Source organism: Coregonus lavaretus (genome assembly GCF_964263955.1).
Source record: "Coregonus lavaretus genome assembly, chromosome: 12".
Taxonomy (NCBI): Eukaryota; Metazoa; Chordata; class Actinopteri; order Salmoniformes; family Salmonidae; genus Coregonus; species Coregonus lavaretus.
In genome coordinates this window covers 50927713-51211904 of record NC_139999.1, presented here as the reverse complement: position 1 = coordinate 51211904, position 284192 = coordinate 50927713, and the positions used below count along the sequence as shown (strand labels likewise).

Sequence of the window (284192 nt, the reverse complement as noted above, 5' to 3'; positions counted from 1 at the left end):
TTGAGTCGGGTCTCTCTCTCTCTCCCTTTCTTTCCATCTCCCCTTCCTCTCTCCCACTTCTCTTCTCTCCCCCTTGTACTGGATATCAAGTGATCTGGAGCGATGCTCGCAATAGTCTTCCACTTATATTTTCTATTAGTTTACTAATCTAAATGTGGCCAAAAAGGAATGGGAACCATATCAAATAAGGAACAAGGCATTCTCTCGCCCTCGGCTCGCAGGCCTGCTCCTGCCCATGTCAAACATGTAGGCGTACAAGCCCACCAGTCTAGCAAGCAACACAGTGTTGGGTGCGGCCCAGCGAGTGGCGCTTTCCACCTGCCGGTGCTGGATTGGGGTGAGCCCTTTTCTCCACGATGGATCGCATAGCTGCCATTTGTGCTCTGTTTTAATAGGCACCCCTCTCGTTCTCTTTTTCACACACACACACACACATTGTACTTATGCAGTACAAAGCAATGTGCACTTTGTTCACATCAGTCTATTCTGTTTTGCAAACAGTCATGAGTTAAATTAACTTTGGCTGCAGTGACTACTGTTGCCCAATCTTGTCCTATGCTTAGGCTACTCATCACATTAGGAAATGTATTTTATTGTTAGCCTGAAAATGCCTGTCAGCACCCCTTACTCAAAACATCTTCCCGTAGCTATGCATACAAGACACCGTCACTGGCCATCAGGGGCACAACTTTCACTGGGGACGGGGGGACATGACCCCCCCACATTCTCAAATTGCATTTTTGTCACCCCCAGTTTTATCATTGCACTTTGATACAAAAAGGGGCGAGGTATGCTTTAGGACCATGCGGACGCCTCATAGCGGTCGGGTAGGCTATTAGGTGGTTTTCAGCGGGCTGGATTTTGGACCCCCGCGGACATCACAGAGCGTGTGCTTTTTCTCAGAGTTGTAAAAGCAAGCAGAGCAGAAACTGGCTACTATTTATTTGACTGATGTAGCTGGCAAGGTAACTACTGTTTGACTTAACAGAAAAAATAGTATTTATTCCCAAGAGCTGAGTTAGTAGTGTAGCTGACATGTAATGTTAGCTAATGCATTACATGTTTCATCCCCTCTCGACTGAAGTTCTGTCTGAAGTGAATGAACTAGCTAGCTAGCTAGTTCGTAGCTACCACAGCCAGTTCAGCTCTAGCCTCTAGCTATCTGTCAGGTAGCAGTATCTAACAGCTGTTGTGTGTATGGAAATGTTTTGTAGCCTTTGTTTTGTCCCATTTCAACAGAAGTAAATGAACTTGGCTAGTGTGGTATCTAAATAATGTGATGCTAATTATGCTGTGAGACCAAGGAGTCCGCTTACACTGTACTTTGATTATAAAGGTTTATTTATATCACAAGATTTCAGCGTAAATTGACAGACATCTGCAGGCATCTGGAGAACAACGGACTCAAAATAATATGTTGTTCTGTCCTCCTTTGTTTTAACCGTGGTATTTATATCTTATGCCCTATGTAACATAATATGGGTGTTTTCCCATAAATCAATCCCAGGAGGCCACCTAACAGACTTCTTCTAACACACCATTTGCAAACATCAACAAAGTCATAAACTGTTTAAACACTACATATTTCCCCCCTTCGAGACTAATTAAGTCTCGAAAACAAAAAGAATAGGATTATGACAAATAACAATTTCTCTTATTGAGTATCTTTAACAATAAACCAAAAACACATTTTTCTATGGAGTGTAAATACATTTCTATGAAATATGAACAAATCTTTATGGAGTGTGAGAGCGAAAAACCTGTCTGGCAGCTTTCTTTCCAAATATCCATCAATCAATCAAGACAGTAAAATTCTCTCACGGCCCCTCTGCCCCAGGCAACCACCTAAGTACTTTATGCATCCACCTAAGTATCAATGCATTTTAAACTATGATGCAATTTGAATACACATGAAAGCCCCAGCAAACAAAATACAATCAAAAATGTCCACATTCAGGCTGGTCGACCCATCGGACCCTCCTGTGGATTCTCTCTATCCCTGCCTAGACCCAATATCCCTAAGCATCCACGAAATAAACAAAAATATCTGAGATCCCCACATGTACCCAATAACAGCAAATATCATTCTTCAAAAATTTATACAGAAAGAATATGACACAAATTATGTATTACACATGCAAATATGTCTATATATCATTGCAGACACTGGAATGTAGTCCATTACACTTCATCTCCTCAGCAGTGTCGACTTCCAATTCAACGTCGATGATGGAATCTGAACATTTCCACACCTTCCTTGTTCGACTTCCTCCAGTCCATTCATATTGTCCCTTCATATTGTCCATGTTTGAGTATTTGAATCCCCTCTACACATTCCCCCATATGCTTCTGGAAGAAAAGAAAATACCAAAGAGTATATTTTGCAAAACAACACATTCAAATTAAAACATCAATATCAACTAAAAATGATATATAAAATGATATATAAAATGAATCACATTCCATTTCCCCCCTTTGATTCATCACAAAATACTAAAATCACACTAATATTTAAAACCATGTGAAAAAATGATCGGATATTCAAAATGGATATCTATCCATCAATACTCCATCCAGTCCCACTTGTTCATCTTCATCTAGATCAGTAACAGTTAACAACGGCATCTGAGTGTTTTCCCCCGGCATCACAACTCCAACCCATCTCAATATCATAGCCTTCGCAAAAGTCAATAACAAAGTACAAAAGCAAAACATCACACACAGCGCTGTCAGAGCTGCTACTAAAATCTGAACTATCACTGCTCCCACTGGGCCTAACTGATCTTGCAACCAAGCCTTCGCAGACCATCCAGCTCCTTCAGATCTACCAAACGCATCCCTTATATTCTTCAATGCATCTATAACACTAGTGATATTATCGGAACTATCTGGGATCAAAGTATAACAATCATCCCCCGTCAAGTTCATAGCCAAGCATAAGCCACCTTGTTTTGCTAAAATATAGTCAAGAGCCATGTCATGTTTCAACAGCGTCAGTCTGTGACTTCTTTGAGTATTCGACAGAAGGTTAAACCCTCTTATCGTTTCATTTGCAAAACCCTGCAAAGTATAGGTAATATTATCAATGTGATCTGCCAAAAATGTTACACCATACCATGGAAAAAGTCCCAGTCCCCACTTCTCTCCTAGACTTATCCTCCAATGGTAGGCTTCCAGACTATGAAATTTCGCCATGTCCCTTTTCACCCTATTTCCAAACCTAGACTCCGATTTATCTGTGTCCGGTGCTTCCCCTCTTTTAATGGTAAAAACCTCATATGGAAGCTTCAACATGTAACAACATCCTTTCCATCCATAGGGTAAGAATATATTCTTTCTCACCACAAACCCCAGATGTTTCTAAAATTCCCAATAGTCACATTACCATGCAAAAACGTCTCTCTCCATCAAAGTCATTCTCTTCTTACTAAATGAAACATCAAAAGTTACATTATATTTCTCATTACTAACCTTATGTTCCTGCTTACCCCAAAGTAATCATATAATCATCACTATCTGATATTCCCCTAAACATCCTCTTTCCATCATATGTTTTATTTCCCACAAAAACAGCTTTTAGCCCTCACTGGTTTCACCTCCAATGCTTCATGAAGCGCTGTTAACTGATTTTCCTTCCCATCTAACAAATTCACATAGGTTAATTCATTTAACCAATAACACTTAAACCTAGGCCTAAACAAATGCTTCCACAACGACATTATTTTATCTCTGTTAATGATTGTTGCTGATACAACAGCCATGATAAAGCATAAAATTGACACGTACTTGATAGAGGTTTAGCCACCATCTCTAAGATTGAACCCCATGTGCCTGGTGCTGGAATTCTCAACAGACATGGACCCTCAAGATTCCTCACTGATCTTACAGAATGAGTTAACTGCTGGAACCAAAGATTCCTACCTGCCCATCCATCTTTAATTTGCAAAACAGAAGAATCAAATCCATATGCCTTCCATTTAGTTTCTCTCTTCCCTAACGAGCGGTATTGATCAGATATATCTTCTTGTCTTCCATTAAAATCAAAGAACTCATCCTGTACCTCCATGATAGTATTCTGCACTATTTCAGATGAATCTACATCATTCTCTACTACCATCTGCTCTCCTATTTCAACACTATCCTTACTACCATTGACAGCACTCTCCATCCGTATCATAAACTCCCGAGTCACTCTTGCTACATCCTTTAGTTTCAGAAAAGTTGTTGTTGGTGTCTGTGTCATATTTCCTAAATTTGTTATTGCCGTCGTACCATTAATCTCTTTCAAAGTTGCTATTAAAATAGTTGCTTTAGTTGATGTATTAACACTCTTAACTATTTCCAGTGGGAAAGTTACAGATATCCTCTGTATTATTTACTGTTGGAGTGGCTACTGTAATATACTTCTCCTGAACTCCTTTGGTGACTGTGGAAGCTTCAACAGACTTCAAATCTTCCATCATAAGCGTCACCTTACGAGTTACATAGCCTTTTAACCAATAATTCTTAACCGGAACAAATTTTAATGCTTGCACTAAATAAGTACACATATATTCTCCCTGATCTTTCCATGTAACATTACGCAAAATAAGTGAGCAATCACTCATAACCCTCTTCCACTTCATATCGTTGTACAAAATATACTTCCTTTGACTAGGGGGCACAGCTTCTACTTCTGGTCCTGATAACAACACTTCTTCTCCATAATTATCTCTCCATGTGGGAGGAACGTCACCACCCCCACTCCATCTCTCACATCTACAAGGAAGATGAGCTGTACCACCCATCCTAACCCTAATGACAGTCTTTTCCTCTAAAATTGGTGCTGGAGCGATTGGCTCCCTTGTAATCAAATGTGATATATTTATAGCTTTAATAACTGTCAATGTTGAAAGAGTTGAATTGCTTCTCACTGTTGTTATAATAGGCTGAAGTGTTGATGTCATTGTTGTTGATTCATCCATTCTCCCTAAAGCTTTGAACTCTTTACTTGTATTTCCATCTATCACCACTAGTGTCACTACATTAACTCTCAGTCCCAACTCTAATCCCTCACTTTCAAACTGTTTATTATAAAAAATACATTTATAATCACCTTGATCTTCCTGCTGGAAATTGTAAATATAGATACTGCAATCACCCTCAATCTTCACTCTTCTCTTATCATTCAACAACGCATACTTTCTCAATGCAACTGCTCCTAACAGATCTAAACTCCTGCCATATCTATCTTCCCACTGAACTCTAAATTTCCCTTCACCACTGTTCTCTCTCTCTTACTAACATTGAAGCTGAGCTAACTGTCCTAGAGTTCCTTCAATTCTAGTTTTCATAACTTTTTTGTGTGACTTTTCTCCTAACTTTTCAAAAACCATTTCACTGATTTATCCACAAATTCCTTTCCCACTAATTTTAGGATATGTGATCGGGAAGTCCCCACCTGCTTATGACTTCTTTACACAAAAACTTGGCAAACGATTGAGCATCTTTTAGCTTAGTTTCACATCTTATTCCCCTCTTGGTGTAGGAATGTAACCAAGAATAACAGTCACCCCTGTAAACATTATTTTTCAGACAGATTGTGCACCTTCCTATGACATAGTCAATCTGTTCAAGCAAATATGGTTCCCAAAAACCCTACTCCTTTGTGATCTTTCTCCTAATCTCCCCCCTTGCAACATTAGCTAACCCCTAGCTTCCTAAATCATCAGACCTAATAGGTCCAGAGGCGCTACTACCAACCCCTCATGGTTTCTCCCAAGACAACAATTGATTCCTACTCTAAGGATTTTTTCTCTTGTCTTCAAAACACCTGCTTTTGAAAGTCCTTCAATTTCTGGTTCAATCCCTTGGATTGCTTCATCTTTCAATGGATACTGATTCTTCCAAGGAGGTCTGCCTCCTCGTCGAAGTTCAACTTTCACCTCAATTGGGCTGATTTCACAAATCCAATATCAGTACTACTTTGATATCACAAACATTCTTGAACTTTTTGCAACATCTCCTCTTTAATAGATTCTCAATCCATCTTCACACTGCAAATAGATTAATGTGTCATCCGTACAACTTATGACTCTCCTTGTCCTTGCCAAATCATCATTTTCAGAAATCACTGATATTCACTCCTCCAAATCCCCCAATTATCTTCCATCATTAACAATTGGTAAACCTTTTCCTTTGGCACTTCTACCAGACAGCCGTCTGGTGTACATCTTATTGTACAATTCAATTTCCACAATGCATCTCTTCCCAACAATGCAATAGGTATATGTTCTGATACCAGCATGGGTATTGTAATTTTCTCATTTTCATAGCAGAGCTCAATTGGTTCCTTAAGAGTAATCAACTGTTTTACTCCCTCAAATCCCTGTCCTAATTAGTTGATTTGACATGGTGAGATGTGTAACCTCTTCAGGCTGAACACAGATAAAAGCCTTTCCGCTATCCACCATCACTTCCAATGGTCCGTTGTTTATTTTCACCTCAATTGTTGGATCTTTTTCCCCTAACTGGTGCTACCAGCTGACACCCCCCTTTCTGATCTTCTAGGCACCCCTAGAATCCTTGCTCCTTGCCCCTATAAGGGTTCACCTGTCCTCCAGATGATCTTCACTTGCTCCTGTATCTTCCTCTGAAATTCCCTCTTGTGTTTCCTTCTGATCACAGAGTCATATCCACCCATGATCTCTTCTCAATCACTCTGATCATCATCATCATCTTCATCTTCTTCAAGTTCCATCTTCCTGAACCTCACTCCACCCTTAGTTACCAGACATCTCGTTTTCTTCCTACTTTTGGAGTTTTGGATTCATCTTTATGGTCGTTTCTGCTTTTCCTCTTTCTATTATTCAATTACTTTCATAATGTTGATGACGTCAGGGTTAAGAGTCCCTTCCACTAGCCATGGTTGTTCAATGTCAGGCCAACGTTTATTCCCTTTTCCAGATAACCTTGCAATACCATTAACTAAAGGATTACTATTTTCTACTACATCAACAGGAGTAATTACTTTCATAGTTGTTATGTCCTTTTTCCCCCTTGTAAAAACTCTTTTATATTCCTTTATTGTGAATTATTTCATTATTTTAGACTATGTAGCCTATTGTTCCCTCTTTTTTTTTTCTTCCCCAAATTAATTAATTAATCAATTAATTTATTCATCCATTTATTTTATTTGTACCAATTTATTTTATTTTATTTTATTTTACCAAATTATTGATTAGTGGCAATCTTACAACATCCGATCAGGAAAAGTAAATGAAAGTAGTCACCTTAGAGCAATCCAAAAAATAAAGACCTATAATCCAGCAACACTACAGCACTCACAAACCCATTGCCTAATAAGCACCCAATAACCTTCATTTTACAGAATAATGTCAATGCTCGATTTCCCCCTCAACTCTAATCAAACCCACTCATGCACAAAAATTCCAAAATGCAATTCTTAATTACATCAATTGATCAGTCTGTTGCCAAGTCCTTGTCAAATTGTCATAACATCAAATATGCTAGGCACCCAAAATATCCTCTATGAGAAGGTAAGTTTTGTGAATAGAACAGTACTAGCCTTGATTTGACTTGATCCGTTGCAGCACACTCTGTCGCATGATGCACTCGTCAGCACTTCCTCTCTCTCTCTGTCTCCTCCTTCTTATCGTCTCTCATATCACAGAAGAACAAAGAACAGACAATAATTTAGTAGTTTATGCACTCACTGAGTTATTTCAACCATTCAATACCCCTCCGTTCACATTCGCTCTAAGAAATAAGGAATACACCTCTGCTGGAGGTGTAAAACACAAAAAGGGACATATTTGCATATGTTATGCTCTTGTGAAGGCTGGCTGAATTCTGGCAAAGAGTATGTTATTTTATCTCAGCATGTCTACAGATTCACCCTTCTCCCTGTTTTTGTTTGCTTGGAAATGTTGATACTGAAGACTCTTATCATAAGAAACTGTGTAACCTAGCATTTACAACGGCTAAGAAATGCATTGCCGTTAATTGGAAGGTTGGTTATCCTCCCACAATGTCACAATGGATGGCAGAAATGTCTAGTTATGTATCACTAGATTTGATTTATTACAAGATTAACGGTATACTGTGCAACTTTCATAAGGTCTGGATGCCTTATATGGAATACTGTACGACAAAAGGAGTCTGTATTGAAAACATGTCCACGTCATTGGATGCGTCTCAATCCACCCCATCCTCCTAAGTAACACTTCCGCATCTGCGGTAAAAGGTGACAGAGCTAGAGCCCGAAAATCGGTCTTCTCACGAAAAAACAACTGGAGTATAGTTAAGTGATAATGCCTGAGAAGCCGGTGTTTGGAGGATATTGGCACAGGTGTTGTTATGCCTGAGACAAAGTCGAGGGCCTGCAAACCGTGCCAATATATCCTCCAAACATCGGCTTAGAGGGCATTATCACTTTACCAACATATTCAAATAAGGATTTACATATTTTCATTAAAAACGTTATTTTAATGAAGTTATTCATACTTCTTCATCCTTCCACAAGATATAGTCCCGACACAAATCTAGGGTTGCTACCCAAGCCGGCTGGTCGTTCGTTCCATCGGTTCGGTTGCCAGAGACGCGACCCAGTCGTTAAGTATTTTTGTTCTGTATCTATGGACGCGACCCAGTTGTTCGTTCTAAATGTTCTATTGCCATACTGGCTGGCAACTTTCTTATCCCTTGCTTGCTAGCTAGCCAACTACAGCTAATTTACCGTCACGTCAAACAGTGCAGCCAGAATAACGACAAAGTAGCTGCATTTGCATTTGTTTAAGCTGTTTTCTAGTGACATTTATTTGGATACATCCATAACAATGAGCTAATGATGCGCGATTTCAGCTGGCATAGAAAATGTGCTCTCTCGTCAGGACACTGTTGTTCTAAGGAGCTAATCAACAACACAGCTAACACAACCACTTCAAACTGAAGCTGGAAAGACTGCAAACTAGCAGCACTTCGTTTCATTTGACCTGTTTTCTATTGATATTTCTTTGTACAGTGCATTCGGAAAGTACTCAGACCCCTTGACCTTTTCCACATTTTGTTACGTTACAGCCTTATTCTAAAATTGATTAAATTATTTTTTTCCCTCATCAATCTACACACAATACCCCAAAATGACAAAGCAAAAACTGGTTTTTATTAAAAATAAAAAACAGAAGTATCACATTTACATAAGTATTCAGACCCTTTACTCAGTACTTTGTTGAAGGACCTTTGGCAGCGATTACAGCCTCGAGTCTTCTTGGGTATGACGCAACAAGCTTGGCACACCTGTATTTGGGGAGTTTATCCCATTATTTTCTGCAGATCCTCTCAAGCGCTGTCAGGTTGGATGGGGAGCGTCGCTGCACAGCTATATTCAGTTCTCTCCAGAGATGCTCGATCGGGTTCAAGTCCGGGCTCTAGCATGGCCACTCAAGGATATTCTTGTCCCAAAGCCACTCCTGCGTTGTTTTGTGTGCTTAGGGTCGTTGTCCTGTTGGAAGGTGAACCTTCACCCCAGTCGGAGTTCCTGAGCGCTCTGGAGCAGGTTTTCATCAAGGATCTCTCTGTACTTTGCTCCGTTCATCTTTCCCTCGATCCTGACTAGTCTCCCAGTCCCTGCCGCTGAAAAACATCCCCACAGCATGATGCTGCCACCACAATGCTTCACCGTAGGGAACAAGTTTTATGTTCTAACAGATTGAATTGAGGTGTGTTCCGCCTCCTCATTAGTTCACATAGAAGTAGCCCATTTCACCGTTGCGGACTATTTACATTTGATAGGAATGCACACATGTCCAAAGTTATTATTAGTAGTGAAGGCAATGTGGGCACCAGCCAGAAAATGTGCCAGGGAGGGAAAAGTTATTGCTTGGGCTCTCATCGAAGAGAGAAGTTTGTCCAGCTCAGTAATGCCTCAAAGTAAATGCCTTATTACGTTATCATTATAGTTTCTGTGTATCGTTTTGTCATTTCTACTGTAGCACGCCGTATGTATGTATGGAGCATATTGTATTTTCTGTTTTATTCATGTTTTCAAGTACTGGTGTCAAATCTTGCATTCCGATTTTTGCATAGATTGTAATATGATGTGTGTAAAATACTTTTTTGAAGTTTGTACTGATTATGATGAGCTAATGCTAAGCTAATTGCCAGCTATGTGTGGCGCCATGTTTGTTGACACCATGCAATGCATTCTGGTTGTCACGTAAGCATCTGTCAGACGTCTTGAATGATGGAAGTGAATGATGGTAGACGTCACACCCCGTTCAACATGCATACTGCAAACAGACCCAACTCATCTTGTCACCTCTTGTCTTTGGTTGACGTGAAAAAAAAAAACAGCCCGTCGTCGGATTACTTTAGATTTTTTTGAAAGTGTTTTACTCAATTATTATAGAGTTAGCTAAATATGACTGCTTGTGTTAGGACACTCTTTCGTCAGTTAGCCTACATTTTCCGGTTTGGATGAGAATTGTGTTATGCTGGCCCTACTTCTGTGAACATCTGATAATTGCATCCGAAAATAAACTGCTCACATTGAGGACATAACGTTGTAAAGACTTTGTTAGTGCAAAATGTTTCTGTGAAAAAACTGTGTGGCCAGCTCAAACGTTGACTGTTGCGTCAATCGTAACTGGACGTTCTAAATAAGTATTCTAATCACACCGGTTTGAGTGTACGCTGCAGGGACCACTATAGAATGATCACACCTGTTCATACATGTCAAAGGGTTAACAAATACTAACATGTTGCCAAAGTTCAGGAGCATGTCTTTAAAGCTTTTGAAAAAGCTCGCATAAGTGCATGTGACAGATGGGAGGAATAATATTTTCCATACTGCATTCTTCAGATTGCTCAATTTTTATATTTTAATTAGAATAAAAAATGTTGAATGTGATATAATACCTTCCCGTCATTGACATGTAGATATAAGTGAATGTACAGTATGTATGGTTGAAATTTGACCATAGACACAATAAGCAAAAAAATACTTATTTTTAACATCCATAAAATACATATTTTCAAGGCCTATAAATTATTTATATTCAACATCTGTAAATTACATCTTTTCAATGTCCAGAAAATACATATTTTCAACTTTAATTCAGAACCAAAAATGAACCTAATTTCGACATCTGGAAAATACGTATTTTTTTAATGTAATTTTGCTCACTGGGACCCCACTGGTGGTGAAAACATAAGAACACCATTTGAATGACAAGAGCAAGCGATATCAATCTAATCGAAACAACAATTAGAATCACCTTTATTCGCCAAGTACATTTACATGTACCAGGAATTTGACCTGGTGGAATGCCACTGACAACAATAAACAGAATATACAGACAGAATATTGACAAAGGAATTTACACATAATGTACATTCAGCATATACAATGACTTTTTGTGTAGGCTCAATAAGCAATGAGAGTAGCTCCACCATACACCACCAGTTCAGCTGCATGGCTTAGCCTACACTCTTAGAAAAAAAGGTTCCAAAAGGGTTCTTCGGCTGTCCCCATAGGAGAACCCTTTTTGGTTCCAGGTAGAACCCTTTTTGGTTCCATGGTAGAACCCTCTGTGGAAAGGGTTCTACATCGAACCCCAAAGGGTTCTACCTGGAACCAAAAGGGGATCTTCAAAGGGTTCTCCTATAGGGACAGGTGAAGAACCCATTTAGGTTCTAGATAGCACCTTTTTTAATGCCTTACACTCATTAAAATGTCCATTTGGCTTTAATTGCATAAACTGCCTAAAACATGATAATTACATTTATTAGTAATGACACAGGTTGTTAACCATTAAATGAAGTAAATATATGGATATAGGCTGTTGTTCATGAGTTATTACAGGTCCTGAAGTAAATGGTTCATACATGCCTACTTGTGTTTTCTAATGTTGATAAACATAAAAAATATATGATATTCTTTACAAACAGTCTACTAATGGTTAACAAACCATAGGCTTAATGGGAACATTACAAATAGCCTAATACCATTTTCCATTAAAGCCTATGTATAATACGGCTATAAGGGAAACTATAGGAGAGAGGCACATCAACTTAAAATATCAAACTTTATTGGAAATCTGTGGTTTATGTAAGAAAGTCCCACTTTAATTGACAATTGGCTGTTAATGAATGAGCATTTACTAATTGCCTGCATTACGTAGGAAAGGGACGAAGAAGGTTAGAGGAGTAGATGGGATAAATCGTTGAAAAACAAACACGTTTTACTCGGTGTGGCGGCGGTTTGGCACGGCTGTGCTGTGAATGGGTCAGAGATGGTAGTAGATAGTTATGGAAAAGAAAGTGAAGCAAGTATGGAGCATAGTGGTACAAATAAAGGAGGGAGTAAGAAAGAGAAAAAGAAAGCGGGAGAGAAAGGGAGTAGGGGTATGAAGGGGAGCGAGGAGAGCAACCTAGCTTCCAACGCTAGCGGATGTTTGGAGGTAGAAAGAGCAGAGGAAGGGCAAGATAAGACACGAGAGGAACATGGAGGTGAGGAGGAGTATAAAGTGATTCTGAAGTTGAGTGAGGAAGGGGGAGTTGGGGCGATGAGTCCGATAAGGTTCACGGCTGTGATAAAAGAGTTGATTGGGGGAAGTTGTTAATGCTAAAGTGTTAAGAGATGGGAGCTTGTTGGTTTTCTGTAAGGACATGGCGCAGGGGGAAAAAGCTCTCAGAGTGAAGCAAATAGGGAAGTGTAAGGTGGAGTCGAGCAGCTGGACTGATCTAGCAGGGAAGCAGTGGATTAAAGGGGTGATAACAGGAGTGCCTGTGAGCGTTAGCACTAAAGAGATAAGGGACAATTTGAGAGGAGGCGTGAATGTTCAAAGATTGCAAGCAACAAGGGGTGGAGTTAGGGTAGATAGCACGTCTATTCTGTTACATTTTAAGGACCGGGTATTACCAAATAAAGTAACCATAGGATATATGAGTTATTATATGAGGGCTTATGTACCGAAGCCTTTAAGATGATATAAATGTCAGAGGTTTGGGCATGTGGCAACAGTCTGTAAAGAGACAATGAGGTGTGCCAGGTGTGGAGGGGAGCATGAGTATGGGAAGTGTGGAGATGGTGTACAACCAAAGTGCTGCAACTGTGGGGGTGCTCATAGTGTGGCATATAGTGGGTGTGAGGCTATGAAGCAGGCAGTGGAGGTGCAACAAGTGAGAATGGAGAGAAGGGTGTTATATGCTGAGGCAGTGAGGGTGGTCCAGGTCCAGGGAGATACAGGTTCAAGGGAGAGCTGGGTAGGAGCATCTAGACCGGGGATTACGGGGCAGGTGGGCGGCGATATGGTATACATAGAAAAGAGAAAGCTGGTGACGTTCATAGCAGGAGCTATCAATAGCACTGATAAAGTAGAGTCTAAAACAGAGAGGATTAAGCTAATAGTGAAAGCTGCTGGGAGACATTTGAGTATGACAGGGTTGACATGGGAAGAGGTTTGAGATGACCTCAATCAGCCGAGGGTGGAGTCATGTATTACTGGATCTTAGTTATGGTGATAGTACTACAGTGGAATGCTCAAAGCCTGTTAGCTAATGGGCAGCTGTTCAAGCAGTTCTTTGTAGATATGCTAGCCAAGCCTGATGTGATTTGTGTGCAGGAAACATGGCTCAAACCGACTGTGGAGTTTATCATACAGGGATATGTAGTGGTTCGTAGGGACAGAGATGTAGGGGGAGGAGGGGGATGTGCCACCTTCATAAAGCAAGGAATTCCCTACAAGATGATAGGCAAAGGTATTGAACAGGAATATGTGGTGGTGGAGGTGTGGCTGAGAGGAGGGGTGCTAGTGGTAGTGAACTACTATAATCAGTGTCAGATATTGGACCTGGAAGTGCTGGAGAGGGTGTAGGGCCAGGATAGAAGTAAGGTAATGTGGTGTGGGGATTTTAATGCCCACAACGCACTTTGGGTGGGGGGGAACGGATGGATGGAAATGGCCAAGTGATGGAACATTTGATAGAAAATAAAGATCTGGTGTGCCTGAATGATGGCCGAGGGACCAGGATTGATGTAGCCACAGGGAAAGAGTCTGCCTTGGACCTCACTCTTGTATCTAGTGCGATGGCAGGAATCTGTGAGTGGGAGGTATGGGAGGAGTCGATAGTAGGGAGTGATCATTACCCCATAGTATGCACAGTAGGCCGGAGGGAGGAGGAGGTGTCAATTGATGGAGTAGGCAGGTGGGTGTTTGGAAGGGCAAAGTGGGATCAGTTTCAGGAGCTGAGTGAGCAGGTGATGGCTCGGGTGGATATGAGAGGGGATGTGGATAGTATGAATGACTGGGTGAGAACAGCGTTAGTGGGGGCAGCTACTGAGGCTATACCTAAGAGTTCAGGGAGGAGGAGGAGGAAAGCAGTCCCATGGTGGACGGAGGAATGTGGGGCAATGGTGAGGAGTAGGAACAGGGCATTTAGAGTACTGAAAAGGACGCATAACTTCCAACATCTGATTCAGTATAAGCAGGCCCAGGCCCTGGTGAGGAAAACTATCCGTCAGGCAAAGAGGTAATGTTGGCATCTGTTCTGTGACACCATTGGAAGGGCGACACCTGTGGGAGAAGTGTGGGGGGTGAGTGGGGTCAGAAGGGAGTGGGATTATCCAGTGTTGACGAGTGGGGAGGATGTGGCAGTAACAGATGAGGAGAAGGCAGAGATGCTGGCCAAAGCATTTATCCAAATGCATAGCTCCGCAAATTTGTCAGAGGAGGGGCAGAGGGGGAGAGAGAGCACGAGAGAGGAGCATCCTGGAATGCTGGATAGGAGGGAGGATGTAAATGATGCATTGAATGCACAATTTACCATGGCAGAGGTGAAAAGAGCAATAGGTAAGGCTGGGTTAACTTCACCTGGGAAAGATGAGGTGTGCTATGTTATGTTGGCCCATCTTAGTGATGAGGCACTGGATAAGGTATTGGTGTCGTACAACAGAGTGTGGGAGGAGGGGAAACTACCAGACGGTTGGAAGGAGGCAGTAGTGGTACCAATCCGGAAGCCCGGGAAGGATCCAACGAGGCCAACAAGCTATCGGCCAATAGCTTTAACATCACATATATGTACGATTATGGAACGTATGATAACTTACTTCCTGGAGAGCAGAGGGCTAGTATCGCCACATCAGAGTGGGTTCAGGAAGGGTAGGGGAACTATGGATCCAGTGCTCTGCTTAGAAGCAGAGGTCAGGAAGGCTCAGGTGAACAAGGAGACTGTTGTAGCTGTCTTTTTTGATGTGGAGAAGGCGTATGATATGATGTGGAAGGAGGGGTTGTTAATCAAGCTTGATATTATGGGGGTAGGAGGAAGAACGTACAACTAGATAAAGGATTTCCTGTTTGGAAGGTCTATCCAGGTGAGAGTGGGGAAGTCTTTATCAGGCAGCTACCTGGTGGATAACGGTTCACCACAGGGGAGCGTGATTAGTCCTCTGTTGTTCTCAATCATGATCAATTATGTTTACTCTCGGGTACAGCCGGATATTGGGAGGTCGTTATTTGCAGATGATGGGGCCTTATGGAAGAAGGGAAGAAATGTGCCATACATAGTCAGGAAGGTACATGAAGCAATTGAGGAGGTAGAGCGGTGGGCATTAATGTGGGGATTCAGGTTCTCTGTAGAGAAAACTCAAACAGTGTTCTTTACCAGGAGGAAGGTGGGAGATGAGGTATGCTTGAGGTTATATGGGCAAAAGTTGGAGAGGGTGAGGGCCTTCAGGTTCCTTGGGGTATACTTTGACACTAGACTGACCTGGGCAGAACTCATTGAGAGAGTGGTGGGAAAGTGTAAGAAGGTGCTAAATGTGATGCGCTGTCTGACGGAGAAGGAGTGGGGGGCTGGGCGTTCCTCATTGAAGACCATGTATGTTGCATTGATCCGATCTGTAATAGACTATGGCAGTATAGCGTATGGTTCGGCAGCCCGGACCTCACTGGAAAGGCTAGATGTCATACAGGGGCAAGGACTCAGAATATGTAGTGGGGCGTTTCGGACGTCCCCAGTGGCTGCGTTACAGGTGGAGATGGGGGATATGCCATTGCAGATTAGGAGACAGCAGCTGGCAATGAATTATTGGGTCAACCTACAAGGACATGGGGTGTCTCATCCTGCGAAAGGGATTTTAAAGGCATTCTGGGAACATGAGCGAAGACAGAACACGAGCTTTGGGTGTGTGGGTAATACCCAGGCAAAGGAGATGGGACTGTATGGAAGGGAGTTCAGTCCAACGGATTCCTGTAAATCCACCATGGCTACTCCCACCTCCAGTAGTTGATCTAGAAGTGTTGGAGAGACTACAGAAAGATAGGGAGGGTGTTGATCCATCTGATTTGTTTAAGAGACGTCTGGATACTGTGTATCAGGATTTTGTGGCCATTTACACAGATGGTTCAAAAGATCCAAGGACAGGACATACTGGGTCAGCATTTGTAGTGCAGGAATGTGGGGTGGAAGTCACAAAACGTATTACAGATCATCTGGCTGTATATACGACGGAGCTGATGGCCATACTGTTGGCCTTGCAGTGGGTGGAGGAAGTAAAAAAAGACAGAGAAGTTATTTGCTCTGATTCATGTGCAGTGTTAATGAGTCTCCAGTCCTTTAGCTCACGTAGCAGACAAGACCTGCTTTATGAGGTGCTACAAAAACATGGCAGGATTAAACAGATGGGTATACAGATAAGATTTACTTGGGTCCCAGCCCATGTGGGGGTGGAGGGGAACAAGGCAGTAAACAAGCACTTACAGTGAGGGAAAAAAGTATTTGACCCCCTGCTGATTTTGTACGTTTGCCCACTGACAAAGACATGATCAGTCTATTTTAATGGTAGGTTTATTTGAACAGTGAGAGACAGAATAACAACAACAAAAACCAGAAAAACGTATTGGTAAGAAGGTGTCAACAGTTGGTGCGATTATTCGCAAATGGAAGAAACACAAAATAACTCTCAATCTCCCTCGGCCTGGGGCTCCATGCAAGATCTCACCTCGTGGAGTTGCAATGATCATGAGAACGGTGAGGAATCAGCCCAGAACTACACGGGAGGATCTTGTCAATGATCTCAAGGCAGCTGGGACCATAGTCACCAAGAAAACAATTGGTAACACACTACGCCGTGAAGGACTGAAATCCTGCAGCGCCCGCAAGGTCCCCCTGCTCAAGAAAGCACATATACATGCCCGTCTGAAGTTTGCCAATGAACATCTGAATGATTCAGAGGAGAACTGGGTGAAAGTGTTGTGGTCAGATGAGACCAAAATGGAGCTCTTTGGCATCAACTCAACTCGCCGTGTTTGGAGGAGGAGGAATGCTGCCTATGACCCCAAGAACACCATCCCCACCATCAAACATGGAGGTGGAAACATTATGCTTTGGGGGTGTTTTTCTGCTAAGGGGAGAGGACAACTTCACCGCATCAAAGGGATGATGGACAGGGCCATGTACCGTTAAATCTTGGGTGAGAACCTCCTTCCCTCAGCCAGGGCATTGAAAATGGGTCGTGGATGGGTATTCCAGCATGACAATGACCCAAAACACACGGCCAAAGCAACAAAGGAGTCGCTCAAGAAGAAGCATATTAAGGTCCTGGAGTGGCCTAGCCAGTCTCCAGACCTTAATCCCATAGAAAATCTGTGGAGGGAGCTGAAGGTTCGAGTTGCCAAAAGTCAGGCTCGAATCCTTAATGACTTGGAGAAGATCTGCAAAGAGGAGTGTGACAAAATCCCTCCTGAGATGTGTGCAAACCTGGTGGCCAACTACAAGAAACGTCTGACCTCTGTGATTGCCAACAAGGGTTTTGCCACCAAGTACTAAGTCATGTTTTGCAGAGGGGTCAAATACTTATTCCCATTAAAATGCAAATCAATTTATAACATTTTTGACATGCGTTTTTCTGTATTTCTTTGTTGTTATTCTGTCTCTCACTGTTCAAATAAACCTACCATTAAAATTATAGACTGATCATTTCTTTGTCAGTGGGCAAACGTACAAAATCAGCAGGGGATCAAATACTTTTTTCCCTCACTCTAGTAGTGGGAATGTTGATGTTGAAGTTTCAATGAGCAAGGCAGAGGCAAAAAGACTGATATATATATACAGTGATGGTGCAGAGATGGCAGGAGCAGTGGAATAGAGATAATAAGGGAAGTCATTTATTTCAAGTACAGAGGAAAGTCGGGGAGGGGAGGACGGCAGGAAGGGACAGAAGAGAGGAGGCTATTTTTACAAGATTATGGGTGGGACACAGCCAGTTGAATAAGACATTAAATGTGATAGGAAAGCATCCAACAGGAAAGTGTGATTATTGTCAGGAAACAGAGACCGTGGGCATGTATTGCTACAGTGTGGGCAGTATCAAATGGAAAGAGAGAGGATGAGATATAGTAAGAGGGAGAAGGGGATGCAGGAAATTAGTTTAAAGAGTATATTGAGTAGAACGTCATTAGATATAGTCTCAAATATTTTGTTATCTTTTTTGATACCGGAAATTTGTTTAAAGAGAATATGGAGTAGAACGTCATTATATATAGGATTTAGTTTCTCCCCGTCTCTGGTCCACACTCCAGTAAAGTAGGTGGCTGTAATGCACCATAACGTTGGATGCCAACCACCGATAAACCCCACTGAAGTAGAAGACTGCATTAGGTGATTTTCAGGGGGCGATGGTGGTCACGTGCTGGTTTCAACTTCCTGTTTACCACTTGTTCCTTGAGACAGTTCACGGATTTCAACACTTGCAGTCGTGTGATTTTGATCAAGAACAACAAATACGCATTTGAATCCCTGCAGCTACGGAATTCATCGTTTTGGAAACGTTCATATTTTTTGTCATCTTTGCGGAGAGGAAATGAAGATGTGACATTGAGGAAACGTGACTAGGCCGGGAGTCCTTGAGATTTCCTGAGTCAGGCGCCCGGACTAAATGTTTGGAGCTCGGAGTATTCCTCTGTCAACAAACGGCTCAACACTAAACATACGCGTGATGAGGGCAAGGACTACAAACCAGTCAGCTGGATGATTGTCTGCATTACATTTTAAAAGCTAACTTTTGGTAATGTGGTGGATTAAAGTTTGAACGTGGATACTTTCTAAAATTACCTAACTAGATAGCTAACGTTAGTCAACAAATCCACCACAGGCTTAGTCAGCCACGTTAGATACAGCCAGCTTGCCTGGCCAGTTTTGCCTGGAAGGCTTAACTAGTCTGCTGGCTGGTTAACACGTCCTTGTTTATAGAGGGTACCAACCCGGCGCTGCCCTGCATTCGGGGAGAATACCCGGCTCCGGCCCCTTCAAGCGGGCAGTCAGAAAGAAACTGGCTGGGAAGGGATGGCCTGGTGGATCTTCCCGTTCCCAATGTGCTGCGGTGTTTGAGGGCGGACGAGTTCGGATAGAACCCACGGTGGGTCGCGGCACGATGACGGCTGCATCCCCGTCCGTGTCTGGGAGCCTAACGGCCTCCGGACTAACGTTATCAGGCAGAAAGAGCGAGGAAATAGCGGATTTGATAGATTTGTTTTCGAAGACACAGTACAGAGCGAAAGAAGTCTCCGGACGGGTAAGTTAGAGGTCCTCAACATACATATTTTTGTATTACCATGATTTCTGCATGTCATATAATAGCCAGAGATGGTGTACCATTAGCTCTCGATTATGACTCTCCGTTCCATTGCATTACACATAAGTCATTTGACGAAGGCGTCTTCTGTAGGAGGGAGTTTTGTTAAGATCCCTGACGCTCGGTCTGAACATTAACATGTATCGCTTGCTGTAACGATTTTGGAAGCATACGGACCTTATGTTTCATATCAGCAAGAAATACTTTTAAAATAACCAAATTTAAATTGATACACACCTTGATAGGGTTAGGGTCAGTGTTCCCACACAGGCATACAGTGCCTTAAGAAAGTATTCATACCCCTTGACTTATTCCACATTTTGTTGTGTTACAGCCTTAATTCAAAATGGATTACATATTTTAAAAAATGTCTCACCCATCTACACTCAATACCCCAAAAGGACAAAGTGAAAACATGTTTTTAGAAATCTTTACATATGTATTCCCATCTCTGAGTCAATACATGTTAGAATCAGCTTTGGTAGCGATTACAGCTGTCAGTCTTTCTGGGTAAATCTCTAAGAGCTTTGCACACCTGGATTGTACAACATTTGCCCATTATTCAAGCTCTGTCATTGGTTGTTGACCATTGCTAGACAACCATTTTCAAGTCTTGCCATAGGTTTTCAAGCAGATTTAAGTCTAAACTGTAACTTGGCCACTCAGGAATATTCAGGAATATTCCCTGTCTTCTTGGTAAGCAAGTGTATGTTTGGCCTTGTATTTTAGGATATTGTCCTGCTGAAAGATGAATTCATCTCCCAGTGTCTGGTGGAAAGCAGACAGAACCAGGTTTTCCTATAGGATTTTGCCTGTGCTTAGCTCCATTCTGTTTATTTTCCCCAGTCCTTACTGTGCTTAGCTCCATTCCGTTTCTTTTCCCCAGTCCTTAATGATTTCAAGCATACCCATAACATGATGCAGCCACCACTATGCTTGAAAATATGGAGAGTGGTAATCAGTAATGTGTTGAATTGGATTTGCTCCAAACATAACACTTTGTATTCAGGACAAAAAGTTAATTGCATTGCCACATTTTTTGCAGTATTACTTTAGTGCCTTGTTGCAAACAGGATCCATGTTTTGCAATATTTTTTAAAATTCTGTACAGGCTTCCTTCTTTTCACTCTGTCAATTAGGTTATTATTGTGGAGTAACTACAATGTTGTTGATCCATCTTCAGTTTTCTCCTATCACAGCCATTAAACTATGTAACTGTTTTATAGTCACCATTGGCCTCATGGTGAAATCCCTGAGCGGTTTCCTTCCTCTCCAGCAACTGAGTTAGGAAAGACGTCTGTATCTTTGTAGTGACTGGGTGTATTGATACACCATCCAAAGTGGAATTAATAATAACTTCACCATGCTCAAAGGGATATTCACTGTCTGCTTTTTAAAAATGTTTACCCATCTATTAATAGGTGCCCTTCTTTGCGATGCATTGGAAAACCGCCCTGGTCTTTGTGGTTGAATCTGTGTTTGAAATTCACTGCTCGACTGAGGGATCTTACAGATAATTGTATGTGTGGGGTACAGAGATGAGGTAGTCCATCAAACAACCTGTTAAACACTATTATTGCACACAGAGTGAGTCCATTAGGGCTGTCCCCGACCCCAAAAAATATTGATAGACCGAAAGTTGTCTGTTCTTTCGACCAGTCGATTGGTCTAAATTTTAAGTGTATTTTTCCATATATAGACACACCCTATATATGCATTGAGCTTGTCTGATGCGTTAAGTGCACTGTTTGAAGAAATAGGACACAAATGACTCAAGAGGGAGCCAGAGATCAAGATAACCAGAAGAAAAAAGCCTTAACCTGACCTGACCATCCTCCTCCCGCTCCTGCTGGCTTTCACAGATTCTGCCTTTACTCTCCAGAAGTTGCCAGTAATAGGCTACACGAGGAGCCGGCAACCTTTCTCATGTGGAATGCCAATTTACCTTATCATTTCTACCGATATGCGTGCCGGTTATGGTTTTCATATGCACATTTTTGTGGAACAGTTTCATTTCATTTATAATAACGTCTTCGTATCTTTAAATTATTGTCATGTGGTTAATCAAAATTCTATCTAAATGAAAATGATACAAACCTAAAAAGTAACTTGTAAAAATGGCAACTATTTACAAATATCCTATAAAGCCTACAAATAAAAACATTGCAGCCTGCAGGTAGAAAATATCCTGATAAAAATAAATATCCTATAAATCACATTGGCTACACATGGCCTGTTTGCAATGAACTTGAAACATTAGATCAACTATTCACTTTTGTCTGGCCCAAAGCGCGCAATAGGAAACTTGCAACATTGTATAAAATATTCTGGGTCCTCAGTTTCCCATGCCAGTGAGCTCTGGACAGACAAAACTGTAGGCTATTTACGCAAAGGATAAGAAGTAATCAGGTAGGCTTGTTTTATGACGTTTCCACTGGATCATAGCATGACATTTTTCCCTTTCACGCTGAGTGGTTATCGAAAGGGTGAGAGCTGGAAATACTTTTCAAATGCATTGAGGAACTATTGTCATGTAAAAACAGACTTCATTTGCTTGCTGTTTGAGGGGAAGAAAATGTTACTTTGAGAAGCTCCACAGCTCATTAGTGGTGGTGCGTTAAGCCAATCAGAAATACTATCAGATCCCCAAATTTCAAATTTGATTCGGTCTTATGTAGCAAAATTTGAAATTGTGTTTTTTACTTTGGATAAAAGTGCTACAAAATCAGTGCTACAAAATCGTATATCATACACTTCAGTTGAGGAACAATGGGAAAGTAATTCTCCTTTGAAAATTGATGAACTTGTATCCCCACTTTTGAGAAAATGTTCCTTGAATGTTTTGGTACACCTACTGGAGAGCTCGTTCACACCCTCGTAAGTCTTAGCCCCACCCATCTCTTTACAATAAGGAAAAACTCCAGGTAAAAATACACTTTATCTAGTCCTTGGCCTATATCCTAATCTGACTTTGAAAGTGTCCAGATAAAAATATTTTATAATTATTAGATGCTTACACAGACACTTGTCTAAATATATGGGTCATGTGAATGAAATGCTTTATGCTATAACCACCCACCAGCCACATCTAGCTAAGTGGATGGGTCACATGTTCATGAAATACAATAGATGGCCGTAATCACCCCTAGACACACCTGGCTAACTTGATGGGTCATGTAATCATTCTCTTGCGAAGTGAAGTCTTTTGTTTAGACATGTAGCTAGCTAGCTAAACAATGAACCATAATCGCAACCCATAGCTACAGTACAAACGGATTGTCATAGCTAGGCACTATGCATGAAATGCTGGAGTATGAATCTGCAGGTAGCTATAGCTAGCTAGCTAACATTAGGCCATAACTAGCAATGCAAATGGTTTTCTGAGAAACTAATAGTATTACTACACAGATCATACACGGTTATGATATTTTTCGCTAGCTAGCTAACAGTATGCTTTAACTTGCAATGAAAACGACTTTCTGACAAAATTAGAAACGTATAATATCTGAAAATGTAGCTAGACTCTTACCTGTATAAATGGATGAATGCTTCACGGCAGCGTGCCTTTTCAATTTGTTTTGTAGCTAGCTACAGCTTGTTTGGCCCTTTGTTGTGTCAAGTCACTCCAGTTCACACTGACCTTGTGCAGAAAAATAGTCCATCACTTTTTCCCAATGATCTTTGTCGATAATGCCTGCTAAATTCTAGGGCAGCAATGTTGTTGAGAGCAGTAGGAACACTTTTGCAGATCTCTATGGCTAACGTTATACCTTTCAAAAAAGCAGCGGTAGCAAGGATTATCTACACATACTGAGCAGCTCATGTTATAGACAGAAGCGTGCTAAGTGGCAGACAAATCCAAATTCATCTCTCGGCATGTCCAGCCCATCCATTATCTCAGCCAATCATGGCTAGCGGGAAGCATCCTGTCTTTTTCCGTGGCTAAACAAACTAGGCTCATAAATTAACAATTTTATTAATATATACAGATGGAATACAAGTTTAAGGCACATGAAAGTTCACATGTTCCAGAAGGCATTTCTGCCAAAAAACGCATTTGGATAAAAATTAAAATAAAACTTACATATGCCTCTCCTGTGAAGTAGTGACTTGTGACATATGCCTAGAAACGGGTCACATTTATATGCCTACGTTTGCGCGCAGGCCAGGTAGCCTGTAGGCCTACTTCTATGCATAATCAGGTGCGCATCCTTACTCAACATTGACAGGAGCGCTCCAAACAAAAGACAATTACTAAATTGACAAAACTTGTAAATGGAATGAAATACACCAAAACTCGTTTCTCATAGGTTGTGCGCTCAGCAAACAATTTGTCCACTCCGACAATGAGAACAGTAAAAGACTGGAAGAATAATTGAATGCATTAACAGAAATTATCGTAACCAAACAAAGATTGTATATTAGAAATTATAGGAATTAACGGTAAATGTACAACTGGTGATATATGTAATGGGGAATTGATAGACACTAACAATCAAACACAAACAATTCACACAATGAAGTTATGAAACGATGAATGTGCATAAATTGGCGGGAGAGAGCGCATTCTGGAGCGAGACATGCATTGTGCATCTTAGCCACACTCCCCTTCTTCTTGGACTGTGCCATCCCCCGCGGCCTCCGCAATGGATTAGTTTGATGAGATGGCGCGAATAAAACGGGAGTCTCTGCTCAACAACAACAAAAAACTTGGTTGACAAACAGCCTATCGACCAAAGAATCGACCAGTCGACTAATTGGAGTTAGCCCTAGACTCCATACAAGTTATTATGTGACTTGTTAAGTACATTTTTACTCCTGAACTGATTTAGGCTTGACATAACAAAGGGGTTGAATACTTATTGACTCGAGATATTTAAGCTTTTCATTTATAACTAATAAGAAAATTATTGCGGTATTGGGTGTAGGCCAGTAACCAAAAATTTCAATTGAATCCATTTTAAATTCCGTCTGTAACACAACGAAATGTGTGAAAAACCAAGGGGTGTGAATACTTTCTGAAGGCATTGTGTGTCCATGTTACAGCGCTTGTTTACGGAATAGCATTCCATGAGATATATATATTTTTTAAGCTAGACCTATACATTGTTGGTTTACAAAGTCTCCTTTGGCAACATAGACATAGGCTATACAATGAAGTAAAGGTTATGGGGTAATGATAGGACAGTAAGCTTATCGGTTCATATTCTTAAAGAAATGTGGTATATTTCATAAGTCATTAGTTGAAATGACCAAACGAGCAGTGGGAAATCTAAAAAATTGCCCTTTTTTTAATGTATGCAGTTTCTTATTAATGTCACTGCAATCTTGACAGACACCATGGGGGATGGAAATCAAATGTTGGACATGGCACAAAAAACATACATAGACTTTTCCTTGGTTGTGTCCACATGATTTAGATACACGTCCTGTTTTTCTATATTTGCCGGGGGTAAATGTGACTAACAGACTAACAATAACCACTTTGGTATATTTGTGCCTTACAGGTCGAGACGATAGAGAAGCGTTGCTTGGAACTCTTCGGCCGAGACTACAAGTACAGCGTCATCCACAACACCAACGGGGAGGTGTGTGGCCACTACCCACAGCATATAGTCTTCCTGGAATGTGAAAGCACTGAGCTCCGTAAAGACAGGTACCTAGCCTACTACCTACGTTACCTTAACAAGGTCATCACTGAGGCTGTGTCAGAAAATATTAGGCCTGCTAGACGTCCAATCCTTGCTTCTTCCGTACTTGTTTCTTCAACTCCTCTCAAAGCTCATTGGAGGAGGAGGTCGAAGGGAGGGACCATGGATCCTTTTTGAAAACAATGGAGGAAGCAAGCACTTAGTAACTAATTACATTGTTGTTTATTTGTGCCTACTGTAGTCCACGGCACATATTCACAGAGTAAGAGTGCTGATCTAAGCCCCTAGGATCAGGTCCCCCTGTCCATATAGCCCAATCAATTCATGATGATCTAAAAAGCAAAGCTGATCCTAGATCAGTCCTTCTACTCTGAGATGCTTTGTGAATATGGGCCCTGACCTGTTATTGGACAAAAAAAAACAAATGGGGTTAATGTAGTCCAGTCCACATCTTCTTGAGTCATGACACAGAGGGGGTTTAAAGTTATATGCCCATTTTCATGTCTGAGGTCGCATATATTGTGTGAATCAACAGCAAACATTTATGGGGATGTTCTATTTTGGAACGTGTTTGGAAATAGAACATGTACTTTTGACCTATGACCAGAGCAGCGCAACACTAATAAGATCCACACAGTGAAGAAGATGTCTCAACGTTCCAAAATGTGCTCGTCAGGCTAGATAACATGTTTATGGGGAGAATGCCCTCCCTTCAGGCATTATGTTTCCGGATGTGTGTCTGTGCCCTGCTCCGTAGTTGCCCTCTACGCAAATTCACAATTTGGGGAAAACACACTCAATCATTCATAAAAACACCCGTAACGTTTTTGCCCAACCGGGATAGTTGAGTGGCTTCACTGCAAGTGGATTGTGTTTTTAAAATGTAAAGAAATAATAGGAATTCGATGCCATTTAGGAATCTATATCTTGAGTTGTAACATCCTTGTCCTCCATTCACCCACCCCTAAACTGCTCCAGGGGCACTGCCTGCACTGTTTACTGTTCTAATTATGATGATAACAAGTTCATAGTAGCAATAAGGCACCTCTGGGTTTGTGGTATATGGCCAATATACCACAGCTAAGGGCTGTATCCGTTGCTATATTGAGGAGCATGTATTGTTTTGTTATAATAGAGCCATGAAGATAAATTGCTGATCTATATATGATGATCCATATATTGCTGGTGTGTCCCCAGGTTTGAGAGCACAGTCCAGATCACCAAGCTGCAGGACCTGGTGAACCGCAGTAAGATGGCCCGCTGCCGAGGGAGGTTCGTCTGCCCAGTCATCCTCTACAACGGCAAAGTACAATTTTGATATATTTATTTATATGTTTATATATTTTTCTATGTCTCACCTTCATTTCACCAGGAAGTTAGTCCCTTTGAGGTCAAGAAACCTCGGCCCGGTTTGAATACTTTTTCAAATGCACCCCTTTTCCCTCCATTTCTTGATGTAATCACTGATCTGATAAGACAGAATTAGTGAAATCAATGCAGTGGAATGCTTTCCAACACTAGCCTAATCCTGTCATGTCAGATCAGTGATTACTTCGAGGAAGGAAGGATGCATTTTAAGAGTATTTGAAAAGGACCCTCAAGTCAGCTCTAGCCGGCTAGGCACATTCCACATTCCTTTCTGAGATCGCTTCCATTTTTAAAACTGTAATTTGTAGTTAATAGCTTTTTAATGCAATACTTTCAGGCAGTAATTTAGATAGAGTTTAAATACTGTCTTTACTTCACTTATTTTAACAGCTAGGCCTGTTACTGCTTTGTTATTACGACCGAGTTTGTCCTTTGTAATTAAGGAGGGGAAAAAGCTTCTTGAAACTTTGCCTTTCTAGTTTGGAACTGTTTTAGCCTGGGCTGCTGTGTGGTCCCTTTCTGTTTGTCATCTGTTCATAACGTTTAAATATTGCCTCTCTCTTTGAATACCTGTCGGGCATTGCTTTAAATACTTCCTGCCTTTTGAGCAAGGAAGTGAACATGTCAAAAACAATAATAAGAGAGACTTGATTGACTGGTTTGTCGACTTTGAGATGAGGAGTATGTGTGTGTGTCTAATACTTATCCTGTGTTGTCTTCCATTGCAGCATATTTGTCGGTCGTCCACTCTGGCAGGCTGGGGGGAGCTATACGGACGCACCGGCTACAACTACATCTTCTCCGGTGAGACTGACAAAAAAAGTAATTTTTAGCAAGGGAATCTAGTTCAGGGCCATATTCACAAAGCGTCTCAGAGTAGGTCTAGGATCCGTTTTCCCCTTTTGATTATATTTAATAAGATTACATGGACATGGGAACCTGATCCTAGATCAGCACTCTTCGGGGGGATTTGGGGAGGGCGGATGGATGGGGAGGTTTTGGGATGGACTGTGGGGGGTCTTGGATAGTTTAGCGGCTTCACTGCAAGTGGATTGTGTTTTAAAATGCGATTAAAAATAGGGAATAGGGGGCCTCCCGAGTGGCGCAGCGGTCTAAGGCACTGCATCGCAGTGCTATAGGCGTCACTACAGACCCGGGTTCGATCCCAGACCCATGAGGTGGCGCACAATTGGCCCAACGTCGTCCGTGTTAGGGGAGGGTTTGGCCGGCCGGGATGTCCTTGTCCCATCGCGCTCTAGTGACTCCTTGTGGCGGGCCGGGCGCCAGTTGTACGGCGTTTCCTCCGACACATTGGCGCGGCTGGCTTCCGGGTTAAGCGAGCAGTGTGTCAAGAAGCAGTGCGGCTTGGCAGGGTCGTGTTTCGGAGGACGCGTGGCTTTCGACCTTCACCTCTCCCGAGTCTGTACGGGAGTTGCAGCGACGGGACGACTGAAACTACCAATTAGATATCACGAAATTGGGGAGAGAAAGGGGTAAAAGTACAGAAATATATCCATTTTGGGAATAGGATGTCATTTAGGACTCAGTCTATATCCTGAGTTGTAACATCGTCGTCCTCCTCCCCTGCTCCAGGGGGTGCTGCCTGCACTGCGGTTGACCCTGTACTGCTGGCTTCCAGCCTCTCTTATATTGCTTTCACATAGAATTTATGTTATTTTGCCTGTTAAAAAAATTGGGCAATGTTTATATGATCCCCTTACAAACAGGCCCATTTTTACCACATTCTTGCCTGCATATGCCTTTTATACCTCCCGTGCGCATGCCGGCATGCCGGTGACGAGTGGTAGATGTGGATGGGCGTCTATTTGAATAAATCCTTTGAATATACACCAAAATTAAATCCATTATTCATTCGTTCAGGCCGGTCCTAAGAAACATTATGACTAATAAAAGAATAGAATAGCATATTTTAATTACATCCTAATTCATTATTTCATTAAACAGACAAAACATACCTGTCCCAATCACAGTCAACACATATATACAGTATATTATAGTAAGAATATAATGGAATATAACAGAATAAAATACTAATAATATTTTTCCCACACAACTGGTGTCACATGAACGTGTGGAGCCGCTGTCATATAAAAAAAGTGATATTTTTTAAACAGAGCCCAAGCCCGTGTTTAAAAAAAATCCAAGTTTCATCTCTTTCCTACCTTCACTCCACTTTGTTAGGGAGCAGGCGTAGGGTGTTAAATTGGGAGTCTCGTGTTCAGATTTCACAACCTCCGCAGGCTTTTGGAGTTGCCTATACCCAATCGAGCAAAACAACAGGCCTACACTTGATTTAGGCTACATTATTGCATGCTAAATGTTTCTGATCTGTGATAGATGAGCCATACCACCTCCACTTATTTGCCCAGCCAGAAACCAATTAACCAAATAGCCTATACAGATGGAGAGTCAGTGAAACAAAATCACATTGATTGAGACAAATCAGGGAAGCCACAGGCTTTTGGTCGGGGGTAGGCCTAGGCTAGGCTACTAAGCGACTGCAAGTGAAGAGCAAAATAATCCACTCGTTAAACTACATATAACATGCTGGCAAAAGGTTGTAATAAATGAGTCAGCTAGACAAAATGATCATTAGCAGCACTCACCTCATCTTAGCTAACATTTCCCCAGCGTAATTGTAGCCTAACCAATATCCGAACGGAGATTCAGTGAAAACAAATTGATCAAGATGAGTCCCCACGTGTGTCTCAAAGCAACACGATGGCTCTGTCCCAATCAAAGTGGTACTCACATTATCGTCTAGTTGACCACATTCGCCATCAGTGCATGCTTAGTGGTGGGCTATCCGAAGAGATGGGCGAAGTGATATGCCTCGCAAAGTTTAGCCAGGAGGACGGTTAACGGGCAGGCGCTGCCTAGCAACCATCAAGAGTTTAAGAGCGTAATGCCTGCGAATTGATCTGCCACACCTCTGGAATGATGAACTCTATTCCACGATCAAACATCGCTGCTATATTTCCACTTGCAATGGCTGTCGTCGATTCCCTAAGACAGTTTTTATGCATTTGGCTTAGTTTGGTATTTGATATTCATATTGTGTTTTGTCAGTAGTGCAGTAGGGCCCCGTTTCATTCTGAAATAGGTCTAAAACACCTTACAAACACTCCAATTCAACTCATATAAGAAAAGGATCACTTTCTGAAGTGTGTCCTCATTGATGCATCTCTCGTTCTCTCATTCCCTCTCCCTCCCTTTCTTTCTCTCATTCGCTTTCTCTCTCTCCCTCTAGGGGGTACTGATGACACGTGGGGGGCAGAGTCCGAGCCAGAGGTTCCAGAGGACGACAGTGCGAGGTTGGTGTCTTTTCACATGAGATGAAATGATCCCATGACGTGTGTGTGTGTGTGCGCGTTTGTTTTCCTTGCCTGATCGAATGCTCAAAATGCCCCATACATCTTTGTGGTTATTTGATGACGTCTTAAACCTTCTTTGCACTCTTTCTCTTTCTCTCCATCCCATCTGTCTCTCGTCTCTACAGGAACGGGGACTCTCAGCTCTTTGACAAAGTGCGGGGTCTGGACATCAAGCTGCTGCGCTACCTCTCTGTACGCTACATCTGTGACCTCATGGTGGAGAACAAGAAGGTCAAGTTTGGCCTTAAGTAAGTCTCAGCTCACAGCCAGGACTCTTCATTTATTCACCTCCCATACACACACACACACAGAGGGGTCTGTTCTGGGTCATTGGCTCCTGTTCATGTTGGCCTTTTGGTAACTTTATGTTATGTAATAGAAAGTGTACACTTGTTTGGACGTTGACCTTTGCATGTGTGGAGGTGTCTTTATTTATGTAATGTTAATGTGTGTGAGTGCATGGCATGTGTGTCTGTGTGTTCACATACTTGCTATGGTTCGCCGGGTGTGCAGCTGTGTGTACATGCGTCACTGACCGTTAAGTCAGGAATCATGTCACGTGTACACACCGGGGGGAAAGAATGTACAGTACGGGTTTCATCACTCACTGAATATTTCTCTTTCTCTTCTCCCCTCTTCTGTTCTATTTCGTCTTCCCCTCTCTTCTCGTCTGTCCAGTGTCACCTCGTCTGAGAAGGTGGATAAGGCCCAACGCTATGCAGACTTCACCCTGCTCTCTGTGCCTTACCCAGGTAAAGACAACTCTTTCAACCCCAACCTACGTTTATATTCCAGTTCTTTGTTAAAATATTCTCTTTTTTATTAGGAAAACAGGTTTCAACAGTCTTGATAAATACATCTAGTGTTACATAGATGACAGTAACTATGCCTTACAATGCATTTCTTCATCTTATTAATATACATTCTTCCCCAGAGAGATGGCTACAGACCTGGGATCAAATACTATTTGCAATAATTTGAAATACCTATGCTGGGGTTGATTGAGTTTGACTGCTGCTATGGGTGATTCAAACCCCCAGATGGGTGATGCAAACCCCCAGATGGGTGATGCAAACCCCCAGATGGGTGATGCAAACCCCCAGATGGGTGATGCAAACCCCCAGATGGGTGGTGCAAACTCCACCGATCTGGCACACCAGGCAGGCTAAAATACTACAAGTATTTGAAAGATTTCAAACAGTATTTGAACCCAGGACTGGATAGCTAGAGGACCTGTACTTTTCTCAATGCATACAGTTATATCGTGACACATGACCCCTCTCTCTGTGCTTCTAGGGTGTGAGTTCTTTAAGGACTACAAAGACAGAGACTACACCGCTGAGGGACTAGTATTCAACTGGAATCAGGTATGCCAATTCATGTCTCCTACATAGAAATATAATTAATAGAAGGCATAAAAGCCACTAAAAAATGAGGCAATTTAACTGCACCCTCACACCCATTCTAGTCATTCTATTCCTATGGTCTTCTGATCTCAGGTTGAGATGTATCATCTGCTCATCAGGGTTCAATTCTTGGGCCGACTCTTTTCTCCGTGTATATCAATGATGTCGCTCTTGCTGCTGGTGACTCTCAGATCCACCTCTACGCAGACGACACCATTTTGTATACATCTGGCCCTTCATTGGACACTGTGTTAACAAACCTCCAAACGAGCTTCAATGCCATACAACACTCCTTCAGTAGCCTCCAACTGCTCTTAAACACTAGTAAAACTAAATGCATGCTCTTCAATCGAACGCTGCTGGCACCCGCCCACCCGACTAGAATCACTACTCTCGACGGGTTTGACCTAGAGTATGTGGACAACTACAAATACCTAGGTGTCTGGTTAGACTGTAAACTCTCCTTCCAGACTCACATTAAGAATCTCCAATCCAAAGTTAAATCTAGAATCGGCTTCCTATTTCGCAACAAAGCCTCCTTCACTCATGCTGCCAAACATGCCCTCGTAAAACTGACTATCCTACCGATCCTTGACTTCGGCGATGTCATTTACAAAATAGCCTCCAACACTCTACTCAGCAAATTGGATGTAGTCTATCACAGTGCCGTCCGTTTTGTCTCCAAAGCCCCATATACTACCCACCACTGTGACCTGTACGCTCTTGTTGGCTGGTCCTCACTACATATTCGTCGCCAATCCCACTGGCTCCAGGCCATCTATAAATCACTGCTAGGCAAATCCCTGCCTTATCTTAGTTCATTGGTCACCATAGCAACACCCACCCATAGTATGCGCTCCAGCAGGTATATCTCACTGGTCATCCCCAAAGCCAACACCTCCTTTGGCCGTCATTCCTTCCAGTTCTCTGTTGCCAATGACTGGAACGAATTGCAAAAATCTCTGAAGCTGGAGACTCTTATCTCCCTCACTAACTTTAAGCATCAGTTGTCAGAGCACCTTACCGATCACTGCACCTGTACACAGCCCATCTGTAATTAGCCCACCCAACTACCTCATCCCCATATTGTTATTTATTTTGCTCATTTGCACCCCAGTATCTCTATTTGCACATCATCTCTTGCACATCTATCACTCCAGTGTTAATACTAATTGTAATTATTTTGCACTATAGCCTATTTATTGCCTTACCTCCATAACTTGCTACATTTGCACACACTGTATATATATTTTTTGTTGTATTTTTGACTTTATGTTTTGTTTTACCCCATATGTAACTCGGTGTTGTTGTTTTTATCGCACTGCTTTGCTTTATCTTGGCCAGGTCGCAGTTGTAAATGAGAACTTGTTCTCAACTGGCTTACCTGGTTAAATAAAGTTGAAAAAAAAAAAAAAAATAGTCCAGGTGAATGATTCTCAGATTTCTAAACATACCATTTTTATTGTTGACAGGATTTTGTGGATGCGCCTTTGACAATCCCTGCGTGCTTTACCAAGAACTTGAATATAGACTGGAGTGAATATCAGGTTTGTCTTTTTTCTTCTTCTGAGTATTTCCTCAGTTTTGTTGAACAGATAGGGAGAAAAGGACAGATAGGAGAATGTATCACAGGGCACTAGGCTGGATTCGAACCTATGCCAACACGTGTTAATGTGTGTCGGAGGCAGTGGCCCTAACCGCTAGACCACCCAGGCCACTATATCAGGTATGTCTTACTTTCCAATTTAGACATCTACTGTATACAATATGGGCGGCAGGTAGCTTAGTGGTTAAGAGCGTTGTGCCAGTAACCGAAAGGTCGCTGGTTCTAATCCCCGAGCCGACTAGGTGAAAAATCTGTCGATGTGCCCTTGAGCAAGGCACTTAACCCTAATTGCTCCTGTAAGTCGCTCTGGATAAGAGCGTCTGCTAAATGATTAAAATGTAAAATTTACTACTTCAGTGAAATGTGATTCAGATAATTCCACGGTATTACTGGTGTCACAGTGACCTCTGTAGGTTCGACGTGGAACTGCATGGTTGCCGACCATTCATTTCTCATGTAGTCTCGACGTTCTCTAAGACAGGTGTTGTCAAACCTCTCCTCAGGGACCCCCAGCCATTTCATGTATTTGAACTATTCCAGAGCTAGCACGCCTGATTCAGCTTGTCAACTAATTATCACGCCCTTGATTAGGTAACTCATGTGAGTTAGTTCAGGGCTACAATAAAATTGTGACTAGTTTGGGGGTCCCCGAGGAGAGGTTAGAAAACCACTGCTGTAAGACATAGTTTGTGTTTTCATGCATATTTTAGGTTATAAGAGATGTAGTCACCACACCAGGGCCACGTTCACTAGGCAAACGTTGCAGATAGAAATGTCACGAATAGAGCTTACGTGATTCATTATTCCATATGACAGAGAGGCATGTTTGTTCTATATAATACATATTTCTCTCTGAACGTTAGTGCACTGCTGAATGCGCCCCCCGGTGAAAACGTGTTGAAAGTCCTCGTGTTCTTCTCTGTCCTTTTGTTTCAGTCTTGGGACCTGGTCCATCAGACCCAGAACTACCTGAAGCTACTGCTTCACATCATCAACAACGACGGTCAGTATGTGTGTTGGTTAAAGCTCCTTGGGGGCTGTAACCAATTTCTCCTTTCTGTCAGGGAGGAAAATGAACATAGAAAAAGAGTGGTTAAGTCATATCTCATATGGTCGTCTAGTGAGGGTCCCTGAGATGCTTATGTTGCCATTGTGTTGTTTAAATCCTCATCACTAACTAGTCTCTATAAAAACCTGGTTCAATCCTTTGTTTCTCAAGTGTTGGTGATTTGGTTGTCTGATTTAATCAGGCTGTAATACACAATGAATTGCTATATACAGCCTTTGAAATTACTCTACTGGTTGTCTGTGCGGTTTGTCTTTCAGCCGCTCGAAATTTGAGACAAAATATCCACAGGAAGGTATTGTTTACCTGACTTTTAAGAGAGACAGTAGGTATATGGTTCTGTCGGCTTGTATTTCCGGCGTGTATTTTCAATCTACTGAAGCACAATATGTAAACCATAGCCGAGCCGCCCAAGCGTAACCGAACCACAGAACCAACGTTGCCTCGCAATCAGCTTGCTGTGGCAAGCCTAATGTCTCAGTAAAAAGTCAGGTAAACAATCATTTCCTGTGGATATTTTGTCTCAAATTTCAAGCGGCTGAAAGACAAACCGCACAGACAACCAGTAGAGTAATTTCAAATGTCATTTTATTCAACATTCTAGCTTGTAAAGAACATTTACCTGATTTTGCACTCCCAATGTTTCAGGCTGTATATACCAATTAATTATGTATGACAGCCTGATTAATCAGTGATTTGGTTGTAATTCGATTTGCCCCTGTAGATGAGAGCGGTCTCCTGGTGCACTGCATATCCGGTTGGGACCGGACGCCTCTTTTCGTGTCCCTCCTGCGGCTCTCGCTGTGGGCAGTAAGTGTTCTCTCTCTCTCTCATCTCTCACTTTCATTCCTATCCCCCTGTTTTATCTCTCTCGGTCTCTCTCTCTCTCTTTACACACACTCCTCCGCCACCCATGTATCAGTGTAGTAAATACATTCCAAAGGCACATCTTCTAAATTAATTTTTCAGTAATCGCACAATGAATTAATCTGCTTTCCCCCCCGATGCCCCTCCCATTTATCTCTTAACACGCAAATCGAATTAAGATTAAAGACACACCACCTAACACTAGAAAAGCCAGTTGAAATGGAGCTCATCACTTCAATTTTAAGTTATTTGGCAATGGTAAGGGTTTTAGAAACCTCAGAATCTGCTCTTTCTGATGTAGGAGGATTTGAAAAAGTCCCTCTACCGATTGTCTGTGTGGTTTGTCCTTCAGCCGCTTGACATTTTTGACAAAATATCCACAGGAAAGTATTGTTTGCCTGACTTTTTAGAGAGCTGGTAGGTATATGGTTCTGTGGGCTTGTATTTCCTGTGTGTATTTTCAATCTACTGACGCACACGACGTAAACTTTTGCTTAATATGTAAACAATAGCTGCCCGAGCGTAACTGAACCACAAAACGAATGTTCCCTCACAATCAGCAGGCAGTGGCAAATTGACAGAAATCAAAACGTCTTACCTGCATGTGACTGTAGGAGGATTTGAAAAGTCCCTTGTTGGCACTCCGGGATAAAAATGACATGTCCTCTTAAAATGACATGCCCTCTTAAAAATGACATGTCCTCTTAAAATGACATGCCCTCTTAAAAATGACATGTCCTCTTAAAATGACATGCCCTCTTAAAAATGACATGTCCTCTTAAAATTAGGGTTACGTGCTTTGCTCAAGGGCACATAGACAGATTTTTCACCTTGTTGGCTTGGGTATTCGAACCAGCGACCCTTCGGTTACTGGCCCAGCTCTCTAACCGCTAGGCTACCTGCTGCCCTCAAATACTTTGAGCGTTTGCTTTTGCTTGCCCAATGTGTCAGGTGGGCGGGTTTTGCAGTTATGGGACTGTTCCATTGTTTCCCTTAAAAGGCAAGCTCAATTGAGCCCAGCTTAAGTATTTGAAATCATTTCAAATAGTATTTCAACGCAGTATTTTTTTGCCTGTACTCACAGCTTGACAAATTTCACTGCACATATATCAAGCATGGGATACGTTTCAAACAGAATAACAAATGTAACATTGGCAGAGGATAGAGGCTAGCTCGTATGTGAGTTCTCGGAATCCAGTGCCAATACCAGTGCCTATGCTGCCATGTGTCGCCTTTCGGGGCTAATTTGCGTGGAGTTTTTTAATGACATGTTGAAATTCTTTCATGTATTTTTTAATAGGATGGTGCCGTCCATGCCAGCCTGGAGCCGGCTGAAATCCTCTATCTGACAATCGCCTACGACTGGTTCCTATTTGGGTAAGGATTCACACTCCACTCACATCACCCCCATTACTCCCCAGTAATACTGAGGGGTGCGTTCACAACAGCAATCGAGGACTGTCTGGGAGTGGTCTGAGTGGGGAGGGGAAAACTGAAACGTGTCCAGACCCAGATGTGTTTGAGATGCATAATTGAGGAAAGAGCCTTGTAGGAAGGAAGACTGAGGAGAGGGGAGAGCGGGCCAAGTGAAGTACCCTGGCTCTTTCTCAATTCATCTTTCCTCGATTGCTCGCCTTCTCTCGCCTTCTCTCTCCTCGCACCTTCTCAAAACACAATATACAGTAGTTGAGAAGGAGGTGAGGAAATGTGATACAAGGAATTGACGAATTGAGATGGAGCCCTCGAGTCTCTCTCTCTCTCTCTCTCTCTCTCTCTCTCTCTCTCTCTCTCTCTCTCTCTCTCTCTCTCTCTCTCTCTCTCTCTCTCTCTCTCTCTCTCTCTCTCTCTCTCTCTCTCTCTCTCTCTCTCTCTCTCTCTCTCTCTCTCTCTCTCTCTCTCTCTCTCTCTCTCTCTCGAGGCTTTCCTTCATAATTACCACTGTGCATCGCTCCAAGGTTTAACTCATCAAACAGAGTAAAAAATAAAGAACCCACCCCCACCCTGCAGATAGCCCAATAGAGTAATTATTCCCGGCCAAACTTCTGTGGCTACGGCCAGGGAAGAGGGATGAACTGGGAGTCACACACACACCGAACCTCTGCCTTTTAATAATATCCGTAATAATTGGGCATTTTTACCAGCTATCAGTATTATGATGCGGCGGTATGCATTGATTTGTGTAATCTTTCAGTATGGCTTAAACTCCCATTGAGAGTTTGTTCATTTGTTGTTTCACCTTTAAATGTAAAAGCAAACCTAATGGTCCATTCAGGTTCTAAGCTGGAGGTAAGAGATAAAATGAGTGACGATGGGTCAGTTGGTTATTGGTATATTTTTATTTTGTAAACTACAAGGTCTAAAATTTCCCCTATTTGTGCTTTGCGGTCTTCTTGACTTTTGATCTTGAGTCGTGAGATTTATACTGTTTGATTGAACAAGTATATAAATTGGAAAGTAAGACTTGCACACCTACATTGTAACCATTGTACCAGGTAACACCAGGTGCATGGAGAGAACTGTATGCTGAATAGAAAGGAACAAACATTGAGAAAGTATTAAAGGCCCAGTGCAGTCAAAGATGTGATTGTCCTGTGTTTGATATATATTTCCACACTATGAGGTTGGAAGACTGTACAATTGTGAAAATTATGATAATGCCCTTTTTAGTTTAAGAGCTGTGTGAAAAGACCGCCTGAAATTTCAGCCTGTTTTGGTGGGGTGGAGTTTTGGCCTGCATGATGACATCACCAGGCGGTAAATTAGTTAATAGACCAAGAAGAAAGAGTTCCAAACCTCTCTGCCAATAACAGCTAGTTTTCAGTTTGCCCCTCCCTACTCAGACCACTCCCAGACAGTCCTAGCTAAATTCTTACTTGAGAAATTGCTATTAGCTAAGAAGCTATTTTATTTTCTTATATATATATTTTTTTTAATTGAAAACCGTCAAAGTAAGGTACTTAATTGATACCCAGAAATGTTTTGTTATTGAGATAAAAACGGCTGCGTTGGACATTTAAATAGGTTGGTTGGTGTTGGAGGCTAATAATCATATGTAATAAAGTGTTCTTTGATTTGTTTAATGGATTCGGTGATCATACTCGTTGATCTGGTTTGTGTGTCTCTTCTACAGTCATATGCTGCCTGATCGCCTCACCAAAGGAGAGGAGGTCAGTGGTACTCTAACACAATACCAACGCCATGACTTCTGTGTGTGTGTGGAATATTCAAACATTGATTATTACTTTTCATTTTAGTTAATATGGTTATTGCCCTCAAGAAAGTTCTAGCACTGTTGCCATCTTGAATTCGTTTTAGGAATTTACTACACCTATGTAGATATAATGGCTCTTAAAGATAAGAGAAACATGTTGTCTGATTTATTTCTGAAACTGATATCCAATTCTCAACTAAAGTGAGTTGTTTGGGGGTATTTTTGAAAACTAGGGGCCAGCATTTTGTCATGTATTTAATTTCCATATATTTTTTTTTACACCTCTAAGACTAAACTTCATCTTTTATTCCTCCCGGCAGATTTTCTTTTTTTGCTTCAATTTTTTGAAGCACATTGTCTCAGAGAAGTTCTCTGCCATGAAGAAACAGAGGTGAGTGAAATGTCATGAAACAACGGAGATGATTTGAAATGTAAAAGCACTTTTATAAAACATTGTGCGCCCCCAAAATGGCACCCTATTCCCAATATAGTGCACTACTTTTGACCAGAGCCCTATAGGACGTGGTCAAAAGCAGTGGACTATATAGGAAATAGGGTGCCATTTGGGCCTTACACTCACCGTGCTATGCCCTTAAGCCACTCTTTTTTAAAAAATGTTTCAACTGTAGAGTTATAAGCGTACAGCCGCTCAGGGCAATAACACTGTTCTTTCATGGTCGAAAACCGACTGTGACCAAACAGTGTTTTTTTTCCCCATTTCTGTATTATTTGATCTCTCTTTCTTTTTGAGCAGTGTGTCGGTCTCTCTCTTCTTCCTGTCTTTCTGTGTATTATTACATCATCCCTTTCGCTTCCACAGGAGGAAAAACTCTCATTTCAAAGACACTGATTTCACAGTGGATGACCTCTGCCAGTTGAGTAAGTTGCTCCCTGGAGACATTCGCTACACTTAACCTTATAATATTTGATATGACATCACAGTACCTACATGTACATGAAAGCCTATGGGAAGTATATTTTGCTCATTAAACAAACCTACACGTGATCGACTAATTAGTATAGCTACTAATGAGGACGGATGGCACAGTAAGGATAGCTTTACATAGTTCATTATTAAGTATACAGTGGGGAAAAAAAGTATTTAGTCAGCCACCAATTGTGCAAGTTCTCCCACTTAAAAAGATGAGAGAGGCCTGTAATTTTCATCATAGGTACACGTCAACTATGACAGACAAAATGAGGAAAAAAAATCCAGAAAATCACATTGTAGGATTTTTTATGAAATTATGGTGGAAAATAAGTATTTGGTCAATAACAAAAGTTTCTCAATACTTTGTTATATACCCTTTGTTGGCAATGACACAGGTCAAACGTTTTCTGTAAGTCTTCACAAGGTTTTCACACACTGTTGCTGGTATTTTGGCCCATTCCTCCATGCAGATCTCCTCTAGAGCAGTGATGTTTTGGGGCTGTCGCTGGGCAACACGGACTTTCAACTCTCTCCAAAGATTTTCTATGGGGTTGAGATCTGGAGACTGGCTAGGCCACTCCAGGACCTTGAAATGCTTCTTACGAAGCCACTCCTTCGTTGCCCGGGCGGTGTGTTTGGGATCATTGTCATGCTGAAAGACCCAGCCACGTTTCATCTTCAATGCCCTTGCTGATGGAAGGAGGTTTTCACTCAAAATCACATGATACATGGCCCCATTCATTCTTTCCTTTACACGGATCAGTCGTCCTGGTCCCTTTGCAGAAAAACAGCCCCAAAGCTTGATGTTTCCACCCCCATGCTTCACAGTAGGTATGGTGTTCTTTGGATGCAACTCATCATTCTTTGTCCTCCAAACACGACAAGTTCTATTTTGGTTTCATCTGACCATATGACATATGACATTCTCCCAATCCTCTTCTGGATCATCCAAATGCACTCTAGCAAACTTCAGACGGGCCTGGACATGTACTGGCTTAAGCAGGGGGACACGTCTGCACTGCAGGATTTGAGTCCCTGGAGGCGTAGTGTGTTACTGATGGTAGGCTTTGTTACTTTGGTCCCAGCTCTCTGCAGGTCATTCACTAGGTCCCCCCGTGTGGTTCTGGGATTTTTGCTCACCGTTCTTGTGATCATTTTGACCCCACGGGGTGAGATCTTGCGTGGAGCCCCAGATCGAGGGAGATTATCAGTGGTCTTGTATGTCTTCCATTTCCTAATAATTGCTCCCACAGTTGATTTCTTCAAACCAAGCTGCTTACCTATTGCAGATTCAGTCTTCCCAGCCTGGTGCAGGTCTACAATTTTGTTTCTGGTGTCCTTTGACAGCTCTTTGGTCTTGGCCATAGTGGAGTTTGGAGTGTGACTGTTTGAGGTTGTGGACAGGTGTCTTTTATACTGATAACAAGTTCAAACAGGTGCCATTAATACAGGTAACGAGTGGAGGACAGAGGAGCCTCTTAAAGAAGAAGTTACAGGTCTGTGAGAGCCAGAAATCTTGCTTGTTTGTAGGTGACCAAATACTTATTTTCCACCATAATTTGCAAATAAATTCATTAAAAATCCTACAATGTGATTTTCTGGATTTTTATTTCTCAATTTGTCTGTCATAGTTGACGTGTACCTATGATGAAAATTACAGGCCTCTCTCATCTTTTTAAGTGGGAGAACTTGCACAATTGGTGGCTGACTAAATACTTTTTTTTCCCCACTGTATGTTACATGAGGATAGAGTTGTATTTCATACATTGTGAGTGCAGTGGTGGTATGTTAAGACATAAAAAACACACCCTGTAAGAGTTCCTGTTGTTCGCTACAGTTCTGATGTAGGCGTTTCATGTAAGTGTATGTGATACATTGCACTCATGATAAGTTGTGAAGAAACTTTTGAAAAGCTGCAAATAGCGGCATATGCCCTTTTTATGAATTCCCTCTGTGCGCTACACTTCTGATGTAACGTGATGCGCTGTTATGTCTTGTCCCCTCAACATGATGCACAACGCTTTGAACGCAGAAGGCTAAACGGACATGGATATTGTCTATGTACTGTATCTGGCAAAAGGCTTATTATAGGCTATTGTTTGCCTAAAGCTAAGAATTTGTGTGGTTTCATGAAATACGAAATTGATTATGACCTGCTCATCTCCTCCCGTTGACCACATCCTCCCTCTGCAAAAGCAATGATGTTCCCTCTTGACTATCGCTCCATCTGTTGGAGGGTTAAAACACTCAACTTTCAACTTTGGCTGAAAATTGTAATCCAGACCTACTCTATCATACAGCTGTTGTATTTGATTCTTGTTTGTTTTGCTTTTTCAAGCGGTTTGAGATTATTTTTGTAATAGAAGGGCTATAGAAGTTTAATAAATAATAATAAGTAATATCATACATGCATATAAACCAACAATAGCCAACATTCCAGGCAAAATTGAACAACAAGGCAACCGAACTTCCATCATGTTTTTAATGAATCTGTGGCCTATAATTGTCCTCAAATCTCTCCTCTGTGATTGGTCGAAGGGCCTGTCCGCTAACCAATGTCTCCCGTGTGATTGGTGCAGAGTCCAGGGAGTCCAGGGGCAGCGTGACCAGTTTGAGCAGTGACTTCTCTCTGATCACGGAGGACGCGGGCGGAGCCTCCAGCCTCACCAATGAGGCCGTGGACCTGTTCTCCGGCCAGTATCTGGGAGCCTCCAGCTGGTGAGTCCTCGCCTTTTCTCTGGAAATCAGTGTGACCCGGCCAAAGCATTTCCTAAAATTTTTGTATACATCCCTTCTGTATCAGGGATGTCACATGGACGTGTATTCCTTTAAAGGGCGACTGCAGTTCCTGATTTGGCCTCATTTTAGATTGGTTCGTTAAGAAATGCTAGCGGCCATGACTGAATTCAAACTTGAGTTGGTTTCAAGGTGTGGTTTGATGTGAGGGTCTCGTGTGTGTTCGCAGGTGGGAAGAGTTAGCCAAATTATTTAGCCAATTAGCTTCAGCCAGCTGGTGTGCGACCGGGGCAAAGTTGGTTTGACTTTGGATAGCCTATTTCCGGGGCTAGTTAGGGACCGTCAATAAATTAGACAATGTAAATTAGACACTATTTTCATGTTGCACACCTTTTTAGTTTTCTCATTAAATGCTTTCAATATGACATTTCTACAATTTATAGTTGGTTTGAGGTTTGTAGCCATTTACACTCATACGCATATACGGGTTGAAAATGGCAGATAACATACTATACATGACGTCAGAGCTCAGGGTGTAGTTACAATATGACATATTGTCCTGAACAGAATGAGCCTATGTTTGTTGTATTGTGATTTTTCTTTTGCTGCATACCACGCATCTGAATGCACTCATGACTCCATTCTTTGCACACCAAAATTACTATCTGCTTCTCTGAAATGCATTGTTAAAGCCTAACACTGTACGATCGTATTTTATAATTTAGCTAGTCATGTTGGCAATAGAACAAGCTTTCAAATCATGCCCACCTGACCCAGATTGCGATATATAATGAAATTTTTTTGGATTGCGTAAACAACAACAGTAGTTGTGTAAAGGCGGGGATGCAGGGCTATATTCCAAGCAAAACAACTACAAGTGTGCTTGCTCTAGTTCCTTAACGGCACAGCTAGGAGAGCTCAAAAAAGCACCTTCTAGTTGAAGACTATAAAAGTGCATTAAAATTGCTTAGGAACTGTGCACACTTTGGAGAGGTGTGTGGCCACTTGGAGACACCAGTGTGTCCTCTCACTCAAACCCTTGTCATTTCTTTGTCTTATGCACCTACCCCACATTTCCCAAGAATATTCTTATGTTACTGAATGTATCCAGAGTATTTTCAGATTTCTTTACCAACAAATGTGGCAAAAAGTACAGTAAATGTAAAATGCACATAAAATAAACAGTGATGTTTGGATTCAGTCTTGTGTCAGATGAACTGTTGTGTCCTCACCTTTGGTCTAATCATTTTCCCATAATCTCCAAACTGTTCCCTTTCAATTGATACCATGGTTATGCTTTTCATATTTCTTCTGGAAGAAACATTTCAATTTAGCCCTATCCATATAGGCCAGTTCCCACAAGTGTAAGGGGTTAAGTTATTGACATTTGGAGCTATTGGAAATGTAATATATTTTCCCATGTACATTGTATAGTTTACCAATGGTCTCTAACTAGCCCCATAGGGATATTGAAAGTAAACCCAAATTCACTACGGCAGCTGCACTCCGAATTGATGATTACTTTTGTGCTGCCAGCTGTGGGCATGTGGACAGGATTGAAACAAACCCAACCTTAATTAACGTTTCGGACGAGACTGACTTTATGACCAAAATTATCCTATTTACACTTTCTAGTCAATTCTGACAGTAGAATATGTGTTTCTGACTCCTATTGATGCCACAGGCTGTTTTCTAAATGAGAAGTTGGTTTTTAGGGGCAGTTGCTCTTTAACCTAATAAAGTCCAGTATGGTTCTATGGAGAGTGCCTTGTCTTAGAATGGAATCAAACCCATTGCCCTGGCATTGCTAGCTCTATGCTCTTACCAACTGAGCCACAGAGGACCAACCTGCCTTAAAATAAGGTTTCGCTAAAGCCAAATTGAACTCTCCTTTTTTGTGGCCCCCCAGGAGGAAGGGACACACCTCGTCCCCCCAGACGGTGCTGTGGAACCGTCCCGACCCCCTGCCCGAGCGGCTGGCCCACCCCCTCAGCCAAGAGGCCAAGTCTTCCAGCTCATCCTCCTCCAACCAATCGGAGCAGGGCTTCACACGAGCCGGCAGCAGTCCTATGTCTGTGCCCGGGAGAAGGTAAACGTCCACTTAAAAGATGTATATTCTGTATTTTCTGTTTATTCAGATGGGGATAGTATGAAAGTAATGAGTGAACAGAGGAAGGGAGAGACAGAACAGCGGTGGGGTCGGGATTCTGTGTATGTGTGCAGCAGGTGGCGTTAATTGCTAGAACAACCTCAAGCACAGTCGGTCGCAGTTGATGGGCTCCGACCACGATGATGAGAGGGACGCCACGTTTCTATCTGTCCGTCTGCCCCCTCTTTCTGTCTTTGTAAATGGATTGACTGCATACTGCATCTGTCTGTTACATGTTTGCCATTCTGCAATGAAAGGTGAATAACTGCATGTTAAATTAGAACATCTAACCAAGTGTATGACTGTCTGCAGTGACACACATACCCTTTACAGACATACTTTATGGTAATTTATTTTCAAAAGAATAGAATAGTATATTTTGAGTTTAATTATGTTACTGGTCCGTGCAGCTTATAGGCTACATGGCAGCACCATGCAAATTAAATCACTAGTTCTTAGTTCAAGACTTATACTGAACAAAAATATAAACGCAACAATTTCAACGATTTTACTGATTTACAGTTCATATAAGGAAATCAGTCAATTTAAATAAATAAATTAGGCCCAAATCTATGGATTTCACATGACTGGGCAGGGGCGCAGCCATGGGTGGGCCTGGGAGGGCATAGGCCCATCCACTTGGGAGCCAGGCCCACCCACTGGGGAGCCAGGCCCAGCCAATCAGAATGAGTTTTTCCCCACAAAACATGGGACACTTTTTAAATGTTGCATTTATATTTTTGTTCAGTATACTTTCCCCTGCCTTGATCACAGTCAACCCAGTTATATTTTATAGTAAGAATTAATATAATGGAATATATTTTTTCTTTTTCTTTTTTTTTTACTTTTTTTTTGTCATTTAGCAGACGCTCTTATCCAGAGCGACTTACAGGAGCAATTAGGGTTAAGTGCCTTGCTTAAGGGCACATCGACAGATTTTTCACCTAGTCAGCTTGGGGATTAGAACCAGCGACCTTTCGGTTACTGGCACAACGCTCTTACCCACTAAGCTACCTGCCGCCCATATAATAGTGATGGGGGAAAAAAATCGATACAGTATCATTTTGACAATATCTCAATATTATTTTAACGCTAGTTGGCTGTACCTGCACCAAAACTCCTGGAGACAATTTGTTTTCAGCACTTTTATTTCCATGACTGATCAAAACTCATGGCTCTCTCGTCCCTCTTCAGCAGACATATGGTGAGCAATATGTTTGGAACATCGAATTGCAATAAAATCACAGTATCGAATCGCAATACATAAAGAATCGTGAGAAATGCAATACATATTGTGTCGGCACCATAGTATCGTGATAATATCGTGAGGTCCCTGGCAATGTCACGGAACCGCTGTCATATAACAGTTGTATTTAGAATATGTTTGTTGTTGTTGCAGATTTCCTCATTTGTTTTTTATGTAGCTAGAAAACACTAGATTCTGCTCTTTCTGATCATGTAAAGAAATAAAAACTCTGACCTGGATGAACCTCAGCAGAATTATTTGAGAAAATTGCCTTTATTTGATCCACGTTGGATGTGATCACACCATCACGCGCGTGCTTTCTCTCCGTTCGAACTCCTCACCAGTTATTTTGGCTAAAGACAGATAAACTACAAATTGCTAGTAGGCTAAGTTAGAAACCAATAATTTATTAGCTAAATATAAGGGAATATAAATATTAACCCTTTCAACGTCAAGAAAAAAATATACAAGAGTGTGCAATGCTGTCATCAAGGCAAAGGGTGGCTATTTGAAGAATCTCAAATAGAAAATATATTTTGATTTGTTTAACACTTCTTTGGTTACTACATGATTCCATACGTGTTATTTCATAGTTTTGATGTCTTCACTATTATTCTACAATGTAAAAAATAAAAAAGAAAGAAAGAAAAACCCTTGAATGAGTAGGTGTGTCCAAACTATTGACTGGTAGTGTAAATGCCAAAGCATTTCTGTGACAATAGACAATAACTGCTCAAGGACAGATCTACACACATTTAAATGGAGATAATAAATCCATTAAAAGCATTTCTGTGAAGCTTTGTGATTGACAAGGACAAGATTGATGTCGGACAACAGTAGAATGTTAATGATTTAATGCGTGCCAATGCCACCTCAGTTTTACGGCTACAAGCCCTAGGCAGAACTTTCCAGCATGAACATGACTAGGTCAGTTGAAGGAAATAAATGTTTAGTCTTTGATACTGGCAACACCTTAAAAAAATTTTTTTTGCAGAAGTTGACGGGTTTTCGTCTTGTTTTGTAAGGGATAACACACTCGAGCACAAACACGCATCCCCTGCTGAGACATTGTGCTGAGGCTGTGTTTTCTAATGGTGTGACAGAGCAGACCTGCATTCTAGCTCTTCAGTAGTGTGTGTGTGTGTGTGACGGTTGGTCTCACAGAACTGCTTGATAACGCCCTTCTCTGTAAAGAGGAGTTCTGGATACTTACGGTTGTGTGTCTCTGTGTGTGTGTGTGTGTGTGACTAGGGCTGTGGCGGTCATGATATTTTGTCAGCCGTTGATTGTCAAGCAAATAACTGCCGGTCTCGCTGTAATTGACCGTTAATTTGCATTAACACGTTTAGCATCTCCTGGCTTCCACGCATAGCCTACAAGCCACTGATGCTGACCTTTGGAACATCTACATTTTAAAAAGTCTAGTAAATCCATTTAATATAGCCTACACTGTCACAATAAATCCATTATTTATTTTAGACTGTTCTAAACAAACATGATATGAAGAAAATGTAGTCTTTCAGAAGAACAGAATAGCATAATGCGTTGTCCGTATGTTAGGTCCTGATCTGGCTATGCCAAATGGCTGTGGGCTACGCTAGTTAATTTAGCAGACAAGATTTACTTAGAATTCCGTGGCATAATTTTTTATAATTTTATAGTATGAAGAATACAATTAAACATAGCTTAATAAAATAGAAAGTATATTTTCTCAATACGATTTCAATTGAAGTGCGCACATGCGGCTATTCTGTGTTGAGCGGTTAAGAAAGAAACCGGTCCTCCTATATGCTTAATTTAGTTATTTATGCAACTTTAGTTGTGATACAAATGTTGGGCCATGTGTTTTGATGTTTAATACATTCTAAGGCTGCATGATGGGACTCTAATGAGGATTTGAAAAAAGTCGCAAGCTGCACACACTTCATCAGTCTCTCATTCACAATTTGACAAGCACTTGATAATATTCTCACCAGGTCTCGAATTTCCCGGCGGCATCCCCCTTGTGTGGCCGTAATGCCCCCTATTATAAAGGTGCATTTTTATGGTGAAAATTATCTTCCCCAAACTTGAAACTCACACGCTGCCTATGTATGCCAATAAGCGGATTGTAAAGCGGATTAATGTGCTTAATTTTAAGACATTATTTGGCCACTTTAGTTGTGATACAAACCTTATCAAAACCTATAAGCCTATGGGCTAGGATACATGAGGGTGTGCGACTATGATTTGAAAAGTCGCAAAAAAAAGGTATGCGCTGTTTCTTGCCTTCATGCACAAGCTGGGCATCATTTACAAGTGATAATACATCATTCACAAGTGATAGGCTAATATTGTCACCCATCAGACTATTCTTAATTTAATGTTGTCTTTACATATACTAAATAATATATGTGTGATATTAGTTTTGATTTAGAATGGACCATTATCATGCACCTGTCTCAGAACAGGGGCATGGGAAAAAAACAACTAAATGTATGTAATCTATGCACTTAAATAGCGAATGGAGGACTATGCACTTAAATAGCGAATGGAGGACGCTTTTCCCATGGTTCATTTTCAATGCAGCCAGGTAGGCTATACTCCTGTTGTAAAGCGTAGAAATGTGCTTAATATTAGGAAAGTTGATGAATACATATAGTAAGCCTAGATAAAGCTGATGGGATCCTCCTCTTTTTAATAGCGGCCATCACTCTGTTTTGTCACCTAATTGCATAGCCTATAAGAAATGTTGCGCAACATGAGCTCATGGGCACTCATGAAGGGTTTGATTAGATTTTCGATTTAATTTGCATTGATGTCAGAGTTATTAGAGTGACAATAGAGTGCTGAGTACCAGGCAGTTAGCAAGTTTGGTAGGCTACTAATGACCATCAGCAACATCAGAGCTTGGAGAAGCCTAATTACCGTGACTAAACGGTTACATGGAATTTGACTGCCGTCATGACGCGTGACTGCCGGTGTGGCGGTAATACGGTCACTGTAACAGCCCTGTGTGTGTGTGTCTCTGTGTGTGTGTGTGTGTCTCACCAGTCTATTACTACAGTTCCTCTTACTCCAGAGCTCCTTGTTCGTTTTCAATTTGCATGAAAATGGAAGGTGCGTGTGTGTGTTTTGGTATTTGGTTCAAACTCCGTTCATTGTCATTCCACTAACATTGGGGTATGCGTTATGTGTAATGTCCATGTGACGTTTTTATGCATGTTGACTTGCCTTGTTAATTCCCCCTGAGGGGATTAATACAGTCGTATTGGATTGACGTGAGTGTTGTCCATTGACCGTTGCAGTTGACCGTTGACTTTTGCCACTGAGGTCCCGACCCCGAGCCGTGAAGCCCCCCCACTGACCTCACAGCTCACTGCTGGACTCTCTCTCACTCTTCTCCTCTCTCCCAATTGAATTTCCTTTTTTTTCCCCTCTCTCTCTTCTCCCCTCTCTCCTTTGGCTCGTTCACTTTCCCCTCTCCTTCTCTCTCTATTCGCTTTATTCCCCGCTCTCTCCATCTTTCCCTCTTTCTCTCTCTGCACATCCCGTCTCCTGTCTCCCACTCTCGCCCCCTATCATTCCACCTCCCCCCTCCACCCCCCCCCACCTTCTCTCTCCACCTCCTCTCTCTACTCTGGCCAGGCTGGCGGCAGAGTACGCCCGCTCCGGCTCCTCCCTCTCCACGGACTACGGCAGCTGGCAGATCGTGTCGGGGTGCGGCTCCATCCACGACCACGGACAGGTCGCCGCCGCCATGGCCGCCGCCGCCAACGACTCGCCCCTCCCCTTTAGCTTCCAGGACGAGGGGCCCAGCGGACGCATGTGAGTCTACAGGCTGTGTCACAAAATGGCACCCGATTCCCCTATGTAGTGCACTACTTTTGACCAGTGTTAGGTGGGCTATATAGGGAATTAGGGTGCCATTTGGGATGCACACACAGATCGCATTCCGATTCTCGACCTTTCCCCGGAAGTGTGCAATCGTTCACCCACCCTCGTGCATTGGATTGGTGCAAGCATGGCTGGAGGGAGTTATCACCATATTCCTCACACCAGTATATTCCTTTTAAATCCACGAGGGGGAATGTACGAGTGTACCCTTCGGCATAGTGGGAGAGAATCGGAACACAGCCACGCACATCTCTAACCCTCCGGAATATCTTTCTCCCTATTCACCTCCTTTCTCTCCCCCATTCCTTTCCTTTGTGAGAGAGGAGGAAGTGGCAGGGCTCAGTGGGCGGGGGCTGGGCCTCCTGTTGGGCGGGTGTCACACACCTACAGGGTTGGATAGAGTTGGTGTGTGTTTGAGTGACAAAGCGGAGAAAGCGTCTGTTGGGGAGGATGTGTGCGTGGGTACCTGGTGTGTCTGTGTGTGTCTACACTTGCACAACAGTGTTCAGCAGACTGTTTAGGAAGACTTCATATACACACTGATGGCCTGAGCTCTCGCTCTCTGTGTGTGCGCGTGCTGTGTCTGCCCTGCAGTACCTAGTGGGTGGGGTTGCGTCAGACTAGGGTATGGAACATTTGCTTCATCATTCTCTGTCCCCTGCGAACCGGAGGTATAAGTAGAACTGAAAGAGTGGAAGGAGTTTCTTTATCATTCATCTCTTTTTGTTCTCCAGACTCCCTCTCTTCGCAGTGGGGGACACATTTCCATTTCGGCTTGATCTTGCTGCCAAATTGAGTGTGTCCCGAGAACAAGGCGGCATGGGCAAATTACATCTATCTTTCTTGATTTGGAGGGAGGGAGAGGGGGAAGAGAGAAGGAGGAATAGAGGAGGAAGCATGCAGTCTGCGATTGTTAAGACTAGAAGTACACTGTGTCCCTCTTTCATAACTAAAAGATGGAGCGCCTCTTCTCTCGCCCGTACCCTGACCTTTTCTTTATTTTCATCTTGTCTTCCCTCTTCCCTGACTTCACTCTCCCCTCCTCTCTAACTTGTTTACTCTCTTTCCCCATCTCTTTCTTTCCTTCCCCCTCCCTCTCTCTCCCAGGTGCCCGTCCCCCTCGGAGCGTCAGGCTCGTCTGGAGGCGGTGAGGGAGGTGTTCCTGGCAGCCTACAGCTCCACCGTGGGCCTGAAGTCCAGCGCGCCCAGCCCCTCCGGCGCCATCACAGGCCTTCTGGAGCAGTTTGCCCGCGGCGTTGGCCTCCGGGGCACCAACAGCATCATCTGATCTAGGATCAGGTCCCCCACCCCAAATGTGAAATCTGGGCTCGTAGTCATCGTATTCATAAAGTGTCTCAGAGTAGGAGTTCTGATCTAGGATACGTTTTTCCTCTTAGATCAAAATGAATAAGATCATATGGATAGGAGGGACCTGATTCTAGATCAGCACTCCAACGGTGAGGCTCTTTGTGAATATGGTCCCTGACCCCCCCCCTTCACCTCCCTCCCACTCAACCCCGTCCTATAAACCCTCGTGGTTAAATTGCGGTCCACGATCAGCGTTCATCTTTGTCGGGGAAAGCCACATCATGTTTCGTATGGACTCTAATAAAAAGTGCCAAACTTCTCTACTCTATCCAGGTGCTGAAGCGTCTTAAAAAAAAAAAAACATTTTTTATATATATATCAAACCCTGAATTTCATTACTTTTTTTCTATTTCCTTTTTTTATTTTATTTGAATCATGTCGTTCCAACTTACTCTCTGGATTTTTTCCTTTTTTGTTGCACATTTTTGTCAATTCAGGGAGTGGTTCAGGGGGGATAACAATGTCAGCCACAGTATCAAAAAGGGACAGCTGGCCATTGTATTTAAAAATGTGCAGCATGGTTTAGAACAAAACTTGTCATTGCTCCTGTAAGTCGCTCTGGATAAGAGCGTCTGCTAAATGACTAAAATGTAAATGTAAAAATGTCATTTATCTTTGGGGTTTGCTAAGAACGTGGTCAGAGTAAAATTGACTTTTTACATGCAGAGCATTCGAAGCATTTTATGTGGATTTCTTCCTTTTCTGTTTTTAAAAGAATTATTTGGGATTCAACGTGCTGATCGTCCTAAATGGAGGAGGCCACACTTCTCTTTTCTTCGGTGACTGAACTCATGAAAGCTGCTATTCAGTGCTGAATCAAGCGGAAGCGTTAACCATATCATTGTAGTGGATACTGTTGTTTACACACAAACAGCACTGGTCAAGTGTGTCAGGGCAACAGAAATATGCTGTTTCTTTTTATAACCTAATTCGGTGTAGACAAGTCTAATATCAAGCTGGATGTAGCTTGATTTTGTAGAATGTAATATGTTGAATCCTAAAACACCATAAAGGTCTATCTGTATTAAACACGAAAGCTCAAACCTTTATCAGCCGATTTTAGAGTTGTTTAATTATTTTTAATAATCGGACTTGTGGTCAGATAAGTCACTTTTATATGCAGACTTAAAGCAAAGATCAATTTTTCATTGTCGCCATACAAAACATTTTCATACAGTCTTCCTATGTTTTAAATTGATTTAAACCGCACATGCACACCATCAATAGACTGGTCCCAGATCTATTTGTGCTCTCTTGCCCACTCCTACGGCTGTGGCGTGAACCGATCTGGGATCATTACTGGGGCTTAAGACCACAAGCCAGGAGAAGCCAGTCCCATTGCTGGGCTGTGTTAAAAGTCTGGGCTGTGTTAAAAGGTGCTTAAATTTGATTTGAGCCCACTTCTGACAGCTATTCATACGGTCAGTCACTTCATCTCTCAACTTTTGTCTCTCAGTTTTGCGACAAGACGGCTCCAAGCCACACCGCTTTCGGTCTTTGTTATCGCTGTACGTAAGTTTATGGCCTTGTTCCAGGCTGACTACATTCCAGTAGCCAGATCTCACAACACCTGGATAGGTGTTAAACATATCGACTTACTGCATGAGATGATCTAGCAATATGAAAGACATGGCATAGAACCATTGGTCGATATGAGCAGCACGACTGCAATATAGGCAGCCTGGAACACGACAAATCTCTTTCTGTGACTTAATGGCCTTGTAAAAGTGCTCTATTGCTGCATGAACAAGTGAACTTGGGGCCTACTTTGGATTAGTTCGCTGCCACTGACCAATGGGCCTTTCAGATCACAAGGACAAGACTTTGGCCGCGTTCCAGACTGACTACATTGCGGTTGCCTGCCAGATCTCATAATGCCTGGATAGGTTTATAACATACAGCTAACTTCATCATATGATGTAGCAATCTTATGGCCAACTGCTAAGTTGGTTGTTGGTTGCTGCGTGCAGCACGACTGCAATGTAGTCGGCCTGGAACGCGACCATTAGGGCGGTAGCAATTATGCGGGCAAATGGCGGTGTTGTGGCATAATTGCGTCGAGAGAGATTCGGTTAAGGCAGCACTTACTGTGATTTGTTTAGCTTGTTTGCAACGCCAAATGGTTTTGATGGCTGCTGTACTGTACCTCAGGACCTTTTGTTGTGCCTTTTCATCGGTAGCATTTGAAGAAATTCACCCTTTTTAAAACATTTTTTCCAAAGTAATTTCTGTTTCTTATACTGTTAAAGAGCTTGTTGTTTTTTAAATGCTTTCTGAGAATCCACAACTATGAAGCAACTAAGAGCTAGCTACTACACTTTAAAACGCATAGCATTGGTCAGTTGAAAGGCAAGCTGCTGGCTTAAACCTTCTATATCAATCACTTGAATGCAAAATGATTTATATTTTTTCATGTTTTGTTCAATCACTTTTGTCTATGGTCAATGGCAATTGATCATAATGTACAATATTATTTCTGCAAAGTCTGTTGGGGCGAGATCTGTCTGTCAATCAGTAGGGCTTAAGGGGAGATGGGGGGAGGGGTAAAGGTTCAGGGATATCGGTGTGAGAAGTTAACTTTTTATAGAGTACTCTCACTTGTCAATCAGTGTGCAGACTGATGCAATATTGGGACATCTTGGTTTAACTCATTTGTCCATTCTCTGTCTCATTGGATCTTCCAACAGTCTACTTTGTTGGAAACCTACCTGGTGACTTTCTTTCACTTGTCCAATCCTTTAAAATCAAAGAAAGGAAACTACTTTGGGCCCTCCTCTCACCTTCCCTGAGCATAACCCATCCGGATGAATTAGAGACAATTTAGCCTTTTTTTTCTTCCTTTTTTTTACTACCATCACATCCTGTTATCAAACTTCGATATGATTTACCACAGCAGAGAAATGATTGAATACCGGCGTGTCCATGGTAGGATACATTGACCTATTCCTAGGTCCCTGTTTGTAGGCTATAGGCAGACTAACAGCCCCAGAGCCCCTAGACAATTTGCAGTTGATCCATACCTCTCAATTCACACGTTTCACTGGTTACAATACTTACCTTTAGGATTACGCAATCACCTCACGTGATTGTTCAACTCATCCATGTTTTTGCATGTAATTTCCCCCAACTAATTAAAACTAGTGGCATACAGTACATGGATAGATTTTTCCTAAATGAACCTTTTTGTATGATTATTTTCTCTTGATTTTACAGAAATGCTGCATTGCCCTCATCTTCCTTATTGTCTGTGTAAAGAGGTTGACATGTCATTTTCGAGTTATCATTTAAGTAATTGTCTTGATTTTTTTGTTTTAACTTGCTCTTAATTGTCGCCAGAGAGAGAATAGGCTACACTGAAAAAGGTGACTTGATCGGCAGGTGGTTATTATGAATAAAGAAGAAAAAAAGTACAACAATGTTGTGTGTTTGAGTGTACAATCATTTCCACCCTGAATCATTGGTCTTATAAGACATGCAGAGAAATAGGCCACTGGCTTTATGCTCTGCTGGCTTTGCTATACTGATTTTCACATTCCCTGCAAAACAGTGTGTTTTACTCTTAGAGATCCTATAATTCATTATATGATTAGGCTTTACAGTACATTCGGAAAGTATTCAGACCCCTTGACTTTTTCCAGATGTTGTTACGTTACAGGCAATCTATTCACAAAACCCCATAATGACAAAGCAAAAACAGGTTTTTATAAATTAAAACACGAGTTGGTTTCGGGGTGTGTGGTTTGATGTGGGTGTTTCGTGTGTGTTCGCAGGTGGGAAGAGTTTCGAAATTCTTTCGCCAATTAGGTTCAGCCAGCTGGTGTGTCAAAGTTGGTTTGACTTTGGATAGCCTATCTCCCGGTCTAGTTGGGGACCGTCAATAAATTACACAATGTAAATGAGACAATATTTTAATGTTACACACCTTTTTAGTTCTCATTAAATGCTTATAGTATTTGTATATGAAATGTTTCAATTTATACAGTGGGGAAAAAAAGTATTTAGTCAGCCACCAATTGTGCAAGTTCTCCCACTTAAAAAGATGAGAGAGGCCTGTAATTTTCATCATAGGTACACGTCAACTATGACAGACAAAATGAGAAAAAGAAATCCAGAAAATCACATTGTAGGATTTTTAATGAATTTATTTGCAAATTATGGTGGAAAATAAGTATTTGGTCAACTACAAACAAGCAAGATTTCTGGCTCTCACAGACCTGTAACTTCTTCTTTAAGAGGCTCCTCTGTCCTCCACTCGTTACCTGTATTAATGGCACCTGTTTGAACTTGTTATCAGTATAAAAGACACCTGTCCACAACCTCAAACAGTCACACTCCAAACTCCACTATGGCCAAGACCAAAGAGCTGTCAAAGGACACCAGAAACACAATTGTAGACCTGCACCAGCCTGGGAAGACTGAATCTGCAATAGGTAAGCAGCTTGGTTTGAAGAAATCAACTGTGGGAGCAATTATTAGGAAATGGAAGACATACAAGACCACTGATAATCTCCCTCGATCTGGGGCTCCACGCAATATCTCACCCCATGGGGTCAAAATGATCACAAGAACGGTGAGCAAAAATCCCAGAACCACACGGGGGGACCTAGTGAATGACCTGCAGAGAGCTGGGACCAAAGTAACAAAGCCTACCATCAGTAACACACTACGCCGCCAGGGACTCAAATCCTGCAGTGCCAGACGTGTCCCCCTGCTTAAGCCAGTACATGTCCAGGCCCGTCTGAAGTTTGCTAGAGTGCATTTGGATGATCCAGAAGAGGATTGGGAGAATGTCATATGGTCAGATGAAACCAAAAAAGAACTTTTTGGTAAAAACTCAACTCGTCGTGTTTGGAGGACAAAGAATGCTGAGTTGCATCCAAAGAACACCATACCTACTGTGAAGCATGGGGGTGGAAACATCATGCTTTGGGGCTGTTTTTCTGCAAAGGGACCAGAACGACTGATCCGTGTAAAGGAAAGAATGAATGGGGCCCTGTATCGTGAGATTTTGAGTGAAAACCTCCTTCCATCAGCAAGGGCATTGAAGATGAAACGTGGCTGGGTCTTTCAGCATGACAATGATCCCAAACACACCGCCCGGGGCAACGAAGGAGTGGCTTCGTAAGAAGCATTTCAAGGTCCTGGAGTGGCCTAGCCAGTCTCCAGATCTCAACCCCATAGAAAATCTTTGGAGGGAGTTGAAAGTCCATGTTGCCCAGCGACAGCCCCAAAACATCACTGCTCTAGAGGAGATCTGCATGGAGGAATGGGCCAAAATACCAGCAACAGTGTGTGAAAACCTTGTGAAGACTTACAGAAAACATTTGACCTGTGTCATTGCCAACAAAGGGTATATAACAAAGTATTGAGAAACTTTTGTTATTGACCAAATACTTATTTTCCACCATAATTTGCAAATAAATTCATTAAAAATCCTACAATGTGATTTTCTGGATTTTTTTTCCTCATTTTGTCTGTCATAGTTGACGTGTACCTATGATGAAAATTACAGGCCTCTCTCATCTTTTTAAGTGGGAGAACTTGCACAATTGGTGGCTGACTAAATACTTTTTTCCCCACTGTATGTACCACTCTAAACATCCATATCAATATCACCCAATACTTCAAATGTATATAATTACTAATATGTTAATTTGTCAACCCAATTAATCAACATATTCATGATTTCAGTCACAAACCTCACATTAACTTCCATGTTTCAAACAGTATGATTCAACAATGTCTACTCAAAATAAATCATATAAGTGTATCCTAAGACATTACCATAATGTATCACTGTTTTAACCCATATTATCTATATAAAACAGTTCTAAATTGTACAATCAATATCCTTCATTTTGAAAATAATGATACTAATACATACTAATGATTCACTTAAATCACTCAGTCATCTTATAAATTATAACCCAAATGACTTAACTCAACCAAATGTAAAATGACAATCCTTATTGATTCACTTTATCCATGAAAATTCAAACCCTCAACTTTATCACCCATTACAACTGTCAGAATGTACACTTATATTAACATACAGTATAAACATCCATAATTCTATTATGACTTTCCTCATCCTGATAATAAATACAGATCATTATCTCAATGCATTCTTAATACTATTAATTTAGCAGTGTATATATCTACTACCCAAATTAGCAAATTTATATAAACCCACTTTTATTATCAACTCAGCTAAGCAACCCGGCACTTAAATCTTCTGTCATCTCTTCATTATGTTCTTCATACATCTTCACATTTCAAAATGACTTGCCCATGACAATGTCACAGCTTCAATGTCTCATCCGAGTCACCACCTTTTCTACAACCCATTGTTCTTGTCCATTTGCCAACCATTTGCCCACAACATTAGAAATGTTGTATCTGAACATATATTTCTCCATTCTCACTCAATGGTGGACTCCTTTCCCACTCCTTCGAGATAGAAACATGAGATAATCCTTTGATAGCTTCGATTGGTTGTTGTAGACCAGTTGCATGTAGAAGTGGTGCTTTACAAAATATCTTAAACGCCTCTAATATTCATCTTCAGCGGGTTCATAGGTTGTAACTTTTATTTAGGTTCACACCATTCTAGGCCAAATTATCCCTACTATGTATCAAGACACCATTTGTATTTACCTCACCAGAAGACAAACATAACATTTTAATTGATTTTATTTCTAATCCAATAAATCCATATAAACATTTACCATATGACAAATTATTATGTTTGAACAATTATTCTTAATACCAATTTCTAATATACTTCCCAATTTCTGTTAACATCGCTCTCAGTAGTGTGTCCTTCTTGCATCGCACCCATATGGAATTCAAGATTCACTGCTATAACGACACACAGACATAGACACAAACACAAAAACAATGCTCCCCAGTGGCAGTTCCATCTTCCTCCTCTGATTTGTTTTATTACCTCTTACAGTGGGACAAATAGATGCAGGTATCTCTCTCTGCTACTGTCCCCTCCATTGAGGTAGCCAGCAACAGCTAGTACTAACCACTCCACCTATATTCTGTCCAGCTCTGACTTCTGTAATCCTTTACTGCCACACAGTCTCCCATGCACAGAAAATGCCCAGATTATCCTCTTAGTTCTTGCCAAGAAGCCTTCACCTTTTGAAAGAAAGTCTGCAGAACATTGTTAGTTGAGACACAGTATGCTACTTTACACTGTTCTTATCAGTCAGGAAAAGCCTCGATTAGGAAGTGCCCATCTTGCAGCTTGTTGTAGTCACTCTTTCCATAGACATGCCTCCTCTACATTCTACCTTATACCACAAATACATTTTCACCTAAAACATTTAACCCATAACACATGAATTACTACTGCTCATATTCTTAGTACAATATGCAAATGTTCCAATAAATCCTCATACCATCAGTACTACCCTCTTTTGAACACATGAGTCACAACGTGATTCATGCTTTCAAAAACAAAACACTAACATTGCCTATTAAACCAAAATAATAAATGAAATTAAAATGACAACATTTGATAATACCTTAACTGCCTTCTATCCTGTAAAGTAATTCAAGATTAGTACAATTGACTAGCAACAGGTATCCCTCATTCAGGGAAAGCTCTCTCTCTCATTTGTTATTTTATGGTTAGAATCATATATATTATTACCAAATTCAAAACTTCTTCACAATTTTCAGTATTATAAATTACCCTCAACTCGGTAAAATAAACGATCTTAAAGTCCTAATCTCAGGCCTTTAGGATTTCCAGTGTGGGTGATCAATTCACACTAGAAAGTCAGGACAGAGTGCAGAGGTCATTGAAATCATTCAACGAATTGTTCCATTCTATAGTATACTAATCATTACCAACATTCAAAACATTTCATAAATGTCACTTATCCCAAGTGTACATTAAGTCCTCATGACATTCCTTCTCATAAGAAATGACGTTTGTACCCAAAACTCACTCAAAAAAGAGAAAGAAAAAAAAACTTCATAAAATTCACTGTGTGTTCCTTTAAGACGTATCACCTTTGACCTGTTAAAAAAAACCTAAAATCAAAATAACAACCCTTTATAAACATCATACTAGGTGTGTTGTGTGTTTATTTGAAAAACCCAATTGAAAAACACCAAACAAAAATAGCCAGGCCTTAGTTAATTTGGTAGCTCCCTTTTACGACCTAATACTGCCTATCTTCACTAAACTGCTCCCCCTAGCTCTGGGCAACATTCCAATGAGATAAGGAAATCCCCTTTCTCCTGGAAGAGAAATTATACATTTCATTAACATTCAATTACAATCAATGATCCAAAGATAGTAAGTACACACAAAACATGATACAGATATACACAGTCCTATCTCATCAATAATCGTTTGTATCAATCTAATACCCCATAACTACTCCATAAAAATATTATATAAAATCTCTCAAAATATGAAAACCACTCAAATTTCTTCGAGTTGATCATGAGTATTTTTAATTGATTACCCTTCAGACCATATCCTCTTTAAATCTCACAATGATTATTTAACCCCTAAATCTGCTCCATGTGATCCCATATCAAATGATCCATTCTCGTTTACTTGATCAACAACATAGGAAATATTTGTTTCCCCTTCTATTGTTCCTGTCACCCCTGTAAATGTCATATTTCATTAATTAGCCAATACAATCACGTACTCCGCGTAAGTAAGCCTTGATATTTTATCCCAGGCATCTATTTAAAATAGTTTGATACGTTGTCTCCTACTTTCCCTTAACATATACTGTAGTAGACTTCCATCAATCCTGGAAAAGAAAACTCCCACTCAGAAGACACTAGACAATACCACGTTTCATTAAGTTCACTGCACCTTCCACTATAAACCTATAACCCCTTTCTAGTAATTTAATCATTGCAACCTGTTGCATAGATGTTTTAAAATATAAACCTATTGTTTAATAAATCCAGAAACTGCAACAAAAAAAAATACTTCTTCATCAGCCTAATAGTAAAAACTATCTCCCATTGTTCAACGTACCATAAACAGATAATCGTTTTTAGAAGTAATGAACTGTCTGCATAACTCACTGTTGTTTAAACAAACTATATAATGTAATAATAATAATTACCAATTATCAAAGAACGTTCCATATTCAACTATCTAGACATGTTCGTCATATTATCCCAATGCGTCCTTCATATGTCAATACAGCCCAACTATAAGTACTTCCTTTCACCCTCTTACGAAATCATGTCATTAGTAAATTGTCTCCACAAAGCACTACTACCTAATAACATATTTTCATTCACCTAAATTGAAATATTATTTTAATACCATTCTATTAAACAATCCAAGTCAACCTTTCACATCTCCCACAACACTATCTATTATTCTCTATCGCTTACGTTCCATCTAACAGTACCTCAACAGATGACAAATTATTGTGAAGTTATAGTCAAAACTAACAAAACATCTATTCACAGATATGCAACTTTAATTACTATGTTATCCTATCTGACATGGACTGGTAGGACAATATCTTTCCTATAATGTTATCAATTAAACCAGTAATTCACGTCAACATTATCAATGTAAGAGTTTGCTTCCTTCCCTACATGGGCTTGAACCAGGAACCCTCTACACACATCGACGACATTCACCATCGAAACACCATTACCCATCGCTCCACAAAATCCTCTGTCCTTGCAAAGCACGTTAAACAACTACTTCCACGTCGCATAGCAAGTTACGTCACCACTCTAAACGTATACTAGTTCTCACCACTAACTAGCTAGCCCTTTCACACCAAACATTCAACCCCCTATGGATTCCTTCTCCACAGCAACCATTGATCCTTGTACACCTAACGTAACCCATAATGTCCCTCACAGCTCTCTCACGTTTCAGCAAGCTCCCATTGGTTAACACCCGCAGACAAAAACATGGAAATTCTTCCATTTTTTTACTAGCAGACCAAATAACACATTTTCAAACAGCGTTCTACATATACCTCTATCGTAAGGTTTAAAAATTAACGTAACAACATTAACCATCCTAAATTGCTGTAGTAACGTCATGTTTGGTTCAGTTGATCTATTACGATAGTATGTCCATAATACTTCTGTATTGACCTCAACCAAAAGTTGCCATAGTCCTCAGTCAATGTTATATTTACTTTTATTCTCAGAATTCCCCTGCTTCACTTCCCATGAAGATAAGACATTCACTTCTCTATGCGTCCTAAACTACATTCTATTTCCCCTGTAATCAACTAAGATCATAGCCACAGCTCTTATGAAACCACCAATCCGCCATTATCAGAATACATCAGATCTAGGTAACTGTCCTCTCTAAGTAGGCTACAAGTAAGACCAAACACTTGCTGTATTTTACCATCATATATTGAATTCATATCCATATTATCAATATCCAATTATTTATAGACATTAAGCCACCATTCTCAATTGTTTAATCTAGCAAACCCTTAGTCAACGGCAAAAAAAAAATGACTACCACGCAATCGTCTCTCTATACCTGTTAAATAAGTTAGTCTTTCTATTTGAACCAAAACACGCTACAAGCCTTCCATTCTACATCACCAAACCAAATACTTTTGTCGTCTCTGTCTAAGCAACACATACCAGCAGTTGAATTACACTCATAAATACAGATTTTACTCTATGCCATTGAAATGACAAATAAATCCCTCAAATAGTGCAATTACAATGGTTTGTCATCTTACCCGCTGATACAAAATGAAGTTCCATCACTTTACCACTTTAGCGCTACCCTGATAATTAGTTCAATTGAAACCCTATATTGGCTTTGTACTATATTATACACTACAACCACATTACTTGTGGTCAGTTTATTCCTTAAACCTTATCTCTATCACATGATCCAACAACGGTACAAACCTAGAAAACCCATATGAATTACTCCCCACCCATGACGTACGTCTACGTTTGGGTGAGCAAGTTAATACATATATAACGTTAGAAACTTCTAGGTACTCACATCAAAGAATCCCTTCGTGGTGTTTTTAACCAATTCTCAATAGACACACATCACTTCTTCAAACATTTTCCCAGCGGACCAAAAAAATAGACTGTATTTTCCCGGACACTGCTCTGCCTGTCCAGAAAATACAGACCTTTCTACTACTCTCTAAAATAACTTCACAATATCCATACCACTCCTTGATATTCTATGTATTAATTATGTTATATATCGTAACTTCTTATCCAAACTTATATCAAATTATTATACCCATTTTTAGAACTTATTATGCACCCTTCAGATTAAAATATTCTAAATGCGGATTTGCCTGTAATAATTTAGTCATTTCCTGTCTCTCTCTTCGAGTTAAATGAAACTCCGCTTTACTTTTAATAGTGACTGTTTTTCCAGATATCGGTCTACTAAGCTGGCCATTCATTACTGCTATTAGTTCATGCAATATTAGTAATTAAACACAAATAAAATCCCCATCCTGATCTGTATTAAAATTTAGTTTGCCTATTTGTCGTTTTAGTGCTATGATTCAATATGTTACATTGCATTGGTTCCATCTCCTGGCCGTTTTGAGTGATTAACAAGGGATTCATTCTCCCTTCTGTTTATGATGATTTACCACATCAAAAAGGTCCGTAACCTATTACTTTATAATGTCTTACACACTACGGGACTAAAAACCCACTCTCTTTATAATGCACTTTACATTAAGGGTGCCCTGCGGCCACTTATTTTATGATGTATCTTACATCAAGGGTGCCTTGCCCACTCTCTTTATGATGCATCTTACATCAAGGGTGCCCTGCGCCCACTCGTTTGTCCTTCTGTTACTTTTACTCCTTACTTAGACCATACCCTATTTTTGAATCATAACACCATGTCATAGTCCTATTTGATATTTCTCCTTACATAAATAAATATAGGTGAAATAACTCAATACCACTCATCGTCCCCTTTTAAAAATATTGCTTAAATGTTCGTTACAGCTAAGCCTTACCACAGATATGCAGAATTTGACAAAATCAAAAAAATGAAAGTCTGCTTACCTGTTAGTTCGGCTGTGAACTGCATCCTGTTTGTTTAGATGCCAATCTGTTAGGATGAGTTTCTAAGGTATCAAGTGATTAAGAATGTAATGATATACTTAGACACTTTTGATGGGGAGTTCATATAAGATATTTAATATGGTACCATGGCTAGTTATAACAGAAGAAGGACATAGCCCTGCCTCTGCCATCTTCCAACTCCAGAACAAAGATCCACTCTCTATATATATACACTCTGTTACAAGTCTCTTCACTAACATCTGGTAAACCTCCATGAGCACTCCCTTTCTTTGATGTTATTACCCTTTACCCTTGTCACTATATCCTGTCCATCAATTATTCTAAGATCAACATCAGTCATCTCCTTTGACAACGGAATGTAGACTCTGTGGCACCAAGCCACATATCTACCAACTCTCCCCTGGTCCACAAAACACTATGCAATGACATCATTACAGTTAGTGAGGGAGATAAGTGTCTCCAGCTTCAGAGATTTTTGCAGTTTGTTCCAGTCATTTGCAACAGAGAACTGGAAGGAATGGCAGCCAAAGGAGGTGTTTGCTTTGGGGATGACCAGTGAGATATACCTGCTGGAACACATACTACAGGTGGGTGTTGCTATGGTGACCAATGATCTAAGATAAGGCGGGGATTTGCCTAGAAGTGATTTATTGATGACCTGGAGCCAGTGGGTTTGGCGACGAATATGTAGTGAGGGCCAGCCAACGAGAGCGCACAGGTCATAATGGTGGGTAGTATATGGGGCTTTGGTGACAAAACGGATGGCACTGTGATAGACTACATCCAATTTGCTGAGTAGAGTGTTGGAAGCTATTTTGTAGATGACATCACCAAAGTCAAGGATCGGTAGGATAGTCAGTTTTACGAGGGCATGTTTAGCAGCATGAGTGAAGGAGGCTTTGTTGCAAAATAGGAAGCCGATTCTGGATGTAACTTTGGATTGGAGATGCTTAATGTGAGTCTGGAAGGAGAGTTTACGGTCTAACCAGACACCTAGGTATTTGTAGTTGTCCACATATTCTAAGTCAGACCCGCTGAGAGTAGTGATTCTAGTCGGGCGGGCGGGTGCCAGTAGCGTTCGATTGAAGAGCATGCATTTAGTTTTACTAGCGTTTAAGAGCAGTTGGAGACCACGGAAGAAGTGTTGTATGGCATTGAAGCTCGTTTGGAGGTTTGTTAACACAGTGTCCAATGAAGGGCCAGATGTATTCAAAATGGTGTTGTCTGCGTAGAGGTGGATCTGAGAGTCACCAGCAGCAAGAGCGACATCATTGATATACACAGAGAATAGTCGGCCCGAGAATTGAACCCTGTGGCACCCCCATAGAGACTGCCAGAAGTCCAGACAACAGGCCCTCCGATTTGACACATTGAACTCTATCTGAGAAGTAGTTGGTGAACCAGGCGAGGCAGTCATTTGACAAACCAAGGCTATTTAGTCTGCCAATACGAATGCGGTGATTGACAGAGTCAAAAGCCTTGGCCAGGTCGATGAAGACGGCTGCACAGTACTATCTTTTATCGATCGCGGTTATTATATCGTTTAGGACCTTGAGCGTGGCTGAGGTGCACCCATGACCAGCTCGGAAACCAGATTGCATAGCGGAGAAGGTACGGTGGGATTCAAAATGGTCGGTGATCTGTTTGTTAACTTGGCTTTCAAATACTTTCGAAAGGCAGGGCAGGATGGATATAGGTATGTAACAGTTTGGATCTAGAGTGTCACCCCCTTTGAAGAGGGGGATGACCGCGGCAGATCTCCAATCTCTGGGGATCTCAGATGATACGAAAGAGAGGTTGAACAGGCTAGTAATAGGGGTTGTGACAATTTCGGCAGCTAATTTTAGAAAGAAAGGGTCCAGATTGTCTAGCCCAGCTGATTTGTAGGGGTCCAGATTTAGCAGCTCTTTCAGGACATCAGCTATCTGAATTTGGGTGAAGGAGAAGCGGTGGGGGCATGGGCAAGTTGCAGCGGAAGGTAAAGAGCTGGTGGCCGGGGTAGGGGTAGCCAGGTGGAAAGCATGGCCAGCCGGAGCAAAATGCTTATTGAAATTCTCGATTATCGTAGATTTATCGGTGGTGACAGTGTTTCCTAGCCTCAGTGCAGTGGGTAGCTGGGAGGAGGTGCTCTTATTCTCCATGGACTTTACAGTGTCCCAAAACTTTTTGAAGTTAGTGCTAAAGGATGCACATTTCTGTTTGAAAAAGCTAGCCTTTGCTTTCCTAACTGATTGTGTATATTGGTTCCTGACTTCCCTGAAAAGTTGCATATCGCGGGGGCTGTTCGATGCTAATGCAGTACGCCACAGGATGTTTTTGTTCTGGTCAAGGGCAGTCAAGTCTGGGGTGAACCAGGGGCTATATCTGTTCTTAGTTCTGAATTTTATGAATGGGGCATGCTTATTTAAGATGGAGAGGAAAGCACTTTTGAAGAACATCCAGGCATCCTCTACTGACGGAATGAGGTCAATATCCATCCAGGATACCTGGGCCAGGTCAATTAGAAAGGCCTGCTCGCTGAAGTGTTTTAGGAAGCGTTTGACAGTGATGAGGGGTGGTCGTTTGACCGCGGACCCATTACGGACGCAGGCAATGAGGCAGTGATCGCTGAGATCCTGGTTGAAGACAGCGGAGGTGTATTTAGAGGGTAAATTAGTCAAGATGATATCTATGAGGGTGCCCATGTTTTACGGATTTAGGGTTGTACCTAACCTGGGAGCATGGCTCCCAAAGTTTATATATTTATTTTCGGTAATACCAATTACCCCACCGAAGACATTCTTTAAATAAAGTATACTTGGTCATAACAAACGTTATATGGGCAAATAAAATGTATAGAATTAAAAGGAAAGTTTTACATTTCCCTAAGTCTGAGGGTGGTTTTAACCCTCCAGACCTGGAATTGTATCAGCTCGCCACCCAAGGCTTTTACTTGCAACATATTGTTAAATGCACTAAAGAGGAACAATGGGTTTATATTGAAGATGCGCATGCACATCCCCAGAATCTTTGCACATGTCTATTTTCAATGGATAAAGCTAAGAACATGAACAACTTCTTAGTTAAGAACACTATGGAAGATTCTACAAGAACCAATATCACTCCCTAAAAACACACCCCTATGGAACAATCCTTGGATAGCTTTTCAGAATTCACCGATAAATTGGCCCACATGGAAAACTAAAGGCATAGAAACCATAAAGGACTTGGTAATAGGAAATACAATTGTTTCCATTTGAACTGACCAATGTAAACATTTTCAAAAACATGCAACTTAAAAGTTTTATATCACAAATGTTTTATCTGAAATCTTTAGGACATAGCAATATTGAGGGAATCCTATTTGAGTCAGAAAAGGATGTTCGTATGATAGGTAAGATATACAAAACCTTGCAGAGAGCCTATCCAAATGACAACCAAGACTTAAAAATAACTGATATGGGCCCAAGATGGAGGGAGTGTTGGTACATAACTAACTAAATTACAGTTAACGAAAATGTATGCTTAATCCAGTATAAAATAATGTATAGAATATATTATACAAGTGACAAAATTCACCTTCTACAGCACAAAGTCATGTCTTAAGTGTAAAATGAACAATGACTCAATAATTAATTAAAAGTCCAAAAGTTATGGGCACAGCTAGAAAGTTGGCTGTCAGAAGTTTTACAATGTAAATTTACTTTTAATCCATCAAAAAAATGTCGACATGTATCTGTCTATCTTCATATTTCAAGACATGGCATATGAGGGTGCAGTTAGATACTCATTGGGTTGGACCAGACTTTTCTCATCAATCATTTTGAAAACCCTTTTTCTTAAAAACTGGAAATCAAGTGATCCTCCATCTTTAAGACAGTGGAAGGATCAAATGCATTATTATTTCAATATTGAAAAGGTGTGGGTGACAGAGAAAAACAGAATAGTGCAATTTGAGGCCATATGGCATTGTTTTCTAAGCACTGGAGATGGATGCAGTGGGAACATGTGGGTCTAGGCAGGTGTGATGTCATTGATGTTTGTGTGCGACTGTCTGTTGTATTTTGTCTGCATATGTTTATTGTTTGAAAATACATTGAGGGAAAAAAGTATTTGATCCCCTGCTGATTTTGTACGTTTGCCCACTGACAAAGACATGATCAGTCTATAGTTTTAATAGTAGGTTTATTTGAACAGTGAGAGACAGAATAACAACAAAAAATCCAGAAAAACACATGTCAAAAATGTAATAAATTGATTTGCATTTTAATGAGGGAAATAAGTATTTGACCCCTCTGCAAAACATGACTTAGTACTTGTAGCAAAACCCTTGTTGGCAATCACAGAGGTCAGACGTTTCTTGCAGTTGGCCACCAGGTTTGCACACATCTCAGGAGGGATTTTGTCCCACTCCTCTTTGCAGATCTTCTCCAAGTCATTAAGGTTTCGAGTCTGACGTTTGGCAACTCGAACCTTCAGCTCCCTCCACAGATTTTCTATGGGATTAAGGTCTGGAGACTGGCTAGGCCACTCCAGGACCTTAATGTGCTTCTTCTTGAGCCACTCCTTTGTTGCCTTGGCTGTGTGTTTTGGGTCATTGTCATGCTGGAATACCCATCCACGACCTATTTTCAATGCCCTGGCTGAGGGAAGGAGGTTCTCACCCAAGATTTGACGGTACATGGCGCCGTCCATCGTCCCTTTGATGCGATGAAGTTGTCCTGTCCCCTTAGCAGAAAAACACCCCCAAAGCATAATGTTTCCACCTCCATGTTTGACAGTGGGGATGGTGTTCTTGGGGTCATAGGCAGCATTCCTCCTCCAAACACGGCGAGTTGAGTTGATGCCAAAGAGCTCCATTTTGGTCTCATCTGACCACAACACTTTCACCCAGTTCTCCTCTGAATCATTCAGATGTTCATTGGCAAACTTCAGACGGGCATGTATATGTGCTTTCTTGAGCAGGGGGACCTTGCGGGCGCTGCAGGATTTCAGTCCTTCAGGGCGTAGTGTGTTACCAATTGTTTTCTTGGTGACTATGGTCCCAGCTGCCTTGAGATCATTGACAAGATCCTCCCGTGTAGTTCTGGGCTGATTCCTCACCGTTCTCATGATCATTGCAACTCCACGAGGTGAGATCTTGCATGGAGCCCAGGCCGAGGAATTTGACAGTTCTTTTGTGTTTCTTCCATTTGCGAATAATCGCTCTAACTGTTGTCACCTTCTCACCAAGCTGCTTGGCGATGGTCTTGTAGCCCATTCCAGCCTTGTGTAGGTCTACAATCTTGTCCCTGACATCCTTGGAGAGCTCTTTGGTCTTGGCCATGGTGGAGAGTTTGGAATCTGATTGATTGATTGCTTCTGTGGACAGGTGTCTTTTATACAGGTAACAAACTGAGATTAGGAGCACTCCTTTTAAGAGTGTGCTCTTAATCTCAGCTCGTTACCTGTATAAAAGACACCTGGGAGCCAGAAATCTTTCTGATTGATTTTTTTGTTGTTATTCTGTCTCTCACTGTTCAAATAAACCTACCATTAAAATTATAGACTGATCATTTCTTTGTCAGTGGGCAAACGTACAAAATCAGCAGGGGATCAAATACTTTTTTTTCCCTCACTGTATACACTACCTACCAGTCAAAAGTTTGGACACACCTACTCATTCAAGGTTTTTTTTTTTTTTTTTTTTTACTGTTTTCTACATTGTAGAATAATAGTAAAGACATCAAAACTATGAAATAACACATATGGAATCATGTAGTAACCAAAAAAGTGTTAAACAAATAAAAAAATATTTTATATTTGAGATTCTTCAAATAGCCACCCTTTGCCTTGATGACAGCTTTGCACACTCTTGGCATTCTCTCAACCAGCTTCACCTGGAATGCTTTTCCAACAGTCTTGAAGGAGTTCCCACATGTGGTTAGCACTTATTGGCTGCTTTTCCTATACTCTGCCGTCCGACTCATCCCAAACCATCTCAATTGGGTTGAGGTCGGGGGATTGTGGAGGCCAGGTCATCTGATGCAGCACTCCATCACTCTCCTTCTTGGTAAAATAGCCCTGACACAGCCTGGAGGTGTGTTGGGTCATTGTCCTGTTGAAAAACAAATGATAGTCCCACTAAGCCCAAACAAGATGGGATGGCGTATTGCTGCAGAATGCTGTGGTAGCCATGCTGGTAAAGTGTGCCTTGAATTCTAAATAAATCACAGACAGTGTCACCAGTAAAGCACCCCCACACTATAACACCGCCTCCTCCATGATTTACGGTGGGAACTACACATGCGGACATCATCCGTTTACCCACACCGTGTCTCACAAAGACACGGCGGTTGTAACCAAAAATCTCAAATTTGGACTCCAGACCAAAGGACAGATTTCCACCTGTCTAATGTCCTTTGCTCGTGTTTCTTGGCCCAAGCAGGTGTCTTCTTCTTACTGGTGTCCTTTAGTAGTGGTTTCTTTGCTAGTTCTAGGTCCCAAGAAACAAATACATATTTTGTTGGATCTGACAATTAATCTTGATGGTTGTACAGTCATTAAAAAAACTGTGAAGGACCTCGGCGTTACTCTGGACCCTGATCTGTCTTTTGACGAACATATCAATAATATTTCAAAGACAGCTTTTTTCCATCTTCGTAACTTTGCAAAAATCAGACAAATGTCGTCCAAAAATGATGCAGAAAAGCTAATCCATGCTTTTGTCACTTCTAAATTAGACTACTGCAATGCTCTACTCTCCGGCTACCCGGATAAAGCACTAAATAAACTTCAGTTAGTGCTAAATATGGCTGCTAGAATCTTGACTAGAAGCAAAAAAATTGATCATATTACTCCAGGTGAAGCTGGTTGAGAGAATGGCTTCCTGTTAAGGCTAGGGCTGATTTCAAGGTTTTACTGCTAACCAACAAAGCATTACATGGGCTTGCTCCTACCTATCGCTCCGATTTGGTCCTGCCGTACATACCTACACGTATGCTATGGTCACAAGACGCAGGCCTCCTTATTGTCCCTAGAATTTCTAAGCAAACAGCTGGAGGCAGGGCTTTCTCCTATAGAGCTCAATTTTTATGGAATGGTCTGCCTATCCATGTGAGAGACGCAGACTCTGCCTTGACCATTAAGTCTTTACTGAAGACTCATCTCTTCAGTAGGTCCTATGATTGAGTGTAGTCTGGCCCAGGGGTGCGAAGGTGAGCGTAAAGGCACTGGAGCGACAAACCGCCCTTGCGGTCTCTGCCTGGCCAGTTCCTGTCTCTCCATTGGGATTCTCTGCCTCTGACCCTATTACGGGGGCTGAGGCACTGGCTTACTGGTGCTTTCCATGCCGTCCCTAGGAGGGGTGCATCACTTGAGTGGGTTGTGTCACTGACGTGATCTTCCTGTCCGGTTTGTCGCTCCCTCGGGCTTGTGCAGTGGAGGAGATCTTCGTGGGCTATACTCAGCCTTGTCTCAGGGTAGTAGGTTGGTGGTCTGTTGATATCCCTCTGGTGGTGTGGGGGCTGTGATTTGACAAAGTGGGTGGGGTTATATTCTGCCTGGTTGGCCCTGTACGGGGGTATCGTTGGACGGGGCCACAGTGTCTCCTGAACCCCTGTCTCAGCCTCCAGTATCTATGCTGCAATAGTCTATGTACCGGGGGGCTAGGGTCAGTCTGTTATATCTGGTGTTATTCTCCTGTCTTATCCGGTGTCCTGTGTGAATTTAAGTATACTCCCTCTAATTCTCTCTCTCTCCCTCTCTCCCTCCCATCCCGGAGGACCTAAGCCCTAGGACCATGCCTCAGGACTACCTGGCCTGATGACTCCTTGCTGTCCCCAGTCCACCTGGTCATGCTGCTGCTCCAGTTTCCACTCTTCTGCCTGCGGCTATGGAACCCTGACCTGTTCACTGGACGTGCTACCTTGTCCCAGACCTGCTGTTTTCAACTCTCTCTCTCTGTACCGTACCTGCTATTTCAACCTCTAAATGCCCGGCTATGAAAAGCTAAGTGACATTTACTCCTGATGTACTGACCTATTGCAGCCTCTACAACCACTATAATTATTATTTGACCCTGCTGGTCATCTATGAACGTTTGAATATCTTGGAGAAAAATCTTGCCTTAATGGCCATGTACTGTTATAATCTCCACCCGGCACAGCCAGAAGGGGACTGGCCACCCCTCAGAGCCTGGTTCCTCTCTAGGTTTCTTCCTAGGTTTCTGCCTTTCTAGTGTTGTGGAAAATAATCACTATACTTTATTAGAAATCAAAGTTATTTCAGAGTTTTTGTAGAATCAAGAATGACTTTATTACAATTTCAACAAAACCAGGCTAATCTGCAGATTAGGCCTCCTTTCTCTCTCCCTTCCCTCGTTATATCATCTCCTTCACCCACACCCTAGCTTAAAATCCCTCCCTCTTCAGTTTCCCGCTCTTTATCGCTCCACCCACTTCCTTTGTCTATGATGGCGGCTAAATTCGACTTTCATTCAGTTCAGAATCAATAGTAATACAATCAATCAATCCCTTATCTTGCAAAAACACTCATGTTTAGTTTAAACTCTGTTCAACCACGGCTCTCCCGGGTTTGACCTGAGACTGCTTGTTGAACATGACAGGTCCATACTTAAATCTTATAAACATACACAAACCCCACCCCATCAATCAAGAAGATAGCCAAGGAGAGACAAAGGTTTAGCCTGAACTCTGCTCAACCATGGACACTTATTCCACTTTGTTTGAGGAGAGAAGCAAAAGGCCACAATCTGGTTTCAGTCTCTCATAAAGTAGGACAGCCATGGATTTAAGTAAGAGCGAGCAATTCGACCCTAGGTCAGATACCCCCACACACACACACAGTGAAATGACCCAATTGAGTTCCTGGCCCAGCAACAAAGAATTCTAACTCTATGTTCGTGATTACCCCAGTTTTATCTCATAGTCCACTAAAAAATATCCATCACTAGGGGTTTTTTCCTAGCCACTGTGCTTCTACATCTGCATTGCTTGCTGTTTGGGGTTTTATGCTGGGTTTCTGTATAGCACTTTGTGACATCTGCTGATGTAAAAAGGGCTTTATAAATACAATTTGATTGATTGATTGATGAAGGCCTGATTCACACAGTCCCTTCTGAACAGTTGATGTTGAGATGTGTGTGTGACTTGAACTCTGTGAAGCATTTATTTGGGCTGCAATTTATGAGGCTGGTAACTCTAATGAACTTATCCTCTGCATTAGAGGTAACTCTGGGTCTTCCATTCTTGTGGTGGTCCTCATGAAAGCCAGTTTCATCATAGCGCTTGATGGTTTTTGCGATTGCACTTGAAGAAACTTTCAAAGTTCTTGAAATGTCCGTATTGACTGACCTTCATGTCTTGTAATGATGGACTGTCGTTTCTCTTTGCTTATTTGAGCTGTTCTTGCCATAATATTGACTTTGTCTTTTACCAAATAGGGCTATATTCTGTATACCCCCCCTACCTTGTCACAACACAACTGATTGGCTATTTGGGTGCCTATTTGAATCTCAAATATAAAATATATTTTGATTTGTTTAACACTTTTTTGGTTACTACATGATTCCATATGTGTTATTTCATAGTTTTGATATCTTCACTAATATTCTACAATGTGCCCAAACTTTTGACTGGTAGTGTACGTCTGATCGAATTTACTATGCCTGGTGTCATAATGTCGCTTAACATTGGCAATTTTCGCGAGAACTATGGACTCACTGCATATCAGCCACATTGGTTTTGTGCTAGTTGCAGGGAGAATGAATAAATACTGTTCCGTCCACTCGTCTTTGAATATACGGTTTTCAGAGTCAACTTTTTTTTTTTTTTAACAAGCCATATTAACAAAGATACTGGTAACTCAGCTCCTTCTATCTGTGATATTTACAGTTGAACCGCGGTCAAATCTTTCTGTTCTTTCTGCCTGCTTGTCCCAAGGTTCGCAGAGGATATTTTGATTAATGTGATGGGGTAAGACGCGGCCTCTTGTATTTGCATATAACCACGCGATTGGATTAGACGGGGCACTAGTAGAGGCGGGCGTTGGTTCGAGAGAGGAGTGTGAGAAAGAGAGGTTGCTTAGTTAAAGAGGACGCTGCGCCCGGTTGATTTTTGTAAAGCTGTCAAAAAATAATGTATTGACTTTTACAGTTGAAGTCGGAAGTTTACATACACTTAGGTTGGAGTCATTAAAACTCGTTTTTCAACCACTATAGTTTTGGCAAGTCGGTTAGGACATCTACTTTGTGCATGACACAAGTAATTTTTCCAACAATTGTTTACAGACAGATTATTTCACTTATAATTCACTGTATCACAATTCCAGTGGGTCAGAAGTTTACTTACACTAAGTTGACTGTGCCTTTAAACAGCTTGGAAAATTCCAGAAAATGATGTCATGGCTTTAGAAGCTTCTGATAGGCTAATTGACATAATTTGAGTCAATTGGAGGTGTACCTGTGGATGTATTTCAAGGCCTACCTTCAAACTCAGTGCCTCTTTGCTTGACATCAAGGGAAAATCAAAAGAAATCAGCCAAGTCCTCAGAAAAAAGAATTGTAGATCTACACAAGTCTGGTTCATCCTTGGGAGCAATTTCCAAACGCCTGAAGGTACCACGTTCATCTGTACAAACAATAGTACACAAGTATAAACACCATGGAACCACACAGCCGTCATACCGCTCAGGAAGGAGACGTGTTCTGTCTCCTAGAGATGAACGTACTTTGGTGCGAAAAGTGCAAATCAATCCCAGAACAACAGCAAAGGACCTTGTGAAGATGCTGGAGGAAACAGGTACAAAAGTATCTATATCCACAGTAAAACGAGTTCTATATCGACATAACCTGAATGGCCGCTCAGCAAGGAAGAAGCCACTGCTCCAAAACCGCCATAAAAAAGCCAGACTACGGTTTGCAACTGCACATGGGGACAAAGATCGTACTTTTTGGAGAAATGTCCTCTGGTCTGATGAAACAAAAATAGAACTGTTTGGCCATAATGACCATCGTTATGTTTGGAGGAAAAAGGGGGACGCTTTCAAGCCGAAGAACACCATCCCAACCGTGAAGCACGGGGGTGGCAGTATCATGCTGTGGGGGTGCTTTGCTGCAGGAGGGACTGGTGCACTTCACAAAATAGATGGCATCATGAGGAAGGAAAATTATGTGGATATATTGAAGCAACATCTCAAGACATCAGTCAGGAAGTTAAAGCTTGGTCACAAATGGGGCTTCCAAATGGACAATGACCCCAAGCATACTTCCAAAGTTGTGGCAAATGGCTTAAGGACAACAAAGTCAAGGTATTGGAGTGGCCATCACAAAGCCCTGACCTCAATCCTATAGAAAATGTGTGGGCAGAACTGAAAAAGTGTGTGCGAGCAAGGAGGCCAACAAACCTGACTCAGTTACACCAGCTCTGTCAGGAGGAATGGGCCAAAATTCACCCAACTTATTGTGGAAAGCTTGTGGAAGGCTACCCGAAACGTTTGACCCAAGTTAAACAATTTAAAGGCAATGCTACCAAATACTAATTGAGTGTATGTAAACTTCTGACCCACTGGGAATGTGATAAAAAAATACAAACTTAAATAAATCGTTCTCTCTACTATTATTCTGACATTTCACATTCTTAAAATAAAGTGGTGATCCTAACTGACCTAAAACAGGGAATTTTTACTAGGATTAAATGTCAGGAATTGTGAAAAACTGAGTTTAGATTTATTTGGCTAAGGTGTATGTAATCTTCCGACCTCAACTGTATATAACAAAATGCGATGTTGTCCGGTCCGGATTGACCCTTCTCTGTGTCCGGACCCAGACCGCAGTCCACCAGTTGAGTTTGGCTGCAATACATGGTATGTGGAACCTGCTCGTCGAACATCTCATTCCAAAATCATAGGCATTAATATGGAGTTGGTCCCCTCTTTGCTGCTATAACAGCCTCCACTCTTCTGGGAAGGCTTTCCACTAGATTTTGGAACATTGCTGCAGGGACTTGCTTCCATTCAGCCACAAGAGCATTAGTGAGGTCGGGCACTGATGTTCGGCAATTAGGCCTGGCTCGCAGTCGGCATTCTAATTCATCCCAAAAGTGTTCGATGGGGTTAAGGTCAGGGCTCTGTGCATGCCAGTCAAGTTCTTCCCCACCGATCTTGACAAACCATTTCTGTATGGACCTCACTTTGTGCATGGGGGCATTGTCATGCTGAAACAGGAAAGGGCCTTCCCCAAACTGTTGCCACAAAGTTTGGAAGCACAGAATCGTCTAGAATGCCATTGTATGCTGTTGCGTTAAGATTTCGCTTCACTGGAACTAAGGAGCCTGAAGCATGAAAAACAGCCCCACACCGTTATTCCTCCTCCACCAAACTTTACAATTGTCACTATGCATTGGGGCAGGTAGTGTTCTCCTGGCATCCGCCAAACCCAGATTCGTCCATCGGACTGCCAGATGGTGAAGCGTGATTCATCACTCCAAAAAAAGCTTTTCCACTGCTCCAGAGTCCAATGCCGGCGAGCTTTACACCACTCCAGCCGACGCTTGGCATTGCACATGGTGATCTTAAGCTTGTGTGCGGCTGCTCGGCCATGGAAATCCATTTCATGAACCTCCCGACTAACAGTTATTGTGCTGATGTTGCTTCCAGAGGCAGTTTGAACTCGGTAGTGAGCGTTGCAACCGAGGACAGACGATTTTTACGCGCTACGTATTTCATCACTCTGCGGTCCCGTTCTGTTTGTTTGTGTGGCCTACCAAGTCGTGGCTGAGCCGTTGTTGCTCCTAGACGTTTCCACTTCACAATAATAGCACTTACGGTTGACCGGGGCAGCTCTAGCAGGGCAGACATTTGACTAACTGACTTGTTGAAAAGGTGGCATCCTATAACGGTGCAACGTTGAAAGTCAATTCTAACACTTCTCATGTCACCCCGCTCCTCCGCACACTCCACTGGCTTCCAGTTGAAGCTCGCATCTACTACAAAACCATGGTGCTTGCCTACGGAGCTGTGAGGGGAACGGCACCTTCTTACCTTCAGGCTCTGATCAGACCCTACACCCAAACGAGGGCACTACGTTCATCCACCTCTGGCCTGCTAGCCCCCCTACCTCTACGGAAGCACAGTTCCCGCTCAGCCCAGTCAAAGCTATTCGCTGCTCTGGCACCCCAATGGTGGAACAAGCTCCCCCACGACGCCAGGACAGCGGAGTCACTGACCACCTTCCGGAGACACTTGAAACCCTACCTCTTTAAGGAATACCTGGAATAGTCTAACAGTAATCCTTCTACATCCCCCCTCCCCCAGTGGTGGTTGTCCCACGGGCTATCCTAAGTTGATTGCACCAATTTGTAAGTCGCTCTGGATAAGAGCGTCTGCTAAATGACTTAAATGTTAAATGTAAATGTAAAATGAGCTCTTTAGTACGGGCCATTCTACTGCCAATGTATTTCCAAACATGCATCCTTTTTGCAATAAGGCACTAAAGTAAAACTGCAAAAAATTTGGCAAAGTAATTAACTTCATGTCCTGAATACAAAGCGTTATGTTTGGGGAATATCCAACACAACATATGACCTAGTACAACTCTTCATATTTTCAAGCATGGTGTTGGCTGCATCATGTTATGGGCATGCTATTCATCGGCAAGGACTAGGGAATCTTTCATGACTAAAAGAAATGGAATAGAGCTAAGCACAGGCAAAATCCTAGAGGAAAACCTGGTTCAGTCTGCTTTCAAACAGACACTGGGAGTCAAAATCACCTTTCAACAGGACAATAACCTAAAACACAAGGCCAAATATACACTGGAGTTGCTTACCAAGATGACATTGGATGTTCCAGAGTGGCCGAGTTACAGTTATTACTTAATCCGGCTTGAAAATTATGGCAAGACTTGAAAATTGCTGTCTAGCAATGATCAACAACCAACTTGAAAGAGATTGAAGAATTTTTAAAAGAATAATGTGCAAATATTGTACAATCCAGGTGTGCAAAGCGCTTAGACTTACCCAGAAGGACTCACAGCTGTAATCGCTGCCAAAGGTGATTCTAACATGTATTGACCCAGATTGTGTGAATACTTATGTAAATGAGATATTTCTGTATTTAGGTTTCAATACATTTGCAAAATAATTCTAAAAACATGTTTTCACTTTGTCACTATGGGGTATGTGTGTAGATGGGTGAGAAAAAAAAATATTTAATCAATTTTGAATTTAGGCTTAAACAACAAAATGTGGAATAAGTCAATGGGGTATGAATACTTTCTGAAGGCTCTGTACGTGTGATATGCATGTATGTACAGTATATATAAATGTAGGCTATGTACACTACCAGTAAAAAGTTTGGACACACCTACTCATTCAAGGGTTTTTCTTTATTTTTACTATTTTTACATTGTAGAATAATAGTGAAGACATCAAAACTATGAAATAACACATATGGAATCATGTAGTAAACAAAAAAGTGTTTAAAAAAATCAAAATGTATTTTATATTTGAGATTCTTCAAATAGCCAACTTTTGCCTTAATGACAGCTTTGCACACTCTTGGCATTCTCTCAACCAGCTTCATGAGGTAGTCACCTGGAATGCATTTCAATTAACAGGTGTGCCTTGTTAAAGTTAATTTGTGGAATTTCTTTCCTTCTTAATGGGTTTGAGCCAATCAGTTGTGTTGTGACAAGGTAGGGGGGTATACAGAAGATAGCCCTATTTGGTAAAAGACCAAGTCCATATTATGGCAAGAACAGCTCAAATAAGCAAAGAGAAACGACAGTCCATCATTACTTTAAGACATGAAGGTCAGTCAATCCGGAACATTTCAAGATCTTTGAAAGTTTCTTCAAGTGCAGTCGCAAAAACCATCATATGATGAAACTGGCTCTCATGAGGACCGCCACAGGAATGGAAGACCCAGAGTTACCTCTGCTGCAGAGGATAAGTTCATTAGAGTTACCAGCCTCAGAAATTGCAGCCCAAATAAATGCTTCACAGAGTTCAAGTCACAGACACATCTCAACATCAACTGTTCAGAGGGGACTGTGTGAATCAGGCCTTCATGGTCGAATTGCTGCAAAGAAACCCCTACTAAAGGACACCAATAATAAGAAGAGACTTGCTTGGCCCAAGAAACACGAGCAATTGATATTAGACAGGTGGAAATCTGTCCTTTGGTCTGGAGTCCAAATTGGAGATTTTTGGTTCCAACCGCCGTGTCTTTGTGAGATGCGGTGTGGGTGAACGGATGATCTCCGCATGTGTAGTTCCCACCGTAAAGCATGGAGGAGGAGGTGTTATGGTGTGGGGGTGCTTTGCTGGTGACACTGTCTGTGATTTATTTAGAATGCAAGGCACACTTAACCAGCATGGCTTCCACAGCATTCTGCAGCGATACGCCATCCCATCTGGTTTGGGCTTAGTGGGACTATCATTTGTTTTTCAAAAGAACCATGACCCAACACACCTCAGGCTGTGTAAGGGCTATTTTACCAAGAAGGAAAGTGATGGAGTGCTGCATCAGATGACCTGGCCTCCACATTCCGCCGACCTCAACCCAATTGAGATGGTTTGGGATGAGTCGGACGGCAGAGTATAGGAAAAGCAGCCAACAAGTGCTCAGCATATGTGGAAACTCCTTCAAGACTGTTGGAAAAGCATTCCAGGTGAAGCTGGTTGAGAGAATGCCAAGAGTGTGCAAAGCTGTCATCAAGGCAAAGGGTGGCTATTTGAAGATTCTCAAATATATAATATATTTTAACACTTTTTTTTGGTTACTACATGATTCCATATGTGTTATTTAATAGTTTTGATGTCTTCACTATTATTCTACAATGTAGAAAATAGTAAAAATAAAGAAAAACCCTTGAATGAGTAGGTGTGTCCAAACTTTTGACTGGTACTGTATGTGTATAGGCTATGTGTATGTATTTGTATTTATTTTTTATCTGTGTGTTTTATGTTGTTGCTTTTCTTGCAATTTCACTGGCTATCTAGGGACCAGCACTGTAAATTAGCAACGTGTTATGGTGCAATGCATCTTACTGTTGTAAATGTGTCAATGTTATTGCATCTCTCCCTACCCAAATTATATTATCATAATATAATTAATTATATGTAATTGTACTTCTGATCCTATTTCATATATTTTTTAACTACAGTACACCGTTGAGCTTTTTAGACCACACATTTCAAATGCATATGAACTTGAAATCCAACATTCTGCTGGAAGCAACTTCTGAAAGTCTCTGCCTCCACCTGCCGATGCATAAGCAGAAGTACGGAGCGAAGGACCCCTATGTGCGCGCTCTCTCTCTCTCTCTCCGCAATGAATGAAATCGCATCCACCACCGCCACACCTCCATGCGAGGAATGTCTCGAGCGCTGCCACTTCCCTCACCCACAGGTATGCGCCTCGCGCTCAACTCTGTGAAGACGTTTGTCAACAAATGCCGCTACTTGGTGCTTTTGTCTGTTTTTTCCATATGAATGAATGGAACATAATTTCAAACAAGATATCGCTCAAGATTAGTTGCTGAACATAGCTGAGAAGTTCACATTTGAGAATAACTGATTTACAGCCTGACCATGGCGACAATTGGGGATTTCGACCCGCTCAACTCCACGGTACCTGCGACCAAGATTGAAGTTACCGTCTCGTGCAGGTAAGATAATCATAACGTATCCAATAGTGTCATTATTTAAAGAAAATGTTAGATATAAACTGTTGATAATGTTGTATAATGATAGATTATCAACTGGAATGAGTGCTGTAGCCTACATCTTAATTGGCACGGAGCCATTTGCGTTTCAATATATTTGCGCATAATTTGTGTTGGTTACCTCAACTAGCCTATCTTCAAACATATGTAGGTTAACAGTCGTGATTTCAAACCATGTTAGTTTAATACGAGTATTTACATCTCTGTTCAAAAACTCAGACTTTTGTAAGGAATTTGCATTAACAGTGGGTGAAGAGCTACGTGGGTGTGCAGCAGCATAACCGTATTTATTCTGAGTGACAGAGAGCGCCAACGCGCGCAACTCACACAGATCACATGGATAGGCTATAGATACTATACACAGCGCAAGAGCACGGTTGGACAGGTTCTTCCCACTGGGCACAGACATCATTTCAACGTCTAGTTTTGATTTACATTTGGTTGAGTAGTTTTCAACTAATATGAAGTCAACGTGAAATCAACAAAACATTTCACTATGTCATTGGATTTAGATTAAAAGTTGGGTGAAAAAAATATGAAATTCCCATACCTTGATGACTTTTTGCAAATCCAATCAGTTTTCCACGTTGATTCAACGTCATCACATTTAATTTTTGTTGTTGAAATTACATGGAAACAATGTTGTTTCAACCAGTTTTTGCCAAGTGTGTTATGACATTAAAATGAGCAAGAGAGGGTGTGTGAGAGGAAGGAGTGGGTGCTTACATTTATTCAGGTGTGCCGTGCGCACCTCTCTATCACTTATTTTCACAGGGAGAAGAATTACCTAGGTAGGCTACCACTGGAATCGAGATTCTGTTGACTCGTAGTGTATGACCGGGTAAACACAAGTATAGACCCTACACAGCCTACTTGTCTTATATAGCCTATTGAGCACTTGGTGCGCCTTGGTGCTAATTTAGTGGACTCTTTCACCACTCTTGCCTACTGGTACAAAATAGGCAAAATGGAACCCAGGGCTGGATCACTATAGTACATACCCAGATCTGTTGGGTTACATGAATGACCCAACACATTGGGTTACTTGATTTGCCCCAAAATGTGGTTATTTTTACCCAGCAGTGTGTTCATTTTCACTCTTTTGCTGGGCTATTGTTATTAATGTATTTCTGACTCAGTAGTGGGTTATTTCTTAATTTATTGCTGGGTTATTTTTTTCTACCTTCTCTCTATTACAAAATCCATTCATTTTCTAAAGGTACAAATACTTCTAACAACAATCAATGTTACAATGTTACTACACGGTCTATTAAATTCTTAAAATGACATTGGCCAATCATGACAAATTGCAGATAAAATACAAAATGTTTATTTTCACATATTAATTTCAGCTACAAAATGAAGTCATGCAAAAGATAAACAAATAAGGAACACACAAATAAACAAAAACTTTACAAGCACAATCCATAATTAGAAAATGACAGCAGCCCTACCAATTAATGCTGAGGAAAGGGGCTGAAGAAAAGTTAACTTTACCCTCTACTCCCCCACCAGGTATCAATTTTCAATAGGATTTATGTAAAGCAACAACGAAACATAATATCTTCTGCTCCAGAGCCTGCCCATTCATGATGGTGAATGCCAGGGAGTAGAAGTGATTGTCCCCGAGAGTCAGAACGAAAGGTTCAGGGCTCTTGTTCTTTTGGTCGTCTGGCGGAGATATTCAGCCATATTGGTTCCAGCCTGGGGATTAGAGAATATGATTTAAAATGTTGAACAATAATCAAGACACTCATCACACTCTTGCACAAGCCTGCACTCGCATGCACACACACACAAATGGTGGTCTTTCCTATTGCTCAGAACAAACTATACTCCTATACTGTCTATTGCTGTGTGCAGGACCTTAATCTGCATTGAGGTGAGTCCAGCCAGGGGTGGGAAGAGTACTGAAATAGCCTACTCAAGTAGAAGTACTGTTACTTCAATGACATTTTACTCAAGTAAAAGTAAAATTAATGACTTTGAAAAATAGTACTTGGAAAAGCTACTCAATTACAGTAATGAGAGTATTTGTAGTTATTTATTAGTTACTATCCACCTCTGGTTTACAGTATTCCAAATTAAATAGTATTCAATATTCCACATGTATACTTACACTACATGATGACTTTCCGGCCTCATCAATGCTCGGGCAGGCAGTCTTCTTTCCAACTCGTTACACTGGGGGTGTGAAAAACACTCTCAGGATCATGTCGTCTTTAGTAACTGGGGGACAAAAACATAAGCTTTTAGGGGACAGCCAAACCGGATAAACGTGGATGAACATTTGAGACACTACCTTCATTTCAATATGTAGCTACCTGCACTCCATACACTGGGAGTGAGAGAAGCACTCTCAGGGCCATTCAGCCTCTAGTATCTGGGCAGTGGGGAGACATAACGTTAACATAGTTTAAGTAGAGAATAAACATGGATAGCTTAAATTTGGATGAACAATTGAGACAATCCTTTCATTTCAATATAACGTTAAAGTAACTGTCTGCATCCAGACAGACTAGCTAGCTAGTTAGCTAACTCAGAAACAATTAGGCTATAAAAACAGAGTAACTGAACCATAAAAACATCAGTCATAAGCTTGCCAACTAGCTACAACCATGTTAAATTAACTCAGAGACAGGGAATATGCCTAGTTAGTTTAGTATAATCTATAGCTAGTTAGCTGGTCTAGTTAGCCAAACCGGGTGAGAAACCTAGTTTGAGTAAGTTAGCTAGCTACCTGACCACGTAAACAATACACCACACTCTAATGTTAACGTTAGGCTTTCAGAAGACAAGCTTTCTACAGGCACTGACATAGCTAGCTGGCTAGCTAGCCAAACTTCAACAAAACCCTAAAATGTTTGCTACCACACACAGCACAGGAAAATAGCTCGCTAGCTAGCCAGCTAAGTTAGCAAACGTTAGCTAAGTAGCTAACTAGCTAAGTCTGAAGCTAGCATGCATGCGGTTGTTTGCTAGCTAGCTAGCTTGCTAGATAAGATTATCCAAAATTGTCAATGACTGAGATAATGTATTTATGATAATTAGGTCTATTTAACCTCACCCTTTTGGTCTGCCACAACGCCTTGCCCATTTGTTCATCAAAAAGTAATTCCACTCAGTGCTGGCTGCACTGTCTGGTAGACTTGCTACACAGCTGCAACAATCCTCATTCACGAGCTTGCCAGATCACTTTGATCTTCTGGATTTGGCGGGAGAATTAACCCACTCGATCATATCTCATTATATACTGGGTGGTTCGAGCCCTGAATGCTGATTGGCTGACATCTGTGGTATATTAGACCATATACCATTGTATGACAAAACATGTATTTTTATTGCTCTAATTACGTTGGCCAGTTTATAATAGCAATAAGGCACCTCATGGGTTTGTGGTATATGGCCAATATACCACAGCTAAGGGTTGTGTCCAGGCACTCCATGTTGCTTCGTGAATTAGAACAGCCCTTAGCCGTGGTATATTGGCCATATACCACACCTCCTCTGGCCTTATTTATTAAATAACCCAGCATTAACAACCCAACCTTGCTATTTTAAAATAAAACAACCCAACTAAGTGACCCAATGCCTGCAACCCAGCATTTGTTATTGTATAGGTGAAAATAAAATAATTATGTTGCTTTCATTATTTACATCCATCTTTTTCCCTTTAGATGTTGGTTGAATCACTATTCCCCTGATAAACTAGGCTAAACATACATTTTAATACAATCCCCTTGATAAAAGTAAAATATAACATGCGACTCATGACATCTGTTCAGAGACAGTTGAAAGCATAGATTTAAAAAGTGTAGATTTCAGTACATTTTCAGCTACAGGTATTAGTTGAAAGAAATAGCCTACAAAGGCCATTTCCTTTAAACAAGCATGTTTGGGTGGCAGATGTCAAGAAGTTGGTGACTTTAGTGTTTTCAGCCTACCTTGTACCACTGAACAGGTCTAGAGGGGGGTTGGGGGTGGCAAGGGGGGTTTGTCTTCGTTCCCTGACACTGACAGAATGGGTTTGGGTGAATTCCCCCATGAAACACTCACTCCATGGCAACTGGGCATCAGAGTGTACATGAGCGTGCAAAAACCAACAGGGTTGCTGCTCTGTCTTGACAGCAAAACGCAGCAAAACACATGAATAATCAAAACAAAAAGGGAAGTCCATATAAGGTCATAACAGCACAAAACAGCCCTAGCCTAGCAACAGAGAGTGACAGATAAACAAGGATTGGGTATTATATCAAATGTAAAGTAGACTTATTATAGTTTTATTAGGTAACCCTTAGAAAGCCTTATCTATGCTTATTTATATGTTCTAATTTTGTAATTTTATATTATGTCACACAACAAAAAATCAATAAAAATTATACAATAAGCCTACGTTTCTGAGTTTTGACCACATTGGGCCTACATGAAGAGAAACTCTTTTCTATCTTCAGTTCAGTTACTCTTGTTGTCCTACAGCAGGGACGGCTTGTGTTCTCCCTTCATCAAAAACAGGTGTCTGTCAGCCTAACAGATGTTGACTGATGTCTCTCCACCTCGGAGTCTGAACTCGGTCTGATCTAAGAACTCATTGCAACATCAAATAGGACTGGCTCTTCCACCAATTTCTTTCATCACTTTGTTTGAAAGATAGATGTCAGCTTGATGACCCTCAAAAGCAGCCTAAACTTGTGATTCTTGAAAGATGCATGGCATTTAGATTTTTTTGATTATGACAGGTTCGACATCAAACGTTTAACATTAAAACGACAAAATGTTGCACTGTTTTATGCCTTAAAGGGGCAATCCGGGATTTGAAAAACAAGGTTTTGTAAACAGCCGAGGGATGGGGTAGGAAAAATGTAACCACCAAAATGTATAAACAGAGCTATGGATGCAAGAAAATCTAAATGATAGATTTAGCTATGTTTTGAAGCTATATGGTGTTTGTTTACAATCACACTGTTTACAAACAATGCAGTAAAAGCGTTCTATAGAGTTTCATGCTTATGTTCCCTCCATTTCTCTCTCTCCCTTTCTATCTCCATCCTCGAGGCAATCCCTATTCCCCCAAACTCTCCCTTTCCCTCTTTCTTTACTCCCCCTCTGCATCTTCTCACTCTCTCTCTGTCTACTTCTTTCTATTCCCCTTCTCTCTTTTCTTCAAGGTTTTAACCACTGATGTCTCGCCTTGTTTCCCTCAGTAGTATCGCTTCGAGCCATTGCAGGGAGGGAACCAAATGAATTGAAATGGATTACTGCCCATTCAGACTAAGACGCATGACACTGTGGGGTCGGCTCACATTGTTGGATAGAGTAGGAGAGGGAAAGTTAGCGTGGAAAGAGCAGGGATACAGATACCAGAGAGACCCTGTGTGTGTGTGTGTGTACGAGAGATAAAGTGTGTGTGTGTATGAGCACAAACAAGTGTGTGCTTGAGTGTGTCTGTATGTTTGTGTGTGTGCGCGTGAAAGCTCTCTCTCTCTCTCTCTCTCTCTCTCGCTGGTTTCTTATATAAGAGCCGAGGCGCCTACCACCCAAACGGAGCTCCAGTGAGATCCTATTAGACAAGCAGAGCGTAGCAGCCACCGCAGGAGTTTACTGTAATTACCGCCAGGAGAGGATTGTTTCAATGAGTGGCCCGTGAAATAAGTTGCCTCCCTATCTCGCCAGTAAAGCACCTATTAACCTCAAGTGTCCCACTACTCTAACTGCAACTGTTTGTTTGGTACGATGCCAATTAGGGACTTGATATAATAACAGAAAGAATAGAGTTCCAATCATTTCTCATATATTTCACAAACATTTCCAATTTTATTATTTGCTAGAGCTAGAGTGAAGCCTCAACCAACCAGAAAAGACATCTGTGACATTGTGTTGTGTGACAAAACTGCATATTTTAGAGTGGCCTTTTATTGTCCTCAGCACAAGGTGCACCCGTGTAATGATCATGCTGATATGCCACACCTGTCAAGTGGATGGATTATCTTGGCAAAGGAGAAATGCTCACTTACAGGGATGTAAAAAAACATTTCTGGGATCTTTTATTACAGCTCATGAAACATAGGACCAACACTTTATATGTTGTGTTTATATTTTTGTTCAGTATATATTCCTCAGTGTTGATGGATGAGTCCTGGGGGGAGTAATATTTGAACATACTCCAATCAGTATTCTCAAAACAGTCCTGCAGCATTGAGTCTGCCTCCTCTGTCCAGCGCCTCACTATTTTCTGTGTTGGTGGCTCCCTCTTGAGTTGCTGCTTGTAGGCGGCGAGTAGGAACAGAGAGACATGATCTGATTGGCCGAAGTGGGGGTAGGGATGGCTTTGTACGAGTCACGGATGTTTGTCTATACATGGTCCAGCATGTTCTTTTTTCTTGTGGGGCAGGATACATGTTGCTGATGTTTAGGAACTCCAGATCGGGTGAACTGAAGCTCGAGATGTTTTAAACTTCGGTACACCAGGAAAACAAATCTCTGCCCCATGCAAAATGTGTAGAATTGTGGGAAATTTGCTTTAAAACTGCAAATTGTTCTCTCCGCCTACAAGAAAGCTGTGAACAGTTTGGGGTCACATGGGTTGCGAGGTGGGGGTTTGTTACTACTCTGAAAACTGACAATATCCATCCGGACCTTTGCCACCTACGACATTTGTGTGACCGGACCTTCTCATTGTCGTCGGTGGTAGGCCTGATCACCGATGACAATGAGACAGCCTGTAGCAGGGGTATTCAAGTACTATTTGAGAAGGTAAAATAAAAGTTACAAATAATGAAAGAGCAGCAGTAAAAAACAATAGCAAGGCTATATAAAGGGGGTACTGGTACCGAGTCAATGTGCGTGGGCACCGGTTAGTCGAGGTAATTGAGGTAATATGTACATGTACACTACCGTTCAAAAGTTTGGGGTCACTTAGAAATGTCCTTGTTTCGATAGAAAAGCAATTTTCTTATCTATTAAAATAACATAAAATTGATCAGAAATACAGTGTAGACATTGTTAATGTTGTAAATGGCTATTGGAGCTGGAAACAGCTGATTTTTAATGGAATATCTACATAGGCGTACAGAGGCCCATTATCAGCAACCATCAGTCCTGTGTTCCAATGGCACGTTGTGTTTGCTAATCCAAGTTTATCATTTTGAAAGGCTAATTGATCATTAGAAAACCCTTTTGCAATTATGTTAGCACAGCTGAAACTGTTGTGCTGATTAAAGAAGCAATAAAACTGGCCTTCTTGACACTAGTTGAGTATCTGGAGCATCAGCAATTGTGGGTTCGATTACATGATCAAAATGACCAGAAACAAATAACTTTCTTCTGAAACTCGTCACTCTATTCTTGTTCTGATAAATGAAGGCTATTCCATGTGAGAAATTGCCAAGAAATTGAAGATCCCGTACAACGCTGTGTACTACTCCCTTCACAGAACAGCGCAAACTGTCTCTAACCAGAATAGAAAGAGGAGTGGGAGGCCCCGGTGCACAATTGAGCAAGAGGACAAATACATTACAGTTTCTAGTTTGAGAAACAGACGCCTCACAGGTCCTCAACTGGCAGCTTCATTAAATAGTACCCTCAAAACACCAGTCTCAATGTCAACAGTGAAGAGGCGACTCCGGGATGCTGACCTTCTAGGCAGAGTTGCAAAGAAAAAGCCATATCTCAGACTGGCCAATAAAAATAAAAGATTAAGATGGGCAGACTGAGATATGGCTTTTTCTTTGCAACTCTGGATAGAAGGTCAGCATCCCGGAGTCGCCTCTTCACTGTTGACTTTGAGACTGGTGTTTAATGAAGCTGCCAGTTGAAGCTGCCAGTTATGTACAAAATAAGTTACAAACAATGCGAGAAAACACACAAAATAGCACGGTTGGTTAAGAGTCCATAAAACGGCAGCCATCCCCTCCGGCGCCATTACTAATGATGGTGTTGGAGGGGTGCGGAGCCATGCAGTCGTGGGTGAGCAGGGAGTACATGAGGGGATTAAGCACGCACTCCTGAGGGGCCCCCGTGTTGAGGATCAGCGTGGCAGATGTGTTGTTGCCTACCCTTACCACCTGGGGGGGGCCCATCAGGAAGTCCAGGATCCAGTTGCAGAGGGAGGTGTTCAGTCCCAGGGTCCTTAGCTTAGTAATGAGCTTGGAGGGCACTATGGTGTTGAATGCTGAGCTGTAGTCAATGAACAGCATTCTCACGTAGCTGTTCCTTTTGTCCAAGTGGGAAAGGGCAGAGTGGAGTGCAATAGAGATTGCGTCAACTGTGGATCTGTTGGGGCGGTATGCAAATTGGAGTGGGTCCAGGGCGTCTGGGATGATGGTGTTGATGTGAGCCATGACCAGCCTTTCAAAGTATTTCATGGCTACTTATGTGAGTGCAACAGGGTTATAGTCATTTAGACATTTAGATCTTGGTGTTCTTGGGCACAGGGACTATGGTGGTCTGCTTGAAACATGAAAGTATTACAGACTGGATCAGGGGGAGGTTGAAAATGTCAGTGAAGACACATGCCAGCTGGTCAGCACATGCTTTGAGTACGCGTCCTGGTAATCCGTCAGGCCCTGCGGTCTTGTGAATGTTAACCTGTTTAAAGGTCTTACTCACATCGACTACGGAGTGCATGATTTCACAGTCGTCCAGAACAGCTGGTGCTCTCATGCATGGTTCAGTGTTGCTTGCCTCGACGCAAGCATAGAAGACATTTATTTTGTCTGGTAGGCTCGCGTCACTGGGCAGTTCGCGGCTGGGTTTACCTTTGTAATCTGTGATAGTTTGCAAGCCCTGCCACATCCGACGAGCATCAGAGCCGGTGTAGTAGGATTCGATCTTAGATGCTATCAATCCAGACTTAACTTGTTGGGGGTTACAGCCACAGTAAATTAACTATCCATTTTTCTTTTGCAAACTGTTTTGGAATTCAAAGAGTTTTGATTGATGCCTGCATCATATTCTGGATGTTTACTACACTTACCACTGTTTGGTTGAATAGTCGATTCTGATTGGTTGACAGGTGTGCAGTATTTTTTTATATCAGAAAAATACAGTTGAAGTCGGGAGTTTACATACACCTTAGCCAAATACATTTAAACTCAGTTTTTCACAATTCCTGACATTTAATCCTAGTAAAAATTCGCTGTCTTAGGTCAGTTAGAATCACCACTTTATTTTAAAATGTGAAATGTCAGAATAATAGTAGAGAGAATGATTTATTTCAGCTTTTATTTATTTAATCACATTCCCAGTGGGTCAGAAGTTTACATACACTAGCATTGCCTTTAAACTGTTTAACTTGGGTCAAACATTTCGGGTAGCCTTCCACAAGCTTCCCACAATAAATTGGGTGAATTTTGGCCCATTCCTCCTGACAGAGCTGGTGTAACTGAGTCAGGTTTGCAGGCCTTGCTCGCACATGCTTTTTCAGTTATGCCCACAAATGTTCTATAGGATTGAGGTCAGGGCTTTGTGATGGCCACTCCAATACCTTGACTTTGTTGTCCTTAAGCCATTTTGCCACAACTTTGGAAGTATGCTTGGGGTCATTGTCCATTTGGAAGACCCATTTGCGACCAAGCTTTAACTTCCTGACTGATGTCTTGAGATGTTGCTTCAGTATATCCACATCATTTTCCTTCCTCATGATGCCATCTATTTTGTGAAGTGCACCAGTCCCTCCTGCAGCAACGCACCCCCACAGCATGATGCTGCCACCCCCATGCTTCACGGTTGGGATGGTGTTCTTCGGCTTGCAAGCGCCCCCCCCCTTTTTCCTCCAAACATAACGATGGTCATCATGGCCAAACAGTTCTATGTTTGTTTCATCAAACCAGAGGACATTTCTCCAAAAAGTACGATCTTTGTCCCCATGTGCAGTTGCAAACCGTAGTCTGGCTTTTTTATGGCGGTTTTGGAGCAGTGGCTTCTTCCTTGCTGAGCAGCCTTTCAGGTTATGTCGATATAGGACTTGTTTTACTGTGGATATAGATACTTTTGTACCTGTTTCCTCCAGCATCTTCACAAGGTCCTTTGCTGTTGTTCTGGGATTGATTTGCACTTTTCGCACCAAAGTACGTTCATCTCTAGGAGACAGAACGCGTCTCCTTGCTGAGCGTTATGACGTCTGCGTGGTCCCATGGTGTTTATACTTGCATACTATTGTTTGTACAGATGAACGTGGTACCTTCAGGCATTTTGAAATTGCTCCTAAGGATCAACCAGACTTCTGGAGGTCTACAATTTTTTTTGATTTTCCCTTGATGTCAAGCAAAGAGGCACTGAGTTTGAAGGTAGGCCTTGAAATACATCCACAGGTACACCTACAATTGAATCAAATGATGTCAATTAGCCTATCACAAGCTTCTAAGGCCATGACATCATTTTCTGGAATTTTCCAAGCTGTTTAAAGGCACAGTCAACTTAGTGTATGTAAGCTTCTGACTCACTGGAATTGTGATACATTGAATTATAAGTGAAATAATCTGTCTGTATACAATTGTTGGAAAAATGACTTGTGTCATGCACAAAGTAGATGTCCTAACCGACTTGCCAAAACTATAGTTTGTTAACTAGAAATGTGTGGAGTGGTTGAAAAACAAGTTTTAATGACTCCAACCTAAGTGAATGTAAACGTCCGACTTCAACTGTAAGTTTGTCAAATATGCCGCTTGCAGGAGGTGCGTTGCTCCTTCCATGTTGTGAATTATGTCCAGAGAACTCATAGCTCCTCGTTGTTTATACCTTACATAATAATGTTGAATAAGGTACTGTGAAATAAACAGGTGGTAAATGTATTGCAGTCGTAAAGTTATATTATCCTCTTTGTTTGGGCACTGCAAAAGGCAGTGTTTTAAGTCATATAGTTACAGTACATTATTCACCGATGTTCCTATGATGTGACAAATCATCAACAGTTTTACTTTGTTCAAACAAACAATGCTTGACAGGTTGTAATGAATTGTACTTTTTTATTGGGAATTGTAATGGTTTGTACTCCGTCCTCTACCATCTTGCGTTGCTTCAGCCTGAGCACTACCTTTGATATACATATTAAGGTGTTTACACGTGAGGGACTTGGTATAGAGAAGCGTGGGGACATGCTCTCCTGAAGGAAGGTGGTAGTGTAGCGACCTTAACCCAACACGTAGCGACCTCGTCAAGATGTTCAAGCCTCTTGGCGTAATGGTTAAGGTGTTGGCCTGACAGTCACTGGACCTGGGTTTAAGTCCAGGTCGGGGTTACCCCCTGAATTCGCTAAACTAAATAGGTGGTGAAGCCTTTTCTCAAGAGACAACTATAGCGTGCTCTTGAAGTGACCTCAGTGGTTTAACAGAAGATAGCAAGTAGGTCAACATTGAGCTGGGGATGGGGTGGCGTTGTGAGAGAATGTCAATCACAGCAGGGGAGCGCTCTGATTGGATGTGTTCTCCTCAGGACCCCATTGGGCCAGGAAGGGATGAGACAGGTAGGAGAGGTAGTCATTCTCACAACAACATGGTCGATCCAAACCTGTTGGGCACATCACGGCAAATACTGAAAAAGTGGAGTATTTTACACAAATTAGATGTATTTTATTTTACTTTTATTTTAGAGTCCCATTGAGACCAAGGTCTATTTTGCAAGGGAGTCCTACATCTTACAATTACACAGTCATGTCAGCATAGGAGCATAGAAAATTCACCAAGAGAATACAAAAATACAAAACACAATCATGAAAAACTACCACATTCTATAGTAAAGAGGTCCTCAACCAACATTCTGAAAGGCACCAATACATCCTGTAGGGTAATAACTGTAGGTTATTCTGAAGATTGTTCCATAAGTTAGGTGCGAAGAAACTAAAAGCTGTTTTTCCTACCTCTGTAGTGACAGACGGAATTTCAAGAATCTGTCTGGACCCGTATCCACAAAGAGTCTCAGAGGAGGTGTACTGATCTAGGATAAGTTTTACCATAATGAATAAGATTATATGGACAGATCCTAGATCAGCCCTCCTACTCTGAGATAATTTGTGCAGAGGAATAGGGAGTTTATCATTAGTGCTTATTGCAAACGTGTTATTTATTTGTCATTATGCTGGCTACAAGACGGGCTACACGGCTTCCTCTTCCTAGTATCCTTTGTAGTATCCTTTGTAGTATCCTGATGGTTAATGTCCAGTCGCTGGAAAATAATCTTTGTGAACTCAGAGCAAGGCTTCAATCGCAGAGGGACATCAGTGGATGCTGTGTCCTTGTTTTTACAGAGGGACATCAGTGGATGCTGTGTCCTTGTTTTTACAGAGGGACATCAGGGGATGCTGTGTCCTTGTTTTTACAGAGGGACATCAGGGGATGCTGTGTCCTTGTTTTTACAGAGGGACATCAGTGGATGCTGTGTCCTTGTTTTTACAGAGACATGGCTTAAAGACGATACACTTGACTCTGCTATTCAACCAGACGGCTTTTCCATTTTCCATATAGATTGAACGGCAGGTTCTGGTAAGAGTAGGGGGAGGGGTATGTTTCCTTATTGACAATCCCTGGTGTACCGGAGCTTAAAACATCTTGAGCTCCTGTTCACCCAATCTGGAGTTCCTAAATATCATCAACAAGTATCCTGCCCCACAAGAAAAAATAACATGCTGGACCATGTACAGTGGGGGAAAAAAGTATTTAGTCAGCCACCAATTGTGCAAGTTCTCCCACTTAAAAAGATGAGAGAGGCCTGTAATTTTCATCATAGGTACACGTCAACTATGACAGACAAATTGAGGAAAAAAATCCAGAAAATCACATTGTAGGATTTTTTATGAATTTATTTGCAAATTATGGTGGAAAATAAGTATTTGGTCACCTACAAACAAGCAAGATTTCTGTCTCTCACAGACCTGTAACTTCTTCTTTAAGAGGCTCCTCTGTCCTCCACTCGTTACCTGTATTAATGGCACCTGTTTGAACTTGTTATCAGTATAAAAGACACCTGTCCACAACCTCAAACAGTCACTCCAAACTCCACTATGGCCAAGACCAAAGAGCTGTCAAAGGACACCAGAAACAAAATTGTAGACCTGCACCAGGCTGGGAAGACTGAATCTGCAATAGGTAAGCAGCTTGGTTTGAAGAAATCAACTGTGGGAGCAATTATTAGGAAATGGAAGACATACAAGACCACTGATAATCTCCCTCGATCTGGGGCTCCATGCAAGATCTCACCCCGTGGGGTCAAAATGATCACAAGAACGGTGAGCAAAAATCCCAGAACCACACGGGGGGACCTAGTGAATGACCTGCAGAGAGCTGGGACCAAAGTAACAAAGCCTACCATCAGTAACACACTACGCCGCCAGGGACTCAAATCCTGCAGTGCCAGACGTGTCCCCCTGCTTAAGCCAGTACATGTCCAGGCCCGTCTGAAATTTGCTAGAGTGCATTTGGATGATCCAGAAGAGGATTGGGAGAATGTCATATGGTCAGATGAAACCAAAATATAACTTTTTGGTAAAAACTCAACTCGTCGTGTTTGGAGGACAAAGAATGCTGAGTTGCATCCAAAGAACACCATACCTACTGTGAAGCATGGGGGTGGAAACATCATGCTTTGGGGCTGTTTTTCTGCAAAGGGAAAGGTTTTTTTGAGTGAAAACCTCCTTCCATCAGCAAGGGCATTGAAGATGAAACGTGGCTGGGTCTTTCAGCATGACAATGATCCCAAACACACCGCCCGGGCAACAAAGGAGTGGCTTCATAAGAAGCATTTCAAGGTCCTGGAGTGGCCTAGCCAGTCTCCAGATCTCAACCCCATAGAAAATCTTTGGAGGCAGTTGAAAGTCTGTGTTGCCCATCGACAGCCCCAAAACATCACTGCTCTAGAGGAGATCTGCATGGAGGAATGGGCCAAAATACCAGCAACAGTGTGTGAAAACCTTGTGAAGACTTACAGAAAACGTTTGACCTGTGTCATTGCCAACAAAGGGTATATAACAAACTATTGAGAAACTTTTGTTATTGACCAAATACTTATTTTCCACCATAATTTGCAAATAAATTCATAAAAAATCCTACAATGTGATTTTCTGGATTTATTTTCCTCATTTTGTCTGTCATAGTTGACGTGTACCTATGATGAAAAGTACAGGCCTCTCTCATCTTTTTAAGTGGGAGAACTTGCACAATTGGTGGCTGACTAAATTAAACCAACATTTTAAGTGGGAGAACTTGCACAATTGGTGGCTGACTAAAAAAAATTCCCCACTGTATATACAAACATCCGTGACTCGTACAAATCCATCCCTGCCCCCACTTTGGCCAATCAGATCACGTCTCTCTGTTCCTACTCCCTGCCTACAAGCAGCAACTCAAGAGGGAGCCACCAACACAGAACATATTGAGGAGCTGGACAGAGGAGGCATACTCAATGCTGCAGGACTGTTTTGATAATACTAATTGGAGTATGTTCAAAGATTCATCCACCCAGGACTCATCCATCAACATTAAGGAATATTTACTGAACAAAAATATAAACACAACAAATAAAGTGTTGATCCCATGTTTCATGAGCTGAAATAAAAGATCCCAGAAATGTTCCATACGCACAAAAAGCTTATTGTGCACACATTTGTTTACATCACTGTTAGTGAGCATTTCTCATTTGCCAAGATAATCCATCCATCTGACAGGTGTGGCATATCAAGAAGCTGATTAAACAGCATGATCATTACACAGGTGTACCTTGTGCTGGGGACAATAAAAGGCCACTCTAAAATGTGCGGTTTTGTCACTTAACACAATGCCACAGATGTCTCAAGTTTTGAGGGAGCGTACAATTGGCATGCTGACTGCAGGAATGTCCACCAGAGCAGTTGCCAGATAATTGAATGTTCATTTCTCTACCTTAAGTCGCCTCAAACGTCGTTTTAGAGAATTTGTCAGTAAGTCCAACCGACCTCACAACCGCACACCACGTGTAACCACGCCAGCCCAGGACCTCCACGTCCGTCTTCTTCACCTGCAGGATTGTTTTGTGGGGAGAAACTCATTCTGATTTGCTAAGCCTGGCTTCCCAGTGGGTGTGCCTGGCTCCCAAGTGGGTGGGCCTATGCCCTCCTAGGCCCACCCATGGCTGAACCCCTGCCAAGTCATGTGCAATCCATAGATTAGGGCCTAATGAATTCATTTCAATTGACTGATTTCCTTACATGAACTATAACTCAGTAAAATCGTTGAAATGGTTCCATGCTGCGTTTATATTTTTGTTCAGTATAAGTCGTCAGTCACAGGCTTAAGGTGTTGATGATGTTGTACCTACAATAACAATCCGGACATACACCAACCAAAAACCAAATTGATCAGAAATACAGTGTAGACATTGTTAATGTTGTAAATGGCTATTGTAGCTGGAAACGGCTGATTTTTAATGGAATATCTACATAGGCGTACAGAGGCCCATTATCAGCAACCATCAGTCCTGTGTTCCAATGGCATGTTGTGTTTGCTAATCCAAGTTTATCATTTTAAAAGGCTAATTGATCATTAGAAAACCCTTTTGCAATTATGTTAGCACAGCTGAAACTGTTGTGCTGATTAAAGAAGCAATAAAACTGGCCTTCTTGAGACTAGTTGAGTATCTGGAGCATCAGCAATTGTGGGATCGATTACAGGCTCAAAATGGCCAGAAACAAAGAACTTTCTTCTGAAACTCGTCAGTCTATTCTTGTTCTGAGAAATGAAGGCTATTCCATGTGAGAAATTGCCAAGAAACTGAAGATCTCGTACAACGCTGTGTACTACTCCCTTCACAGAACAGCGCAAACTGTCTCTAACCAGAATAGAAAGAGGAGTGGGAGGCCCCAGTGCACAATTGAGCAAGAGGACAAATACATTACAGTTTCTAGTTTGAGAAACAGACGCCTCACAGGTCCTCAACTGGCAGCTTCATTAAATAGTACCCTTAAAACACCAGTCTCAACGTCAACAATGAAGAGCCGACTCCGGTATGCTGACCTTCTAGGCAGAGTTGCAAAGAAAAAGCCATATCTCAGAATGGCCAATAAAAAGAAAAGATTAAGATGGGCAGACTGAGATATGGCTTTTTCTTTGCAACTCTGCCTAGAAGGTCAGCATCCCGGAGTCGCCTCTTCACTGTTGATGTTGAGACTGGTGTTTAATGAAGCTGCAAGTTATGTACAAAATAAGTTACAAACAATGCGAAAACACACACAAAATAGCACGGTTGGTTAAGAGTCCATAAAATGGCAGCCATCCCCTCCGGCGCCATTACTAATGATGGTGTTGGAGTCATGCGGAGCCATGCAGTCGTGGTTGAGCAGGGAGTACAGGAGGGGATTAAGCACGCACTCCTGAGGGGCCCCCGTGTTGAGGATCAGCGTGGCAGATGTGTTGTTGCCTAGACTTACCACCTGGGGGCGGCCCGTCAGGAAGTCCAGGATCCAGTTGCAGAGGGAAGTGTTCAGTCCCAAGGTCCTTAGCTTAGTAATGAACTTGGAGGGCACTATGGTGTTGAATGCTGAGCTGTAGTCAATGAACAGCATTCTCACGTAGCTGTTCCTTTTGTCCAAGTGGGAAAGGGCAGAGTGGAGTGCAATAGAGATTGCGTCAACTGTGGATCTGTTGGGGCGGTATGCAAATTGGAGTGGGTCCAGGGTGTCTGGGATGATGGTGTTGATGTGAGCCATGACCAGCCTTTCAAAGTATTTCATGGCTACTTATGTGAGTGCAACAGGGTTATAGTCCTTTAGACATTTAGACCTTGGTGTTCTTGGGCACAGGGACTATGGTGGTCTGCTTGAAACATGTAAGTATTACAGACTGGATCAGGGAGAGGTTGAAAATGTCAGTGAAGACACATGCCAGCTGGTCAGCGCATGCTTTGAGTACGCGTCCTGGTAATCCGTCAGGCTCTGCGGCCTTGTGAATGTTAACCTGTTTAAAGGTCTTACTCACATTGACTAGTTTGTAAGCCCTGCCACATCCGACGAGCATCAAAGCCGGTGTAGTAGGATTTGATCTTAGATGCTATCTATCCAGACTTAACTTGTTGGGGGTTACAGCCACAGTAAATTAACTATCCATTTTTCTTTTGCAAACTGTTTTGGAATTCAAAGAGTTTTGATTGATGCCTGCATCATATTCTGGATGTTTACTACACTTGCCACTGTTTGGATGAATAGTCGATTCTGGTTGGCTGACAGGTGTGCAGTATTTTTTTATATCAGAAAAATAAGTTTGTCAAATATGCCGTTGCAGGAGGTGCGTTACTCCTTCCATGTTGTGAATTATGTCTAGAGAACTCATAGCCCCTCGTTTTTTATGCCTTACATAAAAATGTTGAATAAGGTACTGTGAAATAAACAGGTGGTAAATGTATTGCAGTCATAATGTTATATTATCCTCTTTGATTGGGCACTGCAAAAGGCAGTGTTTTAAGTCATATAGTTACAGTACATTATTCACCGATGTTCCTATGATGTGACAAATCATCAACAGTTTTACTTTGTTCAAACAAACAATGCTTGACAGGTTGTAATGAATTGTACTTTTTTATTGGGAATTGTAATGGTTTGTACTCCGTCCTCTACCATCTTGCGTTGCTTCAGCCTGAGCACTACCTTTGATATACATATTAAGGTGTTTACACGTGAGGGACTTGGTATAGAGAAGCGTGGGGACATGCTCTCCTGAAGGAAGGTGGTAGTGTAGCGACCTTAACCCAACACATAGCGACCTCATCAAGAGGTTCGTGCCTCTTGGCGTAATGGTTAAGGTGTTGGCCTGACAGTCACTGTACCTGGGTTCGAGTCCAGGTCGGGGTTACCCCCTGAATTCGCTAAACTAAATAGGTGGTGAAGCTTTTTCTCAAGAGACAACTATAGCGTGCTCTTGAAGTGACCTAAGTGGTTTAACAGAAGATAGCAAGTAGGTCAACATTGAGCTGGTGATGGGGCGGCGGTGTGAGAGAATGTCAATCACAGCAGGGGAGCGCTCTGATTGGATGTGTTCTCCTCAGGACCCCATTGGGCCAGGAAGGGATGAGACAGGTAGGAGAGGTAGTCATTCTCACAACAACATGGTCGATCCAGACCTGTTGGGCACATCACGGCAAATACTGAAAAATATGAGTATTTTACACAAATTAGATGTATTTTATTTTACTTTTATTTTAGAGTCCCATTGAGACCAAGGTCTCTTTTACAAGGGAGTCCTACATCTTACAATTACATAACAATTACACAATCATGTCAGCATAGGAGCATAGAAAATTCATCAAGAGAATACAAAAATACAAAACACAATCATGAAAAACTACCACATTCTATAGTAAAGAGGTCCTCAACCAACATCCTGAAAGGCACCATTACATCCTGTAGGGTAATAACTGTAGGTTATTCTGAAGATTGTTCCATACATTAGGTGCGAAGAAACCTAAAGCTGTTTTTCCTACCTCTGTAGTGACAGACGGAATTTCAAGAATCTGTCTGGACCCGTATCCACAAAGAGTCTCAGAGGAGGTGTACTGATCTAGGATAAGTTTTACCATAATGAATAAGATTATATGGACAGATCCTAGATCAGCCCTCCTACTCTGAGATAATTTGTGCAGAGGAATAGGGAGTTTATCATTAGTGCTTATTGCAAACGTGTTATTTATTTGTCATTATGCTGGCTACAAGACGGGCTACACGGCTTCCTCTTCCTAGTATCCTTTGTAGTATCCTTCGTAGTATCCTGATGGCTAATGTCCAGTCGCTGGAAAATAATCTTTGTGAACTCAGAGCAAGGCTTCAATCGCAGAGGGACATCAGTGGATGCTGTGTCCTTGTTTTTACAGAGGGACATCAGTGGATGCTGTGTCCTTGTTTTTACAGAGACATGGCTTAAAGATGATACACTTGACTCTGCTATTCAACCAGACGGCTTTTCCATTTTCCATATAGATTGAACGGCAGGTTCTGGTAAGAGTAGGGGGAGGGGTATGTTTCCTTATTGACAATCCCTGGCGCACCGGAGCTTAAAACATCTCGAGCTCCTGTTCACCTGATCTGGAGTTCCTAAATATCATCAACAAGTATCCTGCCCCACAAGAAAAAAGAACATGCTGGACCATGTATATACAAACATCCGTGACTCGTACAAATCCATCCCCGCCCCCACTTGATCCCATGTTTCATGAGCTGAAATAAAAGATCCCAGAAATGTTCCATACGCACAAAAAGCTTATTGTGCACACATTTGTTTACATCACTGTTAGTGAGCATTTCTCATTTGCCAAGATAATCCATCCATCTGACAGGTGTGGCATATCAAGAAGCTGATTAAACGGCATGATCATTACACAGGTGTACCTTGTGCTGGGCACAATAAAAGGCTACTCTAAAATGTGCGGTTTTGTCACTCAACACAATGCCACAGATGTCTCAAGTTTTGAGGGAGCGTGCAATTGGCATGCTGACTGCAGGAATGTCCACCAGAGCGGTTGCCAGAGAATTGAATGTTCATTTCTCTACCTTAAGCTGCCTCGAACGTCGTTTTAGAGAATTTGGCAGTAAGTCCAACCGACCTCACAACCGCACACCATGTGTAACCACGCCAGCCCAGGACCTCCACGTCCGTCTTCTTCACCTGCAGGATAGTTTTGTGGGGAAAAACTCATTCTGATTTGCTAAGCCTGGCTCCCCAGTAGGTGGGCCTGGCTCCCAAGTGGGTGGGCCTATGCCCTCCTAGGCACACCCATGGCTGCACCCCTGCCCAGTCATGTGCAATCTATAGATTAGGGCCTAATTAATTTATTTCAATTGACTGATTTCCTTACACAAACTATAACTCAGTAAAATCGTTGAAATAGTTACATGCTGCGTTTATATTTTTGTTCAGTATAAGTCGTCAGTCACAGGCTTCATTAGGAAATGTGTTGATGATGTTGTACCTACAATAACAATCTGGACTCCCGAGTGCCGCAGTGGTCTAAGGCACTGCAACGCAGTGCTAGCTGTGCCACTAGAGATCCTGGTTCGAATCCAGGCTCTGTCGTAGCTGGCCGCGACCGGGAGACCCATGGGGCTGCGCACAATTGGCCCAGCGTCGTCCAGGGTAGGGGAGGGAATGGCCGGCAGGGATGTAGCTCAGTTGGTAGAGCATGGCGTTTGCAACGCCAGGGTTGTGGGTTCGATTCCCACGGGGGGCCAGTATGAAATAATAAAAAATAAAAAGGTACCCGTACTGCAGCATTCAATGTCAGCAGAACAAACCCCGATGACTCGGTGGCGCGAGACACGTACAAGGCAAGTAGGTACGAGCTCCGCAAATCCATTAAGGACACAAAAAGACAATACAGAATCAAACTTGAATTTATGTTCGACAACTCGCGACGCCTGTGGCAAGGACTACAGACTATCACGGACTACAAAGACAAATCCAGCTGTGTGTTGCCCACCAAATCCTCCCTCCCAGACGAGTTTAACACATTCTACGCTCGCTTCGAGGCAGACAATACCGAGCCATCCAGCTCTCTGAGGCTGACGTGAGGAAAACTCTCAAAAGAGTGAATACTCACAAAACCGCTGGCCCAGATGGCATCCCTGGCCACGTGTGTGCTGACTAGCTGGCGGGCGTCTTCTCTGACATCTTCATCCTGTTCCTGTCCCAGGCTGTAATCCCCACGTGCTTCAAGGAGACCACCATCGTCCCAGTGCCCAAGAAAAACCAGGTGACATGACCAAATGACTATCGCCCCGTCGCACTCACCCCCGTCATCATGAAGTGCTTCGAGAGGCTGATCATGGCCCACATCAAGACCAGCACACTGGACCCACTCTAATTTGCCTACCGCTCCAACAGATCCATGGAAGATGCCATTTCCATCGCTATTCACACGGCCTTAACACATCTGGACAAGAGGAACACATACAGTATGTAAGAATACTGTTCATTGACTACAGTTCAGCATTCAACACTATTGTTCTCTCTGAGCTCGACACCAAGCTCAGAGCCCTGGGTCTGGACACCACCCTCTGCAACTGGCGGGCAGACCACAGGACTTCCTGACGGGCAGACCACAGGCAGTGAGGATTGGCAACAACACCTCCTCCACACTGACTCTTAACACAGGGCACCCCAGGGGTGTGTCCTCAGCCCTCTGCTGTACTCCCTGTTCACTCACGACTGCGTGGTTTTGCACGACACCAACTCCATCATCAAATTTGCTGACGACAGCACGGTTCTAGGCCTGATAACCAACAACAACAAGTCAGCCTATAGGGAGGAGGTAAGTGAACTGGTATTGTGGTGCCAGGACAACAACCTCTCCCTCAATGTCAGCAAAACAAAGGAGTTGATTGTTGACTTCAGGAAGCAGAGGAGGGAAAATGCCCCGATCCACATCAACGGGACTGCAGTAGAGAGAGTCAGCAGTTTAAAGTTCCTCGGCCTCCACATCACTGAGGACTTGACATGGATCAACACCACCACTCTTGTCAAGCGGCTGAAGAATTTCGGCATGCTACCCCGGGTCCTCTCCAAATACTACCGCTGCACCATTGAGAGCGTGCTGACCGGTTGCATCGCAGCCTGGTACGGGAATTGCTCCGTCCACAACCACAAGGCCCTCCAGCGGGTGGCCCAGTACATCACTGGGACCGTGCACCCACCCATCCAGGACATCTACAGTGAGGGAAAAAAGTATTTGATCCCCTGCTGATTTTGTACGTTTGCCCACTGACAAATAAATGATCAGTCTATAATTTTAATGGTAGGTTTATTTGAACAGTGAGAGACAGAATAACAAACAAAAAATCCAGAAAAACGCATGTCAAAAATGTTCTAAATTGATTTGCATTTTAATAAGATAAATAAGTATTTGACCCCTCTGTCACGCCCTGGCTATGGGGACTCTTAAATGTTGAGCCAGGTGTGTAGTTTCTATATTGTGTTTTTCTATGTTTAGCTTCTAGATCATTTAGATCTATGTTGGCCAGGGTGGTTCCCAATCAGAGGCAGCTGTAGCTCGTTGTCTCTGATTGGGGACCATACTTAGGCAGCCTGTTGGCACCAGTTAGTTGTGGGATCTTGTTCCGTATAGGTTTGTTTTGTGTAACCTCAAGACTTCACGTATCGTTTGTTTGTTGTTTTGTCGTGTTCAGTACTTCAATAAATATGTACGCTTATCACGCTGCGTCTTGGTTCGACCAATCTTTAAACGATCTTGACAGAAGATCCCACCAAATGAGGACCAAGCAGCGTGTCCAGGAACAGACAGCCTGGACCTGTGAGGAGATCCTGGACGGGATGGGATCCTGGACTTGGGAGGAGATTCAGGCCGGAATGGATCGCCGTCCTTGGGAGGAGACTGTGGAGGCGCGCTATAGAGAGGAGCAGCGGCAACGCAGAAGGTGCCGGCCGAGGAGGAAGCCCGAGAGACAGCCCCAAGAAAAAATTGGCGGAGCCTAGTGTTAGAGCAGAGCCAACTCCCCGTACTCATGCTAGGAAGCGTGTGACTGGGCAGGCTCCGTGTTATGCGGAGCCACGTACTGTGCCGCGAGTGTTCCGGCACAGTTCTGTACGTCCTGTGCTAGCACCACGCACGTGTCGTGCGAAGATGGGCATTCAGCCAGGACGGGGTGTGCCGGCTCAACGCTCGTGGTCTCCAGTACGCCTCCTCGGTCCCGTATATCCTGCGCCGGTGCTACGTGCTGTATCGCCAGTACGAGTGCACAGCCCCGTACGTCCTGTGCTGATGCCTCACACATATTGTGTGGAAGTAGGCATTCAGCCAGGACGTGTTGTGTCAGCTCTCCGCTCCAGACCTCCAGTCCGCCTCCACAGTCCGGCCCGGCCCGTTCCGGCTCCCCGCACCAAGCCAGTGGTGCGTGTTCCCAGTCCGGCCCGGCCCGTTCCTGCTCCCCGCACCAAGCCAGGGGTGCGTGTTCCCAGTCCAGCCCGGCCTGTTCCTGTCCATCGCACCAAGTCAGTGGTGCGCGTCGCCAGTCCGGTACGGCCCGTTCCTGCTCCCCGCACCAAGCCTATGGTGCGCGTCGTCAGCCCGGTCCGGCCCGTTCCTGCTCCCCGCACCAAGCCAGTGGTGCGTGTGTCCAGTCCGGAGCCAGAGCAATCCGCTCCACCGGGGTCCGGTCCAACTCCAGTCAGCGGATCCACTCCGGAGCCAGAGCAATCCGCTCCACCGGGGTCCAGTCCAGCTCCGGTCAGCCGCTCCACTCCGGAGCCAGAGAAGTCCGCTCCACCGGTGCCCAGTCCAGCTCCGGTCAGCGGCTCCAGTCCGGAGTCTGTGCAGTTCGATCCACCGTCGTCGGGTCCAGCTCCAGTCAGCGGTGCCAGTCCAGACCCAGACGTCAGCCCCTCTCCAGGTTCGGGGTCTCCCACACCAGGGTCCAGACAGGACTTGGTACGTCGTGGGAGGAAGGAGAGGGGAAGCAGCGCGCCGAGGTCCAGACCAGACCAGGGGCGCAACAGGGAGGCGGAGGATAGGTGGTGGTCACGCCCGGAGCCGAATCCGCCTCCGAGGCGGAATGCCCACCCGGCCCCTACCCTGTTATGTTTAGGTTGCGCGGTCGGAGTCCGCACCTTTGGGGGGGTACTGTCACGCCCTGGCTCTGGGGACTCTTAAATGTTGAGCCAGGTGTGTAGTTTCTATGTTATGTTTTTCTATGTTTAGCTTCTAGATCGTTTAGATCTATGTTGGCCAGGGTGGTTCCCAATCAGAGGCAGCTGTAGCTCGTTGTCTCTGATTGGGGACCATACTTAGGCAGCCTGTTGGCACAAGTTAGTTGTGGGATCTTGTTCCGTATAGGTTTGTTTTGTGTAACCTCAAGACTTCACGTATCGTTTGTTTGTTGTTTTGTCGTGTTCAGTACTTCAATAAATATGTACGCTTATCACGCTGCGCCTTGGTTCGACCAATCTTTAAACGATCGTGACACCCTCTGCAAAACATGACTTAGTACTTGGTGGCAAAACCCTTGTTGGCAATCACAGAGGTCAGACGTTTCTTGTAGTTGGCCACCAGGTTTGCACACATCTCAGGAGGGATTTTGTCCCACTCCTCTTTGCATATCTTCTCCAAGTCATTAAGGTTTTGAGGCTGACGTTTGGCAACTCGAACCTTCAGCTCCCTCCACAGATTTTCTATGGGATTAAGGTCTGGAGACTGGCTAGACCACTCCAGGACCTTAATGTGCTTCTTCTTGAGCCACTCCTTTGTTGCCTTGGCCGTGTGTTTTGGGTCATTGTCATGCTTAAATACCCATCCACGACCCATTTTCAATGCCCTGGCTGAGGGAAGGAGGTTCTCACCCAAGATTTGACGGTACATGGCCCCCCGTCCATCGTCCCTTTTGATGCGGTGAAGTTGTCCTGACCCCTTAGCAGAAAAACACCCCCAAAGCATAATGTTTCCACCTCCATGTTTGACGGTGGGGATGGTGTTCTTGGGGTCATAGGCAGCATTCCTCCTCCTCCAAACACGGCGAGTTGAGTTGATGCCAAAGAGCTCCATTTTGGTCTCATCTGACCACAACACTTTCACCCAGTTCTCCTCTGAATCATTCAGATGTTCATTGGCAAACTTCAGACGGGCCTGTATATGTGCTTTCTTGAGCAGGGGGACCTTGCGGCCGCTGCAGGATTTCAGTCCTTCACGGCATAGTGTGTTACCAATTGTTTTCTTGGTGACTATGGTCCCAGCTGCCTGGAGATCATTGACAAGATCCTCCCGTGTAGTTCTGGGCTGATTCCTCCACGAGGTGAGATCTTGCATGGAGCCCCAGGCCGAGGGAGATTGACAGTTATTTTGTGTTTCTTCCATTTGCAAATAATCGCACCAACTGTTGTCACCTTCTCACCAAGCTGCTTGGCGATGGTCTTGTAGCCCATTCCAGCCTTGTGTAGGTCTACAATCTTGTCCCTGACATCCTTGGAGAGCTCTTTGGTATTGGCCATGGTGGAGACTTCTGTGGACAGGTGTCTTTTATACACTCCCTTTAAGAGTGTGCTCCTAATCTCAGCTCGTTACCTGTATAAAAGACACCTGGGAGCCAGAAATCTTTCTGATTGAGAGGGGGTCAAATACTTATTTCCCTCAATAAAATGCAAATCAATTTATAACATTTTTGATATGCGTTTTTATTTTATTTTTTGGTTGTTATTCTGTCTCTCACTGTTCAAATAAACCTACCATTAAAATGATAGACTGATCATTTCTTTGTCTGTGGGCAAATGTACAAAATCAGCAGGGGATCAAATACTTTTTTCCCTCACTGTACTTGAAACGATTCCTGAGAAAGGCTCGCAGCATCATCAAGGACACCACACACAACAGCCATGAGCTGTTCACACCCTTACCGTCGGGCCAACGAAATCGGAATATGAGGTCTGATACCAACAGGCTCAGAGACAGTTTCTATCTACAAGCCATCAGACTGCTGAACACTTTAACTGGACAGACCACCTGCTCTGATTCTCCGCACCTTAGCACACATGCACTCACTCATACACACAACCACACACAACCACACACACACACACACACACACACACACACACACACACACACACACACACACACACACACACACACACACACACACACACACACACACACACACATACATACATTCATGCTACACACATCTCAACTGCTGCTTCCAGACTCTTCTTATGTTTACTAAATACTGCACAATTTAAACACTTGCATTCCAATCCACCCTTCCCAAAAACGTGTAAATATTGAACTATAAATTGTGCCTTCCTGTATTATACTTATGCTAAAATGTTTATTATAAACTGGGTGGTTCAAGCCCTGAATGCTGATTGGCAAAACAGTTGTTTCTACTGTTCTAATTATGTTTGTTATGGCTAAGGGCTGTATCCAGGCACTCTGCGTTGCGTCGTGCATAACAACAGTCCTTAGCCGTGGTATATTGGCCATATACCACCATCCCTCGGCCCTTATTGCTTAATTACATTCTATTGAGCCATTTACTTTATGTTCGTATTCTTATCTTTTATTATTTATTTTTGTTGTTGCATTATCGAGAAAGAACCTGCAAGTAAGCATTTCATTCAACGGTGTATACCATGTGTATCCCGTACATACGACTAATAAAACTTTAAACTCATAATTCAATTAGCATTTTAATTTGCCAGCCATATGCTTCCATAAACTGTAACTATACATTTATCAAGTGCTGTGGAAGGTTGAAAAGGAAAATGAGACAAAGCCTTTTGACAAGTTGACACAATGGCCATTGAAACTAAACAAGATGACCAGTAAGGCTATACCGAAGAAAAGCAGAGCAAATCCCCCTTCATTCACCAGCAGCTACCAGCTACACCTCACCAGCCTGAGACACACAGCTCCCTCTGAGTCTAAAGCCACTGGAGGACCCCACCCCTAGAGAGGTGTTATATCCCCCCCTTCCTTCCCTGTCATCCTAGTCTTCAGTTTAAAATGGCAGCACTCTCTATACAGGCAGTTACAGGTCTCACACAGGAGTGGGAGATTCAATTGTGGTTATTTAATTTAACAAATAACTTCATTTAAGTAAGGTCTACATCTGCTATTCACTGTGTTATCCATGTACTGTATGATGAGAGACTGATAGGCAAGACAGCACAAACAGATCTGGCACTCAGGCTAGTATGAAGCTCAGTTTGTTATCTTGTTTTGTGTCATTTCTAACTTCCCACCCTCTCTTTCATTCAAACAGGAACCTGCTGGATATGGACAACTTCTCCAAATCAGACCCTGGTATGTGATGCATATTTTATAATTGTTGCAAAGCCTTTCTTGTAAGCACTTACAAGTTATTATGAAAAGCTTATAACCAGGGTTGGGGTCAATTCCATTTCAATGAAAAATGTAATGTCAGAATGTATATCAAATTCAATTCAAAATTTTCCTAATTGAACAGCATTGAAGAGAATTGGAATTTCAGTGTACTTCCTGAATTGACTGGAATTGAAATGGAATTGTCCCCAACCCTGCTTATAACATATTGCCATTCAATTATCTGCATTGCATGTATAACATATACATTACATTCTATTGTTCCAATTCCAATTCTCAAAGTAGAAAATTGAAGGGATTCCATAGTACTCCAAATACCAACATGCAGGTACGTGCACAAATAGGGCTCTACCTGTGCAGAGCACATGCCCCTTTGCCCTTCCAGTCTCCAAAGTGCCCTTTTCGGTGGTGGTACATATATACATTGTTTTTAGTTGTTGTTCTGAACCCACTGCCCGCAAGTCGTTTTTAAATTCTCATACTACAGTGCCTTGAGAAAGTATTCATACCCCTTGACTTATTCCACATTTTGTTGTGTTACAGACTGAATTCAACATGATAACATTTTGGTTACACAGGCTCTTGGCTTCCCATCCTATTCTAACCACCTCTCGCCGGCTTTGCATTCATGTTACCTGATGAAATTGCTGTACAATATGATCTTGTTGCCATCTGATGCACATTTAAATGTCATAAAAAATCTGCCGCGTCCTGGTTGTATTACTGCTGATGATATCTGGAAATGTGCATGTACAATCTGCTGTTGCTAGCCCCAATTCTGACTTGTGCTCTGATGATTTATGCTTCACTGATTTCTGCTCTCATAAAAGCCTAGGTTTTTTGCACGTTAACACTAGAAGCTTATTACCTAAAATGTATCAATTGAAAGTGTTGGTTCACCGCTCCAATCCAGATGGGTTGGTCATTACTGAGACATGGTTAAGAAACAGTGTTCTGAACACTGATGTTAACCTTTTGGTTATAACCTTTTTCGGCAAGACAGATCTTCCAAAGGTGGTGGACTGGCAGTCTTTAACAAGGAACACCTTCAGTGCTCAGTTGTCCCCACCAAGTCTGTCCCTAAACAATTTGATTTGCTGGTTTTAAGCATTAAGCTTTCAAATAGCTCTTTGTTGACTGTTGCTGGGTGTTATCGTCCACCATCAGCACCGGCCTGTACCCTACCTGCCCTAAGCTCTGTCCTGGCCCCTTACACTAAGTCTGGATTTGTCCTGCTAGGTGACCTAAACTGGGACATGCTTAAAACAACCTGACCAAGTCTTAAAACAATGGGACTCCCTAAATCTCTCTCAGATCATTACCAATCCCAAAAGGTATGACCACAAACACCCAGAAAAGGCTACTCTCCTTGATGTTATCCTCACAAATAATCCTGATAGGTATCTGTCTGGTGTTTTCTGTAATGACCTTAGTGAACACTGTTTTATGGCCTGTGTTCGTAATGGCTGCTCAGTTAAACGACCTGTCCTGATTTGTCATAGACGCTTGCTGAAAAACTCGAATGAGCAAGCCTTCCTTCATGAATGGTATAGAATCAGCTTTATCCCCTCCTTCGAAGAAGCTTGCACCTTATTTTTAGTGGTATTGTTAACAAGCATGCCCCCATAAAGAAAATGACAATTAAAAACAGGTTCAGCCCCTGGTTCAACTGTGATCTGGCAGAGTTACTCCACCTCAAGAACACCATTTGGTGAAAGGCTCGGCACACAAATACTCAGGCTGACGGGCTGTCGTTCAGGCAAAAGAGAAATAAGTGCACTCAGGCTATCCTGAAGGCCAAAGTTAGTTACTTTAAGGAGCAGTTCTCTCTCTGTGGGTCTAACCCCAAGAAGTTCTGGAAAACAGTGAAAGACCTGGAGAATAAACCCTCCTCCTCACAGCTGCCCATGTCCCTTAATGTTGATGATGTGGTTGTTACTGACAAGGAGCATATGGCTGAGCTCTTTAAAAACTACTTCATTAAGTCAGGATTCCTATTTGACTGGCTAGAAACTTCATATGGAGAAAGGGAATGCCTCTTTCACCCCAACTGCCAAACTAACCCTGATTCAGAGGACCATCCTACCCATGCTAGATTACAGAGACGTAATTTATAGATTGGCAGGTAAGGGTGCTCTCGAGCAGCTAGATGTTCTTTACCATTCGGCCATCAGATTTTCCACCAATGCTCCTTATAGGACACATCACTGCACTCTATACTCCTCTGTAAACTGGTCATCTCTGTATACCCGACGCAAGACCCACTGGTTGATGCTTATTTATAAAACCCTCTTAGGCCTCACTCTCCCCTATCTGAGATACCTATTGCTACCCTCATCCACCACATACAACACCCCTTCTGCCAGTCACATTCTGTTAAAAGTCCCCAAAGCACACACATCCCTGGGTCGCTTCTCTTTTCAGTTCGCTGCTGCAAGCGACTGGAATGAGCTGCAAAAAAACATCAAACAAGAAAGTTTTATCTCCATCCCTACATTCAAAGACTCAATCATGGACACTCTTTCTGACACGTATGGCTGCTTCGTGTGACGTATTGTTGTCTCTACCTTTTTGCACTTCGTGCTGTTGTCTGTGCCTAACAATGTTTGTACCATGTTTGTGCTGCTGCCATGTTGTGCTGCTGCCATGTTGTGTTTCTACCATGTTGTGTTATGTTGTGTTGCTGCCATGTTGTATTGTTGTCTTAGGTCCCTTTTTATGTAGTGTTGTGGTGTCGCTCTTGTCGTGATGTGTGTTTTATTTTTTCAGCTGTGCTAACATATTTGCAAAAGGGTTTTCTAATGATCAATTAGCCTTTTAAAAGGATAAACTTGGATTAGCAAACACAACGTGCCATTGGAACACAGGACTGATGGTTGCTGATAATGGGCCTCTGTACGCCTATGTACTGTAGATATTCCATAAAAAATCAGCCGTTTCCAGCTACAATAGCCATTTACAACATTAACAATGTCTACACTGTATTTCTGATCAATTTGATGTTATTTTAAATGGACGAAAAAATTGCTTTTCTTTAGAAAAAAATGAAATTTCTAAGTGACCCCAAACTTTTGAACGGTAGTGTACATGACTGACACATGTAGAGTAGACGTGTCAGGCAATGTCAGGTGCACAGGCTTCAGCGTACAGTATATTCTCCAAGCTATTGAGGTCCCTTATCTACACTGAACAAAAATATAAACGCAACAATCAACAATTTCAAAGATTCTACTGAGTTGCAGTTCATATAAGGAAATCAGTCAATTTAAATAAATAAATTAGACCCTAATCTATGGATTTCACATGACTGGGAATACAGATATGCATCTGTTGGTCACAGATACCTTTAAAAAAAGGTAGGGCTGTGGATCAGAAAACCAGTCCGTATCTGGTGTGACCAACATTTGCCTCATGCAGCGCGACACATCTTCTTCGCATAGAGTTGATCAGGCCGTTGATTGTGGCCTGTGGGGTGTTGTCCCACTCTTAAATGGCAGTGCGAAGTTGCTGGATATTGGCTGGAACTGGAACACGCTGTCGTACACGTCGATCCAAAGCATCCCAAACATGCTCAATGGGTAACATGTCTGGTGAGTATGCAGTCTATGTGTGAGGACAGACGCTGGGAGACAAGAAGCAAGTACAGACATGAAACAAAACACAATGGAAGAACTGGGAGATTTTCAGCTTCCAGGCATTATGCACAGATCCTTGCGACATGGTGTTGTGCATTATCATGCTGAAACATGAGGTGATGGCAGTGGATGTATGGCACGATAATGGACCTCAGGATCTCGTCACGGTATCTCTGTACATTCAATAGGCCATGGATAAAATGCAATTGTATTCATTGTCCGTAGCTTATGCCTGCCCATACCATAACCCCACCACCACCATGGGGCACTCTCTTCACAACTTTGACATCAGCAAACCGCTAGCCAACACGACACCATACACGCTGTCTGCCATCTGCCCGGTACAGTTAAAACCGTGAAGAACACACTGATCTCCCGTGTGCCAGTGGCCATTGAAGGTGAGCATTTACCTACTGAAGTCAGTTACGAAGCCAAACTGCAGTCAGGTCAAGACCAATGTTCCCTCTAAGCTGCGTGCGTGCGCGGGTGCGCAGCTCCCCCGGGACTGCTGCGCAGAAGAAATATCAGCCCGTGCAGAGAAGCACGAGATTGAACTTTACTCCATTTTCTAGAGTTCTCCTCCTTAGTTAACACTGTCAACGTTTCCCTTTACTGTGGGAATTGTGATCGATGACCGGTGCGGCATACCAATCAGAGTTGCAAATAGACCATTGCCATATTTGGATCTGTGCCATTCACTTTGAACTGAACTGTTAACAGCATGAGTGGTCGTGAGTAGATGTGCTTGTTTTGAGATCAAAGCGAGAGCTGCATGTAGCCGCGTGTGCACATTTGTTCATATCCTTTGCTAGTTAGTGAGTTATTAGCCCAGTTATAGATAATTTGTAGTCAGCAATGGGGGAGAGATTGCTTCATGCAAGAGCACAAAACGTGTACATTTCTAGACATCTTTGATAGCGAGTCAGGTAAAGAGCTTTTCTTCGTCTTAAAGGGGCAGTGTTGTATTTGGAGACAGGCTTGAATAAGCTAAGTAGCCAATAGGCAGACGGTTTCTGACAGTTTGTGCAGAAATTCTTCGCTTGTGCAAACACACAGTTTCGTCAGATGTCTGGGTGGCTGGTCTCAGACGATCCCGCAGGTGAAGAAGCCAGATGTGGAGGTCCTGGGCTGGCGTGGCTACATGTGGTCTGCGGGTTGTGAGGCCGTTTGGAGGTACTGCCAAATTCTCTAAAACAACGTTGCAGGTGGCTTATGGTAGAGAAACATTCAATTCTCTGGGAACAGCTCTGGTGGACATTCGTACAGTCAGCATGCCAATTGCACGCTCCCTCAAAACTTGAGACATCTGTGGCAAAACTGCACATTTTAGAGTGGCCTTTTCCTTTTATTGTCCCCAGCACAAGGTGCACCTGTGTAATGATCATGCTGTTTAATCAGCTTCTTGATATGCCACACCTGTCAAGTGGATGGATTATCTTGGTAAAGGAGAAATGCTCACTAACAGGGGTTTAAACAAATTTGTGCCCAAGATTTGAGATTTAAAAAAATCTATAATTTGAGAGAGAACTTTTTGTGCGTATGGAACATTTCTGGGATGTTTTATTTCAGTCATGGGAAATCAGCTCATGAAACATGGGACCAACACTTTACATGTTGCATTTACATTTTTGTTCAGTGTATTTTAAGGGTTGCAGCAGCACAAATGAAATTTGCCCATTTTGAGGAAATAACCTTCAGGAAGAAGAATCGTTGGGCGACAACAGGGTGAATAAGAGAGAAGCGCTTTGGGCCGCTTGTCCTTTAATTTACTATGGCCCAGGAGTGTGTGTGTGTTTATGTGGAGGCTTTTGTCTGATGTTTTGTGTCACTGGGCCTCTGTTTGTTTGATGTGTGAGTGTGTGTGTGTGTGTGTGTGTGTGTGTCTGTGTGTGTGTATCAGTGTCAGTGTGAGTGGATAGGAGTTTGTTTGGTGTTTGATAGTGAGTCGCTCTTTGTGGACAGATGGTATACCCTCAGATCTCTGTGGTCGGACGACATGCAATATCGCTAGAAAGAATTTCCCATTGAACTTTGGTCGGAGCTCTACAATAGATCACTATGGCTGCCTCCCAAATGACAACCTGTTCCAGAGTGCGACATTCAGGGGTCTATATTTTTTTCATGGGAGCTCCTATGGGCCTAATAGTAAAGACATGCCATTTAACGGTAAAATATTTTGTATTACCTTTCATTTGGCATGAACACAACCAGTCGAGATGTTTTCGTCTTATTGTCAAACAAATCACTTCAAAAAGTAGGCTACCTGCGCATGTTCGTCCACTCCAAAATAATTCCAGCGTCCAAACAGTGCACTTTGCTCCATTTGATGAATGGAAAGAGACTGTTACAAAACACCAAAAAGTGTAATGACATTCGACGATTGTCACTAGGTCTACACTCTTGTAGCCTGAATTAATTGATTGTCTGCTGACAAAAGGAACTTTCTTGTAGAAAGAAAAGTTGGGACACCTGAAAAGAGCGTGAGATACAGGGCTGTCCTGGGATGACGAGTGCAGCCATATGAAGGGGAAAAAATGGTTTAAGCCATGACACAGAGGTGGGGGGTGTTCGTTTAATTTGGAATCAACTTTTATTTTAATATGTACCACTGTAGCAGTACAAATTGCATTTTAAACAAATAGGAGTATGGCAAAATTAGCATAATCTAGAGATCCCCACCAAAGTTTGACTTTTTGCATTTAGGGGGGCTCATGTCTCATTCAGGGGGTCTGAGACCCCCCTGGGCCCCCCGTAATTTGCACTCTGCCCTATTCCCTTTATAGTGCACTACTAATGAGCAGGGCCCATAGGGCTCTGGTCAAAAATAGTGCACTATATATGGAATACAGATGTAGGATCTTAATTTGAGCCAGTTGGCTACAACAGGAAAATAATCCTGCAGCAACAGGAAATGTGAATTATTAAGTGGATTCTAATTAACTGACATTTTTTGTAGGGGTTGATACAGTAGGTGCGGTAGAAAGGGAGAGAGTCGAAAACAGCAGGTCCGGGACAAGGTAGCACGTCCGGTGAACAGGTCAGGTTTCCATAGCCGCAGGAAGAACAGTTGAAACTGGAGCAGCAGCACGACCAGGTGGACTGGGGACAGCCAGGAGTCATCAGGCCAGGTAGTCCTGAGGCATGATCCTAGGGCTCAGGTCCTCCAGGAGGGGAGGGAGAGAGAGAGAGAATTAGAGGGAGCATACTTAAATTCACACAGGACACCAGATAAGACAGGAGAATTACACCAGATATAACACAGACTGACCTTAGCCCCCCTATTGCGGGGGGGGTATAACCCCAGCCACTTTGCCAAAGCACAGCCCCCACACTACTAGAGGGATATCAACAGACCACCAACTTACTACCCTGAGCCAAGGCTGAGTATAGCCCACGAAGATCTCCTCCACCGCACGAGCACGAGGGGGTGCAAAACCGGACAGGAAGATCATGTCAGTGACTCAACCCACTCAAGTGACGCACCCCTCCTAGGGACAACATGGAAGAGCACTAGTAAGCCAGTGACTCAGCCCCCGTAATAGGGTCAGAGGCAGAGAATCCCAGTGGAGAGAGGGGAGCCGGCCAGGCAGAGACAGCAAGGGCAGTTCGACGCGCCAGTGCCTTGCCGTTCACCTTCGCACCCCTGGGCCAGACTACACTCAATCATAGTACCTACTGAAGAGATGAGTCTTCAGTAAACTTAAAGGTCGAGACTGAGTCTGCGTCTCTCACATGGATAGGCAGGCCATTCCATAAAAATGGAGATCTATAGGAGAAAGCCCTGCCTCCAGCTGTTTGCTTAGAAATTCTAGGGACAATAAGGAGGCCTGCGTCTTGTGACCGTAGCGTACGTGTAGGTATGTATGGCAGGACCAAATCAGAGAGATAGGTAGGAGCAAGCCCATGTAATGCTTTGTAGGTTAGCAGTAAAACCTTGAAATCAGCCCCAGCCTTAACAGAAATCCAGTGTAGAGAGGCTAGCACTGGAGTAAAATTATATATTTTTTTGGTTCTAGTCAAGATTCTAGTGGCCGTATTTAGCACTAACTGAAGTTTACGCACGTAAAAAATGTTATAAATTGATTTGCATTTTAATGAGGGAAATACGTTTTTGACCCCCTCTCAATCAGAAAGATTTCTGGCTCCCAGGTGTCTTTTATTTAGGTAACGAGCTGAGATTAGGAGCACACTCTTAAAGGGAGTGCTCCTAATCTCAGCTTGTTACCTTTATAAAAGACACCTGTCCACAGAAGCAATCAATCAATCAGATTCCAAACTCTCCACCATGGCCAAGACCAAAGAGCTCTCCAAGGATGTCAGGGACAAGATTGTAGACCTACACAAGGCTGGAATGGGCTACAAGACCATCGCCAAGCAGCTTGGTGAGAAGGTGACAACAGTTGGTGCGATTATTCGCAAATTGAAGAAACACAAAAGACCTGTCAATCTCCTTCGGCCTGGGGCTCCATGCAAGATCTCACCTCGTGGAGTTGCAATGATCATGAGAACGGTGAGGAATCAGCCCAGAACTACACGGGAGGATCTTGTCAATGATCTCAAGGCAGCTGGGACCATAGTCACCAAGAAAACAATTGGTAACACACTACGCCGTGAAGGACTGAAATCCTGCAGCGCCCGCAAGGTCCCCCTGCTCAAGAAAGCACATATACAGGCCCGTCTGAAGTTTGCCAATGAACATCTGAATGATTCAGAGGAGAACTGGGTGAAAGTGTTGTGGTCAGATGAGACCAAAATGGAGCTCTTTGGCATCAACTCAACTCGCCGTGTTTGGAGGAGGAGGAATGCTGCCTATGACTCCAAGAACACCATCCCCACCATCAAACATGGAGGTGGAAACATTATGCTTTGGGGGTGTTTTTCTGCTAAGGGGACAGGACAACTTCACCGCATCAAAGGGACGATGGACGGGGCCATGTACCGTCAAATCTTGGGTGAGAACCTCCTTCCCTCAGCCAGGGCATTGAAAATGGGTCATGGATGGGTATTCCAGCATGACAATGACCCAAAACACACGGCCAAGGCAACAAAGGAGTGGCTCAAAAAGAAGCACATTAAGGTCCTGGAGTGGCATAGCCAGTCTCCAGACCTTAATCCCATCGAAAATCTGTGGAGGGAGCTGAAGGTTCGAGTTGCCAAACGTCAGCCTCGAAACCTTAATGACTTGGAGAAGATCTGCAAAGAGGAGTGGGACAAAATCCCTCCTGAGATGTGTGCAAACCTGGTGGCCAACTACAAGAAACGTCTGACCTCTGTGATTGTCAACAAGGGTTTTGCCACCAAGTACTAAGTCATGTTTTGCAGACGTGTCAAATACTTATTTCCCTCATTAAAATGCAAATCAATTAATAACATTATTGACATGTGTTTTTCTGGATTTTTTTGTTGTTATTCAGTCTCTCACTGTTCAAATAAACCTAACATTAAAATTATAGACTGATCATGTCTTTGTCGGTGGGCAAACGTACAAAATCAGCAGGGGATCAAATACTTTTTTCCCTCACTGTACGTACATACGATCACGTCTCTCTATTATGCATGGGAAAACTTCGGAACAGATTTACAACATTTAAATCACTTGAAACTGATTTCCTGGTGTTTTTAACAGTATTTTATGTCCAACAATAAACAATAATAAAAAAATGTGCTCAGAAAACTTGGGGGGCCAAATAAAAGCCACCATTTGGGGAACCCTGCTAAAGGCCAATATGCACAAAGATGTCGACAAATTCTCTGAAGAGCCAACAATAAATCTCCCAAAATAAATCTCAGCATTCTGCATCCTATTTTGACAGGATCAAAATATCAATCATGCATTTCCTGGATATGTTAGATGAAATAGCTTACTTTTTGAATCGTAGGCTACAATCTCAGTTGTCTTACTTGGCACTGGAAAAAAGTACTCTATAGCCCTGCCACTAATGTAAAGTAACGTTGTATTTGTTGTTATTGTGTAAAATAGTTATATTTATCGCGATATGACGGTTACATTTTTAACTGTCCATATCACCCAGCTCTACATCAGTATTTGGTTTTCGCCAGGCATAATGGGACCCATCTCGTCCAAAAAGTTGACTCAAATTTGCCAAAAAGCACCTGGATGATCATCAATACTTTTTGGACGACATGGTTACAGTAATGCCTGGCGAAAACCAAACTCTGCATTCCACAGTAAGAACATCATACCAAAGGTCAAGCATGGTGGTGGTGGTGTGATGGTTTGGGGATGCTTTGCTGCCTCAGGACCTGGACGACTTGCCTTAATAGAAGGAACCATGAATTCTGCTCTGTATCAGAGAATTCTACAGGAGAATGTCAGACCATCCGTCTGTGAGCTGAAGCTGAAGCGCAGCTGGGTCATGCAGCAAGACAATGATCCAAAACACACAATCAAGTCTACATGAAAATAGCTAAAAAGCAACAAATTGGAAGTTTTGGAATGGCCTAGTCAAAGTCCAGACCTAATCCCAATTGAGATGTTGTGGCAGGACTTGAAAAGAGCAGTTCATGCGTGAAAACCCACACGTCACTGAGTTAAAGCAGTTCTGCATGGAAGAGTGGGCCAAAATTCCTCCACAGCGACGTGAGAGACTGATCAACAACTACAGGAAGCATTTGGTTGGAGTCATTGCAGCTAAAGGTGGCACAACCAGTTATTGAGTGTAAGCGGGCAATTACTTTTTCACACAGGGGAATTGGGTGTTGCATAACTTTGTTTATGAAATAAATATGTCATTGTTGTGTTATTTGTTCACTTATGTTCCCTTTATCTAATATTAGGTTTTGGTTGAAGATCTGATAACATTCAGTATCACAAATATGCAAAAGTAGAGAAAATTAGAAAGGGGGCAAATACTTTTTCATAGCACTGTATATACTAGGAGGTGTCAGAGGAAGGCCCAAAACATTGTCAAAGACTCCAGTCATCCAAGTCATAGATTGTTCTCTCTGCTACGGCACGGCAAGCGGTACCGGAGCGCCAAGTCTAGGTCCAAAAGGCTCCTTAACAGCTTCTACCCCCAAGCCATAAGACTGCTGAACAATTAATCAAATGGCCACCCAGACTATTTGCATTGACCCCCCCCCATATACCCCCTGTATATAGCCTCATTATTGTTATTTAATTGTGTTTTTTTTTCTACTTCAGTTTATTTAGTAAACATTTAATTAACTCTATTTTGTTAACTGCATTGTTGGTTAAGGGCTTGTAAGGAAGCATTTCACGGTAAGGTCTACATCTGTTGTATTCGGCGCATGTGACAAATATCATTTGATTTGTTTGATTTGTAATTCAATCTCAATAGTGTCTGTGTCCCTGATATAGGTAGCTCAATACGTAAAGCCCTGGAGTGATTTCCTTGATGAATGTTGACTCTGGCCATGGTTATATACACACACTCACACTCACACACACGGCGCCAGAACGAATCTGTTGGACGGGCATTTGATTTCAATAGGGGGGCATGTTTCTTTCACTTTCTTTATGGGTATTTATAGTAAAGACACCTAATTTAACTGTAAAAATCTATCACCTTTTAATGCGGCATGAACACAACCAGTCATGATGTGTTCATCTGATTGTCAAATAAATCACTTCATAGGTGGCGTGTGAGTTTTATGTTTGGGAAGCTTACAATTTATCCTACCATTTCTACCAATCTGCGTGCCAGTTTAGATTTTATATGCACATTTTTGTGGAACAGTTTCATTTCAATAATAACGTTTTTGTTTATCAAAATCATCACTTGGTTAATCGTAAAAATCACAATTTAAATGATACAAATCTAAAAGTTAAAATTCAACTAATGCCAGAGCACCAGCCTCTGCCATATGGACACATTGATACGACGTGATCCATTGGCGGCTAAAGAAATGAGCGCATGGAACTCTGAGACAGCCTATAGGCCAATGCAGCAGTAGCCCATTGTCCATTGTCAACTAAGTATAAATACATAAAGCCGACAAATAAAAGCAGAAGAAAATATCCAGGTTCTTTCAATCGCATTCATCTCTCTACTCCGCCTGTCTGTCTCCCTTTCTATCTGTCTCGACTTCAGTTATTGCTAGTGAAGTGCAACATTGTATCAAATCAATCAACTGGGTCCTGCTAAAGCTGTTGCAAGTGAGCTTGCAACATTGTACCAACTAGCCTATTCTGAGCCCTCAGAGTTTCTGTGCCAGTGAGCTCGGGACAGACAGCTGTTTTTGCAAAAGGGAAAAGTGTTCAGGTTTCCACTCTATATATGGGATCATTATATTTTGCTCTTTCACACCAAGGCGTAGTGATTATCGAGGTGGAGAGTGTTGGAAAGATTTTTCAAATACTGTCATAAGGAATGGATGTTAAAAAAACAGACTTTGTTGACTTATGTGAGGTGAAGAAAAAATGACTGGGAAGCTCAGCTTATTAGTGGTGGACATGGTGAGTTAAGACAATCAAAAATCAAACATCCTCAGACAGCCTGGTACTTCTATGCGTGCTCAGGCGCATTCACTCCCTCAACATTAACAGGACAGAGAAACCAGACACATACTCATTGCTCACATGGAGCACTCTAAACAAAAGCCAATGAACATTTTTACAAAACTATGATGGTTATGAAATAAACCAAAGCTTGTTTCTCACAAGTGTAGCAGGTTGTGAACTCTGCAAACAATGTTTCCACTCGGAGAATGAGGAACGGTAAATGACTGTAATTAATACATGCATTAACAGGAATTAATGTAACCAAATGACAGCATTTATTACTCTTGACATGTGTAATGAAATATTGATCAAAATAAACAATCAAAGGGAAAAACATTCACACAATGAAACAATGAATGCACAAGAATTGGCGGGAGACAGCAGAGAGCATTCTGGAGAGCTGAGTGCATGCATTCTGGAGTGTATATATCTTCGCCACAATCCCCTCCCCTTGTTTTTGTCTCAACATTTTGAATGATTTTATTTATTTCTGTATAGACAAGAGTACATGTATAATTTTATTTCAATTTACTTTAGGGCAAGCGTAGCTTATAGCCTATTGGATGCGGCGCCTTTTCAAAAAGTAAGTTACCGTCACACGTTTGTCCAAAATAATTCCAATTACTATATGTAGCCCATGTATCTGATTCTGTCTGGCCAGAAATAGTATGACATGCCATCTTTCGCTCGCTCGGATGCTTTATCTGAGATTGATGCGTCTTTCTGTCGGCGCTCATCTCGGTCAAATAAATTATCAATATTTACATATTTTATTTGGACGGGCAAGGACTTACGGGAGGGCGGGCCAGGCCCCCTAAGGTCCGCCCATAATGCAGGCCCTGACTCTCACACACACACACACACAACCACACATCGTTTATTGATGGTGCTGTCCTGCCCCCTGCTCTTTCGGAGGGAGAGCCCTGCTGGTCAGATGGATTAGTGACTTGAACTCCTTCTCTTTAGAAAAGACGGTGTGCGCGTTTGTGCGTGCACGTGTGTAGGAGAGCGAATATAATGATTGGATACAGAGGGGTCCTTGACTTCAAACCCAGGGTGGGACACTGTAAAGGTGGAAGCTCAGTGGTCCTGGGGTAGCCTGGCCTTTCATGTCCCCTTTGGTCCGTTCTATCACGCGAGACCATTGAACCAGAGTTCAATTGAAGCCAGAGTGGGGTCGATGGCTATCATATAGCACTGTGAGATGCTGAGAAAGGAAAGTGTAGCGGCAGCCTTGTGCTCTTTTAACACTAGCTGATTTGGATTGACCCTATGTTTTTGGCATGTTGTAGCTCAGTGTAATACTATACAGTGCGTAACCTTTTTCTTGTGAGATCAAGTTGTGTAACGCTATGGCAGACCTGTGTTTTCATTCAGTGATTTGAGGATCTGTCTTTAAGAGGTCAACCCATTCTATCTTCGTTTGGACTTTATTTCCACCCCTCATCCCTCCATCAAAAGGGTTGTCTATGCCCTCATCTCCTTAGGACTAGTTAGGGAACATCTTAAAATAAATAATAATAAATGCCATTAGCTAACGCTTTTATCCAAAGCAACTTACAGTAGGGCATACATACAATTGTCGTATGGGTGGGCCCTGCGGGAATCGAACCCGCAATGCTGGCGTTGCAAGCGCCATACTCTACCAACTGGGCTATAGACGACCACTAATGATTGAAGTGCTTGATGGTTGACTGTACCCTCATCCCCTCAGAAGTGCTTACCTTTGGGTCTTGATGGTTCCCTCCTTTCCTTAGAAGTGTCTATCCTAGGGGCCCTAGGGATGTCTGGATGGTTGTACTGACCAGGTGACAGATCTCCTGAAAAGACAACCCATCAGATGCCCACCCACCCTTATTGGACAACACACTCAATTGGAATCCTTAAATGTTTCAGGACCCCCTCTCCCACCACCCTGCATCCATCCCTCTCTATCTCTCCTTCCATACCTCTCTCCCTCACTCCATCCCTCTCTCTCTCTCAACTGGCCAGTCACTCTCCATGAAGGCTCCAATCTCTCTCTTGAACTCACTTAGCTGTCCCCAAACTCCCGACCCAAGTGTTTTCTTTCCCTCCTTCCCCCCCTTCGTCCCACCTTCCCCTACTCCTTTCTCATCCATCTCGGTATTTATTAATTTAGTTTGACCCTGTTTTTCCTCCTCCTCCTCCTTCTTCTTCTCTCTTTTCCTTTGAAGAAGGGAGCGGAGAGGATTGGATGCGCAGGGCTGGGTCTTCACGGCTGGCTGGTCCCACGGTGGTGGCATTATGCTGATTGGTTTCTGTATGCGACGTGTTTGATGTGGTGTGATGGCGTGTGGTGCCAGGGTGGCACAGAGAAGAGGAGAAGGAGGAAAAGCAGAGGAGGGGGAAATGAAGGAGTAGGAGAAGAAGGAGGAGGTAGAGGCAGGAATGCTAATGAAGTCTAGCCCTTTATCGCCACTTAGGAGGTGCACTGTAAACGTTCCCAATCTTGAAGAAAGGAGGATGGAGGAGAGGTTGGGAATCCATTTGTTATATTGTTCAGAGTAGCTGTCCAGTGTTGGATAAGATATCTTCATATCAGACCTGGGTTCAGTATAGCGTTGAGGTCATCTCAAAGTCTGTGCTTTCTGAGTTATGCTAACCATATTGCAAGGGCAATGCCCCTGAGGAGATAAGTAAAGTTGTATTGAATAAGGACCATCTGTTTGTCACACTTTGACAGTAGTCTATGCTTGTATATTCTTTACTTAAATTCGTTTTTTTGGGTATCTGTACTTTACTATTTATATTTTACTTCACTACATTCCTAAAGAAGATAATGTACTTTTTACTCCATACATTTTCCCTGACACCCAAAAGTACTCATTACATTTTGAATGTTTAGCAGGACAGGAAAATGGTCCAAATTCACACACTTATCAAGAGAACATCCATGGTCATCCCTACTGCCTCTGATCTGGCAGACTTACTAAACATAAATGCTTGTAAATTGAGTGCTGGAGTGTGCCCCTGGCTATCCGTAAATAAATAAAAACAAGAAGATTGTGCCGTCTGGTTTTCTTAATATATGGAATTTGAAATGATTTATACTTTTACTTTTGATACTTAAGTATATTTGAGCAATTACATTTACTTTTGATACCTAAGTATATTTAAAACCAAATACTTTTAGATTTTTACTCAAATAGTATTTTACCGGGTGATTTTCACTTTTACTTGAGTCATTTTCTATTAAGGTGTCTTTACTTTTACTCAAGTATGACAATTGGGTACTTTTTCCACAACTGTCTGTGTGTATTAATAGCATATGTGTGAATGTGTCTGACAGTCTGAAAGCTATGCAGACCTTGGGTGGCTATTGAAGCATGGCCATGAAAACATGGCCTCTCTTAGCACCCTATAGGACCTGAGCATAATATAATTCTGGAAATATTCTCGCAAGATTATGGTGCAATGCATCTGTGTCAATGGGGTGCAATGCAAAGCAATTCAATGCATCAATGTTTGAATTGTATCTGTCCCTATCTGTCCCTATTCAAATAAATGAAAAGATATCAGTTGAATTGGCAAAGACATACTGTATCTAATGCAGGAATGTTAATGAAGCATTCGGGTTGTTAGTTATTAGTTATTCATTATTAATAATTTGTCTTTTCCCTATTGTTTCTTCCCCCTCTCTTTCCCTCTCTTTCCCTTTCTTTCCCTCTCCTTTTCTCCCTCCACAGTTGTAGTGTTGTACGTTCAAGGCATCGGGACAAAGGAGTGGAGGGAGGTGAGTGAAAGGACTTTTTATATATTGATCTTATACAGTATGTTGTACTGTATGAACATATACTGAACAAAAATATAAATGCAATATGTAAAGTGTTGGTCCCATGTTTCATGAGCTGAAATAAAAGATCCCAGAAATGTTCCATACGCACAAAAAGCTTATTTCTCTGAAATTCTGTGCACATCCCTGTTAGTGAGCATTTCTCCTTTGCCAAGATAATCCATCCACCTGACAGGTGTGGCATATCAATAAACTGATTAAACAGCATGCTCATTACACAGGTGCACCTTGTGCTGGGGACAATAAAAGGCCACTCTAAAATGTGCAGTTTTGTCACACAACACAATGCCACATATGTCTCGAGTTTTGAGGGAGCGTGCAGTTGGCATGCTGACTGCAGGAATGTCCACCAGAGAGGTTGCCAGATTAATTAATGTTAATTTCTCTGCCAATGTTAATTTCTCTACCAATGCCGTTTTAGAGAATTTGGCAGTATGTCCAAATGGCCTCACAACCGCAGACCACGTGTAACCACGCCAGCCCAGGAACTCCACATCCGGCTTCTTTACCTGCGGGATCGTCTGAGACCAGCCACCCAGACATCTGATGAAACTGTGGGTTTGCACAAACTGTCAGAAACCGTCTCAGGGAAGCTCATCTGCGTCTTCCTCACCAGGGTCTTGACCTGACTGCAGCTCAGCGTCGTAACTGACTTCAGTGGGCAAATGCTCACTTTCGATGGCCACTGGCACGCTGGAGAAGTGTGCTCTTCACGGATTAATCCCGGTTTCAATTGTATCGGGAGATGGCAGACAGCGTGTATGGCGTCATGTGGGCGAGCGGTTTGCTGATGTCAATGTTGTGAACAGAGTGCCCCATGGTGGCGGTGGGGTTATGGTATGGGCAGGCATAAGCTACGGACAACGAACACAACTGCATTTTATCTATGGCAATTTGAATGCACAGCGATGACGAGATCCTGAGGCCCATTGTCGTGCCATTCATCCGCCGCCATCACCTCATGTTTCAGCATGATAATGCACAGCCCCATGTTCCCAAGGATCTGTACACAATTCCTGGAAGCTGAAAATGTCCCAGTTCTTCCATGGCCTGAATACTCACCAGACATGTCACCCATTGAGCATGTTTGGGATGCTCTGGATCGACGTATACGACAGCATGCTCCAGTTCCCGCCAATATCCAGCAACTTCGCACAGCAATTGAAGAGGAGAGGCCACATGCCACAATCAATAGCCTGATCAACTCTATGTGAAGGAGATGTGTCGCACTCCATGACGCAAATGGTGGTCACATCAGATACTGACTGATACTAACCAACAGATGCATATCTCTATTCCCAGTCATGTGAAATCCATAGATTAGGGCCTAATGAATTCATTTAAATTGACTGATTTCCTTTTATGAACTGTAACTCAGTAAAACCTTTGAAATTGTTGCATGTTGCTTTTATATTTATGTTCAAGGTATATATGCCCTTGGAAGAATAAGTAATTATTTGCAATTATAGACAGAACAGGTAACATGCAGTATCTCAAGAGAATGATTACTGAAGAACCAGTACTGTAGGGCCTTCATAAGGTAAATTGTCACATCGGTTTCAAAAAGTTCTGAATTTCACAAAAACATATAATTTCTTTGCAATGATATTTTGAAACGAATGCCATCGATTCACCTCATAAAACCCAGTCCTAGTGGAAATGATATATACTATATATATTTTTTATGCTAACTTTTTTGCAACAGTATGAACCTCAGTACTATGGGTTCTTCAGTTGTCATTCTCCAGAGGTACTGAATAAGATGAATGGAACACTAACGTTGGCCTGGAAATGCAGGAAAAATGCACCGATGGTAACACTGTCTGGTCCTCAGGTGTCAAAGCATGTGGCCATCTCTGAGACAGGGTATGATTTCATAGAGGAGAAGACAAACATGTAGTGTGCAGAAGCATATATAGATATACAGATATATACAGTGCATTCGGAAAGTATTCAGACCCCTTGACTTTTTCCACATTTTGTTACATTACAGCCTTATTCTAAAATTGATTAAATTAATTGTTTTCCTCATCAATCTACACACAATACCCCATTATGACAAAGTGAAAACAGGTTTTTATCAATTTTATCAAATGTATTAAAAATAAAAATCAGAAATACCTTATTTACATAAGTATTCAAACCCTTTGCTATGAGACTCGAAATTGAGCTCCGGTGCATCCTGTTTCCATTGATCATCTTTGAGATGTTTCTACAACTTGATTGGAGTCTACCTGTGGTAAATTCAATTGATTGGACATGATTTGGAAAGGCACACACCTGTCTATATAAGTTCCCACAGTTGACAGTGCATGTCAGAGCAAAAACCAAGCCGTTGAGTTGAAGGAATTATCCATAGAGCTCCGAGATAGGATTATGTCGAGGCACAGATCTGGGGAAGGGTACCAAAACATTTCTGCAGCATTGAAGGTCCCCAAGAACACAGTGGCCTCCATCATTCTTAAATTGAAGAAGTTTGGAACCACCAAGACTCTTCCTAGAGCTGGCCGCCGGACCAAACTGAGCAAATGGGGGAGAAGGGCCTTGGTCAGGGATTTGACCAAGAACCCGATGGTCACTCTGACAGAGCTCCAGATTTCCTCTGTGGAGATGGGAGAATCTTCCAGAAGGACAACCATCTCTGCAGCACTCCACCATTCAGGCCTTTATGGTAGAGTGGCCAGACGGAAGCCACTCCTCAGTAAAAGGCACATGACAGCCTACTTGGAGTTTGCCAAAAGGCACTTAACACAAGATTCTCTGGTCTGATGAAACCAAGATTGAACTATTTGGCCTGAATGCCAAACGTCTCGTCTTGAAGAAACCTGGCACCATCCCTACAGTAAAGCATGGGGGTGGCAGCATGTGGGGATGTTTTTCAGCGGCAGGGACTGAGAGACTAGTCAGGATCGAGGGAAAGATGAACGGAGCAAAGTACAGAGAGATCCTTGATGAAAACCTGCTCCAGAGGGCTCAGGACCTCAGACTGGGGCGAAGGTTCAGCTTCCAATGGGACAATGACCCTAAGCACACAGCCAAGAAAATGCAGGAGTGGCTTCGAATGTCCTTGAGTGGCCCAGCCAGATCCCGGACTTGAACCCGATCGAACATCTCTGGAGGGACCTGAAAATAGCTGTGCAGCGGTGCTCCCCATCCAACCTGACTGAGCTTGAGAGGATCTGCAGAGAAGAATGGGAGAAACTCCCCAAATACAGGTGTGCCAAGCTTCATCATACCCAAGAAGACTCCTGTAGCTCAGTAATTAGTCCCCTGAAGCTCAGTTGGTAGAGCTTGCAACGCCAGGGTTGTGGGTTCGTTTACCACGGGGGGCCAGTATGAAAATGTATGCACTCACTAACTGTAAGTCGCTCTGGATAAGAGCGTCTGCTAAATGACTAAAATGTAAAATGTAAGACTCGAGGCTGTAATCGCTGCCAAAGGTGATTCAACAAAGTACTGAGTAAAGGGTCTGAATACTTATGTAAATGTCATATTTCCGTTTTTTTTTTTACATATATATTTGCAAACATTTCTAAAAACCTGTTTTTGCTTTGTCATTATGGGGTATTGTGTGTAGATTGATGAGGGGGAAAACGATTTAATACATTTTAGAATAAGGCTGTAATGTAACAAAATGTGGAATAAGTCAACGGGTTTGAATGCTTTCCGAATGCACTGTATATGGCCCTGGAATGAACTGTATATGGCTTTGATAATGTGGTTCTTCATTACAGAAGTGCCTTAGTGGGCGGAGGGAATCGACCACAAACTTTATCAATGAATAATGGTTATTTCGCATTGTTAGCTGAATATACAATAATAATGCATTCAAAAGTTACTTTTCAAAATGCATTACAGCAACGTTGCATTGTTAATGTGACAAACTCTCTCGCAAGTTCATTAGCAATCATCTAACAATAACCCATGTAATTAAATGAGAAAAGAAAACTGAAATATGCCCCAGATTATCCACATACTGTATAGCTATCTGAGGGCCCCGTGTAGCTCAGTTGGTAGAGCATGGAGCTTGCAATGCCAGGGTTGTGGGTTTGTTTCCCACGGGGGGCCAGTATGAAAATGTATGCACTCTGGATAAGAGCATCTGCTAAATGACTCAAATGTAAAAATGTATATATTTAGCAGTACATGTTATTATTCACCTGCACTAATGCACCCAACTGTAGGAATCTAAGAATTAATATGATGGTGAACCAAGGATGTTGGAGCAACAAGGAAGACCTGCTCTTCAAGGAACAGTTTCATGTTTTGAGTGAGATCGTGGATATTAATCATAATCAAGGCCTAATAGGGCCTAAAACGGTGGAACCGAGCCTAACTGGGCCTAACTGGTCTGAACAGGTTCTAACCAGTTCCAATTAGGATTCTTTCCCATCCTCTGGTCTAGGGACTCCATAATAAATCACAATTATTGTCAGCCAGACACAGCCAGAGGGAAGGCTTAACCATGCATGTGTGGGTAAAATGCTCTGTGACAGTCACATTGTGAAAAAGCCTCATACAAATAGAATTTAATTGGCAAAAGTCATTCAAGATAAGTATTGGTTTTTGGAGTGAGTAGTCCAAACATTTGGTCACCCAAAAATAAATTGGGAAGCGGTCCTTGAAAAGCTATTGGAACCTAAGGGAGCAAAAGCGTAGGATATGTGAACGAGTTTTGTGATGCTCTCTCTCTCTCTCTCTCTCTCTCTCTCTCTCTCTCTCTCTCTCTCTGTCTCTCTCTCTCTCTCTCTCTCTCTCTCTCTCTCTCTCTCTCTCTCTCTCTCTCTCTCTCTCTGAAAATGAATGGGATTTTTTGGGACCAGGGTTACACATGTAACCTTTTTGTTGTTGTTGTTCCTGATGCTTTCCTGTATCTCTCAGATGCATTTCAGACACCTCAAACCATACTTCCTTTTGATTTTTTTTTTTACTATCTGTTTGCCATGTATGAATGTATTATTCAATACTTTCTATGGGCTAACAGCAGTAAGGCCAAATTCAATGTTTCATAAGATATAATATAATATTCCATTTAGCAGACGCTTTTATCCATTGCGACTTACGGTCATGCGTGCATACATTTTTGTGTATAGGTGGTCCCGGGGATCGAACCCATTACCTTGGCGTTACAAGCGCCGTGCTCTACCAGCTGAGATACAGAGGACCACAAGATATATACAGTACCAGTGAAAAGAGTGTGCAAAGCTGTCATCAAGGCAAAGGGTGGCTATTTAAAGAATCTCAAATATAAAATATATTTTGATTTGTTTAACACTTTTTTGGTTACTACATTATTCCATATGTGTTATTTCATAGTTTTGATGTCTTCACTATTATTCTACAATGTAAAAAATTAAGAAAACCCCTTGAATGAGTAGGTGTGTCCAAACCTTTGACTGGTAGTGTGTATACAGTGAGGGAAAAAAGTATTTCATCCCCTGCTGATTTTGTACGTTTGCCCACTGGCAAAGAAATGATCAGTCTATAATTTTAATGGTAGGTTTATTCGAACAGTGAGAGACAGAATAACAACAACAAAATCCAGAAAAACGCATGTCAAAAATGTTATAAATTGATTTGCATTTTATTGAGGGAAATAAGTATTTGACCCCCTCTCAATCAGAAAGATTTCTGGCTCCCATGTGTCTTTTATACAGGTAACGAGCTGAGATTATGAGCACACTCTTAAAGGGAGTGCTCCTAATCTCAGTTTATTACCTGTATAAAAGACACCTGTCCACAGAAGCAATCAATCAATCAGATTCCAAACTCTCCACCATGGCCAAGACCAAAGAGCTCTCCAAGGATGTCAGAGACAAGATTGTAGACCTACACAAGGCTGGAATGGGCTACAAGACCATTGCCAAGCAGTTTGGTGAGAAGGTGACAACAGTTGGTGCGATTGTTCGCAAATGGAAGAAACACAAAATAACTGTCAATCTCCCTCGGCCTGGGGCTCCATGCAAGATCTCACCTCGTGGAGTTGCAATGATCATGAGAACGGTGAGGAATCAGCCCAGAACTACACGGGAGGATCTTGTCAATGATCTCAAGGCAGCTGGGACAATAGTCACCAAGAAAACAATTGGTAACACACTACGCCGTGAAGGACTGAAATCCTGCAGCGCCCGCAAGGTCCCCCTGCTCAAGAAAGCACATATACAGGGCCGTCTTAAGTTTGCCAATGAACATCTGAATGATTCAGAGGAGAACTGGGTGAAAGTGTTGTGGTCTGATGAGACCAAAATCGAGCTCTTTGGCATCAACTCAACTCGCTGTGTACTTTTTTCCCTCATTGTACCTAAAATTCAAAATCAAATAGCTAAATTATCCATGGTTTTACCATCTTAAATCTGATATGTTAGCTTATTTCCCTCCTCAACTTTTTAAGTCACCAGCCGCCACTGTCTGAATTATAAACGTTTGATATTTACTCTTCGGAACTTTATTTTCTCTTCACACGTTATAAAATAACCTGGTGCCAGCTAAAAAGTTACTTCACTGTGAACTTTTCACCGAGTTTCCACCCTTTAATTTCCCATGAAAGCATGATGAGCTCCTCAGTGTTGCTCTCAATCTATTTTCCGACACTCTATTTTAATAAATAAATACATCTGGACAAAGGGAAGAGCAGCTCCTTTCTGCTTTCCTTGCCAGGTTGGAGCCGAGCCTGGACTTCGCCATATGCCTCAATTTCCCAGTCTGCTGCCCTCCATACCTCAGGCCAAGCTGCGGTACAGTTTAATCACTGTGTGAAAGATGCCCACTGGCTACCACTACAGCTACTGTACTGCTCTCTCACCTGTAAGAAATATGGGTCTCACCACCCTGGGTTGTGTTCATGAGCAGGCAACGTTTTAAAACATTTTGCAACACAAAACAAAAATAGGTATTTCAGGTTAGTTCCTCCCCGTTTCAGGATGTTTTCTTCCGTTTGATGCCAAATGAACACAGAAGTGTCGATAGGTAGTGGGAGGATGTGTAGAATTGTGAAACTTGGCTCAGGGCATGTTTTAATGCAATTAGGTTAGCAGCAGAGATGTAATTTCTATGTCTAACGATATCGAACAAGATAATTAGTATTAGTTTCACCAGCAGCTCTGCAAAGCCAAGTTGACTAGAATCCAAAGCAGGTGAGAAACCCAGAAAAATAAAGTTTTCTTTATTCCCGATTCAGGTCTCGACTAATTATGGACCAGAACGACAAAGCCTTCAAAGCTGCTTATTCCTTGTTGAAGTGTGTGTGTTCGTGTGTGTGTTTGTGTGTGTGTGAGAGAGCGCGTGCGTGCGTCCGTGTGGCAGGCAGGCAGTACCAGGGTGCTTCAAACTCCCCATATGAAGCCACTCTTCTCTCTCTCTCTCTCTGTCTCTCTGTCTCTCTGTCTCTGTCTCTCTCTCTCTCTCTCTCTCTCTCTCTCTCTCCCTCTCTCTCTCTCTCCCTCTCTCTCTCTCTCATCTCCCTCGACGCTAAAGACGCTTCATTAGGCCGACTCCAAAGCACCTGAATGCATTCAGAAACACACTATGGGAAGCCACAGCGATGCTAACCTACTTTCTACCGAGTTCTTCCAGAATAACAATGTTGGCTGTCAATTTCCGACCCACGGTGAGTGGTGTGATAAGTGACATTCGGAGGCCACTCGTCTCATTTTGGAATACATTTTGGATCCCGGCGGTATCCTGTTCGAATGAGCTCTCTCCCAGCTTTTCTCTATTTCTCTCTCTCTCTCTCTCTCTCTCTCTCTCTCTCTCTCTCCTCCCTCTCTCTAATTCTCTAAATCTCTCTCCCCCTCTCTCTCCCCCTCTCTCTTGCTCCACTTTTGTTCCACTTGCAGACAAGATGGTTCATTATGGAAAGAGAAGAGACTGAAATAGAGAGACAAACCTTTCCGCTGATTACTTCGAAGGCTCTCTTCTTCCTCCCTCGTTGGCTCATACTGTGATTCTGCAGAAGGAGCTCTGTGCAGCACTTTCAATCAGACATGTTAGGACAATGTTGTCTTATGTTATTCACTGTGTGAATATAACAAATTAAAAGCGGGCAGGTGATGCAGTGTGTGTCTCATCTTAAGTGCCTTTGAACGCGGTATGATAGGACAGTCGTGGTCAAAAGTTTTGAGAATGACACAAGTATTGGTCTTCACAAAGTTTGCTGCTTCAGTGTTTTTAGATATTTTTGTCAGATGTTATTATGGTATACTGAAGTATAATTACAAGCATTCCATAAGTGTCAAAGGCTTTTATTACAATTAAGTTTATGCAAAGAGTCAATATTTGCAGTGTGTTGACCCTTCTTTTTCAAGACCTCTGCAATCCGCCCTGGCATGCTGTCAATTAACTTCTGGGCCACATCCTGACTGATGGCAGCCCATTCTTGCATAATCAATGCTTGGAGTTTGTCAGAATTTGTGGGTTTTTGTTTGTCCACCCGCCTCTTGAGGATCGATCACAAGTTCTCAATGGGATTAAGGTCTGGGGAGTTTCCTGGCCATGGACCCAAAATGTCGATGTTTTGTTCTCCGAGCCACTTAGTTATCACTTTTACCTTATGGCAAGGTGCTCCATCCTGCTGGAAAAGGCATTGGTCATCACCAAACTGTTCTTGGATGGTTGGGAGAAGTTGCTCTCGGAGGATGTGTTGGTACCATTCTTTATTCATGGCTGTGTTCTTGGGCAAAATTGTGAGTGAGCCCACTCCCTTGGCTGAGAAGCAATCCCACACATGAATGGTCTCAGGATGCTTTACTGTTGGCATGACACAGGACTGATGGTAGCGCTCACCTTGTCTTCTCCAGACAAGGTGTTTTCCGGATGCCCCAAACAATCGGAAAGGGGATTCATCAGAGAAAATGACTTTACCCCAGTCCTCAGCAGTCCAATCCCTGTACCTTTTGCAGAATATCAGTCTGTCCCTGATGTTTTTCCTGGAGAGAAGTGGCTTCTTTGCTGCTCTTCTTGACACAAGTCTTCGCCTCACTGTGTCGCGCAGATGCACTCACACCTGCCTGCTGCCATTCCTGAGCAAGCTCTGCACTGGTGGTTCTTCACAACAATTGAACCTCTCTCCTTGAAGTTCTTGATGATCCGACAATTGGTTGATTTAGGTGCAATCTTACTAGCAGCAATATCCTTGCCTGTGAAGCCCTTTTTGTGCAAAGCAATGATGACGGCACATGTTTCCTTGCAGGTAACCATGGTTAACAGAGGAAGAACAATGATTTCAAGCACCACCCTCCTTTTAAAGCTTCCAGTCTGTTATTCTAACTCAATCAGCATGACAGAGTGATCTCCAACCTTGTCCTCGTCAACACTCTCACCTGTGTTAACGGGAGAATCACTGACATGATGTCAGCTGGTCCTTTTGTGGCAGGGCAGAAATGCAGTAGAAATGTTTTTTTGGGGGATTAAGTTCATTTTAATGGCAAAGAGGGACTTTGCAATTAATTGCAATTCATCTGATCACTCTTCATAACATTCTGGAGTATATGCAAATTGCCATCATAAAAACTGAGGCAGCAGACTTTGTGAAAATTAGTATTTGTGTCATTCTCAAAACATTTGACCACGACTGTAGGTGCCAGGCGCACCGGTTTGTGTCAAGAACTGCAGTGCTGCTGGGTTCTTTATGCTCAACAGTTTCCCATGTGTATCAAGAATGGTCTACCACCGAAAGGACATCCAGCCAACTTGACACAACTGTGGGAAGCATTTGAGTCAACATGGGCCAGCATCCCTGTGGTACGCGTTCGACACCTTGTAGAGTCCATGCACCGACGAATTGAGGCTGTTCTAAGGGAAAAAGCAGGGATGCAACTCATTATTAGGAAGGTGTTCTTAATGATAGGTATACTCAGCTCCTTCTGAGTATCGACTGTCTTAATAAGCAGCGAAGGATGAAACAAGAGTGATGCAACTGCAAGTCAAGAGCCCCCCTCTCTGACACCTCTCCCTCCCCCACCCCTCGCCTCCTCTTCACCACCACCACCACCCTCCTTTCCCAACCCCCTCGACACCTCCTGACGCTCATACCGCCAATCCATCCCACACTACTTGTCATGTCTCATCCACTATGCACGGCCGCACGCACACACAAACACAGAACAAGGCGACAGGAAGAGTTGTCTTATAAATCTATTGACTTTGCTGCTCTTTCATGCTGCTGAGATATGAAATGAATGCAGATCTGTAGATCTGTCCTTTATGGATGACACTTTTGAGTACAGGCATATTTGGACACCTGTCATCAATCTTCCAAGTTTCCATCAATACCAGCTACCTGCTACTGCACTTCTCCTTGCTTCTCTCTCCTCCCAGTGGGGGTGTGTTGGTGTGTGTGTGTGTGTTTGTCTGTGTGTGTGTACTTGCCATGTGTACTTTTGTGTGTGCGTGTACTTGTGTGTGTGTGTGAGGGTGAGGGGGGGGGCTTCTGTTTCTCCACTGTACTTTTGTACAGCTGCTGCCTCAGTATTAGGGTTACAAAATTCTGGTAACTTTCCCTAAATTCCCATGTTTTCCAGAAATCTGGTTGGAGGATTCATGGATTTCTTGTTTATTGATCTTTCAACTGGGATTTTTGGAAAACCTGGGAGTTTTTGGATAGCCTATTGATAACTTTCAATTAGTAATTAAAGATTGCCACGGAGAAGGGGGAGTTAAAGAGCCATATGTGGCACCGCATGTAAACACTGACAACGTACAATGCGATCAAACTGTTCTCAATGACATTTATTGCCAAATGTGACCACAAACCACAGACATCTCCAAAGTACCTTAATCTTCCCTAATATCTCCCTCCTCCAACACACTGTCACCACAGCTTATAGAATTAACCAGGAGCTAACACAAAGCAAGACTGAAACCACACACACACAAGATTAATGCTTGATAGAGCCGGGTTCTCTTCAGTCCATGAGATCCCTCTATAAGTGCGTTCTATGGACTGTGTTAGACATTGGAGATTTGGGACTGGGGGTGTGGGGGGGACAGAGTGGTCTGGATGTTGTGGCAGAACACGGATCATTAGCTCATCTCTGCTGCCAGAGAGCATGATGGGACATTGGGACAGCGAGCTGTGGGCCGAGGGGTATTAGCGTATGCACATTTTCCAGAAAAGCGGCTCACTAAGTATTTGGTTTCGTAGTGTAGCAACAAACTTTGTGATTTGATATAACACAAAAATACATAAAAGGTTGCTCCAGCCAGAGACAACATTACACAAAAAAATAGAGAGGATAAAACACAATAAAGCGTGAAGGCTGAAGTCAAGGACTGAATCCATTTCTAGGAGAAGCTTAGAAAGCACTGATTGATCGCTATGGTGATTCTGCTTTGACAGGTCAGCACTCACAAAAAAAAAGGAGTAAATGTATTTTTTGGAGGGCCGAGTGGAATTCACTCCCCATTCGTAACCATGCTAAGGGTGTTGCATATGTGCTGCAGGCGACAGCATTACCAGATAGACCAGCCTCAGGCACAATTATTGAGTCATTCTGAATATGTTTTCAAGCCATCAAGTGACGATGATGATGTGATCTCTTACAGTACTGACTCATTTCTCTCTTTCTCTCTTCTTCTCTCCCCCTCCTTCTCCTCCCTCCCTCGCCCGTTCCGGAGCAGTTTGGCCGAACGGAAGTGATCGATAACACGCTGAACCCAGACTTTGTGCGGAAGTTTGTCCTGGATTTCTTCTTTGAGGAGAAGCAGAATCTTCGCTTTGATGCGTAAGTGGAGACCTCGTTTCACTCTTGCCTTATATTGCACTATCCATTCCTCCTCTCGTTTTCCTTCCCCTCCTCTTTTATCCCCCCGTCCATCAGACAATGACACAAGAGGTTTCATTAGCAATGTTCACTCCTCCACTCTTAATAATCACTTGACTTACTAAAGGCCCAATTCAATCAAACCAGGGTCTTGTTCAGTTGGGCACACCGTAGCAAAACGTTTTGCAACAGACAATGAAAATCTGTGTTCTTATTGGACAAGCACAGGTAGTACATGCCTGTTTCACTTGATAAGAAGACATGTAGACCAATATGATCCTCTCACCTCTATGTACCACTGTAATTATGACATTTACATCATTTTACATTATCCTAAACATCACAAGAATCACAAACATTTATTACATCATTTTATTGGTTAAAAACGTGGAATCAAAAGCGCATTCTTGCAGCATTTTGCAGGATAATTACATTTTTGACTTATCTGGAAAAGTTAGGGCCCTATAAAGTTTGTCAACAAACTACTTTCAAACCCAACACCAACATTATAACTCCCATTTGCCTCGAATCCACTCCCAGCTCTCTCTCCACTGCGAAGGCAGCTCACATTAGAAGCCAGGGTTGGAGGGAGTTGTGGCTGTTGTGGGATTTTACTGTTCCAACTTCCCTCCTCCCCCAGAGAAGGGGGGATCGATAGCCTCAGCAGGAGGCCATAGGAAGAGAAGAGAGGAAGAGCAGAGGCCCCAGCGTGGGGCAGGTTGAGGTAGCCGGGGCCGAACCACCCCCAGATCCGTCACATTGATTAGGCTACACACACACACAAACACACACGATCAATACCGCTGCCAAAACACCAACCGATCGCCAAAGCCAGATCCACCACAAAGACAGAAAGCATTAGTCAAACAAGGAGAAGCAAATATGTAACAGTAGGTTGATACCAGTGTAGTCGGAAGGCATACAACAGAGGTTGTTGTTGTATTTCATTCGAATCTTGTCAAGCAGGAGGAAGAAAGTCAAACATTATTTTAAGAAAAAACTATCTTTCTTATAAGATGAGGAGCTGACAAAATATGTGCTTTTAAAGAGAGTTGGATATAAAAAACAGAACTCTTCAGAATCAGAATTGCACAAAGTCACACGGATCATAATAACATCAGGTCTTCCTGTACTGATTGAAAACTATTGTGCAGGAAAAGATTGAAGAGGGCTTCATCAGTCTTTTCCTAAATTGAGTGATGGGGGTTAGATGTGCGGGAGGTGAGTGTTGGGGTTGTGTTTGGAATATTCTCCTCGCCATGGCAAAAGGAAGGAGTGGGAGCAGCCCTATCAGAGAGGAGTGAGAACAAACACTTTACCCCAGCCTGGATCCTGTTCCCATTGATTGACACGCAGTGATGGACACACACACAAAGCTATATACACCATATACAGTTAATATTACACACAACAAATATACAGTGAACTCTATATTATGCACATAATTTTAATCTCTAGCAAATGACTACCTAGGGGTTGTGTAACTCCATGTGTGCAGTGTCCCTAATAGGACAGATCTTTGGTTTGGGATTGGAAGAATTTGGTTCATTACCTAATTGGGTGTGAACAGTGATCTAGTGATATGCAAGGGGACTGTGAGTTGTATATAAAATGCACACACACATACACACAGAGATCCACACACAGGTGCAAAGCCAGGTGCACACACATAAAAAAAACACACACACAAACACACACTGGTGCACACACATACACGCATGCCCACACACACACACACACTGCCAAGCACATCGACACATGCTGCCAACACACATAAACACACATACCACAGTCAAAATTAAATATACTGTAAATGGAAAATAACGGAATTCCAAAGTCCTTGTATTATTTTTAGGACAGGATAGGAGCAGATGCAGGGAGACAACGTAGAGGGAGCAGAAATACATAGGGTTTATGCAGGGATTGAACCAGGATCCCCGTCGCGGGGAAAAATATAGTATATGGTTCCGGTGGCGAGAGTGTTACCCACGCAACCAGACTCCCGTCCAGACAACCCTTACCGGCACAGGCACATGAACACGTTGAGTTCTCAGGTTTGGCAAACCCCTTCCCCTGGGAAAGCAGCCATGCTTGGAGAGGAGTCCTAATCTCCTGTGAAAACTAAATCAGTAGAGGTGAATTATTCAGTAATACAATTATACACACACACACACACACACACACGACTGACTGACTGTCACTCTCAAGCTCTGTTGGCTGTCACACATTTTCTTTGCTGACAGGCTGATCCGCATCTCGGATCATCTCTGACAAAGATCCTCACATTTCACACATCTTCAAACTTCACACTTAAAAGTGCCATCTCACTTTTGGCAGCTGAAACCCCCCCAAAAGTGGCAACCTGAAGATTCCCTAACAACAGAAGTAGATTCCCTAACAACAGGAGTGACGCTTCACATTAACGAGTGTGCCCTAATTAGTGTGCTAATGTAGTCTGCTAAATATGTGATGGATTGATGTCTCATTAACGGCTAGCGCGAGCGCTAGATTAATCAAATCAAAGTTTATTGGTCGCGTACACAGTTTAGCAGATGTTATAGTGGGTGCAGCGAAATGCTTGTGTTACTAGTAACAGTGCAGTAAAATGTCAAACAAGGACACAAATAATAAAAACTATAAACAAGAAATCAAGAATAAGTGCTACATATAGATGTAGGAGCTTTATTTGAGGCAGTTTGCTTCAGCAGGAAAATAATCTTGCAGCATTAATTGATATTTTTTGTAGGGGTTGATACATTTTTCGCTAGTGCAAATCAAATGTGGAAATTTAAAGCGAAATTACAAACGTTATAAGCCTTTTTAAACCTTGAATACACTACAAGTTTGCATTTCCTGCCGTGCAGGAAAATGATCAGCAACAAAAGAGTGATCAAATGAAGATCCTACATCTATAAGTGTCTGTCGCAAACTACGAAAGTGTGTCACCACATGGCTTCTACGGTGCACATTTACTGCCCCGTAAACTGGAAATGGGGTCAATACGGTAGTTAACCACCAGTGAAAATGTTAAAGGCCCATTTATTACGATGCTCACAGCATGGTGGTAGACAAATGGCATCGACGTGCGTAAATGGCACCACCGAGAATAATGACTCGTCATATTTTGGTGACGGAGAAACTTAATTATCGTGGCACATCTTGTGACCTTATGGCGCTCCTCAATCAATAGCATGTTGATGAAACACCAGCCTTACCGGCTATTGACGGCTATTCTCAACCCTGTGTATCGACATGTTGATCGATATCAACTTATTGTATGGCGGAATTAACCGTCATCCGTGCAACATACCTAAGTGAGGACCGAAGAGGCAAATGGAAGTAAACTGGGTGCCTATTGCATTTCCAGGATGGTCCAGATATGGATCTTCAAGGCCCCAGGGGAGCGCTGCAGCTGTGGTCTCCCTGATACGGGGTCACAAGAGGTGGCTCCAATAACAGGGAGAGAGCCCCTGGTGGAGGTGGATGAATAATTTAACCACCCCCTTCCCTCTAGAGATTATTTTTAGCATCTGAATCACAATAGATAGCGGCGGTAGATACAGTAGTGCTGTGGAGGTACTGTAAGGGCTTCGAGATATGGATAGATATAGGGGACTATAGGAATTACCCCAAGGGAGTTGTGACATGTATATATTAGAATGAACCCATTTGATCTGGTCATTGATGTTGAAATATGAGTGTCATTCGATAGGGTATTCAAAATCCACACATTGATGAATTCAGAGGTGTACTATACACTCGGAAACTAGACGGAACGGGTTATCTAACCTAATATCTATACATACTTGCTTTTATTTCTACCTTTCAATCTGATTTGATTTGCAAAGGTAGATAGCGCTGAGAGAAGACAATGTCCTTTTCTCTTGTCTCTCTAAAGGAATCATTATATAGAAGAGTGGGAGATAGAGAGTCGGTTACGTCACAGAAGGGCTTCCCGCTCTGTTATGTCTAGTGTATTGCTGTATATCAAGGCTTTGAGAGGCACAGGAGATATATAAGAGATATATAATACTGTCTATGATGCTCAGCTGTATCCTGTAGCTGTTTCAAGATAGGCATGGGGCCCACTGATGTGCGTAACTCCTGTCTTTATTTGCCATACCTTTCCTCAATTATGAGGATCCTATCCTCAGATCAATTACCTTGCTTGAAAAGAGAACTCAGCTACTCATCGAGCGTGAGCGCAGAGAAGCAAAGGTACATCATTCGGCTCTCCTAGGTCTAATGACTTGTCAAAAGTGTAGGGGAGTTTCATATCATTTTCTTCCATTAACAGTAGATAATACTGGATATTACCATGACTATCTTACGTACAGTGGCTTGTGAAAGTATTCACCCCCCCCCCTTGGCATTTTTCCTATTTTGTTGCCTTACAACCTGGAATTAAAATGGATTTTTGGGGGTTTGTATCATTTGATTTGCACAACATGCCTACCACTTTGAAGATGCAAAATATTTTTTATTGTGAAACAAACAAGAAATAAGACAAAAAAACTGAAAACCTGAGCGTGCATAACTATTCACCCCAAAGTCAATACTTTGTAGAGACACCTTTTGCAGCAATTACAGCTGCAAGTCTATTGGGGTATGTCTCTATAAGCTTGGCACATCTAGCCACTGGGATTTTTGCCCATTCTTCAAGGCAAAACTGCTCCAGCTCCTTCAAGTTGGATGGGTTCCGCTGGTGTACAGCAATCTTTAACTCATACCACAGATTCTCAATTGGATTGAGGCCTGGGCTTTGACTAGGCCATTCCAAGACATATAAATGTTTCCCCTTAAACCACTCGAGTGTTGCTTTAGCAGTATGCTTAGGGTCATTGTCCTGCTGGAAGGTGAACCTCCGTCCCAGTCTCAAATCTCTGGAAGACTGAAACAGGTTTCCCTCAAGAATTTCCCTGTATTTAGCGCCATCCATCATTCCTTCAATTCTGACCAGTTTCCCAGTCCCTGCCGATGAAAAACATCCCCACAGCATGATGCTGCCACCACCATGCTTCACTGTGGGGACGGTGTTCTCAGGGTGATGAGAGGTGTTGGGTTTGCGCCAGACATAGCATTTTCCTTGATGGCCAAAAAGCTCAATTTTAGTCTCATCTGAAAAAAAGCCTTTCTCTTTCTCTGTTTACCCACAAGACAGTATTATATTAGCATTGCTAACTGGCTACACACAGAGTGATAGAGAAATGCGCGCACCACACAGACAGACAGGGGCGACATTGCTGGAAATTAATTGGCAGATATTGTGTTAGGTATGGCTTTTTAATCCAATAGTGGCTGACCAGGGTGGGATAATGTAAATTGGGCTTTGATTGGATAGTAGCCAGGAGCTTGCAGTGTCTGATTTGTTTTTAGCGGTGGAAGATTTGTTTATGACAGTTTGCGGTGGAATGTGAAAAAGGACATGAAGGAGCTGCAAAGCTCCACAGCGGATATTGGAGTATCTGTCCATAGGACCAATTTAAGCCGTACACTCCACAGAGCTGGGCTTTACGGAAGAGTGGCCAGAAAAAAGCAATTGCTTTGAGACTAAAATTGAGCTTTTTGGCCATCAAGGAAAACGCTATGTCTGGCGCAAACCCAACACCTCTCATCACCCCGAAAACACCATCCCCACAGTGAAGCATGGTGGTGGCAGCATCATGCTGTGGGGATGTTTTTCATTAGCAGGGACTGGGAAACTGGTCAGAATTGAAGGAATGATGGATGGCGCTAAATACAGGGAAATTCTTGAGGGAAACCTGTTTCAGTCTTCCAGAGATTTGAGACTGGGACGGAGGTTCACCTTCCAGCAGGACAATGATCCTAAGCATACTGCTAAAGCAACACTCGAGTGGTTTAAGGGGAAACATTTAAATGTCTTGGAAAGCCCAGACCTCAATCCAATTGAGAATCTGTGGTATGACTTAAAGATTGCTGTACACCAGCGGAACCCATCCAACTTGAAGGAGCTGGAGCAGTTTTGCCTTGAAGAATGGGCAAGAATCCCAGTGGCTAGATGTGCCAAGCTTATAGAGACATACCCCAATAGACTTGTAGCTGTAATTGCTGCAAAAGGTGGCTCTACAAAGTATTGACTTTGGGGGTGGGTGAATAGTTATGCATGCTCAAGTTTATTTCTTATTTGTTTCACAATTGACGGTGATGCTGGCATTGTCTAGTGCTTTTCCTCCTGCAGCCAAAAGGCAAATAAAGCCAAGTCTCTTGACTCAAACCAACATGGAAGTAGAAGGAGCCTCCAGCTCTGCCTCAATTATTGAAGATAGTGAACTTATTATCAAAGGCAGCCTATCCCACCATAGGTCCTGTATCAGTGGGGTAGAACTAAAATAATATAATAACTAAAGAGCCAGAGTTGGTGTTGTGCTATTGTTTTGTGGCTACAGTAGCCTATAAAGGCCTTTTATTGTTGTTGTTGTTGATAAATGTAATTAAGCAGGCACGGATAAAAACCCATACCATGGGCCCTGGCCGCTATCACTTTTTCTGGGTTCCCTATCAGCCCAGGTAAGCCTGTGCGTCGATCCGTGCCTGTAATTAGGGTTTTTGTATATTCTGCCTCTGAATAGGATAATTTGCCTCCCAGCTAGCAAATGCGAACAACAGAAAACAATCATGTTTCCCTCTCGTTAGGATTTGCTTTGTATCAATGTGGTAATCCACTGCCCCACCTCCCAGGATATCACAATGTGTTTAATGCCGGTCCTTTGTCTCAATTACAAAGAACTTCCCCGAGTTCCTCTGTCGCCTCCCATGTAAATGAGGGCTATCCAATTTTTGGGCGAGTCTATTGCTCCTCGTGCCGCTAAATCTAATTTTGTCATCACTTCCAGGCTTATCCTACTGTGTGGTAATTTTATTTGATTCCGCCAAAGCCAGGCTCTGCATTACATTTTACATGGCCAGAGATGGGATTTGTACTAAGCGGGTAAGGGGGAATTCCGATTAAAAGTGATGGATTGATGAAAAAGAGAGATGGATGACTCATTAAAGTGGGAGAGTAGGGAGGGAGGCTAATAAAAGTGAGAAAGGCTCTGGAGTTTAGAGATACTGTAGAAGGCTTATTGTTTGATGGTGGGGAGCTCTGCTCTCTGCCATTTTGGTAGATTTTGATGATGTGGTTGCTATAGCATTCTTGTTCTTCAGAAGAGCCCCTCTACTTTTCTTAACGATAAACATTAGCCCCTAGCCTTCAGTTCTTTCGCTAAAAACTCCTCTTTTGAAACAGGGTGAAAACATATGGAAGCTGTCACGATCGTTGAGAGACGGGTCAGACCAAGGTGCAGCGTGGTATGCGAACATGTTTATTAAACTGGATAAACACTAGACAAAATAACAAACTCAACGAAACCGTGAAGTCCTAAGGGCTATACACGAAACAAGCCTAACAGGAACACAAACAAGATCCCACAACCCAGGCAGGAAAACTGGCTGCCTAAGTATGATCCCCAATCAGAGACAACGAGCGACAGCTGCCTCTGATTGGGAACCACACCAGGCCAAACATAGAACTACAAAACATAGATTTTCACACCCTGACCAAACTACCCAAATAATAACGGTCTCTCCAGGTCAGGGCAGACTGCTCTCCAGGTCAGGGCGGACTGCTCTGACTCCGGATTAGAGCAGCCGACCGGAGCTGGATCAGGTACCGGTGGAGCGGACTACTCTGGCTCCGGAGTGGAGCCGCTGACCGGAGCTGAACTGGATCCCGGTGGAGCGGACTGCTCTGGCTCCAGATTAGAGCAGCTGACTGGAGCTGGACTAGGCACCAGTGGAGCGGACTATTCTGGCTCCGGAGTGGAGCCGCTGACCGGAGCTGAACTGGACCCCGGTGGAGCGGACTGCTCTGGCTCCGGAGTGGAGCCGCTGACCGGAGCTGGACTGTGCACCGGTGGAGCGGACTGCTCTGGCTCTGGATTAGAGCAGTTGACCGGAGCTGGATCAGGTACCGGTGGAGCGGAATGCTCTGGCTCCGGAGTGGAGCCACTGACCGGAGCTGGAATTGGCACCAGTGGAGCGGGCTGCTCTGGCTCCAGAGTGGAGCAGCTGACTGGAGCTGGATCAGGTACCGGTGGAGCGGACTGCTCTGGCGCCGGAGTGGAGCCGCTGACCGGAGCTGGACCAGGCACCGGTGGAATGGGCCGGGCCGGCCTGGGGACACGCAGCACTGGTCTGGTGCGAGGAGTAGGAACGGGCCGGACTGGAGACACGCACCACTGATTTGGTGCGAGGAGCAGGCACGGGCCGTGCCGGACTGGATACACGCACCACTGGTTTGGTGCGAGGAGCTGGCATGGGGTGTTCCGGACTGGATACGCGCACCACTGGTTTGGTGCAGGGAGCAGGTACGGGGCGTACCGGGCTGCCGACAGGCACCACTGGTTTGGTGCGAGGAGCTGGCACAGGCTGTACCGGACTGGATACGTGCACCACTGGTTTGGTGCGGGGAGCAGGTACGGGGCGTACCGGACTGTGGAGGCGCACTGGAGGTCTGGAGCATAGAGCTGGCACAACCCGTCCTGGCTGGATGCCCTCTTACGCACAGTACGTGTGTGGCATTAGCACAGGACGCACTGGGCTGTGCACGCGCACTGGCGATACAGTACGTAGAACCGGCGCAGCACGGAGCCTGCACTGTCACACGCTTCTTAGCGTGAATACGGGGAGTTGGCTCTGCTCTGAACCCTGGCACCGCCAACCACCCCGTGTGCCCCCCCAAAATGTTTTATTGGGTCTGCTTCTCAGGCTTTCTTCCTGACCGAGTCCTTTTGGGTCGCCGTTTCTCCTCTCCTGCCTGGGCTTCCTCCTTCGCCCAGGGTCCTCTACCGGCCAAAATCTCCTCCCAAGTCCAAAATGACTTCCCCACCTGTGTCCAGGGTGTCTGCTGCTCCTGGGCACGCTGCTTGGTCTGTTTTTGGTGGGATCTTCTGTCACAATCGTTGAGAGACGGGTCAGACCAAGGTGCAGCGTGGTATGCGAACATGTTTATTAAACTGGATAAACACTAGACAAAATAACAAACTCAACGAAACCGTGAAGTCCTATGGGCTATACACGAAGCAAGCCTAACAGGAACACAAACAAGATCCCACAACCCAGGCAGGAAAACTGGCTACCTAAGTATGATCCCCAATCAGAGACAACGAGCGACAGCTGCCTCTGATTGGGAACCACACCCGGCCAAACATAGAACTACAAAACATAGATTTTCACACCCTGACCCAAATAATAAGTCTCTCCAGGTCAGGGCGTGAGAGAAGCAGATTTATGCCAAAATAAATACAACTAGAGAGGCTGTTAATGAAAAAACTGAAGGCACAGTTTCTTCTGAAAAGACAGCACTTCATTTGTGATGAATTGGTAGAAATGAGGACTTGTGCCTATGTCCGATCCTCATTTACAAATGAACTGGTCTGCATGTAAAATTGTAGCAATTGAGCAGCGTTTTTTAAAGCTCTTTCGTAAGTGTTCATTGTATTTCTTAGTTCCTTTAGTCCAAGATTTCCAAATCAGAGTTTTTATCACGACTCTGGATATGACCCAGATGCAGACACAGGAGGTGGATAGTACAGTTCTCAATAATAATTTATTAGAACAAAGGGCAGGCAAAGGGCAGGTCGAGGACAGGCAGAGGTTCATAATCAGGTCAGAGTCAGGCAGGTACAGGACGGCAGGCAGGCTCGGGGTCAGGGCAGGCAGAGGTTCGTAATCAGGTCAGAGTCAGGCAGGTACAGGACGGCAGGCAGGCTCGGGGTCAGGGCAGGCAGAGGTTCGTAATCAGGTCAGAGTCAGGCAGGTACAGGACGGCAGGCAGGCTCGGGGTCAGGGCAGGCAGAGGTTCGTAATCAGGTCAGAGTCAGGCAGGTACAGGACGGCAGGCAGGCTCGGGGGCAGGGCAGGCAGAATGGTCAGAACCTGGAAAACTAGGAAATAAACACTGGTAAGACCTGACAAGACGAACTGAGGGGTACGAGTAAGGGGAGACTGGACATTCTCCATAATGCCCACCAGCGTACTCATACCCCACAATACAGACAGCTCTTGGTGTTCAGTCTGTGTAACCGTTCGGCAGGAGAAAATCTAGCTCTGCCAAGTTGCATAGGCTCCGGAGGAGGTGAGTCAGGGATTTCCGGGATTACGGTAGTGGCTGGCTGCCTAATAGACAATCTGTGGACTTGCTCCAGCACTGTATGGAAAGCACGGTCGTGGCGTTCCGCCAAGGTCTGGAATTCTTCTATAAGGTTGTGAAGTAACTTCTTGTGTCTTCCAATGGTGGCTCCGTGGGAGGAGACGGCATTGTGGAGCTGGTCCGAGTCTGCTGGATCAGTCATGGCCAGTTCTACTATCACGGCTCAGGCTAAGACCCAGATGCGGACACAGGAAGCGGATAGTACGAGTCTCAGAGTTTATTATAGTACAAGGGGCAGGCAAAAGGTAAGTAAGGCAAGCAAAGAGTCGTAATCCAAATCAGAGTCAGGCAGGTACAGGACAGCAGGCAATCGGTAGGTCAAGGCAGGCAAAGTGTCGTAATCCAAATCAGAGTCAGGCAGGTACAGGACAGCAGGCAGGTACAGGACAGCAGGCAATCGGTAGGTCAAGGCAGGCAAAGAGTCGCAATCCAAATCAGAGTCAGGCAGGTACAGGACGGCAGGCAGGATCAAGGTCAGGACAGGCAGAAAGGTCAGAACTGAGAAGACTAGGAAAAGCAAAAACTAGAGCACAGGAAACATGGGAACACGCTGGTAGGACTTGACGGGACAAGACGAACTGGCAACAGACAAACAGAAAACACTGGTATAAATACACAGAGGATAATGGGGACAAATGGGAGACACCTGGTGAGGGGTGGAGACAAGCACAAGACAGGTGAAACAGATCAGGGCGTGACACTATGTAGAACAGAACAGCGCCGGAGAAGATGGCTGCCGTTTTCCAGCCCTCTAACCAATTGTACTATTATGTGTGTTTTTCCGCGTTATTTGTAATTTATTTTGTACATAATGTTTCTGCCATCGTCTCTTATAACAAAAAAGAGCTTCTGGATATCAGGACAGCGATTACTCACCTCGTATTGGACGAAGATTTTTTCTTCAACGAGGCGGCCGCGAAGGATATCATACAGACACCCGACAAGGCCCAAATCCCCGTCATTCGCGTGAAGAAGAGACGGAGATATCGTGGACGCAGATCGGGGTGCCTTGTAAGGATCCGACGGCGAGCGAGTAAACTGCCTCTTCCATCAATCCTATTAGCCAACGTTCAATCTTTTGAAAATAGAGAGGACGATTTAAGATTACGGTTATCCTACCAACGGGACATTAAAAACTGTAATATATTATGTTTCACCGAGTCGTGGCTGAACGACGACAATGATAACATTCAGCTAGCAGGCTATACGCTACATCGGCAGGACAGAACGGCTGACTCTGGTAAGACAAGGGGTGGCGGTCTGTGTATATTTGTAAACAACAGCTGGTGCACTAAACCAAATACTAAGGAAGTCTCGAGGTCTTGCTCGCCTGAGGTAGAGTATCTTATGATAAGCTGTAGACCACACTATTTACCAAGAGAGTTTTCATCTATATTTTTCATAGCTGTCTATTTACCACCACAAACCAATGCTGGCATTAAGATTGCACTGAATGAGTTGTACAAGGCCATTAATCAACAGGAAAACGCTCATCCAGATGCAGCGCTCCTAGTGGCCGGGGACTTTAATGCAGGGAAACTTAAATCCGTTCTACCTAATTTCTACCAGCATGTTAAATGTGCAACCAGAGGGAAAAAAACTCTAGACCACCTTTACTCCACACACAGAGACGCATACAAAGCTCTCCCTCGCCCTCCATTTGGCAAATCTGACCATAACTCTATCCTCCTGATTCCTGCTTATAAGCAAAAACTAAAGCAGGAAGCACCAGTGACTCAGTTAATAAAAAAGTGGTCAGATGACGCAGATGCTAAGCTACAGGACTGTTTTGCTAGCACAGACTGGAACATGTTCCGGGATTCTTCAGACAGCATTGATGAGTACACCACATCAGTCACTGGCTTCATCAATAAGTGCATCGATGATGTCGTCCCCACAGTGACCGTACGTACATACCCCAACCAGAAGCCATGGATTACAGGAAACATCCGCACTGAGCTAAAGGGTAGAGCTGCCGCTTTCAAGGAACGGGACTCTAACCCGGACGCTTATAAGAAATCCCGCTATGACCTCCGACGAACCATCAAACAGGCAAAGAGTCAATACAGGTCTAAGATTGAATCGTACTACACTGGCTCTGACGCTCGTCGGATGTGGCAGGGCTTGAAAACTATTACAGACTACAAAGGGAAGCACAGCCGCGAGCTGCCCAGTGACACAAGCCTACCAGACGAGCTAAACCACTTCTATGCTCGCTTCGAGGCAAGCAACACTGAAGCATGCATGAGAGCACCAGCTGTTCCGGATGACTATGTGATCACGCTCTCCATGGCCGATGTGAGTAAGACTTTTAAGCAGGTCAACATTCACAAGGCCGCAGGGCCAGACGGATTACCAGGACGTGTACTCCGAGCATGTGCTGACCAACTGGCAAGTGTCTTCACTGACATTTTCAACATGTCCCTGACTGAGTCTGTAATACCAACATGTTTCAAGCAGACCACCATAGTCCCCGTGCCCAAGGACTCTAAGATAACCTGCCTAAATGACTACCGACCCGTAGCACTGACGTCTGTAGCCATGAAGTGCTTTGAAAGGCTGGTCATGGCTCACATCAACAGCATTATCCCAGAAACCCTAGACCCACTCCAATTTGCATACCGCCCCAACAGATCCACAGATGATGCAATCTCTATTGCACTCCACACTGCCCTTTCCCACCTGGACAAGAGGAACACCTACGTGAGAATGCTATTCATTGACTACAGCTCAGCATTCAACACCATAGTGCCCTCTAAGCTCATCACTAAGCTAAGGATCCTGGGACTAAACACCTCCCTCTGCAACTGGATCCTGGACTTCCTGACGGGCCGCCCCCAGGTGGTAAGGGTAGGTAACAACACATCTGCCACACTGATCCTCAACACGGGGGCCCCTCAGGGGTGCGTGCTCAGTCCCCTCCTGTACTCTCTGTTCACCCCTGACTGCATGGCCAGGCACGACTCCAACACCATCATTAAGTTTGCCGACGACACAACAGTGGTAGGCCTGATCACCGACAACGATGAGACAGCCTATAGGGAGGAGGTCAGAGATCTGGCCGTGTGGTGCCAGGACAACAACCTCTCCCTCAACGTGACCAAGACAAAGGAGATGATTGTGGACTACAGGAAAAAAAAGAGGACTGAGCACGCCCCCATTCTCATCGACGGGGCTGTAGTGGAACAGGTTGAGAGCTTCAAGTTCCTTGGTGTCCACATCACCAACGAACTATCATGGTCCAAACACACCAAGACAGTCGTGAAGAGGGCACGACAAAGCCTATTCCCCCTCAGGAGACTAAAAAGATTTGGCATGGGTCCTCAGATCCTCAAAAAATTCTACAGCTGCACCATCGAGAGCATCCTGACTGGTTGCATCACCGCCTGGTATGGCAACTGCTTGGCCTCCGACCGCAAGGCACTACAGAGGGTAGTGCGTACGGCCCAGTACATCACTGGGGCAAAGCTTCCTGCCATCCAGGACCTCTATACCAGGCGGTGTCAGAGGAAGGCCCTCAAAATTGTCAAAGACTCCAGCCACCCTAGTCATAGACTGTTCTCTCTGCTACCGCACGGCAAGCGGTACCGGAGTGCCAAGTCTAGGTCCAAAAGACTTCTCAACAGCTTCTACCCCCAAGCCATAAGACTCCTGAACAGCTAATCATGGCTACCCGGACTATTTGCACTGCCCCCCCACCCCATCCTTTTTACGCTGCTGCTACTCTGTTAAGTATTTATGCATAGTCACTTTAACTCTACCCACATGTGCATATTACCTCAACTACCTCAACTAGCCGGTGCCCCCGCACATTGACTCTGCAACGGTACCCCCCTGTATATATAGCCTCCCTACAGTCACTTTATTTTACTTCTGCTCTTTTTTTTTCTCAACACTTTTTTTGTTGTTTTATTTTTACTTTTTTTGTTTAAAATAAATGCACTGTTGGTTAAGGGCTGTAAGTAAGCATTTCACTGTAATGTCTGCACCTGTTGTATTCGGCGCATGTGACCAATAAAATTTGATTTGATTTGATTTGATTTGAATAATTCCTTACCTTCTAACTACTCTTGTGTGGCTTGTGAGTGTCATAGAGCGTGTATGTGAGAGTCTACAGACGTTTTTGTGAGAAGACCTGGCCCTGGAACCCTTTGGGATCTAGCTCAGCCCTCATTTATCAGACAGACTAATGGTTGGTATCTATGTAGATGCAGAAGAAATAGACTAATCCAATGGTACAGAAGTCTGTAGCTCAAACAAACAACGTTTAAAAAGGGTTAGAAGTCCAAAACGCGCCGGGGTTACGGTGGGACTCAAGGAGACTTTGTATTTGACAATGCCATTTTGACAGACTCATTTTGATATCTCAATCTTTTTCACCATTTTACACTACCTATATCCTCCCTGGACCTAGTGGGTCCATAAGGCTTTGCAATACCCTATTAGGACTACAATTGGCTCTCTGTACCTGAATCCCATCCAAGGGCCTTGTCACTCACTCAACACGGTAGCCATTTCTCCTGGGAACCCAATTTAATAGAGGTGTATGTCTTGAAGCGTGCAGGGAATCACCTACATATCGACGCTGTGTACACCTTCAATAAAATCAACTACCAAAGTACCCGATTATGCTGTCCGTTAAATGGCTTTCGTATTTAATTTAGACTATATCGTGGAGTCCGGGAGGACCTCATCTCGTTAATTACGGTCAAGTCAAACATTTGGCTCCTCTGTCTTATTGAAGAGCTCCTTCAAAAGGGCGAATCTATCCAAAGGACCCAGGTGATGGCAAGTTCGCTGTTTCTATTTAGCCATCCTCCAAGGTTTGACTTCAAAAACACTTTGACAGGAGCGAGTGGGTGCAGAGAGAAAGGGAGGCAGAGAGAGAGGCTGGTGGAGACAAAGAAAACACAATATTCTATATTATGTTCAGCGTAGCAGTGAGTGGATTTCCACTTTGAAAGCCCTTTCAAAGGAACTCGGCATGTTGGCACTTAAGAGAACTCCACGGGGATGATGAGGTAGCCTTGAGGAAAAAAGTGGCACGTTTTCCCCGTGGGTGGGGGGAGAGGGGGGCGAGGAGGTCTTCAGTCCATACAGTCGATCCTCTTTTGGAATTCATTACCATTCACTCCACATCCATATATTTGTCTTTGTCATTCTTGACTCATCCTTCGTATCCAAATACACGCTGCTTATTTATTAAACATGATGTTTATCTGTTCTGTGTGGGTTATGTATCAAATAAAATAAAATAGTATTTGTCACATGCGCCGAATGCAACAGTGAAATGCTTACTCACGAGCCCTTAACAAACAATGCAGAGATTTTAAAAAGTAAGTAAGAAAAATTTGCTAAATAAACTAAAGGAAAAATAGTAACACAATAAAATAACAATAACAAGGCTATATACAAGGGGTACCGGTACCGAGTCAATGTGTAGGGGTACGCGTTAGTCGAGGTAATTGAGGTAACATGTACATTTAGGTAGGGGTAAAGTGACTATGCATAGATAATAAACAGAGAGTAGCAGCTGCGTATGTGAAGAGTGTGAAAGAATGTGTGTGTGTGTGTGTTTTGTGTGTGTTGGAGTGTCAGTGTAGTATGTGTGAGTGTGGTTATAATCCAGTGAGTGTACATCGAGCTTGTGCAAGCACATGTCGGCATTTGATTTCACTAGTGTTTAGGCCAGGGGTTAGAACCGAAATAATAAAGAACCATTATTTATTTTGTTCCGTTACACTGTTCTGACCAGCAAAATAAAGTTCTGAACCGGTTCAAACCCCCCAAAAAGTTATGGTTTATATCATTCCTTTCTGTTCCTGAAATTGTCATTTTTCTACATTTAGCTCGACATTAAATTACTTCACCAATGGATAGAGCAGCTTGCTATGGAGCGGGCAAGCTATGTACTGTACATGCATTGGACAGACAAGTGTGTGTAAGGTGCGACATGCAATTTAAAATTTGCAGGTGATGAGAGCGCTGGGCATGAAGCGCTGTGCATTTTGTTTTTATGACATGGATTATCTGAATTCGGCCCACATAATTATACCTACTGAGGAGCAGCTTCTATGAACGGACTTTGAATATCTTTGAACATTGAACCCTTGATCATGACTCTCAGTTCCATTACATTACACATAATGCCGCCTAGAGTTTTAGAGAGCTAGCTAACAAACTTGTGTGTGCAGAGCGGCACCAGAATTAAAATAAAAACGCGTCTTACCTTTTTGTAGTTAATAAATCCAGTGTGAAACGTGATAACTATAGGATCCTTAACTAGCATTGAAAAAGTTAATTCATTGTTCTCTAATAAAAAACCTCTGAAGAAGGCGTCAGGGCGCCCAAGAAAGTCCAGCAAGCGCCAGGACCGTCTCCTAAAGTTGATTCAGCTGCGGGATTGGGGCACCACCAGTGCAGAGCTTGCTCAGGAATGGCAACAGGCAGGTGTGAGTGCATCTGCGCGCACAGTGAGGCGAAGACTTTTGGAGGATGGCCTGGTGTCAAAAAGGGCAGCAAAGAAGCCACTTCTCTCCGGGAAAAACATCAGGGACAGACTGATATTCTGCAAAAGGTACAGGGATTGGACTGCTGAGGACTGGGGTAAAGTCATTTTCTCTGGTTGCTTCTCAGCCAAGGGAGTGGGCTCACTCACAATTTTGCCCAAGAACACAGCCATGAATAAAGAATGGTACCAACACATCCTCCGAGAGCAACTTCTCCCAACCATCCAAGAACAGTTTGGTGACGACCAATGCCTTTTCCAGCATGATGGAGCACCTTGCCATAAGACAAAAGTGATAACTAAGTGGCTCAGAGAACATAACATCGACATTTTGGGTCCATGGCCAGGAAACTCCCCAGACCTTAATCCCATTGAGAACTTGTGGTCGATCCTCAAGAGGCGGGTGGACAAACAAAACCCCACAAATTCTTACAAACTCCAAGCATTGATTATGCAAGAATGGGCTGCCATCAGTCAGGATGTGGCCCAGAAGTTAATTGACAGCATGCCAGGACGGATTGTAGAGGTCTTGAAAAAGAAGGGTCAACACTGCAAATATTGACTCTTTCACTGGAACAAAGGGGCCTAGCTCGAACCATGAAAAACAGCCCCAGACCATTATTCCTTCTCCACCAACTTTACAGTTGGCACTATGCATTGGTGCAGATAGCGTTCTCCTGGCATCCGCCAAACCCAGATTTGTCCGTCGGACTGCCAGATAGTGAAGCGTGATTCATCACTCCAGAGAACTCATTTCCACTGCTCCATAGTCCAATGGCAGCGAGCTTTACACCACTCAAACCGATGCTTGGCATTGCGCATGGTGATCTTAACCTTGTGTGCGGCTGCTCGGCAATGGAAACCAATCAATCAATCAATTTTATTTTATATAGCCCTTCGTACATCAGCTAATATCTCGAAGTGCTGTACAGAAACCCAGCCTAAAACCCCAAACAGCTAGTAATGCAGGTGTAGAAGCACGGTGGCTAGGAAAAACTCCCTAGAAAGGCCAAAACCTAGGAAGAAACCTAGAGAGGAACCAGGCTATGAGGGGTGGCCAGTCCTCTTCTGGCTGTGCTGGGTGGAGATTATAACAGAACCATGCCAAGATGTTCAATGTTCATAAGTGACAAGCATGGTCAAATAATAATCAGGAATAAATCTCAGTTGGCTTTTCATAGCCGATCATTAAGAGTTTAAAACAGCAGGTCTGGGACAGGTAGGGGTTCCATAACCGCAGGCAGAACAGTTGAAACTGGAATAGCAGCAAGGCCAGGCGGACTGGGGACAGCAAGGAGTCACCACGGCCGGTAGTCCCGACGTATGGTCCTAGGGCTCAGGTCTCTCAGTTGGCTTTTCATAGCCGATCATTAAGAGTTGAAAACAGCAGGTCTGGGACAGGTAGGGGTTTCGTAACCGCAGGCAGAACAGTTGAAACTGGAATAGCAGCAAGGCCAGGCGGACTGGGGACAGCAAGGTGTCAGCATGCCCGGTAGTCCTGACGTATGATCCTAGGGCTCAGGTTCTCAGAGAGAAAGAGAGAACGAGAGAATTAGAGAGAGCATACTTAAATTCACACAGGACACTGGATAAGACAGGAGAAGTACTCCAGGTATAACCAACTAACCCCAGCCCCCCGACACATAAACTACTGCAGCATAAATACTGGAGGCTGAGACAGGAGCGGTCCGGAGACACTGTGGCCCCATCCGAAGAAACCCCCGGACAGGGCCAAACAGGAAGGATATAACCCCACCCACTCTGCCAAAGCACAGCCCCCGCACCACTAGAGGGATATCCTCAACCACCATTTCATGAAGCTCCTGACGAACAGTTATTGTGCTGACGTTGCTTCCAGAGGCAGTTTGGAACTCGGTAGTGAGTGTTGCAACCGAGGACAGATTATTTTTACGTGCTGAGTCACAAGGAGTTGGTGTCAGTGTAACTGAGACTGACCTCAACTCCTTAATAGACTGACAGTAACTCTCATTGACACTGACATAATGTTTAAAACATCATCACCAGTGTTAGCTAATTTCAATGAAAACCAACTGCATATTTTAATAATAGCTACATGTAATGAAAGTTTAGGTTTATTTTACATTACCTCGTTTTGTGCCTGCCAGGTAGATGTAGGCTTCTCCGCTAGCAACTTCTCCCCCATGTGAAATAATTCGATTTATAATAAAATAATATGCCCTGGCTAATATTCTTTACTTGCCAATTTAATCTACAACATTATCCCAGTTTCATATGCTGATTGAATGTATTCGTTCCCATAGCAGCTAAAAATGGAATGACTTTTGGTGGATTCAACCCATCATCAGGTGCTGATTTATTGTTCTTATGTCTTACAGGTACAATGTGGACACCAGAAGTTCAAACATTTCAAAACATGTAAGCACACTGGTGACTTCATACAATTAATATAAGCATACTTACATATTTGCATGTCACATAGTTATCTCTTTACTTCATGAACTCTCAAGGGAGAATTACAGTGGGTACATTTGGTTAGACTTTGATTTGATTACTTATTGGTATGTTTTTTTCAAGGGGAGAATGTCGTAATAATGAAAAAAATATATTTTATGGAAAAAAAATAAAGAAATGTTCGTTTTTGTCTCTGCAGATTTCCAACTAACAGATCTGTTTTTCTCTCTCTATTGCAAACCTTTGTGGATGAGAAGAAGGTTAGTCAACAAAATAACTGGGTAGCATTTTAGTTTACAGTGCTGAAATAACAGGGTAACATCCGGAAAGTAATAGGAAACATCAAGGAAATAAGACGCAACGACCAGGTAAGAACGCGGTAATAATCCTTGAATAGTTAGTATGTAGCTGCTAAATACTGATATAAAGTTATATGAATTTTCCTGGTTGTTATGTAGAAACAATTATTTGTTACTGAAGAGCTATCAATAATAGAGGCTAATAAGCAGAAGTTATGTAGTAAGTATTGAAGGCCATTTCCCTCTTCTCAGCAGCACCGTCTATACTTATTAGGAATGAAATATTTGAGGAACTATATCATACTTATACTGGGTGGGCCAACCGCAATGTACCTTTTGGTTCTTTGCTTGTGGCTGGGCAGTTACCTTGTCGTTGCCGTCTTGTTTAGCTATTTATCCTAGTACTTTCCGGTCTTTACCTAGTTATTTCAGCACTCTACTTAAGTAATTGTTATATAAATTACTATTACTTTCTTTATAGTTTTACCATAGTTTTAGTGTACTTACGGGGCCTTAAAACTGTATTCTAATGCAACGTTCTGTTCCCCGGTATATTACTATTACTTTCTTAATAGTTTCACCATATACTGTGCCTTCAGAAAGTATTTACACCTCTTGAGTTGTTCCACATTTTGTTGTGTTACAGCCTGAATTTAAAATGGATGAAATTTTGATTTTCAACATTTTTACAAATTAACAAAAAATGAAAAGCTGAAATGTCTTGAGTCAATAAGTATTCAACCCCTTTGTTATGGCAAGCCTAAATAGGTTCAGGAGTAAAAACTTGCTTAACAAGTCACATACAGTGAGGGAAAAAGTATTTGATCCCCTGCTGATTTTGTACGTTTGCCCACTGACAAAAAAATTATCAGTCTATAATTTTAATGGTAGGTTGATTTGAACAGTGAGAGACACAGAATAACAACAAAAAAATCCAGAAAAATGCATGTCAAAAATGTTATAAATTGAGTTGCATTTTAATGAGGGAAATAAGTATTTGACCCCTTCTCAATCAGAAAGATTTCTGGCTCCCAGATGTCTTTTATACAGGTAAGGAGCTGAGATTAGGAGCACACTCTTAAAGGGAGTGCTCCTAATCTCAGTTTGTTACCTGTATAAAAAGACACCTGTCCACAGAAGCAATCAATCAATCAGATTCCAAGCTCTCCACCATGGCCAAGACCAAAGAGCTCTCCAAGGATGTCAGGGACTAGATTGTAGACCTACACAAGGCTGGAATGGGCTACAAAACCATCGCCAAGCAGCTTGGTGAGAAGGTGACAACAGTTGGAGCGATTATTCGCAAATGGAAGAAACACAAAATAATTGTCAATCTCCCTCGGCCTGGGGCTCCATGCAAGATCTCACCTCGTGGAATTGCAATGATCATGAGAACGGTGAGGAATCAGCCTAGAACTACACGGGAGGATCTTGTCAATGATCTCAAGGCAGCTAGGACCATAGTCACCAAGAAAACAATTGGTAACACACTACGACGTGAAGGACTGAAATCCTGCAGCGCCCGCAAGGTCCCCCTGCTCAAGAAAGCACATATACATGCCCGTCTGAAGTTTGCCAATGAACATCTGAATGATTCAGAGGAGAACTGGGTGAAAGTGTTGTGGTCAGATGAGACCAAAATCGAGCTCTTTGGCATCAACTCAACTCGCCGTGTTTGTCCTGACCCCAAGAACACCATCCCCACCGTCAAACATGGAGGTGGAAACATTATGCTTTGGGGGTGTCTTTCTGCTAAGGGAACAGGACAACTTCACCGCATCAAAGGGACGATGGACTGCGCCATGTACCGTCAAATCTTGGGTGAGAACCTCCTTCCCTCAACCAGGGCATTGAAAATGGGTCGTGGATGGGTATTCCAGCATGACAATGACCCAAAACACACGGCCAAGGCAACAAAGGAATGGCTCAAGAAGAAGCACATTAAGGTCCTGGAGTGGCCTAGCCAGTCTCCAGACCTTAATCCCATAGAAAATCTGTGGAGGGAGCTGAAGGTTCGAGTTGCCAAACGTCAGGCTCAAAACCTTAATGACTTGGAGAAGATCTGCAAAGAGGAGTGGGACAAAATCCCTCCTGAGATGTGTGCAAACCTGGTGGCCAACTACAAGAAACGTCTGACCTCTGTGATTGCCAACAAGGGTTTTGCCACCAAGTACTAAGTCATGTTTTGCAGAGGGGTCAAATACTTATTTCCCTGATTAAAATGCAAATCAATTTATAACATTTTTTACATGCGTTTTTCTGGATTTTTTTGTTGTTATTCTGTCTTTCACTGTTCAAACAAACCTACCATTAAAATTATAGACTAATCATGTCTTTGCCAATGGGCAAACGTACAAAATCAGCAGGGGATCAAATACTTTTTCCCCTCTCTATGTATATGTATGTGTATGTATGTATATATATATATATATATATATATATATATATATATATATATATATATATATATATATATATATTTGCGAGAAAAAAAAGAAAATATTGAAAAAAAAGAAAGTAATAGTAATTTACATGGTAACGGGAACAGATGTTTGCTTTAGAATACAGGGTCAAGGCCCCGTAGGTACACTGAAACTACTGTATAAAGAAATTATCAGTAAGTTACATCATAATTACTCAAGTACATTGCTGAAATAACTGGGTAACGACCGGAAAGTAAAAGGAATCAACAGCAAAACAAGATGTTAACAAGACAGAAACAAGCAACGACAAGGTAACTACCCAGCTACAAGCAAAGACCAAAAAGTACATTTTGAGGTTGGCACACATACAGAGGGCCTGAATTCAAAATGGATTCAATATACTTTTTTTCTCGCCCATCTACACACAATACCCCATAATGACAAAGTGAAAAGATGGTTTTAGAAATGTTTGCAAATGTATTGAAAATGAAATACAGAAATATCTAATTTACATAAGTATTCACACCCCTTTGCTATGACACTCCAAATTGAGCTCAGGTGCATCCAATTTCCTTTGATCATCCTTGAAATGTCACTACAACTTCATTGGATTCCACCTGTGGCCAATTCAATAGTTTGGACATGATTTAGAAAGAAACACACCTGTCTATATAAGGTCCCACAGTTGACAGTTCATGTCAGAGCAGAAACTATACCATGAAGTCCAAGGAACTGTCCGTAGATCTCCGAGATAGAATTGTGATGAGGCATATATCTGGGGAAGGGTAGGTATATATCTGGGGAAGGGTATAAAACAATTTTTAGAGCGTTAAAAGTTTCCAAGAGCACAGTGGTCTCCATCATTGGGAAATTGAAAAAAAATATGAAACTAATCGCTCAGCACTGCGTCCGACCAGACTGAGCAACCGGGCAAGAAGGACCTTGGTCAGGGAGGTGACCAAGAACCCAATGACCACTCTGACAGAACTACAGAGTTCCTTGGCTGAGATGGGAGAACCTGCCAGAAGGACAACAGTCTCTACAGCACTTCACCAATCTGGGCTTTATGGGAGAGTGGCCAGATGGAAGCCACTCCTGAGAAAAAGGCACATGACAGCAAACCTGGAGTTTGCAAAAAGGCACATGATAGACTCTGAGATCATAAGGCAAAAGATTATGTGGTCGGTCTGATGAGACAAAAATGTAACTCTTTGGCCTGAATGCAAAGCGCTATGTCTGGAGGAAACCAGGCACATCTCATCACCCATCTAATACCATCCCTACCTTGAAGCATGGTGGTGGCAGCATCAGCTTTTCATGCTTTTCAGCGGCAGGGACTGGGAGACTGGTAAGGATAGAGGGAACAATGAATGGAGCCAAATACAGAACATCCTTGATGAGAACCTGCTTCAGAGTGCAAACGACCTTAGGACAATGACCCCAAACATACAGCCAAAAGCAACGCTGGAATGGCTTCAGAACAGAAATGTGAAAGTCCTTGAGTAGCCCAGCCAAAGCCCAGACTTGAATCTCATTGAAAATCTGTAGAAAGACTTGAAGATTGCTGTTCACCGCCGCTCCCCATCTAACTTAACAGAGCTTGAGAAAATCTGCAAGGAAGAATTCAGATTTGCAAAGCTGATACAGACATACCCAAGACGACTCAAAGCTGTAATCGCTGCCAAAGGTGCTTCTACAAAGTATTGACTCAGGGGTGTGAATACTTATGTAAGTTAGATATTTCTGTATTTCATTTTTAATAAATGTGCAAAGATTTCTAAAAACATGTCTTCACATTGTAATTATGGATTATTGTGTGTAGATTGGTGAGATTTGTTGGGGTATTTAATCCATTTTAAATCAGGCTGTAACACAACAGAATGTGGAATAAGTCAAGGGTATGAATACTTTCTGAAGGCACGTTTCTGTTAAACAAACAGTCTTTCTACGAAAGTTCCAAGTACATTCTTAATAAGTATAGACGGTGCTGCTGAGAAGAGGGAAATGGCCTTCAATACTTACTACATAACTTCTGCTTATTAGCCTCTATTATTGATAGTTCTTCAGTAACACATAATTGTTTCTACATAACAACCAGGAAAATTCATACAACTTTATATCAGTATTTAGCAGCTACATACTAACTATTAACGGGTTATTACTGCGTTCTTACCTGGTCGTTGCGTCTTATTTCCTTGATGTTTCCTATTACTTTCCGGACGTTACCCTGTTATTTCAGCACTGTAAACTAAAGTGCTACCCTGACGGTAACAGTATGGAGCTAAGGTATGGGATGCGTCCCAAATGGCACCCTATTCCTTGCTTTTGACCAGGACCCGTAGGACTCTGGTCAAAGGTAGTGCAGTATGTGGAATAGAGCGTCATTTGGGATGCAGACAAATTCTCTCTATTACATATATCGTTACTGGTGACCTTGACTGATTTCCACACTATCTATTGCATTGTATCAATCAACATTGTATGAACAGTGAACCATGATCCATGGACAGTAGTCACTTTCAACAGCTGCCGTGCCATAGGTGTCCTTCATTTTATAATGGTCGAGTTCAAGGACTCAGATGAATGACCTGTATAGTATGGAAATGTATGCACTCACTAAATGCTCTGGATAAGAGCGTCTGCTAAATGACTAAAATGTAAAATGTAGTTGCCATATTATCTTTTAAATATTTTACTGCAGTGGGCTAAATCAGGGTCACACAGCACCTGGTCTCATAGTTTCAAGTCGGGATTTGACATAATGTGGATGAACGTCGAATTTTGGCCCATTAATTCCACGTGGTTACAGGGTTCATTCCACGTGGTTACAGGGTTTGAACAGAAACAACTCAAAGGGTTAAGTTTAGGTATTAATTCTGAGTGATTAAGGTTAGGGCTATGGTTTGGGGAAAGTATAAAACTAAATAATTGTTTAAAAAGTGCTGTTTCCATTTAGTATCATCAAATGCTCTCCCAGTTTGCTAGAGAATTGTGAGCTTCTGTGGCACAGTGGTCTAAGCAGCGCACTTTGGCTGTGAGTGTTGTGAGTTCAATATCAATGCTGTCCCATAGTCTTTTCTATTTTTTTTGGTGAGTGCCGAGGACAGCATATATCGACGTCCTCAGGACCTTCTTAAACGTCCGGAATTGACGTGTGTTTCTGGTGACCAGGCTGCACACAGTGTGTTTCTTGGTAGTCTTAAACAAGGTATGCTTAGATATGCAGAAAAATAAACATACAGTATTTTCTTACATAGGATTAAGTATAAAGATTATTGTTCTAGATTGCAGGAACAAGCTGTTTCAGGTGTTTGAAAAATGCTAAATTATCCTACTAAATTACCCCCCTCGCCATCATCACATGTGCCCCCTCAGATTTATCGGATGCATGACGCCCATGATTCGAACCCTCTGTCCTGTCCATACAGTGTATCTGTAATAACGTAACAATAAGAACAGAGCCTGTCTGGCACGTGAGACTATGGGATAGTAGGAGCTAGGTGTTGTGCTAAATCTGATGCCCCTCCAGGCAAAGCATAGAAGGAGCTAGGTGTTGTGCTAAATCTGCTGCCCCTCCAGGCGAAGCATAGTAGGAGCTAGGTGTAGTGATAAATCTGCTGCCCCTCCAGGCAAAGCATAGTAGGAGCTAGGTGTAGTGATAAATCTGCTGCCCCTCCAGGCAAAGCATAGTAGGAGCTAGGTGTAGTGATACATCTGCTGCCCCTCCAGGCAAAGCATAGTAGGAGCTAGGTGTTGTGCTAAATCTGCTGCCCCTCCAGGCAAAGCATAGTAGGAGCTAGGTGTTTTGTTAAATCTGGTACCCCTCCTTCTACAGGACTTCCTGGGCCAGATGTTCTGCACTCTGGGGGAGATCATCGGGTCCACAGGCAGTCGGCTGGAGAGAACCCTCTCGTAAGTCTACCAATATGTCTATCAAATATCTACTGTGTATCTGCTGTGTAATAGCATGCATCACAACACGATCTGTCACTGTACGCATCTGCATTTGACAGGCCTCCGGAATCTCACAATGTTCTCATTGCCTCGTAGATTGCGTGTGTCTAAGCCCGGAGGCTTCCACTGTACAGCAGGCATGTACCTGGAGATTAATCTATCGTCAAAACTCCAGCTGAGAAGGATTGTATTTTACGAGAGCTTGAGGCACTAACACATGCTATGGCGGTAACTAGGCCTGTCTGGAGGGTCAAGTGGGTTAGGGTTTGCTCAATCAAGCACAGCTACACTCTTACAAAAAAAGGTGCTATCTAGAACCTAAAATTGTTATTTGGCTGTCCCCATAGGAGAACCCTTTGAATAACCTTTTTTGGTTGCAGGTAGAACACTTTTGGGTTCCATGTAGAACCCTTTCCACAGAGGGTTCTACATGGATCCCAACAGGGTTCTATGTGGAACCAAAAAGGGTTCTCATATGGGGACAACCAAAGAACACTTTTGGAACACTTTTTTCTAAGTGTAAGGTATTTAAAACACTGGCACAGTGAGTCACCTAATACATGTGTTATTCTGTAGCTCACTTGATAGAGTATTGCTCTTGTAATGCCAGAATGGAGAATTCGATTCCCGGGACCACCCATACTTAAAAAATCTATGCACGCATGACTGTAAATCGCTTTGGATGAAAGCGTCTGCTAAATGGCATATATTATATTACATGTAGTAGACTCAGGATGGAATTGGGCCCTTTTCAATCGAAGTCGATAGCCAAGATGCTGAGAACTCCAAAATTGAATTTGCAAGAAACAATTACAATATTTTATATATCCCGGAATAAACACTGACCAGCTTTGATTGATTATTGAATGCGTCTCTGTCTCGCTGTCTCTCTGCCTCTCTCTCTCTCTCTCTCTCTCTCTCTCTCTGCGGTTGGTGTGAGTAGCAGACAACAGCACAATGCCATAAAGCACAAACTCTGAGGCCCTATTCCCACTACGAGATATGAAGGAGAGTCTGAGAAGCGGGGTGGCGAAAGATAATTCTACTTTTCAATTAACATTATGTCCTTGTCTTATCTTTCATTGTGGCGGTCAACGCGACATTCTTGGTCCACAGCTCAAACTGACTGTAAATATCACAGTAGCCACTACTAGCCAGTAAGCACAAACTAGTCAACAGTGACAGAAACTTTTCTTCTAAAATATATTACACTCTTGAATAATGCAACAATTCACAAGCATGTATGTGTAGGCAATTAAAGGGTTTATTATCTAATCTGTAGGCTACACTCATTACATTTTTAGCTTTAAGACAAAAGTACGGAGTTGCTATAATGGCATGTCTTCATCAAGTAACTTTAGCCTAGCAAAAATGTACGATTAACCCTCTCATACAAATATACAAGTACAATAGACCTACCTTACAACATTACAACAAACCAGGCTTAATTTGTATCACTATCATGCAAATCATGACGTGGTAAAAGCAAATTGCGACTGAAAATGTGGGTATAAGTGAGGAGTGAGGAGAGGAGCTGTTTTATATGGAAGCTCATACCCGCCACCCAAATAGTGTGATACAAATTGTCAACGTGCACAATTAGTCTGTGCTTCAGTCTGATCAACTGTAGCCTACTGATAACAACCATAGCTGCAGGTAGCCTGGAGAAGCCTATGAGCTCTGATCCCATCTGGGCCTGGCCAGGGGAAATGTGACGTCATGTTTTTATAGCCTAAAATAGGCCCATTTATTGGTGTTCTGAGAAAATGTGAAGTCTGAAATATTAGGAATATGTCTATACAGTACATTACGTTTAAAAAACATTGCTCTGCTATTACCATTTATACTGTAGGAGTGTTTGCTCAATGAGACAATTCTGTTCACACTGCCCTGCTTTAAGGAGGGAAACTACCGGGTCGAGTGTCGTGCGCTACCTCCGGAGGTATTATTTGTTCATCTGATTATAGTGCTCTTCTGCAATGTAAGGCAGGGTTACATTTAACACTATACACAGTAGACGTAAAAAGGCAGAGTTACATTTAACACTATACACAGTAGACGTTGTAAAAAGGCAGAGTTACATTTAACACTATACACAGTAGGCAAGTCATAAAACCACTAAACTTGTGTTGTTGTCCTGGTCTCCATCTGGCCCACCAGAGGTTGGTTCCCTGGCGCTCACTGTAGGAACTGATTGCCGGTAACATCCATATATTCAATCATTCATGAAGTAGATTGTATTGATTGTCACTCATTCTATTCTATTCTAATCAAACCTGCATTGCCAGTTCATATCAGTAGGTGTCGCTATGCACTCGCTAGTCGAAAAAGACTGACCCCATGATGGCTGCCTGTTTCTGTATTTGCGAAAGTTATGGTGGTGCTAGAATCCATCAATTCTCTCTTTCTGCATTAGCCATCAATCTGTTATGGTGGGACAAATGTGTTCATATTGTCTGTGTAGACTGCTCTGTGGCAGAATTTGTATTTTTTTTTACTTTTAAGACAGTGAGATTTGCGCCACAAACATTTGTGACTAATCACCAGCAGTGGAAATAAAATAATATGCCAACAAACATTACTGGACTATCAAAATGGCTGACCAACCTTTTCAGGAACTTCAGTATCCCTTGGCCATGGGTAGCAGCAGTAGATTGTTTCATCTTCTTTATCCTGTGCCAAACACATTTTTTCAGTGAGTCTAAATGATTAATGTTAGCTACTGAGTGCATGATTGCATCATCCTAGCTAGCTAATGTTAGCTACCTAGCTATCTAGCTAGGCTGCTCTAAAGCTATCTGTCGAAAACCCTTATCCATTACATTCGCCCATATTTGGCTACAATTCCAACGCTGTGTTTTAACGGTTTCAAATTGTTTTCGAAACATATGATGATATGCCCCTTATCTTTCATGTCAGTGAGAAATAATATTTTAAATAAAAAAGATACACTTACTGTAGCAGTTTTGCACAGATCCATACATTGTGTGTGCCTCCAGTTGACGAACTACACTTCCCAGTTAGCTTGCACACAGGTGTTTGGAGCACGAAAGATAGCTAATTAGCACAGGTGGCGGCCTATGTCTTCCGTATGTCTTTCGCAAACAAGCGCTGTAACATGGAGATATGGCCTTGTGGGAACACTATCCCTAACCCTATAAAGGTGTGTAGTACATTTACCTTATGTTTTTTGAAAATTATTTCACGCTGAAATGAAAGATACATTCCTTATGTTTCCAAAACAGTACCACAACGATGCATGCTAATGTTTAGAGCAAGCATTTGGGCTCTTAACAAAACTCCCCCGGTCAGAAGATACTATCGTCAAAAAGCGCTAAAGTAGTTAGCGTCTATGAATGGGGTACTCTAGAGCTAACTTTAGTAGTTTTGTTAGCGGCTATAGATTGGATAATTCTAGATAGTTTTAGAGGATGACTAAACTGCTTTTATTAACTGCTTTTATACCTTGTTTTCTATGAAAATATGTGTTTGCCCTCTAATGAGGCAGGCAACCAGACAAATAGGGGGTTTCCACTAGATAACACAGCCACAAAGTCAGATTCAACAGACCAGAGAGGAGGGTGGGCGAAGAAAGAAACCAACAACGAGGTGCTGATGCGACCAGACATAGTTGTTGAGATGTGTGGTTGATGAGGCTCTGTAGGCTGTAGCTAGGACCCCACTGTAACTGACAAGTGAATCCACCTGAGGGTTATCACGTGAAATCCCAGGGGCAGGGTTATAATCACCTGAGAAAAAAGAGGCATACGGGATGAAATGTAAGAAAATAAGAAACGTCTGCTTTCTTTTCCATAGCAAAACGGTTTTGTACGTTTTTCTATGAAGTGAACTAATGACTATATCTGGTAAACACCAGATTGAAAAGTACTGCGGCAAATGCTGTCTCGCCACACGTTTTCCGTCCTTTCTGGCTGTATGTCACCATGTTGGGAGATAACTAGAAAATACTGGTTGACTGGTGCTGACTGAAAGAGTGTTTGACTGTGTGTGTGTGTGTGTGTGTGTGTGTGTGTGTGTGTGTGTGTGTGTGTGTGTGTGTGTGTGCGTGTGTGCGTGTGTGTGTGGGTGTGTGTGTGCGTGTGTGTGTGGGTGTGTGTGTGCGTGTGTGTGTGTGTGTGTGTGTGTGTGTGTGTGTGTGTGTGTGTGCGTGTGTGTGTGGGTGTGTGTGTCCTACCATGCAAAGACTCACACCCCCATGGAGTGTGATGATAGGAGGGACCAAGGCAGGGAGAAAGAGAGGTATTGATCACAGAAGAGACCACACTACACCACACCTTGATGGCAGCAACACACACACACAAAACATATTTTATTCCTCTGACTTGATGTGCACGTTTCTATGGCAACTGAGAGTGCATAATGTCTCCGTCTGTCTCTATCACCAACATTTCAGTCGGGATGAACTGTTTCATATTTTCCATTCTGTTCTATAAAATGACATCAGATTATTTGCTTTCAGATCTCAAGTAAAGGGACAAAGAGTGCCCGGTGGTATTCAAAGGCAGGAGATTACTAGGGGAACCCCACCACCACTGCCATACGCCAGCTTAACTCCTAACAATAACAGGGCAAACATTCAGCCATTTCAACCCACAGGACCACCAACAGTATGTCTATGAAATGTGTTTATAGCTGTAGCTTGTTGTCAACCCACTGCCGAGCTTGACTGAAGTGTTTGCTGCTCTCCAAAAATATCATCAACATCTCTGCACACACACACAAAAATAATATAGGATTTCTGGTTTGTGCCTGGTTACTAGACTTCAGAGAACAACTCCCACTGCGTGAATATGTTATGGTTATTAATGCCTCTGTGAGTGCAATCATGTCTCAGGTATGCTTGATGTTGATAGGGCCATAGGGCATATTATGTCTCTTGTAACCAGTCACAGCTCGACCTTTGGGGGGTTGACGGGAGCATGCCCACTCAGTGTGCCAGGTGGCCATTAGTGCAATTTATGTTGGACCTGGGAGATTTAAGCCACACACACACACAGACCACACCTGTGAACCTTTGTTCTGATGTCCATTTTCATTATCTAACAGGTAGCTGCCTCTGACTTACATAAAAGCGGACGCCTGGAAATGTAATATTGTTTTCCCCATCTTTAATTTATCTCCACCCCAACTAGTTTTAAATGACACCCTATAGAAAGAACAAAGGTCTCCCTCTGCCTTCCCCATTAGACATTCAAATTGGTTATAACTGACAATACAAGGCAAGGCTGCACGCTCCATAAACCACAGCCAAGTTAATTTGAAGAAATGCAACACCCACACACACGCACACACGCACACACACACACACACACACACACACACACACACACACACACACACACACACACACACACACACACACACACACACACACAGTCTATCTGATGAAATATTTAAAGGCCGTATGTAGATTGACGCTTGATGATCCTCTGTTGTTCCTCTGTTGTTCCTTTTGTTCCACTCAGTACAGTACAGCAAACTGGCATGGCCTCAGAGCTTTGATCAATCCAACACTCACCAACCCACCAGTTTGGTTTTTCATCTCTCTCTCTATCTCTCTGTGCGCTCCATGGCCCCTTATTATAAAGCCTATGAACCATAGTGGCCCTCCCTCCCCACGTTCAACATCAACTCTTTATTTCGATGGGATTCTGATTAACGAATTTGAGTTTGTGTGGGTTTTGATTCTGAATCTCAATCTCAAAGCGTGAAATGTTAGTCTTTGAAGTACCGGGTGAGTTTTTGACATTGTGACAGGTTGGTGGGTTTTGATCTGACAGACAGCGTCTCTGCAATGTGTGTTTGTAGGCTATATGCTGCTACTCTGGGTTTGTATTTATTTTCAGACCTGGGTACAAATACTATTAGAAATCTCTCAAATACTTTGAGCGCTTGCTTTAGCCTGCCTAGATTGCCAGGTGAGTGGGGATCACACTTTTGGGATTTTTCTATTGGCTCCATTGCAACAGACAAGCTCAATCAAGCCCAGCTAAAGTATTTTAAATGATTTAAAATAGTATTTGAATCCTGTGTGGGTGACTTTGGGTGGTGAAGTACATGAGTTGGAGCTGGTTCTGCTTAAAAAATATGTGGGCTGTTTGCTGTGTGTGGTGGGCAGACCTGGGTTTAACAGGATTTGAAATCTTTCAAATTACTTTGAGCGTAAGCTCGGGTCTGCTCGTGGTGCCAGATAGGCGAGGTTGACATGTTTTCAGACTATTTCAATCTTTCTGTTGCACCAGGCAAGTTCAATCGAGAACAACATAGTATTTTGAAAGATTTCAAATACTGTTGTGACCCCAGGACTGCATGGTGGCAGGTGACACAACACTGTCATTGGGCAACTGAAATAATGGGGTTTTGAATTGGTTCATGGGGAACTCCTCGAGTGGGGGGAACTGTTTCTGTGTTGACCTGACACTTGAACCTCACCGGATACCTTTTTCTGTAGAGGTCCACCTCCTCACCTGCTCACTGCGGTTCTCTCCCTTGTTAAATGCGATCATGAAATCATCCTCTTATGTCTTCCTCCATTTAGTTAAGTATGCTTTTAGTAGGTGGATGAACTGTCTTTTTAAAACTTGAAAGTCAATCCTCTATACAACCACTAAAACAGGAAACTGTGCTACTATTCTGTTGTTCATTGGCAGCAGTATAAAGATATGGGAGGTAAGAGGTATTGTTTGCCACAATGGATTAGATACTTATACCTTAACATACTTACTGACTCTCTCTCTCTCTCTCTCTCTCTCTCTCTCTCTCTCTCTCTCTCTCTCTCTCTCTCTCTCTCTCTCTCTCTCTCTGTCTTCCTCTCTCTCATTGTCTCACTTACACACACACGCACACGTACAGACACACACACACACTTATTTGCCCATTTATTTTAATAACTGGGAGTCTTTGCACAGGTCAGTATGGCACCATGAATCCCTACATACTATTTATTGTCCTCTATATAATGAAATATCCCATGGCCAAGAGGATTGTCTCACGTTCCCCAAATTAATTAAATCAGAGCAAATACCAATTTAAAGGAGGAACAACCTGCCAACATTGTTTATTGAGATGTATGAGCTGCTAGCAGCAGCCAGTTAAATTAGCTGCTGAGGAAGGTGACGGCGATTCATTTGCCAACCATATTAATTCCTTCCACACAGTCCATCGCTTCCCAAGTGTCTCCCCTCCCCTAGATGAAAACACAATTGAAGTTAAAAGCACTTAGAACGACTTGGCGTATCTCCATATCTAAAAATATTTCTTCCCTGGTTTAATATTACTTATTTCAATCCAATTCTCAAGGCTGCCACTCATACCAGGCCACAACAGACCACTGTACTGTGGCTTTGCAACCCTAGGGCCGCCTATCTCAAAGAAAAGGTGAGAGAGGGCTCATCAGAGAAAGAGAGGTAAGAAAAGGGTGTGGGAGGAGTATATAGAAAGAAGGAGAGACACAAAAGACAGAACTAAAAAAAGAACGCTGTTGGGGTTTTGAGTGCCTTTTATGCTAAGTGACTTGCCATTTTACCGCGTTTCTCCCTCTCGTACCCTGGGGCTCTCATTCTCACCCACCTCAAGACAAAGTAGACATGTTGTGTCAAGTGGAAAGCTCTTGATTACAGTGTACGGCGGTCCACAGATAGCACAGACATATGCTGCTGTTTTTTTTACCGTTGCTTTATATCTTGGCAGGAGGTTGCTCTTCATGGAATGTAGTCAAAACATGAAAGTGGGTCATGCTTGCCATGACTAAGACAGTATGTTGTTGATAATAACAGTTTATCTGGCAATGTCATTTGTGACAAATAACCAGCATACTGTTATTTCCAAATTTCTCTGAAGGAGTTTAACCACAAAATATATTTGTCTGAGGAAGAGACTTGATCACACCTCACAAGTGAGTTACAGTCTAACACTTCCACGCTCAAGCTGACTTCTGTCTCTGTAAAGATAACGCAACGTTATGAATATAACTACTGTTCCCTGAAGGAGGGAAACAAGATACAACATTCTATGGGGAGTCGCACTCTCACGACTTCGGTTGAAGGATCTACAATCACTATGAAATGTGCGCCTCGCTGGAAGCCCCGTCTTCCACAGGTGATAAGCTGAGGCTCGGATTTATTCCTTCAATTTAATACCACTCTTCACCGAGCCCAGGAACAAGAGTTGTGCCTCATTTCCCTCCTTCAGGGAACAGTAGTTATAGACATAATTTTACGTTCCCTTTCAGTTAGTAAACTTTGGTACAACATACTATGGGGAAATATAATCATGACCCAAGCCGACCCCAACGGATACTAAATTAAATTGCCCCTGGTAGACCTCCCAGAACTAAACCCGCCAGATGCGGAAGTCTGGGTATTGCGCACATGGCGCACTGCTTAGTGACTTTCCCCTATCCCAGCCGTAAGCACACTGTGTGCTATACTGGGAGCAGTAACATCAAAGCGATAAAACCTCACAAAAGTGTGTGGTGATGCCCAACTCGCCGCAGCACAAATATCTCCTATAGTCAACCCTTTAGACAACGCTCAAGACACTGCCAGACCCCTAGTGGAGTGGGCGCCTACACCTCTAGGTAACCCTTGCACCTTGCTGCTATATGCCAGGGAGATAGCCTTCACAATCCAGTGGGAGAGACGCTACTTAGAGAGCACCCTGCCGCGAGCTAAATTAGCAAAACAGAGAAAAAGTTGGTCACATAACAAGATATCCAGAGTCTGTTCAATATACGTGTGTAAAACTCGCACCGGACAAAGGGCATGTAATCTCTGTTGCTTTTTTGAAGCAAAAGGAGAAGGTGAAAGGGGAAATAGCTCAAAAGCTAAGGAGGACATAGCCATGAGTTTCAGGGCGAAGCCAGCATTTGTATGCAACGTCACCTTAGAGTCGCCCGGGGCGAATTACAGTAAATACAGGAAGATTATACGGATAATGCGTTTAGCCGAGGCCAAAGCTATGAGCAGGGAGGTTTTGTAGGAGAGGATCTTCAGATCCACCGACTCCAGGGGCTCAAAGGGGCCGCAAACAGGGCCTCCAAAACCAGCGGCATGTTCCATGTGGGCGCAATAGGTTTAGAGACGGGTCTGAGACGATGTACACCTTCCAGGAACTGCACCACCAGGGGGTGAGACCCCGGAGAGGTTCCGTCAATTCCCACATGTACACGTTTGAAGTGGAGAATGCTTGAAACGCTCCTGTAGGAACATAAGGATGTCTCTCACAGAGCCCTGAAAGGGAACAAGTCCTTTGTTGTGGCACCAGAGCTCAAAGGCTTGCCACGTATGTGCATACAGCCCTCTCAGGGATGGCGCCCTTGCAGACTGAATGGTAGCAATAACATTTGGAGGTAAACCTCTAGCCATCAGATTGGCCCTCATAGGGGCCAGGACCATAGGAGCCAAATCTCTGGCTTCGCTTGCCAAACCTGCCCGTGCGCCTGGGATAACAGGTCCCTGTGCAACAGGAGTTTCCACAGGTCCTTGCCTAGAAGGTGAATGATATCCGCGAACCAAGGCTGCCTGGGCCAATGGGGATCCATAAGAATCAATGGTAAGCCCTCCCGGCGCACCCACTCCAATGTGGGCTGAATCAGAACCGCTGACGGAAACACGTAAAGGAGGGTCTGAGGCCACTGGTGCGCCAGAGCATCCGTTCCCAAAGGGGCACTCGGGTCCCTCATCGAGAAAAATAGAAGACAATGCGCATTTTTCTCGCGATGCGTAAAGATCTACATAGGCCCTGCCGAAAATGTCCCATATCTGGGAGAGCCTCCACTCCTGAGAGAGAGGGTCCCACCTAAATAAAATATTTGCACCCGAGTTGAGGCAACCGGGGACATGCGTTGCCCAAAGCGAAAATATGTGCACACTGCTCCACAGCAATAGAGAGCGAGCTAAGGCCGGAACCCGGACACCCTCCGTGGGGATAGAAAAGCGTGATAGACGAGTGAGTCTAGCTCGAGACCCAGAAACGGAATGCGCTGAGATGGAGTCAGACAGCTCTTTTTATGGTTCTTATGAAGCCTAGAGACTGAATACAGGACAGTAGCATGGATGTGTGGTGGATGTGTGGTCCCGTGTTGCTCAGTTGGTAGAGCATGGCGCTTGTAATTCCAGGGTTGTGGGTTTGAGTCCCACGGGGGACCAGTACAAAAAAAGTATGAAAATGTATGCACTCACCACTGTAAGTCGCTCTGGTTAAAAAATATACAGTGGGGAGAACAAGTATTTGATACACTGCCGATTTTGCAGGTTTTCCTACTTACAAAGCATGTAGAGGTCTGTAATTTTTATCATAGGTACACTTCAACTGTGAGAGACAAAGATCCAGAAAATCACATTGTATGATTTTTAAGTAATTAATTTGCATTTTATTGCATGACATAAGTATTTGATACATCAGAAAAGCAGAACTTAATATTTGGTACAGAAACCTTTGTTTGCAATTACAGAGATCATACGTTTCCTGTAGGTCTTGACCAGGTTTGCACACACTGCAGCAGGGATTTTGGCCCACTCCTCCATACAGACCTTCTCCAGATCCTTCAGGTTTCTGGGCTGTCGCTGGGCAATACGGACTTTCAGCTCCCTCCAAAGATTTTCTATTGGGTTCAGGTCTGGAGACTGGCTAGGCCACTCCAGGACCTTGAGATGCTTCTTACGGAGCCACTCCTTAGTTGCCCTGGATGTGTGTTTCATCTGCAATGCTCTTACTGAGGGAAGGAGGTTGTTGGCCAAGATCTCGCGATACATGGCCCCATCCATCCTCCCCTGAATACGGTGCAGTCGTCCTGTCCCCTTTGCAGAAAAGCGTCCCCAAAGAATGATGTTTCCACCTCCATGCTTCACGGTTGGGATGGTGTTCTTGGGGTTGTACTCATCCTTCTTCTTCCTCCAAACACGGCGAGTGGAGTTTAGACCAAAAAGCTCTATTTTTGTCTCATCAGACCACATGACCTTCTCCCATTCCTCCTCTGGATCATCCAGATGGTCATTGGCAAACTTCAGACGGGCCTGGACATGCGCTGGCTTGAGCAGGGGGACCTTGCGTGCACTGCAGGATTTTAATCCATGACGGCGTAGTGTGTTACTAATGGTTTTCTTTGAGACTGTGGTCCCAGCTCTCTTCAGGTCATTGACCAGGTCCTGCCGTGTAGTTCTGGGCTGATCCCTCACCTTCCTCATGATCATTGATGCCCCACGAGGTGATATCTTGCATGGAGCCCCAGACCGAGGGTGATTGACCGTCATCTTGAACTTCTTCCATTTTCTAATAATTGCGCCAACAGTTGTTGCCTTCTCACCAAGTTGCTTGCCTATTGTCCTGTAGCCCATCCCAGCCTTGTGCAGGTCTACAATTGTATCCCTTATGTCCTTACACAGCTCTCTGGTCTTGGCCATTGTGGAGAGGTTGGAGTCTGTTTGATTGAGTGTGTGGACAGGTGTCTTTTATACAGGTAACGAGTTCAAACAGGTGCAGTTAATACAGGTAATGAGTGGAGAACAGGAGGGCTTCTGAAATAAAAACTAACAGGTCTGTGAGAGCCGGAATTCTTACTGGTTGGTAGGTGATCAAATACTTATGTCATGCAATAAAATGCAAATTAATTACTTAAAAATCATACAATGTGATTTTCTGGATTTTTGTTTTAGATTCCGTCTCTCACAGTTGTAGTGTACCTATGATAAAAATTACAGACCTCTACATGCTTTGTAAGTAGGAAAACCTGCAAAATTGACAGTGTATCAAATACTTGTTCTCCCCACTGTATATATATAATTAAAAAAAATATATATAAAAAAAAAAAAGTGTAACACTGCTTGCCCCCTCGACTCCACCAGCCAATCGCTGTAATAGCCGGAGGCTCGTAAGCATTCTGAGTTTGTAGACGCTTAGAGCACATAGGTCTAGAATTGGATTTGAAGTCCTGTCCCTTTTCATAACCAGGAATACCAGCAGTCCTGGATCTTTGACATAGACTCGGATTGCCTGCTTCTGGAGATGGGAGGATATTTCCTTCCACAAAATGGGCACTGAGGCTTCAGGGACAGTCGGTGTGATGACGCACAACAAATTGTAGTCTGTACCCTGACGTCACTGTTTGTATGATCCAGGGCGACACTGCGCATGTGCGCCATGTGGTCGGAGCAGACTGCGAGACCCCTGTGAAGTGCCACCTTGTGGACTGGGAGAGTTTGGTTCTTCTTCCATTTCCACCACTCTTGACAACCGTGTGTCTGAACATGGAGAAGGAACACTTTTTATCGAACTCACATATGGGAGACAACACTTTTAAGACCCGTGAACACTGTGGAACTTGGTTGAGAAAACGGTGTTTATGTGCTGAGGTTTGCCTAAAGACCAGCCCACTCTGGGTACACGGGCTCCGGCGATTGGCCGTGCCACTTGGGGGTACTGTTGTCACAAGGAGCCTTACTCAGTTTAGGCGGTAAGATGCACCCGATAACTGGCTGGTTAGAGCGAGGGCCGCCTGAGCGTGCTCAAAGCCAAGACAAACTGCACATACATCGTATTTTTCAGAGAAATGCTACAACCACATGGCTGGGGGCATGATCTCGACCCCGAACCCGGCTTAGCCATCGTTGTCTCGGTCATTTTCTTAGCCATCTTACTCATTGCACCAGCAAATTGAAGAATAACGAATTGTTTGGGATTAGAAAATGTATGAGTACAAGTACAACCTTCAGGGGGTGAGCACGCTCTACCACTATGGGACAGTTATCGTTTTCCAATCGTTTGTTTTAGTAGCGTGAATCGTTCCTGTTCAAACCGAGCCATGTTCACCAGTGGAAGGCGGGGCTTCCAGCGATGCGTGGATTTCATTGGCCTTGTCAGGTGTGATTGTAGATCCTTCAACCGAAGTTGCGAGAGTGCGAGTCCCCATAGTATGTTGTACCGAAGTTGACTGACTGAAATGGAACAGTTCCTGTCGTGAGATTAGGCCTTTGACATCTTTCCTTTTCTGGTCCTAAGGGGGGATTCACTCAGCTTTGTGATGTCAGCATCAGCACTCAGGATTCAAAGGCCTCTCTAAACTCAACTCAAAGGATTTTTCAACTCTGGTCCTGGGACCCACTTATATACTGTAGGTGTACAGAAAGAACAAGAGAGGACCTAGTACAGAGCCCTGGAGGACACCAGTAGTGAGACCACATGGTGAAGACTAAATAAATGACTTGCTAAAGAATTCCAGGTAACTAACTATTCAAAGCAATGCCATGCCATGATAGCATGATTCATAAACAAAGCAGATGTGCAGGGTACTGTAGGTCTATCTGAGATTAGTCAAATTGATGCCCGGCTGGAGCAAGATCCAGCATATACAATTGGTCAGCACCAGTATATCTTACAAAACTGTTTTCAATATTACGCTCAGATCTTATTCCAGCAAGGAGTTATAAGGTTGTATGTCACAAAGTATGGGGTTGGTTGTCACAATGTTTGCTAGTAGCTTATTCCTTTTGTAACAGGAAATTAAGCAATATAACACACAGTCTTGGAAATAGCCAAGTCTTTTGATTTAATGATATTCCTAACTACATTAATTCAGCATTTTATGCTTTGAGAATACGTATGACATTTTGAGTAAATTTGTGTGTAGGCGTGCGTTTGCACAGGCATGTGTGCGTGTGTGTGACAGAAAACATTTGTGTGAGAGAGAGACAACGAGGGGAGCTCTTTATAGCACAAGCACAAAAGAGCTTGGGGTTTCACAATTGAGTTGATAGTGACAACCAACCCCACATACCATGTGATAACCATCCCCAACCATTATTAAGATGCCAGTTGTCCCCAACGATGAAATCGTTAGTACGTACGTTAGTCACACGCAATATCTCAGACACCACTAGCACGATTTTGACTAAACTTGGCTGAATGATGTGTCTTGCCATAAAGATACGGCATTAAGAAAATTACTATAGTAATCAACTGAAACTTTGAACAAGCATATCTCCTGTCCCGTTTAAGCTACAGTCATGAAATTGTGTACATATAAGATGGCACCGACAAAGATGGTCAACATCTTACATGCTCCAACCCGACTCTGCTATTTTGGGACTTTTTTCATGTTTATCCGTACTTTATTTGTACAGAAAGCTCATACCATTATCACCTATGACCGCCGAGTACTTTTGAACTATGAATCGACAGCTACTAACCTCGACTTTGACCTCAATTTCGGCTCCTACTTAAACTCTGACTGTTTACACCGGACCCTACTCCATTGTCCGGCTACCTAAGCATCGCTCGCAAGACGCGGGAGGAGGGCTGGAGTCCTTGTGTCATCCGGCACTCCCCTCCGTTTTATTGGCAAATGTCCAGTCTCTTGAGAACAAGATGGATGAGCTTCGTTTGAGTTTCCTACCAGCGGGACGTGAAAAGCTGTAATATTCAATGCTTTTCAGAAACCTGGCTGATGGGCGATATGGACGTAAAACTCAAGGGTTTCTCCATGCTTCGGCATGACCGGACAGCGTACTCGGGCAAAACCAAAGGAGGAGGGGTGTGCCTCTTTGTAAACAACAACTGGTGCACTTCTTTAAATGTAATGAAAGTTTCAAGCTTTTGCTCACCTGAACTAGAATACCTAATGGTCAATTGCCAGTCTTTTTATCTACCAAGAGAGTTTTCATCTGTAATCATCACTGCTTTCTACATCCCACCACAAATTGTGTGGATGTGGCAGGGTTTGCAGACTATTACAGATTACAAAGGGAAACCCTGCTGTGAGTTGCCCAGTGATGCAAACTTCCCAGACGAGCTGAATGCCTTTGCTCGTTTCGAGGCAAACAACACTGAGCCAGGCATGATAACCTCTGCTGTCTCGGATGACTGTATGATCTTGCTCTCTGTGGCTGATGTGAGTAAGACTTTTAAACAGGTTAACACTCGCAAGTACTCTGGGCCAGACGGAATACCAGGGCGCATTTTCTGAGCATGCAAAGACCAGCTGGCAAGTGTCTTCACTGACATTTTCAACATTTCCTTGTCCCAGTCTGTAATCCAAACATGTTTCAAGCAGCACCATTGTTCCTGTTCCTAAGAACTCAAAGGTAACCTGCCTAAAAGACTATCATTCCCCGAGTGGGCTCCCGAGTGGCGCAGTGGTCTAAGGCACTGCATCTCAGTGCTTGAGGCGTCATTACAGACCCCCTGGTTTGATTCCAGGCTGTATCACAACCGGCTGTGATTGGGCGGCACACAATTGGCCCAGCGTCGTCCGGGTTTGGCTGGTGTAGGCCGTCATTGTAAAAAAGAATTTGTTCTTAACTGACTTGCCTAGTTAAATAAAGGTAACATAAATGGGTTTTTTTTATGCAATAGCGCATCTTCCCTCTCTGGAGGTTGAAAAGTTTTGGCATGGCCCCTCAGATCCTCAAAAGGTTCTACAGCTGCACCTTTGAGAGCTTCTTGACTGGCTGCGTCATCGCTTGGTATGACAACTGCACTGCCCTCGATCGCAAGGCGCTACAGTGGGTGGTGTGGACGGCCCAGTACATCACTGGGGCCGAGCTCCCTGCCATCCAGGACCTCTATACCAGGCGGTGTCAGAGGGAGACACGGAAAATTGTCAAAGAACCCGGCCACCCAAGCCATAGACTGTTCACTCTGCTACCACACGGCAAGCGGTACCGGAGCGCTAAGTCTGGAACCAAAAGGCACCTGAACAGCTTCTACCCCCAAGCTATAAGACACACACATACACACATTTTTCACATACAATGCTGCTACTCTGTTTATTATCTATCCTGATTGCCTACTTTTACCCCTACCTACATGTACATATTGCCTCAACTACCTTGTACCACTGCATATAGCCTAGCGGTTAACAGCATTGGGCCAGTAACCGAAAGGTCTCTGGTTTGAATCCCCCAGCCAACTCGATGTGCCCTTGAGCAAGGCACTTAACCCTAATTGCTCCTGTAAGTCGCTCTGGATATGAGCGTCTGCTAAATGACTAAAATGTACTGGTACTCCTTGTATATAGTCTCGTTATTTATTGTGTTACTATTTTCTATTTTTATTTGCTAATTGTCTTACTTTTTACTTTTTAACTCTGCATTGTTGGGCTCGTAAGTAAGCATTTCATGATAAATTCTACACCTGTTCTATTCGGTGCATGTGACAAATCATTTGATTATATGCAGGCCCTCATGAGCAACATGTTTCCAATAGGGAACTATAAGCAACGCCCATGGATTTCCAGTGAGGGCAAAAATACTTGATTGTTTTTTTCTCTCTCTCATTAATCCACGCAACATAAATTTGAGTAATTGTCACTAATTGGCCCTGCATCAATCATGGCGGCTGGCATTTTTACTGTTGCCTTGTTACCACATGGCTTGACCTCCGGAACTCCGAAATAGGTTTGAAATATAGCTCTCCCTTTCCTCTTTTCAACAAACATAATTGTTCATGGATACTCCACAATAGAAAATGAACCAATGAAAAACACACAAATTCCCCTCACCTCAATGTTTTGTCATGCTGACATGATTTGACCAGGTGGTTGAGTTCTTTCAAAGAATTCACACATTTTAATCGTAAAAATATTACACAGCGCCATTTAGTAATTTGCGCTGTGACAACCAACCCCGGTGTCCCCTACCCCAACACACACACACATACACACAAATACACACACACTCAGCCCCCTGTCTGTTAGAACTAGGGAGGTCAGGGGACAAAGGTTGTACCTCCGTACTAGACATTATTCATTATTGACTCTTAATTGACATAGTGATAAAATGTAGTCGATAAATTGAGAATTTGGGATTATAAGGTTATAGCTGCAAAACGATGATTGTGAGACAATTGACTTTGAAGTTCTGAACCCTCATTGGTTTGAATGGTGTCAGTAATTTTTTACTAAACAACATCAATTGGGGTATTTAGAGTACTATATAAGGTAGAGAACATTGAACAGAACAAGGCTGCGTCAATAACTCAATTTTGACAAAAGTGCAGATAGAACCATATAGTCCGAAGCTCTCAAAATTCTTGAAAAGACTGCTAAGGGAGTGCTCCATTCAGAAGCTTGAAGTGTGCTCTCATTGTAAACGATCTTCCAGCTTCGTGACGTACATTTCTGTACGGCTTTCCCTCTAGTTTTTACCCACCCGAAATACCCCCAACTCGATGTTCATCTTTACTTTAGGGAGTTGCCTTTAGATATTTCTGTGTGTAATGATGGTAATAAGCATGGCTGGGACGGTAAGTGTTGGGGAAAAGTCATCAATGAGCTCCTTTTCTTGACTGATATTCAGCCTCTACTTACCGAAGTTTAGATAGCAGAGGTTGTGATACAGTGTATACATATTTTATTTAAAACACAAATACAAATGTACAGTGCCATGGTGGCAGATTTGCACCATGGTACCATGTGTCTTGAATTTGGATCCAATGAAGTCTATACAGTAGATTCATAAGTCATCATGGGTGTACTATGCAGAGATTCTGTCAAATATAGCAACCCATTTTACCAGATTCAAAATATCGCTAAAAATGGATGATTATGGATTCTTCCCAAACGTTAATTAATACATTTCACATTTAACATATCAGGACTGTAAAATAAAGTGTGCTTTCTTTTTGTCCTTCATTTCTGTTAATCTCGAAACACTCTCTGAAATAAACGAAAAGAGCCCCATACCCACAATCCCCTCTTCCCCAATTAAAAGCCCTTTTCCACTCTCACTCTCTCTGTTAAATTTCTCATTACGTTTCACACGTGGGGAAAGGAGGCCCAAGCAAACAAACATGCATAATGAATCGCCCTCCTTTTCTCCAAAAGGCCAACGTACATGTTTTATCTCTCATTAGGTGCTCCCAGCAGACCCTGCTGAAGAAGGGTACTTCTTTATCTCACATCCTAACGTCCCTCCCTAAGCCTCCGTGCACCTCACCAGAAGTGTGTGTCCTTCAGTGTCGCCTCATACCTTACTCCCTGAATTAAATGTGCTTGCCATGGTTTGGCGTTGAATTATGTATTCAAAGAACAATCTCAATCTCGTCGACTTCCAATTCCACTGTTATATATGAAATGTACTTTAAGGCAATTACATTTCCATTTCTGGCCTATGATCTTGTAAGACACTCTTGTACGATGCACTTATATTGTCTTTCGGTTGTCTCTCATCTTAGTGGTGTGTCCAAGTTCTCTGAATGCACCGTCTGCTGATAAAAAATTATCCCATTCGGACAAGCTCGGCAAGATTGAATTTAAACCCAAAGTAGCACTTTTCCATTCATTCATAGGTTAGAGTGAGGAGGATAGTGTAGCCCGGGGGCACTGTCTTGTCTCCCTCTCTGGAATGTGAACACTAACTGCACACGCATCTTGGAGAGCTTGGCAGTGGTGGGCTGCTCTTTACTTGATTGCTGTTGTGGGAGATAAAGAGAGGGGGAGAGAAAGAGGAAGAGAGAAGCAGAGAGAAAGAGGGGGAGAGATGTTTCTGTCAGGTAAAGGCCCTAATTTGAGTGAACTAAGGGACCAAACAGAACGGATAATACTTTTTATTGAATCTCTTTTCTGGGTCGTCCTTCATATCTTCTTTATTTCTCTCTGTTTCTCTCACCATCTCTGGTGAACATGACATGAATGCTTTTCATCAGAGGGCCGGGTAATTGAATGAGCTGCTCCTGCTGTTACTCGCCCTGTCGCCCTGTCATCCCCATCAGCGGGTGACGGACTGGCGAGGGACGGGGGTGGTGTGGTGAGGGGTTGGGGTGTAGAACAGGGGCCGAGCTTGTCACACCACCAGCGTCCCCCCTCCTTGTATTCAAAATGAACACTCGCCTCCGTATGCAGGGGCCCCATGGGAGACCCCCTTTGTGGGATATCGCTCCTCCCTCCATCCCTGCCATTCCTCAATTTCCCTCCCCACCTCCCCTTTTCATCATGCCCATGATAGATCTCTCTACTGTGGAGAGTAGGCAGCCACGTCACAAGTAGAATTGCAAAGAGCTTCTCTCCTGTGGTATAGCTATGCCCCTGCGAAGACCCCAAATAATATTATTTTAAGAGTTTCGTCTGGTTTCACTCGATTTCAAACATTCCGGGACTACTTTGAGTGGAGACCTTTTCAAGACAAGGTCAGAGGATTGGGGAAGTAGTGTCAGAAGGTATTGTGAAGTTATCGAGATCAAAGAAATGAACGCTTCTATCACTGACCGTCTCTTACTCAGTGCAATGGGCGATGTACTGAAGTTTCTCCAACAGAAAATTATAGAGTGCAGAAGTATGTAATTGTTGATTCATTACATGGCAGGTTGACAAAGATGGTGCTGGACAGTAATTTGACAAAGCATCTGGCTATGGCATCTACACTGCTCAAAAAAATTAAGGGAACACTTAAACAACACAATGTAACTCCAAGTCAATCACACTTCTGTGAAATCAAACTGTCCACTTAGGAAGCAACACTGATTGACAATACATTTCACATGCTGTTGTGCAAATGGAATAGACAACAGGTGGAAATTATAGGCAATTAGCAAGACACCCCCAATAAAGAAGTGGTTCTGCAGGTGGTGACCACAGACCACTTCTCAGTTCCTATGCTTCCTGGCTGATGTTTTGGTCACTTTTGAATGCTGGCGGTGCTTTCACTCTAGTCGTAGCATGAGACGGAGTCTACAACCCACACAAGTGGCTCAGGTAGTGCAGCTCATCCAGGATGGCACATCAATGCGAGCTGTGGCATGAAGGTTTGCTGTGTCTGTCAGCGTAGTGTCCAGAGCATGGAGGCGCTACCAGGAGACAGGCCAGTACATCAGGAGATGTGGAGGAGGCCGTAGGAGGGCAACAACCCAGCAGCAGGGCCGCTACCTCCGCCTTTGTGCAAGGAGGAGCAGGAGGAGCACTGCCAGAGCCCTGCAAAATGACCTCCAGCAGGCCACAAATGTGCATGTGTCTGCTCAAACGGTCAGAAACAGACTCCATGAGGGTGGTATGAGGGCCCGACGTCCACAGGTGGGGGTTGTGTTTACAGCCCAACACCGTGCAGGACGTTTGGCATTTGCCAGAGAACACCAAGATTGGCAAATTCGCCACTGGCGCCCTGTGCTCTTCACAGATGAAAGCAGGTTCACACTGAGCACATGTGACAGACGTGACAGAGTCTGGAGACGCCGTGGAGAACGTTCTGCTGCCTGCAACATCCTCCAGCATGACCGGTTTTGCGGTGGATCAGTCATGGTGTGGGGAGGCATTTCTTTGGGGGGCCGCACAGCCCTCCATGTGCTCGCCAGAGGTAGCCTGACTGCCATTAGGTACCGAGATGAGATCCTCAGACCCCTTGTGAGACCATATGCTGGTGCGGTTGGCCCTGGGTTCCTCCTAATGCAAGACAATGCTAGACCTCATGTGGCTGGAGTGTGTCAGCAGTTCCTGCAAGAGGAAGGCATTGATGCTATGGACTGGCCCGCCCGTTCCCCAGACCTGAATCCAATTGAGCACATCTGGGACATCATGTCTCGCTCCATCCACCAACGCCACATTGCACCACAGACTGTCCAGGAGTTGGCGGATGCTTTAGTCCAGGTCTGGGAGGAGATCCCTCAGGAGACCATCCGCCACCTCATCAGGAGCATGCCCAGGCGTTGTAGGGAGGTCATACAGGCACGTGGAGGCCACACACACTACTGAGCCTCATTTTGACTTGTTTTAAGGACATTACATCAAAGTTGGATCAGCCTGTAGTGTGGTTTTCCACTTTCATTTTGAGGGTGACTCCAAATCCAGACCTCCATGGGTTGATACATTTGATTTCCATTGATACTTTTTGTGTGATTTTGTTGTCAGCACATTCAACTATGTAAAGGAAAAAGTATTTAATAAGATTATTTCATTCATTCAGATCTAGGATGTGTTGTTTAAGTGTTCCCTTTATTTTTTTGAGCAGTGTATATTAGGAAGTCAGGCGAAACTCCCTCAGTTGTCAGCCACAGGGCTTTTTGAAGATACTGTAGCTTGGAGTGAGATTTCCTATTGTGAATGTTATTGGCTTCACCCCTACCCGTGGGGGTCTGGGAGTGCCTCCCCAGGAAAAAAGTTTTAAAGCTCAATTCCTGCCATTCTACATATTTTCACATTGCTAAGGCCCATGACCAGGGTGGAAAAAAATCACAGGTCAGATATATTCAGGATTCTTTTAAAGTTTAATACACACTCAAACCTCGACGACTTGGTTTGAAGTTACTTTGAGATTATTTGGGCATGACATTTAGAGTATGCTAACTGGGGGACATTGAGTTACGTTGTTTTTTGTTTCGAAAATGCTCATATTAACGGTTGGTGGCAGTGGCTAACATTAGGATGAATTGCAGTCTCTCCTTGTCCATAAGAAACCAACATGTAAATATGTCATTAATTTGGGTGAACTATCCCTTTTAAATAGGACCATAGAAAATCGTGCCTAGAGGTAGGTCTCCAAGAGGGTTGCACGCCCACCCCTGATCTATGTTTCCCAAATACTGGGGGTTTGAATATGTTCATGTGACATTTGATTTCTACAAATTACCCCACATTCAAGAAACATCTAATGAATATCAATCTTCAGGTGGTGGAGGCTGATTTGCAATACCTTGCCATCATAGTACTCTGCATAGGCAAGATCATTTGCATTTATGCCTACTGTTTCTGTCTAGCAGCTTGTGCACAATACTAAAATGACAATACAAGATATTTGAGGCAAGGGGTATTTCCATATAGCCTATTCTCATGACTTACCCTATATTCAACACTGTCCATAAATGCTTACAAAAATGCATAGCTCTCACTGAACCTTTTAAAATAAAATCACAAAAAATGTATTTGGCATATCATTTTTCAAATAGCCTAATTACACCAGCAACATTGGTAAGAAGTGAAATAATAAAAGTATGGGGAATAACTGGAGTGTTCTTGCTGAGATAACCACACTAATTAGTCTATATTTTTAGCCCATTGTAGGGAATGGGAATTGTTCTAATGACTTACATCAGCTATTGTGAAAGACCAAATAGATTACCCACAGTTACACATTAGGGTTCACAATCGTTTTGGGCAAAATAATGTATATAATACAGTGAGACAAATAATTTAAGCAAAATTCCTGCTGAATGCTGCTTTTTCGTTGTTACAGCCTAATGAACCTAGTGCTAAATTGCCAATGACCAAACAAGGTGAATAATGAAGCCTATGGATCTGAGGCTGATGCAAGTGGTGGATTAAATAACTAGGCTATATTATCACATGCTGTCACATTCTGTAACAGGGACAGTAGTGACAGCAAATTAATTTGTTGACAATTATGTGTACAAAAAACCACTACAAGTTGCCGTGCTGCTCTTTTGGCAATTGAGTTAATCAACTTTGATCAGCAGAAAACGAACGTGCCTGTCCAGTCCATCAACATTAAAAACAAAAGATAGTGATAGCGCTGACGTCGTCCACCTATTCCTATGGAAAACTCCCGATGGCCAGTCAGTATCTGGTGTGGCCACCAATTGCCTCATGCAGTGCGACACATCTCCTTCGCATAGAGTTGATCAGGCTGTTGATTGTGGCCTGTGGAATGTTGTCCCACTCCTTTTCAATGGCTGTGTGAAGTTGCTGGATATTGGTGGGAACTGGAACACGCTGTCGTACATGTCGATCCAGAGCATCCCAAACATTCTCAACGGGTGACATGTCTGGTGAGTTTGCAGGCCATGGAAAAACGGGGACATTTTCAGCTTCCAGGAATTGTGTAAAGATCCTTGCGACATGGGGCTGTGCATTATCATGCTGAAACATTAGTTGATGGCGGCGGATGAATGGCACGACAATGGGCCTCAGGATCTCGTCACGGTATCTCTGGGCATTCAAATTGCCATCGGTAAAATGCAATTGTTTCTGTAGCTTATGCCTGCCCATACCATAACCCCACTGCCACCATGGGGCACTCTGTTCAGCAAACCGCTCGCCCACACGATGCCATACAGTGGGGAAAAAAAGTATTTAGTCAACCACCAATTGTGCAAGTTCTCCCACTTAAAAAGATGAGAGAGGCCTGTAATTTTCATCATAGGTACACGTCAACTATGACAGACAAAATTAGGAGAAAAAAAATCCAGAAAATCACATTGTAGGATTTTTAATGAATTTATTTGCAAATTATGGTGGAAAATAAGTATTTGGTCAATAACAAAAGTTTCTCAATACTTTGTTATATACCCTTTGTTGGCAATGACACAGGTCAAACGTTTTCTGTAAGTCTTCACAAGGTTTTCACACACTGTTGCTGGTATTTTGGCCCATTCCTCCATGCAGATCTCCTCTAGAGCAGTGATGTTTTGGGGCTGTCGCTGGGCAACACGGACTTTCAACTCCCTCCAAAGATTTTCTATGGGGTTGAGATCTGGAGACTGGCTAGGCCACTCCAGGACCTTGAAATGCTTCTTACGAAGCCACTCCTTCGTTGCCCGGGCGGTGTGTTTGGGATCATTGTCATGCTGAAAGACCCAGCCACGTTTCATCTGCAATGCCCTTGCTGATGGAAGGAGGTTTTCACTCAAAATCTCACGATACATGGCCCCATTCATTCTTTCCTTTACACGGATCAGTCGTCCTGGTCCCTTTGCAGAAAAACAGCCACAAAGCATGATGTTTCCACCCCCATGCTTCACAGTAGGTATGGTGTTCTTTGGATGCAACTCAGCATTCTTTGTCCTCCAAACACGACGAGTTGAGTTTTTACCAAAAAGTTATATTTTGGTTTCATCTGACCATATGACATTCTCCCAATCCTCTTCTGGATCATCCAAATGCACTCTAGCAAACTTCAGACGGGCCTGGACATGTACTGGCTTAAGCAGGGGGACACGTCTGGCACTGCAGGATTTGAGTCCCTGGCGGCGTAGTGTGTTACTGATGGTAGGCTTTGTTACTTTGGTCCCAGCTCTCTGCAGGTCATTCACTAGGTCCCCCCGTGTGGTTCTGGGATTTTTGCTCACCGTTCTTGTGATCATTTTGACCCCACGGGGTGAGATCTTGCGTGGAGCCCCAGATCGAGGGAGATTATCAGTGGTCTTGTATGTCTTCCATTTCCTAATAATTGCTCCCACAGTTGATTTCTTCAAACCAAGCTGCTTACCTATTGCAGATTCAGTCTTCCCAGCCTGGTGCAGGTCTACAATTTTGTTTCTGGTGTCCTTTGACAGCTCTTTGGTCTTGGCCATAGTGGAGTTTGGAGTGTGACTGTTTGAGGTTGTGGACAGGTGTCTTTTATACTGATAACAAGTTCAAACAGGTGCCATTAATACAGGTAACGAGTGGAGGACAGAGGAGCCTCTTAAAGAAGAAGTTACAGGTCTGTGAGAGCCAGAAATCTTGCTTGTTTGTAGGTGACCAAACACTTATTTTCCACCATAATTTGCAAATAAATTCATAAAAAATCCTACAATGTGATTTTCTGGAAAAAAGGTTCTCAATTTGTCTGTCATAGTTGACGTGTACCTATGATGAAAATTACAGTTGGTGGCTGACTAAATACTTTTTTCCCCCACTGTACATGCGGTTGTGAGGCCGGCTGGACGTACTGCCAAATTCTCTAAAACGACGTAACAGCTCTCGTGGACATTCCTGCAGTCAGCATGCCAATTGCACGCTCCCTCAAAACTTGTGACATCTGTGGCAATGTGTTGAGTGACAAAACTGCACATTTTAGAGTGGCGTTTTATTGTCCCCAGCACAAGGTGCACCTGTGTAATGATCATGCTGTTTATCAGCTTGTTGATATGCCACACCTGTCAGATGGATGGATTATCTTGGCAAAGGATAAATACTCACTAACAGGATGTAAGCAAATTTTTGCACATAATTTGAGAGAAATAAACTTTTTGTGCGTATGGAAGATTTTTGGGATCTTTTATTTCAGCTCATTAAACATGGGACCAAAACTTTACATGTTATGTTTATATTTTTGTTGAGTATATTTTACTTTGAAGCGGGCCATATTGCTGAATGGGGCTGATTGGCACCAAGAAATCGCTAGGGATCATGGTGAAAGTAGCCGTAACTAACAAAGGATCATGGTCGTTTTAGTCATTTTCATCCTGCCTGAGAGAGTCAACCGGCTCGGAGCCTGCCGGCCCATAATTGGTCTGTGTCAGCACGTGGTCCTGTGTGATGACAAATGTAGTAGTCATTAGGATCACTATTTCATTAAATATCTTGATTTGTAGCAATCTTTAAAATAATTCACTGTGGGGTTCAAAGTTGATTCTAAACACATTTTAGAGGCCAAAACGGCTATCTAAAAAAAATTGTTTGGCCCTTCTGGCGATCGTAATTTACATAGGCTTTCTAGGAAAACCAGGGCTTTTGGTACCGCTAGGTTGCTACGCAGTAGCCGACCAGCAGAGCTCGTGACTTCACGCTCCAGACCGGACACTGGGGGTCCAGTCTGCCATTGCTGCACTCCACTCTAATTGTGAGAGGCGTTTCTTTACAAACGTGCATCCAACCCTTACTAAACCAATCACAAGCTTCAATATGCCGTGGTTCACAGTGCGGTGGCAGAAAAATTATGCATCTCCCGGGTGAAGCTGCTGTGGTTACAATGCTTGTGATGTAGAATTGCAGACGCATATGCTCCGATTTCAAAACTATTTGGAGGCACAGTTGAAAAGTTAACGCACTGAATAATTAACTGGATTAATTACAAAATCAAAGCAGTAGGCCTACTTTTATTTATGCCTGAGAAATAAGAGGTGTGGCGCGTGAGCGTGTGAAGAGGGTCAAATGCATGTGTCTCACGCCCAGTGCTTGAGAGTTGGCAGCACTACAGTCATGTTCATGTGACATTCATGTTTACGTAGTGTGGACCTCCTCATTTTATTCAACATTCTTGGCAAGAGAGACTTATATTGTGACACCTTTTGAGTGATGTCCAGCTGACTTCTTTGACAAAAATGTGTTCTTGACATAGACATGCAGTGTAACGTGTAGCTACATCACATAGTGATGAATTGGGCAATAAAAGCAAATAGCAGCCTCTAATTCTAATGTCTATTCCTTATCTTAATACACCTTAGACCAAGCCCTATACACTCATCTTAAATGCCATACCTTAACAATAACAAAAACTCATACAGGTGAGGTGGTACATGTGAGTTGCAATGCACAAATCTGAAGGCTTGGTGTCTATGGAACTTTCCAGATCTGGCTATTATTACCAATCATATGTCACCATGGCAACAACTCATCCAGGGCATATGATACAGTGTGTAAGCATTGTTTCTCTGAGTAAGTGCAATGGTTTTTAATGTACAGGTCAAACTAATACTGTACATACAACACACTCAAACCAAAATAAATTGAAACAAATGCTGTTAATGACCTTGCAAATGCTATATAAGCCTAAATAGTATCATTGATGATATATGACTTATAAAGTATGGTTACATTTCATTTGATCTGTTAAACCTACCCTGTGGAATGACTTCGATAGCAACATGAATATATTTAGTGATCTCTCAATAATCATTCTCACAATAGCACATTGGTAGTAGTCAGTGATAAATAGCTAAGTAGGGCTTGGTTAAAACTCTGGATGGGAGACCAAATGAATAGCTGTAGATAGATCAACTCTCCAGTAGAAGGTGTGCCCAGCCTATTGTTTTTTTTCTGATAGTGGATATAACGTTGAAGATCTGACGTTGTTTCAAAGGTACAAATTCAACATATTTTATACAAGATTTGTCTATGTTGAAAATTGGTTACAATGATGACATAATCCTGTGGTTGGAAATTCCACCCTCAAAACAACAGTTGATTACTTTTTTCAAATCCAATGTATTTTCCACGTAGATTCCATGTCACAATACGTTCACAAATTATGTTGAAACTACGTTGATTCAACCAGTTTGTGCCAAGTGGGTAGGGTTTCAACCACTGATTTCAGATGTTATGATATTTATGATATTTAATTGTGTTTGGTTGTCAACGCAACCAAATACCAGCATTTGAAGGAGATGTCTTCTGCTTGGATAATTCCATCTGTGCCACTGACTTTAGTCTAGCTTTAATTCCAGTTTGTCTACAAATTAATAATTCATATGTTGGATTCACGTCTCCATCTCAACCAAAAATCAAGGTTAAAGAATAGGACTAAATCAAATCAAACTTGATTTAAAGTGCATTTAAAGTTTGATTTGATTTAGTACTATTCTTTCATTTCTTTTTGGTTGAGATGGAGACGTGAATCCAACATATAATTTATTAATTTGAAGACAAACTGGAATTAAAGCCAGACTAAGTCAGTGGCACAGATGGAACTTTTCGAGGCAGTACATAAATCTCCTTCAAATGTTGATATTTGGTTCCGTTGACAACCAAACACAATTTAATATCACTTTTGGAATACAATTAATAGCCTATTAATTTGTCGACAAGTTAAGAAATTACATGATGGATTAACGTGTCCAATTCAACCAAAAATACAAGTTAAAAAACTGGGATTAAGCCAGTGGCTCATATGGAACTATCCAAGCAGTAGATACATGTAAATGTTGATATTTGGTTGCATTGACAACCAAGCACAATTCAATATTACTTTTTGTAATACAGAAAATAGCCTAAAGTTAAGGCTATCTTGTAAACTAATGTAACATTCAACCTTAAAATGAGCAACACATTGTGGTGGACATTCAACACCAGGGACACCTGAAAGTAATAGTAAATGAATCACTCTTTATTATCACGGCCGGAGAGGTTCACAAACTCAATCCAAGCTTGATGAAAACTCTGAAAATTGAGTTCCCTTTCAGTCCTTATATACTGCTACACAAACAAGTCATATAAGCATCATTTACATTATTAATTATTAATTATTAACATTGGTTTCTGCATGTGTCTGACCTCACAAGGCTTCTTCTCTCAAAGTTGGGACCTTGAAACTGAGATACTCCTTTTGGATCCCAGAGCAATGTTCTGGGTGTACTGCCAATTGGTCTGAGGAGGAGGTCACAGTCACCTGCACGAACCAAGACAGAGTGAGAGAAGATGCTGTGTACATTTCAAGGCTATCTCTTCAGACAATCAAATTTTCCCTCACAACATCCATGGCCACATTTTGAGGTTACTGTAACTACAGTACCTTCAGAAAGTATTCACACCCCTTGACTTTTTTCACATTTTGTTGTGTTGTACAGCCTGAATTAAAATTTAGATTTTTGGGTCACTGGCCTACACACAATACCCCATAATGTCAAAGTGGAGATTATGTTATTACAACATTTTTACAAATTATTTTTGAATGACTACCTCATCTCTGTACCCCACACATACAATTATCTGTATGGTCCCTCAGTCGACCAGGGAGGTTTTCCAATGCCTCGCAAAGAAGGGCACCTATTATTAGATGGGTAAGAAATAAAAAGAGCAGACGTTGAATATCCCTTTGAGCATGGTGAAGTAATTAATTACACTTTGGATGGTGTAGCAATACACCCAGTCACTACAAAGATACAGGTGTCCTTCCTAACTCAGGGATTTCACCATGAGGCCAATGGTGACTTTAAAACAGTTACAGAGTTTAATGGCTGTGATAGGAGAAAACTGAGGATGGATCAACAACATTGAAGTTACTCCACAATACTAACCTAATTGACAGAGTGAAAAGAAGGAAGCCTGTACAGAATAAACATATTCCAAAACATGCTTGCAACAATTCACTAAAGTAATACTGCTATAAATGTGTCAAAGAAATACACTTTATGTCCTGAATACAAAGTGTTATATTTGGGGCAAATCCAATACAACACATCACTGATTACCACTTTCCATATTTTTAAGCACAGTGGTGGCTGCATCATGTTGTGGGTACGCTTGTAATCTTTAAGGACTGGGTAGTTTTCCAGGATAAAAAAGAAACAGAATGGAGCTAAGCACAGGCAAAATACTAGAGGAAAAGCTGGTTCAGTCTGCTTTTCACCAGACACTGGGAGATTAATTCACCTTTCAGCAGGACAATAACCTAAAACACAAGGCCAAATCTACACTGGAGTTGCTTACCAAGAAGACAGTGAATGTTCCTGAGTGGCCGAGTTACAGTTTTGACTTAAATCTACTTGAAAATCTATGACAAGACCTGAAAATGGTTGTCTAGCAATGATCAACAACCAATTTGACAGAGCTTTAAGAATTTTGAAAAGAATAATGGACAAATGTTACACAATCCAGGTGTGGAAAGCTCTTAGAGACTTACTGAGAAAGACTCACAGCTGTAATCACTGCCAAAGGTGCTTATAGAAGGTATTGAATAAGGGGTGTGAATACTTGTGTAAATGAGATATTTCTGTATTTAATTTTGAATACATTTGCTGAAATTGTCATTATGGGGTATTGAATGTAGATGGTGAGAAAAATATTTAATCAATTTTGAATTCAGGCTGTAACACAACAAAATGTGGAATAAGTCAAGGGGTATGAATACTTTCTGAAGGCACTTTATACATTTACTTCTTATGTAATCATAGAGCATGCATGTTCAAAATAGCATGCTTAGGTCGTAGAAGGTCTGCGGAGAACTTCACAATTGCTGTAATAATCTGCCTAGAATCTCTAATGGCATTGATCACTGCGCCATGCACTTTTAATGTAATCTCAACTGCAATCCAGGTCATTTGGTTCTGCTATTAGACGAAGCACAGTGATAACACATTAAGCTGTTGTATAAATAAATAAAATATCTGACGTTGTATTCCCATTTGAACTTTGCTGTGCTTTTAAATGGTTGAAAGCATAGTGACAACTAACTTTTGGCTGTCTTTTTGAGTGGGTGAATATAGGTTGTAATCTCATTGATCAACGTATCAACCAAATATGACCCAATTATACACGTTGAAATGACGTGGTGTGCCCAGTGGAATCACACCATACAGCCTGTAGCATGTGTGTTCCACTGTGGCTGCATCTGAAATGGCACCATATTCCCTGGACTATATAGTGCACGACTTCTCCTTGTAAAGTAGTGCACTTGAAATTCAACAGTAGTGCACTATATTGGGAATAGTGTGCCGTTTTGCATGGAAAATGTCCCAAATGGCATGCTATTTCTTATATAGTGCACTACTTTGGACCAGAGCCCAAAATGAAATAAGGGCCTATTTATTTCTGCAACAACACATTCATCACAAATTGTAAGCAAGCTAGTTACAGGGCCTCCTAAAGACAGGATTGACATCGGGAAAAGAGGGTGGGCGATCAGCTGATCATTGATGTTGATGATTTATGTAAATCTACTAGTTAGCTAGTTGGAATTTTTTTTTACTGATTGTGATTTATCTTCCGGTAGTGAACTTTAAGATGTCTCAACAACTTGCGGGCAGTGGGTTCAGAACTGAAGAAGGGATGAGTCAGTGGTTGTTTTATTTGACCCCCACCTTTTAGAACCCTGATTGTAAATAGCCTTGGTCATTTGTTCACCAATGTAAAGCCTACGACCAGAAACATTGGTGTCTTCTTTGACCCTGACCTAAACCTTGAGCTGCATGTATAGAAGGTTGCCCAGTCCTGCTTTTATCATCGAATAAATATTGCTAAAGTCGTATTTTATTTCAGTCTGTCACGGATCCCCCCGGTACTGCTGCTCATTCCGTTCACCAGCTCCGGAGGTCTACGTCACCGGCCTTCTAGGCGTCACTGACCTGGATCATTACCATCAACCCCAGACTGTCTTGTTTCATTACGCACACCTGGTTCCCATTCCCCCTGATTAGTATGTGTATATATGTGCCCTCTGGTCCCCATTGTCCTTGTCGATTATTGTCCCATGTCCGTTGGTCTCGTGAGTACCGTGTGTTGTGCTCTTGTTATTACGGGTCTCATCCCGTGTATTGTGTAGAGGTTACACCTCGCTCTTTTGTTTGGGTTACATCCCTTTGTTATATATTTACTTGTCTGTTTTGGGCTTCGTCCCTGTCGTTTTCCATGACGTACCTTGTGTTGGGTGGAGTAAGTAAAACACCCAATACGTATTCCTGCGCCTGTCTTCTAATCATTATACAACGTGACACAGTCACTGATCTGGAGGAAGTTATACAGTACATGCTTTTATTTCCTCATGCCTAGATTACACTGTAACTCTTTCCTCATGCCATGGAACACTGTAACTCTTTGTACACGTCTCAGTCAAAAATCATTCCATCGTCTATAGTTAGTTCATAATGCTGTAGCTTGGCTTTTAACGGGCACCAGAAAATTATATCACCACCCAAAAGGGCACTTGGCGAGTGGGAGGGCAAAGGGGCATGTGCTCGGCACAGTTAGACTCCTATCTTTGCACGTGCCTGTCTCTGTGTGTGTCTCTGTGTTTGTGCGTGTACGTGCAAACGTGTGTGTTTACCAGAACTGAGGGTATTAGGGTGTCTTCTGACAGCAACCAGCTCTGTGTGTGCCCTTGTCAAGAAATCTGTGTGTCACAGTGGCATAGCGGAGAATAGAGAAGATCTGAGTACATGGAACGCTGGGGTAAAGAAGGTTCAAAAGGCATTGTAAGCATTATAAACAGCCTTGTGAAGAGGCTGTCAACCAGACGTGTGTGTCTGTGTGTGTGTGGTAAATTGTCACCGGTGCGCATACCACCTCAGGCTGTTGTGAGCGCTTCAGGGTGTGTGTTTGTGGCACGGGTGTTTATGATTACACCCTTGAAATTCACAGCGAGAATGTTAATCATCCTATAGCCACGCTTACCAGCCTTAGTGCAATGTCTACTGGATGGAATAAATCATTTTATGACATGCTGGATTTGACCATCTGTAATTCTCTTATAAGAATCAACCCGTGAATAATATTTTAGGTGAAATGTTTATTTGGTTTTTGCTTCTACCAATCTTCTTCTTGGGAAGAGAAACCTAATGCTTTTTTCCTGTCTCTATCATTGATACACATCTATTTAAGCTATTTTGAAAGCATCGCTCACAGCAAATGAAAACGCCGCCCCCTTGTTAAATAGGTATTCCCCTCTTAACATCAGTCCGTCTGGCCTCCTTTTAAAATCTAATTCCATTACAATTACCCTGATCTCCTCATACATCATTTGATACACTCCAATCAGCCCTAAAATGAATTAGTTTGTTTGGATTTAATGGTAATGGGTCCCCTGGTGAAAATGACTCATCTCAAATCTGTCATCTATCTTCAATGGCTGTGTTCCAAATTGCACCCTATTCCCTATTTATGTGCTCTATCGGCCCTGGTCAAAAGTAGTGCAGTGTAAAGGGAATAGGGTGCCATTTGGAATGTAGAAAAGTGTGGAGGAGGAGGAAAGTCTCCCTGAACTGCCCCTGTCTGTTTCTATGAAAAATAATTTAGTCATCCCAACATCTGATCTAAGGTCAGGCCTCTGCCACTGGTTTCAATGTGGAGCGATGGGCTGTTCTCAGACCTGTTGATTTGGAGTCTGAATGCGAGTTAGTAAAGCTATCAGGGCTGACCTCTATCTGTCAACATGAGGTGTGTGTGTTCATGCGTACGTGCATGTGCGTGCCTGTGTGTGCATGCTTGCGTATGTGTGTCTATTTCACTCAAGGTCTTGACCTTCCATGCAATGTACACATGAATGCATACAAAGAGGCACACTAATATAATTAATTCAGCATTTAAAAAGCAAATGAGGTACACAAAACACTGACCCAGGACCCTAAACCAGTACCTATCATTCTTCGTTTTTTCTTTCTTTCCTCCTCCCCTGAACTCTCTCTCTCTCTCTCCCCAGTGGGATCCCAGGGAAAAAGTGTGGGAACATCATATTCACCGCTGAGGAACTGAGTAACTGCAGGGTCAGTATCACACACGCATCACACACACACACATATTCTCATCCATTCAACATAGGGAATATAAAACCTTTGACTACTTTTGAGAGCACTACGGGCCCTGGTCAAAACTAATGCACTATATTGGGAATAGGGTGCCATTTGGGATGCAACCATTGAAAGATGATCATTCTGACAAAGAAATGAAGACGACAATATTCAAATAAATATACATCCGAACTGTGAATAACGACATTGACAATTGCCCTCAGAGTTATGAATAATTGTATCTATCGCTCTGTTCCGTTAATACACTCTCTCTCTTTCTGTCTTTTTCTTTCTGTCTCTTTCTGTCCCTCTCTCTCTTTCTCTCTCTCTCTCTTTTTCTCTCTGTCTCTTTCTGTCTCTCTCTTGCCCTCTCTCTCTCTTGCCCTCTCTCTCTCTCTTTTTCTCTCTGTCTCTTTCTGTCTCTCTCTTGCCCTCTCTCTCTCTTGCCCTCTCTCTCTCGCTCTCTTTCTGTCCCTCTCTTTCTTTCTGTCCCTCTCTCTCTTTTACTCTCTGTCTCTCTCTCGCCGTCTCTCTCTCTGTCTCTCTCTCGCCGTCTCTCTCTCGCTCGCTCGCTCTCTCGCTCTCTCTCTCGCTCTCTCTCTATCTGTCTGTCTCTGTCTGTCTCTATCTCTCTCACACACACAAAACAATTAAAAATGAGAACATCATTTGATAGCCCCCCCCCCTTAGTTGTTTATTAACCATTATTTGACCAGGTATTGGCAGAAAACAGTGCACTAATTTCTCTTTTACACTTAGGACCTGCAACCTTTTCTAGCATGATAGCTAAAATTAAACATGTCTCAAGTTACTCCTTTTTTCTAGCTTTCAAATAGGCACTTTTCTGCAGGGGAGAAGAGAAGAATGTGCCTATTTGAAAGCTAGAAAAGTTAGAAAAAAGGAGTAGCTCGAGACGTTTCTTTAAAATAAAAGTAGCTCTCATGCTAGAAAAGGTTGCGGACCCTTGCTCTAAGACAGGACTGCTCAACCCTCTTCCTGGAGATCTACCGTCCTGTGGGTTTTCAGTCCAACCCTAATTTAACACACCTGATTCTACTTATTAGCTGCTCCACAAGACCTTAACTAGCTGAATCAGATAATCTAAAGTAAGGTTGGACTGAAAACCTACAGGACAGTAGATCTCCAGGAAGAGGGTTGGTCAGCCCTGCTCTAAGACATGGAGAACATAGTTCATTATATTGTTCATTACAGAAATACAGAGGAAGGGGCATGCTGCGAGGCAGATGAAATGTGTTTATTCTGCCACCTCACTCAGATCTCCAAAAGGTGTGATTTCCAAAGGATGTCGGGCTCATAGAAATATAATTACTAGAACGGGAATCCCCATTCAAGTCAATGTTCTATTTATGTGGGTGGGCTGCTCCTCCTCGGGAGATATTTGCTCAACCAAATGAGTCTGTTGTTTTTGCTTTCTCAGATGTTTCCCCATGAAATATTATGAATATGGGTGTTGTCCCGGAGGTGCATTGCAGCTGCATATGCACACCATACTTATTAACGACTTTTACCTTTAAAGCTCTTGTAGTTACTCCTTATCTTATTACAAGGTTGCAATAATTCAACCACTAAACCATCCCCAAACAAGAACCATACTTTCACATACTTGGTCAGAAAAAAATATAAATGCAACATTATAGTGACGTTTAACAGTGACATTGTGGTTACAGTATATGTAATTTAAGCTGACATATTAGTTATATGTCATTTATATTACTTATGTCACTATGGTGACCTAAAACCACCACCTTGCTTTGACGTTGAGACTTGTCTTTTCTCTCAGGACATTGCTACCATGCAGCTGTGTGCCAACAAGCTGGACAAAAAAGACTTCTTCGGCAAGTCAGACCCCTTCCTGGTCTTCTACCGCAGTAATGAAGACGGAACGTGAGTGTGTGTGTGTGTCAAGATGAGTTCACTTCCCTCATTGTCTGTTATATAGATCCAAATATATGCCTCAACCCAAATGAATGAATCTGTCACAACAAGTATTTTGGAGAGAACAAAGAATTTCATTTATTTGGTATTTATGGCTTATACTTCTAGGGCTATGCCTTTTCATCCCTGTACTTAGTGGTCCTTGTGTGTACAGTGTTGAAATGGGGACCATATAAATACAATTACTAGAACGGGGGGAAAAGCCCCTCAGACCACGGCCATTCGATTGCACCCTTATGGGTAATTCTATTTCCGTAGGTTCACCATCTTCTTTGGTATTTGTAGTTTATACTTCTAAGGCCTATGTTCCATCCCTGTACAGTATCTGTATTCAGGGCTCCTTGTGTGTGCTGTGTACCGTAGGTTCACCATCTGCCATAAGACGGAGGTGGTAAAGAATACTCTGAACCCTGTGTGGCAGCCCTTCACCATCCCCGTACGAGCCCTCTGTAATGGAGACTATGACAGGTGAGTGACACAGACAGCCAAGAGATCAAAGGTCAACGGATCAAAGGTCACTTAGTACCCAGGGTAAAGGGATGACCACATGAGCGACACTGAACAAACATATAAACGCAACATTCAACAATTTCAAAGATTTTACTGAGTTATAGTTCATATAAGGAAATCAGTCAATTTTAATAAATTCATTAGGCCCTAATCTATGGATTTCACATGACTGGGAATACAGATATGCATCTGTTGGTCACAGATACCTTTAAAAAAGGTAGGGGCGTGGATCAGAAAACCAGTCAGTATCTGGTGTGACCATTTGCCTCATGCAGCGCGACACATCTCATTGGCATAGAGTTGATCAGGCTGTTGATTGTGGCCCGTGGAATGTTGTCACACTCCTCTTCAATGGCTGTTCAAAGTTGCTGGATATTGGAACTGGAACACGCTGTTGTACACATCGATCCAGGGCATCCCAAACATGCTCAATAGGGTGACATGTCTGGTGAGTGAGCAGGCCATGGAAGAACTGGAAAATGTTCAGCTTCCAGAAATTGTGTGCAGATCCTTGTGACATGGGGCCGTGCATTATCATGCTGAAACATGCGGTGATGGCGGCGGCTGAATGGCACAATAATGGATCTCAGGATCTCTTCACGGTATCTCTGTGCATTTAAATTGCCATTGATAAAATGCAATTCTGTTCATTGTCCGTAGCTTATGCCTGCCCATACCATAACCCCACCGCCACCATGGGGCACTCTTTTCACAACGTTGACATCAACAAACCGCTTGCCCACACGATGCCATACACGCTATCTGCCTGGTACAGTTGAAACCGGGATTAATCCGTGAAGAGCACACTTCTCCAGCGTGCCAGTGGCCATAGATGGTGAGCATTTGCCCACTGAAGTTGGTTATGACGCCAAACTGCAGTCAGTTCAAGACCCTGGTGAGGATGACGAGCACGCAGATGAGCTTCCGTGAGACCGTTTATAACAGTTGGTGCAGAAATTATTCGGTTTTGCAAACCCACAGTTTCATCAGATGTCCGGGTGGCTGGTCTCAAACCATGTGGAGGTCCTGTGGGAGGTCCTGGGCTGGCGTGGTTACACGTGGTCTGCGGTTGTGAGGCCAGTTGGATGTACTGCCAAATTCTCTAAAACGAGGTTGGAGGGGGCTTATGGCAACCGCTCTGGTGGAGATTCCTGCAGTCAGCATGCCAATTGCACACTCCCTCAAAGCTTGAGACATATGTGGCATTGTGTTGAGTGACAAAACTGCACATTTTAGAGTGGCCTTTTATTGTCCCCCAGCACAAGGTGCACCTGTGTCATGATCATGCTGTTTAATCAGCTTCTTGATATGCCACACCTGTCAGGTAGATGGATTATCTTGGCAAAGGAGAAATTATCAGTAACAGGGATGTAAACAAATTTGCGCACAACATTTGAGAGAAATAAGCTTTTTAAGCGTATGGAACATTTCTGGGGTCTTTTACGTTTATATTTTTGTTCAGTGTATTTTGGGAGTTTCATGTGGTTTTCTGTAGATTTCCTGTACATTGTCCTTACTGTTCCATTCGGTCATTGTGCAGAAGCTTTTAGTCAAAGCAACTTACGGATACTGTAGTAGGTACTCTATATTCAGTAAAACCAGGGATTTTTTTCTGTTAGCTGAATGAGTTTGGTGTGACATCTGGGGGAGTTCCCAGTATGGCTTCCGTACAACTCAAATCAAATCAAATTTTATTTGCCACATTTGCCGAATACAACCGGTGTAGACCTTACAGTGAAATGCTTACTTACAAGCCCTTAACCAACAATGCAGTTTTAAGAAAAAAAGTGTTAAGTAAAAAATAGATAAGTAAAAAAGAACAAATAATTAAAGAGCAGGAGTAAAATCAAATAATATTAGGGAGGCTATATACAGGGGCAAGGCTGTGGGACTAAGTAGCCAATGTTTTGTCACTGTCTGTGCTCAGTACTAAGGACTATGGAATGTTGCTGTAGCATGATGTACTACAGTACCCATGATGCTCTGTGGTGGTCAGAATAATGCCAGCAGTCGGCCATATTGTCTCAGAGGCCAGCGCTGGTGTTATTGGGACCAACATGGAGGTTCCACAACGTTTTGTTTATCTCTGGTTATTACACACACATGCATACATGCACACAAACACACACACCCACGCACACACACACCCTCACACAATCACACAATATTACTGATTTATGCTAAATGCAAATGTAATGAATCATATTCTATTGTTAATCAATTCAATGTAGTATGTGTTCCAATTACATGACAATTTTGACTGGGTAAATCCTTAAGGCTATTTGTTCATCACCTCATACTTCTCAAGGGACATACTGTGTTTGCCTCCCTCTCTCTCCTTCTCTTTCCCAAACATTTAGTTACATTACATGTATATGTGTATTTCCAGTGTTATTACTGTTCAAGCTTCTGTAGTATACTATCTTTCATTTCTCTCTTTTTCACTTTTTCTCTCATGCACGTTTGCATGTGCACACAAACACACACCCTCTCTGCGATTCTCATCGTTCTCTCTTATCTTCCCTTTCTCCAGGACAGTCAAGGTGGACGTGTATGATTGGGACAGAGATGGAAGGTAATTTTCTCTCTCTCCTCTCTTCTCGCTCCTCCCCTCCCCCTTGTTTCTTCCCTCATTCATTTAATTTACAATCTCCAGACAGCCTCAGACGCTCCAAATCTCCCTCAAATGTCATCCCTCGTTCTTTCTCTGGAGGGGAATCTTCATCACCTTATTAGTCCGGTGACATGGGGATGGGGAGATGAGAGGGACTCTCCACCGTAAGCACACACAACCATAATTCACTGATTGGAACTTTAAAAGGTTGGCGGTAATATCAGAAGGGAGAGGGTTTACGAATACGAGTGTTGACTGCCTCCATCTCTCTGTCCTCTTTCCCTCTCTCCTTCTTCACTGATGGTGGTTACTAATGTGCCCACAAGGCTTCCTCTCTAAATATCACACACAGATTGATAGCGGGCAGGTCCTATTTGGCTTTAGGTGATGATATTTAGATCTACAGAGAGGGGACGGGGTTGGTGTTTCCTTCAGTATGATACTCTTTCAGATGCTGCAGGTGTTACTCTCGCAACTATTCCCACAGTCATGACTTCATTGGCGAGTTCACCACCAGCTACAGAGAATTTTCCAGAGGCCAGAGCCAGTTCAACGTCTATGAGGTAAAAAAAGAACGGTAACACTTAAATTACTGCAGTGGGTCACACAGAGTGTTTATTGGTGGTCTTAAACAAATCTACTTTGAAACAAAAGTATACAGCTCAGACACATGGTTATGGGTTAAAAAAAAAAGAAGACACCTGTACCATGTCAGATATAGAGTTGAAATGTATTCAATTTTGAGGTTGCATCCCAAAATTACACTTGATATACTGTACATCACAGACAACTGAAATATAACAAAACTGTTTGACATAGCACACAGCTGTTACTCAGAAAACATATTTTATCTTTAATAATGAGATGAGCATTTTAGTGATTTTCCCATTAAAGCTTCATATTTTCCAATTCTGACGACTACATTTAGATAACCCCGCTATGAAAATAATGTTATTTTTCATCCGTCCTCTATCTCTTAGAATATGACATGTTCCATACAGTCAATTTATTTCCATACCATGCCTTCACACAGCAAACTATGTGGTGAAATCAAACCAGTCATCTTTTCTGAGACATCTGTATCAATGTACACATTTTTCCTCTTTTTGTCCAGGTTCTAAACCATAAAAAGAAAGGCAAGAAGAAGAAATATATCAATTCAGGGACAGTAAGTACCGGTTGAGCTTTCCCATTTCCATTTATCATATGTTTTATAGATAGGATTCATTGCCAATGTGATATGTCATATGCAGTAAAGGTTTTGCTTTGGCCATCTCTTTACATTTTAGTCATTTAGCAGACGCTCTTATCCAGAGCGACTTACAGTAGTGAGTGCATACATTTTCATACTAGTCCCCCGTGGGAATCGAACCCACAACCCTGGCTTTGCAACCGCCATGCTCTACCAACTGAGCTACACGGGACTTTCTCTTCCCTCTCTCTCTTTTTCCCTTGCTCTCTTCCTGTTTCTACTTATATCCCTCTCCTTATACCCCCCCTCTCTTTCTCTCTCTCACTGTTTCTCTCCCCTCTCTCCCTCCCCTGAAGGTCACACTGCTGTCCTTTAAAGTGGAGTCAGAATACACGTTTGTGGACTTCATCCGGGGAGGGTGAGCCCAATCTTTGTAACGCTCCATTAACATTAGAGGCCACTCTTAACAACGTTGATGAGCCGTTGATGGCTTGCTCAGCCTAGCTTGCATATCTGAAATTGTTTTGCATTGTGTTAACAGACAATGTCCTTTCTAGTCTTTATTATGTTTTTGTCTGGTAAAGTTTGAGTTATTCATTGTAATTCATCATTGTCTCCCAAGGACGCAACTCAACTTTACAGTGGCCATCGATTTCACAGCGTCTAATGGTAAGTGTGGCCGAATCACTTATACGGTTTGTTGTTTTTTGGCATTTATTTTAGGCTACTAAGGTTTCCCCAAACTTTGTTCAAAATAATATTACTCTAACAGTTGTCAAAGCAGGGCCAAATGTTGCCAGCAATATTTTACTATCAAATGAACGTTAGATACTGCAATGGTGTAGCTACTTGTCGGTGGATGCTGATGGACTTGAACCCACAGCCTTGTGGCTATAGGTCAATATCCACTCTAGCATATCACTTATCTAGATCAATGAATTCAACATGCATCCTAAGACAAGTAGTATGATAGTGTGAAACGTTGCCTGTTTGGCCTATACCTTTTTTGTATTTGATGTGTGTGTTTTGTGTGTTGTGTAGTAGGGCTCATTTGAAAATGAGGCCTGGTTCTCAATATGACTTCCCTTTCTAAATAAAGGTTAAATAAAACAATTAATGCTTTGTTGCTGTGTTCCAGGTAACCCGTCCCAGCCCACCTCTCTGCACTACATGAGTCCCTACCAGATGAATGCCTACGCCATGGCCCTGAAGGCTGTGGGGGAGATCATCCAAGACTACGACAGTGACAAGATGTTCCCCGCCTATGGCTTCGGAGCAAAGCTGCCCCCGGACGGCAAGATCTCCCATGCCTTCCCACTGGTGAGAGAGTGTGATGGAGGGAGGGAGCAGTTGTTGTTGATATGATGATGCATTGTTTTATTGTGTTTATGATGGACTTACTGTGGGTAATGAACAGGCACGGTTTTATTTCTTGCAATGAGGTGCTGCTACTTTATGCTGCAGTATTTACTGATCCACAGTCCTTGAACTATATAAATACTCTTTGATGACAATGTCCCTTCTGTAATGTGTTTTTGCTCTCACACTTTTACAGATGTGAAGTTGCCATCCACAATGCTTTCTTTATTCATATACTTCCCTATTTTTTACTGATAAGAAACTAAAATAGTGTATGTCCATCTATCGGGCTCAGTTGCGAGACCTTGCTGTTTCTTGAAATACCTGTTCTATTTTTGAGTAGTGAAGTCCATGCTACTTAACATCCCCCACATATCAATTTGTGTCCAAGGCTGACTGAAGCTCCAAGCCTAATAAATGTTTCATTTGATCTATTATATTGCTGGCAAAATATTGTACCAGATCATAATCCAAAATATGAACTTGCTTTACTCCAATGTTTGTCAACAAAGTAAATGTAAACAAACACTATATAGCCTCAAAACATGGTTAAAACTATAATTTTGATATCATGGATGGTCAGTCCTTGCATCCATAGCTCTGTCTATGAATTTGAGAGTGGTTACATTTCTCCAGCCAAATCCCTTAGCTTTTTACCAAAACAGGGGTGGGGAGCACGCTTTGTTGTTTCTACTGCTGATTGCCGCTTTAACATGGCGTGGTAAAGTCATGAAGAACACGAGAACCTCTAAATATGTCAACAAAAAACACAAATTGCAGCACCATTGTGTAAGCCAATGAGCTAGCGTCAGCCTCAAGTAGTTATGTGAAGTGTTTGAACAAGGGTAGAGGAAGGGCGGGAGGAAAAAAAACACAGTCAGAAAACAGCTCCAAAAAAAACAAACACCATCTGTTTGATGTGAAAAAGTGTGAAACAAAAAGGGACCAGACAGACACAGACCGAAATAGACTTTAGAGGACGTAGAGCTTAGCTTAGCTTCATGAGCCGATGAAAAATGAATAACAAACATGAAGAAGAAAAAAACGAGTTCTCCTCGGATTCTAGACGTCTACTATCTCCCTGGACAGATACTTCAGAGGAGAAAGAAAAAAGGGAGGACTTGTTGAACAAAGAAGAGTAAAAAAACAAAAGGAGTCTTATTTTCAGCTAATTTTAGACCCAAAGCTAGAGGAATTCGCCACAAAGAACCTCCTTGATGTGAAGGAAATGATGCGAAGATCTGCTCTTTAATTAGACTATGTTGTAAGATCTCAATGCCATGCATCAGACTTCACAAAGTGGACAGAAGAGACTGATATACTGCTTCAAACCAAAACGTGCTCAGTTCATAACAACGGCACCAGTAATGCCGTCCATATTTGTACCCGATGTATAGAAAGTTCAGGTCTAAACACCAGTGCTGGTCAATTTTGATAACCAAATTGAGAAAGATATGGACTCCACACACATTATTTTCTCTCTATCTTTTATATTATTTTCAGCATCAGCTAATAGCCAAGACAGGGACACATCTGACTAAATCAATCACTATCTGAATCATCTTCCTCTGACAAAATTCTCTCTCAAATTATATCAAATTGTATCATTTTATCAGATTTGTGAAAGACATGCTTCGCAGTATCCAAAAAGTGCTATTGTTCTCCTTCCCAAAATGTCTGAAACCAGTGAGTACATTGTGACACCATTGCTGTCGAGATTCATCACTGCTCTTTAACTTGGCTCATTTCCAAATGGGCCACCGCTCAATCAACTCTCCCAATTAGAGCTCGCCTCGGCGTGACGAAGCCCAAGCAAGTCATGCAAAGGCATCTTTTAATTAGACCACATTGTCTGATCCTGCTGGAAGAGGAGGGCTGCCTCCGCTCATAAGAAAATCTAATTATATTTGTCATATGCTTCATAAACAACAGGTGTAGATTAAAAGGCTCTGCATGGTAAATCTGCATTTACTGCGATACGGCCTCTGCAGAAGTCAGGGCACTTCTTGCGCTTCGTGGAGCAGAGCAGAGCTGTTGTGAAGGAAGTTGTCAAGGAAGCGAGTTTGTGTTTATACTTGACCCCCTGCCCCCACCTACCGTCAACCAATCATGTCAATGCGGAGCTATACGGAGCCCTCCGCATTGGGCACTGATGTTGGGCGATTAGGCCTGGCTCGCAGTCGGCATTACAATTCATCCCAAAGGTGTTCAATGGGGTTGAGGTCAGGGCTCTGTGCAGGCCAGTCAAGTTCTTCCACACCGATCTTGACAAAGCATTTCTGTATGGACCTTGCTTTGCGTGGGGGCATTGTCATGCTGAAACAGGAAAAGGCCTTTCCCAAACTGTTGCCACAAAATTGGAAGCACAGAATCATCTAGATTGTCATTGTATGCTGTAGCGTTAATATTTCCCGTCACTGAAACTAAGGGGCCTAGCCCGAACCATGAAAGACAGCCCCCAGACCCTTATTCCTCTTCCCACCAAACTTTACAGTTGGCACTATGCATTGTGGCAGGTAGCGTTCTCCTGGCATTAATCCGTCGGACTGCCAGATGGTGAAGCGTGATTCATCACTCCAGAGAATGCGTTTCCACTGCTCCAGAGTCCAATGGCGGCGAGCTTTACACCACTCCAGCCAACGCTTGGCATTGCGCATGGTGATCTTAGGCTGCTCGGCCATGGAAACCCATTTCATGAAGCTCCCGATGAACAGTTCTTGTGCTGACGTTGATTCCAGTGTGGCTAGAATAGCCGAATCCACAAATTTGAAGGGGTGTCCAAATACTTTTGTAGTGTGTGTGTATATATGTATGAGTTGGTTGAAAAAAGTGTATGTGTGTGTTGGGGTGTCAGTGAAAGTATGTGTGAATGTGTGCATAGAGTCAGTGCAAGGTTAATGCAGGTAAGTCAAGATATCCTCAATGGTGCAGCTGTAGTACTTTTTGAGGATCTGAGAGCCAATGCCAAATATCTTAAGCCTCCTGAAAGAGAAGAGGCACTGTCATGCCCTCTTCATAACTGTGTCTGTGTGTGTGGACCATGTTAATTCCTTAGCGATGTGGACACCATGGAACTTGAAGCTCTAGACCCGCACCACTACAGCACTATCAATGTGGATGGGGGCGTGCTCTCCCCTCCATTTCCTGTAGTGCCCGATCAGCTAGTTACCTCTTGCAGCAGTGCAATGCGATTTTCAAGTCATAACGGTTCAATTGGTGAATGGAATGCAGCTGTCAACATTATTTTTGATGTTTTCACATGACTACATTGTCCCTATGTCAAAACGATGCTTTTTCCTGATCCCCAATGTGTTTTCCTGATCTGACTGTGAGGGCCGATCCCTAAACTACGTAGTGCCGATATACATATGCTATCTAGGAAGTGGCTTTAATGAGCCAATGAGTGTTCTTATCGGAAGAGTTTTGATGCTGAATGTACAGACAGGAGACAGACAATGTTTCAAGGACCTCCACAATTGAAACAGTGTCTGTGTATGTCAAAATGAAAGGTTGTGTGACCACTGCGCTCAGAACAAGTCTGTCAACCACAATGTAATCGATTTTTCTTTTTTTTTGTGTTGCTGGTCTTTTGGGAACAGACATATTGTTTGATGGATTATTTTTGTTCTTATGTCTTGCACCTGAGCTTTCTTTCTGTCACGGTTTCTGCCGAGGCTGCTCCTTCTCCTTGTTCGGGCAGGCTTCGGCGGTCGTCGTCCCCGGAGTACTAGCTGCCACCGTTCGTTGTTTCTGTGTTCGTTTGGTTTGGTCTGTTTTGGTACACCTGTTTCTCATTTTGTCTTGATTATGTGTCCTTTAAGTTCTCGTTGTTTCTGTCGTGTGGTTGTGTGTAGTTGTTCCATGTCAGCAGGTGTTGCCAGTCAGTTTGTGCTCTATTTTTATAGAGAGTCCGCACTGTTGTGCGTTTGTTGTATTTTTACGCTGAGTGCGTTATTTTCCTTGTGCCTCCGGCTCTGTTTGTAGCCGTTCATTCTGTGGACTTGATTAAAGTATTTTGGACTTGCATCTGCATCCTGCATTTGATTCCACACCACACCTACGCCCGTCTCTGACACTTTCTCTCTCTCTCCTTCACTCTCTATCCCTCTCTCTTGTCCATGGTTTCCCACAGAACTCCAACAGTGAGAACCCAAACTGTGTGGGTATCGAGGGTGTGTTGGAGGCCTACTTCCAGAGTCTCCGAACCGTTCAGCTCTACGGGCCCACCAACTTCGCTCCTGTCATCAACCAGGTGGCACGGTGAGAGAATGACAGCACACACACACACACACACACACACTAACACGCACGCACACACACACACGGAAAGAGTAGTCACGCACACACACACACACACACACACACACACACACATACATACATGGCTACAGTGCATTCGGAAAGTATTCAGACCCCCCCCCTTTTCCACATTTTGTTATGTTACAGGCTTATTCTAAAATTGATTACATTGTTTTTCCCCTCATCAACCTACACACAATATCCCATAATGACAAAGCAAAAACGTAAATATGACATTTACATACACTACCGTTCAAAAGTTTGGGGTCACTTAGACATGTCCTTGTTTTCGAAAGTAAAGCTTTTTTTTTGTCCATTAAAATAACATCAAATTGATCAGAAATACAGTGTAGACATTGTTAATGTTGTAAATGGCTATTGTAGCTGGAAACGGCTGATTTTTTATGGAATATCTACAGTACATAGGCGTACAGAGGCCCATTATCAGCAACCATCAGTCCTGTGTTCCAATGCCATGTTGTGTTTGCTAATCCAAGTTTATCATTTTAAAAGGCTAATTGAACATTAGAAAACCCTTTTGCAATTATGTTAGCACAGCTGAAAATTTTTTGTGCTGATTAAAGAAGCAATAAAACTGGCCTTCTTGAGACTAGTTGAGTATCTGGAGCATCAGCAATTGTGGGTTCGATTACAGGCTCAAAATGGCCAGAAACAAATAACTTTCTTCTGAAACTCATCAGTCTATTCTTGTTCTGATAAATGAAGGCTATTCCATGCGAGAAATTGCCAAGAAACTGAAGCTCTCGTACAACACTGTGTACTACTCCCTTCACAGAACAGCACAAACTGGCTCTAACCAGAATAGAAAGAGGAGTGGGAGGCCCCGGTGCACAACTGAGCAAGAGGACAAATACATTAGAGCATTCCAGGTGAATACCTCATGAAGCTGGTTGAGAGAATGCCAAGAGTGTGCAAAGCTGTCATCAAGGCAAAGGGTGCCTATTTGAAGAATCTCAAATCTCAAATATATTTTGATTTGTTTAACACTTTTTTGGTTACTACATGATTCCATATGAGTTATTTAATAGTTTTGATGTCTTCACTATTATTCTACAATGTAGAAAATAGTAAAAATAAAGAAAAACCCTTGAATGAGTAGGTACGTCCAAACTTTTTACTAGTAGTGTATACATTTGTTTAAAAAAATCTAAAAACCTGTTTTCGCTTTGTCATTATGGGGTATTGTGTGTAGATTGATAAAAACAATTGAATCAATTTTAGAATAAGACTGTAAAGTAACAAAATGTGGAAAAGGTCAAGGGGTCTGAATACTTTCCAAATGCAATAATGCAATCCAAATGCAATACACTACAGAAGTATCTGGACACCCCTTCAAATTAGTGGATTCGGCTATTTCAGCCACACCCGTTGCTGTATAAACTTGAGCACACAGCCATGCAATCTCCATAGACAAACATTGGCAGTAGAATGGTCCGTACTGAAGAGCTCAGTGACTTTCAACGTTGCACTGGCATAGGATCCCACCTTTCCAACAAGTCAATTCTTAAAATGTATGCCCTGCTAGAGCTGCCTCGGTCAACTGTAAGTGCTGTTATTGTGAAGTGGAAATGTCTAAGAGCAACAACGGCTCAGCCGCGAAGTGGTAGGCCACAGAAGCGCACAGAACGGACTCCGAGTGCTGAAGCACGTAGCGCGTAAAAAACGTCTGAACTGTTCGTCGGGAGCTTCATGAAATGGGTTTCCATAGCCGAGCAGCCGCACACAAGCCTAAGATCACTATGCACAATGCCAAGCGTCGGCTGGAGTGGTGTAAAGCTTGCCGCCATTGGACTCTGGAGCAGTGGAAACTCGTTCTCTGGATTGATGAATCACGCTTCACCATCTGGCAGTCCGACGGACGAATCTGGGTTTGGCGGATGCCAGGAGAACGCAACCTGCCCCAATGCATAGTGCCAACTGTAAAGTTTGGTGGAGGAGGAATAATGGTCTGGGGCTGTTTTTCATGGTTCGGGCTAGGCCCCTTAGTTCCAGTGAAGGGAAATCTTAATACTACAGCATACAATGACATTCTAGACGATTCTGTGCTTCCAACTTTGTGGCAACAGTTTGGGGAAGGCCCTTTCCTGTTTCAGCATGACAATGCCCCCGTGCACAAAGCAAGGTCCATACAGAAATGGTTTGTCGAGATCGGTGTGGAAGAACTTGACTGGCCTGCACAGAGCCCTGACCTCAACCCCATTGAACACCTTTGGGATGAATTGAACGCAGACTGCGAGCCAGGCCTAATCGCCCAACATCAGTGCCCGACCTCACTAATGCTCTTGTGGCTGAACTGAAGCAAGTCCCCGCAGCAATGTTCCAACATCTAGTGAATAGCCTTCCCAGAAGAACATGCTGTTATAGCAGCAAAGGGGGGACCAACTCCATATTAATGCCCATGATTTTGGAATGAGATGTTCGACGAGCAGGTGTCCACATACTTTTGGCCATGGGGTACATACGTACACTGAGTATACCAAACACTCGGAACATCTTCCTTTTATTGAGTTGCATCCCCCCTTTTTCCTTCAGAACAGCCTCAATTCTTCGGGGCATGGACTCTACAAGGTGTCAAAGCGTTCCACAGGGATGATGGCCCATGTTGATTCCAATGCTTCCCACAGTTGTGTAAAGTTGGCTGGATGTCCTTTGGGTGGTGGACCATTCTTGATACACACAGGAAACTGTTGAGCGTGAAAAACCCAGCAGCGTTGCAGTTTTTGACATAAACTGGTGGGCCTGGTACCTACTACCATACCCCGTTCAAAGGCACTTAAATATTTTGTCTTGCCCATTCACCCTCTGAATGGCACACATACACAATCCATGTCTCAGTTGTCTCAAGGCTTAAAAACCCTCTTTAACCTGTCTCCTTCCCTTCATCTACACTGATTTTAAGTGGATTTAACGAGTGACATCAATAAGGGATCATAGCTTTCACCTGGATTCACCTGGTCAGTGTATGTCATGGAAAGAGCTGGTGTTCTTAATGTCTTGTATACTCAGTGTACATACGTGTTTTGACTTGCTTGACGCAATATGAGAGCAACATATGCTGTATGCAAATACATACAGTATGCAAACACACACTTTCTTACCCTCCCGCCACCACACACTCCTCTCCCCTGCAGTACTCCACCCTTAGGCTGCCCTAGGCCCCATGAGTTACTCTGACATGTTCTCCCCTGAGCTCGCGCTCTCTCTCTCTATCGCACTCTCTCTCTCTCTCTCTGACAGACAGACAGCTTAGCATAGCTGCTCTCCCTGCCTCTGTGTGCTCTATTTATGTTTGTTTTCCATCTCTAAAGGTTCCACATAACCGCAAAACTCTTAATGATTGGCTTAGCTGGGGCCTGCACACAGGCCTTGGGACCATTACAACTTGCAGGAGTTGTGTTGCTGAATGTTGTCTGAATGTATAGGACACTGTAGTACTGGAGAAGGCCATGTAGTTCATATACTGTACATATAATTCATTATATGGTTCAGTAGTTGTGGTATTAGAAAGGAATAGTAGATGTGCCATTGTGTGAGTGTGTTTTACTGGTGTTGTAAAGGTGTCCCGGGATAATTCCATAGAAATAAGTAGAGCATAGAATATGAATAATAGAAGATATTGTGATCTTGGTATTCTTCAGGTAGGAGGAAAGACTCTCCCTAAATGGCCTGCTCAAGGTCTTTTAGTGAAAAAATGAGAGAAGGTGATACTCGTGACTAGCGACTTGCAAGCGCCGAGACCCAGCGTGATGACTTAATCATGTTTTATGAAATTGTTTTGATGGATGGCCGTATATTTGCATCTCACAGGAGAAACACACCTTATTCTCGTCTTTCTCCGGAGACGAGGTTCCCACTGAAGTCCTGGGGTCACTGACGCTAGGAGAGGTGTGAAAACTGATAACTTGAATCGTCTAAATTAATGTTACTGTTAATTAAATTGTCATGTTTGGTTTGTAAGTGCTATGGATTTATTGTGACAGGAAACTGTGTTATACTGTTTGTCGGACGGCGGTCAATTCTAAGAGGGAGCGACACAGGGGTATGCTCCTATAATTTAAATTGAGTTGATTCGATTAGAATCTGGGTGTGTTGTTCCTGCCTTTTGTGTTAACTAGCAAAGTGCAAACAAATTTTTATTCAGGTTGGCGGTGCTTTCTGCTTGAATTTGGCTAAAAGGGCAGTGAATTCGCTGATACTTTAAGAACTTGCTTCCAAGCTCCTGTGTGTATCCGACACACATCGTTTTTCTCTTAGAGATTATTCTGAACTGAAGACGCGTGTAACCACGTTGTATTTTACTGTGAGTTATTCTGTAATGTATCATGTATTTCATGTACACTAATTGTTTGTGTTAATTCTTTCATGACTAATAAATCCTATCAGTTCAATTGAGTAAATCCATTTCTTGTTTTACAGATAAATTATTTGATTGACTATTCGTTCATAATTTAGTAGGTCTATTGGTAAATAGTATTTATATACTACACATAGTATATGCTTGCGTTCCACCTTGACATGCATGGTACTTGACTCAATAAATTAATGCTAGAACATTGGTCACCAGGATGAGCTATTTGTAACTAGCTTCTTAATAATTGCATAACGCTGCAATTTAGACATGTTCATTATATTCATACTCAGAGGTGATGTAAGGCTCTATCTTGACTAGACTAGATCCTCCAAAGACGCACAGGGGCCTGCATTTATTCACATACTGTAATAATGGAGTCAGATTGATGAATGCAGTTTATTATTATTAAACATCATTTTCATTCAACTACATAATGGTGACCACTCATCCTCAGTCGATGGGGATTTCCACCAAACTACAGTCTCATACCTCCCACCTTAGTAAAAATACACTATTTCCCAAACTGAATCAAATATTTTATGAGGCAACACCTTTTTTGTATGTATTTTAGGAAACACATTTTCTAATGGCCCTGTTATGTACTTCCTCTTTATTTTTTGCTGTCTCATAATACACTGAGTATACAAAACATTAAGAACACCTGCTCTTTCCATGACATAGACTGACCAGGTGAATCCAGGTGAAAGCTATGATCCCTTATTGATGTCACATGTCATAAAAATGTTGCGTGGTCTAGACTGTTGTCATAGAAGTGTTGCGTTGTCTAGACTGTTGTCATAGAAGTGTTGCGTTGTCTAGACTGTTGACATAGAAGTGTTGCGTTGTCTAGACTGTTGACATAGAAGTGTTGCGTTGTCTAGACTGTTAACATAGAAGTGTGTTCCGGGGTGGGGGTGCAACGAGGGCTGTTGCGGTGACCGTATTACCGCCACCCCGGCGGTAACGAGTCATGAAGGCAGTCAAATTCCACATGACCGTTTAGTCACGGTAATTACGCTTCTCCACGCTCTGATGCTACTGCTGGTCATTAGTAGCCTACCAAACTTGCTAACTGCCTGGCACTCTATTGTCCCTCTAATCATTCTGACATCAATGCAAATGTATTCGAAAATCTAATCAAACACTTCATGAGAGCCCATGAGCTCATGTTGCGCAACATTTCTATAGGCTATGCAGTTGCGGGAGAAAACAGAGTGATGGCAGGTAATAAAAAGAGGAGGATCCCATTAGCTTTCTATAGGCTAGGCCTACTATATTTATTTCTCCACTTTCCTAATATTAAGCACATTGCTTATATTTACAACAGGAGTATAGCCTACCTGGCTGGCATGGAAATAAACCACGGGGAAAAGCGTCCTCCATTCGCTATTTAAGTGCATAGATGACATGTATTTTTTCCTGCTGCCCCTGTTTTGATACAGGTGCATGATAATGGTCCATTCTAAATCAAAACAAATGTCATACATATATTATTTAGTATATGTAAAGACAACATTAAATCAAGAATAGTCTGATGGGTGACAATATTAGCCTATCACTTGTGAATTATATATTATCACTTGTGAATGATGCCCAGCATAAGAAACAATGCCTTTTTTATGTGACTATTTCGAATCATAGTCACACACCTCATGTAGCCTAGCCCATAGGCCTATATGTTTTAATAAGGTTTGTATCCCAACTAAAGTGACCAAATAACTTCTTAAAATTAAGCACATTAATACGCTTTACAAGGGGTGTAGAGCTTTATTGGCATACATACGCAGCGCGTGAGTTTCAAGTTTGGGGAAGATAATTTTCACCATAAAAATGCACCTTTATAATAAAAGCATTACATGCATAATTTGCATTTGCGGTCACTTTTGATAATGGTGTTTTCCGCTAATGGAACATTTGCGCTTATAGCCTACTACCACGTGTGCATTGCTGCACTTATAATGTGAAGAAATAGCCTAATAGTTTATCAACATTTTAAGCTAAACGTTCTGATCTGTTGCGTCAGCCACATTGCATAAAAAATGTTTTTTGATGCTAGTGGTTGTATTCATTTGGGATTTGTACTATGGGGGATAGTAGATTGACATAGGCTAGGGCTTTTGCTGTTCGTTAGTCCTACTCATCTTGTTGGCTGATGAAAAGTAAATGTGGACAGTTCTTCCAATATCTTCAATATGCACCTCGGAATTGGATAAGGACGCGCGCAGTTGCATCCCCAATATGTCTGTCTTCACTTGTAGCCTGTGAGAAAAAACAGATCATGTGATGGAGCGCGCAGCACTCAGCGAGAAGGGCACAACGGCCACTGGCCGCAAAAGGCATAACATTTTTTAGGGTGCATTACGGCCACACAAAGGGGATGCCGCCATGAAATTCAAGGCATTATCATGTGCTTGTCAAATTGTGAATGAGTGACTGATGTAGTGTGTACAGCCTGCACAAAAAACAAAGCAGAGCTCATGCCTTTCAAGCAACTTTTGTCGCATTATGCAGCCTTACAATGTATTAAAAATCAAAACACATAGCCCAACGTTTGTAGAACAACTAAAGTTACATTAATAACTCTAAATTAAGCATATAGGAGTACCTGTTTTTTTTGTTAACCGCTCAACACAGAATAGCCTCATGTGAGCACTCCCTCAAATCTTTTGGAGAAAATATCCTTTCTATTTTATTCAGCTTTGTTCAATTGTATTCTTCATACTATAAAATAATGCCACGGAATTCTAAGAAAATCTTGTCTGCTAAATGAACTAGTGTAGCCCACAGCCATTTGGCATAGCCAGATCAGGACCTAACATAAGGACAACTCAGAGTATGCTATTCTGTTCTTCTGAAATAGACTACATTTTCTTCATATCATGCTTCTTTAGACCTGTCTAAAATAAATAATGGATTTATTGTGAAGGTGTAGGCTACATGGATTTATTAGACTTTTTAAAATGTAGATGTTCCAAAGGTCTGCGTCAGTGGCTTGTAGGCTATGTGTGGAAGCCAGGAGATGCTAAATTTGTTTATGTTCATTAACGGTCAATTACCGTGAGACCGACAGTTATTTGCTTGACAATCACCGGCTGATGAAATTTTGTGACCGCCACAGCCCTAGGTGCAACTCAATATTAGGATGGTGTTCCTAATGTTTGGTATACTCAGTATACATAAGTATGGCAATATCCTTTCTAGTGAATGCGGCATCTCTCTTGCATAACTAAATAATGATGATGATGATGTAGCTGATGATTAGCACCTGTTCGAGAGAATGAGATGAATAATATTCTCTTTCTCATCAATTATTTCTCTCTTTCACGTATTGTCTCTGCTCACGTATTGTCTCTGTATCTCTTTCTTCTCTTACTCCTTTATTATAGTCTCTATCATCTGCTATTATCTCTCATTTTTGTCCTTTAGCCCTTATGCTGCTTTCTCTCATTTCTCTCTCTCTCTCTCTCTCTCTCTGTCTCTCTCTCTCTCTGTCTGTCTCTCTGTCTCTCTCTCTCTTTCTCTCTCTGTCTGTCTCTCTGTCTCTCTCTCTCTTTCTCTCTCTGTCTGTCTCTCTATCTCTCCCTCTCTGTCTCTCTCTCTCTCCCTCTCTGTCTGTCTGTCTCTCTCTCTCTCTCTCTCTCTCTGTATCTCTCTGTCTGTCTGTCTCTCTCTGTCTCTCTCTCTCTCTCTCTGTATCTCTCTCTCTGTGTCTCTCTGTCTCTCTGTGTCTGTGTCTCTCTCCCTCCTCTCTTATTAACACTCACCCTACTCTCTTTCTCACTTCCTTTCTTTCTGTCTCTGTTTCTCTCTGTCCTCTCCACCTTCCTCTCTCTCACTCTTTCTCTCTCCATTCCACTCATTATGCTTCGTCATCCTCCTCTCCTTTTCTCCTCCTCCTCTCTCATTCCGGCTCTGAGCCGGTTGGCTTGTGCGGCTGCTTGTGGGACAGAGATGGTGAGGAGGTGGAGGAGGAGGAGGAGGAAGGTTGGCGGTAAAGCCGAGGCCTCCAGTCATGTGGATGTGTCCACATGTGAGGTGTGGGGGTGAATCAAGCCACTTTCTGTGCTCCTTTGCTTAATATAACCCATCACAACAGCAGAGACTATAATAATAACTACCACATCACACCTTGAGTTTAGTTAGAAATAAGAGCCGAGGGGAAATATTTTGGTTCTCAAACAACACCCATCCACTGGTTCCCGAAATGGGGCTACATGTATTGTAGTGAAATGCCCACCAGCTTTCTCCTTATGCATGTCAGCTGATTCAACCATTCCCCAATGTTTTCCTTTATTTCACTTAAAATGTTTATATATGCTTTAGTCTGTGTGTGTGTGTGTGTGTGTGTGTGTGTGTGTGTGTGTGAGAGTGAGAGTGAGAGTGAGTGAGAGAGAGAGATTCACCCTTTCCCTCTTCCCCTCCGGCCAGACGGTGAGAGTGAGCCAATCAGACAGTGAGCCAGCGGGTCTTCGTCCACCCCGCGGAGTCTTACCATTAGCTACCATGAGCCTACCGGCTCAGACACAAACACCACAGCTACAACTTCTATGTCAACAGTCTAAAAACGCAACACTTTTATGACAACAGTCTAGACAATGCAACACACGTCTATGTCATCAGTCAACAGAATAGTCAGTAGTGTAGTGGTAATAATGGACTTCCTGGGAATTTTACGTCTGCCAATCGAGCACAGTTTAGTGTAATGGTATTCAAATAGTTGTAAGTGTTTATTTTATATTTTATTTTACCTTTATTTAACTAGGCAAGTCAGTTAAGAACAAATTATTATTTACAATGACGGCCTACACAGGCCAAACCCGGATGACGCTGGGCCAATTGTGCGCCGCCCTATGGGACTCCTAATCACGGCCGGTTGTGATACAGCCTGGAATCGAACCAGAGGGTCTGTAGTGATGCCTCAAGCACTGAGATGCAGTGCCTTAGACCACCGGGCCACTCGGGAGCCCAGTGTATGCTATATTACTACAGAAAACCAGAAGACAGAAGAAAGTCTCCCTCACGCACATACGCACACTCACTAGATGTCTTCTCCGGTCCAAAAAGTTGGACCCGGACCCGAATGAACCTGATATATATTTATTTAATGGGGACTCTGACCCGAGAACAATCAGACCCGAACTGGAATGGACCCAAGGACAACCCGACCTAGACCCGACCCATACCCTAACGATTGGACCCGAGTGAAAAAATAGATATGTTTATGAGCCAAGTTGCTCTTCAAAGAACAAAAATAGGACAGCACTCCGGTAAATAAACTTAAATTGAAATGTGTATTGCCAAGTTGCTCTTCTGGTTAAAGGATAGGTCTTTAATCAAATGAAATCAAAGTTTATTGGTTGCATACACAGATTTGCAGATTGCAGCGAAGTGCTTGGGTTTCTATCTCCAACAGTGTAATAATACAATACAAAACAATACCCACATAATACAAATGTAAAAAGAAAGAAATTAAGAAATATCAGAACGAGCAATGTCAGAGTCCAGAATATATATATACAGTACCAGTCAAAAGTTTGGTCACACCTACTCATTCAAGGTTTCTTCTTAATTTTTTTTACTATTTTCTACATTGTAGAATAATAGTGAAGACATCAAAACTATGAAATAACACATATGGAATCATGTAGTAACCAAAAAAGTGTTAAACAAATTTTCGATTCTTCAAAGTAGCCAGCCTTTGCCTTGATGACAGCTTTGCACACTCTTGGCATTCTCTCAACCAGCTTCACCTGGAATGCTTTTCCAACAGTCTTGAAGGAGTTCCCAAATATGCTGAGCACTTGTTGGCTGCTTTTCCTTCACTCTGCGGTCCAACTTATCCCAAACCATCTCAATTGGGTTGAGGTCGAGTGATTGTGGAGGCCAGGTCATAAATATGCTATAGACTATGCAGAGCTGTGGTTGGGTCTATTCAGGTTCACTCAGCTATATCAGCTGTAGTTACATAGACCAAAGACCTGATGGCAATCAAACAGGACCCGACCCGGACCTGGGGACAAATTTACATTTTGGATGCAAACCCGCTCGGGTCCCGGGTCAGGTCTCGGGTATTTGGGTTTGGTCGGACCCGTGAAGTCCTCTAACACACCCACCAACACCCACCCATTGACAATCCCACACAAAACCCACACACATTCACATGCACAACATATGTACACACACGACACACACGCATACCGACACAACACAAACACACATACATACACATCACGCGCGCACACTCATCATTTGCTGCTGCTACTCTGTTCTTTATTTCACTCTTATTATGATCTACCTGATACATAGTCACTTTACCCTGCCTTCTACCTCAAATACCTTGTACCTCTGCACATTGATCTGCTACTGGTACTCCATCTACATAGCTCCATTCTTGTGTTACTATTTTGGGAAGGGCGCATGTGACAAATGCGATTTGATTTAGTTTCAACCTGTGCTGTGTTGCTCTGTGCAGGTGTGCTGAGGATGTGACTGACGGATCCCAGTACTTTGTGCTGTTGATGATCACAGACGGAGTCATCTCAGACATGGTGCAGACCAAGGAGGCTGTGGTCAATGTGAGTGCTCATCACAACTCAGTGATGTGTTTTTTTTGTGTGTGTTTTTTCACCTTTATTTAACCAGGTAAGCCAGTTGAGAACAAGTTCTCATTTACAACTGCGACCTGGCCAAGATAAAGCAAAGCAGTGCGATAAAAACAACAACACAGAGTTACATATACAGAAAATATATATACAGTGTGTGCGAATGTAGTAAGTTATGGAGGTAAGGCAATAAATAGGCCATAGTGCAAAATAGTTACAATTTCGTATGTGTGTTGTTGACATTGGTGGGCCTTAAGTTTGTGTGTGTGTCCCAAAATGTGGCATGGGACGTCATAAATATGTAATTTCCTGTGCGTGCATGTGTGTGTGTGTTTTCTCCGCAGGCTGCCGCTCTGCCCATGTCTATCATCATAGTGGGAGTGGGACCTGCTGAGTTTGATGGTAAGTGTCTGTCCAGCAGGGGTGAGGGGGGTGGTGGGGGGTTGGGGGGGGCTTTTAAAGTGCATGGTGCACTAAAGAACAGCAGGGAAGGTGACCGCACAACTGCAATCTCCTTCCCAGAGGTTTTAGGAACTGGTGAATCCCCTTCCTGCTCTCCCTTTCTTCCAAATGTATCTCCACCTACCTTAGATATACAGCAAGGATACCCAAATGTCCTGGTATGGAGCGGTACAGGCTTTTGCTCCGGCTCTGTTCTACTCTTTTAACACACCTGATTTGATCCTGAAGAGCAGCTTGAGTACGGGTAGAACAGAAACCTGCACACCCAAATAGTGTTGTTTGTTTTAGTTTGCTTATTTGACACCATTCCATTGGTCCTAAAGTGCAAACACCGCCCAAAAGGTGAATCAGGCGAGGTAAAACTAATACTATCAGTTGCTCTCCAGGAAGAGGAATGTGTTGATTCCTTCCCCCATCCCAAAGAATCATTAGCATTAGTCTCATGTGGTGACAGGTCGTGACTCCTGTGTCATGTCTCTCAGTGGAGGGAAACTCAGAGTAAGTGAGTCCTGGGTCGTATTGAGTAGGGCAATGGAAAACGTTTTGCAATTGAACACGAAATGAGCAATAGACGGGTTGGTTGTTTAGCAACAAAACCGACGTGTGCACAACTATGGGGCAAAACAGACGGGGTTGGCTTAGATTGTTGACAACATGTAAACTATATTTAGTCTCCAAATGTTTATTGAAAACATAAATACATTTGCACAATCAGCACTTGTTGTCTCAAATATATCGTTACATTTGTTGGTTAGCTAGCTAGCCAATTTGAGCCATATTAACATTGACATGAAATAAGTCAAAACACCTCAAAACAAGATATGGTATCATTAACAAGATAAAACTAGCTGAAACGAGCCACCTACGATTCCCCACACGGCAGCTTCTTGTCATTGTTGCTAGCTATCTGACCGTTCAGAATCATAACAACGCGGCTTCCGGCCACATCGATGCACGCGCGTAATTTTCATGACGTTTTCAGCCAACCCGTCTATTCTTAATGGACAAGCCCATGTAGTCCCTCCCTGTTTCAGTCAATTTTTTCCCCGTATGGTGCCTGATTAACACACCTGATGGATCAGACTTCCACTGAGGCTTTGTTACCTGGGTCACCTGGCTTAAGCTCAGAAGGTTAATGGCAGAGCTGAATAATAATACAATGTGTGGGTAAACTCTGCACAAAACAATCCATTCACGCAAAGGATGTTTGCATTTTTTTACTTCATGATCATGTTACTTACTCTTAGAAAAGAAGGTGCTACCTAGAACCATAAAGGGTTATTTAATTGTCCCAATAGGAGAACCCTCTGAAAATAACTATTTTTGGTTGGAACCCAAGTGGAACCTTTTCACTAATACAAGGTTCTACGTGAAACTCTTTCACCACTTAAATGTTCCAAGTAGATCCTTTTTCACCTGGAACCAAAAAGGGTTCTCCTATGGGGAAAAACGAGGAACCCATTTTTTCTAAGAGTGTACTTTGAGTCCCATTTATGTTGTGGTACAATATGCAGCAGGAGAGAATTTGGTTTGAGTGAAATCCTTCTCTGCCTACCATACTAATTTCAATCACTGGATAATGATGTAAATGCAGTTGGTGCACCCTATTCCCTATATATTCCCCATATTGGCCAATATAGTAAAGAGCACTATATAGTAAATGGGTCCTATGTAAATCAGCCACAACTAGACAACGGTAAAACCAAGGAACAGAATTGTGGATGCGTCCCAAATTGCACTCTATTCCCTATTTACAAAAAGGTGCTATCTAGAATCTAAAAGGCTTCTTAGGCTATCCCCATAGGAGAACCCTTTGAGAACCCTTTTTGGTTCCAGGTAGAACCCTTTTGGGTTCCATGTAGAACCCTTTCCCCAAGGGTTCTACATGGAACCCAAAATAGTTCTACCTGGAACCAAAAATGGTTTGCCTATAGAGACAGCCAAAGAACCCTTTTGGAACCCTTTTTTTGACCAGAGCCCTATGGTCAAAAGGCCTGTTCAAAAGTAGTACACTAAATAGGGAATAAGGTGCCATTTGAGACAAAGCCTGTGTCTGCATACCAGTGGAGGTTCCTCAGAGGAGAAAGGGGAGGACCATTCTCCTCAGTGAATTTCATAGAAATAGTGAAACATCAAAGTTATAATTTTTAGATAAACTATACTAAATATATTAATGTCACTAAATAATTGATTAAAACACACTGTTGTGCAATGAAGGTCTACAGTAGCCTCAACAGCACTCTGTAGGGCAGGGTTTCCCAAACTCGGTCCTGGGGCCCCCCCTTGGTGCATGTTTTCGCCTTAGCACTACACAGCTGATTCAAATAAAACAATTAAAAGCTTGATGATGAGTTGGTTATTTGAATCAGCTGTGTAGTGCTAGGGCAAAAAACTAAACGTGCACGCAGGGGGGGCCCCAGGACCGGGTTTGGGAAACCCTGCTGTAGGGTAGCACCATGGTGTAGCCAGAGGACAGCTAGTTTCCGTCCTCCTCTGGGTACATTGATTTTAATACAAAACCTAGGAGACTCATGGTTCTCACCCCCTTCCATAGACTTACAGAACACAGGAATTATGACAACTTCCATGTCCTCCAAACTATCAGAGCTCTTGCAGCATGAACTGACATTTTGTCCACCCAATCAAAAAAAGGATCAGAGAATGAATTTAGTACTGAAAGCATAAGCTACAACTAGCTAGCACTGCAGTGCATATAATGTGGTGAGTAGTTGACTCAAAGAGAGAGAAAGACAATAGTTGAACAGTTTTGAACAAATACATTTCTTCAAAAATGAAGGAGAAGCAAGAGAGATAGAGAGAGATAGCTATATTTCGTAGTATTCTTTTCATTTTCACTTTCACTTACTTAGCTAGTGAATGCAGCTAGCTAGTTTATCCTACTCAAACACCCGGCTCAAACAGAGAGGGATGCTATGTTAGCTAGTGGGCTATGGCTACTGGAACTCTTCCAATTCAAGGTAAGCTTTTGATTTGATTAATTTATTGCCACCAGGGCCCGCCGGTGTAACTGCTAAACTGTTTGCTGACTGTACACTGTACTGCATGATTGTAGAGGGTTTACTAATGCGTTAGTTCTATTAGCTATGTTGACTATGACGTTAGCTAGCTAATATGGTGACAATGATGTAGGCTGTGTGTAGTGGTTAGTGGTTATGATATGAAGGTTTGGCTTGGAAAGGTTTTTTCACCTGGTCACAGACAGCTGATGTGTTGAGCGAAGGGAAAAGGTGAGAGGAGGAGAGCGCGTAGATGCGAGAAGGAATTGCGTGATCATGCTGTTTGTATGTGGCTGTTATGAAAATGAACTGTGTTTGTGTGTGATCAGGGGTGTATTCATTCCGTCGATTCTGTTGAAAAACGTTTCTTAAACGGAAGCAAACGGAACGAAGCGTGGATAAACATACCTGAATTGTCCAATAGAAACTCTTGTTTGCAACTGTTGGACTAATGATTACACCCTAGATCAGCTAGATGCAGGCAAGAGTGTGCAAGGCAGTATTGAATGTGTCACTGTCTGACACCTTGATTTAGAAAATATGTATCTCGACCTATACAACTACATTGTAAACTTTAATTCATAGGCTAGGTTGTAGCAACCTCATGATGGGTATAGGGACCATTTTAGTATCATGTAGTAGCCTAAACCAATCAATGTTACATTGAGCTGGGTGAATGGAAAATGAATGATAGTCATCAAATATGCTGTAATAGAAATAAGACCCTGCTCATAAAAAAGAATTGTCCTCTCTCAGCTTAAATGGCATTGACCGCCTCTGCTGTGTACACTCCTCCTGGCATAGTGAGAAAGAGTTGTGCTGGAAAGCTGAGCTCTTCAGCTAACAAGAGAGCAGCTAAACAAAGCAGAGAGACTCCCAAAGTAATTGTGCAAACACTGGAGCACACTTATTATGCATTATGTCTATTCCAAAAGTTAATTGGCAAAGTGATTTGAATTAAAGATAATGCCGGTAGTTGGGGAAGGGAAGCAGAAAAGGGGAAATTATTCATGCCTAACGACAAGGGGGTCTCTTTGGGACCTATTACACACTACACAGGGCTGTGCGAGGGGTCAGGGGTGGCTGCTGTAGGGGGGGGTGCATGCGCGTGCCTGCCTATGTGTGAGTTTCTAGTGTGTGTATTTTTTTAGAGAGAGAGAGAGAGAGAGAGAGAGACTATAGGAGGAGGGGTATTTGACTCATCTGAGCTCTCTTATCCTCCTCTTGCTCAGTCAGAGGGAAACTGGGAGCTCTTTCTCTCCACAGGGAGCCTGTGCAAACAGACCGTCTCTCTCTCACACACACACACTTGAGTGCAACCCTAAAGCACAAAGCACCATCTTCTCTCCTCTGCTATTAACCTCCTTTCCTCTCTTATCTTTCCCTTCTTCAAATATTTCCATCATGCCATGTTCCTCTCTCCAAAATTCCCCACGTGTTCCCATGAAGTCTGCATGTGGGCATCTGTTTGGATGCACCTGTGTGCCTGTGGGTGTTTGTGTGCATATGTGTGTGGAGTGAACGTATGTGCATCATCAGTGTGTACTAAGCACTCCTGTGCCTGTGTGTACACACACTCCCACGTGTGTCATGTGTGTAACATTCACGGCAAACAGAAGGCGGTGTGCGTGTGTATGTGTGCATGTATGTGACATTCAAGGGAGCAGAAGGCTTTGTATAAGTCAAAGTGACTCAGGGGATGCCCCCCACATGCCTGGGTTTACCCAAGACACCAGCCCCACTTCCCTGCCTCCTGCTGTCCCTTCACCCCCTCTCTCTTCCTCTCTCTCTCCCGTCTTTCTCTCCTCCTCTCTGCACTGCTATACCCTACAGCCATCTTTTAGATCCGTAAAGCCATGTATAAAATCCCCAGTCTCCATTCAGTGGTCCTTTCCAAACATGCTGCATGACCACGTCCCAATAGGTATAAGTGGCTTCCTTTCCTTCATGACCACTGATAGGTGAAAGCACTGGATAGGTCTCCAGCCCATTGCCTTCACTTATCCAGTGCTTTTCAGATCACTGGTCCTGGAGGAGAGGGGATGAGGGAGGGTGGGTATTGAGGAGTTTTGGGATGCTGCCCATGGCTGAGGCTCTCAAAGACTTCAGTGTGAACCCCAATGTATAGTCCCACAGGGATGGCCAGGCATCTGCCTCCCAGCTCCTCTCTACTCCAGGATTCCGTTGGTTATATTAAAATCAGTCCTAATAATGTAAGAAGGAAGTTTCAGGAATATGTTTTTAAAATATGTTTGCACTGGGGGTTTTATGTAAAGAATTATGTCTTTGTCCGACTATTATTTTATTAGTTGCACTTTTGGCAAACAAAGTGACATAATGTGTACAGGAGGTTAGTGGCACCTAGGTTAGTGGCACCTTAATTGGGGAGAATGGACTCGTGGTAATGACTGGAGCGGAATCAGCGGAATGGTAACAAATACATCAAACACATGGTTTCCAGGTGTTTGATGCCATTCAATTTGCTCCGTTCCGGCCATTATTATGAGCCGTTCTCCCCTCAGCAGCCTCCACTGATAGGGTGCCATATATACACACATTAATAACACATATAACATTATGTCTAACAATGGATGTATGTGCCATCATCTCTGTCTCTGTGTCTGTCCCTGACTCTGACTCTCTGTCTCTGACACTCTGTCTTTTACGCTCTCTGTCTCTGTCTATGACTCCCTCTCTTTCCCTGCCTCTACCGCATATCGCTACCTCTGCCTCTGTCTGTTTCTGCTCCGTAGCGATGGAGGAACTGGACGGTGACGAGGTCAGAGTGTCCTCTAAGGGGCGCAATGCCGAGCGAGACATAGTCCAGTTTGTGCCTTTCCGGGACTACATAGACCGCCAGGGCAACCAGGTGCTGAGCATGGCACGGCTGGCCAAGGACGTGTTGGCAGAAATCCCTGAGCAGCTGCTCGGTTTCATGAAGACGAGGGACATCGAGCCCCGGTCCGCCTCCTCCACCACCACTACCACCCCGCTAGGACTCCACAACCTGCACATCTGAGAGAGGGGTTTGTGTGGGGGTGAGGTCTGGGGTTCTTGGGTTTAGGGCCATGGTTTGGACCATTTTCAGTTGCAGTGAATACCTGAAGAAACACACACTGAAGCCATTGGGGTGCACATGCACGCACACACACACACACACACACACACCCACATACTACCGTAGCGATGTCCTGCCTGGTGAACACATCGCCCTGCTGTGATGTAACAACTGTACAGCTCAACAGGGGTCAAATGCAGCGTGACCTTTGAAGCAAGAACTGTTGGAACTGCTTCTGCTGTCAACAACCCCTCACTGACCCCTTAGCTTATTTTTTTATGCAGGGGTCAGGGAGTGGTCACGGTTGAACTTTGGAAAGAGCTAGAGTTTGTGGGCTTTTCAATGGACAGAAAGAGCAATCAATGTTCACATGTTTTCCTATGCCTCACTAGCCCCGCATGCAATGAGTGTTTCATTCCCACATCTTTTTGTGGTCCGAAACAGAAACAGAAACAAATTGGCCACTTGGGTTGCAATGGCAGTACTTTACTTTGTCCACTTTCTGGCCAATGTATATTTTCCATGTGTATAATGACACTGTACAAACACTGAAGAAAGTGGGACAGCCGGTTAATATCCAAAACAAGTGAAAGGCACAGGAAGTCTATTCATGTATGGTTTCTTCTCAGGGCATTTCTGAAAGCTTTTGGGTGAGTTTCGCAAAACAAGGGAGACAGAAACAAGATGGCGTCTCTGGACGGTTGAGGTCTCAGCCTCGGCATCTGGAGTCATTGGGTGTTTCTCAAAATGCATTCTACCGTGGTCCGAGCACACAAATTGGAGCACGGGAGGGTCGGAGTATGAGTAAATCAAAGTATGCAAAACGGAGCACGGAGGGCACTACTTGAATGCGTACTCCATTTGTATTTACTTTGAAGCATGCATCGATGCGAGCTTCAATGGAAAGTATGCAAAGGAATATGAAGCAACCACGTAAAAAATTACGCAAAATTTATTGAAATCAATGCCTGCATTATTTGAGCTAAAGCCCATAATAAGCCTATAATAAGTCAATAGGGCAAACTGGCTAGCAACTAGTGCTGTTAGCTAGCCAGATAACCACGAAGAATGGTTAGCTAGCAACCCACGAAGAATCTATATGGCATAATATTAGTTTTAGGTCATTTTTGCATGTTAAACTATCTGTTTAGCTACATTATTATGATTCACATATATATATTCACATATAGCTAGCTGACAGTTATGAAGTAAAATGGTTGCTTTGTGTATATCCTGTTTCGTCTATTGCCATTGTTGTCCTGGCTGGAAGGCGGTTCAGTGAATGGGTAAGTCCATAGTAAGTCAATAGGGCTTATTGGCTAGCTAGCTAGCCATGAAGAATTGGTAGCTACCCACAACAAATGTACATCTACCTTGCATAACATTAGTTTTAGGTCATTTTTGCTTGTTTAACTAGCTGGCTAGCTAGATTATTACGATTCACATATCTAGCTGATAATTACGAAGTAAAACGTTTGCTTTGTGTATATCTTGTTTCGTCCATTGTTGCCATTGTCCTGGCTGTAAGAAGGTTCAGTGAATGGGGAGGTGAAGCGTGAGGAAATACAGTAGGGGGAGTGCTTCTCAAATGTATTGTTTTATGCGTTCTCCACACTCTCGTCCTCAAAAAAACGTACTCAAGAGAACGTGGTCAGAGAATGCACTCGGAGCATGAGAGTGTGGCGCACGGTAGTATGCATATTGAGAAATGCCCATTGTGTTCATATATCTGTACATCATGTCCTTGTTCAAGGACTGGTTCCTCTTGCCCAGGGGGCGATTGTATAGTGAATATATTGTTTTATTCCAGTCCTCACTACAGTGCCTTCAGAAAGTATTCAGACCCCTTGACTTTTTCCACATTTTGTTATGTTACAGCCTTATTCTAAAATTGATTTTTCAGCAATCTACACACAATACCCCATAATGACAAAGCGAAAACAGGTTTTTATAACTTTTTGGAAATGTATTACAAATAAATAAAAAATGCCTTATTTACATATGTTTTCAGACCGTTTGCTATGAGACTCGAAATTGAGCTCAGGTGCATCCTGTTTCCATTGATCATCCTTGAGATGTTTCTACAACTTGATTGGAGTCCACCTGTGGTAAATTCAATTGATTGGACATTATTTGGAAAGGCACACACCTGTCTATATAAGGTCCCACAGTTGACAGTGCATGTCAGAGCAAAAACCAAGCCATGAGTGTCACGACTTCCTCCGAAGCTGCCTCCCCTCCTTGTTCGGGCAGTCTTCGGCGTTCGTCGTCACCGGCCTACTAGCCACTACCACTCCATATCTCATCATTACATTTGTCTTGTCTTGTCAATTACACACACCTGGTTCATATCCCCAAATACATTTACATTTACATTTTAGTCATTTAGCAGACGCTCTTATCCAGAGCGACTTACAGGAGCAATTAGGGTTAAGTGCCTTGCTCAAGGGCACATTTACGTCATTTAGCAGACGCTCTTATCCAGAGCGACTACAAATTGGTGCATTCACCCTATAGCCAGTGGGATAACCACTTTACAATTATACTTTTTTTTTTTTTGGGGGGGGGGTAGAAGGATTACTTTATCCTATCCCAGGTGTTCCTTAAAGAGGTGGGGTTTCAAATGTCTCCGGAAGGTGGTGAGTGACTCCGCTGTCCTGGCGTCGTGAGGGAGCTTGTTCCACCATTGGGGTGCCAGAGCAGCGAACAGCTTTGACTGGGCTGAGCGGGAACTATGCTTCCGCAGAGGAAGGGGAGCCAGCAGGCCAGAGGTGGATGAACGCAATGCCCTCGCCTGGGTGTAGGGACTGATCAGAGCCTGAAGGTACGGAGGTGCCGTTCCCCTCACTGCTCCATAGGCAAGCACCATGGTCTTGTAACGGATGCGAGCTTCAACTGGAAGCCAGTGGAGTGTGCGGAGGAGGGGGGTGACGTGAGAGAACTTGGGAAGGTTGAACACCAGACGGGCTGCGGCATTCTGGATGAGTTGTAGGGGTTTAATGGCACAGGCAGGGAGCCCAGCCAACAGCGAGTTGCAGTAATCCAGACGGGAGATGACAAGTGCCTGGATTAGGACCTGTGCCGCTTCCTGTGTAAGGCAGGGTCGTACTCTCCGAATGTTGTAGAGCATGAACCTGCAGGATCGGGTCACCGCCTTGATGTTGGCGGAGAACGACAGGGTGTTGTCCAGGGTCACGCCAAGGCTCTTCGCACTCTGGGAGGAGGACACAACGGAGTTGTCAACCGTGATGGCGAGATCATGGAACGGGCAGTCCTTCCCCGGGAGGAAGAGCAGCTCCGTCTTGCCAGGGTTCAGCTTGAGGTGGTGATCCGTCATCCATACTGATATGTCGGCCAGACATGCAGAGATGCGATTCGCCACCTGGTTATCAGAAGGGGGAAAGGAGAAGATTAGTTGTGTATCGTCAGCGTAGCAATGATAGGAGAGGCCATGTGAGGATATGACAGAGCCAAGTGACTTGGTGTATAGGGAGAAAAGGAGAGGGCCTAGAACTGAGCCCTGGGGGACACCAGTGGTGAGAGCACGTGGTGCGGAGACAGCTTCTCGCCACGCCACTTGGTAGGAGCGACCGGTCAGGTAGGACGCAATCCAGGAGTGAGCCGCGCCGGAGATGCCCAGCTCGGAGAGGGTGGAGAGGAGGATCTGATGGTTCACTGTATCAAAGGCAGCAGACAGGTCTAGAAGGACAAGAGCAGAGGAGAGAGAGTTAGCTTTAGCAGTGCGGAGAGCCTCCGTGACACAGAGAAGAGCAGTCTCAGTTGAATGACCAGTCCTGAAACCTGACTGGTTTGGATCAAGAAGGTCATTCTGAGAGAGATAGCAAGAGAGTTGGCTAAAGACGGCATGCTCAATAGTTTTGGAAAGAAAAGAAAGAAGGGATACTGGTCTGTAGTTGTTGACATCAGTGGGATCGAGTGTTGGTTTTTTGAGAAGGGGTGCAACTCTCGCTCTCTTGAAGACGGAAGGGACATGGCCAGCGGTCAAGGATGAGTTGATCAGCGAGGTGAGGTAGGGGAGAAGGTCACCGGAGATGGTCTGGAGAAGAGAGGAGGGGATGGGGTCAAGCGGGCAGGTTGTTGGGCGGCCTGCAGTCACTAGTCGCAAGATTTTATCTGGAGAGAGAGGGGAGAAAGAAGTCAAAGCATAGGGTAGGGCAGTGTGAGCAGGACCAGCAGTGTCATTAGACTTAACAAACGAGGATCGGATGTCGTCAACCTTCTTTTCAAAGTGGTTGACAAAGTCATCCACAGAGAGGGAGGAGGGGGGGGGGGGGATTCAGCAGTGAGGAGAATGTGGCAAAGAGCTTCCTAGGGTTAGAGGCAGATGCTTGGAATTTAGAGTGGTAGAAAGTGGCCTTAGCAGCAGAAACAGATGAAGAAAATGTAGAGAGGAGGGAGTGAAAAGATGCCAGGTCGGCAGGGAGTTTAGTTTTCTTCCATTTCCGCTCAGCTGCCCGGAGCTCTGTTCTGTGAGCTCGCAATGAGTCATCAAGCCACAGAGCTGGAGGGGAGGACCGAGCCGGCCGGGAGGATAGGGGACACAGGGAGTCAAAGGATGCAGAAAGGGAGGAGAGGAGGGTTGAGGAGGCAGAATCAGGAGATTGGAGGGAGAAGGATTGAGCAGAGGGAAGAGATGATAGGATGGAAGAGGAGAGAGTAGTGGGAGAGAGAGAGCGAAGGTTGCGGCGGCGCGTTACCATCTGTGTAGGGGCAGAGTGAGTAGTGTTGGAGGAGAGCGAGAGAGAAAAGGATACAAAGTAGTGGTCGGAGACATGGAGGGGAGTTGCAGTGAGATTAGTAGAAGAGCAACATCTAGTAAAGATGAAGTCAAGCGTATTGCCTGCCTTGTGAGTGGGGGGGGATGGTGAGAGGGTGAGGTCAAAAGAGGAGAGGAGTGGAAAGAAGGAGGCAGAGAGAAATGAGTCAAATGTAGACGTGGGGAGGTTGAAATCCCCCAAAACTGTGAAGGGTGAGCCATCCTCAGGAAAGGAACTTATCAAGGCGTCAAGCTCATTGATGAACTCTCCAAGGGAACCTGGAGGGCGATAGATGACAAGGATATTAAGCTTAAATGGGCTAGTGACTGTGACAGCGTGGAATTCAAATGAGGAGATAGACAGATGGGTTAGGGGAAAAATTGAGAATGACCACTTGGGAGAGATTAGGATTCCTGTGCCACCACCCCTCTGACCAGATGCTCTCGGGGTATGCGAGAACACATGGTCAGACGAGGAGAGAGCAGTAGGAGTAGCAGTGTTTTCAGTGGTAATCCATGTTTCCGTCAGCGCCAGGAAGTCGAGGGACTGGAGGGTAGCATAGGCTGGGATGAAGTCAGCCTTGTTGGCGGCAGAACGGCAGTTCCAGAGGCTGCCTGAGACCTGGAACTCCAGGTGTGTGGTGCGTGCAGGGACCACCAGGTTAGAGAGGCAGCAGCCTACAGGTGTGCCAAGCTTGTAGCGTCATACCCAAGAAGACTCAATGCTGTAATAGCTGCCAAAGGTTATTCAACAAAGTACTGAGTAAAGGGTCTGAATACTTATGTAAATGTGATATTTCGGTTTTTATTGTATTTTATAAATTTGCTCAAATTTATAAAACCTGTTTTTGCTTTGTTATTATGGGGTATTGTGTGTAGATTGATGAGGGGGAAAAAACGATTTAATCAATTTTAGAATAAGGCTGTAACGTAACAAAATGTGGAAAAAGTCAAGGGGTCGGAATACTTTCCGAAGGCACTGTTTGTATGTAGTTTGATATCTTAGCCACGTTACTTCATGAAAAATATATTCTATATATTACTGATATATTCCTCATGTTGAAATGTATATATCTTTCATATGATGGCCTGTGAAAGCTCTATGTTTCAGATCAGAAAATAAATTCAGAGACAGGATGTGTGAATATTGAAATAACTTAAAGGCCTGCTGGCTGGCAATGCGTACTCCTGTTGAGAGCGAAGCGTTCATCTTCAAAATTAAAATTGGCTTGAGATGGAAATAGCTTGAAATACCCCCAGCTTTAGCACCCCTATTTATTTTTCTACCACCATACAACTGATCGTCTGACGTCCAACTGACATGCCTGCACAGGTTCTTTCTGACCCAAGCACTGGTCTGAATATACCACAGTACCTAGTCCAAAAAATGTTTAACTTCTACTTGATTTCCCCCTTCCAAATGTAAACTTTTCCAAGCTTTTGGTCAATGCTGGCAAAACCTGCTCCGTCTTTCAAACTCTAAGTGCTTAGAACATTTTTGCTAGAAAGAGGAGAGGAGAGAAAGAAAGTGTGCCTCAGTATAAGTTGTTCTCAAAGGTGTGGTCCCTCGCCACTAAGCCTGTTTCGAAGGAGTTGCAATGGGCTGCTTTACTTTGCAAATTGATGCATGGTTTCTTTCCACCAAAGCTCTGGTTTTTGAGATATGGGTCTATATGATCATTGTTGTTTTGGCTGGGCTCATAGGCTCTACACAAGTTTATTTACAATGCATGTAATGCATTCTTATTTGTTTATTATACCTTTGTTCTTTGAGAAATTCCTGTCTATAAGGGATCATTCAAACACAGATTTTGTTCGCAGTCAAGTCTCTATTCTGACTCGTTTGATTTCTCTCACTCATACTGCATACACAATTTCTTCTCTCTTTTCACTCACTCACTCCACCATAGTGGTGGTTACTACTACTAAAAAGATTGCCATTAACCTCTGACAGCTTTCTGGTAATGTGCCAAAAACAGACATGGCTTATCTTCAACCAATTGGATTTCTCTGTAAGTAAATTGCACAACAACAGTTAGTTGATGTCGTGCCAAATGTCGTCGTTCCTTTTTCCTACAGCACTTAAGGAGAATGCTTGGAGATAAACCGTATTGGGAAATTTGGGAGTGGCCCTTAGATACCCTGGGAAGAGATAAAGCATTAGGGAAACATTTGTCACCAAACTTTTGTGAAATGATCAAGCATTTGGGGCATTGTAACAGTAAGTCAACAGGAGCTTTATCATAAGATGGACAGTAGTATGAAGGGTTGTCTTATGACTTGGATATGTGGCCTTATTTCTGTCATAATCCCACAAGTGTGTGTTAGGCAGGATTATATTTTTATATGATTCAATGCAAGTCATAATTCCATTATTTTGCACGCTAACCTGATTAGTCAACACATTTCTGATGGTTGTGGTCGTCGAGAATAACCGTTATTCACATTTTAAATTGACTAAAACATTCCTAAATATTTGACGAGTGTTCTATGTTGGATTGGTTTTGTATGAGATCGGATTGTGTATTGAATTCCGTAAATGTTCTTTGTTGTACACTGCATAGTATACAGGAACTGCCAATATAAAAACTGAAAAAGATAATGGAGTATTTGAGTAGTAGATAGAATTCTAGTAGACACAACGTTTAAACATAGTGCATGCGTGTAGCAGTGTTATAAAGTACCAAACTTCAATTCACATCACCTGTTGAATATTTTTGCATAAAGCATGAATGTCTGGCTGTGTTCTGTGTACAGTATAAGTTTCACCTTCTCGTTGAACTAGGCTTGACAGACATAAACTATATGCCGCTTACAATCCCCTTTGCCCATTCAAGCGTTTTGTGATAGCTTTTGCTTACAAGTATACCTAATGTAAATATATCTTAGTCCATGTACAGAATATTATGTGATCTGTCTTCCTCCTGATTTTCTTTCTATAATGATTCTGTAAATGTATATCTATGTTATTCCTCGTCTGTTTGTGTTGGTCAAAATCTTTGTAAGTTTGTCCATTTGTTTTATATAGCTTATCTTAGAAATCAAATAAAGATATATTATTAAGACTTATCTCGGTATTAAAGTTGGCAGATGATGTTTGTTCTTGGAATTAACATAATCATGCATGCTTTAAGAAAGGTCAGCGACCTGGACAGTGCATCTCACTCCCCTGAAATAAATCATCATATTCATTATTATTGTGCATGGTGGATGTCTGCCTGGACTGTAGTCTGTAACTATTTATGTTTATTCCGAATAGGCATACATGGAAATCTGTGAATCTTAGAGAAAGATTTGTGCCTCACAGTGAATTACTAATACTGAGAGACTTTCATACGAAAGAAAATACACTATTTCTAGTTACATTAACACATTCAAACGCATTATATATTAATGACATTACTGATTGTACGTTGACCATAAAGTGTATATTAGTGTGCATAGAGAGGCCTACAGACAGACTATCAAGAGTTGCATGCACAGGTGACCTCAAAGTAATTTAGAGAATTAATGTTAAGGGCATATAGAAGTTACCATTCAAACATAAGACAATTAAACGTTTGTTTCATTTTAAAGATATTAATGAATTAGTACTTTTGATGTGTTGTTCTCCTTTGAAAGGTTAGAATTTTGTTTGAACTATGTAAAATCGTTTGCACAGAACTTTGCTTATAGTGCCACCTAGTGGTCCTCAATAATACATATCCCGTAATTACATTTACGTCATTTAGCAGACGCTCTTATCCAGAGCGACTTACAATTGGTGTAATGTATTTGTTTTTTAGAGCACATACAATGCTAAACTAATTTTGCTTTCAGAAAAGACTCATGACAATGATAACATGAATGTAACGAGGATGTGTTACGGCACAGCAGGGCGTTTGAATGGTTTTGAAATAAGATACAAATAGTTCCATTCCATCGGTTTGTTATCCATCCATTCTGGCCAAGGTTCACGATTAACTTCAGAGTGGTTTACCGGATCGCCTTCCACATTTGTGTGAAGGGCGGGCCTTTTATGCACTGCGGCTTGCTACAGGGATACCAAGATGGAAATCCAGGGGCTTTCTGATGCCCAAAACATTTATTATCAACATGGCGCCCCACGTAGAACAGGCTCGTCTCAGCTTAGGACAACGACACTTTCTCGCTCCATTTCGAATGAAGCAGAAGAGAATTTGGAATCGCACGAACTACAAAGCGACAACAACAACAATAGACCGAGGACATCTCCATTTCGCCTGCTGGCAGAAAATGGCAGCGGTGCTTGCCTGCCCGTCTGCAAGCAGAACGGTAAAAATAATAGCCCACTTCAAGCCCAAACAGCGAGTGTGGGACTCCGTAACGTGAATACTTTGAAAGAAAGGGAGCTGAACACACAATTACATCCACAAGATTTTTTGAGAACGGGTTACAAATATGATGTTGAAAGTGGGGATAGCATATTGCAAATGGCGTTGCCTTTCTTTGAGGGGGAAGAGGAACATTCGCAGCAACTGCAAACTCCGGTTTTACGGCAGCAACATGAAGGCGGCGCGTCCCTGTTGCAGTCATTGGCGAGCGAGAGCACGGCGGCCTATAGGAGCAACACCACGGTTAGCGCGAATAAAAACACCGAGGAATTGTATGTGGTCTTCAATATTGTCCAAGATGATGGCAATGGCACAAATAAAGACAGACTGGGAAATCCATCTAAAGATGGAGATACAATAAGCGGTAAGAAGCTTGAACATTCCAAAATCAATCCATGTAATTCGATGGAGGTTCAAAACACCAATGCCCTTACTGAATCAGATGAGAACTTGAACAATTTAGCAGCCAGGGCCTTGAAAATAACTATTCCTCTGTGTAGTGTCTTAAATTCAAGTTCAAATAGTGAGGGTGATGCAACTGTACCGAATGAGAAACAGTCTATGTGTTATGAAACGGAGAATGAAAAAGCTGTTTTAACAAACGAATATGGCGATAACATATGCGGCCACCTTGAAAACATTGGCAATGGCGCGGCAGACGAATTACCTTCTCAGCCCGAAGCTAGAGAAAGCAGTGCCTTGATTTCAGAAAACACCTATATCGTGGAAACAGTGGAACTGAGCGACGCTATGGACACTTCCGACTTAATTTCCGACGCTGGCACGAGCCTCTCTGCTTCCGCCAATGCAGATGGGGCCTCCAACAGTGCCTCTGCCAACGAGACCTTCTCTGGAACCATCATGATAAACAACCAAAGCATCATAGTAACCATAGAAAACGGGATGCTGACTCTAGCAGCACCTCCAGAGGGTTACACCCACAAAGATGACGGAATGGTTGGCTTGAAGGAACACCTTGGAATGAAAGACCACGAGGACATAGTGCTTCTCAACTATGACAGCGGGACCAAATCCATTGGGAAAATCAGCAACGTGGCAGTTATTCGGACTGGTCACCACGAAGAGCCTAGGCTTGGTATGTCCGCAAGCGACTCCGAACTGGCTCTGGCTGACCATTGTTCATTGTCAGAGTTGGGCACCTCTCTGGACTCGTACCCAGTCATCAAGCAGGAGAGCGGGTCTCTGAGTGCCATAAGCGAGGGTGACTTGGTGTCCCTGCGCCCAGAGGGTTCTTTCGTTGACTGTGACGACAATGACGACTTCCAGCCTGTCAGCTTCATCGGCTCTTCAGGACTCTCCAAGAAAGGTGCCTTAGTCACGACGTACCGCTGCCCCCAGCCCGACTGCCCCAGCACCTTTGACGCGCGCCAAAAGGTCAAGATGCACCTTCTCAACCACACTGAGGACCAGAGGCCTTTCAAGTGCACCTTTGAGGGCTGCAGCTGGGCCTTCACCACCTCCTACAAGCTCAAACGTCACCTCCAGTCTCACGACAAGGTGCGGCCGCACAAGTGCGAGTGGGAGGGCTGCGGCCGCCGCTTCACCACGGTCTACAACCTGAAGGCACATGTGAAGCAGCACGACCAAGAAAACTCCTTCGTGTGCGAAATCTGCAGCGAGCGCTTCCGCAGCGCCACCCGGCTGACCAATCACCAGCGGGCCCATTTTGAACCCGAGAGGCCGCACAAGTGCGAGTTTCCAGGTGAGGCAAACATCTTTTAGTGTGGTTGAATTTGACTCGTTTGTTTGTTTGTTAAGTCATTGACCACGTTTCCATGCACAATTCAATCAGAATAAGGCCATTTCCATGTAAAAGGACCCATGAGCACCAACGTGAAGTTCATTAGAGCACATCAACTTTGTCAAATTAAAGCTGAGTCTGTATTTGTGAGAAATTAAGCCATATATACATTTTCCATCCTAAAATTAGGAATAAGGAAAGGCTTTGACGTCTGGTCAAACAGATGGAAAAGGGGTCTTAGAAAACATTTACCAGACATTCTTAAGGTATTAGAAATGCATCAAAACACAATGTTGAAGTTAAGACCGTTGCCAACTAATATCAACATTTATATTTAATTTGGTCAGTCCAAATCTGAACCAATCGTAGACGTCTTTGTTTCACAAGATTGGACAGCACATTACGCTACAGTAGAGTTTAGTACTGTACTGTAGAGCACACTAGAGTACAGTATATTTTATATTTACTGTATTGTGCTAAACTCGACTGTAGTCTACTCTGCTGTACTGTACTCTGCTGTGATGTCCAAACTTGTGAAACACATAGACGTCTATGATTGTTTCAGATTTGGTCCAGTCCATACAAACCCATGATGTCATTCTGTTATCCGGTGTTAATACACTTAATTTACTTGAGTTCAATAACCAGAATATATCAAAGCTGACACACACATTCTTAATGCAGACATCTTTGAGTCTTCATTCAGTGAACGTTTTTGGAAAACTGTTACGAAACTTAACATCTGCACTGTTCTTCAAGAATGTGTTTTTGTAATATTTTCAGTGAAAATGTTTGAAATTAGTCCTTGTGCAAAGAGTTGTGTATGGTTTCTTGAACGTTGCAATCAATAGTTTTTGTTTGGCATACAATTTAAAGTGAAATATCGTAGTCTCCGCGTCATTCTGTTACCATTGGAATTGCCCATGAAATAGTTGTTCAGGTGAAATTAATGTTCAGAATGAAGTTTCAATGTCACATGCACAAGTACAGTGAAATGCCTTTCTTGTAAACTCAAAAGGCATTTCACTGTACTTGTGCATGTGACATTGAAACTTCATTCTGAACATTAATTCCTGTTTTATATGCACGTGTATTCATATATATTGTCATTGCCTTTCATTGTCACAGAAGTAACTTTTTATGTGCCTGTGTATTTAACCCTTGCCTGTGTGTCTCTCTCCTCAGGCTGTGAGAAGACCTTCATCACCTACAGTGCCCTGTTCTCCCACAACCGCACACACTTCCGCGAGACGGGCCAGTTCATCTGCACCTATCCAGGCTGCGACAAGTTCTACGATAAGGCCTGCCGCCTCAAGATCCACATGCGCAGCCACACAGGTACTTCATAGTGATTGATATGTGTTTATATAGCCTTATCTCTTTTAAAAGGTCTCAGTGCACTTTACATTTTAATGAGTAGCATCCACCTGAAATGTTATCATACTTTGCTGCTGGAACAGCCTTCACTCTTCTGGGAAGGCTTTCCACTAGATGTTGGAACATTGCTGCAGGGACTTGCTTCCATTCAGCCACAAGAGCCTTAGTGAGGTCGGGCACTGCTGTTGGGCGACTAGGCCTGGCTCGCAGTCGGCGTTCCAATTCATCCCAAAGGTGCTCAATGGGGTGGATGTCAGGGCTCTGTGCAGGCCAGTCAAGTTCTTCCACACCGATCTCGACAAACCATTTCTGTATGGATGTCGCTTTGTGCATGGGGGCATTGTCATGCTGAAACAGGAAAGGGGCTTCCCCAAACTGTTGCCACAAAGTTGGAAGCACAGAATAGTCTAGAAAGTCATTGTATGCTGTAGCATTGATTTCCCTTCACTGGAACTAAGGGGCCTAGCCTGAACCATGAAAAACAGCCCCAGACCATTATTCCTCCTCCACCAAACTTTACAGTTGGCACTATGCATTGGGGCAGGTAGCGTTCTCCTGGCATCCGCAAAACCCAGATTCATCCGTCGGACTGCCAGATGGTGAAGCGTGATTCATCACTCCAGAGAACACGTTTCCACTGCTCCAGAGTCCAATGACGGCGAGCTTTACACCACTCCAGCCGACGCTTCGCATTGCGCATGGTGATCTTAGGCTTGTGTGCGGCTGCTCGGCCATGGAAACCCATTTCATGAAGCTCCCGACGAACAGTTCTTGTGCTGACGTTGATTACAGTGGCAGTTTGGAACTCGGTAATGAGTGTTTCAAACGAGAACAGACGATTTTTACGCACTTCAGCACTCGGCGGTCCCGTTCTGTGAGCTTGTGTGGCCTATCACTTCGCAGCTGAGCCATTGTTGCTCCTAGACGTTTCCACTTCACAATAACAGCACTTAAAGTTGACCGGGGCAGCTCTAGCAGGGCATACGTTTTACCAACTGACTTGTTACAAAGGTGGCATCCTATGACGGTGCCACGTTGAAAGTCACTGAGCTCTTCAGTGACTTTCAACGTATATATTTGTCTATGGAGATTGCATGGTTGTCTGCACAAATGTATACACCTTTCAGCAACGGGTGTGGCTGAAATAACCTAATCCACTAATTTGAAGGGGTATCCACATACTTTTGTAAATATAGTGTATATTCTACTGCACTGTTGGAGCTAGTAACATAAGCATTTCCCTGCACCTGCTATAACACCTGCAAATCTGTGTACATGACCAATACACTTTGATATGATATTGATATCAAAACAGACACAAATTCATATTATGTTGTCTGTGTTTCACCAGTAGTTTAGTTGCTCAGGCCTAGGCTAAGTCTCCCTTTCGGTTTCAGGTGAGAGGCCATTCATCTGCGATTCAGAGGCCTGTGGCTGGTCCTTCACCAGCATGTCCAAGTTACTGAGGCACAAAAGGTAACTTAACGCTGTCCCTCACTCAACTGTCCATCCCTCAGTTGTTTAGGTATTGTGATGGTGTGCGGCCTCTGTTCTAGTTTAGAGCCTCTCCTAACTGTCCTATCCAATTGTCACTCCTGTGTGAAAGTGTTGGATTTATAGTAAAGTGTCAGACTCTTCCCTAATTGATAATACAGTAATAATAATATGGTCATTTATCAGACGCTTTTATCCAAAGCATCTTGCCATTACAAAACTCATCCCGTTTTATGTGTTCCTTTCTGAAATGCCAGCAAACCCATAGCTCAATCTCCCTGAGCCATAGGAGTAAGCATTTCATTATATTTGTATACATATGACAAATACATTTAACCTTGAACCACATTGACCCCACCCTCTGCTGTTTCAGGAAGCACGACGACGACAGGCGCTTCACCTGCCCAGAGGAGGGCTGTGGCAAGTCCTTCACCCGGGCAGAGCACCTCAAGGGCCACAGCATCACCCACCTGGGCACCAAGCCCTTTGAGTGCCACGTAGACGGTAGGTGTCATCATGAGCTGTTCTAGGATCAGCGTTTGCCATAGTGAATAAGATTAGCCGACATGGACATGGACAGGGGAGGCCTGATCCTAGGTCATCACTCCTACGGTCTATTCTGAGACGCTTTGTTCTCTTACCGTTGGCCTCGTCCTTTTATCCATTTATGGTTAATCGAAACATTAATTTCCCCTTTTTTAAAGTATTTTTGGACTGAACCACTTTTGGTTTATAGTTGGATATGCTCTGCTCTCTAAAGGGCCTCTGCTAAATGTGTCTTCTTACGTGTGTGTGCCTGTGTAGGATGCAGTGCCAAGTTCTCAGCACGGAGCAGCCTGTATATCCATTCGAAGAAGCACAAGCAGGACGCGGGCAGCCTGAGGATGCGTTGCCCAGTGGCCAGCTGCAGCAAGCACTTCTCCTCCCGCAGCAGCCTCAAGAGCCACATGCTCAAACACCACCACCTCAGCCCCGGTACGGATCACACACACACTCTGTTCCTCAAGAAACACATGCGCAAAACACACGGACTGCCTGTGTAATGACTGTGTGTCTTTCCTCCTATCAGACGTGCTAAGCCAGCTGGAGGCCACACCCACTCTGACCCCCAGCAGCGAGCTGGTCAGCGGCGCCACCGCCACGGGAACTAGTTCGGGGGTCACCGGAAGCGACCAGCTTGCCAACTTGGACCTCAGCTCCCTGTTCTCTGCTGTGCTTGGGGGTCCCGCGCCCACCACCCATGCGGTCGGGGTGCCTGTGGGCAGCACAAGGCAAGCAGGCTCCTTCGCCATGGACCTGTCCCTGGTCAGCTCGGGCATCCTCACCATCGACCCAGCTTCTGTTGGCACCGCCCTGGCCACGTCCAGGCACGGCGCTACCCTGGCCAAAGCCTCCATGGACCCGCTCATCCTAGCGGCAGGGGCGGACATGGGCCACCTGGAGGGGACGGTCGAGGGAGTCCTCCCCCCGCAGGGCACACTCAACCTGGACGACGTGCAGACGGTCACCCCAGAGGCCCTCAGCTCCCTCACAGCCCTCACCATGCAGGCCGCCACATCCACCGTGGACCACCGTACACTCACCCTCAGTTCCTCCAGCACGCTGGCTGCCGAGCCCTCACCCTTGGCTGTGCTCCCTGGGACCAAGCTCCTCTCGTCCCCCTCTAAGGTGGCTGAGGCTGGAGGGAGCAGGGGTGGCAGCGGGCCTCTCTTGGGCTGTGTGGAGGTGCTGGGGCAGCAGGAGGGGGGCAAGGTGCTGACCCAGTTTGTGTTCCCTGGCCATGGCGGCGGCTGCACGTTCGGCCCACAGAAAGAGCCTGAGCTCAGCCACAGCTCAGCAGTCTCGCCCTGCTCCTTCCTGGTGAGTGGCTAACTAACTAACGCTCTGGTTACAGCATTGAATAATGAAATCCAAATAACTGTATTTTCCCTATGAGGGAACTTCTGGTGTGGAATGGTTCATAAAACACCTAAGACCTAAGCATATACTTAATAATAATCAGAGAGCAGGATTTTCTTTAAGTACGGACACACTAGTATACTCTCATTGGAAGTTGCCCTTAATAACCACAGATCTAGGGTCAGATCTCCCTACCCCAAATCCTCCATTTGACATCAATCCATTCAGTTGAGATAAGATGTTATTGTTGTATGTCCTCGTTTCTAGACATGTTCTGAGTCACAGCGGTTGTCTCATGTGTCCCATTTTTCCCGTCTGTCTTGTAGGAAAGTAGTGGCTCAGCGCGCACCGACTACAGAGCCATCCAGCTGGCCAAGAAGAGGAAACAGAGAGGCCCCACCGCCTGCTCAGGTAATTTATAGCACACACTCTACTCACAACTGGGCTCATTTTTATTCATAGACTTCAAAAAAGAGCATCATAGAAACTTCTCATATGATTGTGCTCCTGTTTTATCTGTCGTAAAAAAAAAAGAGCACCAAAAGAGCATAATTAAAGATATGTTACTAGTCTCATATGTTTTAGCTGCTAGTGGTAATAGTTTTAACTATTTCATACTTTCTTGTTACAGGGAGCTCAGGATTGGGTCAGAGGAAGAGTAAAGGTTGGAAGGCCAGCAGTACCTCAACGCCATTGGTTCCCACAAGCGCCCGTTTTGGTGAAGGTTCTGCAGCAGCCAATGGGGGGCTGACTATCCGTGACCCTGTCACCGGGGCCCAGTATGTGCAGATCCAACTCTTGCAGGTGAGAAGGTTCTCCTACTAGGACATTTGGAATGCTGTCATATATACAGTTGAAGTCTGATATTTACAGGTTGGAGTCATTAAAACTACTTTTTCAACCACTCCACAAATGTATTGTTAACAAACTATAGTTTTGGCAAATCTGTTAGGACATCTACAAGTAATTTTTCCAACAATTGTTTACAGACAGATTATTTCACTTATAATTCACTGTATCACAATTCCAGTGGGTCAGAAGTTTACATTAAGTTGACTGTGCCTTTTAAACAGCTTGGAAAATTCCAGAAAATGATGTCATGGCTTTAGAAGCTTCTGATAGGCTAATTTACATCATTTGAGTCAATTGGAGGTGTACCTGTGGATTTATTTCAAGGCCTACCTTCAAACTCAGTGCCTCTTTGCTTGACATCGTGGGAAAATCAAAATAAATCAGCCAAGACCTCAAAAAAAATTGTAGACCTCCACAAGTGTGGTTCATCCTTGGGAGCAATTTCCAAACGCCTGAAGGTACCACGTTCATCTGTACAAACAATATTCCGAAAGTATAAACACCATGGGACCACGCAGCCGTCATACCGCTCAGGAGAGGAGACGCGTTCTGTCTTGTAGAGATGAACGTACTTTGGTGCGAAAAGTGCAAATCAATCCCAGAACGACAGCAAAGGACCTTGTGAAGATGCTGGAGGAAACAGGTACAAAATTATCTATATCCACAGTAAAACTAGTCCTGCCCACAAATGTTCTATAGGATTGAGGTCAGGGCTTTGTGATGGCCACTCCAATACCTTGACCTTGTTGTCCTTAAGCCATTTTGCCACAACTTTGGAAGTATGCTTGGGGTCATTGTCCAATTGGAAGTCCCATTTGCGACAAGCTTTAACTTCCTGACTGATGTCTTGATATGTTGCTTCAATATATCCACGTAATTTTCCTTCCTCATGATGCCATCTATTTTGTGAAGTGCACCAGTCCCTCGTGCAGCAAAGCACCTCCACAGCATGAAGCAACGATGGTCATTATGGCCAAACAGTTCTATTTTTGTTTAATCAGACCAGAGGACATTTCTCCAAAAAGTACAATCTTTGTCCCCATGTGCAGTTGCAAACCGTAGTCTGGTTTTTTTATGGCGGTTTTGGAGCAGTGCCTTCTTCCTTGCTGAGCGGCCTTTCAGGTTATGTCGATATAGGACTCGTTTTACTGTGGATATAGATACTTTTGTACCTGTTTACTCCAGCATCTTCACAAGGTCCTTTGCTGTTCTGGGATTGATTTGCACTTTTCGCACCAAAGTACGTTCATCTCTAGGAGACAGAACGCGTCTCCTTCCTGAGCGGTATGACGGCTGCGTGGTCCCATGGTGTTTATACTTGCGTACTATTGTTTGTACAGATGAACGTGGTACCTTCAGGCGTTTGGAAATTGCTCCCAAGGATGAACCACACTTGTGGAGGTCTACCATTTTTTTTCTGAGGTCTTTGCTGATTTCTTTGGATTTTCCCTTAATGTCAAGCAAAGAGGCACAGAGTTTGAAGGTAGGCCTTGAAATATATCCACAGGTACACCTCCAATTGACTCAAATGATGTCAATTAGCCTATCAGAAGCTTCTAAAGCCATGACATCATTTTCTGGAATTTTCCAAGCTGTTTAAAGGCACAGTCAACTTAATGTAAACTTCTGACCCACTGGATTTTGATACATTGAATTATAAGGGAAATAATCTGTTTGTAAACAATTGTTGGAAAAATGACTTGTGTCATGCACAAAGTAGATGTCCTAACCGACTTGCCAAAACTATAGTTTGTTAACAATAAATTTGTGGAGTGGTTGAAAAAGTAGTTATAATGACTCCAACCTAAGTGTATGTAAACTTCCGACTTCAACTGTGTGTGTGTATATATATATATATATACACATACATACAGTATCTCACAAAAGTGAGTACACCCCTCACATTTTTGTAAATATTTGAGTATATCTTTTCATGTGACAACACTGAAGAAATGACACTGCTACAATGTAAAGTAGTGAGTGTACAGCTTGTATAACAGTGTAAATTTGCTGTCCCCTCAAAATAACTCAACACACAGCCATTTAATGTCTAAACCGCTGGCAACAAAAGTGAGTACACCCCTAAGTGAAAATGTCCAAATTGGGCCCAATTAGCCATTTTCCCTCCCCGGTGTCATGTGACTCGTTAGTGTTGCAAGGTCTCAGGTGTGAATGGGGAGCAGGTGTGTTAAATTTGGTGTCATCGCTCTCACACTCCCTCATACTGGTCACTGGAAGTTCAACATGGCACCTCATGGCAAAGAACTCTCTGAGGATCTGAAAAAGAGAATTATTGCTCTACATAAAGATGGCCTGGGCTATAAGAAGATTGCCAAGACCCTGAAACTGAGCCGCAGCACGGTGGCCAAGACCATACAGCGGTTTAACAGGACAGGTTCCACTCAGAACAGGCCTCGCCATGGTCGACCAAAGAAGTTGAGTGCACCTGCTCAGCGTCATATCCAGAGGTTGTCTTAGGGAAATAGACGTATGAGTGCAAGGTCTCTAACATCCACCAGCTCCGTGATGTCGTCATGGAGGAGTGGAAGAGGACTCCAGTGGCAACCTGTGAAGCTCTGGTGAACTCCATGCCCAAGAGGGTTAAGGCAGTGCTGGAAAATGATGGTGGCCACACAAAATATTGACACTTTGGGCCCAATTTGGACATTTTCACTTAGGGGTGTACTCACTTTTGTTGCCAGCGGTTTAGACATTAATGGCTGTGTGAGTTATTTTGAGGGGACAGCAAATTTACACTGTTATACAAGCTGTACACTCACTACTTTATATTGTAGCAAAGTGTCATTTCTTCGGTGTTGTCACTGATGTGAGGGGTGTACTCACTTTTGTGAGATATATATATATATAGCACAGAGAAGAATGCTAAAGAGGAAAGCATGTATTACAGACCAAAATAAAATGAGTGTGTGTCCATACATGACCATTGGAATGTTTGAATCCTTTTTAATGTGATTTGTGGATTCAAATGAAGTATTTAAACTGTGTGTCAGGATGACCCGGCTAGCGACGGGGACCTAGCCTTCCAGCTGAGCTCCCAGCCCTCCAGCTCCCACTCCCAACTCACCGTGGACCTGCCCGTCAACATCCTACAGGTGGGCTTTTTTTGTGCATAGAAATATATAATGAATAATAACAATACAGTTTATTTGTAACTCGCTTTTCAAAAAGCCCAAAATGCCGATGAGGAACCAAATTGTCGTGGTCTGAGGCAATGTGCCCTCTAAGCTGCGCGCGCGGCCGCACACTTCCTACGAGACTGCCACGCAGAAGAAATGCCCAGCAAGAGATTGAACTTCACCGAGTTCGCCGCATTAGTTTGCACTATATAGATCAAAGTATTTTCTGTGATCGAATCAACATTATATCAGCCCCTTTTCAATGCAACGTTTGCAAGATTGAGTGTGATTTTGTTGTAGGCAGGGCCAGGCTGCAACGGAGTAGAATTCTATTGGCGGTGGTAGCCCATAAGTGGTCTTTCCATCACCCATGAGTGAATGTGCTTTTCAGATCCGAGCGCGAAGCCGTGCGTGTGCATATTTGTTGATATTCTTTGCTAGTTAGCGAGTTATTAGCCCAGTTACAGATAAGTATAGGTCAGCAATGGAGAGTTGCTGTTTCCTGGAAGAGCACAAAACATGTAGGCTACATTTCAAGCTGTCTTTGAAAAGCCAGACAGGTAAAAAGCTTGTCTTAATTAAAGGGGCAGTGTTGTATTTTGACAGGCTTGAATATGCAAATAAGCTAATAGGCAGAGGGGTAGCCTACATTGTCTAATTCTCTGTATGGTAATAATAATTAATTTTATGTATGTGGACACCTGCTCATCCAATATCTCATTCTAAAATCATGGGCATTAATCTGGAATTGGTCCCCCTCCCACTTTGCTGCTATTACAGCCTCCACTCTTCTGGAAGGGCTTTCCACTAGATGTTGGAACATTGCTGTGGGGACTTGCTTCTATTCAGCCATAAGCGCATTCGTGAGGTCGGGCACTGATTTGGGCGATTAGGCTTGGCTCGCAGTCGGCGTTCCATTTCATCCCAAAGGTGTTCGATGGGGTGAAGGTCAGGGCTCTGTGCAGGCCATTGAAGTTCTTCCACACCGATCTCGACAAACCATTTCTGGTTCGTCTAGAATGCCATTGTATGCTGTAGCGTTAAGATTTCCCTTCACTGGAACTAAGGGGCCTAGGCTGAACCAAGAAAAACAGCCCCAGACCATTATTCCTCCTTGTGCTGATGTTGCTTCCAGAGACGGTGAGTGTTGCAACAGAGGACAGACGGTTTTTACTCTCTTAAGCACTCGTGTGGCCTACCGCTGAGCCGTTGTTGCTCCTAGACGTTTCCACTTCATAATAACTGCGCTTCCAGTTGACCGGAGCAGCTCTAGCAGGGCAGAAATTTGATGAACTGACTTGTTGGAAAGGTGGCATCCTATTGGAAAGGTACCACCTTGGAAGTCACTGAGCTCTTCAGTAAGGCCCTTCCACTGCCAATGTTTGTCTATGGAGATTGCATGGCTGTGTGCTCGATTTTATACACCTGTCAGCAATGGGTGTGGCTGAAATAGCTAAATCCACCAATTTGAATTGGTGTCCACATGCATATCTGTATTCCCAGTAATGTGAAATCCATAGATTAGGGCCTAATGAATTTGTTGATCTGATGTGTGTGTTATGAGGAACATCCGGACACTGTACTTTAAGCATTTATGAAACTGCTTCTTCCGGTTACTGATAGGCATGCGCCCATCAAGAAACTGACTGTAAGAACTGCCAAATCCCCATGGATAGATGATTTAATTGAAAAACTGTATGGCTGAGAGGGATGAGGCAAAGGAAATAGCAAATAAGTCTGACAACACAGCAGACTGGCAAACATACAGTAAATTCAGAAATCACGTAACTAAACAAAAAAGCTGAAATTACACAATGAAACAAAGATAAGTGATATAAAGATTGATAGTAAAAAGCGCTGGAGTACTTTACATTAAATTCTAGGCAAAAAAGCAAACTGCTCCATCCTTCATTGAGGCAGATTGCTAGTTCATAACAAAAACCTTTGCTGTTGCCAACCACTTTAATACCTTTTTTGTTGACAATATTAGCAAACTTAGGTATGACATGCAAACAACAAATGCTGAGCCTTCATATTCATGCATAATGGACCAAATAATGAAAGACAAGCATTGTAGTTTTGAGTTTCACAAAGTGGGTGTGGAAGAGGTGATATTTTGGGGGAGCTATTTATACATTCGGACAAACCACCTGGTACCAACAACATGGATGGTAAATTGCTCAGGTTGGTAGCGGAATATGTTGTGACTCTTGTTTGCCACATCTTCAATTTAAGCCTAGAAGACGGTGTGTGCCCTCAGACATGGTGAGAGGCAAAGGTCATTCCGCTACCTAAGTATAGCAGAGCACCCTTTTAATGGTCCGAACAGCCGACCAATCAGCCAGTTACAAGTGCTTAGCAAACTTGTGGAATTTTTTGGTGTTGATCAAATACAAAGTTCTTTTACAGAAAACAGACTTTCAGCATGCTTATAGGGAAGGGCACTCAACATGCTCGGCACTGATAATTGGCTGAAATAAATTGATAGTAAGAAGATTGTGGGAGCTGTTTTGTTAGACTTCAGTGCAGCTTTTGATGTCATTGATCATAACCTATTGCTGTAAAAATGTAGGTGTTATGGATTTGCATCCTCTGCCTTATTATGGATTGAGAGTTACCTATCTAGTAGAACACAGGGTTTTCGTTAATCGAAGCTTCTCATGCTAATTCAGTTGAGTGTGGTGTACCGCAGGGCAGCCGGCTAGGGCCATTTATTGTTTTCTATTTTTACAAATTCACTGACCTTGAATAAAGCCTGTGTGTATGTATGTACGCAGACAACTCAACAGTAGACACGTCGGCTGCAACAGTAAGACACAGACACTTAACACAGTCAGTTTTAGAATGGGTAACTAGCTATAGGCTGGCGCTAAATATCTCAAAAACTAAAAGCATAATTTTTGGGACAAATCACTCACTCAACGCTAAACCTTGTTTAGATCTATTATTTAATAATGTGGCTATTGAGCAAGTTGAGGAGATTAAACTGCTGGGTGTAACCCTAGATGGCAAGCTGTCATGGTCAAAACATATAGACTCAATGGTTGCTAAAATGGGAAAAGGTCTGTCCACGATAGGGCGTTGCTCTGCCTTGACATCTCAGTCGACCAGACAGGTCCTACAGGCCTAGTTTTGTCGCACCTGGACTACTGCCCAGCTGGGTGGTCATGTGTGGCAATTAAGATATACGCGGAGGGAAAGTGTCAGTAACATGCATGTCAGTCTATCCTGGCTCAAAGTTGAGAGATTGACTGCATCACTATTGGTCTTTGTGCAAGGTATTGATGTGTTGAACGTACTGAACTGTCTATGCAAGCAGTTGCCTCACAGTTCGGACACTCATCGGTACCACACAAGACATTCAACCAGAGGTCTCTTCACAGTCCCCAGGTCCAGAACAGAGGCTGGGAAAAGCACATTATTAAATAGAGCCATGACTACATGAAACTCTCTGCCACCCCAGGTAACTCAAGCTAGCAATAAAAACAGTTTAAAAACACAGATAAAAGAATACCGCAAAAATGGAAAAGGAAAGTGGAAGGGGGAGAAGGTAAGGAACTTGTCTGTCGGCCTTGCATTAAAGAATATAATTGGTTAAAGAAAATTGTGATAAATAAAAAAAGTATACCAGTTTCATTTAAGGACCAAAGGATTGACTGCCGTCGCATATAGATTGCGAAATAGTTGGGAAGAGATTTTTGACGTACCGATTCCATGGCATAGTGTTTATGAACTGATACGCAAAACGACGCCGGATTCAAAACTTAGAATCTTTCAATTAAAATTATTATATAAAATTCTTGCTATCAATATAATGTTATTTATATGGGGATACAATCTTCCCAGCTCTGCAGATTTTGCTGCGGAGAGACAGAATCATTAGATCATTTGTTTTGGTACTGTCCATTTGTAGCTTGTTTTTGGACACAGGTCCAGGAATAACTAAAGGATTGCAATATTTACCTGGAGCTAACCCTGCAGATAGCATTACTGGGTGATATGAAAAGTCATAGTCAATCGATCAATAATATAATACTTTTAGCAAAAATGTTTATTTTCAATTTACAATCTGTAGAAACAATGAGAATAGAAAGGTTCAGAACTTTTGTAAAACATCACAGTACAGTTAAAAGATATGGCAAATAGAAATCCAATATGGATGGTGTTAAGAGATAGATGGAAGGTGTTGAATGGAGCTGAAGGATGGGACTAATAACCACTAATAACAACAATAAACTAATAATGTAAGCATACTGTGTCCATAATAAGTAGATAGGTTATAGGTTGAGCGCTTTTGTGAAAGAGCACAGTTAGGAAAATATGGCATATAGAAGCAAACCAGATGGACATCATGAAAATTAGGAAGTTCAGGAGTAAAAACAAACAAAATATAATTATTGTAGAATTTGACTGTGTCCATAAAATGTATATAGTATGCATGGGCTGGAAGTAGAGGCCTAAGCGTTGTTGTTCACTAGTTTACTCCAATTGGGGAAGGGGTGGTGGGGTTGGAATGTAATGAAGGGAAATATACATTTTTAAAAGTGTGTATATATATATATATACATACATACATACATACATACATACATACATACATACATACATACATACATACATACATACATACATACATACATACATACATACATACATACATACATACATACAGTGGGGGGGGAAAAGTATTTAGTCAGCCACCAATTGTGCAAGTTCTCCCACTTAAAAAGATGAGAGGCCTGTTATTTTCACCAAGGCCACTCCAGGACCTTGAAATGCTTCTTACCAAGCCACTCCTTCGTTGCCCGGGCGGTGTGTTTGGAGTCATTGTCATGCTGAAAGACCCAGCCACGTTTCATCTTCAATGCCCTTGCTGATGGAAGGAGGTTTTCACTCAAAATCTCACGATACATGGCCCCATTCATTCTTTCCTTTACACGGATCAGTCGTCCTGGTCCCTTTGCAGAAAAACAGCCCCAAAGCATGATGTTTCCACCCCCATGCTTCACAGTAGGTATGGTGTTCTTTGGATGCAACTCATCATTCTTTGTCCTCCAGACACAACGAGTTGAGTTTTTACCAAAAAGTTATATTTTGGTTTCATCTGACCATATGACATGACATTCTCCCAATCCTCTTCTGGATCATCCAAATGCACTCTAGCAAACTTCAGACGGGCCTGGACATGTACTGGCTTAAGCAGGGGGACACGTCTGGCACTGCAGGATTTGAGTCCCTGGCGGCGTAGTGTGTTACTGATGGTAGGCTTTGTTACTTTGGTCCCAGCTCTCTGCAGGTCATTCCCTAGGTCCCCCCCGTGTGGTTCTGGGATTTTTGCTCACCGTTCTTGTGATCATTTTGACCCCACGGGGTGAGATCTTGCGTGGAGCCCCAGATCGAGGGAGATTATCAGTGGTCTTGTATGTCTTCCATTTCCTAATAATTGCTCCCACAGTTGATTTCTTCAAACCAAGCTGCTTACCTATTGCAGATTCAGTCTTCCCAGCCTGGTGCAGGTCTACAATTTTGTTTCTGGTGTCCTTTGACAGCTCTTTGGTCTTGGCCATAGTGGAGTTTGGAGTGTGACTGTTTGAGGTTGTGGACAGGTGTCTTTTTATACTGATAACAAGTTCAAACAGGTGCCATTAATACAGGTAACGAGTGGAGGACAGAGGAGCCTCTTAAAGAAGAAGTTACAGGTCTGTGAGAGCCAGAAATCTTGCTTGTTTGTAGGTGACCAAATACTTATTTTCCACCATAATTTGCAAATAAATTCATTAAAAATCCTACAATGTGATTTTCTGGATTTTTTTTCCTCAATTTGTCTGTCATAGTTGACGTGTACCTATGATGAAAATGACAGGCCTCTCTCATCGTTTTTTTAAGTGGGAGAACTTGCACAATTGGTGGCTGACTAAATATTTTTTCCCCCCCACTGTATGCATGTATGCATGTATGCATGTATGTGGGGGAAAAAAAACATGGGATTGGAAGTGATGCAGACAATTACATTGATAGAAGTTACAATCTATCTGAGATATTAAAGCTGATCTACCCCCTAAAAAAACTGATAAAAGAAGACCTTACTGCACAAAGGGGACTGTGAAGAGACACAGCTATTTTATATATCTTGTATTGTAATTTGCACTGTACTATGTATTAGACCTAGATGTTGTGTGTATGTACTGATATGTAGGCTGTGTGAGAAGTTTTAAATGTATGTATTTCAGTCCTTGACTAATAATATTCTGTACTATGTTTCATGTGGACCCCATTAAGAGTAGCTGATCCTTTTAGAGCGGCTAATGGGGATCCTAATAAATCCCCCAAAAATTTAAACTAAAGGAATTTGAATGTCAGTGATTGAGGTTTGTTTATACTGTAGTTAACATAGAAGTAAAGGAGTCATTTATTTCTGCCTTTCCTCAGGAACCTCCTGCTCTGACAGAGGAAGACAATGGCTCGGACAACTCCCAGTTCACAGGAAGCACCATCAACCTGCAGGACCTGGAGTGAGGAGTAGGAGGGAGGAGAGGGTCAGCCCAGAGCCAGGGGTCAAGGTCCTCTGAGGAGGAAGAGGGCTAGTGGGGCTCTAGAGAATAGGGTGGATAATTAGGATGCAGCGTCTAACACTGTCCACAAGACATCCACCGTCCCCTGCCAAATCAACAGAGAAAACAACCTCACACTCCAACAATATTATGAGACCATGTTAAAACAACATCTTTCCCTACAAGAAGGTTGTTTCTTAATATTTTCTACATTCAATGTTTCTGGTTATCTCTTGTGGGGGGAAATGAGAGATGAGAAAGTTCTGTACATCTGGGGTATGGATGAAGTGGAACCCAGAACCAAATGCACCTTGGGATGAATTTAATGATAAATTAAAGGAAAGTTACGCTTGGGGACTTTTTTCTCTCCCTTTATACTGTATTTCAGAAATCCCTTTGTACCACAACCATGATTGTGAGAGACCGTTGTATTATTGCACATCCAGTAGGTGTCTCTTGTCAAACTGTGACGTCTTGTCAGTCTCAGCTACAGTGCCATATTCTAGCCACTCGTACGCAGTGTACTGTTGTCAGAGCTTCTGTCTACAGGTCTTATAGACATGACTTTACTCACAGAACCATTGAGCATACGATTTCCGTTTGTTAGACTTTTGTTTTGTTTTAACTTTTCTGGGGGGTGGGGGTAGATTTATTTTTCTACGGCTGTCTTATATGAACTACGGAGGAATGAGACACGTGAGCGGTCCGTGTTGAAAACATGTTGCCGGTCCACTTGTTTATAATGTCTGTAATGCTTATCTATATGTCATGACTTCCATCTACTTGTTATTTATTATCTTTGGTTTACAAAATGGATGAATCCAAACGCCAAGAGTTTGAATAAAGGATCAAAGCACAATTATATATTTATTTTGTACAGTAAGTCTTTTTTTGTGTTGTGTAGTATTTTTGTAGGACTTAGAAATCTTTATCGAGTCCAGGTTTTCCATCTGGCTTTCCTGGTTTCACTCTGGGGTTATATAGATTATAGGTTCACATTGAATTCACCAGAGGCAAGAGTAGAGCTTTATTGTGAAATGTGTATTCATTTGTTCATCGCATGTAGTCCATCTGCTATTCATATATGATCAGGTAAAGAAGCACAATAGATTATCAATAATATAAAGGATAAGACATGTCATAAAACATAATCTGGTATGGCTAAATATTGTAATCAAAATCTGGTATTGGAAAAATATTGTACATCTGGTATGACAAAATAATCCAAGTCTATAAAATGTGTGGTGAGAGCACTGTCCACCAAAAGAAAGTCCACATGCTCCCCGCCAAGTCAATATAAACAACCACCCAGTTTCAAAGAAGTAGGACCTATTCCATCATGTGACATCACCAGTGTCCAATAGGGACGTTTGATAAGCCTTACTTATACCAGTCATGTCATACCCAATTATTCGTCAGTATTTACAGTGAGTCAGTCACAGCCCCACAATAGGCCAAAACAGATGAAATGAGTTCTGGTCAGTAACGGCGTAGGGGCTGTGTTATGACTGACTCGGCCCTTTAGGTGAAGAAGTAGACCTGCTCCTCTTTCTCCTTGTCTGAGATGTCATACACCTGGCTGGTCTTCAGCTTGCTGGCAGGGGGCTGCGATCTGGCCATCAGTTTCTTGCCAGTCTGGAGAAAAGGGCCTAAATGTTAGCATCGTCAAATGAAGAGAACACTATGGTATGGTTTCTGTAGTACAATTAATTATATGACATGAACTCTGGATATTTATCAAACGTTATGCTTATTCTCCATTTCTACCATATAATAGAACAGTCCCCAAGGTAACTAAACCAGTGGTTTAGGGCTGCATTCAATCCATATCGTGGAAGGATCGCAGAGGATCCACGGTATAGCTCGATTGAAATTTAAAGGCAATGTTCCTGCATTCACAGTAAATGCTGCATATGTCGGCTCAGTCGTAAAATACCTTAACATTTTTATGCGGATCTTCCGCGATACGGACTGAATCCAGCCCTTAGTTACGCAATGTAATCTGGGTTATAGGCATTAATGGAAATGTCATGTTTCACACTGATTTTCTGGCAGAACTTTGGTCATAACTTTTGCCTGTAGGATTGTAATGGTGTGGTGTTGAGGCAGATTGTGTGACTGACTGTTTTCTTGATGTCGGCCTGGGCTCTCTCCAGGGCCCTCTTCAGCCTCTCCTCCTGGTGCTGCTTTGCCTGATGCATCTTCTCATCACGCAGCCTACAGAAAGGAAGCAAAGGATCATGGGGGGGAAAGGAGGAGAAGGGTAGATTCATTTAAATCTCCAGTCTAGATGTCAACTTCACAAATGTGCTTCAAACTGAAAGAAACTCAGCTCTGGCACCCAGCTACCACATGGAACACCAATTGGAACGGGGCCCAAGTCAAATTGCTGCCTATGACACCAGCACACCAAAGTAGTTTCTTCCACTATGCATCAACCAACCATGGGCACTAGGCAGAGGCTAAAGCTTAGATCCTTAAGACCTAGAGATTGAAATGGAATGGGGCCAACGTGACTAGCCTATATGATGGTCATACGAAGCTGCGTTCCAACTCTCCCGCACCTGAGCCTCCTCTCCTTCTCCTTGGTCCTCTCGGCCATCAGCAGCTGCTCCTTGGGGATCATCTCCACGTTCTCCAGCAGCTCGCCCAGGCGGCTCTCGATAACCGTCAGCATCTGCAGCGTGCTCAGGTTGGCCTCTTTGTCGCCCACGCAGCCCCGGTACACCTCCTCCACCTTAGCGCCCAGGGAGTCCAGCATACAATCCTACAGTGGAGGAACAAAGAGGTGAGAGAGAAAGATCTATATGATCTAAGGCCAATGACTGGCTCACTACTGATATTAGCATTTCCTCTGATCCTCTGCATAACCGTCAGTGACCTGTCCCATTGTTAGTCGGCACAGATCTAGGATTTGCTTACCTTCCCCAAATCCTAACATCGACCATTAGAGACGGACAGACTTTAGATCATTGTCTCAAGGGCAACTTTTCTTTCTCCTACCTGGTCAGCGGATTTGTACTTCCCAAAATTGAAGAGGCGGGCCCTCAGCTCCAGCTCGGCAGCCCGTTCCTTCTCCCTCTGGATGGTGTGGGTCATGATGTCTATCTGCTGGGTCAGCTGGATGGTCTCCAGCTCCCTACAGAGAGGGGGGAGAGAAGAATGGTGCACAGCCGCGCACACACATAGAAACGAATGCAGGTGAGGAAAGAGAGAGAAGGAACTATGAAGGGTACTCATGACATAAAACATCCTAGCTCTTGTCAATGTCAGTCAAAATCATTTCCTTTCTACAATAACTTTGTGGTAGTCCGAGCCAGTGGCCTACCGCAGTTTCGCAGGGCCCCCCGCCAGGTCTGAGCAAGGCTCCCCTTCCTACAATTCTACACATTTTTCCATGTGGCAAAGAGAAAAATTAGAATTTATATAGCTAATATCTTGCTATTCTTAACATTTTGCCATGAGGCTGACAGAAAATGTTGCTGTTTTAAAGCACATTTCCTTCAATTCTACACGTATTGCCATGGGGCAGAGAGGAAAATGTGCAGTTTTATAGCTGGTCTCATGCTATTCCACACATTTTGCAATGAGGCTGAGAGAATTTTGTATTTTTAAAGCTAATTTCATGCAATTCTACACATATTTGCCATTTTTGTTGGCGCATCTGCCAAGTGCCTAAACAGGCTACAATATGTCAAGAACTGTACTGCACGTGTCCTCACCCACACCTCCCCCGCGAGCACATCACTCCAGTGCTGTTCAACCTCCACTAGCTCCCCACACCTACCAAGCTATGAAAAAGTACCTGTCTGACCTCATTCTACCCTTCTGCCCCACACACACCCTTCGCTCCTCCAGGTCTGTCTCCCTTAAGCAGCCCTGCAGCAGACTAAAAACTATGGGTGACAGGGCTTTCAGTTGCGTGGCTCTGAGGCTGTGGAACGCACTTCCAGGAACTATTAGGGCTGCAGAGTCTCTGTCCTTCTTTAAGGCACATCTCAAGACCGTGCTGTTTTCAAGGACCTCTGCTAATTCTGTTCTCATGTCGTCCGGATCTGACGAAACCTGTATATGGCTTTGATTGTTGTCTGTGTTCTATGTTCTGTGTTTTTGTTTTTATTATTATTTATGTATTTATTTTGTATTATTATTTATCTTTTCGCCTCTGGTCTGAGAAAAGCGCTTTACAAATTAAATGAATACTATTATTAATTATATTGCCATGAGGCTGAGAGGAAAATGTGCAGTTTTATAGCTAATCTCATGCTATTCTACCCATTTTGCAATGAGGCTGAGAGAATTTTGTATTTTTAAAGCTAATTTTCTGCAATTCTACACATTTTGTCATGGGGCAAAGAGGGAAATGTGCTGTTTTATAGCTAATCTCATGCTATTCTACACATTTTGCAATGAGGCTGAGATCATTTATAATTTTTTAAACTAATTTCCTGCTATTCTACAAATGTTGCCATGAGGCTGAGAGAACATTTTGCCGTTTTACAGCTAATTACCTGTAATTCTAAACATTTAGTTCATATTCTATCTGGAGATCCTATTACATTACTAGAAGGGCTTTGACATAAACCCTCGAAGTTCCCGAATGGGGTGAAAATGGGAGAAATCCAAACCAGTGTAATTGGAATGGGAGGCATAATCCAGATTTTACTGGACTATAGGGGCTCTGGTGGCCCCCACCTGGGGGATGGGGGGAGGTCGGCACCCCCAGAGCTCGTGGGCCCACCCGCTTTGCAGGGACTGCGGGGAGGGGGGGGGACCTCTAACCCCAGCAGGTCTTACTTACATCTTTTTCCTTGTATGGTCCATGACCTTACTGAACACCTCCAGGGCCTCCTCCGTCTCCCTGGAGTTCTGGATCAGAGAGAGGTTCTGCTCCTCCAGCTCTGTAAGCAGCTCCAGCAGCTGCCTGGGGTCCGTGAAGTACAGCTCTGGGTGTTCCTGCAGGGGGCGACAAACACCACACACAGATAGGCATAGAGACATAGGGAGAATCTCAATAGCATTTCCTTGATTCTTCGCGTCATCTCTCCTTGCCTCCTTCTCAAAACCCATTGGATTAGGAGGCGAGGAGAGCGGACGAGAGGCGAGGAGAGCGGACGTGAGGAATCGAGGAAATGCAATTGAGATTCTCCCATAGACTTCTTCCAGAGTAAGTTGAAAAGTATGGGTAAGTTGTATAGGAAAGATATCCTTTAGCAGGAAGCTAGGTTGCCTATATGGACTAGTGGGGTTGAAGTTGAACATAATCAGATTTTGGTCGGTTTTCTCAGATTAATCCTAGTCATGGGGCACTTTTAAAGTGTTAAGGCTGAAGCAACCGACGCAGACGTAAGTCGAGGAGTGAAGTCGGGGGAGGTGCATCTGCGACAGCCAAAAGTCGGACACTAATGTGTTTTTTTAACAGCAAGGCTCAACTCAACATGGCAGTGTTGCCATTGTTTATACAAGTTTTTCTTTGTAATGTCGAAATAAACATGTCTACAACCTCCATATTACACACTCACAAACTGTAAATATATGTGTGTACATTGACCTATCAATTAGTGAGAGAGAGCCTCAAATATCACATTCATTTGTACATATCCACTGTATACATGAATCGCGGCAAAGTTGGTATCTGTTTCAGTCACGTGTTTGGTCACGTTCACGTGGATCAAACAAAAACACCATAATTATTCGTTGACAATAGAGCCTCCCACAATCCAGGCGATGGCTGCAGGATAAAGTTGGTGAAGAGCAACTGCAGAAACTTGCAGTCGACTGCAGTCATAACTTCATGAGTTCATGCAGTCTTCGTGTAGGCGCAAGTCGGATAATTTTTATTCCCATAATGCAACACACTGGAAGGCGGTGACCAATGATGGTCAAAAGTGATCTGCTCAAACGCGCCCATGGAGAAAATGTATTTTAGTCGAGACTGATCCATTGAGCATGCTTTTTAGGGCTTAATCTGTGTCCAGAAAATAGGCCCTTGACATTTTAAGTCATATTCAGGTTGTATTCAATTTTTATTCAAACGTCTCATTTATTCAATTCTGGTGTCAGTTTATGAAATTTGCCAGAATGCAGTTATCCTCCAGTGTAATACTGATCTTCTAAAGTTGAAACTAACCTCATATTCAGAGCTGTCGGTCTCCAGTTCTGCCACAGGGCTCCTGAAAAGACAGGAACTCAGCACTAAAATTAGCCAAAATTATAGCATATAACATGGTCATATTCAAACCCACTTCCACCAATGGGTGACTCCCATAGATACCCTGAGGCCCACTGTTGTACTCGTGATTTGTGACACATACATACACACACACACACACACACACACACACACACACACACACACACACACACACACACACACACACACACACACACACACACACACACACACACACACACTCACGGTTTGTCACTCTGGCGTATCGACTGTCTAGAGGTGGCCCTGGCATCCCGGAGAGGGGGCAGCTCTCGACTCGCAAAGGACGCCCTGCTGTCCACACCTGTGTGTGTACGTGTGTGTAAGTGAGAGAGGGAGAGACAGAAAACGGAGAATAAAAAAGAGGCGCTTTAGTATAGACACAATATAGCATCAAATGCAACAGCCCATCACCATTTTACAGGCCACTACATCACAGTACTGAAGTCAAATATTTATGCAACAATACATAACAAAACACTAAGAAAGAAGATATACTAGTACTTCTTTTCGGAGTGGCCCTCTCATTGTCTTTCTCTTTGGACGTGTCCTTGGTGACAGACTTGGCTTTGGGTGTCTTGGTCTTCTGTGCCTCTTGCCACTCTGGAGGGGACAGCTTAAAGAGGAAATCCTTGTACATGGTGTACTCCTTTATGATGTCCTCAAACTTAGAGATGTCACTGCAGGAGAAGAGCATGCATGCACGCACCCAAACAAACGCATGAACGCGCGCACACACACACACACACATCCTTGAGCTATACATGATGTGTAACCTTTACAACTTTTTCCTGTACATCATGCATTGACTATAGTTGATTGACGCCAACAGTTCTTATATTATACTGAGGCGGGAGGCCATGGCCATCCTAGCTGTAATGCTCTGTGTACTACCCACTTCTTAATGGTCACCATCCTAGTCGTGAGCCTCTTGATCTCAGTCACCTTCTCCAGTTTCACTTTGGTCTCTAACTCAGCACTGTGCAAAATGGAGACACCATATGATTTTATGAAGTAGAAGAGGAACATAGATTGTACATGCATCAACCATATTGTTTGTTATTACACTTTGATGGCCTCCACAGAGTTCTTGTCGTTTTCTTTGAGGAACTCGTCGAACATGATGGCGTCGTCCTCCAGGAACCGCTCGGCGCGCATCAGCTTCCTCTCCTCGCCTGCCGCCATTTTCTCCAGGTGCTCGATCTCTCCACGCTTCACAGCCAAGGAGTACTGGGAGAGAGATGAGAAGGGACAGGCAGGGATGGAGGATGGATGGAGGGAGGGAGGGAGGGAGTGAGGGAGTGAGATGTCAAGAAATGGGGAGGGAGGGAGGGAGGGAGTGAGATGTCAAGAAATGGGGAGGGAGGGAGGGAGGGAGGGAGGGAGGGAGGGAGGGAGGGAGATGTCAAGAAATGGGGAGAGAGGGAGGGAGGGAGGGAGGGAGATGTCAAGAAATGGAGAGGGAGGGAGGGAGATGTCAAGAAATTGAGAGGGAGGGAGGGAGGGAGGGAGGGAGATGTCAAGAAATGGGGAGGGAGGGAGACGAATGTCAAGAGGTGGGAAATGGGGAGGGAGGGAGGGAGATGTCAAGAGGTGGGAAATGGGGAGGGAGGGAGGTGTCAAGAGGTGGGAAATGGGGAGGGGGGGGAGATGTCAAGAGGTGGGAAATGGGGAGGGAGGGAGGGAGATGTCAAGAGGTGGGAAATAGGGAGGGAGGGAGGGAGATGTCAAGAGGTGGGAAATGGGGAGGGAGGGAGGTGTCAAGAGGTGGGAAATGGGGAGGGAGGGAGATGTCAAGAGGTGGGAAATGGGGAGGGGGGGGAGATGTCAAGAGGTGGGAAATGGGGAGGGAGAGAGGGAGATGTCAAGAGGTGGGAAATGGGGAGGGAGGGAGGTGTCAAGAGGTGGGAAATGGGGAGGGAGGGAGGTGTCAAGAGGTGGGAAATGGGGAGGGGGGAGGGAGATGTCAAGAGGTGGGAAATGGGGAGGGTGGGAGGGAGATGTCAAGAGGTGGGAAATGGGGAGGGAGGGAGGGAGATGTCAAGAGGTGGGAAATTGGGAGGGAGGGAGGTGTCAAGAGGTGGGAAATGCCAGCAACTTGGTTGAGAAAGCTTGTATTGACTGTACCTGCACATAGGCAACTCCTTACTAGTGGGAACCACTAAAGATGATGAATAGATAACAATACATTTACTTTTAATACAATGATCAAGCATTTCTGTATCGTATAAAGACTGAATATCTGTGGACATATTCCAGTTGTCATAAAGAGCATAACATGATCACCCGGTCAGTTTTTATGGAACGTCGTTCCCTTCTTACCTCCAACAGAAACATCTCCCTTTTCTTGGTGATAAACTCATTCATGCTCTCTTTGTCAATATTACGATCTGAGGAGAAACAGTATGGTTGGTTACACACACATATACATTCATGCTGCTAACAGACTCTGCTATATACTTCACAATTTAAACACTTGCCCCCCAATCCCCCCCTTCCCCCATACACGTGTAAATATTGGACTATAAATTGTTCCTTCCTGTATTATACTTGTGCTAAAATGTTTATTCTATTCTACTGAGTCATTTACTTTATGTTCACATTCTTATATGTTATTATTTATTATTGTTGTTGCACTGTGAACCTGCAAGTAAGCATTTGGTTGGACGGTGTATACAGATGTCAGATCTTAATTTGACCCATTTCGTCGTAGGAGGAAATTAATCCTGCAGCAGGAGGACGTGAATGAATACTGAATATTTAGAACCGCCGCCAGGGGGCATCTGGAAGCGGTGTTTGTAGGCTATATAATGCAGTACCGGACCTACCATAAGCTGGGTATAAATACAGCATCTTCGGTTCCAACAGCCCCGAACCCAACTCATTGGAATGACCCCACTAGGGTTGAATGGCAGGAACCCGGTTACCGAGATTTACCGGGATTTACCACCCAAAACCACTCCCTTTTCCAGGGATAAATAACTCAGAGAAACTAGTAAATTATAATAAATTATTTATATGAACAGCATGGCGAGAAATGGAACTGTTAAATTATATGCAATGTCTAAATCTGGTTTCTCTACGGCCTCTGCATGACGAATCATCAACGCTCAGGGTGGGGACAGACAGCCCATCTCAGTATGGAGCGCAGTTCACAATCCATTGTTCCAATGGTGGAACAAGCTCCCCCACGATGCCAGGACAGCGGAGTCACTGACCACCTTCCGGAGACACTTGAAACCCTTCCTCTTTAAGGAATACCTGGAATAGTATAAAAGTAATCCTTCTACCCCCCCTCCCCCACCCCCCCCACTGGCTATCATAAGTTGAATACACCAGTTTGTAAGTCGCTCTGGATAAGAGCGTCTGCTAAATGATGTAAATGTAAATGTAAATGTAGAACTATCATCTCATTATGGTAACTTTTATTATTGTAACAGGTAGGCCTGCATTTGCTGCAACATAGTATATGCTACAGTAGTATAAAGACTGAATTCGGGTCTAATTTACCCATCTCCATCTGGATTTCGGGGTCACCTTATTTTTTTATTGTAAAGATTATTTTATTTTTAATTGCAGCTGCAGTTTTAAAACAGCCTATCACACGAATATTGTTGCTTTAAATCAGTGAATGCGCGAGCACTCTCTCGCAGTCTTTCTCTCTCTCCATCAACTCCATTCAAATTGCATCCAAATTAGATAATCCTGTTCTATACTGAACAAATATATAAACGCAACATGTAATGTGTTGGTCCCATGTTTCATGAGCTGAAATAAAAGATCCCCGAAATTTTTCATATGCACAGAAATCGTATTTCTCTTAAATGTTGTGCACACATTTTTTTTACATCCCTGTTAGTGAGCATTTCTCCTTTGCCAAGAAAATTCATCCACCTGACAGATGTGGCATATCAAGAAGCTGATTAAACAGCATGATCATTACACAGGTGCACCTTGTGCTGGGGACAATAAAAGGCCACTCTAAAATGTGCAGTTTTGCCACACAACACAATGCCACAGATTATTTAAATTTTGAGGGAGCGTGCAATTTGCAAGCTGACTGCAGGAATGTCCACCAGAGCTGTTGCCAGATAATTTAATGTTAATTTCTCTACCATAAGCCACCTCCAACATTGTTTTAGAGAATTTGGCAGTACGTTCAACTGGCCTCACAACCGCAGACCACTTGTAACCATGCCAACCCAGGACCTTCACATCAGTCTTCTTCACCTGCGGGATCGTCTGAGACCAGCCACCCGGACAGCTGATGAAATTGTGAGTTTGCTCAACCAAATCATTTCTGCACAAACTGTCAGAAACAGTCTCAGGGAAGCTCATCTGCGTGCTCGTCGTCCTCACCAGGGTCTTGACCTGACTGCAGTTTGGTGTCATAACCGACTTCAGTGGGCAAATGCTCACCTTCGATGGCCACTGGCACGCTGGATGAATCCCGGTTTCAACTGTACCGGGCAGATGGCAGTATTGCGTCGTGTGGGCGAGCGGTTTGCTGATGTCAACGTTGTGAACAGAGTGCCCCATCGTGGCGGTGGGGTTATGGTATGGGCAGGCATAAGCTATGAACAACGAACACAATTGCATTTTATCAAGGGCAATTTGAATGCACAGATATACCGTGACGAGATCCTGAGACCCATTGTGGTGCCATTCATCCGCCGCCATCACCTCATGTTTCAGCATGATAATGCACAGCCCCATGTCACAAGGATCTGTACATAATTCCTGGAAGCTGAAAATGTCCCAGTTCTTCCATGGGCTGCATACTCAGCAGACATGTCACCCATTGAGCATGTTTGGCATGTTTGTGTATGACAGCGTGTTCCAGTTCACGCCAATATCTAGCAACTTCACACAGCCATTGAAGAGGAGTGGGACAACATTCCACAGGCCACAATCAACAGCCTGATCAACTCTATGCGAAGGAGATGTCTTGCTACATGAGGCACATGGTGGTCACACCAGATACTGACTGGTTTTCTGATCGACGCCCCTACCTTTTTTTGTTATCGTATCTGTGACCAACAGATGCATATCTGTATTCCCAGTCATGTGAAATCCATAGATTAGGTCCTAATGAATTTATTTCAATTGACTGATTTCCTTATATGAACTGTAAATCTTTGGAATTGTTGCATGTTGCGTTTATATTTTTGTTCAGTATAGATTGATATAGAGCCCTACAGTGGGGAAAAAAATATTTAGTCAGCCACCAATTGTGCAAGTTCTCCCACTTAAAAAGATGAGAGAGGCCTGTAATTTTCATCATAGGTACACGTCAACTATGACAGACAAATTGAGAAAAAAATATCCAGAAAATCACATTGTAGGATTGTTAATGAATTTATTTGCAAATTATGGTGGAAAATAAGTATTTGGTCACCTACACCCAAGCAAGATTTCTGGCTCTCACAGACCTGTAACTTCTTCTTTAAGAGGCTCCTCTGTCCTCCACTCGTTACCTGTATTAATGGCACCTGTTTGAACTTGTTATCAGTATAAAAGACACCTGTCCACAACCTCAAACAGTCACACTCCAAACTCCACTATGGCCAAGACCAAAGAGCTGTCAAAGGACATCAGAAACAAAATTGTAGACCTGCACCAGGCTGGGAAGACTGAATCTGCAATAGGTAAGCAGCTTGGTTTGAAGAAATCAACTGTGGGAGCAATTATTAGGAAATGGAAGACATACAAGACCACTGATAATCTCCCTCGATCTGGGGCTCCACGCAAGATCTCACCCCGTGGGGTCAAAATGATCACAAGAACGGTGAGCAAAAATCCCAGAACCACACGGGGGGACCTAGTAAATGACCTGCAGAGAGCTGGGACCAATGTAACAAAGCCTACCATCAGTAACACACTACGCCGCTAGGGACTCAAATCCTGCAGTGCCAGACGTGTCCCCCTGCTTAAGCCAGTACATGTCCAGGCCCGTCTGAAGTTTGCTAGAGTGCATTTGGATGATCCAGAAGAGGATTGGGAGAATGTCATATGGTCAGATGAAACTAAAATAGAACGTTTTGGTAAAAACTCAACTTGTCGTGTTTGGAGGACAAAGAATGCTGAGTTGCATCCAAAGAACACCATACCTACTGTGAAGCATGGGGGTGGAAACATCATGCTTTGGGGCTGTTTTTCTGCAAAGGGACCAGGACGACTGATCCGTGTAAAGGAAAGAATGAATGGGGCCATGTATCGTGAGATTTTGAGTGAAAACCTCCTTCCATCAGCAAGGGCATTGAAGATGAAAAGTGGCTGGGTCTTTCAGCATGACAATGATCCCAAACACACCGCCCGGGCAACGAAGGAGTGGCTTCGAAAGAAGCATTTCAAGGTCCTGGAGTGGCCCAGCCAGTCTCCAGATCTCAACCCCATAGAAAATCTTTGGAGGGAGTTGAAAGTCCATGTTGCCCAGCGACAGCCCCAAAACATCACTGCTCTAGAGGAGATCTGCATGGAGGAAGGGGCCAAAATACCAGCAACAGTGTGTGAAAACCTTGTGAAGACTTACAGAAAACGTTTGACCTGTGTCATTGCCAACAAAGGGTATATAACAAAGTATTGAGACACTTTTGTTATTGACCAAATACTTCTTTTCCACCATAATTTGCAAATAAATTCATAAAAAATCCTACAATGTGATTTTCTGGATTTTTTTCTCATTTTGTCTGTCATAGTTGACGTGTACCTATGATGAAAATTACAGGCCTCTCTCATCTTTTTAAGTGGGAGAACTTGCACAATCGGTGGCTGACTAAATACTTTTTTCCCCCACTGTATATATAGATGTCCTAGCCTAGCTCTTTCAGATAATAAATTCAATGCAGAATTAGCCTTAAATTTAGCTAATTAATGATGGGTTATCCATAATTAGCTTCTAACTTATAGCCTCTGTCTCTTGCCCAATACGGTATGCACCGGTTCTCCGCTGGCCTCTCTCCTTAAAAAATGCTCCTTAGCTCTTGGTGTCCCATGTAGGAAAAGATAGACTAGAATAGCTTGCTGGACATTCTATTTTCTTCTTTTTTTTCTTATACCAGTAGACTATTCGAAGAGGAACAAAAGCTGTTGTTTGCTGAATGTTAAATACAGCAGCCAATAGAACTCACAGGTAGTTTGAAAGAAGAGTGAACACGTGATGGCGGTAGGCTATAGCAGTTATTTATTCAGACCCATAACCATTCAATCTTCATGAAGAAAAGTGAAAGCCTTCTGCATCTAATTCTAGTCGTACATTATTCAAGGATGTCATTAGAATGATGAAGATAAGGACAATGAAACTTGTGAAAGCGAGGAAGGAATGAAGCAACAATAGAGAGTGATGATCATAATGATGATCCACACTTCTTTGACAATATATATAATAAATTATCAAACCTGCAAGCAATTCAAGACAATATTATTATGATGGGGGATTATAATACTGTTTTAAATAGCTCAATGGACCGTAAAGGAAATCACACCACAAACAATCACCCTCATGCTCTTAAGGAAATCGTGAATGTCATGGATACATTAGAACTAGTAGATATATGGAGGCTTAAATATCCTGATCTAGTGAGATATACATGGCGGAGACTCAATCAAGCTAGTCGTCTTGACTTCTTTCTTATGTCATTCTTGTTGGCACCAAAAGTTTTAAAAGTGTTGATAGGGGACAGAATGCGGTCGGACCATCATATAATTGGCATATACATTAATCTTACTGAATTTCCATGTGGGCGAGAATATTGGAAATTTAATCAAAGCCTATTGGATGATAATTTATTTTTAACTAGGACAAAAGGAATTTATAACTGATCTTTTCCGACATAACATAGGTACAGCAAATTCCCTTATTGTATGGGACGACTTTAAATGTGCCTTTAGAGGCCATGCAATTCAGTATTCATCTCGAAAACAAAAGCAATTTAGGTCAAAAGAGTTTATTCTAACAAAGGAAATAGAAGGTCTAACAGAACAGATAGATGGCAATTAAAACTGTAACATAGAGGCTCAGAATAAATTAGAGGAAAAACAAAAAGAAATGGAGAAACTTATTCAAGAAAGATCAAGTGTAATATATTATAAAAATAAAGCAAACTGGATGGAATATGAGGAAAAATGCACCAAAATATTTTTTAATCTTCAACATAGGAATGCTACCAAAAATAATTTTATGAAACTGGTTACAATTGACAGAGTCACCCATGATTCACCAAATTATATTTTGAAGGAGGAAACAAAGTACTTTAAGCATATGTTTTCGTTTCAGTCGCCTCCATCTCCTCTAACTGAAGCTAATTGTAGAGATTTTTTTTCTATCACTCATTGGTGAAATTACAGGAGGAACTTCTTGATGCAATTATAGACTTTAAGTCCGGGAAAACTCCAGGGTTGGATGGCATACCAGTCGAGGTATACCAAACCTTTTTTGATATACTAAGAGGACCGTTATTAGCATGTTTTAACCACTCCTATGTAAATGGTAGATTATCAGACACTCAAGAAGAAGGTCTGATTTCATTATTACTGAAACAGGATACAAGTGGAAAATATAAAGATCCAGCCCATTAAAAAAATTGGAGGCCCCTTACACTTCAGTGTTGTGATGCAAAAATTATAGCAAAATGTATAGTGCATAGAATTAAAAAGGTATTGTCGGACATTATTCATTGTAATCAGACAGGTGTTTTACATGGAAGATACATTGGAGATAATATAAGGCAAGTACTGGAAACAACACTATGGAAAATCTGGGAAACCAGGCCTGCTATTCATAGCAGACTTCGAAAAGGCATTTGATAAAGTACAACTGGGGTTTATATATAAATGCCTGGAGCATTTCAATTTTGGAGAATCTCTTATAAAATGGGTCAAAATCATGTATAGTAACCCTAGGTGTAAAATAGTAAATAATGGCTATTTCTCAGAAAGTTTTAAACTGTCAAGAGAAGTGCAACAAGGTTGTCCACTATCGGCATATCTATTTATTATGGCCATCGAGATGTTAGCTATTAAAATCAGATCCAACAATAATATCAAGGGATTAGAAATCCAGGGCTTAAAAACAAAGGTGTCATTGTACGCTGATGATTCATGTTTTCTTTTAAATCCACAACTAGAATCCCTCCACAGCCTCATAGAGGATCTAGATACATTTTCTAACCTCTCTGGATTACAACTAAATTATGACAAATGTACTATATTACGTATTGGATAACTAAAAAATAAAAAATTTACATTACCATCTAGTTTACCAATAAAATGGTCTGATGGTGATGTGGATATACTCGGAATACATATCCCAAAGGAAATAAATGATCTCACTCCAATACATTTTAATAGAAAGTTAGCAAAAATAGATAAGATCTTGCTACCATGGAAAGGTAAATACCTGTCAATTTGTGGAAAATTCACCCTGATTAACTCTTTAGAATTATCCCAGTTTACCTATTTGCTTATGGTCTTGCCTACGCCTAGCGAACAGTTTTTTAAATTATATGAGAAAAAAATATTCCATTTTATTTGGAACGGCAAGCCAGACAAAATTAAACGGGCCTAGTTATATAATGAATATGAATTCGGAGGACAGAAATGATTAAATATTAAAGCATTAGACCTATCACTAAAAGCTTCAGTCATACAAAAGTTATACTTAAATCCGAACTGGTTCTCTGGCAAATTAGTAAGATTGTCTCACCCAATGTTCAAGAATGGCCTTTTTCCCTTTATTCAGATTACAACCTCTCACTTTCAGTTATTTGAAAAGGAAATCATCTCCCAAATATCACTATTTCTAAAACAAGCCATAGAAAGTTGGTTGCAATTTCAATTAAATCCTCCAGAAACGACAGAACAAATAATGCAACAAATATTGTGGTTAAACTCAAATATACTAATTGACAAAAAAACATTTTTTTTGACAAAATGTTTAAAAAAGGTATAATCTTCGTAAATGATATCATCGGTAGGACTGGTGGAGTTATGTCGCACATGCAGCTAACAAAAACATATGGAAATGTCTGCTCTACCAAAAATTACAACCAAATAATTGCAGCCTTACCGCAAAAATGGAAGAGGAAAGTGGAAGGGGGAGAAAGTAAGGAACTTGTCTGTCGGCCTTGCATTAAAGAACATAATTGGTTAAAGAAAACTGTGATAAATAAAAAAGTATACCAGTTTAATTTAAGGGCCAAAGGATTGACAGCCGTCCCATATAGATTGCAAAATAGTTGGGAAGAGATTTTTGACGTACCGATCCCATGGCATAGTGTTTATGAACTGATATGCAAAACGACACCGGATTCAAAACTTAGAATCTTTCAATTTAAATTATTATATACAATTCTTGCTACCAATAGAATGTTATTTGTATGGGGGATACAATCTTCCCAGCTCTGCAGATTTGGCTGCGAAGAGAAAGAATCATTAGATCATTTGTTTTGGTACTGTCCATTTGTAGCTTGTTTTTGGACACAGGTCCAGGAATGGGAAATAGAAATCCTATATGGATGTGTTAAGAGATAGATGGGTGGTGTTGAATGGAGATGAAGGATGGGACTAATAACAACTAACAACAACTAATAACAAGATAACTAATACTGTGTCCATAATAAGTATATTGTAGATTGGGAGCTTTTGTGAAAGAGCACAGTTAGAAAGATATGGCATATAGAAGCAAACCGGATGGACATCATGAAAATGATCGGAGAGGTTGAGAGCAGAAGAAGTTCAGGAGAAAAAACAAACAAAATATAATTATTGTAAAATTGACTGTGTCCATAAAATGTATATAGTAAGTATAAGCTGGAAGTAGAGGCCTAAGCATTGTTGTTCACTAGTTTACTCCAATTAGGGAAAGGGTGGTGGGGTTGGAAAGTAATAAAGGGGAATATTTTTTTTTTACAGGATATGTAAGTGCATGTATGTATGTATGTATGTATGTATGTGTATGTATGTATGTATGTATGTATGTATGTATGTATGTATGTATGTATGTATGTATGTATGTATATGTGTATGTGTGTGTATGTGTGTATATATGTGTATATATATATATATGTACAGTATATGTGTATATACAGTGGGGAGAACAAGTATTTGATACACTGCCGATTTTGCAGGTTTTCCTACTTACAAAGCATGTAGAGGTCTGTCATTTTTATCATAAGTACACTTCAACTGTGAGAGACGGATTCTAAAACAAAATTCAGAAAATCACATTGTATGATTTTTAAGTAATTCATTTGCATTTTATTGCATGAGATAAGTATTTGATCACCTACCAACCAGTAAGAATTCCGGCTCTCACAGACCTGTTAGTTTTTCTTTAAGAAGCCCTCCTGTTTTCCACTCATTACCTGTATTAACTGCACCTGTTTGAACTCGTTACCTGTATAAAAGACACCCGTCCACACACTCAATCAAACAGACTCCAACCTCTCCACAATGGCCAAGACCATTGTAAGGACATCAGGGATACAATTGTAGACCTGCACAAGGCTGGGATGGGCTACAGGACAATAGGCAAGCAGCTTGGTGAGAAGGCAACAACTGTTGGCGCAATTATTAGAAAATGGAAGAAGTTCAAGATGACGGTCAATCACCCTCGGTCTGGGGCTCCATGCAAGATCTCACCTCGTGGGGCATCAATGATCATGAGGAAGGTGAGGGATCAGCCCAGAACTACACGGCAGGACCTGGTCAATGACCTGAAGAGAGCTGGGACCACAGTCTCAAAGAAAACCATTAGTAACACACTACGCCGTCATGGATTAAAATCCTGCAGCGCACGCAAGGTCCCCCTGCTCAAGCCAGCGCATGTCCAGGCCCGTCTGAAGTTTGCCAATGACCATCTGGATGATCCAGAGGGAGAATGGGAGAAGGTCATGTGGTCTGATGAGACAAAAATATAGCTTTTTGGTCTAAACTCCACTCGCCGTGTTTGGAGGAAGAAGAAGGATGAGTACAACCCCAAGAACACCATCCCAACCGTGAAGCATGGTGGAAACATCATTCTTTGGGGATGCTTTTCTGCAAAGGGGACAGGACGACTGCACCGTATTGAGGGGAGGATGGATGGGGCCATGTATCGCGAGATCTTGGCCAACAACCTCCTTCCCTCAGTAAGAGCATTGAAGATGGGTCGTGGCTGGGTCTTCCAGCATGACAACGACCCGAAACACACAGCCAGGGCAACTAAGGAGTGGCTCCGTAAGAAGCATCTCAAGGTCCTGGAGTGGCCTAGCCAGTCTCCAGACCTGAACCCAATAGAAAATCTTTGGAGGGAGCTGAAAGTCGGTATTGCCCAGCGACAGCCCCGAAACCTGAAGGATCTGGAGAAGGTCTGTATGGAGGAGTGGGACCAAATCCCTGCTGCAGTGTATGCAAACCTGGTCAAGACCTACAGGAAACGTATGATCTCTGTAATTGCAAACAAAGGTTTCTGTACCAAATATTAAGTTCTGCTTTTCTGATGTATCAAGTACTTATGTCATGCAATAAAATGCAAATTAATTACTTAAAAATCATACAATGTGATTTTCTGGATTTTTGTTTAAGATTCCGTCTCTCACAGTTGAAGTGTACCTATGATAAAAATTACAGACCTCTACATGCTTTGTAAGTAGGAAAACCTGCAAAATCGAAAGTGTATAAAAAAACTTTTCTCCCCACTGTATGTATATATATATATATATATATATATATATATATATATATATATATATATATATATATATATATATATATATATATATATATATATATAGTGAGGGAAGAAAGTATTTGTTCCCCTGCGGATTTTGTATGTTTGCCCACTGACAAAGAAATGATAAGTCTATAATTTTAATGGTAGGTTTATTTGAACAGTGAGAGACAGAATAACAACAACAAAAATCCAGAAAAACGCATGTCAAAAATGTTATAAATTGATTTGCATTTTAATGAGGGAAAGAAGTATTTGACCCCTCTGCAAAACATGACTTAGTACTTGGTGGCAAAACCCTTGTTGGCAATCACAGAGGTCAGACTTTTCTTGTAGTTGGCCACCAGGTTTGCTCACATCTCAGGAGGGATTTTGTCCCACTCCTCTTTGCAGATCTTCTCCAAGTCATTAGGTTTTCGAGGCTGACGTTTGGCAACTCAAACCTTCAGCTCCCTCCACAGATTTTCTATGGGATTAAGGACTGGAGACTGGCTAAGCCACTCCAGGACCTTAATGTGCTTCTTCTTGAGCCACTCCTTTGTTGCCTTGGCCGTGTGTTTTGGGTCATTGTCATGCTGGAATACCCATCCATGACCCATTTTCAATGCCCTGGCTGAGGGAAGGAGGTTTTCACCCAAGATTTGACGGTACATGGCCCCGTCCATCGTCCCTTTGATGCGGTGAAGTTGTCCTGTCCCCTTAGCAGAAAAACACCCCCAAAGCATAATGTTTCCACCTCCATGTTTGACGGTGGGGATGGTGTTCTTGGGGTCATAGGCAGCATTCCTACTCCTCCAAACACGGCGAGTTGAGTTGATGCCAAAGAGCTCCATTTTGGTCGCATCTGACCACAACACTTTCACCCAGTTCTCCTCTGAATCATTCAGATGTTCATTGGCAAACTTCAGACGGGCCTGTTTATGTGCTTTCTTGAGCAGGGGGACCTTGCGGGCGCTGCAGGATTTCAGTCCTTCACAGCGTAGTGTGTTACCAATTGTTTTCTTGGTGACTATGATCCCAGCTGCCTTGAGATCATTGACAAGATCCTCCCGTGTAGTTCTGGGCTGATTCCTCAACGTTCTCATGATCATTGCAACTCCACGAGGTGAGATCTTACATGGAGCCCCAGGCCGAGGGAGATTGACAGTAATTTTGTGTTTCTTCCATTTGCAAATAATCGCACCAACTGTTGTCACCTTCTCACCAAGCTGCTTGGTGATGGTCTTGTAGCCCATTCCAGCCTTCTGTAGGTCTACAATCTTGTCCCTGACATCGTTGGAGAGCTCTTTGGTCTTGGCCATGGTGGAGAGTTTGGAATCTGATTGATTGATTGCTTCTGTGGACAGGTGTCTTTTATACAGATAACAAGCTGAGATTAGGAGCACTCCCTTTAAGAGTGTGCTCCTAATCTCAGCTCGTTACCTGTATAAAAGACACCTGGTAGCCAGAAATCTTTCTGATTGAGAGGGGGTCAAATACTTATTTCCCTCATTAAAATGCAAATCAATTTATAACATTTTTGACATGCGTTTTTCTGGATTGTTTTGTTGTTATTCTGTCTCTCACTGTTCAAATAAACCTACCATTAAAATTATAGAGTGATCATTTCTTTGTCAGTGGGCAAACTTACAAAATCAGCAGGGGATCAAATAATTTTTTCCCTCACTGTATATATATATATATATATATATATATATATATATATATATATATATATATATATATATATATATAAACATGGGGGATTGGAAGTGATGCAGACAATTACATTGATGGAAGTTACAGTCTATCTGCAATATTAAGCTGATCTACCCCCTAAAAATAAAATAAAATAAAATAAAAATAAAAATAAAAACAGTAGAGAGAGAAAGAGGAGGTATGCTAATAACATTAGGATAAATGTTATGAAAGCCTACTAATTATACAAATAGGCCCTATTATATTTCAAAATGTAAATTTGTAGGCCGCCATGTGCTGCACCAGAATCACATGTTCTCCCCCTGCTTTTTCATGGCAAATTTATTAAACATAAACAACAGAAATACCTTATTTACATAAGTATTCAGACTCTTTGCTATGAGACTCGAAATTGAGCTCAGGTGCATCCTGTTTCCATTGACCATCCTTGAGATGTTTCTATAACTTCATATGAGTCCACCTGTGGTACATTCAATTGATTGGACATTATTTGGAAAGGCACACACTTGTCTATATAAGGTTCCACAGTTGACAGTGCATGTCAGAGGAAAAACCAAGCCATGAGGTCGAAGGAATTGTCCGTAGAGCTCAGAGACAGGATTGTGTCGAGACACAGATCTGGGGAAGGGTACCAAAAAATGTCTGCAGCATTGAAGGTCCCCAAGAACACAGTGGCCTCCATCCTTTTTAAATGGAAGAAGTTTGAAACCACCAAGACTCTTCCTAGAGCTGGCTGCCCGGCCAAACTGAGCAATCAGGGGAGAAGGGCCTTGGTCAGGGATGTGACCAATAATTTGATTGTCACTCTGACAGAGCTCCAGAGTTCCTCTGTGGAAATGGGAGAACCTTCAAGAAGGACAACCATCTCTGCATTACTCCACCAATCAGGCATTTATAGTAGAGTGGCCAGACGGAAGCAACTCCTCAGTAAAAGGCACATGACAGCCCGCTTGGAGTTTGCCAAAAGGCACCTAAAGGACTCTCAGACCATGAAAAACAAGATTCTCTGGTCTGATGAAACCAAGATTGAACTCTTTGGCCTGAATGCCAAGCGTCACGTCTGGAGGAAACCTGGAACCATCCCTACGGTGAAACATGGTGGTGGCAGCATCATGCTGTGGGGATGTTTTTCAGTGGCAGGGACTGGGAGACTAGTCAGGATCGAGGGAAAGACGAACGGAGCAAAGTACAGAGAGATCCTTGATGAAAACCTGCTCAAGACCTCAAACTGGGACAAAGGTGCACCTTCCAAAAGGACAACGACCCTAAGCACACAACCAAGACATCGCAGGAGTGGCTTCAGGACAAGTCTCTGAATGTCCTTGAGTGGCCCAGCCAGAGCCCAGACTTTAACCTGATCGAACATCTCTGGAGAGACCTAAAAATAGCTGTGCAGCGACGCTCCCCATCCAACCTGACAGATCTTGAGAGGATTTGCAGAGAAGAATTGAAGAAAGTCCCTAAATACAGGTGTGCCAAGCTTGTAGCGTCATACCCAAGAAGACTCAAGGCTGTAATCGCTGCCAAAGGTGCTTCAACAAAGTACTGAGTAAAGGGTCTGAATACTTATGTAAATGTGATATTTCCGTTTATTTTTATTTATTTTTTGCACAAATTTATAAAAACCAGTTTTTGCTTTGTCATTATGGGGTATTGTGTGTAGATTGATGAGGGGGTAAAAAACTTTAGAATAAGGCTGTAACGTAACAAAATGTGGAAAAAGTCAAGGGGTCTAAATACTTTCCGAATGCACTGTATGTATTGGATAATGGAAAAATCATTTGGGCATTAAATATCTTTAACCTCTTAAGGATCGGACCCTTTTTTTCAATTTTCGCCTAAAATGACATACCCAAATCTAACTGCCTGTAGCTCAGGACCTGAAGCAAGGATATGCATATTTTTGATATCATTTGAAAGGAAACACTTTGAAGTTTGTGGAAATGTGAAATTAACGTAGGAGAATATAACATATTAGATCTGGTAAAAAGATAATACAAACAATAAAACATGCGTTATATATATATATATATATTTTTTTTGCATCATCTTTGAAATGCAAGAGAAAGGCTAGACAGTGATGTAGGATTATATATGTAATTTAGATGTTGTCCACCATATGGCAGCAGTGTGTTTGCAAAGTTTCAGACGGATCCAGTGAAGAATTACATCACTACACAATATTTTGTATCAAGTCTGCCAGGAGTTTTCCCAAATGTGTCGAATTGGTTTTCAAGTACATAACTATAGAGAACATACAAAAATGCTATGATAATACAACATTTTGTTTGCACACTCCCAGGAATGTCATAAATGATGGATCATTAGCTTCCCTACAGAAAATACACTAATCTTCACACATCTAGATGGCCGGGCGGGGTGGGTGTGGAGTCAGAGGTCAAATTGTAGAACCCAGTTCCTACATTTGAATATAAAAATAGATTTTTCAAACAAAACTACACAACATTCTATCTCTGGGATGACAAATCAGAGCAAGATTACTGAATGTAAGTACATTATTTACCTTCAGATGTGACTGTACCAAACCAGTTGCCATGATAAAAGTGTTTTGTTGTTGTGCACTATCCTCAAACAATAACATGATATTTTTTTGCTGTAATAGCTACTGTAAATTGGACACTGCAGTTAGATTAACAATAATTTAAGCTTTCTGCCCATATAAGACATGTTTATGTCCCGGAAAGTTGGCTGTTGTTTACAACACCATTCTAGTCTCATATTGAATATTGAGCAACAACCGTCCCATATAAGGGACACCGATCCCGTAGAGGTTTTAATGTAGGGCTCATAAAATGTATTTAATGTATGGCTCATCAGGCTCAGGTAGCATCAGGCTTGACATTTCAATCAAAGCTCTAATCAAATCCAGACATAGGCCTCTTTATATGCTTTATAATGCTTTGAATGACACTTCCGGTTTTGGCGGGAAATACTGGGTTACCCAGGAGAAAAGTGATTTACTCTCGGGATGGAACATTTGTAAAATACTGGGAGAATATTCAACCCTAGCCCCCACCCCAAGGCCCAACTAGCAATTTGTACAATTTATACCAGTCCAATGGTGGTCCCGACAGCGTGCAAAAAAAGGGGCAGGGCTGGGGGGATTACTCTTAAATATAGGATGGTATCCGTAATTCGGCTATGCATACTGGGAGAGAACACGTGATGATGATGGCTCATTGATTTGTGCAGGACAGTGATTTAATAGGCTAATAAGTGCACTAAGCCTACTGAAATAGATCTCCCCTCATTCTGAATATTTTACAGATACTGTATGTATTTCCATCTCTGTCATATGAAACTGCTGGCATGTGTGGTGCGCATTAGACCGGTGTTTTCTGGCTACTTGCATTTTGGAACATTCACGCGTATTACCATGTGTGCATTGCTTATAATGTGAAAAAAGTATTGTTTATCAACATTCTAAGCTTAACGTTGTGATCTGTTCCATCAGTCTTGTTGTGTTTATAGGCTATGCAGGCTATTTTTAGACTGCAGGTCCACTGGGCGTATATTCAAGCAAGCAATAGGCAGAATCAATTATTTGTGGCCTCAGTGCCTATGTGGTCCAGTGGTTACAGCCGCGGGCCCCGTCACACATATTGAATCCGGCCCACTGCCCTTTGACTCCCCCTCCCCCTACCTTCCCTGTATTTCCAACACTGGTTTATCTCTTCAATAAAAGCAAAAAAAAACTATGACAGGAGTGGGACTGCCCCATTCCTTAAAAATATATTTAAGAAAAAATAATAATAGGCTTGTATAATATAATGATAATACAGTATGATGACGATCTAGGCTAGGCCTTATAATATGTCATTTAGCAGTGGGAGGATTTTAACATTAACACATGGGTGCGGCAAAGTGCCAGATTCTTGAACGATAAGGACCAAATCATTGTTGCGTGCTTAAAGAGACAGGGTTGGCGCAAATTGCAGGAATGGGGATGGTGAAATCAGCTGTTCAACAAGCTGTTCAAACCATCAATAAATTCTAAATTAATCCGCACAGCTGATCTAAATTGTAACCATTATTGGTCACCTCATTACCATTCCCTAAAAGATGTCATTGTTACCTTAGTCCTGCTTGCTACCAAAGTCTTTCAAGATATGTTCACCCTCTGGTTGGTATTGTCATCGGAACAACTTTTTGAACAGACTAAGGGCGATTGATCTATTTGACAAGCATTCCATACAATTGAAATAAAGTATTTCCTCGCTTACACTTCGTATGAATGGAAACTACTGTTGGTGTAGCCTACTGTTCTTATTTTATTTGTTTCCTATTTATGTTACCTATTAAATACAACTGTCTATAAAAGTGTCTGGTATGATAATTTCTTATGAAGATCGGGGTAAAATATCTGAAATGTGTAACTAAATCAAGTCAATGGGGGGATTGAGTTATTTGTGCCAGAAGGGCATGGGCCAGAATCGAACCCATGCCAACACAGTAAGCCTTCATGTGAGCGCTGAGGAAGAAGCCCTAACCACTAGACCACCCCAGTCCACAATTGAGCTACATTTTGACAGTTGATTGGTAACATTAGGTTCGCTAGAACCCTTAAGCTATCCTCTTTTTCGATGACATATATTGTAAAGCAAAAAAAAATCATGGGCTTTCACGCGCCATCGCGCTCCATTCCGTAGGCTACCTCATTATTCTCAATTTCATCTTGTCTTTACATCTGATATTATAGGCCTATGTGTGCAATTCGTTTTGATAGGCTACGGTAGGCTATATTTTAGGTGTAGGCTACTGTACAGCTGCATTTCGGATACACTTGACACTTGTATGTCATAGCCTAGTAGAGACCAATATATATCTTGTGTTAATAAGCTATATAAAACGACGGTTGTTGATGTGTATGGCTGCATTTGAAATATATTTTTGTACTTTTGAATGTTGCTGTAATAGGACCTAGGCCTAGCATTTGAGCGAGAGAGAGGATGATTTTGATAGCAAGCCCTGATCCCAATGACTCAACTGCCCCCGCATGGAGAGAAAGAGAACTTCTCATTTTGATGCAGTAGGGAAATTCTCTTCGACAAAAGATTGATCGTGGGCTCTATTCAATCAGATCCACTTTAGCCGACATCCGCATAGCTGTGTTAGAGCTGTCAAATCCACAAGTGTCTCCTGGCATTATCCCTAAAGTGGACATTGCCAAGGGCTGCACGAGTCACATTAACAGAAATCCCATGCAGAGGAGTCACATTAACAGAAATCCCATGCAGAGGAGTCACATTAACAGAAATCCCATGCAGAGGAGTCACATTAACATAAATCCCATGCAGAGGAGTCACATTAACATAAATCCCATGCAGAGGAGTCACATTAACATAAATCCCATGCCGAGGAGTCACATTAACATAAATCCCATGCAGAGGAGTCACATTAACAGAAATCCCATGCAGAGGAGTCACATTAACATAAATCCCATGCATAGGAGTCACATTAACAGAAATCCCATGCAGAGGAGTCACATTAACAGAAATCCCATGCAGAGGAGTCACATTAACATAAATCCCATGCAGAGGAGTCACATTAACAGAAATCCCATGCAGAGGAGTCACATTAACAGAAATCCCATGCAGAGGAGTCACATTAACAGAAATCCCATGCAGCCTTGTTTACAAGTTTGAACACTGGAATGTGAGATGTAATCTACACCTCGATTAGGATGACAGAAATCCTCATTATTTTGTTTAATAATTTTTCAATTTGAGTGTAATTATTTCTATATAGCTTACACTTTCTCGCTCTGAACTTCTAACAAGAGTGGGGCAGGTGTGGCTTCATGACAATGATTGCAAGAGCAGCTGCTCACCGATTTGATGGCTCCAACTGCAGTTCCACCTCTGACACTGCCAAAACATCCGCTATGCGGGTGTCTGCTATCGCCGGTTAACGCTTGAGCTGATTGAATCTAGGCCCAAGTTAAGATCTGACATCTGTACCATGTGTATCCCGTACATACGACTAATACAACTTGAAACTTGAAATAGCATGGCATTGTCAAACGATGGGCCTGAGGTTAAGTATAAAGGCAAAGAGGAAAATAAAAAGTATTGTTTTGCAGTCTGTATTTTCAGTGCTCTTGATTGACCATAAGAATTATTTCAGTTGTGTCAATGACTCCAGTGCAAGCCTAAGGCCTTTGTGTTTAGGCCTACACTATACAGTATGTGTGTGTATAGACCTAAAGCGTGTGTCATAATATGTCAATTATGGTGAGGCAACATGGTGTGTGTTGGTGTGTGTGCACCTTTGATCATGGCCACCCTCCAGGCAGGGGTGTTTTGTTGCTGGGCCGGCCTGCTCTCCTCCCCTCCTGGCTGGGCTGTGTCCTCCTCCAGCCCCTCTCTCAGCTCCCTGCGGAGGTCACCCTGGTTGGCCTTCATACGGCCCGCATAGGTCACCTTCTCATGGACCCGCAAACCCAACTGGCTCTGCAGCTCCTGGAAAGAAAATAGGTGCGTGATTTTAAATGATGTTGGACAGATACCAGTTGGACAGAGGTAACTAAAAAGTAACTATATGTGTAATGCACTGAATAAAACATGATTTTGGCTGGGATTCAAACCAGGGCCAGGATTCAATCCAATCGTGGGTTATAGCAGAGAGGAAGAGCCGAAGCGAGAGGTTTCACTTTTTCCAAAATCTGTCCAAAATAAGGCCACTTATTTTGGACCTAAGCTTGTCACCTACCTTCCTGCCTTTGGGACAACTACTCCCATTGTTATGGCGAAGGTATGAGCATCTCATCATTATATACAGATCTCAGGTTATAGACATTGTAGCTTTTAAAGGGAATGTTACCGCGTTCGCGGAGATCCCATTAACGGTAAACACTGCATATGTCGGCTCAATCGGATATTGCCTTTAAAAAACGCAATGCCAGACACCCTACGATCGGATTGAATCCCGGCCCAAGTTGCATTGTTAACAATTGTATTGAATCGATAATAATGACTCAAAAATATTTATTGTCGCACACACACATGGACACACATACACACCAGTTTCCTGCGCTCCTTTTCCTTGTTCCTGATCAGAAATAGGTTGTTGTTGTCAAGCACTTTAAAAGGGTTCGCCCCAGGCATCTGTTTACATACATCTTCACACGTAGCAATAAAAAACAGGGACAAATGTCAAAAGAAGAGTAGCCCATATTCAACTGTGGCTTGCATTTAAACCAGTACCAGTAACATTTTCTCTCAAAAACAGCATGCATGTTGCCAACACAATACCAAGAATAAACTAGTAGGGGAGAGAGGGGTAAGTTGAGCCAAAGGAGTAAGGGCGTCAATGGTGTAAAAGCATGCTTCAGTTCCGTTGGCGCCTAGCCGAACTCGCTTGAAACATTTGAAAAAAGTGGCAACAGTACTGTTTGTCCATTTTGAGATGCCGTAGCCTCAAAATAGTGAAAAAAGATAACTCATTAATTTTGAAGTTTTTGCCGAGGTGATCTTAGTCACCCAATTTTACATCTAACTAAGATGTTTAGTGGAGTAATTCTTAATGAAAAAATTTGCATGAAAACATGTCGTCTCTTGTTGAATGACAACGAAGACTTTATTGAAGAATCCCTACTGTTGACCAATCACTGACGAAGGGGCGTAGACTTCGGCTCCGAACTTCGTCTCGCCTCCAGATTTTTTTGTGTGTGCCTGAACAGCCAAAAAAAACTCACCGAAGTCCCACCTCAAAAAAAAAAAACGTCTGAAAATGTTGTCATAATACAGTGAGGGAAAAAAGTATTTGATCCCCTGTTGATTTTGTACGTTTGCCCACTGACAAAGAAATGATCAGTCTATAATTTTAATGGTAGGTTTATTTGAACAGTGAGAGACAGAATAACAACAACAAAATCCAGAAGAAAACGCATGTCAACATTTTTATAAATTGATTTGCATTTTAATGAGGGAAATAAGTATTTGACCCCCTCTCAATCAGAAAGATTTCTGGCTCCCAGGTGTCTTTTATACAGGTAACGAGCTGAGATTAGGAGCACACTCTTAAAGGGAGTGCTCCTAATCTCAGTTTGTTACCTGTATAAAAGACATCTGTCCACAGAAGCAATCAATCAATCAGATTCCAAACTGGCCAAGACCAAAGAGCTATCCAAGGATGTCAGGGACAAGATTGTAGACCTACACAAGGCTGGAATGGGCTACAAGACCATCGCCAAGCAGCTTGGTGAGAAGGTGACAACAGTTGGTGCGATTATTCGCAAATGGAAGAAACACAAAAGACCTGTCAATCTCCCTCGGCCTGGGGCTCCATGCAAGATCTCACCACGTGGAGTTGCAATGATCATGAGAACGGTGAGGAATCAGCCCAGAACTACACGGGAGGATCTTGTCAATGATCTCAAGGCAGCTGGGACCATAGTCACCAAGAAAACAATTGGTAACACACTACGCCGTGAAGGACTGAAATCCTGCAGCGCCCGCAAGGTCCCCCTGCTCAAGAAAGCACATATACATGCCTGTCTGAAGTTTGCCAATGAACATCTGAATGATTCAGAGGAGAACTGGGTGAAAGTGTTGTGGTCAGATGAGACCAAAATCGAGCTCTTTGGCATCAACTCAACTCACCATGTTTGGAGGAGGAGGAATGCTGCCTATGACCCCAAGAACACCATTCCCACCGTCAAACATGGAGGTGGAAACATTATGCTTTGGGGGTGTTTTTCTGCAAAGGGGACAGGACAACTTCACCGCATCAAAGGGACGATGGACGGGGCCATGTACCGTCAAATCTTGGGTGAGAACCTCCTTCCCTCAGCCAGGGCATTGAAAATGGGTCGTGGATGGGTATTCCAGCATGACAATGACCCTAAACACACGGCCAAGGCAACAAAGGAGTGGCTCAAGAAGAAGCACATTAAGGTCCTGGAGTGGCCTAGCCAGTCTCCAGACATTAATCCCATAGAAAATCTGTGGAGGGAGCTGAAGGTTCGAGTTGCCAAAAGTCAGCCTCGAAACCTTAATGACTTGGAGAAGATCTGCAAAGAGGAGTGGGACAAAATTCCTCCTGAGATGTGTGCAAACCTGGTGGCCAACTACAAGAAACATCTGACCTCTGTGATTGCCAACAAGGGTTTTGCCACCAAGTACTAAGTCATGTTTTGCAGAGGGGTCAAATACTTATTTCCCTCATTAAAATGCAAATCAATTTATAACATTTTTGACATGCGTTTTCTTCTGGATTGTTTTGTTGTTATTCTGTCTCTCACTGTTCAAATAAACCTACCATTAAAATTATAGACTGATCATTTCTTTGTCAGTGGGCAAACGTACAAAATTTGCAGGGGATCAAATACTTTTTTCCCTCACTGTACATGTAGCTGATACTAGCCTCCTTCTGGCTTCAAAAGAAAAACAGGCCTTATTCCTAAAATAAAATCCAAACTTCAGCTTCACATTTCACACTGAGTTCTAGCAGACAGATAGTGAGCAAACCATGCAACTGCATGCTCCGAAAGACCTACGCTCGACCATCTCTGCCTCAGTATTTCATGATCAACTGTATCAAAAGCCTTAGAGAGGTCAATAAAAAGTGAGACACAGTGCTGTTTTTTGGGGTAAGTTGAGCAAAAGGAGTTGAGCCATCCTTGTTTCTAGGAAACCATACACAAAAGTAATCATTTGACCAAATATTTAGGAAGAGGTTATAATTTCATTGAGTCTGTGAAGGAAGAAACCACATTGAAAAAGTGTTAAGCAAGTTAGGTCCATAAAACTTAAGTCAAATTAATATATTATGTTAGAGGTTTCATCATGCTTGTATCTTACCCAAAGTAGATCATTTTAAGATTGCTCTAGACAAGCTTCAATATGAGGTCCGAAACCTAACATGAAAGTACATCCTTGTAGCTGTGTGGGCTAATATAGTCAAAATGTTTGCCATGGGGTAAGTTGAGCCAATGGTTGAGCCAATGGCAAGTTGAGCAAATTGAAAGGTTTTCTTCCCAGGTGTAATGCAAGGCATTTTCACAGGGATTTGAGGTAACAACAGGGCCTGTTAGGTGTTAAAAGATGCTTAAAATTATTAAAAGACAAAAAAGCGATTGTGATTGTGTTGAATTGTGGTTGGGAAATAAAGATAGAAATCGTTTTAAAAGGTTGTGTTAATATTTCATTCAGTACAGAAATGTGTAGGCTCCTAAATTACCATGTCCCATGGCTCAACTTGCCCCATACCCAGGGGGTAAATTGTGCCAAGAGACCACTTTTTTTGGACAAGCTCTGTTTTCAAAACTGTCATGTTTACATTAATTCTGAATATTTCCAGGGACACATAACATCCTGAAATATCTGTAGATATCTTTGTTAGAAAGAATACTATATTTCCCTTGACGGAGTAATGCTGAATGTAAAAAATGGCTCAACTTACCCCACTCTCCCCTATGTGTTTAGTAACAGCCATTGTTAGTACAGTATCAGTGTCAAGATGAAGACTTATAAAACGGATACTTACTGTGCCTTGATGCTGGTGCCAGCATCCCTAGCATAGAAAGTGAATGCAAGTTACCACAATCTGGGTTACTAAGACTGGTTGTTTCACACACTGCATGCCAATTATAAGTCAATCGAATACCTATCACAACACTGTATAGGCCCAGGGTATTCACAATGGTGAATGTGGTAATTCTCTAATGTTAAAATGGTGAGTAACATCATAGGCTATTTTCTGTCCACATTGTAACTGTGTAAGACATGTCTATAGTTTTGCCTAGTTGTTTTCATCAAGAGAATGTTACAATAATGTTTAATTTCAAACGGAACTAAATACCTTTCTCTTTAATAGGAAGGTTTCCGCTAATAGCTATGCTCCTTGGTATCCTTGTCCTTTGTAGCGTCAACTGTGTTCTTTGTGTCCGTTGCCCTGTCAAAAAAAAGTATATTTGGTTTAAATTTGTAATTTTATACACTTTGAGATTATTCTGTATAATGAAAAGTGCTTTACAAATGTAATATATTATTATTATTATTATTATTATTATTTATGTTTCCAAAAGTGTATCAACAATATCGGCCAAAAATCTAACAACGGAGCCAAATTGGCTTGTTGTCACATACCAAATATTTTACAACCAACTTTATCTAATATTATGTCAGAGTAAAATACGGCTTTGTTTTGATCATCTTTCCTTACCTTCAATTATATATATCTCTTGACAGTGTCTTCTGCTGAAACACTTTGTCATACGAGCAACTTGAGAGAGTTCTGCGTTTATACTTTGGAACTCGATTGTCCCGAGTTTGCGTTCTGTTGCCGTGGTAACATCATTGTTCAGAAGGTTCTACTTTCTTACCACTCGATGACGCTGTTTGCCAACATTCTACTCAGTCGTCAAACGCTTGTGTTCTATGCTACTGCATTTTAAAAAGAATCAGGGAATTTTGGATTTAGATTGTTAAGCATCCAATTGCCCGAGAGGTCTCATTTGTTTACATTGGGCACCAACACATATTTGATAGGTTATTATAGCACAACTGACAATTTTGGGTATGAGCCAGACCACCACAGGTAATTCTATATTTGTACCTGTATTTGCATAGTCCATGTGCTCATTCATATACACAACAAGAAACATTTCTACATTCACATTTTTGAGAGTGAGAGGGCTGATATTGAAAAATTCTGTATATTTTCTCATGTGTCCAGTGAGGGACAACAGTTTCTCAAGCTAAAGGTCTCTGCCAGTTGATCTGCTGCCCATAGCCTATACCCTAAAGAGGATTTGTGCAATCCCCTCTACACCTCACCTTATTGGCACCCAGTGTACTGAAATGTCCTGGCTAACTGAGGACACTGTACAGTGCGTTGTGACAATACTCCGATTATGCTAGCCAATAGATTTGTCTCTATACTCCCAGGGCCTGTATTCATAAAGCTTCTCAGAGTCCATGTAATATTTTTCAATTTTATCTAAAAGGCTAAACTGATCCTATATTAGCACTCTGACTCTGAGACACTTTATGATTTCGGCCCTGACTACATTGATTAAGAGTTCAGTTGGCAACATCTACTCTATGTTGGAATTGTTAAAGATTTTTGAAGGCATACCATATTTTACTGATTAATTTGACAAAATAATTGTGTGTTTTTTATAGAAGAAGTGTCAGTGGCTTAAATGCTCTACCTAAAATTGTTAAATTATGTTATGAGTAAAGTTTGAAGGGTTGTTCAAATCCTTACAAATGTTTCTGACATGACTGGAGTTGTGCCACGATGGTCTTGTGTCAGAGTGTGTCAATAGCGGCCGACAAAAGTCAGACAGTCAGTCTAATACTGGTGTTTTGTCAAAGCACACACGCACACATTTTGTTTCTCATTTAATCTACAATAGTTTATAACATGAACTGGATGGTCAGTTATCATGGCCAAGTCATATTGACAAAGTTATTGTGAAGGTGGAAGATGAGGATGGGTATGTCTGTTATAAAAATATGTCGTGTTTTACCACAAAGATCAACTGTACTAGTTGTTCAGGCTTTGATCTTGTCCCATCTTGATTACTGTCAGGTAATATGGTCAGGTGCAGCAAAGAAAGACCTAGCAAAGCTGCAGCTGGCTCAGAACAAAGCAGCACGCCTTGCCCTTAACTGCACACATAGAACTAACATCAACAGCATGCATGATAGTCTTTCATGGTTCATGGTTGAGGAGAAATTTACTAATTCTATTCTAGTCTTTTTAAGAAACATTTGTGTGTTGAAAATGCCTAACCACTTGTATAATCTATTTGCATACACTTCAAACAGACATACTGTACATACCCCACCAGACACGCCACTATGGGTTTCTTCACGGTACTCAAACCAAAGACAGATTTAATGAGTCACTCAGTTATGTCATCGTGGAATGCTCTGCCACCAGAGGTTACTCAGGCAAAAAGCAAGTTTAGTTATAAAAAACAGATAAAAAAACATATTGTATCACAGCGCCTCTCCTCTTTCTAAAGATCTAATTTAACTGTACTGTATATAAGAATATGAATACTACTCGCTGTAAGCTATCAGTCATAGTTGGTAACCGTCAATGTATTTCTAAAGACAAAAAGGTTTCTACCTGGAACCCGAAAGGGTTCTTCAAAGGGTTATTTCATAGAGAAAGCAGAGGAACCCTTTTGGAACCCTTTTGTGTGTATACAAGAGTGTACATGCTGCAGGATGTGTGTCACTGTTTTAGCCCTAGATGGCTAGATATAGAATATAGTAATAGTGTATGGTGGGTATTTAGACTGCATGTTTTTGTTTATTTGCTGTATGATTTTCTGTGTTTTATACTGGAGCTGCTTCCTTGGCTATGGTCTGCCTTGACAAAGATATTTTAGATCTCAATGGGACTCTTTGAATAAAGTAAAAAATATATACAAAATATTGCATGTATCGTTTTAACTTATTTGTCAACATATTATTACATACAGTATATGTCATTATGACATCTCCTTGTCCACACCATGTCATATATGTCAACATGTATGTTAACATGGCCACAGTTTTCCACTGTTATTCAAATGTACCCTATCCTCAGGCCTGCCATTAAGGATACAGCCAGTTTAACACATTAACCAACATTTTCTGGCTGCAAATATAATCGCTGTCCGGTCCCTCGAGGGCCAGGAAGTAGGACAAAGGCAAAGCGACTAATCCGTGGCTCGACGCCGCTCTCGATCCCCATCTGCATCCCTCCGGGGTAAAATCAATTTGGCCGTAAAACATTTAAAAACGTTTTGCAACGGAAAGCGAAAATGATAATTTCTTAGGTAGTCCAGGTAGACCCTCCCTGCTTCAGTTATGTTTCAGTCCTGTTGCAGTCCTTTGATGCCTAATGAACACAACCCAGGTCTAATCCAGGGAGTGACCTGGGGCGGGATGACGATCACAACAGGTCTCCCAGCTGTTTGATGTGCGGATAAGAAGGTCAGAGCAGGTCAGCCAGGGCCTGCTGTTTGCCTTCCAGACAGACCAGAAAGGCTGGCATGTTGTACAACATGGTATTACATTCACACTAATACATTCCTACCAGCCAGACCCCTGCTGACAGACTGTGACAGTGGTCAGGTCCCATACTGTGTACTTAAGCTGATGAGGGTGAGAGAGGGAGAGAGAGTGGTACTGGTAGTGATGTCAATTGGCCTCAGGCGGTAGACTACAGTACAGAATTATATACTGTATAGAAATATATTAATGTAGAAGAAATATATACTGTAGAAATATTTTCATGTAGAAGAATAGATACTGTGGTCATTAACTGCTTATTCAAATATATGTTGGTTGTTATTTCCTCCAAAGAAAGGGATCATGAAGAATATATTCCACCTTTCAGGTAATATTTTTATATTTATATTATAGGTAATACAAGTGATGCACTGTATTCAGGATCACGAAGATATCTATTTTCACTCTCCTCCTCCAATCATGTGGACACACTTAATTGCAGCCACCAGTTTCCCAGGATGCTCCTGAGTGGCGCAGTGGTCTAAGGCACTGCATCGCAGTGCTAACTGTGCCACTAGAGATCCTGGTTCGAATCCAGGCTCTGTCGCAGCCGGCCGCGACCGGGAGACTCATGGGGCGGCGCACAATTGGTCCAGGGTAGGGGAGGGAATGGCCGGCAGGGATGTAGCTCAGTTGATAGAGCATGGCGTTTGCAATGCCAGGGTTGTGGGTTCGATTCCCACGGGGGGCCAGTATAAAAAATAAAAAATAAAAAAATGTATTCACTAACTGTAAGTCGCTCTGGATAAGAGTGTCTGCTAAATGACTAAAAATGTTTTTTTTTTAAATAACTCGCCCCCTGTCATGTGTTTCTCTCAGGATGCTGGAGTGACTGAAAAAATAAACAGGTTCAAGCGCATTCTAATGGTTTTTAAACACTTCCTGTCTGAGTACGCCTGGCTGCACTGGTCAGCCTACATTCTTTCTAAGTGTGGGTTCCTCTCTTTGTAACTGAACTTGAATCATGTTTGTTCAAGGATGGGTGTCTAGGAGGACAGGGCATACTGCTGTGTATAATGTTCGTCAAGTTCATTCACTATATAAGAACTACACAGTAGTAGTTCACTGTGTTGGAAATGCATATTAAAGTATGTCACATTCAGTGTTTTGCTGCATTAATATTGCATGGACAGAGAGGATGATTGTAACACTGTAATATCATTAGGCTATATTGTAATAACATTATACAGAATATTCAGTCTTTCCAGCAGTTTGATAGCCTACCTAATGAGAACACTGTGTTGTGAACTTCTTTCGAGGAAAGCAAAATCCTTTCATTGAAATGTGATCAAATGAACGCAAATGAACCCCCATGCATGGACGATTTTCACATTATCCATCCATGATCAATTATTATTTTGCTTTCTATTGGGAGTCATATGAGCCTCCCGTAAATAGGCTACATTGTTCAACCTCCCCAGTC

At 42.8% G+C, this 284192-nt stretch overlaps 4 protein-coding genes across 7 annotated transcripts; 3 read left to right on the top strand and 1 right to left on the bottom strand.

The window, feature by feature from the left end:
* Positions 1 to 18704: 18704 nt before the first annotated feature.
* On the top strand, positions 18705 to 50797 carry LOC311138606 (phosphatidylinositol-3,5-bisphosphate 3-phosphatase MTMR14-like). 4 transcript variants are annotated; one of them, XM_084173361.1, is made up of 19 exons: positions 18705 to 19573; positions 25141 to 25289; positions 26482 to 26590; positions 27381 to 27474; positions 29924 to 29987; positions 30173 to 30295; positions 30726 to 30799; positions 31344 to 31414; positions 32926 to 33000; positions 33996 to 34062; positions 34850 to 34935; positions 36293 to 36369; positions 38123 to 38159; positions 38524 to 38594; positions 39024 to 39082; positions 41714 to 41852; positions 43780 to 43959; positions 48893 to 49072; positions 50249 to 50797. In XM_084173361.1, exons 1-19 carry the CDS (start codon positions 19433 to 19435, stop codon positions 50427 to 50429), a joined length of 1977 nt encoding a protein of 658 aa, XP_084029487.1. In that variant the 5' UTR covers positions 18705 to 19432; the 3' UTR covers positions 50430 to 50797. The 4 variants fall into 4 exon arrangements, with proteins under 4 accessions (XP_084029487.1, XP_084029488.1, XP_084029490.1 ...); XM_084173362.1 differs by having other exon boundaries at positions 18726 to 19573; positions 27381 to 27456; XM_084173364.1 differs by lacking the exon at positions 48893 to 49072 and having other exon boundaries at positions 18726 to 19573; positions 27381 to 27456.
* A 28352-nt stretch (positions 50798 to 79149) lies between these two features.
* Positions 79150 to 221872, top strand: LOC311138270 (copine-9-like; the record flags this gene model as incomplete). Its single annotated transcript, XM_084172953.1, has 19 exons — positions 79150 to 79226; positions 105991 to 106031; positions 121898 to 121944; positions 133621 to 133724; positions 152842 to 152881; positions 159475 to 159551; positions 192383 to 192446; positions 194272 to 194375; positions 194790 to 194894; positions 197470 to 197511; positions 198002 to 198113; positions 198665 to 198718; positions 199099 to 199160; positions 199365 to 199411; positions 199881 to 200062; positions 204234 to 204361; positions 215245 to 215347; positions 215719 to 215776; positions 221607 to 221872. The coding sequence occupies 19 exons, from the start codon at positions 79150 to 79152 to the stop codon at positions 221870 to 221872; spliced, it is 1713 nt and encodes a 570-aa protein (XP_084029079.1).
* Positions 221873 to 230737: 8865 nt separating this feature from the next.
* LOC311138715 (zinc finger protein ZXDC-like) lies at positions 230738 to 248976 on the top strand (the record flags this gene model as incomplete). Its single annotated transcript, XM_084173508.1, has 10 exons — positions 230738 to 232763; positions 233988 to 234140; positions 235577 to 235655; positions 236047 to 236177; positions 236478 to 236648; positions 236743 to 237533; positions 237899 to 237983; positions 238204 to 238376; positions 241436 to 241537; positions 247991 to 248976. The coding sequence occupies 10 exons, from the start codon at positions 230738 to 230740 to the stop codon at positions 248075 to 248077; spliced, it is 3798 nt and encodes a 1265-aa protein (XP_084029634.1). The 3' UTR covers positions 248078 to 248976.
* Positions 248977 to 249143: 167 nt separating this feature from the next.
* Positions 249144 to 279995, bottom strand: cfap100 (cilia and flagella associated protein 100). The gene is made up of 16 exons (XM_084173063.1): positions 279918 to 279995; positions 279555 to 279647; positions 279240 to 279266; positions 275774 to 275871; positions 275020 to 275212; positions 256646 to 256713; positions 255390 to 255553; positions 255222 to 255302; positions 254828 to 255003; positions 254531 to 254627; positions 254243 to 254285; positions 252914 to 253068; positions 251116 to 251251; positions 250677 to 250879; positions 250236 to 250329; positions 249144 to 249747 (listed from the first exon to the last, which is right to left on the bottom strand). The coding sequence occupies exons 1-16, from the start codon at positions 279967 to 279969 to the stop codon at positions 249634 to 249636; spliced, it is 1794 nt and encodes a 597-aa protein (XP_084029189.1). The 5' UTR covers positions 279970 to 279995; the 3' UTR covers positions 249144 to 249633.
* Positions 279996 to 284192: the final 4197 nt, after the last annotated feature.

Coding starts and splice junctions, on each gene's coding strand:
- LOC311138606 (XM_084173361.1), top strand. CDS start 19,433: ATGACGGCTGCATCCCCGTCCGTGTCTGGGAGCCTAACGGCCTCCGGA. Junction 30,800..31,343: donor GCTCTCTGTGCCTTACCCAG/GTAAAGACAACT, acceptor CTGTGCTTCTAG/GGTGTGAGTTCTTTAAGGAC. Junction 38,160..38,523: donor GCCTCACCAAAGGAGAGGAG/GTCAGTGGTACT, acceptor TCCTCCCGGCAG/ATTTTCTTTTTTTGCTTCAA.
- cfap100 (XM_084173063.1), bottom strand. CDS start 279,969: ATGACAAAGTGTTTCAGCAGAAGACACTGTCAAGAGATATATATAATT. Junction 250,330..250,676: donor GAGAAGGAGAGGAGGCTCAG/GTGCGGGAGAGT, acceptor TCCTTTCTGTAG/GCTGCGTGATGAGAAGATGC. Junction 249,748..250,235: donor AGGCCGACATCAAGAAAACA/GTCAGTCACACA, acceptor CCTTTTCTCCAG/ACTGGCAAGAAACTGATGGC.